Source organism: Jaculus jaculus, chromosome 8 (genome assembly GCF_020740685.1).
Source record: "Jaculus jaculus isolate mJacJac1 chromosome 8, mJacJac1.mat.Y.cur, whole genome shotgun sequence".
NCBI classification, from domain to species: Eukaryota; Metazoa; Chordata; class Mammalia; order Rodentia; family Dipodidae; genus Jaculus; species Jaculus jaculus.
The window spans coordinates 82,429,885-82,637,102 of NC_059109.1; the positions used below are offsets into that span (position 1 = coordinate 82,429,885).

Below are 207,218 nucleotides of genomic sequence, written 5' to 3' on the forward strand. Positions count from 1 at the left end.
TTGAATTGGCCCAGCTTCAATTCTCAAGCCACCCTTGTAAAGTAAGATGCAAAAAGACATAGTAGCAAGAGGCCCTGGTACACCCCCCTCCTGCATATAAAAATAAATAAGTTAAAAGTTAAAAAATAATAAAGAAAACCTAGGAGGATAAGTGGTGGAGGTACAGTTCAGTGTTAGAACATATGTCTAGCAGACCACGGGTTCTATCCTATGCAAGTCAGGGTGAGTACTTCATATGAATTTCATCTCCTGTAGGTTCTTGGAGGGCTAGAAAGAAAATGGGAGTCCCAATGACTCTTCTCATAGCAGTTCCAGCCAAGGGGTATCTCAGGTAGGCTGAGAAAGTCATCAGTCCCCAGGGTGCCCCTTCCCAAACCCATTCCAGAGACACTGGACAGTCTCCAGGACAGGCAAAGATGGAGGCCTTGTTTGTTCAGTGATAGTTTATTGGTCCCTTAGCATTGCATTATAATTTCCAGGGTAAATTCACATACACAAGTACAAGTAAAATAATATAAAAATAAGTTGAATGCTACTTTTACATATTTACTGAGTTAAGTAGTGTAATAAATACTATAATAAGCAAAAAGCTTCAATCATACAATTCAGTCTCACTGAAGTTACAGTAGTGTTTGTAAATATGAGTTTTAAAATTTAAGTTACAAATGTTAAAAGCATTGAAAAACTCGTATAAAAGTGAATTTTGGCACGTAAGTGAGCTCTTCTGTCATTAGCATTTGAGCACTGGGGACGACAAGGAAGCCATTTCGCACCTACTTTCTGAGGTACAACTATCGAACTGGTCAGCAGTGGCCTGAACACTTCTAAGTTTATAATATTTGAGTTGAACTTTTCCCTTTTGAAAACCAACCAAAGCAACCTAGAGCTTATTATTGTGCAAAAATTCTCCAAAATCCCAATAGCATTTAGGAGGAAACTTTTTTTTTTTTTTTTGCATGTTTGTAGGCACACATATATGTGCAGAAAACCATGTGTGTATGTACAGACCAGAGGTCAATATTAGGTCTCTTTCTCTGTTGCTTCCCTGCCATGTTGTTATGAGACAGGGTCTCTCACTGAACCTGAGCTCACCAATTCAGTGAGACCAGTTAGCCAGCAAATCCTAGAGATCCTCCTGTCTTTATCTCCCTAGCACTGGGATTACAGGCATGCGCCACCATGCCCAGTATCCTTACGTGGGTACTGGGGATCTGAACTCAGGTCCTCAGGCTTGTGTAGCAAGCACTTGACCCACTGAGCTATCTCCCCAGTCCAAGGAGGAAGCTTTTTATTGCTTACACCCTGAAAGACCAATGTTCAGGGCTCAGGTCAGAAAGCTGAAGAGCCAAGTTGTCAGTGGCACCTTCCTAGCAAAATCCATTTTCTCCAACTTCTGCCTCTTCCCTACCATTAAAAAAACACATAAAATCAAAACAAAACAACTCGTAACTTCAGCGATTTCACCACTATCACACTCACTCTGGTGATATAAAACTGAAGCTGCTAATAGGAAAGTTGGCAGAAAGTATGTAAGCCCCTGGAGGACTGTATCTTTGCTGAGTCCCTGTATCCACTTCTAAGGTCAAAAGCTCAAACACAGTGTTATGGCCTTTCCTCCAGGTCAGCCCAAGACTTTACTCCTTGACCAGAGGAATCAAGTGGATATTAAATGCCAGTCAGAGGCAAGAGGCCCACAAGTTCTGGGCATCAGTGCAGGAACAAGCATGACCCCGCCCAGTCCTCAAAGAGCTCACAGTGCGCTTTTGCTATTCCCTTCACTAGGGGAATAGCAAGTATGCCCAGGAATGCCCTTTCACCAGTGTGCCCCTTCATACTCCCAAGCAGGCTGGGAGCATCTATAGAGGCCTCAGCTAGTTTGCCGTTTTGGCTTTGATACTTTCTTATTTTTTCTTTTAAAATCACAGTTTTGTATTCAAGTTGAGGTAATCAGTTTTCTCTCTCTGAGAGGAATGGAGGCAGTGGGCAGGTTGGTAAGAGAGCATTCCTATGGACAATGGTCAGAAACCAAGTTAACATGTAGTGCAGTCCCACATGGTAGGAGGGCCCACTTTTGTGCCTGCTCCGACCCCTCTTTAAAAACTTTTGTGCAGCAGCCAGGCCAGGACAGCCAAAGAAATGGCTCAAACTCTTAGATTTAGAGCTTTGACTGAAAACTTCACAGTAACCCCTGCAGGAAATGAAATAGTTCCTTGCCTCCCACCCTCCCTTTTCCCTTTTCCCTTTTTCAAGGCTGCTCAAGTTTTAGTTTTTAAAAAGAGCTCAGGGGAGCTAAAGGAAGCTACATTAATACACTGCTTATCAATCAATTGCACTTAAGATCTATGCTGTTGATTCTGAAGCAGAAGCAGGGTTTCATGGGTGCTGGCCTGTGACTAGCCAGGAGACAAAGGCTCTCAGATGTGGGTTCCACAGGAACCTGGAGCATATGGACCTTTCTTACTATAAGATTTCTCAGTGGTGCTTGCAGTTTGGTTGGTTTGTTGTCACATATGGTTGTTTTCCTAATATATTTCACCAACATGCCAAGCCCTTTGATAACTGCTTTTCTACTTTAGCCTGTAGGGCTGTGTGATCAGCACAGGGATCACATATGCTCCATCCTGGCTCTATTCTGTGCCAGGACTCTTTCTTAAAACCCCTCTACATCACAGGACACTATGCTGCTTTTACAAAACTATGTGCTTCTTCCTAGTGCATGCAAAAAGTATATAAAATTAAAAAAGAAACATTTATATTACAAATAGCTGAGGTGCACCAGTCCTAGTAGATATCTCCTAAGTATCAGTGCCGTGACCCTGCCCCCACACTAATTATGATAGCTAGGCCTGGATCATATTAATTCACCTCTGCTGATGAATTCTAACAGGGGTACTGGAACTTTGAAATTCCTGGTCCTCAGAAGCCAGTAAATTTAGAGCTAGGAGCATAATTTGGGGGCATATTTCCTGAAGCATGTGGTTTTCTACAGTAGGGGACAGGGAAGTCGCATGCTAAAGACCAGTACCCCACAAATCATCTGACCCTGGGCCAAGGGTAACCAGTTATAGGACACTCCCTTGACAGGGAGGTGACCATTGCCAGAGGTACAAAGTGAAGGCAGAGGAGAGCTCATGGGGACTGCTGCTCTTAATTCAAGAGCTTTACATTTCAGGAAAGCATCACACCTCCCCTCATTCAGCTCATAAAGGAAATTCCCTCACTTAGAAGGTGCTGTGGATCTCAGGCTGGTCACTGCTGGAGGAGGCAGGGTTTCTCTTAAGTTCCAGCAGTTCCTTTATGTAATGTAAAGGCTTTGCCTCATACGGTGACTCAGCAGCACAAGGGGATTATTTTTGTTATTTTTAGGTGATTTGTTTTTACATGTCACAGCTGTTCCCTGACATGATGGTGAAGGATCCACTGGGACAAGACAGCTGTTGAGCTTGAACTAAGCAGAGCTTAGCCTCTCAGAATCTCCACAGCAGAAAGAGAAGGGTGGTGGCTTGGGCCTGGTAGCTGTGGAATACTGCGATAGCTGAGCAGTGTCTTTAAAGGGACACACAGGATAAAGGCTCTGGAAGTCAAAACCAGAGGAATAGAGAGGCTAGGTGGAAGTGAGAAGTTGCCAGAAGCCTAGGAGTTGGACTAAGCTGGTGGCACTGGTATTTGAATACCTGGAAATGGTAGTTGAGGCTAGGACACATGTGGAAGTGTATGCCCAGAGCACCAATGGATGAATGTCCCATAGGAGACCTGCTGGATGTGGCAGTACATGAGGGATATGGTTTGGGGCTCTCCCATTACCTACAGTTTGCAGCTGGTCACAGTGACTACGTATTTGCTATCCCAGCATTCTGGAGGCAGAGGAAGGAGGACTGCTGAAAGTTTGAGGCAAGTCAGGGTTACATAGAAAGACCCTGTCTCCTTCTGCCCACACAGACAAAGAAAGCTGGTCACATAATTTGCTCCCAGAATGTGGCCCCTCCACACTGGGGCAGGCTTGTAACCATGGCCTTCCAGCCACAATACTCTAGGGCTCTCAGGCATGACCAGCCCAAGGCTCCCTACCTTCTGCTAGGAGTGGGCTAGCTTGGAAACATGCCCAGGGATCTCATGAGACCTGAGCCAAGTATCACCAGCACTATCATCACCCACAGCATGTGTGAAGCCAGTGGTATGTGCCCACTTGGGAGCAAGACTAACCAGGTGCCAGTACCTCTCAACCATTCAAGCTCTCAGAGGTTCACAGATGGCCAGGGTAGGGGCAGCATAGGCCAGGGACAATGGGCCTGCAGTGTGACAGTGGAGGATTCATATGAACACAGGCCACATGAAAGGTTAGCACATTTGGCTCCTGGGTCACTGGCACTGATTCCACATGCCATCCTGAAGCCACCACCTCTGGTGGCTCTGCACCCCTTTCAGGCCTCCCAGGCCCACATGTGCATCTAGCTGACTCCCTCCTATCACTGGAACCCATGAGACTATCTCATCCTTCATGGGAGATCTAGATTGGCATCTGAGGTTCTCACCACACACCTGAGCTCTCAGCCTGACCTTGTAAGATGGGACTTAAAGGATCAGGTGTCTGTTGTGTTGGTCCTACTGCTTAGTAAGCTCCATGAGAAGCAGATCTACCCTGAAGGCCAAGGGTCACGACTTCAGAAGGCACTTGCATGGCCAGGCCTCAGGGCACCTGGAAAATGGACTGTAAAAGGTATCTCCTCAAAATAGGGTGGCTGGGCCTCCACTGCCTATACAAATAGTGGGGGTTTCCCAGTGAATTACTAAGCCTGGGGTGCGATTGAGATTCAACATACACTGTCTTTACAACATGAAAACATCCCTAGTGGGGCATGGTGGTGCATGGCTATAATCCCAGTTCAGCAGGCTGAGACAGGAGGACTATAAATTCAAGGCTAGCCTGGCTACAGAGTGAGTGAGTTCCAGGTCAACCTGGGAAACTTAGTGAGGTGCTGCCACAGAAGTAAAAAGGGTGCTATGGGCTCAGCTGTAGAATGCAGGCCTAGAATGTAGAATTTGCCACTGAGGGGCTGGAGGCATGGCTCAGTACTAGCATTCTAAGGGAGATTCTTTTACCAGAGACTCAGGGGCCCTGAACTGCTGGTGCACACTGGGCAGTCATCTTTGAATACCCCCCAGCCCCAAATCAGTGTTGCCAGTAGTGAGAATAAAGACAGTATGTACTAAGCTGGCAGGCAGAGGGCAAGCGAAGAGACAGCCCCCTTCAGGAGGGGCCTCAGGGAGCACTGGGGTTGGACACCCATTCATTTATCCATCTCTGGTGGGCATGGGTTGAATTTCTCTAGGACTTCTGCTCGAAGAGGTCATGGTACTCCTGCTGCTCCAGCTCACGGTTGTACCTCTCAATCTCTTGGTTGGCTTCTTCTACATAATCATTCATGAATTGGTCCATGACTGCCATCTGGTTAAAGAACATAGCCTTGAACCTGAAAGACAAGGGAGCTTGCCTGGCCCAGAGGGACCTGTGGATTAACAAAGCAGGGGACACCCAAGTCCTTGACTGAAAGCAATGCTGTGGTAAGATGGTGACTGGTGTTGGCAGAAGGCCCTCATGAGGTCCTAGAATGCAGTCATTGGGTTTCACTAGCACATGAAAGCCCATTAGTTTACCCTGCCCATTTTTTCACAGAGGAACTGTTGTACCCAGGCCATTTTCAACTTGTATGTAATGACTTTGTTGACTATAGAAGTTGGTGGCACCAAATCTGCATTTCAACCCTTCCTTGAAAAGTAATATTAGCCAGGTGTGGTGGCGCACACCTTTAAACCCCAGTACTCAGGAGGCAGAGGTAGGAAGATCACTGTGAGTTCAAGGCTACCTGAAATTGCATAACAAATTCCAGATAAACCTGAGCTAGAGTGAAACCCTACCTTGAAAAGCTGAAAAAAAAAAAAAAAAAAGTAACATTACTAACTGCTCAATAAAGGACACATAAGGGCTGGAGAGATGGCTAAGTGGTTAAGGCATTTGCCTGCAAAGCCAAAGGATCCTGGTTCAACTCTTGAGGACCCATGTAAGCCAGATGCACAAGGGGGCGCATGTGTCTGGAGTTCGTTTGCAGTGGCTGGAGGCCCTGGTGCACCCATTCTCTCTCTCTCTCTCCCCCTCCCCTCTTTCTCTCAAATAAATAAATACATAAATATTTAAAAAAATAAAGGACAAATAAAAGATTAACACAGCAAATGCACTTGTGAGCTTTGTCCTATGCCTCTCCCCCTCCAGGACTGCAGAGTCCCACCTGCTCCAAGGGCTCGGCTATGCTGGCTCTGGCATACATGTAGATACTCCTTTACGCCTCCCAGCCTCTCTGCCCCACATCTCACACAAGGACCAAGCTGCTTCCAAGGATACGTGGGTGAAAATCAGTCTTGTCACCAAAGAAGTTCACAAACTGGGTGCCATTGTAAAAGTAGCCTGCAGGTAGGGGGTCAAGGTGCCGTTTCACCTGTTGAAAAAGAGTCCTGTTGGAATTATCTACTTTATATTATGCATTTGGTCTTTGTTTGCAGTGGCTGGAGGCCCTGGCATGCCCATTCTCTCCCTCCCCTTCTCTCTCTAATAAATAAATAAAAAGTAAAAACAAACAGACAAAAAAACATAACAGGTTTTTTTTTTTTTTAGCAAGACTGCCTACTTCGCCAGAGAGAGACAAGCAAGGAATTAACCCCCAGCACTCTCAATTCATGACTCTGATGGTGGTCCTCCTGCCTCTCAGCTGAGGAGCCTTGACAGTTCCTAACCCATAGTCCCATGTCTCACAGTGGTACTGGTTTCATTACACCCTTTCTTGGCTTGTCCTCTTCTCCCTTCTCTCTCTTTCCTACTTCTCTTACTTAGTGTCTCCTGAAACCACTTCCAAAATAAACTATTAGTTCTCAAGTTCTTGTTTAAGTCCTTCAGAGGAACATGCCTTCCAAATGCACACCATGCTATCATGGGCCAGTCCATGCAGGCCCATAGGTGCTAATTACAGGGTCTCTTAGAATACCAGAGTGCTCTTCTGTTCTACTTGGACAGTGACACAAGCCATTATGAGGCCAGGAATAGAGGCTAAGGGTCCGGCTGGCATTTGGAAAGCTGATCAAAGCCCTATCATTAAGTTCTTAATTTAGTTGGCTTTTTTTTTTTTTTTTTTTTTTCCCTAGTTGGATTCTCTGTTTTATCTCAAGGAGAAGTCGTCTGTAACTACTTAGACAGGGTAATAAGACCAGGCTTCCCATGCTCCTCTCACAGGTACTAGCTATTCTCCACTTCATACCCAGGTCACAGAACAGGTGGCCCACCCCCCCTTACTGAAGATGCAAGGCTGGTCAAGCAAGCTTTCCTTTGTGGCTGGAGAGAAGCAAGACTGCCAGCAGAATGCCCTAAAAATAGCCCCTTACTCGGGAAAACCCAAAAGACAGCAATATAAATGCAGACCAGTCTGGGAGTTAAGGGAGAGGCCAGGGGCAGGGCACTCACATGGATGTTTCTGATCTCCTGCTGGGTCAGCATTCCTCTGGTCTTCAGAGCTTTCCTCTGAGGCTTCTGCACAGATGTAGGGAGAAGATAAGTGCAACAGAGTTGATGGAACACATGGGTAGGTGAAGGCTGAAGGCTCTAGGGGTCAGTTACACTATGATCACAGCACAGGGAGACAGCATAGGAACTGGCCTCACCTGGATGATAATCTGCCTATCTGCCCCCTGGAGAAGACCACTTTCACCAGAGCCCTATAAACCATCAGGGAACAAAGCTCAAGTGCCTAGTATTTGGCAAATGAGCTGGATCTTGCCTCTTAGAAGATTCTTTTTTGTTTTGTTTTTTTGAGGTAGGGTCTCACTCTAGCTCAGGCTGACCTGGAATTCACTATGGAGTCTCAGGGTGGCCTTGAACTCACGGTGATCCTCCTACCTCTGCCTCCCGAGTGCTGGGATTAAAGGCGTGTGCCACCACGCCCGGCAGAAGATTCTTATCTCTATGCCCCACTAATGACAGACCTGCAGACAAAGGGACAGTGAGGTCTCCTGGTCAAGTACTAGTTGACTTTATTTAAAGCAGGGTGTAGTGACACACGCCTATAATCCCAGCACTTGGGAGGTTGAGGGAGGAGGGTCTAGAGTTTGAGACTATCCTGGGCTACATGGAGAGAATGCCTCAAAAACAAAAAGGTAAACAATCTACCCCCCACCCAAAAAAAGATCAAACAAAAAAAACTCCCCAAACAAAAAAGCTTAGAGCCCTTACAGCTTGGTGTGGTGGTGCGTGCCTTTAATCCTAGCACTTAGGACTCTGAGTTTCAGGCCAATTTGAGATTATATAGTAAACTCCCAGCTAGCCTGGAGTAGAGTGAGACCCTACCTCAAAAAAACAAAAAGAGCCGGGTGTGGTGGTGCACGCCTTTAGTCCCAGCACTCGGGAGGCAGAGGTAGGAGGATCGCCATGAGTTCAAGGCCACCCTGAGACTACAGAGTTAATTCCAGGTCAGCCTGGACCAGAGTGAGACCCTACCTCGAAAAACCAAAAAAAAAAAAAAAAAAAAAAGCCTTTAGTCTTAACCAATCAGCTGTCCCTCTGGTCCACCTGAGCCAGAAGACAGCCTACCACTATACGGTTACCTTTGTAAGGGGAGGGAAGGCTCTCTGACCACTTGGGAACTTCCAGCTATGGATGTGTTTTCCCTTGGCTGGGCCTGGGCTCAACACAGTATTATTCCTATTCCTAAAGTGTCCCTAAAAGTGCTGGCTGAGCCTTGAGGTATGGATCAAATAGTGGGGAGGAAGGGAAGAGGCTGGTCAAGGTTATCATTAGCCCTGGGATGTACTAGTGATTTCTGTGCCAAATGTGCCTGGATTTTACAGTTCACCTGCTTAGCTGACTGTCGTAGCCAGTCTTTAAGGCTCTCCTCTTTCAAAGAGCAGCCGATGAACACAAGGTAGCAGTCTGACTGCCTGTTGTTGTCTTGAGGTGTGCTTCTTGAGTCAGGGGGTGGCACAGGTCCCTCCAAAACTGGCACAATGCTCAGGGAGTTGGCCAGAGTGTTATAGCAGATCTCCATGGTCCTTTCAGAGTCTGTACATAGAACACACATGTCTGATACTCAGACCAAAAAGAACACTACACAGTAATGATGTTGACAGTTGTAAAAGCTTCTTACGATCTGACATGACTGGTGGTGGAAAGTTAGAAAGGATGGAATAAGAGAGGGAAGAACTGAAGTAGGGGATCAGACAGACACTATTAACTGTGCAGGGGAATACAAGAGGAAGAAAAAGCCTGCAGGTGAGAGAAGCTGGACGCCTCACATGTCGCATTTGCAAGGCTGTAAGGGAGAGGTGTCTACACTGATGACACCCAGGGAAGCACCAGCTTTCCCCCAATGGCTGGATGAAGTGTCTGGCTATGACAGAGCCTGGGGCAGGAACCTGAGGAGAAGTCGATTAACCAAGTAAAGCTCAAAGACTGGTCAGACAGCCTGAGAGTTGGAGAGCTCAGTTTTGGGCAGTCCTGGTGACAGGTCAAGAAGGAGGCCTAGGAAGGGGCCATGGGTGACTTAAGAGAGAGGGGTGTGAGTGTCCGGAATGAGGCAAGTCAAGGAGCTGTGAGTAGAGACCAGAGAATATAATCCAGGGACAGAGGATACCAGAGGAGGCTGAAATTCCCTTCACTGTGAAGTAGGAAGATCTGGGGAAAATAGTCTTTGAGGTATCTTCCCATGGGGCAGAACCGTGCCAAAAGAGGTTGGTGGTGTAAAGGCCAGAAGAGGGTGTGTTGAAGCACACATTAATGGTCTACAGAGTACCAACAGATACTACAGGCTCACACCATGAGCTATGAGTGCTCCATACTATAGGGCTTTCAAGTCTAACCTCCCAGTTACCTGAAAACTTCACTTTGCCAAGGATGTGGTAGATATTTCCAGAGAAGGGACTTGGCTTCATGGAAGACTGAATTGCTGGTAGAGAAAAAGGACAGGGATGTCACCTATTAGAAGCTGAGGTCAAGTTTAGGGCAGTACATCTTGGAGGTGTTCTCAGGTCTAAGATTCACAGTTTCTAACCCCACCTCCTTCCTCTCCAGGACCTCTGGCACTATTCCAAGGGATGGGAAAACTCTTCCAATACAGTGGAGATAAAACCGTGTGGCTATGCACCATCAGAAATTAGGGGATTCCTGGCTCCTTAAATCCTTCTGTAGGGAGAAGGGATAACACACACAACTGAAATAGTGCCAAGAGACAGGACAACTTGGGGTGCTCTTTCACTAGGGTAGGACAGATATTCCAGCCAAGGCTTACCTTTACACTTGGTCACAAAGCGAGTCTTTTCCAGAGGACGGCCAAACCATACACATATCTGAACCATTAGTGGAAAGGCAGATCCGGCATCAAATTTACCTTCATACCTTAAGACATTTAAAAAAATTAAGTACAAGTATTTGGGTTTTTTAGTGTTATTACATACTGCCTTGGAATGAATTACATCATTTATTCTATGATATTTGATATTCCCTTAATTGTAAACTGAAACATTTTCATATAAAACATTTTATTTACTTTGTTTGTTTATTAATTGAGGTAGGGTCTCTGGCCCAGGATGACCTGAAATTCACTATGTATTCGCAGGATGGCCTCAAATTCACTGTGATTCTCTTACCTTTACCTCCCAATGCTGGGATTAAAGGAGTGTGCCACTGTGCCTAGATTTTTTTTTCTTCCTTCCTGAGATAGCATCTCATGTATCTCAGACTTGCTTTGAATTCAATTAAGTACTAGAGGATAACCAACTCCTTATCCTCCTTCCTCTACCTCTTGAGTGTTAGGATTACAGGTGACAGAAGACCTGGTTTCTTTGGTGTTGAGGATCAAACCCTGAGCTTCATAAATGCTTGACAGGCATTCCACCACCTGCCCTCCATATGCAGCCCCTATAGAAATATGTGCATACACACACACTAAACAAATTAAGTGGGGTGTTGATAACATCTTCGTAAAGGTAATGTCTCCTTTTCCCATCCAAACAAGGCATTTGGAGACTGCTTCTCTAGGTTCTGATGTCTGAATCTTTTTTTTTTTTAATATAACTCTTTATTTTTATTTATTTGTAAGCAAAGAGAGAGAGAGAATGGGAATGCCAGGGCCTGTAGCCACTGCAAACAAACTCCAGATGCATGTGGCCCTTGTGCATCTGGTTTATGTGGGTCCTGGGATTAATCAAACCTAGGTTCTTGGGCTTCACAGGCAAACACCTTAACCACTAAACCATCCCTCCAGTTCCTGATGTCTGAATATTTTAAAAATAATATTTATTTATTTATGAGACAGAGAAAGAGGCAGAGAAAGAATGGGCCCGTTAGGGTCTTCAGCCACTGCAAATGAACTCCAGACACACACACCACCTTGGGCATCTGGCTTACATGGGTCCTGGGGAATCAAACCTGGGTCTTTTGGCTTTGCAGGTAACTGCCTTAACTGCTAAGCCATCTCCAGACTGATGTCTAAATCCTTATGGGAATTTGGAAGGATATATGAAAGAAATCAAGGTTTCTGCCCAGATTATAAAGGAATTGTTTCACTAGGAAAGGTGGAAGTGGAGTTGATGGTAACAGGGCTGTGGAAGGGAAATGGTTAAGAATGTTTGTATGCCACCAAGCTGATATCCTGAAATCAAAGTCTGTTCCATCTGAGGCACTGACCTGATTCAAGTGGGAGGGAAGCGGCCCACAGGGATGAGTAGAAAAGCAAGGATTATCATTTTGTTAAAAGATGAAATATTTTGATTCCTTAATAAGAATTCAAAAGGGAGGGCCTGAAGGATGATTTCCCCCCTACTCTGGGTCTCACCCTAGGTCAGGCTGACTTGGAATTCACTCTGTCCCAGGAAGGCCTCGAACTCACAGTGATCCTCTTACTTCAGCTTTATGAGTGCTAAAAGATTAAAGGCGTATGCCACCACGCCTGGCTGAAGGATGATTTTTTTTTTTCCCAAGATAGGGAATCCCTAGCCTAGGCTGACCTGGAATTTATTATGTAGTCTCAGGGTGGTCTTGAACTCATGGCACTCCTCCTACACCTCTTGGGCCACCACACCCAGCTTGAAGGATGATTTTTTAAATGTTTTATTTATTTATTTAAGACAGAGGCAGGGAGAGAGAAAGAAAGGGAAAGAATGGGCACACCAGGGCTTCTAGCCACTGCAAATGAACTCCAGACACATGTGCCACTTTATGCATCTGACTTTATGTGGGTACTGAGGCATTAAATCCTTAAGTTTTACAGGCAAGTACACTGAGCCATCTCTCCAGCCCCAGGATTTCTTTTTAAGGTCCCTCACCCCTAATTCTCTAGAAGAAAAGCAATGACTTTATTTTACTTACTTGACAGAGAAAGAAGGGGGGGGGGAGAGAGAGACAGAGAGAGACAATGGGCACACCAGGGCCTCCAGCCACTGCAAACAAACTCCAGACATGTGTGACCCCTTGTGCATCTGGCTAAGTTGGGTCCTGGGGAATCAAACCTGGGTCCTTTGGCTTTGCAGGCAAACGCCTTAATGGCTAAGCCATCCCTCCAGCCCAGTTCTTTCTTTCTTTCTTTTTTTTTTTTTCCTCCCTAGGTAGGGTCTTGCTCAGGCTGACCTGGAATTCACTATGTAGTGTCAGGGTAGCCTTGAACTCACTCATGTCGCTCCTCCATGCTGGCCTTGAACTGGTAAGTCTTCTATCTCTGCAACCAAGGTGCTAGACTTATAAGTCTGGGCTATCATGCCTGGTTCTACCTGGCTCTTTTTATTTTTATTATTATTTTATTTATTTACTTATTTTTATTTATTTACTTGAGAGTGATGGACAGAGAAAGAGGCAGAGAGAGAGAAAGAGAAAGAATGGGCACACCAGGGCCTCCAGCCCTTGCAAACAAACTCCAGATGCATGTGCCCCCTGGTGCATCTGGCTAACACGGTTCCTGGGGAATCGAGCCTCGAACCGGGGTCCTTAGGCTTCACAGGCAAGCGCTTAACCACTAAGCCCTCTCTCCAACCCTACCTGGCTCTTTTTAGCTAAGATAGTTGTCTTCAGGTGTAAGAAATCAAACACTTACTTATTCATTACTTAAGTGTGATATGATCTGAATCAGAGGTTTCTATTAAGAATATGGCTGGGCTTGAGAGATGGCTTAGTGGTTAAGATGTTTGCCTGCAAAGCCACAGTATCCTGGTTTGACTCTCCAGGACCCATGTAAGCCAGATGCACCAGGGGGCGCATGCATCTGTAGTTCGTTTGCAGTGGATGGATGCCCTGGAGCTTCCATTCTCTCTCTCAAATAAATAAAGATATAAATAAAAATATATTAACAAAAATATTTTTTAAAAAAGAATATGGTTGAGGGCTGGAGAAATGGCTTAGTGGTTAAGGTGTTTGCCTGTGAAGCCAAAGGACCCAGGTTCGATTCCCTAGGACCCATATAAGCCAGATGCACAAGGAACACATGCATCTGGAGTTTGTTTGCAAGTGGCTAGAGTCCTTGGTGTGCTCATCCTCTTTTTCTCTCTCTTCTTTCAAGTAAATAAAATTAAAAAAAAAAAAGGCTGAAAACCCTTTTACTTTATATACTAATTAATCTGAGTTTTTTTTTTTTTTTTTTTTTTTTTTTTTTTGAGAATAGGGTCTTACTGCAGCTCAGGTTGACCTGGAATTCACTATGTAGTCTCAGGATGGTTTCAAACTCTTGGCAATCCTCCTACCTCTGCCTCCCAAGGGCTGGGATTAAAGGCATATACCACTACACCCAGCCTGATTTTTTTTCTTTTTTTCTTTTTTTTGAGGTAGAGTCTCACTCTAGCCCAGGCTGACCTGGAATTCACTACATAGTCTCAGGCTGGCCTTATACTCAAAGCTATCCTCCTACCTCAGCCTCCCAAATGCTGAGATTAAAGATGTGGTAGTACTATGCCCAGCTAGTTTTTCTTTGTTTTTGAGACAGGGTCTTGTTATGTAGTCTATACCTGGCTTGGAACTCATGGCAGGAACTAAAGAGATGGGCTTACTGATTAAGGACCTTGCCTGTAAAGCCTAAGGACCCAGGTTCAATTCCCCAGTACCTACGTAAGCCAAATGCACAAGGTGGTCCATGCATCTAGAGTTTACTTGCAGTAGCTGGAGGCCCTGGTGCACCCCCCCTCAAATAAATAAATAAGTAAAACATATTTATAAAAAGCTTGTGGCAGCTGACAGAAAGCTATAAGAAGCCATTCTACACGTAGCTCAATGGGAGAAAGAGATACCACCAGTGAAGATACTCAACAGTGGACACTGAAAGCCTTATAATTGGTCAGCCAGGCCAATGAGCCAATGGGTGCAATAGTGGCACCTCTATCATGGTGGTGACCAACTGCCCTCCAATTGGACTGGAGGCCCACTCCATGGGAGGGAATACATCCCTGACACTGAAAACTTAAAACAAGGGTAGTCATGAGCCCTAGGTGTGTAATATCTGCTGATGTCTGGCTAAATGTATATACTATGCTTATCAAACTGCCCAGTAAGCACTTCTCTTAATATTCATACCCTTATATTAACACTACTCTCGCTTTGGATAGAGAATCTTCTCTTTTCAGATGGCAGTGACCTTGGGACGACTCAGAAGGTATCATAGTGCTGGAAAGAAGTGACTGGAATACTGAGTAACATCTCGATCACATCTTCCAAGACTCAGGGTCTAATGTGGAAGAGGTGGCAGAAAGAATGTAAGAGCCAAAGGAAGGGTAGGACTCCTTACAAAGTGCTCCCTCCAGACATAAAACGGCCTGGATATCCATGACCTCACAGTGCCTGATACTACCTACACAAGACCATCATAATAGGAGGAAAAGATGATAACATGAAAATAAAAGAGAGACTGATTGAGATGGGGAGGGGATATGATGGAGAATGGAATTTCAAAGGGGAAAGTGGGGGGGGGAGGGTAGTACCATGGGATATTTTTTATCATCATGGAAAATATTAATAAACATTGAGGAAAAACAAACAAACAAACAAACAAACAAACAAAAACAAACTTGTGGCAATCCTTCTGTCTCAGCCTCCAGAATTCTAGGACTATGTGCCAACACTCCTAGCTCCTGATCTATTTATTTATTTATTTATTTATTTTTTTGGTCTGGGAGTGGTGGCGTGTGCCTTTAATCCCAGCACTGGAGAGGCAGAGGTAGGAATATGGCCATGAATTTGAGGCCAGTCTGAGACTACACAGTGAATTCCAGGTTAGCCTGGGCTAGAGAGAGACTGTCCCTACCTCAAAAAAACAACAAAAAAAAATTTTGTTTTTTCGGACAGCCAGCATGGTGGTGCATGCCTTTAATCCCAGAAGGGAGACAAAGGTAAACCCCATATCAAAAAACAATAAACACACAATAAGAAAACAACAAAGGGGGGCTGGAGAGGTAGTTCAGTGGTTAAGGCACTTGCCTACAAGGCCTAAGAACCCAGGTTTGATTCCCAGTACCCATGTAAAAGCCAGATGCACAGAATGGCACATACATCTGGAATTTATTTGCAGTGGCTAGAGGCCCTAGCATGCTCATTCTTTCTCTCTCTCTCTGTGTGTGCTTGCAAATAAATAATGTTTTGTTTTTTGTTTTTCAAGGTAGGGTTTCACTCCAGCTCAGGCTGACCTGTAATTCACTGTGTAGTCTCAGGGTGGTGTTGAAATCAAGGCGATCCTCCTACCTCTGCCTCCCAAGTGCTCAAGTGCTGGGATTAAAGGTGTGTACCAGCCATTTTTTTTTTTTTTTTTTTGAGGTAGGGTTTCACTCTAGCCCAGGCTGACCTGGAATTCACTCTGTAGTCTCAGGATGGCCTCGAACTCACTGGGATCCTCCTACCTCCGCCTCCTGAGTGCTGGGATTAAAGGTTGTGCCACCATACTCGGCAATAAATAAGTAAGTAAGTAAGTAAATATATATATATTCATTCATTCATTCATTCCAGGCTGACCTGGAGTTCACTATGTAGTCTCAGGGTAGCCTCTAACTCATAGTGATCCTCCTACCTCTGCCTCCTGAGTGCTGGGATTAAAGGCATGCACCACCATGGCTGGACAAAAAAAAAAAAAAAAAAAAAAACCACAAAAAAACCAATAAACAACATTTTTTTGCCTGCAAAGCCAAGGGGCCTTGGTTCAATTCCCCAGGACCCATGTAAGCCAGATGCATAAGGTGGCGCATGTATCTGGAGTTCATTTGCAGTATCTAGAGGCCCTGGCGCGTCCATTCTCTCCCCCTAACCTCTCTTTCAAATAAACAAACTAAAATTTAATTTTTTTTTTTTTTTGGTTTTAGGAGAAAGGGTCTCACCCTAGCCCAGGCTGTCCTGAAATTCACTATGTAGTCTCAGGCTGGCCTCAAACTGGCTGGCCTTAAACTCACAGCAGTCTTCCTAACTCGGTCTCCCGAGTGCTAGGATTAAAGGCATGCACCACCACAACCAACAGAAAGAGAAACAGGGGAAAGAATATGGACACACCAGGGCCTCTAGCTGCTGCAAACAACTCCAGATGCATGTGCTACTTTGAGTATGTGGCTTTATGTGGATACTGGGGAACTGAACTCAGGTCGTTAGGCTTTGCAGGCAAATACCTTAACTGCTGAGCCATCTCTCCAGCCCTGCTTTTTTTCCCTCAATTTTTACATTTTCCATGATTATAAAAAATATCCCATGGTAATACCCTCCCCCCCCCACTTTCCCCTTTGAAATTCCATTGTCCATCATATCCCCTCCCTATCTCAATCAGTCTCTCTTTTATTTTGATGTCATCATCTTTTCCACCTCTTATGATGGTCTTGTGTAGGTAGTGTCAGGCATTATGAGGTCATGGATATTCAGGCCATTTTAAGTCTGGAGGGAGCATGTTGTAAGGAGTCCTACCCTTCCTTTGGCTCTTACATTCTTTCTGCCACCTCTTCCACATTAGACCCTGAGCCTTGGAAGGTGTGATCAAGATGTTAGTTAAAAAAATGTTTTATTATTTATTTAAGAGATAGAAGGAGAGAAAAAGCAGACAGGGAGTGGGCACGTCAGGGCCTCTAGCCTCTGCGCCCCATTGGGCATCTGGTGTACATGGGTCCTAGGGAATTGAACCTGGGTACTTTGGCTTTGCATGCAAACGCCATAACTGACAAGCCATCTCTCCAGCCTCATTCCCACCCCACCTTTTTTTTGAGGTAGGGTCTCACAATTCACTCTGTATTTTCAGGGTGGCCTCAAACTCTTGGCGATCCTCCTACCTCTGCCTTCAGAGTACTGATTAAAAGCATGCGCTACCACACCCAGCTCTTTTTATTTAAAATTTTTTTTTTGTTTATTTTATTTATTTATTTGAGAGCTACAGACAGAGAGAGAGAGAGAAAGAGGCAGAGAGAGAGAGAGAGAGAGAGAGAGAGAGAGAGAGAGAGAGAGAGAGAGAATGGGTGTGCCAGGGCTTCCAGCCACTGCAAATGAACTCCAGACGTGTGCACCCTCTTGTGCATCTGGCCAACATGAGTCCTGGGGAATTAAGCCTCGAACCTGGGTCCTTAGGCTTCACAAGCAGGTGCTTAAGCGCTAACCCATCTCTCCAGCCCACCCGGCTCTTTTTAAAAACAAACAAACAAACAAGCAAAAACAGAACAGTGTAATCTCTTTATAAGTGGTACTAACAACTGATGTGGTATGGAAAGTGCAGAGTGTGCCTGGCTAAGTAAGGTAACAGACAGTTCAGACAAGCATGAGAGATGAATTTTGGTCAACATTTAACAATGTTATCCTTTAAACTTTTTTTCCTAAACCTATAGAAATCAACTGTCCATTCTGGGCATGGTCAGCTGCAGCCAAGGGTTAAGAAAATAAGCTAGGGCTGGAGAGATGGCTTAGCAGTTAAGGCGCTTGCCTGCAAAGCCCAAGGACCTAGGTTTGATTCCTCAGGACTCACATAAGTCAGATGCACAAGGTGGTACATGTGTCCGGAGTTCATTTGCAGCGGCTGGAGGCCCTGGCGCACCCATTCTCTCTCTTTCTCTCTGTCAAATAAATAAATAAAAATAAAATACAGATCACCCAGAGATTATATAGTGAATTCCAAGTCAGCCTGGACTAGAGTGAAATCCTACCTCGAAAAACCAAAAAAAAATAAAATAAAAATAAAATAAATAAATAAATAAAAAAATAAAAGAAAATAAGCTATGGGGCTATGCATGGTGATTCAAGCCTGTAATCCCAGCTCTCAGGAGGCTGAAGTAGGAAGCCCAGAACAAAGTCACCCTCAGTTACATAGCTAGTTGGAGGCTAGCTTGGCCTAAATAGTGAGATTTCTTTCTCAAAAACAAAAGTGGGCATAGGGACTGGAGAAACAGCTTAGCAGTTAAGGCATGTGGTGATTTGATTCAGGTGTCCCCCATAAACTTAGGTGTTCTGAATGCTAGGTTCCCAGATGATGGAGCTTTGGGAATTAATGCCTCTAGGAGTGAGTGTATTGTTGGGGGCGGGCTTATGGATGTTATAGCCAATTTCCCCATGCCAGTGTTTGGTACATTCTCCTGTTGCTATTGTCCACCTTATATTGGCCATAGGGTGAGGTCCATCCCTTTAATCTGCTCATGCTATTGTTTCCCCTGCCATTTTGGAGCTTCCTCTCGAGCCTGTAAGCCAAAATAAACCTCATTTTCCCAGAAGCTGCTCTTGATTGGGTGATTTTTATTTATTTTATATATATATATATATATATATATATATATATATATATATTTTTTTTTTTTTTTGGTTTTTCGAGGTAAGGTCTCACTCTAGCCCAGGCTGACCTGGAATTCATTATGGCTGGCCTCAAACTCACAGGGATCCTCCGACCCCTGCCTCCCAAATGCTGGGATTAAAGGCATGCGTCACCACACCTGACTGATTTAATTTTTATTAATTTATATTTACATTACATTCAGTAGCTATGTGGCTAATGGTGGACCACACCCAAGAGCAGAGTGGTGGAACAATGTTCATTATGAGTATTCTCTTATGTTTTGGTACAAATATAATGATAGTGAACTCTGAACATGCTCTCACCTCTCCTTTCTGCTGGGGACAGGTTCTTGGGCTGGCACACATCCTTCCCTGGGCTTCATCAACAGGAAACCCTACATGACTGACTACTCTGCAGAGCTACTCTTTCACCTGGGGAGAATATAATTCTTTGTATCATGCCAGTCGCCTCATCCTCACTATAGGAAATACAAGGGACCTCTGCACTTGGTGCTTACACATTGACCTCAACATTCAAGAAAGTTTCAAACGTGGGGCTTAACACATGGAACACTGGACGCTCTAGCAAGGCTAGGGCTACTAGGATATGGCAAACTATCCTAGCTAATAGGTGACACTTACAGAACATGTCTCATACTGTCATTCTTTTTCCCTAAAGATATATAAACCACTGGGCTTATAATTTTTAAAATTACTATTCAATGATAATACTTACCAGCCAGGAAACATTAAGTATCGAGATCGTAGCATCTGTGGACTTGAAAAACTATTTTCTGAGAGAATCAGCTCAATGTCCTCATTCCTTTAAAAACATACAGAAAATACCCAAGTTAATTAAGATTGTCAATCTTTTCAACCCTCCCCCCCTTTTCTTGTTTTTTTCGAGGTAGGGTTTCACACTAGCCCAGGCTGACCTGGAACTTACTTTGTAGTCTCAGGGTAGCCTCGAACTCATGGCGATCCTCCTACCTCTGCCTCCTGAGTGCTGGGATTAAAGGCCACCACACCCGGCTTTTCACCCTTCTTATATACAAGTACACATGCATGCATTTTCTTCTGTCAAAGACCATGCAAATTAGCTGAACTGAGATAGTTCAAGCTTCATACTTCAGTATGTATCTCTTCAGAATAAAGATATTCTCTTAGAGAACATATCTGATCAGCACTAGCACTACCAAGGACCTTGTTAGAAAAAGAATCTCAGCCGGGCATGGTGGTACACGCCTTTAATCCTAGTACTCAGGAGGCAGAGGTAGGAGGATCTCCAAGAGTTCAAGGCCATCTTGAGACTACATAGTAAATTCTAGGTCAGCCTGGGCTAGAGTGAGACCCTACCTCGAAAAACAAACAAACCAAAAGAAAAAAGAAAGAAAGAAAAGCAGAAACTCAGGTCCACTGAATCAGTAACCTATGTTATCAATATGTCATTTTTCAAAAGAAAAGAAAACAAACACTTATAGATCCATAGATTTACACCCTCTTTCTGAACGAAAGATTGTAAGTAAAACATTATGGGGTTATGAGAATGGAAGGAACTAAAAACAGAACCTAGATAGTCTTTTAAGATTTAAATCTGGTTTTTAGATATTTCAAGAGTAATTACCAAAAAAAAAAAAAAAGATTCCTTGAGCCCGAGGAATTCCAAATTTGGAGATGAGCATACCTATCTTGCTCTACCAAACATTTCAAGTCTGTCAGCTGAATGAACTGTACTCTATCCTTAACTATCAGCAAAAGATGAGTAAAAGCTTGTTTTCATTATTAATCAAGAAACAAAATTCATTCTTTCAAGAGGTTTAAGCTACTGTGTCTATTATGATTGTCTCTCTTAGAAAGTAATATTCTTTCTCTTTCATTCCTGAAATAGTTCATACTCAAGCAAGTCATAGGTAACTGTTGGTAAGTTATAAATAGCTCTTTTGTTGTGCATATAAAACATTCCTATAGCCTTTAAACTGTCTTTGACAAAAATTTTTAAATTAATGGTAAAGTAGTTGGAGTCTGATGGTACATAAGTTCTTTACTGACTGACACCTAGCAGAAAGGGTGAAATGTAAAATGAGAAACTTCTACTAACAAAACCATGTGACATTTTAGCCAGGTGTGGTGGTGCGCACTTTTTTTTTTAATTTTTATTAACATTTTCCATGATTATAAAATATATCCCATGGTAATTCCCTCCCTCCCCACCCCCACACTTTCCCATTTGAAATTCCATTCTCCATCATATTACCTCCCCATTACAATCACTGTAATTACATATATACAATATCAACCTATTAAGTATCCTCCTCCCTTCCTTTCTCCACCCTTTATGTCTCCTTTTCAACTTACTGGCCTCTGCTACTAAGTATTTTCATTCTCACGCAGAAGCCCAATCATCTGTAGCTAGGATCCACATATGAGAGAGAACATGTGGCGCTTGGCTTTCTGGGCCTGGGTTACCTGACTTAGTATAATACTTTCCAGGTCCATCCATTTTTCTGCAAATTTCATATAACTTCATTTTTCTTTACCGCTGAGTAGAACTCCATTGTATAAATGTGCCACATCTTCATTATCCACTCATCTGTTGAGGGACATCTAGGCTGGTTCCATTTCCCAGCTATTATAAATTGAGCAGCAATAAACATGGTTGAGCATGTACTTCTAAGGAAATGAGATGAGTCCTTTGGATATATGCCTAGGAGTGCTATAGCTGGGTCATATGGTAGATTAATCTCTAGCTGTTTTAGGAACCTCCACACTGTTTTCCACAATGGCTAGACCAGATTGCATTCGGTGGTGCGCACTTTTAATCCCAGCACCTCCCTGAGACTCCATAGTGAATTCCAGGCCAGCCTGGGCTAGAGAGAAACCCTACCTAGAAAAAAAAAAAAAAAAACTTACATTTTTAAAATATGGATAATACTAAGCAAACACCTTTAACCACTGAGCCATCTTCCCAGACCTTAAATTCAGGTGATTTTACGCATTCCCCAAGCTTCACTGGGAGTGTCTGTTTATGGATCACTCAGAAAGCCCACAGCACTGCTCAAGGTGCTGCTATGCTGGACAGTCATGGAAAACTTTTCCCTTGTTCACCTTCAACAGCAGCTCAGTCTCTACATCTCAGGTATGTTTGGGAGTATAGTTCATGACCATTACTATACATTTTTCTGTTGCAATTTCTTAGCTAGTACACTTGTACACACTACAGGGGGGAAAGGGGTTGACTGAAATAGTTTTCTGCTCCTTCATTCATGCATTTGGGCCAGTCCTGGTGACCATGTGGGGCCATGCTCAAAGTCTGGAGCTCTAGACCTGGGAGCCATTCAGCTCTTCCTCAGACTAAGGCTGCTGTTAGTTACTAGTGCTGAAAAAGACGTACTCTGAAGCATCATCCTTCCTGGGGCTCAAAAATGATTCTGGAGTTATTTGGAGGATTTCTCTCAAGCCTTTGTTTTCTTGTTCAAGTTAAAATATTTGCTCCTGTTCCTTGTAACCCTGCTGCCCATTAATTTCAATTACTGCTGCCATTTCAGTTATCTGGCAACATGTGCTTGCAACTCTTTGGAGTATATTTTTTTAAGTTTTTTTAAAAATGTTTATTTATTTGAAAGTGACAGACAGAGAAAGAGGCAGAAAGAGAGAGAGAATGTGCACGCCAGGGCCTCCAGCCACTGTAAACGAACTCCAGATGCATGTGCCCCCTTGTGCATCTGGCTAACATGGGTCCTGGGGAATTGAGCCTCAAACTGGGGTCCTTAGGCTTCACAGGCAAGCACTTAACCGCTAAGCCATCTCTCCAGCCCTTTCTTTTTTTTAACTTCAATTATATCTGGATCATCTTTCTTTTTAAAAAATACTTATTTATTACTTGAGGGGGGGGAGGGAGGAGGGAAAGGGAGAGGGAGAGGGAGAGAATGGGCACACCAGGGTCTCTAGCCACTGCAAAAGAACTAGATGCTTGCCACCTTGTGCATCTGGCTTATGTGGGTACTGGGAAATTGAACCTAGGTTCTTTAGCTTTGCAGGCAAGCGCTTTAACTACTTAGCTATTGCCCATGCCCCCCCCCATTTTTAGGTAGGATTTTACTCTAGTTCAGGCTGACCTGGAATTTACTATTTATTAGTTTACTATTTTTTACTATTTACTAGTCTCAGGGTGGCCTCAAACTCTCTACGATCCTCCTACCTCTGCCTCCGAGCACTGGGATTAAAGGTGTGTGCCACCATGCCTGGCTCCCTCCCTGCCTTTCTATCCCAATATATCCTGTTTCTAGCTTACTGGCCTCTGCTATATCCCCTTTCTAACTTACTGGCCTCTGCTGCTGAGTTTTATTCCAACTCACATAGAAGTCCATTCATTTGTAGCTAAGATTCACATAGGAGAGAGAACATGTGACATTTATTCTTTATTTATTTATTTGCAACAGAGAGAAAGAGACCGAGAGGGGGGAGAGAGAATGGGCATGCCAGGGCCTCCAGCCACTGCAAATGAACTCCAGACGCATGCACCCCCTTGTGCATCTGGCTTACATGGGCTATGCAGAGTCGAACCGGAATCCTTTGGTTTTGCAGGCAAATGCTTTAACCACTAAGCCATCTCTCCAGCCTTAAGTCTTTTTTTAAAAAAATTAATTTGTTTTTTGTTTTTAGAGAGAGAGTGAAAGACAGAGGGAGAGAGACAGCGAATTGGCAGGCCAGGGTCTCAGCTACTGCAATTCAACTCCAGACACTTGTGCCACATAGTGGGCATGTGTGACCCTTTGTGTGTCTGGCTAACATGAAACCTGGAGAGTAGAACATGGGGCCTTGGGCTTTGCAGGCAAGTGCCTTAACTGCTAAGCCATCTCTCCAGCCATGACCTGGCTTTTATTTATTTATTGTTTTTTTTTTTTGAGGTAGGGCCTCACACTGGCCCAGGCTGACCTGGTATTAACTATGTAGTCTCAGAGTGGCCTCAAACTCACAGCAATCCTCTTACCACTGCCTCCTGAGTACTGGGATTAAAGGAGTGCACCACCATACCCGGCTTTCATATCTCATTCTTATGGAACACGTACTTTATTGACTTAGCTATCTCCCAGCCTCATGGCATATTTTACTTTTTATTTTGAGACAGGTTCTCAACTGACAAGCCTGACCTTGGACTCACTCTTTTTTTTTTTTTTTTTTTATTATTACTCTTAAGGCAAGCCTTAAACTTGTGATCCTCTTGAATCAGTCTCTCAAGCAGTTGACATTAAAGGTCTATACCACCAGGTCTGGCCAGAATTGATATTTAAAAAAATCATCTCTCTCTCTCTCTCTCTCTCTAACTACATACATATATATACACACACACATACACACACACACAAATATATATATCTATCTTTATCTTTGAGAGAGAGAAGCAGAGAGAGACAGAATGGGTGCACCATGGCCTCAGCCCCTGCAAATGAACTCCAGATGCATGGGCCACCTTGTGCATCTGGCTTACATGGGCCCCGGGAGAACTGAACCTGGGTTCTTTGGCTTTGTAGCCTCAACAGCTAAGACACCTCTTCAGCCCAGCATTAATATATTTTTATTTTTCAAGGTAGGGTTTCACTCTCGCCCAGGCTGACCTGGAAATGTAGTCTCAGGGTGGCCTCAAACTCATGGCGATCTTACCTTTGCCTCCCAAGTGCTGGGATTAAAGGTGTAAGCCACCATGCCAGGCTCAGCATTGATATATTTTTTTAAATTTTTATTAACATTTTCCATGATTATAAAATATATCCCATGATAATTCCCTCCCTCCCCACCCCCACACTTTCCCATTTGAAATTCCATTCTTCATCATATTACCTCCCCATTACAATCACTGTAATTACATATATACAATATCAACCTATTACGTATCCTCCTCCCTTCCTTTCTCTACCCTTTATGTCTCCTTTTTACCTTACTGGCCTCTGCTACTAAGTATTTTCATTCTCACGCAGAAGCCCAATCATCTGTAGCTAGGATCCACATATGAGAGAGAACATGTGGCGCTTGGCTTTCTGGGCCTGGGTTACCTCACTTAGTATAATCCTTTCCAGGTCCCTCCATTTTTCTGCAAATTTCATAACTTCATTTTTCTTTACTGCTGAGTAGAACTCCATTGTATAAATGTACCACATCTTCATTATCCACTCATCTGTTGAGGGACATCTAGGCTGGTTCCATTTCCCAGCTATTATAAATTGAGCAGCAATAAACATGGTTGAGCACGTACTTCTAAGGAAATGAGATGAGTCCTTTGGATATATGCCTAGGAGTGCTATAGCTGGGTCATATGGTAGATCAATCTCTAGCTGTTTTAGGAACCTCCACACTGTTTTCCACAATGGCTGGACCAGATTGCATTCCCACCAGCAGTGCAGAAGGGTTCCTTTTTTTTCCACATCCCCGCCAACATTTATGATCATTTGTTTTCATGATGGTGGCCAATCTGACAGGAGTGAGATGCAATCTCAATGTAGTTTTAATCTGCATTTCCCTGATGACTAGTGACGTAGAACATTTTTTTAGATGCTTATATGCCATTCGTATTTCTTCCTTTGACAACTCTCTGTTTAGCTCCATAGCCCATTTTTTGATTGGCTTGTTTGATTCCTTATTATTTAGCTTTTTTTTTTTTTTTTTTGGTTTTCTGAGGTAGGGTCTCACTGTAGCCCAGGCTGACCTGGAATTCACTATGGAGTCTCAGGGTGGCCTCGAACTCACGGCGATCCTCCTACCTCTGCCTCCCGAGTGCTGGGATTAAAGGCGTGCGCCACCACACCCGGCTTATTTAACTTTTTGAGTTCTTTGTATATCCTGGATATTAATCCTCTATCAGGTATATAGCTGGCAAAGATTTTTGCCCATTCTGTAGGTTGCCTCTTTGCTTTTTTCACTGTGTCCTTTGCAGTGCAAAATCTTTGTAATTTCATGAGGTCCCAGTGATTAATCTGTGGTTTTATTGCCTGAGCAACTGGGGTTGTATTCAGAAAGTCTTTGCCAAGACCAATATGTTGAAGGGTTTCCCCTACTTTTTCCTCTAGCAGTTTCAGAGTTTCAGGTCTGATGTTAAGGTCTTTAATCCATCTGGACTTAATTCTTGTGCATGGCGAGAGAGAAGAATCTATTTTCATCCTTCTGCAGATATATATCCAGTTTTCAAAACACCACTTGCTGAAGAGGCTGTCTCTTCTCCAGTGAGTATTTTTGGCATTTTTATCGAGTATCAGGTGGCTATAGCTACTTGGGCTTACATCTGGGTCCTTTATTCTGTTCCACTGATCTACATGTCTGTTTTTGTGCCAGTACCATGCTATTTTTGTTACTATGGCTCTGTAGTATAGGTTAAAGTCAGGTATGGTGATACCACCAGCCTTATTTTTGTTGCTCAGTATTATTCTAGATATTTGAGGTTTTTTGTGATTCCAAATGAATTTTTGGATTGTTTTTCTATTTCCATGAAGAAAGCCTTTGGAATTTTGATAGGGGTTGCATTAAATTGTAGATTGCTTTAGGTAAGATTGCCATTTTCACAATATTGATTCTTCCAATCCAGGAACAAGGGATGTTTCTCCACTTTCTAGTGTCTTCTGCAATTTAGCATTGATATTTTTAAAGAAGACAAGCTAGTTGTCATATGCCCCACAACTTGGATGTATCTTTTTTTTTTTTTTTTTTTTTTGGTTTTCCAAGGTAGAGTCTCACTCTAGCTCAGGGTGACCTGGAATTCACTATGTAGTCTCAGGGTGGCCTCAAACTCATGGTGATCCTCCTACCTCTGCCTCCCAAATGCTGGAATTAAAGGCATGCACCACCATGCCCGGCTGTAATTATTTTTTTTATGACTAGGTTTAGGTTAGACATTTTTGGTGATTTAATACTCAGGTGATGTTATTCTTACAGACTCACAGCAAGGAGGCACATGACATCACTGTTTTTGCTAAGTTTAATCATTAGTACTTTGCAGACCTCAAGAATGTAAAGGTACTTTTCCCTCTTTGTAGTAGTAGATAAGCTTATACTGTGGAGGACTAGTGGATATCTTTTTCCTCTATGATTTTCCACTGCTTCGAGCATCCATTGATCTTTCCCTAAATCAATCTTAGATCAAAGGTTACAATATGGTGATTTTTGCCAGGCAAGGTGATACACATATATAGTCTTAGCACTTGGGAAGTAGAGGCAGGAGGAACAGAAGTTCAAGGCCAGTCTAGGCTACACAGTGAGAATTAAAGGCTAGTCTGGGCTACAAGAGTCCTATGTCGAAACAAAAGCAAACCATACCAAGACAAGATGAATGTTATAGAGTTGGCTCAGTGGATGAAAGAGCTTCCTATGCAAGAATAAGACATGAATTTGGATTTCTAAAACCCATGTAAACATAAAGCCAGATGCAGTAGTGAGCATCTATAATCCTCACCTTCCTACAGCAAGATGGGAGGCCAACAGGAAAATCCTGGAAGGTCAAGGGTCAGCTAGCCTGGTAACTAGCAGCAGTGAACAATAGAGACTGCCCTCAACCAAGGTAGATGTGAGAACTGATACCCAAGTCTGTCCTCTGACCTCCACATGCATGTTGTGGCACACATGGGCCCATACTCAAACACACAAACATGTACACACACTCAGATAAAAATGAAATAAACAACAGTGATCTATCTTTCCTTTTTCTTTTTGAGGTAGGGTCTCATTCTGGCAGTCAGAGGAGGCCCTGGCATGCCCATACTCCTCACTTGCACTCTCATTCTGCTTTCTTTCTCTCTCTACCCTCCCCCCCCAACTAGTCTCAGGGTGGCCTCAAACTCATGGTGATCCTACCTCTGCCTCCTGAGTGCTGGAATTAAAGGCATGTGCCACCACACCTGGCTCCTCCTTTCATTTTTTCCCTTTTTATCTTCCCTCCCTCCTCTTCCCTTTCCTCCTTTTCTTTCTGCTATTCCCTTTTCCTTCTGCTTCTTGGTGCATGGGATGAAACATAGGGCCCTACAGATGTAAGGCAATCATTCAATCACTGAACATCCTCAGCCCTTATTAATTATTATTAATTGGCTTTCTTTTTTTTTTTTTGAAAACCCAAGCTAGCTTATCAATTTATTATTTTTTGGGATGGGGTCTTGCTGAGTGGCCCAGGTTGGCCTGGAACATGGGCTCTCCTCTCACCTCTCCGGTGCGGGACTGCAGGCCTGCCCCCAGGGCGCTGCCCCAGCCTCTCCGACATGCTTCTTACTCAGCAGCTCGGTGCTCACAGCAGGTGCGGGGCCACCTCAATGGTGTTAATCTGGAGGACAGTTTGTGGGTTCACAATGATTCTTTGCTTCTTCAAGTTTTTTCTTCTCCTAAATTTCGTATAGATTTTGGGCCATGATTCTGTCTTTTCAATCACTGTGGCTTCAACACGAACAAGATCCTTCCCAAGCAGCGGTTTTCCAAGGAGTGTGAAGTTGTCTGCCCCAACCAGCAGGACCTTCTCCATCCGAATCCTTTCCCCGCACTTGATGTCTAACTCATTTTCAATTAAAATCAGGTCTTCAGCTGTCACTTTCCACTGGTGGCTGGCGAAGTGCACAACAGCAAAGAGCCGGCCATACTGGCCTGTGGCGATCATCTCATTCACCTTCCTTACAACCTCTGTGTTGTGTTTGGTCTCCTCAGCTGGGTCTGGTAGAACAACTTCTGGCCAGGGTGGTAAACTCAGTGATGTTTCAGGAACATACCCTTGTGGATACGGAGTGCTCTGCAAACTGAGCCTTCGGGAAGCAGACCAGAAGGTGGCGGCTCCGGGCCCCAAGGTGCCAGAATGCTGCGCCTGCATGCGGACACCAACTGCCTGAAGGTAACGGTCAAGGCCGAAGCCCCTGTGGCCGTGGCCATCTTCCCACCGCCTCCTTTCTTTCTATTTTTAGTTTTTCAAGGAAGGGCTCTAGCTCATGCTGACCTGGAATTCACTATGTAGTCTCAGGCTGGCCTTGAACTCACGATGATCCTCCAACCTCTGCCTCCCCAGTGATTGGATTAAAGGCATGCACCACCACACCTGGCTAATTGGCTCTTTTATAAATTATTTTGGGGGCAGGAGGGATGGCTTACTGGTTAAGGTGCTAGCCTGAAAAGCCAAAGAACCCAGGTTAATTCCCCAGGACCCATATAAGCTAGATGCACAAGGTGGCGCATGCTTCCAGGGTTCATTTGCAGTGGCTGAAGGCTCTGGTGTGGCCATTTTCTCACCCCTTTCTTCCTATCTGTCTCTCAAATAAAATAAAATAAAATAAAAATTTAAAAAAGAGTGATTTGGGGCCGGAGAGATGGCTTAGCAGTGAAAGGTGTTTGTTTGCAAAGCTTTATGGCTCAGGTTTGATTCCACACAGTGCCTTTGTAAAGCCAGATGCACAAAGTGGCACATGCATCTAGAGTTCCTTTGCATTTGCAGGAGGCCCTGACATGTCCATATTCTTACTGCTTCTTTCTTTCTTTTGAAAAGCAAAGTATCCTTTTTATTTATTTATTTTTATTTAATTTTTTATTAATTAGTTTTGTATTCAGTGAATACAGTCAAGTTGGTACCATTGTTAGGCTCATCCATGTTCCTACCCCCTCCCCCTGGCCCCTCCTTGTTGAGTTATATGGGTCATACATTGTGGAGTTAGCCCTCAGTTATGGGTAGGAGAAAAAAATATGGAATGCTTCATGAATTTGCATGTCATCCTTGCGCAGGGGCCATGCTAATCTTCTCTGTATTGTTCCCATTTCAGTATATGTGCTCCCAAAGTGAGCATGAGAGACCTGTTTTTAAAGGAGGTGGACAGCATTTCTGAAGACAAGCACCTGAGGTCTTACTCTGTCTACATACACACACGTCAAAAACAAAATATTAGCACTATAGAAAAAATGATAGCTGATGATGTCATTATTCAAAGTATATTAATAGTTAGATTCTTGGAAAGGGATGGAGGGAAGGTCTCATTCTGGACATACTAAGGTCATGGTATCTATGGTCATGCTGTTGGGGAAGTTGTCTTTCTAGTTCTAAAATCATAAATCACTCATGTTCAGACAATATCTGAAGCCATGGGTCTCCCATAGAGAATGTGAGGTACGAATTGATGGCTATAGATGTACTGCCAGGAGCATCCACATTTAGGGAAGTGCAGACAGAGCATGCAGACGGACAGTAGTGCCCTGAGGATGCTACCAGGGATTTTCCAGGAACCACTACAGGGTGATGTCATAGAAGGCAGGAGAAGAGAGATTTTTCAGAACCAAGCTGACAACAGCATTAAAAAGTATCCTTTTTATTATAATTTCTTTCTTTTTTTTTTCCAGGTAGGGTCTTACTCCAGCCCAGGCTGACCTGGAGTTCATTATGGAGTCTCAGGGTGGCCTCGAACTCACAGTAATCCTCCTACCTCTGCCTCCCGAGTGCTGGGATTAAAGGCGTGCGCCACCACGCCCGGCTATAATTTCTTTTTATACAACCTTTTAAACCTAGATTCAGGTAACTCTCCCATCAAAAGGCTGCTTCCTTCTGTCTCTTCTTATGGTTTTTCAAGGTAGGGTCTCACTCTAGTCCAAGCTGACTGGTGTAATCTCAGGCTGGCCTAGAGCTTATAGTGATCCTTCTACCTTAGCTTCCTGTCTGCTGGGATTAAGGTGTGTACCACCACACCCAGCTTCTTCCAAGTCATAAATAAAATGTTTAAAAAAAGAAGGATTTTGGAAGGGAATTACCATGGGATATTATTCACAATTATGGAAGTTGTCAATTAAAAAAAGGAGGATTTTGTTGTCTGACTCTCTCCATTTAAGTTTCATTGCTATGTAATCCATTATTATCATTGCTCTTTATTGTGGGCAAATTGTACCAAATTAGGGACCAATTCACTAGTTCTCACATCCTTTGGACATATACTCACTATTTTTTAAAGTTTATTTATTTTATTTTATTTTATATTTATTTATTTGTTTATTGAGGTAGGGTTTCATTCTAGCTCAGGCTGACCTAGAATTCACTACTTAATCTCAGTCACTATGTAGTCTCAGGGTGGCCTCGAATTCACGGCAATCCTCCTACCTCTGCCTCCCGAGTGCTGGGATTAAAGGTGTGTACCACTGCTAATCCCGCCCATAATCAACTTTTAAAAGTACTTTTTGGGGTGGGAGCAATGGCTTAACAGTTAAGGCACTTGCTTGCAAAGCCAAAGGACTCAGGTTCGATTCCCCAGGACCCATGTAAGCCAGATGCACAAGGTGGTGCATACATCTGGAGTTTGTTTGCAGTAGCTAGAGGCCCTGGTGTGTCCATTCTCTCTATATCTGCCTCTTTTTCTCTCAAATAAATAGATAAAATAAATATATAAAAACAAAACAAGCAGGGCGTGGTGGCGCATGTTTTTAATCCCAGCACTGGGGAGGCAGAGGTAAGAGGATCACTGAGTTTGGCGCCACCCTGACACTACTACATAGTTAATTCCAGGTCAGCCTGTGCCAGAGTGAGATTCCTCTTCAAAAAACAAAACAAAACAAAAAACCCCAAAATAAAAACAAAAACAAACAAACAAACAAAAAACCCAACAAAACCCGCTTTTTAAAGCCAGGCATGGTGGTGCACACCTTTAATTCCAGCTCTTGGGCGACAGAGGTAGGAAGATCACTGTGAGTTCGAGGCCACCCTGAGACTACACAGTGAATTCCACATCAGCCTGGTCTATAGTGAAACTCTACCTTGAAAAACTAAAAAGACAAACAACAAAAACCAACATCTATAAATGCCCAGGTATTAGACACTGTGGAAAAGTCTTCTGGGCCATAGCCAAAGTGCTGCATCTGGGAAAGTGCTAGTTCTATGGGCATACCACCTTAAATAAGCTCAATCTCATCACCGAAAGTGACTAGTCATGTAGAGTGTAGACTGTAGAAGTTTACCTTGTAACAATCCCATTTTCTGCAAGAATGAATGCTGCTGTAGGATTGGCAGCCCTGATGAGGCTCTGTAGCTGAACAAGGAGTGGGTGCCTTTGCTCCTTGGTGTGACTAGTGAATACCACATTATTCACCAAGCCTGGGGAATAAAACCAAGAACATGTCAGCCTTCAGAGCCCTGAATGAGGCTGTAGGCTCACACAATGTGGGCCCTTGCACTTTACCTTGACCATTTTCCTGGCACAACCATACTTCCTAACTATTTGTGTTTTGTTTTTTTTTTTTTGTCTTCCCTTCCCTTCCCCCTTTCTTTCCTCTTTTGGGGGAGGGGGTTTCTTTCATTTATGTTTTTTTTTTTTTTTTTGTGATAGGGTCTTACTCTAGCTCAGGCTGACCTGGAATTCACTATGTAGTTTTAAGCTGGCCTCGAGCTTATAGCAATCCTACCTGTTTCCCTAGTGCTGGGATTAAAGGCATGTGCCACCACACTCAGTTTTTTTGTTTGTTTGAGACAGGGTCTTGAAGTGTAGCCCAGGCTGGCCTTGATATACATGTGTGTGAGTACATGTGGAGACAGAGGTTGACGATAGGTTTCTTCCTCAGTTGTTTTCTACCTATCTTCATTTGTTGAGACAGTGTCTCTCACTGAGCCCCCAGCTCACTGATTTGGTTACAGTAGCTGGCCAGCAAATTCTAGGCATCCTCCTGTCTTCATTTTCCCAGAGCTGAGGATATAGGCGCCTACCATGTCTGGCTTTTATGTGGAAATCTGAACTTATACTTCACTTCTTTTTGAGACAGGGTCATTTTATATAGCTGGTGCTGTCTTCAGATTCCCTACATACCCTTGGTCCTCTTCCATTTTATTATTTATTTGGTTTTTTTGAGGTAGGGTCTAGCTGTAGTACAAGCTGACCTGGAATTCACTATGTAGTTTCAGGGTGGCCTTGAACTCACTGCAATCCTCCTACCTTTGCCTCTAGAATGCTGGGATTAAAGGTGTGTGCCACCATGGCTGCCTTAGTTATTTCAAGAGACAGGCATATAGTGAGAAAGAGAGAGACAGAGTGAATGGGTGTGCCAGGGCCTCAAGATCCACCTTGTGCATCTGGTCTACATGGGTACTGGGGAATTGAACCTGGGTCTTTAGGCTTCAAAGGTAAGTGCCTTAATGGCTAAACCATCTCTTCAGCCCTCTTTCCTTTTTTTTTTTTTTTTTTAAAAAAAACTTATTTATTAGAAAGAGAAAGAGAGAGTGACAGAGACAGAGACAGAGAGAGGGAATATGAACGAGCACACCAGGGCCTCTAACCACTGAAAACGAACTCCAGATGCCACTTTGTGCATTATGATGATGATGATGATGATGTGGGCTCTGGGAAATCGAACCTGGGTCCTCAGGCTTTGCACACAAGTGCCTTAACTGCGAAGCCATCCCTTCCATCCTCCCCCTTTTTTTTTTTTAAAAAAAAAAGAAATTATTTGAGAGAGAGTGAAGGAGGGAGAGAAAGAAAGAGAATGGATACGCCAAGGCCTTTAAGCCACTACAAACGAACTTCAGATGCATGTGCCAAACTATGCAACTGTCTTCACATGGGTACTTCTGTACACTTTCCTGGCAAGTACCTTAATTACTGAGCCATCTCTATAGCCCCTTCGATCCTCTTTCAGTCAAGTGTTTAGTTTAAAAAATTAGCCATTGGCCGGGCATGGTGGTGCACACCTTTAATCCCAGCACTCAGGAGGCAGAGGTAGGAGGATCCTGTGAGTTCAAGACCACCCTGAGACTACAGAGTTAATTCCAGGTCAGCCTGGACCAGAGTGAGACCCTACCTCGAAAAACCAAAAAAAAAAAAAAAAAAAAAAAAAAAAAAAGTTAGCCACAATTTAGTTTCTGAAGAAAATGTTCATAGAAGGGCTCACAAAAGAATACATTTCCTTCTTCTCCACCATCTAAATTATTTTCCCTAGAGTCAACTAGTTATATTCTTATCTTTTCCTCCAGGCATGTGTCTTATACATGTAATCTTTTTCTAGTAGTGGCATATTACTTTACTTTGTACCTTGGGTTTTTTTTTTGTAAGCAGGGCTCACAATGTAGCCCAAGCTGGCCTCCTCAAACTTCAGCTTGCCAAGTGCTGGGATTACAGGTATTGAGTCACCACTCTAGGTAAAAACATATATTGTTTTTAGTCTAGGCTATCCTTGCAGTCAAGGTGACCCTCCCAGTTTAGCCTCACAAGTGCTGGGAAAATAAATGTGAGCTGCCACACTTGGCTTAGCTTGTTTGGTAATAGCGGATCGCCTCAACCCTCCCTCCTCTCTCTTGTTCTCTCCCTTCTCCAAACCACACGAGCTCTTTTCAGTAACACAGGTAACACTTAAAACAGGTTTCATATTCTTTCTTTTTTTGGTTTTCAAGGTAGGTTCTTGGTCTAGTCCAGGCTGGATTTTGTATTCTTATTTACCTTCTTCCTTCATGTGAAAAAGATTAAGGCATCAGTTTCATTTAACTTTTTTTTTTTTTTTTTTTTTGATGTAGGGTCTCACTCTAGCTCAGGCTGACCTGGAATTCACTATGGGGTCATAGGGTGGCTTCGAACTCACAGTGATCCTCCTACCTCTGCCTCCCAAGTGCTGGGATTAAAGGCGTGCACCACCATGCCTGGTTCATTTAACTTTTTACAGAACGTTTTAGAAAAAAAAATTATTATGCTTGTGTGTGTGCATGTAAGTGCAGGCCTGAGTGCAGGTCAGAGGACAACTGGATCTCACTTTGTAGTCCCAGGCTGGCCCTGAACTCACAGCCATCATCCTACCTCTGCTTCCTGAGTGCTGGGATTAAAAGTGTGTGCCACCACACCTGGCCACCAACAATATCTCAAACTAATAGCCATCTGAATGAAACTGGGAGTCTACTTGAGGGGTCAGAAATCTTCCCATTTCTCAAACAGTGGTGACTATAAATACATGTGTTATAGTTGTTAACAATAAGCAGGAAGATAAGTAACCAGATTCCCACAAGCCAAGTGCTACTAATGTTTAGATAATTGAAAATAAAGAAAAAAAAAATCAGTAAGCTTGAAGGCAACTTCTAGACCTTGGCCTCTGGATGTGGTCTGAAGCAGACATTAATGATGCTTCCTGCCCAGAACAAGCCACATGAACAAAAGTGTTCTAAGAATTTGAATCTAAACTTATAAATCCACTTGGATGCATACCATTTAAGACTAGGGAACAGAGATTAAGAATGCTCAGGCCAGCTAACAGAAAAAACTATGCGACATGCAGCTCTACGGGGGAGAAAGAAGTCATCAGTGTCAATCAACAACAGTGGACACTGCAAGCCTTGAGTTTGGCCAGCCAGGCCAAATAAGCCAACGTGTGCAATAATGGCATGTCTGTTATGGGGGAAACCAACTGCTCTCTAATTGGACTGGAGGCCCACTCCACAGGAGGGAATACATGCCAGGTACTGAAAACATATGACAGAGGAAGTCATGAACCCTAGGGGTGTAACACCTGGTGGTATCTGGCTAAATGCATATATTATGCTCACCAAACTGCCTGGTAAGCACTTCTCTTAATGTTCATACCCATGAATTAACGTTACTCTAACTTTTAGTTATAGAAGCTTTTCTTTTCAGATGGCAGTGACCTCTGGGATGACTCAAAAGGTACCACAGTGCTAAGAAATGATAGAGGAATGCTGAGCACTGAAACATCTTTATCACACTTTCCAAGGCTTGGTGTTCATTGTGGAAGAGGTAGCAGAAAGAATGTAAGAGCCAAAGGAAGGATAGGACTTCTTATAATGTAATCTTCCAGATACAAAATGGCCTGGGTATCCATGACCTTGCAGTGCCTGACACTACCTATACAAGACCATCATAACATGAGGAAAAGATGATGACATCAAAATAAAAGACAGACTGATTGAGAGGGGGAAGGGGATATGATGAAGGGTGGAGTTGTGAAGGGGAAAGTGAGGGAGGAGGGAATTATCATGATTTATTGTCTATAATTATGGAAGTGGTCAATAACAAAAAATAAAAAGAAGAAGAATGTTCATGCTAACAGGAACATACAACAATGAGGAAAGGCTCGCAGAGAGGTCTCTCAATCTATGTGGAGTTAAAGATGGTCAGCAGTTGGTACTCACCTGCCCTAGGCTGGAGTACAGAATATTCAGTCCTGAGACACAAGTCCTACTCTTCCTAGTGTAAGCTAGTGTTCCCGTGGGCCTTTTGCCTTTATGATTTAAAGGTGAGTTTTCTCAGTGGCTTTCTCCTGACACCCAAGTGGTAAGCATGGCTCCTCCTGCTTCCCTGTCCCTTGGTAAAAAGATATCCTGGGGGCTAGAGATATGGCTCAGCAGTTAAGGCGCTTGCCTACAAAGCTAAAGGACCCAGGTTTGATTCCCTGGTACCCGTGAAAGCCAGATGCACAAGGGGGCACACACATATCCAAAGCTTGTTTGCAATGGCTAGAGGCCCTAGCACACTCATTCTCTCTCTCAAATAATTACAATAAAAAAGATATCCTGATTGGCAAGCTCTAGACACCTGGGCTTTGGAAGCACCTGAGTTATTTTCTCCTGTTATGCACACCTCCTTACCTAAGGAGGTCTGCTGAGTGCCAGCAGCTTTCCACCCACCTCCACCCCATTCCTGCTGCTAGTGAAGACAATCACTGCTTGGTCTCTACTTTCAGGCTGCATTTTTTTTTTTTTTGCAATTAATTTTATCTACTGCAGCAAGAAGTAATAACATAAATCTAATCAGGTCACTTCCTTTCTTTAAACATTTCAATAGGGCTAGAGAGATGGCTCAGCTGTTAAAAGGTGCTTACTTGAAAATATCTCAATAGGTTCCAGGTAAAAGAGTAGCTCTGCAGGTATATACCACCAGGCCCAGCAAGGCTATGCACACTGCCTTTCCGCTCAGAAGCTTTCACATTAAGGAGGACCTCAGTCAGTGCCAGGGAACTCCCTAATGAAGGGGATTCTGGTGTTGCCTGAACTCCCTTCTCCATTTTAGGAAGGTCACTACAGAGGCTGTACAAGAGCATCAAAGGCCAGCCTGCAGAACCTGATACCAGATCCCTATGCTATGGCATAGCTTCAGGAAGTCACTGGAACCTCTGGAAATTGAGTAAGGTAGGGTCAGGAGACCATGGCCAAAATGTGGCAACATGGATTAAGAGTACAATCCTGGAAGTCTCAACACACTCTGGGTGGGCAGACATGGGGTCATGGGAAGCCTACGTGCAAGATGCCTGAGATTTAGCTGGCAGTGTGGCAGATAAGGACAGTGTGGTAAATCTTATAGTGAGAAGCCAAATAAGGCTAGTGGAGATCAATAGAGGCTTGAGACTCATACAAATATGCCCACTTGAGCAATATGTGCCAGGGTCGCAGGCCTGCCTCTTTCTTTCTTTTCCATCCTTTCCTTTTCCTTCCCTTTCTCCCCCCCCCCCCCCTTTCTTTTTGGCTGGGATATAAGGCTCTACCAAATGTACCTCATTTAGAGTCTTGCCTACCTGGTGGGGATAGGATTCTAGGTCAGGAACTAGGCACAGAAAGGGGATTTTGTTTCAGAGGGAAGTAAGCAAGAGGATTATTTCCAGCATTCCTTAGTCCAGCTATGTAAACTGTCATCTGCCAAGAGGAAATGCCATCTGTGAGGTAGGTATAACAGTTATCTGGCACACAGGGTAAAATAGGCCACCGTGAACAGTGCACCTTGATTGGGCCAAGAACTCTCTATTTTTATTTTTTATTTTATTTTGAAGTAGGCTCTCATTCTAGCCCAGACAGACAAGGAACTTACTCTGTAGCCCAGGCTGGTCTTGAACTCACAGGGATCCTCCTACCTCAGCCTCCCTGGAATTATAGGCTTGGGCCACTGTGTCTGGCTGGTTCTTTCTGTTCTTGTTTTTTGGGTTTTCAAGGTAGGGTCTCACTATAGCCCAGGCTGACCTGGAATTTACTGCGTAGTCTCACGGTGCCTCAAATTCATGGTGATCCTGTCTACCACTGTGCCACCATGCTCAGGCTCTCTTTCTATTCTTTACCAAGGAGTAGACACCCTAGATTTGGCCATCATCTCATGAGTATGTAAGCAGGTAGCCTGGTCTCAACTGTTGCTAACAGTAGGAAGCATAGTTGCAATCTGTCTGACTACCCCAGAGTGAGTTAAAAGGCGTCTAAAAAGCCGGGTGTGTTAGTGCATGCCTTTAATCCCAGCACTCAGGAGGCAGAGACAGGAGGATCACCATGAGCTGGAGGCCACCCTGAGACTACATAGTGAATTCTAGGTCAGCCTGAGCTACAGTGTGAGACCCTACCTCAAAAAACAAACAAACAAACAAAAAAGAGGTTTCTAAAGTCTAGGAAGGTTTATTTCTTTTATCTGTAGATACCCAGCTTCAGCAGTTATGATCTCCACTTTGCTTTCCAGCCAGCATCATGATGAGTCTTGCTTGCTGTTTAAGCACTGGGACTGTTTCCTACTCCTAGGATTTATGCAAGACACATTCTTAGGCTACAATATAGCCCTTTTATCATTGTAAAATAATCCTTTGTTGTTGAAAGCAATGAACCAGGGAGTCTGAATCATGAACAGGAGCAAAGGATGCAGTGTGGTCCCTTGGGACATTAAGGATTTTTTTTTTTCTACTGGTGACAGATCCCACTTGAAGACAGCCAACAAATCTCTAATGAGAAAGGAAATACTTGCCTTTTATTTCCTACCCATGCTCATGGTATGCCAAGTCGGCCCAGTTCATGAAGTCTTATAGGCCTACATGCAAATGGAAGACATTTACCAAGCACTGGATATAACTCATGAGCTTTTTTGGAAAAACAGTATTTTTATTTATTTATTTGAGAGAGAGATATACAGAAATAGGCAGGGAGAGAGAGAGAGAATGGGTATACCAGGGCGTCTAGCCACTGCAAATGAACTCCATATGCATACGTCCCCCTTCTACATCTGGTTTACATAGGTCCTGGGGAGTCAAACCTAGGTCCTTTGGCTTTGCAGGCAACTGCCTTAACTGCTAGGCCATCTCTCCAGCCCTGAGCTTCTTTTAAGGAAGGGTCTCACTCCAGCCAGGCTTCCCTGGAACTCAGACAATCTCCCTACCTCCTAGGGGCTAGATTAAAGGTGTGTACCACCAGGCCAGGCTTGAGCTGCTGTGGCTTCTGTTTGTTTTGCACTTGGCTTTGAGCTTGATATTCAGAAAACATCATTATATGGCTTGAAGGTCAAATGCCCACATTCCCATAGTAGAGACTTGGGCCTATGAGTAGTGAGTTGGAAGGCATCATGAATGAAATATGCCTGCTACGTGCCCCAGAAAATGCAGTCTATGTCAGCCTACAAACATTCAGACTTTCCTTAGTGGGATACAGGACCTGGGCTGTCTCAGGTTCCCAGGCAATGAAGACAGAACAATTCCTCAAGTCTTTCTTGAGGCAGCCTGAATATCTGTGCTTGTCCTTCACACAAAAAAGTGGAGAAAAGACAGGCGTAGTGGCACACACCTTTGATCCCAGCACTTGAGAGGTGGAGATGGGAGTAGAGCTGTGAGTCTGAGGCCACCCTGAGACTACATAGTGAATTCTAGGTCAGCCTGAGCAAGACCCTACCTTGAAAAACAAAACAACAACAACAAAAACGAGAGAGAGAGAGAGAGAGAGAGAGAGAGAGGGAGAGAGGGAGAGAGAAAGAGAAGGAGTGAGGGAGAGGGAGGGAGGGAGTTGTTAAGGAGAAGGTGATTCTAATATTTATAAAAGTAAGACAGTACAGGGCAAGTCAGCAAGGTTTTTTTTTTTTTTTTTTTTTTTGAGAGGCCATCTCTTTCTATAGCCCAGGCTGGCCTTGAACTCATGGCAATTCTACCTCAGCCTCCCAAATGTTGGGATGTGGCATTATAGGCATGAACCACCATACCCAGTTTGATCTGTAAATCTTAGCACAACTACTGGCCAGTGAGTGCCTCTAGCCAAACAAAGACTTCCTCAAATTCTCTGGAACATACCACTGTCTGAGTCAACCTTCACTCCCAAGCTGAGCTCTAGACTCCCACAGACCTTATCAAGACTAGTATCTTCCTCTAGACCACAGGTCTTTTTCTTCAGCAAATACTTCAGAAATAACTTTTTATTTTTTTTATTTTTTATTTTTAGCTGGTGTGGTGGTGCATACCCAGCACTTAGGAGGGAGAGATAGGAGGATCTCTGTGAGCTCAAGGCCACCCTGAGGCTACATAGGGAATTCCAGGTCAGTCTGGGCTAGAGTTAAGACCCTACCTTGAAAAAGCAATTTTTCTTTTCTTTTTTTTTTTTTTGAGAAGACCTCATTATGTTGCTCTGATCAGCTCCCGTCTAAGGATTAGGTATGTGCTATTGCCACCCAAGCAGAAATGACAAGTCTTTTTTTTTTTTTTTTGAGATAGGGTCTCACTCTAGCCCAGGCTGGTCTGGAATTCACTATGTAGTCTCAGGGTGGCCTCAAACTCACATCAATCTTCCTACCTCTGCCTCTAGAGTGCTGGGATTAAAGCATGGGCCATCATGCTTAGCTAGAAATGACAATTCTTGAAAGCATTTTCCTCCACATATCCTTTTTTCTATACCCTGAAACTCTCTACCATATTGTTTATACTTGCTGAGTTCCAGTACCTTACTGGCCATTAGTCTACTTAGACTTGGCTTCAGTCCTCATTTATGCACTCAGATACTCCTGCTGAGGTCACCAGTGCCCTTCATACCTGAAAAACCTGTTTTTTATTTTGGTAAAACTACTTCCCTTGAGGTCTCTGCAACATTAAACATGACTGATCTTTCCCCTTCCTTGGTGTCTGAAGCACTGCTTTTTCCTGTTTTGTCTTTTAGTCTCCAGGACTTCCGATTTCCTTTTACATGTCTGGTGTCTGGCCTTTTCAACTCCACACCTGGACACTGGCTGACTAGTATAGTCTATGCCTTTGGTTTACAAATATGTAACAACAGATTAGACAGCCCTCCTTGATGATCTGTCACTACCTCCAGTGTTTTCAAGGATAGCTACTACCAATTTTCCTAATCCTCTAAGCTAAAAATCTAGTGTTCACCCTGGATATCTTTTTTTTTTTTTTCCTTTCCCCAAGATAGGGTCTCACTCTAGCCCAGGCTGACCTGGAACTTACTCTATAGTTCCAGGCTGGCCTCAAACTCACAGTGATCCTCCTACCTCTCCTTCTCAAGTGCTGGGATTAAAGCCATGTGCCACCATGTCCGTCAATAGCTTTCTTTTTAAATTTATGCCCTGTAGCTTGTATGTATGTCACCAAAACCTACTGATTCAACTTCCACAAAATCTTATCTGGGGAATACACCATATATGGACCCCCAACCTTCATTACACTCTGCTGCTGGGTTACAGTGCCTTGAAGAAAAGGCATAATGGTATATACCTATAATCCTAGCACTTGGGAAGTACAGGCAGGATGAACAGTAGTTCACGGCCATTTTGGGCAACACAGCAAGTTCCAGGCCAGCCTAGACTACCTGAAGCTCTATCTCAAGGGAAAAAAAAAGTAGGAGTACTGTTTGAAAAGCTACTACCTGGTATAGAAATCTAACATGCACGTACCTTCCCTCAGAGACTAGGTTCCTGCACTGGGCAGTACCCAGCTCAGCTGTTTCCCAAGACAACAGCTCTGGCATGTTGTTTTCTCTGTCCCTTGCAGAATGGCAATGAGATCAGCGAGGCACAAATATGCTGGGGAAATCAAGTTGTTTTCTTCCACCAGATTTCTGCTAGCTGGGCTCTATCAGGAAACTCAGCCCCCAGGCATATCCTTGACAACAATGAACATTTCAACACTACTCCAGGGAATGTACAATTTATTCTGGACCTCAGGAACCGTAGATAATGTAACTAAAAGTACAGCTTCCAGAGCTGCTAGGTAGGACAATGCAAGGCTGAATACAACCTGTAGGAAAGGTGGATCTTTCTACATATTTTCAAAGAGGTATGGAAAATGCCAGTGTATGTAGGGGGCATTAAGGAAACAGGCTGAGCCAAATTGTTCTCTTGGGGCAGGAAAAGTACATCAAGAATTTACTGATTTGCCAATAATCCCAGCAATTGGGAGGTGGAAGAAGGAATTCAAGGTCATTTTTGGCTACACAGTAAATTCAAGATTAGCCTGGGCTACAGGAGACCTTGCCTCAAAAATAAAAACAATCTCCCCCCCACAGATCTTGCTAATTCAGAGGCTCTGAATAACTATCTACACAGTCCACTGCTAATGAGCTACAAGGACAAGGCAGACTTGACAAGCAAGAGCAGTGCTGCTGTGGTAGCTTGTGCCACAAACTCTTACCAGAAATGTTTCTACCAAACACAGTAGAAGAAAGTTGTCAAAGTTTCCCTGGACTAACTATATTGTCTGTATATTTCAGAATGGTTGCAGCACAGGGAAAAACTGTTGCACCTGAACATAATGTGAAAGGCATGCAAGCAGGAAGTAAAGCATATTGCTTACCTTGTGAACACTGGTCAAGACATTTAGGGAAGAGAAATCTAGGAAGAAAAAAAGAATTATTTCAAAACTACTTATCTCAGAGTTGTCATTATTTCCCATTTAAAAAAAAAAAAAGTAAACCTGCTGGGCATAGTGACACATGTCTTTGATTCTAGCACTCAGGAGGCAGAGGTAGGAAGATCACCGTGAGTCTGAGGCCACCCTCAGACTACACAGTGAATTCCAGGTCAGCCTGAGCTAAAGTGAGACTCAACCTCAAAAAACAAAACAAAACAAAACAAAAATATTTACTTATTTGCAAACACAGAGAGAGATAGAAGAGAAAGAATGGGCATCCCAGGGCTTCCAGCCACTGTAAACTCACTCCAGATGTATGTGCCACTTTGTGCATTTACATGGGCATTGGGGAAGCGAACTCAGGTTGATAGGCTGGCTTTGCAGGCAGGTGCCTTAAATGCTGAGCCATCTCTCCAGCATTTTTTTTTTTTTTTTTGAGACAGTTTGGTGTAACCCAGGCTGCCCTAGAATTTGTGATTCTCCTGCCTCAGTCTCCTGGGTACTGCGATTACACAGATGTGTGTTCATACCCAGCTAACAATTGCATTTATAGTAGTGCCAAAAGAACAAAGGCACTACTCACTGCTCAGGAATATGATACAGTAATTACCTGAGAAAGAAAGAAGGGGGATCAGGAAGTGTATGGGTGTGTCAGGGCCTTCTGCCATTGCAACGACCTCCAGACACATGCGCCACTTTGTACATCTGGCTTGATGTGTGTATTGGAAATCAAACCCAGGCTGTCATGCTTTGCAAGTGAGTGCCTTAACCACGGAGCAAAATCCTCGGCCCTAAAAAAATTGTGTGTGTGTGTGTGTGTGTGTGTGTGTGTGTGTGTGTGAGAGAGAGAGAGAGAGAGAGAGAGAGAGAGAGAGAGCAAAAGAATGGGCACTCCAGGGCTCCAAATGAACTCCAGAGACATGTGCCCCTTTGGGCATTTGGCTTGACATGGGCACTGAGAAACTGTACCCTAGCAGGAAGACTTTCCAAGCCAGTGTCTTTAACTGGTGAGACATCTCTCCAATTCCCTAAAATATATATCTTTAAAATTGATTTGTGTATGTGTGTATGGGCATGCCAGAGTCTCTTGCCCTTGCAAACAAATGCCAGATGCTTGTGCCACATTTTGTGTGTGGCTTTATATGGGAATCAAAACCAGGCTGGCAAGCATTATAAGCAAGCACAGTTAATCAGTGAGCCATTATCCCAGACCATGAAGAAGAGCATGAACTATGCTGGGCAGGGTGGCCCATATCAGTTAATTCCAGCACAGAGTATTGTGTACTTGAGTACTAATTTAGTTAACAGATTTTTTTTTTTTTGGAGGGAGAGAAGGTATCAGGATAGTCTCACTATACAGCTCAGGTTGGTCTAGAAGATACTTATCCATGCTAGCTTTAAATTATGGATCCTTCTGCCTCTGCTTTCTGAGTGCTTGGATTATAGGCCTGTGTCAGTATACTCAAGTTTTACTAAGATATTTCCTTCTTTCCCTGCATTTCCCCATCTGTCTTTTCCTCCCTTCTCTTTCCTTACTCTTCCTTCTTATTGCAGTGTTGGGGACTGAACAGGGGAGCTCTCATGTGTATTAAGTAAGGGTTCACCACTGAGATCTCAACAGCTATTTCATGAGCAGTTATTATGTATTAAGCATTAAAAGAACATGGTTCCTGTTCTCACAGAAGTAAAGTCTATACTCTAAAATTCCTTTTGTTTTTCTCTTTGGTAGCATTAACTGAAAAATAATGGAGTATTTACTACATGCAAGGTAGACTGCTGTGTTCCAAAAGTCAAACATGCACAAAGATGAGTCTCATTGTGGTGGGTGAAATCACTCTCAAGTCATCTAGGTACACCACATCCTATGTTCAGGAGGTGGTCCAAAGTATCTACCTGTGCTCCATGTAGCAGCTCAGAGGATCCACACATGCAGTGATGGCACCAATAGTGAAAGAGGACTTGACGTTTGAGTCTGGGTGAGTCTGCAGGGCCTGGACAACATCAATAACATCCATGTAGCTGAGGAAAAAAAAGTAAATGATTAGCTTATTGGTTGGGGCTACAAAACAGAAGAGGAAAATAATGAGTGGCAAGACCTGAAGGAAGATGTACTACTTTCTTGTTGCTGTGACCAAATACCTGGTAAGAGGCAACTTGTCAGGGTTTACTTGGTCTTATGGTTTCAAAGGACACATTCTATCATAGAGGGGACAGCATGGCAGGAGAAGCAGGAGAATAGTTGGTCACATTGTATCCACAATAGGAAGCAGATAATAAACAGGAAGTGTAGCTATAAAACCTTAAAAGCACTCAGTGACCCATTTCTTGAAGCAAGGCTCCTCCTCTCCAATTCTCAGAAATAGCACCACTAGCTGGGGACCAAGTGTTCAAACACATGAGCCAATGGGGGACATTTTACATTGAAAACACAACAGAGGACCAATAGCAAGAGCTTTTTATGGGGTTTCTTGGTAACTTCATGATTTAGAGCTCCTAAAATCCACCCAGTTCTTTTAGTCCTAATATGCAACAGTGGTGGAAAAACCAACCTATTTTGGAGATAAAGCCTGTAGATGATCTGGGAACCTAGGGTGGAACTCAATGTCCCTGGGTCTGTTTTTAATCATCAAGTTATGAACTCCTGCTAGTGTCTATTTTTTTTAATAGCTTTTCCCACTTCACAGGGTCATCAGACCTGCCCAGGTCAGACACATGTCAAATATCATGTTCATTCCCATTTTTTGCCTGGAACTCCTTCCAAACTTGACTTACAAATCCATTTTAATATCTGCACTTTTCTTACCTCTCTCCAATCTGTCCTCAACATGGAAGCCAGCGGATGTTAAATCCATAGTCAGATCATATGTTGGGCATGGTGGTGCATACCTTTAATCCCAGCAGTTGGGAGGCAGAAATAGAAGGATCATCATAATTTCAAGGCCACCCTCAGACTATAGAGTGAATTACAGGTCAGCATGAGCTAGAGTGAGACACTACCTTGAAAATCCAAACAAGATAAAATAACATAAAATAAAAATAATCACTGCTCTATTCAAAGATCTCCAGCTGGAGAGATGGCTTAAGCAGATAAAGCACTTGTCACACAACCCTGAGGACCAGAATATGGGTCTCAACCATGTAAATGCTGGGTGGGTATGGCAGCCCTCATATAACCCCAGTGCTCATTAGCTCATTTGGGAGGCAGAGACAGGGTATCCCTAGGGCAAGCTGGCTAGCTAGATTTGTTAAATCAGCAAGCTCTGGGTTCAAATGAGAAGCCCTACCTCAGTAAAATAAAGTGGAAATTAAGAAAGATACCAAACGTCAACCTCTGGCTTCCAAATGCATATACCCACACACATATACAAACCCTCACACCAAAAAACCCTCTGACAGCATTCATCTTAGTGCAAAAGCCAAGTCCTTACAATAGGCTAAGCATCTCTCTATGATCTGTCCTCTCACAAGGCAGGGGAGACTTTCATTAATCATCTTGCCCCTTGCTTGAATCCAATCATTTTGGCCTCCTGGCTCCTGTCTGAACATGCCAGGCATACTTCTTTCTACCTTTGTACTCTCTGTTCCCTCTGCCTGGAATGCTCCTTTCCTCTGGTATCTGCTAGGCTTGCTCCCTTCAGGTGTCTGCTCAAGTGGCATTTTGTTGTTTTTGTTTTTGTGGTATGAGGGATTGAAATCAGGGCCTTCCATAATGCTCATTATGTGCTGTACTGAGCTATGTCATGTGGCATCTTATGAGAAACATCTGATTTCATATACCCTATGAAATAATAGTAATAAAAAGGTGGGCATGGTGGTGCATGCTTTTAATCCCAGCACTTGTGAGGCAGAGGTAGGATTGCCGTGAGTTTGAGGCCACCCTGAGACTACATAGTGAATTTCAGGTTAGCTGAGGCTAGAGTGAGACTTTACTTCAAACAAACAAAAAGCAAAACAAAACAACAACAACAACAACAAAAAAGTAGGGCATGGTGGTGCATATCCTAGCACTCAGGACACTCGGAAGGCAGAAATAGGAAGATCGCCATGAGTTCAAGGCCACAATGTGAGGACATAGAGAATTCCAGGTCAGCCTGGGCTAGAATGAGACCCTACCTTGAAAAAACAAACTGAGGTCAGTGGAAGAGATTGAGTAAAGGAAAGGTGGAGGGACAGCTAATCAAAATCTAAGAGGATATAAATAAATTATATGTAATCCTACTCTTTTGGACAATGGAACACTCAGGAACCATAGATTGTGGCTAGAAAATTTTCAGTGCCAGGGATGGGATATCTTCCAGTGAGTTGTTGGCCAGGGAGGTCCCTGGTGCCCCCCAAAAATTATAGGCCATTGCCAAGGCCCCTGGTTTTCCACCAGGAATAGATGGTAAGACCTTATTAATGAAGACTCCATATACTTGGGCTGCAAGGTCACTGAGAAATCTTGCTGGATCTGAGCTAATAACCCCCTACATGCAGACCAGCTGACAGAAAGCTGGAAGAAACCATTCTGCATGCAAGTTCAATGGGAGAAAGAGAAATCACCAGTGAAGATACTCAAAAGTAGACACTGCAAGCCTTATAATTGTCCAGCCAGGCCAAATGACCCAACGGGTATAATAGTGGCACGTCTGTTTTGAAAGAAACCAACTGCCCTCTAATTGGACTGGAGGCCCACTCCATGGGAGGGAATATATCCCTGATACTGAAAACTTAAACAGGGGTAGTCATAAGCCCTAGGGGTGTAATGTCTGCTGGTGTCTGGCTAAATGTATATACTATGCTCACCAAAGTGCCCAGTAAGCACTTCTGTTAATGTTCACACCCTTATATTAATGCTACTCTCACTTTTGGTAGAGAATCTTCTCTTTTCAGATGACAGTGACCTTGGGACAACTCAGAAGGTATCACGGTGATGGAAAGAAATGACCGCAGTGCTCAGTACTGCAATATCTCAGTCACACCTTCCAAGGCTCAGGGTCTAATGCAGAAGAGGTGGCAGAAAAAATGTAAGAGCCAAAGGAAGGGTAGGACTCCATACAACATGCTCCCTCCATACACAAAATGGCCTGGATATCCATGGCCTCACAGTGCCTGATACTACCTGCATAAGGCCATCTTAAGAGAGGAAAAGATTATGACATCAAAAGTAAAAGAGAAGCCAGGCGTAGTGGTGCACGCCTTTAATCCCAGCACTTGGGAGGCAGAGGTAGGAGGATCGCTGTGAGTTCGAGGCCATCCTGAGACTACATAGTTAAATTCCAGGTCAGCCTGGACCAGAGGGAGACCCTACCTCGAAAAACAAAAACAAAAACAAAAAAAAACAAAAACAAAAAGGAAAAGAGAGAATGATTGAGATGGGGAGGGGGGTATGATGGAGAATGGAGTTTCAAAGGGGAAAGTGGGGGGAGGGAGGGTATTACCATGGGTAATTTTTTATAATCATGGAAGTTGTTAATAAAAAAACCCCCCAAAACAAAACAAAATAAAAAATCTCTCAGGAATCTCTATATAGTCCCCTTAATTTTTCTCCAAAGCACTGATAATGAGTTACATATGTTCTCTTTTTGTCTTAAGCCACTGAACCATCTCTCTCATCTATTTATTATTATTATTTTTATTATTATTATTATTGGTTTTACAAGGTAGGGTCTCACTCTGGCCCAGGCTGACTTGAAATTAACTATGTAGTCTCAGGCTGGCCTTGAACTCATGGTAATCCGCCTACCTCCACCTCCTGAGAGCTGAGATTAAAGGCATGTGCCACCATGCCCAGCTTATTTTATTATTTTTGTTGGCTCTTTTTTTTTTCAAGGTAGGGTCTCACTAATAGCTCAGGCTGACCTGGACTTCACTATGTAGTCCCAGGGTGGTCTCAAACTCACAGCGATCCTCCTACCTCTGCCTCCAGTCCAGAGTGCTGGGATTAAAGGCATGCATCACCACATCCAGCTGGTTCTATTTGTTTTTTAAACTTTTTTTTTAATTTTTAAATTTTTATTAACATTTTCCATGATTATAAAAAAATATCCCATGGTAATTCCCTCCCTCCCCACTTAACTTTTTTTTTATTATACATTTGTTTGCTATCTTTTCTCATTTGCTTATTGACTCTACAATAAGGATGCAAGGTGGTTGCTCAGTGTTATGGTCTCTGCTGTATAAAGCAGGACAGATAAATGACCTGGACACTGGACACTCAGAAGACCCTGAGCTACTCTTGTAGAGGACAACACTGTCCTTATGGATCCAGGCCTGTCTGCAGAGATCAGTGGTGGGGTTGGGGGTGGAATGGATACTGCCTGCTAGAGCCATGTGCTGAGTTCCTACAAACAAGTCATCTGTAAAAGGGCAATTTGACTTTATCCCAGATTATAATATCCTATCCCCCTACCTAGTCTTGGGCTTAGTCCTGCCCCATCAGCAGAGCTACAACAGAGGACAGGGTGTGCTAAGTTCTAAAGTTCCCCCATGGAGGCCTGCTGTCCAAGTGCCTTTTTATTTTGTTTTGAAACAAGGTCTCAGGATCTCACCGTGTAAGCCTGGCTGGCCTGGAACTTGTTATGTAGACCAGGCTGGTCTTAAATTTGTAGCAATCCTTCAGCCTTAGTCTCCTAAATGCTAATATGACATGCATGTATCACTATGTTTGGCTTGCTCAAGAGTCTGCTGGGTGAGTCTTCTCTTCACTGGCTTCTCCCCCTGCTTGAGCATGTGTGTGTATGGCCACATGAGTCTATTTCTACCATGGTGCTTGTGCTGGCCCTTGAAGCAGCACCCTTGGTAAAAAGGACTGACACTTGTACACTGCCCTGAAGCTCTCTGTAGAAATGTTAAAGTTTTAAAGTTAAAGCTTTAAGTTTCTTGGTTAAATGTTTTCATCTTGCATTAACATTTCCCCTCTTCTGAAAATAAGTGCTTGCTGGGGCAGAGGGTGGTGGGGAGTAAGGATTGGCATGAGTTCAAGGTTAACATGGGCTACATATCAAGTGCCATTGCCAGCCAGGGATACAGAGCAAGTACTCAGAAGCTTTCTCTTTTCCAAGTTCAGCAAATGCAAGGACTTGCCAATCTCAAGGATATCAATCATTTTAACATAACAGTTTCCTTAGACTTTCAGAGCACCCCAGTAATTTTCATTGATTTCTATGGAAAATGTTGCAAGTAGAAAACTGGCCCCAGTCTCCTTTGTGAGGGCTGTGCATGGAAACTACCCAAGAAATAAAGGCCTTGGCCATTCACTCTGCTCAATAAGGAACCCTGTTGGAATGTCCTTTTTTCTGTCTACTCTCAGCTCTAGTACCTCTTTTTTGGTTAAATTTTATTTATTTACTTATGAGAGAGAGAGGAAGAAAATATGGGCTCGCCAAGGCCTCCAGCCACTGCAAACGAACTCCAGATACATGTGTCCCCTTGTCCATCTGGCTTACATGGGTCCTGGATAATTGAACCGGGATCCTTTGGCTTTGCAGGCAAATGCCTTAACCACTAAGCAATCTCTCTAGCCCATCAGCTATTCTACATCTTGCATAGAGGTCTCTAGACTAACAGAGAAGAGTTCTCTCCTGTAGGAAGAAGCAGAAGGCAGTCTGGTGCTCAGGCTGCTGGTACAACTGTGTGACGAAGGTAAAAAAGTTGGCTTCATCATGTTGGCTCCTTTCTTGTCAGTATTCTCTTTATTAAATAACACAACACAACAAAACACATAAAGAAAACAAAGCTGGGCATGGTGGTGCATGTCTTTAATACCAGCATCCCTGACGCAGAGGTAGGAGGACAGTCGTGAGTTCCAGGCCAGCCTGGGACTACAAAGTGAGTTTCAGGACAGGCTGAGCTAGAGTGATACCTCAGGGAATAAAATGTGGAGGTGGTGGAGAGATTGCTTAGCAGTTAAGGTGCTTGCCTGCAAAGCCAAAGGACCCAGTTTTGATTCCCCAAGACCCATGTTAGACAGAGGCACCAGGTGATGCATGTGTCTGGAATTTGTTTGCAGTGGCTAAAGGCCTTGGTGTGCCCATTCTCTCTCAAATAAATGAATATAAATATTAAAAACCCCCACAACCCACACCTAAAAAAAGGGCTGGATAGCTTAGCAGTTAAAACACTTGCCTGCAAAACCAAAGGACCCACATAAGCTAGATATACAAAGTGGCACATGTGTCTGGATTTCATTTACAGTGGTTGGAGGCCCTGGCATGCCCACTTTCTCTCTATCTGCCTCTTTCTTTGTCTGTCTCTCTCAAATAAATAAATAATTAAAATATATAAAAATAATTGTGGGCTGAAGAGATGGCTCAGCAGTTAAGCGCTTGCCTGTAAAACCTAAGAACCTAGGTTCCAGGCTCGATTCCCCAGGACCCACGTTAGCCAGATGCACAAGGGGGCGCATGCGCCTGGAGTTCATTTGTAGTGGCTGGAGGCCCTGGAGTGTCCATTCTCTCTCTCTCACTCTCTATATGCCTCTTTCTCTCTCTGTTGCTCTCAAATAAATAAATACAAAAGAATAAAATATTTGAAAAAAATTGTGGCCAAAGGTTGGAGAGGTAGCTCAGCAGTCAATGCATATGCCTATAAAGCCTAACAACCCAGGTTCAATTCCCCAGTACCCATGTAAAGTCAGATGCACAGTGGCACATGCATCTGGAGCGTGTTTGCAGCGGCTGGAGGCCCTGATGTACCCATTGTCTCTCTCTGCTTGCAAATAAATAAATAAAAATATTAAAAAAAAAAACTGTGGTGGAGTGCAGCACTTGAGAGGCAAGGGTTGGAGGACTGTCATGACTTTGAGGCTAGCCAACAGAGTGAGTTCCAGGTCAGCCTGGGCTACAGTGAAAGTGTACCTTGAAAAAAACAACAAAAAAACCTGCCAGGCTTGCCTTTAATCCCAGTACTCAGGAGGCAGAGGTAGGAAGATCACTATGAGTTTTAGGCCATTCTGAGACTATATAGTGAATTACAGGTCATCCTGGGCTAGAGTGAGACCCTACCTATTATTGTGAACACAAGGAAACAGTATAGCACAAAGTACTTTGTGAGAACCACCAGTAGTTTATTACCAACCATAACACTAGATAAAGCACACGCCATTTTCCTGACTAAGCACGTTCCCCTAAGAGACCAGCTGATAATGAATTTGCATTCTTACCCAGAAGGCATGAGAACAGGTCAAGGGAAGCTCTTTGCAGCCAGTCTCTTAGATCAGTGGTACACACACTGCCAGTTCCCTTCCTTGTTGCATGCACATGATAGTAATGGTCACATAGGGTCTTCAGGATCTATAGCAGCTTACCATGTCTGTTCTGTATTAGTCACAAAGTAGAAACTCCACACTCAATTGGATTATATATGCTTTTAAAAAATATTTTATTTACTCAAGAAATGTAGGCCAGGTGTGGTGACGCACGCCTTTAATCTCAGTACTAGGGAGGCAGAGGTAGGAGGATCGCCGTGAACTCAAGGCTACAACAGTGAGCTCCAGGTCAGCCTGGACCAGTGAGATTCTACCTCAAAAAAAAAAAAAAAAAAAAAAAAAGTGAAGGGGAGGACAGCAGTGACTAGCGGGAGAGGAAGATCATGAGGACTAGCAGGAGAACTTCAGCCACCACCATCCACCAAAAAACAAAAACAAAACAACCAACAACAAAAATATTCACAGAATCAAATGATGATAAGAACACAACATACCAAAACCTTTGGGACACACTGGTGGCAGTACAAAGGGGGAATTTTTTATTTTATTGAGAGAGAGAGAAAAAGAGAGAGAGAGGGAGAGAGGGAGGGAAGGAGAGAGAGAATGAACACACCAGGGCCTCCAACCACTGCAAATGAACTCCCCTTGTGCATCTGGCTTATGTGGGCCCTGGAGAATCGAACTGGGATCCTCTGGTTTGCAGGCAAACACCTTAACCACTAAGCCATTTCTCCAGCCCCCCCCCCCTTTTTTTCAGGTAGGGTCTCATTCTAGCCCAGGCTACCTGGAATTCACTAAGTAGTCTCAGGATGGCCTTCTTACTGCTTCACCTTAAGGCCTTGGAAAAAGAAGAACAAGGCAAAAAAAAAAAAAAATTCAATAGATGGAAAGAAATGATAAAGATTAGGGCAGTAATAAAATAGAAATAAAAACAACAACAATCCAAAGAATCAATGAAACAAGGAGTTGGTTCTTTGAAAGGATAAACAAGATTGATAAACTCGTAGCAAATCTGACCAAAAGAAAGAGAGAAGAGATGCAAATTAATAAAATTAGGGATGAAAAAGGAACCATTACAAGAGATACCAGAGAAGTTAAAAAATCACAGAAGCCGGGCATGGTGGCGCACGCCTTTAATCCCAGCACTCAGGAGGCAGAGGTAGGAGGATCACCATGAGTTAGAGGCCACCCTGAGACTACATAGTGAATTCCAGGTTAGCCTGGACTAGAGTGAAACCCTACCCTGAAAAACCGAAAGAAAAAAAAAAATCACAGGGACATACTATAAGAACATGTACTCCACTAAGTTTGAAAATATGAAAGAAATGGATGATTTCCTGGATTTATATGACCTACCAAAATTAAACCAAGATGAGATTAATCACTTAAATAGACCTATAACAAGTATGGAGATCTAGCTGGGCATGGTGGCGCACGCCTTTAATCCCAGCACTCAGGAGGCAGAGATAGGAGGATCACCATGAGTTCAAGGCCACCCAAAGAATACATAGTTAACTCCAGGTCAACCTGGACCAGAGTGAGGCCCTACCTCAAAAAAAACAAAAAACAAACAAAAAAACCAAGTATGTAGATCCAAGCAGTTATTAAAAAAAAAACCCAATTAAAAAAGTCCAGGCCCAGATGGATTCACTGGTGAATTGTACCAGACTTTTGGGGAAGAACTAACACCAATGCTTCTCAGATTTTTCCACATATCAGAAAAGGAAAGAATCTTACCAAACTCCTTCTACAAAGCCAGCATCACCAAAACCAGACACAGATAACAAAAAAAGAAAATTACAAATCATGGGCTGGAAAGATGGCTTAGTGGTTAAGCGCTTGCCTGTGAAGCCTAAGGACCCCTGTTCAAAGCTCAGTTCCCCAGGACCCATGTTAGCCAGATGCACAAGGGGGCACATCCATCCGGAGTTCGTTTGCAGTGGCTAGGCGTGCCCATTCTTTCTCCCTTCCTCCCTCCCTCCCTCCCTCCTTCCCTCTCTCTCTCTCTCTCTATCGACCTCATTCTCTGTCTGTCTGCCATGCCAAATAAATAAATAAAACAAAAAAAAAAAAGAAAATTACATATCAGTCTCCCTCATGAACATAGATGCAAAAATTCTGAACAAAATATTGGCAAACAGAATACAAGAATATATCATAAATATTATTTACCCTGACCAAGTAGGCATTATCCCAGAGATGCAGCGATGGTTCAATGTAGGCAAATTGATAAGTGAAATATGTTATATAAACGGACTGAAGGACAAAAATCACATGATCATCGCATATGCAGAAAAGAAAAAGCATTTGACAAAATCCAACATCTGTTCATGATAAAAGTCCTACATATGGCTAGAAAGATTGCCTAGTGGTTAAGGCACATTCCTGTGAAGCCTAACAATCCAGGTTTGATTCTCCAGGTCCCACATAAGCCAGATGCACATGGTGGCACACACATCTGGAGTTTGTTTGCAGTGGATAGAAGTCCTGGCATGCCCATTCTCTCTCTCCCTGACTCTAATAAATACATAAAATCTTTTTTTAAAAAAAAGTCCTACATAAACCGGGGATAGAAGAAAAATATTTCAAAATAATAAAGGCTATTAATGACAAGCCTACAGCCAATATAATACTAAATGAGAAAAACTTGAAGCTTTTCCACTAAAATCAGGAACAAGACAAAGGTATTTAATATAGCACTAGAAGTCTTAGCCATAGCAATAAGGCAAGAGATGTACATAAAAGGGATACAAATTGGAAAGGAAGAGACCAAGTTATATTATTTGCAGATGATATGATTCTATACATAAAGGACCATAAAGGGCTGGAGAGATGGCCTAGCGGTTAAGCGCTTGTTTGTGAAGCCTAAGAACCCGGGTTCGAGGCTCGATTCCCCAGGACTCATGTTAGCCAGATGCACAAGGGGGGTGCATGGGACCGGAGTTCCTTTTCAGTGGCTGGAGGCCCTGGCGCACCCATTCTTTCTCTCTTTCTCTGCCTCTTTGTCTCCCTGTGTGTCGCTCTCAAATAAATAAAAATGAACAAAAAAAAATTAAAAAAAAAAGGACCATAAAGACTCTACCAGCAAACTATTAAAGCTGATAAATACCTACAGCCATGTAGCAGAATGCAAAATAAACACACAGAAATCAGTAGCATTCCTAATGCTAACAACAAATCCACAAAGGATAAAATCAGAGAATCACACCCACTCACAAATGCATCAAAATAAAATAAAATAAAATAAAGTACCTTGAAATAAACCTAACCAAGGAAGTGAAGAATCTCTACAAAGAAAACTTTAAAACACTCAAGCGAGAAATTGCAGAGACACTAGGAAATGGAAAAACACCCCTTGTTATTAGATTAGAAGAATCAATATTATGAAAATGGTAATCTTATCAAAAGCAATCTATACATTTAATACAATCCCCACCAGCATTCCAATGGCATTCTTCATGGAAATAGAAAACACAATCCAAAAATTCATTTGGAAGCACAAAGAACCTTGAATACCTAAAACAATACTGAGTAACAAAAATATGGCTGGTGGTATCACCACACCTGATTTTAACCTATACTACAGAGCCATAGTAACAAAAGCGGCATGGTACTGGCACAAAAGCAGACATGTAGATCAATGGAACAGAATAGAGGATCCACACATAAGTCTGGGTAGCTATAGCCACCTGATCTTTGACAAAAATGCCAAAAATACTCATTGGAGAAAAGCTAAGCCACTTCATCAAATGGTGCTGGGAAAACTGGATATGTATCTGTAAAAGGATAAAAATAGATCCTTATTTCTCTCCATCCACAAGAATTAAATCCAAATGGATCAAAAACCTTAATATCAGACTTGAAACTCTGAGGAAAAAATAGGGGAAACACTTCAATATACTGGTCTTGGCAAAGACTTTCTGACTATAACCCTAATTGCTCAAGAAATAAAACCATGGGTCAACCACTGGGACCTCACAAAAAGGCCTAAGTGAGGTCAGGGGAAGACACAGAGTAAAGGAAGGGTGGAGGGAGGACTAATCAAAATCTAAGAGAACAGGGCTGGAGAGATGGCTTAGTCGTTAAGCGCTTGCCTGTGAAGCCTAAGGACCCTGGTTCAAGGCTTGATTCCCCAGGACCCATGTTAGCCAGATGCACAAGGGGGCGCACGCGTCTGGAGTTCGTTTGCAGTGGCTGGAGGCCCTGGTGTGCCCATTTTCTTTCTCTTTCTCTTTGCCTGTTTCTCTGTCTGTCACTCTCAAATAAATAAATAAATAATTTAAAAAATTATTTTAAAAAAATCTAAGAGAATATAAATAAGTCATATGGAAACCTACTGTTTTGGACAAAGGAACACTCAGGAGCCATAGATTGTTACTAGAAAATTTTCAGTGCCAGGGATGGGATACCTCCAGTGAGTTGTTGGCCAGGGAGGTCCCTGATGCCCCCTAAACATTATAGGCCATTGCTGAGGCTCTTGGTTTCCCACCAGGAATAAATGGTAAAATCCTACTGCTGAAGACTCCACATACTTGGGTTGCAAGGTCACTAAGAAATCCTGCTGGAGCTGAGCTGAAAACCTTCTCCATGTAGACCAGCTGACAGAAAGCTGGAAAAAGCTACACTGCATACAATTCAATGAGGGAGAGAGAAATCATCAATGGAGAAACTTTACAGTGGACACTGCAAGCCTTAAATTTGGCTAGCCAGGCCAAATGAGCCAATGGGTGCAATAGTGTCATGTCTGTTATGGGGAAATCAATTGCTCTCTAATTGGACTGGAGGATATATATCCCATGGGAGGAAATATATCCCTGATACTGAAAACCTGCAGTAGGGGTAGTCATGAGCACTAGGGGTGTAACGGTTATTGGTGTCTGACTAAATATATATACAATGCTCACCAAACTGCCCAATAAGCATCCATATATTAATGCTACTCTCACTTTTGGTTAGAGAAGCTTCATTTTTCAGATAGTGGTGACCTTAGGATGAGTCAGAAGGCACCATGATGCTGAGAAGAAGTGATAGAGGAGTGCTCAGCACTGAAACATCTCTATCACACCTTCCAAGGCTCAAGGTCCATTGCAGAAGAGATGGCGGAAAGAATGTAAGAAGCCAGAGGTGTGGTGGCACATGCCTTTAATCCCAGCACTCAGGAGGCAGAGGTAGGAGGATCACCGTGAGTTCAAGGCCACCCTGAGAATACAAAGTGAATTCCAGGTCAGCCTGGGCTAGAGTGAGACCCTACCTTGAAAAAACAAAAACAAAAACAAACAAACAAACAAAAAAGTAAGAGCCAAAGGAAGGTAGGACTGTTTACAATGCGCTTCTCCAGACAAAAAACGGCCTGGATATCCATGACCTCACAGTGCCTGACACTACCTACAGAAGACCATCATGATAGGAGGAGATGATGATGACATCAAAATAAAAGAGACTGATTGAGAGGGGAAGGGGATATGATGGAGAGTGGAATTGTGAAGGTGAAAGTTGGGGGAGAGAGGGAATTACCATGGGTTATTGTCTACAATTATAAAGTTGTCAATAAAAAGTTATTTTATTTAGTTTTTATTTATTTGAGAGACATAGAAAGAGGGCGGGCGGGAGGGAGGGAGGAAGAGAGAGAGAGAATGGGCATGCCAGGGCCTCCAGCTACTGTAAACAAGGAAGCACGTGCCACCTCGTACATCTGGCTTACATAGGTCCTGTGGAATCATACCTGGGTCCTTAGGTTTCACAGGCAAGCACCTTAACCTCTAAGACATTTCTTCGGGCCTGTATGTGCTTTTTGACTATAGGCCCCAGGAAACTCTTCTGAGGTAGTCATTGGGAAAATGGGGGAGGGGCAGAAGACTGCAAAATATAGGGGTCACATCTGAAATTCCACAAGAGGCCAGAATGAAACCAGTAAGGCTGCCTTGTTTAGAGACGAAGGTAGAGATTTAGAAAAAAAATATTCCATGAATTTCCAGAGAACTTTTACCAGATTCCTTACTTCTCCACCTACTGGAAATAAATTAGCATGCAGAAGACAAACTTGAACCTTGTGTGGCTATCAGTTACCCATGGCCACAGTATGGCAACAAAGATTTTGTTAAATTTTCTGTATAGTGTGGAATCTATTCAGGCACACTTGGAGTTTGTTCTGTGCTACAGTAATGGTAATGACAAAGTCATTATCCTCATTCAACTATTCCCAGAAGACGTCTGACACTCACCCTTGTACCACCACCAGCAGTCTGGTCTTCTTGCAGATGTAAGCTGACTGGCGGGCAGATCGGTTCTGTTGGGTCTCCAGGACATTGGAAAGGTACTTTTGGAAGTGGGCAGCATGAAAACATTCAGAGCTGTCCATGATTTGACGGTACACCATCCACCTGGAAATGGAAAATAATCTTAGCACATGGCTACCTAATGGCCTGGTACTATGCATTTAGCCATGGACTCAAATATCACCAGTACTCCCAAAGATATTCTACTCATAACTTTGTAGAGGAGAAAACAATCCCAAAATCATGCAAAAACAAAAAACAAAAAACAAGAGGGGTTGGGAGCCCAATATCCTGAAACCACTACCACTGGAACTTTTAAAAAAAAATTTTAATTTTTTTATTTATATGACAGAGAGAGAGAGAGATACAGAAATAGGCAGGGAGAGAGGGAGAGAGAGAAAGAGAGAGGGAGAGAGGGAGAGAATGGGCGCACCAGAGCCTCCAGCCACTACAAACGAACTCCAGATACGTGTGCCCCTTGTGCATCTGGCTTATGTGGGTCCTGGGGAATTGAACTTGGGTCCTTTGGCTTTGCAGGCAAGCGCCTTAACCACTAAGCCATCTCTCCCCCACTGGAGCTTTTGACAGGAAACCTCCCACCATAGGGGAAGAGGAGAGGAAAGCATTTGACCAACAGGCTCCAGGGTTGGAGAACATTCCTGACCAATAATAATATGCCTTTAGTCTGGTACTCAGTAAGACTCTTACTAGTAAGAAACGGGAAAGGGGCTGGAGAGATGGCTTAGCGGTTAAGCGCTTGCCTGTGAAGCCTAAGGACCCCGGTTCGAGGCTCGGTTCCCCAGGTCCTACGTTAGCCAGATGCACAAGGGGGCGCATGCGTCTGGAGTTCGTTTGCAGAGGCTGGAAGCCCTGGCGTGCCCATTCTCTCTCTCTCCCTCTATCTGTCTTTCTCTCTGTATCTGTTGCTCTCAAATAAATAAATAAATAAAAATTAAAAAAAAAAAAAAAAAGAAACGGGAAAGGTCAAAAAGGGAGGCTGTTTAAAGAACAATAACCAAACATGGTAAGTCATGCCTGTGATGCTATCATTCAGGAGGCTAAGGCAAAGGATTACCAAGAATATGAGGTTGGCCTATGTTATTTTGTCTCCAAAAAACGGAGGGGGCTGGTGAGACAGCTTAGTGGTTAAGGTGATTGCCTACGAAACCTAAGGACCTAGGTTCGATCTCCCAGTACCCACATGAGTCAGCTTCACAAGGTGGCACATGTATCTAGAGTCCATTTGCAGTGACTAGGGCCCATTCTTCTCTCTATCTGCATCTTTCTCTCTCCCTTTCTCAAGTAAATAAATGAAATATTTAGAAAAACAAAAAGCCAGCGCTGGATATGGTGGATCACAGCTTTAATCTCAGTATTTGGGAGACAGAGGTAGGAGGACTGCTGTGAGTTCAAGGCCACCCTGAGACTACATAGTGAATTCCAGGTCAGCCTGGTTAGAATGAGACCCTACCTCAAAAAACAATACAAAACAGGGCTAGAGAGAAGGCAGCAGTTAAGGCACTTGCCTACGAAGCCTAAGAACACGTGTTTGCATCTCCAGGTACCCCATAGCTAGACGGACAGTGACTCAACTGCACAATGTCACACATGTGCATAAGGGGGCACATGTGTCTGGAGTTCGTTCACAGTGGCTAAAAGGGCCTGGCATGCCCTGGCATGTCTCAAAAAAACCCCAAAACAAACACAATGGAGTTCTGCTCAGTGGTAAAGAAAAATGAAGTTATTAAATTTGCAGAAAAATGGATGGATCTGTAAAGTATTATACTTAGTGAGGTAACCCAGGCCCAGAAGGCCAAATGTTGTATGTTCTCTCTCATATGTGGATCCTAGCTACAAATGATTGGCCTTCTATGTGAATATGAAGAAAACTCAGTAGCAGAGGCCAGTAAGGTAGAAAGGAGATATAAAGGGAGGAAGGGGGGACTTAATAGGATGGTATTATGTATGTAAGTAGAAGAACATATTAATGGGAATAAAAGGCCTAAGTGAGGTCAAGGGAAGAGATTGAGTAATGGAAAGGTAGAGAGAGGGCTAATCAAAATATAAAAGGATATAAATAAGCCATATGGAAACTTACTTTTTGGACTCAGGAGCTATAGATTGTTACTAGAAAATTTTCAGTGCCAGAGATGGGATACCTTCCGTTGAGTTGTTGGCTAGGGAGGTCCTTGATGCCCCAAAACATTACAGGCCAATGCTGAGGCCCTTGGTTTCCCACCAGGAATAGATTGTGTGGTGGTTTGATTCAGGTGTCCCCATAAACTTAGGTATTCTGAATGCTACGTTCCCAGCTGATAGAGATTTGGGAATTGACGTCTCCTGGAGGGAGTGTATTGTTGGGGACAGGCTTATGGGTGTTATGGCCAGTTTCCCCATGCCAGTGTTTGGCACACTCCCCTGTTGCTACTGTCCACCTTATGTTGGCCTGGGGGTGATATTCACCCTCTGCTCATGCCATTGCTTTCCCCTGCCATCGTGGAGCTTCCCTGCGAGCCTGTAAGCCATAATAAACCTTTTTTTCCCATAAGCTGCTCTTGGTTGGGTGATTTCTACTAGCAATGTGGACCTGACTGCAAAAGATGGTAAGATCCTGTTGTTGAAGATTCCACATACTTTTATTTTTTAGCATGAGTGTCTAGAATTTGCTTGGCTAAGACAAATTCATTTTTTTTAATTAAACAACTTCCATAATTATAAAAACTATCCTATGGTAATGCCCTCCCTCTGCCCACTTTCCCCTTTGAAACTCCATTCTCCATCATATCCCTCCCCCTCTCAGTCTCTCTCTTATTTTGATGTCTTGATCTTTTCCTCCTCTTTTGATGGTCTTGTGTAGGTAGTGTCAGGCACTATGAGGTCATGGATATCCAGGCCATTTTATGTCTGGAGGGAGCACGTTGTAAGGAGTCCTACCCTTCCTTTGGCTCTTACATTCTTTCTGCCATCTCTTCTGCATTAGACCCTGAGCCTTGGAGGTGTGATAGAGATATGGCAGTGCTGAGCACTCCTGTCACTTCTTTCCAGCACCATGATGCCTTCAGACTCATCCCAAGGTCACTACCATCTGAAAAGATTCTCTACCAAAAGTGAGAGTAGCATTAATATAAGGGTAAGAACATTAAGAGAAGAGCTTACTGGGCAGTTTGATAAGCACAGTATATACATTTAGCCAGACAGCAGCAGATGTTACACTCCTAGGGCTCATGACTATCCCTGTTTTAAGTTTTCAGTATCAGGGATGTGTTTCCCCCCATGGAGTGGGCCTCCAGTCCAATTAGAGGGCAGTTGGTTTCCACCATGACAGATGTGCCACTATTGCACCCGTTGGCCTGGCTGGCACGTCTGCTATGGGGAAAACCAACCACCTTTTTTTTTTTGTTTGTTTTTCGAGGTAGGGTCTCACTCTGGCTCAGGCTGACCTGGAATTCACTATGTAGCCTCAGGGTGGCCTCGAACTCACAGCGATCCTCCTACCTCTGCCTCCCGAGTGCTGGGATTAAAGGCATGCGCCACCACGCCCGGCCCAACCACCTTCTAATTGGACTGGAGGCCTGCACCATGGGAGGGAACACATCCCGGATACTGAAAACCTACAAAGGGGTAGTCATTAGTCCTAGGGGTGTAATGTCTGCTGCTGTATGGCTAAATGTATATACTATGCTCACCAAACTGCCCAAATAGCACTTCTTGTAATGTTCCTACCCATATATTAAAATTTTTTTTTAGTATTTTTATTGAAAAAATAAATGAAAAAAATTGTAAGCTAGAATTAAACAATTTCCTTCCATAAAAAATAAGTAAATGAAAATAAATATTAAAAACAAACAAACAAATAAAAGTAGACATGAGGAGGATCTGGGTTGCCATTAAGTACTTACTATATTTACCCAGCATATTTCCAAAGTATGTCTTCCCATTCCCATAATCTAAATGCCTAACTCTTCAGGCAATTTCAGCTATTTCAGTTCCTTGACTTTCTCTGTTGCCCAGGCATACTCTCAACTAAAAACCATATTAACCTGACAAAGTCCTTATGTAGAGTGACCAGAAAAGCACACAGTTCATTAGCATGACAGCCTGGGAGGCCAGTTACTTGCTCTGTAATGTTCCTCCATTTATTATGCACTTGTCTTGCTCACTCACCCTCCCTCCTTCTTCCTTTCTTTTTGATGGGATATCAGGTCTCTTGTAGCACAGGTTAGCCTTGAATTTGTTATGTAGCCAAGAATGACTTCCCTCATGCCTCTACTTCCCAAATGATTGCATTACAGACACATACCACCATACCAAGTTTATGTGGTACTGGGATGAGACCCAAGGTAACACAGGGTTTATGTTTGGGGATAAACCCGAGGCTACCTGGAACTGGGCATCCTATATCCACTTTTTACCAGGTCTTTGCTCAAATGCCACCTTCTTTTAGTGAGGTCCCTCATCAGCCAGTCTAAAACTGGAATCCCACCCCTAGCCTGTATACTTTTCTCTGCAACTCTTTTTCTTTTTGTTTTTTCGAGGTAGGGCCTCACTTTAGCACAGGCCGTGATCTGGCACTCACTCTGTACTTCCAGGCTGGCCTCAAACTCACAGCAATCCTCTTACCTGGGCTCCCAAACGCTGGGATTAAAGGCATGTGCCACCATGCCCAGCTTGATTCTTCTTCTTCTTTTTTTTTTTTTTTTGGTTTTTCGAGGTAGGGTTTCACTCTAGATCAGGCTGACCTGGAATTCACTATGTAGTCTCAGGGTGGCCTCGAACTCACTGCAATCCTCCTACCTCTGCCTCCCGAGTGCTGGGATTGTGCTGGGATTAAAGGCGTGCACCACCATGCCCGGCTTGATTCTTTTTTTTTTTTTTAATTTTTTTTTGGTTCATTTTTTTTATTTATTTACTTGAGAGTGACAGAAAGAGAAAGAGGCAGATAGAGAGAGAGAGAGAATGGGCGCGCCAGGGCTTCCAGCCACTGCAAACGAACTCCAGACACGTGCGCCCCCTTGTGCATCTGGCTAACGTGGGTCCTGGGGAATTGAGCCTTGAACCGGGGTCCTTAGGCTTCACAGGCAAGTGCTTAACCACTAAGCCATCTCTCCAGCCCTTGATTCTTTTAAAAAAAATAATATATATATATATATATATACACACATACATATTGCAAGCAGAGAAAGAGAGACAGACAGAGAGAATAGGTGCACCAGGTCCTTCAGCCACTGAAAATGAACTTCAGATGCATGAGCCACTTTCTACATCTGGCTTTATGTGAGTACTGGGGAAATGAACCTGGGTCTCTAGGCTTGGAAGGCAGGCATCTTAACCACTGCACCATCTTTCCAGCCCAATACTTTTTTTGTTTACTTTGGTTTGGTTTTGTTTTTCAAGATAGGGTCTAGCTCTAGCTCAGGCTGACCTGGAATTCACTATGTAGTCTCAGGGTGACTCACATCAATCCTCCTACCTCTGCCTCCTGTGTGGTAGGATTAAAGGTGTGTGTTTCCATGCCCAGGCAATTATTTTTTAAAAATATTTTTATTTATTTATTTGCAAATGGGGGGTGGGAGCGGAGAAGGAGGGAGGAAGGAAAAGAGAGAAAGACAGTGAGAATAGGTGTGCCAGGACCGCCAGCTGCTGTAAACAAACTCCAGATGCATGCACCACTTTGTACATGTGGCTTTACATGGGTACCAGGGAATCAAACTCAGGTCATTAGACTTTGCAGGCAAGTGCCTTAATCACCTAAGCAATCTCTCCAGCCCTCCTCCACTTTATTTATTTTTAAATTTTTTTTTGGTTTTTCGAGGTAGGGTTTCACTGTAGCCCTGGCTGACCTGAAATTCACCATGTCATTTCAGGGTAGCCTTGAACTCATGGTGATCCTCCTACCTCTACCTCCCAAGTGCTGAGATTAAAAGCATATGCCACCATGCCCACGCCCCTCCCCTGGCCGCTTTAAAAAAAAAAAACAAAGTTATTGAGCCAGGAGTGGTGGCGCCCACCTTCAATTCTAGCACTCAGGAGGCAGAGGTAGGAGGATCACTATGTTCGAAGCCACTCTGAGACAATATAGTGAATTCTAGGTTGGCCTGGGTTAGAGCAAGACCCTACCTTGAAAAACCACAAAATAAATAAATAAAAATAAAGTATTTGTTTCTTTGCAAGTAGAGAGAGAGAGAGAGAGAGAGGGAGGGAGAGAGAGAGGGAAAAAGATTCTGCTTTTTTTTTTTGGAAACGGATTTGCTATGTAGCCCTGGCTGGCCTAGCACTACTACATAGCTGAAAACAGCCTCAAATTCATGGCAATGCTGCTACTTCAGCCTCCTGAATACTGGGATTAGAGCCATGTTTCACCATGCCCGGCTCCATAGTACATTTCACTAGTATACTATGTTTTCCTTACCTAGTAAATTGTCTTCTCGTACTGTAATGTAAGTTTTATAAGAGAATAGATTTTCTTGACTACTTTGTCCCTGAATGTATTTTCTTACACTCAGAGCAGAGCAGTGTCTGGCATACAGGAAGCACTACACAGTGTCTAAGTGAACAGATGGATGGGTGCCTACTGTGCCAGTATCAGCCATGCAAAAGGACAGGACATGTCTAAAGTATTCCTACACACAAGCAGGCCCAGGAACACAATCTTTTTTTTCCCAAAGAAAATGCAAAAGACATACTAACCTGCCATATTCCTTATGTAGAGTAACCAGAAAAGCACAGAGTTCGTTAGCATGACAGCCTGGGAGGCCAGTTACGATGCTAATGATTACCTACATGAAAGAAGAATCATTTAAGTTTCCAATTCAACTGAGAGGCAGTACCTATGTAAGAAGTTAAGAGAACTACTTCGAGAGAACAAACGCCAGATGCATCCACTACTCTGAGCATCTGGCTTAATGTAGGTATTAGGGAAATGAAGCCAGCTGTCAGGCTTTGAAAGCAAGTGACCTTCACTACTGAGTCATCTCTCTAGTCCCACAGACCTCTTTTTGTAAAGAAAACATCTAGAGATATTATATTTTCAACAATAACGTTTCTTAGGAAAATCTGGGCAGAAAAGAGATTTGGGACAAAACTATCTCTAGCTACACTGGTGTGGCAAATTTGCTAAGGAAAGTAGTTATACTACGGATGCTTCTGTATGGCAGCCTCTACCCTCTGAGACACATGGACTAGGTTGGGTCAAAACTCCTACGGCATAAGAAACATGTCTGACCCCCGAGGAAAAGATAAGCCAACTGGACTGTACTAACTTCATTACATAAGCAACAGAAATAAGCTCTTCATAAATAAGCCTTGAACTCACAGTGATCCCGCTACCTCAGCCTCCCAAGTGCTGGGATTAAAGCTGTGTGCCACCACACCCATTCACTTCAGGTAAATTTCTTCCTCCCACCCAGGTATAATCTTGCTCTAACTCAGGCTAGCCTCTAACTCATAGCGATCTTCCCAACCTCTGTCTTCTGGTCTTCAGGTAGATTTCTAAGGTTAATTAAGAATTTTATGCTGGGCTTGGCAGCTCATGCCTTTAATCCCAGCACTTGGGAGGCAGAGGTCGGAGGATCACTATGAGTTCAAGGCCACCCTGAAACTATCGAGTGAATTCTAGGTCATCCTGGGCTATAGCAAGAGATAGCTAAGCAGTTAAAGCACTTGCCTGCAAAGCCATAGGACCCAGGTTCTAATCCCCAGAACCCATGTGAAACAGATGCATAAGGTGGTGCATGTGTGTTGAGTTTGTTTGCAGTGGCTGAAGGACCTGGTATGCTCATTCTCTATCTGCATCTTTTTCTTTCTCTAAGATAAAAATTTTAAAAATATTAAAAAAAAAAGAAATTTACTATAGTGCTGGGCATGGTGGCACATGCCTTTAATCTCTGCACTCAGAAGACTGAGGTAGGAGGATTGCCATGAGTTCAAGGCCACCCTGAGACTAAATAGTGAATTCCAGTTCATCCTAGGATAGAGGGAGACCCTAGCTTGAAAAAAAAAAAAAAAAAAAAAGAATAGGTCAAGTAGAGGATAAGAACCATGTAGTCAAGTTTATCTACATTATGGAAACCCTCATATCTCAGCTTCTTGAATGTAGGGGGTAGAGGTATGAGCATCATGACAGGCTCATCGTGATGGCAGCGCTCATCAGCTAGACTAAGGTTCACCTTTTTCTTTTTCTTTATTTATTATTATTATTATTTTTGGTTTTTCAAGTAGGATCTCACTCTAGCCCAGGCTGACCTGGAATTCACTATGGAGTCTCAGGGTGGCCTCGAACTCACAGCAATCCTCCTACCTCTGCCTCAGTGCTAGGATTAAAGGCATGCACCACCACTCCCGGCTTCTTTTTATTTTTTAAAGCCAATCTTACTATAGCCCAGGCTGGCTTGGAACTTGGAAAGTGATCCTCCAACTTCAGCTTCCTGAGTGCAGGGATTATAGGTGTGAGTCACCACATACAACTTTCCTTTTTCTTTTAGAAAGGAGCTCTCCTTCCAATCCTCTGACCAAGGCCCTACATTGTATCCCTTTTTGCCCCATGGACAGAATACTTAGATTTTCAGCCAGGCATGGTGGTGCACACCTTTAATCCCAGCACTCAGCAGAGGTAGGAGGATTGCTGTGGGTTCGAGGCCACCCTGAGACTACATCGTGAATTCTAGGTCAGCTTGAACTAGAGTGAGACCCTACCTCAAAAAAAAAAATCTTGATTTTATTCTCATTTATCTTGCTTTGCATTGCACAATGCCTAGTTTTCAGCCACTTAAATAATCACAATACACAGAACACACAGATATGTTTTCTCTCCCTTCATTCCTTCCTCTTTAAAAAAATAATTAATCAATTTATGAGAGAAAGAGAACAGGTACTCTAGGGCCTCTAGCTACTGCAAACAAAAACTCCAGACACATGTACCAACTTGTGTATCTGGCTTTACATGGGTACTGGAGAACTGAACCTGGGTTCTTTGGCTTGCAGGCAAATGCCTTAACTGCTGAGCCATCTCTTCAACCCCTTCCTTTTTTTTTTTTTTTTTTTTAAAGCAGAGTTGAGATTTTTAACAGATTTAAGAGAAGCGCTTAGGAAAAAAGTATATACCTAATAGTGTGGTGTGGATTTCTTAAAAGTGTTGCCCAGCCAGATACTTTCTTATGTTAAGGCTAGTCCTATAGCACCTTTTAGAAGCAAGTGTCTTAACTGCCGAGCCATCTTTCCATCCCCAATAGATCCTTTTAAATAAAATATTACTAGTAGGCATTTTCAAGTTTGTTAGTCTCTTACCTAAGGAAAAAACTTGATTCTTCTAATTGTTGAGCACTATTTCCCTTTGTAGCTAAGTGCCTTCTACATTTGCAGAAAAATAAATGCCCCCTTTGACTCCAATATGACATATGGCTTCCAAAAGAATGGTGGGAAGGGGTCAACAGGAAGGAAGCATAAGGCAAGAGGACATTAAAATCCATTCTGGGGACGACAATGTTTACAGTATCACCTTCTCTTGGTGATTACAGCCAGGCCCAGATACCATGGACACCCTTTCCTTTATTAATAAACACATATCAACCCCTCCTAGGTAAGTCCGGTCACAACCAGAACGAGCTGACAGCATGAGAACACACAACATGAGTTTAAAAGACCCAGAGAAGCAAAGCAGAGAGCATGCCAGGGTTTTCAACTGCCACAGCTGCCTTGACACAGTCATTGTACAGAGCAAGCTTCATGTGTATCATTATCAGTATCAAAGCAGGTGGACAGTTATAAAAGGAATTCCACCTGAGTTCTTTTTGTTAAATAATACACACACACACACAAAAAAAAATCCAAGGCCCAGTCTTGGTAGCACACACCTTTAATCCCAGCACTCGGGAGGAGGATCACCGAGAGTTCAAAGCCAGCCTGGGACTACAGAGCGAGTTCCAGATCAGCCTGGGCTATAGGGAGACCCTACCTCAAAAAACAAAAACAAACAAACCACCAAAAAAAAAAAAAAAAAATACAGGGAAGACTTGCATGATTATACTCCTGTGAGTCTGAGCATATATGGTGAGCTCCTCTACCTTATTTTCTAATCTGTGAACAGGGCTGATTTCAGATTGCTGCAGCACAACTGGAAGATGGGCCTGCATCACAGGCTCCTGACTAATACTGCTGACCGCAAAATGCTGGAGAAACCTAGAAAAACAGAGATAGTGTTATTGTGTTCCCATAACCACCCTGACTTCTTACCTATGTGCTAAAATGGCAGCTTTAAAGAGATTTTCTCGCCAGGTATGGTGGCACACACCGTTAATCCCAGCATTTGGGAGGCCAAGGTAGGATTGTTGTGAGTTCCAGGCCAGCCTGAGACTACATAATGAGTTCCAGGTCAGCCTGGGCTAGAGTGAGACCCTACCTTGGAAAAAAAAAGAGATTTTCTACAGCATGAAATTATATGTGTTATGTCACTACTGCATTTCCCAAGCATCTTTAAGAAGCTATAAAATAAAGGAGCTTAGAAAGGACCAACACTGAGGTTTCTGACATTTCAAATGACAGAACATTAAACATGTAAAACTGGACACGCAGAACCCACCAGTCCAGCCCAGGGATTTTGGCTGAGAGCAGCTTCAGAGAGTTCCACTTCTCCCCAGTAGGATGGCTCAGGGCATTGAAGAGCTTCTGTGCATTGGAATGTCTAGAATATCAAAAATTCATAGATTACGAGCTGGAGAGATGGTTTAGTCAGTAAAAAGCTTGCCATGCAGGCATGAGGACCTGAATTTGGATCCTAGCACCCATGTAAAAGCTGGGGATGGTGATGCACAACTATAATCCCAATGTTGGAGAAGCAGAGGCAGGAGGGTCCCCAGGGCTTGCTGGCTACATAGTCTAGCTGAATTGTGAGCTCTTGGTGCAGTGTGAGACCTTGTCTCAAAAAAGTAAGGTGTTAGCTAGGTGTTGTGGTTCATTCTATAATTTCAGCACTCAGGAGGCTGAGGTAGGAGAATTGCTCTGAGTTCTGAGGCCAGCCTGGGAATATACAGTTAAGTTTTAGGCCAGTCTGAGTTAGATTAAGATCTTGCCACAAAACAAATAAATAAAAGCAAAAAAATAAATAAAAAGGTAGATAGCAATTGAGGAAGATACCTGAAGTCAACCTCTGGGCTTTACATGCACACATTCATATCACACATACACATATGCACATGCAAAGGAATAAAAAGCTCACAGATTACAGAGTTATACTTTCCCATAGCACAGGTATTTTACATAGCTTTTTCAAGCTAGAGTCCTGTGACAGCATTAGCACTTCAATGACTTAAATAAAATGTGGTAATCCTAAAGCTGGGTGTGGTGGCGCACGCCTTTAATCCCAGCACTCGGGAGGCAGAGGTAGGAGGATCGCCATGAGTTCGGGGCCACTCTGAGACTCCACAGTGAATTCCAAGTCAGCCTGAGCTAGAGAGACACTACCTCAAAAAAAAAAAAAAAAAAAGCATTAAAATGTGGTAATCCTAGAACTCCAGAGGCAGAGGCAGGAGGATTGCTGTTGAGTTCAAGGCCATCCTGAGACTACTCAGTGAATTCCAGGTTAGCCTAGGCTACAGAAAGACCTTACCTCAAAAAATCAAAACAAAACAAAATTGTGTGTGACAACTGGTACACACCCACAGAGGAAGGCTGGCCTGAAAGTCTTTGACAGTGATATCAGTTTCTTGTAGCTCAGGCTGGTCTTGAACACACCATGTAGCAGAAAGTAATTGTGAACTTCTAATCTTCCTGTCTAGGTTTATAGGTATGTCCCGGCATATGTAGTTTATGCAGTGTTGGAGATTGTACCCAAGGCTCTATGCAGCTAGACATGCACTCTACAAACTGAGCTGCATCTCCAGACCAAATTTCAGATTTCTTATTTCCTCATGGCACTGCAAGATGGCAACACTGGAAAGATTCCTGGCCCTTTCTGAAGCAGAGAGCTGTCTGTTACATAACAGCAGTGGTCCCCAGAGAACACACAAAGCTTAAGAGAATAAAGCACAAACAGTGAAGATAGCAACTTACAATCTCTTTTGTTCCACAGATAATCCATCTTCCTGGATCACTTTTAAAGATAGCCCTGCATTATCTTGCTGTTGCCAGGGGGAAAAGACCTAAACAAAACAGAATTTGAGCAAAGAACATTTTAAACCCAATAACAGGATATGGAAATCACATGGGGATTTGATGACTGTTGAAAATCTACACTGTCAGAGCAGAGAAAAACCATTATAATAAACAAGTCTGCTTCTAAAAGTCAGGCCTGAAGCAATTTTGTTCTGTGTTTTTCAGAGCCAAAATGTCTAAGTTCCTCTTGTCAGGGATTCTGCCTTTCCAGAGATCAGGAAGCTCAGAGGAAGGTATCAGTTAACACTGTTTGGGTTGCAAGAGCATGATCTTCCCTGGTGACAAAGCCAGAAGGCAGAGGTTCAAGTAATTCATGCCTAGAGGAAGAAGGATGGCTGAAGGCAATCTAAAAAGGCCATCTCTGGGTTCCAGGACTGATAGGACAATCACAGGAGAACCCAGCAGGCAGTAAGAGAATGAGATAAACTGTGCTGAGAAGTCATACTGCAGCCAAGGTTAGATCTCTCTTGTTCCTTTACATTCTGTGAATCTATCCTGAAGAATGGACAACTAAAGAGGATACTCTCACAAGCTGCTGCAATCAACTCTTCTCAGATTTTCCACCATCAGTCTGGCCTTTGCTACTGAGTGGTCTCTATGTAGCAAGGCCTGGGAATCCTCTTGTCTCTACTTTCCCAGTACTGGGATCACAGCTATAAGCTTCTGCTAAAAGGCCTTTTGTTTATTGGCCCCCCCTTCCCCAATAGGGTCTCACTCTAGCCCAGGCTGACCTGGAACTCACTCTGTAGTCCCAGGGGATCCTCACAGTGATCCTCCTACCTCTGCCTCCCAAGTGCTGGGATTAAAGGCGTGACTACCACACCCAGCTTTATTAACTTTAATTTATCGGCAACAGTATTATTCAGGAACCCAATGAGATTATTTAAGTACTCACCCACCTTTCCCTTTCAGTCTTACAATTCTATTTATTCACTTTGGTTTTGCATGTGTGTGTTAAGTATGTATATCCATGTTTATGGGTACACGTGTTTGTATGTGTGTGAACACCAGAGGCTGACGTTGGGGGGGGGGTCTTCCTCTACCAGTCTCAACTTTATTTACTGAGGCAGGGTCTTGCTTGAACCTAGAAGTAACCAATTTGGCTGTTTTAGTTAGCCAGGTAGCCCCAGTCTCTGCCTTGGGATTACAGGTAGCTGCCATGCCTTCCAGCATTTATGAGGGTAATAGGGATCTAATGTCTGGTCTGTGCTATCTCCCCAGTTCCTGTATGTATGTGTATGTGTGTGTATAACATATATATATATATACATATATTTATTTATTTTATTTTATTTTATTTTATTTTTATTTTTATTTTTTGAGATAGGGTTTCCTCTAGTCCAGGCTGATCTGGAATTCACTATGTAGTCTCAGGGTGGCTTCAACTCACGGCGATCCTCTTACCTCTGCCTTCTGAGTGCTGGGATTAAAGGCACACCCACCTTGTTTTGTTTTTTTCAAGGAAGGATCTTACTCTATCCCAGGTTGATCTGAAACTCATACTGATCCTCCTACCTCTGCTTCCTGACTACTAGGATTAAAGACTTGTGTCACCATGCCCAGCTACGTTTAAAAAAAAAGAACAAAAAAACCTTCTGATTCTCTTTATCTCTCAAGTGTTGGAATTACACCCAGGTTCAATTCATTCTTCAATCACTTCGCTGTTAATTCCAAAACACTATCTTACCATTCAAACTTCTAAGAGGAAAAAAAGGTAGCAGTTGTTTTGCTGAATGGTAACTGATATTACCTCTGAGTAAAATGCTTGATATATCTTTGATTTGGGGAAAAGGGCAATCATCAGAAAACTGCTTGATCCATGGAACTGAACTGGGAGATGAGGAAGTAATGAGCTTCTGAAGTCTATGAGAAGAGCAGCCACTATACTGGTAGAATCCTAAAGAGAAAAGGAGGAGCATCAGCAAGTGAAGTCATTTTCATGATTCCAGCTCTCAAAACTGTCAGAACTCACAGAATCAATGTTATTACAATGATTTTCACGTTATGTGGTTAGCTGGATTCAGTAGATGTCTTTTCCAACTCCCAGTGAAAGGAGAGAGGTTCACTGAAGACTCGTACTAGAATTAAGCACAATCTTCAATTTCCCAAGTAGCTAGGACTTACAGGCATGTGCCTCAACTGGTTCTGGGTCTATTTTCCTAAATTAAAAATGTAGGCCAGGCATGGTGGTACACGCCTTTAATTCCAGCACTCAGGAGAATCGCTGTGAGTCTGAGGCCACCCTGAGACCACATAGTGAATTCCAGGTCAGCCTAGGCTAGAGGGAGACCCTACCTTGAAATCCAAAAAATAAAAAGTCATCTTGGGCTGGAGAGATGGCCTAGCAGTTAAGCACCTGCCTGTGAAGCCTAAGGACCCCGTTTCGAGGCTCATTTCCCCAGACCCACATTAGCCAGATGCACAAGGGGGCACCACATCTGGAGTTCATTTGCAGTAGCTGTAGACCCTGGTGGACTCATCTTCTCTCTCTCTGCCTCTTTCTCTGTCTGTTGCTCTCAAATAAATAAATTAAAATAAACAAACAAACGACAACAAAAAAGACTGAACCATCATGCCCAGCATGTTCTTTAAAAAAAAAGTCATCTCTCTGGGCGTGGTGCACTCAGGGAGGCAGAAATAGGATCCCTTTGAGTTCAAGGATAGCTTGTGACTATAGTGAATTCCAAGTCAGACTGGGCTAGAGTAAGACCCTACATCAAAAAACCAAAAAAAAATTAAAAAAATATTTAAAAATATATATTATATATATAATACACACACACACACACACACACATACATACATACATACATACATACATATATATAAAGTTCCTTCTAAGGAACTTTAAAATTCCTTCTAAAGTATTATTAATACTTTTTGAGGAGGGAAGACTTGAGATAGATTATTATGTAGCCCAGGCTGGCTTCACATTTCCTTTATAGCCAAAGATGCTTTAAAACTTTTGATTTTTCTGCTTCTACCACCCAAAGCACTAGGATTAAGGCATGCACCATCTCAACCAGAGAAAATAAGATTTTTTAGCTGGGTGTGGTGGTGCATGCCTTTAATCCCAGCACTCAGGAGGCAGAGGTAGGAGGATTGCCGTGAGTTCAAGACTCTTTAGTGAACTTCAAGTCAGCCTGGGCTAGAGTGAGACCCTTCCTTGAAAAACAAAATAAAAACAAAAACAAAAGAAAATATTTTAACTTTTAAATATGACCTTTATTTATTTATTTATTTTTTGGTTTTTCAAAGTAGGGTCTCACTCTAACTCAGGCTGACTGGGAATTCACTCTGTAATCTCAGGGTGGCCTTGAAATCTCAGTGATCCTCCTATCTCTGCCTCCAGAGTGCTGGGATTAAAGGCATGTGCCACCACTCCCAGCCCTCATTTTTTTTTAATATGTGAATTAAAAGTCTGGACTATTAGATAACAGATGCTGTCATTTCTAGAGGACAGATACTGCCTTGTAAAGATCAGCCATAGTCCTTTGCAACTTCTTCCTCATTGGTACACCAGAGACAGCTGATAGGTTCCCCCATTCTGACCACTAGAACACAGCCCCATGGTGGGACACTGCAACAGGTTCCTGGTGCCCAGGCCAATGAACTCCAGATGCATGTGCCACCTTGTGCATCTGGCTTCATGTGAGTACTGGGGAATAGAACCTGAGTTGTTAGGCTTTGCAGACAAGCATCTTAACCACTGAGCCAGTAAGGAATTTCCTTTGTTCTTTTGTTCTATAGGTTGTTGTTGGACCTCCTAGCCCAGCTTCTCCCATTTCTGGTGGCCTGAAATCTGTCTAAGCACCTCTGTGTTCATTCTGGAAAGAATGCTTATTATTTAAAACAAGGAGAAAAAAAATGTGATGGAGAGGTGCTAAAATCTCTTGCAGAAAGTGCATTTTTACTTCTTTGGCACACTTACGATTCTTTCCCATTACTAAGGGGTAAGTGAAGTCCCATTAACGTTAAAGAAGGAAGTCCATTTCTAGGTCTAATGTAGGTAAACTATAGGTATTTTGTCTGTGATTGACCACTTTTCAGGCTACTTTCTAGCCTTCTTTGGAATGAGTAAGTTGGGTATAGGGAGCTGCTAGCTCTTCTGACCCCAAAGCTTTTCCTAAACAAAGCACAGAGGAACCCTGAGAGTGCATAGGCCTTTCCCTGGCCTCTCTGCTGGTATGCTACAACAGCTAATCTGCTTTCTGGCATCCTGCCCATGGTAATGGAAAAGGAAGTTTCCCCCTCACCAATATAGGTATCAGAGACTAGTAAAACACCTACCCCATCATAGAAGGAGACAGAATTCATGTGATCCTTGGAAATGATGATACTTCCAAAACAACGGTGAGAAAAGAGAAGGCCACTAGAGAAGAAATGCACATTCCCTGGAAGAAAAAGAGAGCTGGTTAGAGCTGCAGGTTGTATCCTAGGCTCCAGATTCCCATGTCTTTATTGTAGGTTCCAAGGTACATACAAATGATAATGTAGCCACCCTGCCGGTAGAGGAGGTATTTGAACAGAGATTTGACATAGTTCTGATAGTTATCAAACTACCACTGCAGGACAGGCAAGAGCTGAAACAATGGTGGGCCAGACTGCTTAATTACATGCATCTCTTTCCCTCTATTATACATAAAGCTCATGTCAGTACCTTCAAAGGACTTAGAAGATCACTGGATTCCTTTGTTTCTCTTTTTGATATGGCCATATCAAATAAATCTCCTTTCTCTACTTTTTGCTATTACTTGTGTCTTTAATTGGCAAGCCTACTTTATAGGGGCTGCCAAAGCCTAAGCTTTTACCCTAAAAACTCTATCAGTGACTAGGAAACAGTATCAGTTGCATTTACTACTACAAACGAAAACTCCAGATGCTTGCACCACCTTATGCATATCTGGCTTACGTGGGACCTGAAGAATTGAACCTGGGTCCTTGGGCTTCGTAGGCAAGTACCTCAACCTCTAAGCCATTTCTCCAGCCCTATTATATAATTTTTATGCTGAACCTTGTGTTCTGGGGGACCAAGTAACCCTGTAGAGCCTCCCATAGAGAAATGAAGCCACAAATACAGTCTTTGCATAAGCATAAGAAAACAAAAACACCAGGCAACATGTGGCAGCATAATATATGCTTATTAATACTAGCACTTCAGTGGCCAAAGTCAGGAGAACTGCCACCAGTTTAAGACCAGCCAGAACCAACCACATAGTATATAAAGACCCTGCTTCAACAAAGGGGTGGGAAATCTGACATTACAAATATTATTCAATGAAAAGTGACTACAGTTCTGTCAAGGCAAATAGTAAGGTACTCTGCTTGAGGTACATGTACTTGATGGGGAATTTATGCAAGTTTTCAGAGTGTAATTTGAGACTTCCAAAACAATACAGGCTATTGCCACTGCCCTTGGTTGCCCACCAGAACTGCATAGTAATAGCCTACTACCAAATGCTCTGATTGCAGGACATGGAGAAATGAAGCTGGGACTGAGCTGGAAGTTTCCTCCAAACTGGCCAGCTGTCATAATGCCAGAAGGTGTTGTGCAGGTTGCTGGAGATGAAGTGTCATCAATAGTCCTACTCAGTTGTGGACCCTACGTGTTTTACTACCAATGTGCCCATCAACATGTGTCCACTGGTGCAATAACAGAATAATATGGAGGTAACTTCTTTTTTTTTTTAACATTTTCTTTTTATTGACAACTTCCATAATTGTAAACAATATCCCATGAAACTTAATGCTTTATTTTATTTTTCTTTCTTTTTTATTTTCACAATTTTTATTAACATTTTCCATGATTATAAAAAATATCCCATGGTAATACACCCCCCACACTTTCCCCTTTCATCTTCATCATATTACCTCCCCATCTCAATCATTGTACTTACATATATACAATACCAACCTATTAAGTACCCTCCTCATTTCCTTTCTCTTCCCTTTATAGCTCCTTTTTAACTTACTGGCCTCTGCTACTAAGTATTTTCCTTCTCATGCAGAAGCCCAATCATCTGTAGCTAGGATCCACATATGAGGGAGAACATGTGGCGCTTGGCTTTCTGGGCCTGGGTTACCTCACTTAGTATAATCCTTTCCAGATCCATCCATTTCCTACAAATTTCATAACTTCATTTTTCTTTACCGCTGAGTAGAACTCCATTGTATAAATGTGCCACATCTTCATTATCCACTCATCAGTTGAGGGACATCTAGGCTGGTTCCATTTCCCAGCTATTATAAGTTGAGCAGCAATAAACATGGTTGAGCACGTACTTCTAAGGAAATGAGATGATTCCTTCGGATATATGCCTAGGAGTGCTATAGCTGGGTCATATGGAAGATCAATCTTTAGCTGTTTTAGAAACCTCCACAATGATTTCCACAATGGCTGGAAACTTAATGCTTTCTGATTAGACTTTGAAGCCTGCTCCTCAGGAAGGAATTCAATCTGGTACTGGTAAAACTGGTCAAAAGCCTGAGACTGGGATCATAGGCCCCAGTGGGGAAGCTACTGCTATTGTTTTGGTAACAGAAGACTTGGTGCCAAAATCATGTTTATGCTCAAAGATTACTGCTGCTGTCAGTTTTGTTCAGAGAAGCTTCTTTTTGCAGTGGGAAGGGATTGCTGCAGAGACTCATAACTGGTCAAAGTGCAGAGGATAAGTGACTGTTGAATTCTTAGCCCAAAATGGGACAACTATATCATCATATCCTCTTTCTAAGGCTCAGGAAATATTACGGAAGTGGAGGTGGGAAGAATGCGTGGTGGTGCACACCTTTACTCCTAGCACTTAGGAGGCCAGGTAGGAGGATTACTTTGAGTTCAAGGCCACCCTGAGACTACATAATGAATTCTAGGTCAGTCTGGGCTAAAATGAGACCCTACCTTGAAAAAAAAAACCAAAAGAAAAAAAAAAAGAATGTAAAAGCCAGAGGAAGAGATGCAGTGTTATATAACATTGTCCTCTGGGCATAACAAGGCTCATGCACTTCTGAGCTCTCAGCAGTTGTGATTACTTACTCAAGACAGTGCAGAAGATTGAACAGGTCAACAACATTCAGTCAATGAGGGGGAAGGAGCTCATGAGGCTTTACTTCTCCCTGAGGATTTATAGGCAGTTAAAGGTTGTAGGTAGGAGGGCCTCATAAGGCACTCATCCTTCTCTAGAATATTTATGAGCAGTTAATGGATATTGGAAGAAGGGGCGATGTTTTCTTTTTTATTTGTAAAAAAAATTTTATTAAAATATTTTATTTATGGCTGGTGGAGAGGTGGTTAGCAGTTAAGGTGCTTTCCTGAAAAACCTAAGGACCCAAGTTTGATTCCCTAGAATCCACGTAAGACAGATACACAAGGTGGCACATGTGTCTGGAGTTTGTTTGCAGTGGCTGGAGGCCCTGCCGTACCCATTCTCCCTGTAATAAATAAATAAATAAATAAATAAATAAATAAATAAATAAATGTAAAATACTTTAAAATATTTTATTTATTTGAGAGAGAGAAAGGCAGACAGAAAGAAAGAGTGGGCATCTGGCTTATGTGTGTACTGTGGAATCAAACCTGGGTCCTGGGGAATTGAACCTGGATTGTTAGGCTTCGCAGGCAAGTGCCTTAATCACTAAGCCATCTCTCCAACCCTCTTTTCTTTTTAAAAACATTTATTGTTTTGAAAGAGTGAGGGAGAATGCGTGTATCAGGGTCTCTAGCCATTATAAACAAACTCCAGATGCATTTGCCACCATGTGTGCATCTGGCTTATGTGGGATCTGGGGAATCACTTTTGTTTGCTTGGTTTTTGGTTTTTCCAAGTAAGGTCTCACTCTAGTCCAGGCTGACCTGGAATTCACTATGTAGTTTCAGGGTGGCTTAGAACTCATGAGGTTCCTCCTACCTCTGCCTTCCGAGTGCTGGGATTAAAGGTGTGCGCCACCATGCCCAGCTTCTCAGTTTTGTCTTTTCTTTTTTCTTTTTGGTTTTTCATAGGGGTTTTAGCCCAGGCTGGCCTCGAACTCCTGATCCTCCTGCCTCTACCTCTTTTGCAATTTCCTACAAGTGTGTGCCACCACGACCAGCAACAAACACCAAACACATGTATCGCCTTGTGCATCTGGCTTTATGTGGGTTCTGGGTAATTGAACCTGGGTCCTTAAGCCTCACAGGCAAGTGCCTTAACCAGTAAGCCATCTCTCCAGACCTCCCCCTTTTTTTTGAGGTAGGGTCTCATTCTAGCCCAGGCTGACTTACTATGCTATCTTAGGGTGGCCTCAAACTCATGGTAATCTTCCTACCTCCGCCTCCCAAATGCTGGGATTAAAGGCATGCACCAGCCACCATGACAGCCTTTCCAGAACCCCCCTTTTAAAATTATTTATTTTGAGAGAAAAAAAAAGAGAGAGAAATAGGCAGATAGAGGGAGAATGGGTATGCCAAGGCCTCTAGCCACTGCAAACAAACTTCAGGTGCATGGCCCACCTTCTGCATCTAGCTTACATGGTGTGGTGGTTTCATTCAGGTGTCCCCCATAAACTTAGGTATTCTGAATGCTAGGTTCCCAGCTGATGGATATTTGGGAATGAATCCCTCCTGGAGGGAATGTACTGTTGGGGGCGGGCTTATGGGCTTTATAGCCAGTTTTCCCATGCCAGTGTTTGGCCCACCCTCCTGTTGCTGTGGTCCACCTTATGTTGGCCAGGGGGTGATGTCCACCCTCTGCTCATGCCATCATTTTCCCCTGCCATCATGGAGCTTCCCCTCGAGCCTGTAAGCCAAAATTAATCTCTTTTTCCCAGAAGCTACTTTTGGTTGGGTGATTTCTACCAGCAATGTGAACTGGACTGCAACAGTAAAGTGGTACCAAGGAGTGGGATTGCTGCTAGACACCTGACTATGTGGCTTCGGCCTTTTGGAGCTGTTTTTCAAGAGGAATGTGGAAGGAGTTGAAACCTTGGCCTAAGAGATGCCTTGCAGTGCTGTAAGTACAGCTTGATGGACTATTCTGGTCAGAGCTGCAATACCTGAATGCAGTAAGAACTATGGACTGTGAGGTTTGACTTATGAGGGTGAGAAAGAGCTTTGCTTGGACTGGGCTAGCAGTCTGTGTGAGAAGCTTGCTCTTATGCCCATGTCCTGAGAAGTTGTGCAGGGTTGCTTTGCGTAGAAATGAACTGGTGTGAGCAGAGGGATATGGCACAGAAAGAAAAATCTTGGGGTGAACTGTTGCCAGTTCAGCTGCAACTGAGAGATTATAACCTTTGAGATTGGGCCAGCTGACCAGCGCTTGGCCAACAAGAAGAATGTCGACTCTTTTGAAGGGGCCTGAGTGCTCAAGGAGTGTCCTGTTCTTCAGAGTCTGCTTTATTCCCCCCTGGATTAACAAATTGGCACCCTACCTGGTATTGTGGAGTATAAGAAATGCTGGAAAGAGGGTCATTGAGTTTGCAACATGATCTTGTGTTTTGGAAATGGCCATGGGCAGTGTGAAGCTGGTTTGCTGGTTGCCTGCATAGAGACCCCATGGGGCCATGAGATGGCTGCCAGAGAGCTGCCGGCCCTGATGAAGTTTTCCAGGACTGTGAGTAGTCTAGCTGGAGGGTTGGAATTGGAATGCCAGAGACTTGTTGCTGGTTAGAATTATCGGACTTGAAGATTTGTCACTAGCTAGAGTTGCTGGACTTGAAGCTACAGAGTGTGATGTTTGCCCTGGTTGTTTTAAATCTTGTATTGGTTGAATGTTTCTTTGCTATGCCCAATGCCATCTTTTGCAGTGTGAATATTTATTCTGTGCCATTATGGGTTTTTTGAGGTCATTTTTTGGTATTATGGCTCAGTTAAAAGATCTTGGACTATGGGGATGTTTGAACATCATTGGGATTGATAAAAACTATGGGACTTTTAAAAGTCAAACTAAATGCATTGTATTTTACATTATGTATGGATATCAGTTTATGGGGGCCAGGGGCAGAATGTGGTGGACTGAAACACATGGGTACTGGGGAACTGAACCTGGGTCCTTAGGCTTCATGGGCAAATGCCTTAACCACCAAGCCCTCTATCTCTCCAGCCCTCTAGCTCCCGTAGCCCCCCCACCCTTTTTTTTTCAAGGTAGAGTTTCATTCTAGCTCCAGCTGATCTGGAATTCACTATGTAGTCTCAGGCTGGCATTGAACTCATAGTAATCCTCCCTCTGCCTCCCAAATTAAAGGCATGCACCACCACCCCCGTTTCCTCTAGTCCCTTTAATTTTTTTTTTTTTTTTAACATTTATGTGCAAGCAGATTCAGAGAGAGGAGAGAGGGAGAGAATAAACTGAATTGGGTACATCAGGGTCTCTAGCTGCTGCAAATGAACTCCAGATGCTTGTGCCACTTTGATCTGGCTTTATGTGGGTACTAGGGAAAAGGACCCAAGTTGTTAGGCTTTGCACTTGCCTTATCCACTAAGCCATCTCTCTAGCCCCTTTTCTTTTCCTTTATCTATATGCCTTTTAAAAAAATTATTTATTTTTTCAAATTTTTATTAATAACTTCCATGATTATAAAAATATCCCATGGTGCTGGGCATGGTGGCGCACGCCTTTAATCCCAGCACTTGGGAGGCAGAGGTAGGAGGATTACTGTGAGTTTGAGGCCACCATGAGACTCCATGGTGAATTCCAGGTCAGCCTGGGCTAGAGTGAGACCCTACCTTGAAAAACCAAAAAATATAAATTAAAAAAAATATATCCCATGGTAATACCCTCCCTCCTCCCACTTTTTTCCCCTTTGAAACTCCATTCTCCATCATATCCCCTCCCCATCTTGATCAGTCTCTCTTATTTTGATGTCATGATCTTTTCCAAATTATTTGAGGGGGGGGAGGGAGGGAGAGAGAGGGAGAGAGAATGGGTGCGCCAGGGCTCCAGCCACTGCAAACAAACTCAATATGCATGCGCCCCTTGTGCATGTGGCTTACGTGGGTCCTGGAGAATTGAACTGGGATCCTTTGGCTTTGCAGGCAAACATCTTAACCACTAAGCCACCTTCAGCCCACCCTTATTTTTTTTCGAGGTAGGGTCTCACTCTTGTCCAGCCTGACCTGAAATTCATTATGTAGTCTCAGGATGGTCTTGAACTCACAGTGATCTTGATCTTCCTAGCTCTGCCTCCCAAGTGCTAGGATTAAAGGCATATGTCGCCATGCATTGCATAGTTTTCTAGTGTAACCACTGGTAAATTTCCCATGCTTATGTAAATAACCCAGGACTCAAGGATTAGATTTGCCCTGGGGATCCCTTATGTCTACCTCCTGAGCACTGAGATTTCATGCCCCACCCAGCACTTACATGGGTGTTAGGGATTCAAACTCTGGTCACCATGCTTATGCAGCAAGCACTTAAGCAAGTTTATCCACTGAGTCACCTTCCTCATTCCCTAAATTAAGTCTTCTCAGTCTGAAGAGATGGCTCAATGGATAAACACACTTGCTTGCAAAGCCTGTCAGCTGGGGTTCGATTCCCCAGTACCCATGCAAGGCCAGGTGCACAAAGTAGCATATGCACCTGGAGTTTGTCTGCAGCAATAAGAACCTCTAACAAGCCAGGCATGGTGGCACAAGCCTTAATCCCAGCATTCAGGAGGCAGAGGTAGGAGAACTGCTGAGTTCCAGGCCTGTCTGAGATTACATAGTGAATTCCAGGACAGCCTGGGCTATGGCAAAACTCTCCCTTGCAAAAAGACTAGTAGCTCTGGTGCACGCATTTTTATTCTCTACTTGCAAATAAATAAAAACACATTAAAAAAATTGTCTTCTAGCAGTACATATCCTATGTGTACTGAAAACATTCATTTACCATTGTTGAGGAAGTTATGGCAATGGCTGGATGATCTTCATGCTGAGTCTGAGAGGGGTTGTTGAAGAATATATTTGTTCATTAAAAAAGGTCTACAGAGATGGCTTAGTGGTTAAGGCACTTGCCTGCGAAGCTGAAGAACCAAGGTTTGATTCCCCAGTACCCACATAAACCAGATACAGAAGGTGGTACATGCATCCGGAGTTTGTCAGCAATGGTTAGAGGCCCTGGTGTGCCCATTCTCTCTCTCTGCCTCTTTCTCTCTCCAATAAATAAATAAAATATTTTTTAAAAAAACCCACACCCTCCAGACATAAAATGGCATGGATATCCATGACCTCACAGTGCATGACACTACCTATACAAGATCATCATATTGGGCATGGTGGCGCACGCCTTTAATCCCAGCACTTGGGAGGCAGAGGTAGGAGGATCACTGTGAGTTCGAGGCCACCCTGAGACTCCATAGTGAATTCCAGGTCAGCCTGGGCTAGAGTGAGACCCTACCTCGAAAAACCAAAAAAAAAAAAGATCATCATAATAGGAGGAAAAGATGATGACATCAAAATAAAAGAGGCTGATTGAGATGGGGAGGGGATATGATGGAGAATGGAATTTCAAAGGGGAAAGTGGGGGAGGGAGGGTATTACCATGGAATATTTTTTAAAAATATATTTTATTTTTATTTATTTGTCAGAGAGAGAGGGAGAGAGAGAGAGTGAGAGGGAGGGAGGGAGAGAATGGGCGCGACAGGGTCTCTAGCCATTGCGAACGAACTCCAGACGCATGTGCTCCATTGTGCATCTGGCTGACATGGGTCCTGGGGAATCGAAGCTGGGTCCTCTGGCTTTGCAGGCAAGCGCCTTAACTGCTAAGCCATCTCTCCAGCCTGACCATGGGATATTTTTTATAATCATGGAAGATGTTAATAAAAATTGAGAGAAAAGAAACACACCAGAAGCCAATGCACTCACAACCTCACTTAAGAAATCATGTTGGTCTGGAGAGATGGCTGAGTGGTTAAGGTGCTTGCCTTCCCAAAGCTTAAGCACACAGGTTTGATCCCCAGTATCTACATAAGCCAGATGCACAAGGTGGCACATGCATCTGGAGTTCGTTTGCAGTGGTGGAGGCTCTGATGCGCCCATTCTCTCTCTCTCTGCCTCTTTCTCTCCTTTGTCTGTCACTCTCAAATACATAAATAAAAATAAAAAAGTAAAAATAAAAACAAAGCAGTCTGGCAAGGTGGCATATGTCTTTAAAGAAAGAAAGCCAGGAGTGATGGCACATACCTTTAATCCCAGCCCTTGGGAGGCAGAGGTAGGAGGCTCACTGTGAGTTTGAGGGCACTCTGATACTACACAGTAAATTCCAGGTCAGCCTGGGCTAGGACGAGACCCTACCACGAAAAAACAAATAAACAAACAAATAAATAAATAAAATTTGAGGCTACATACCAAGGCTCTTGAGAGTCTGACCCGAAAGAAAAACATGGCAGAAAAATTACCAAACTTAGGGAAAAGTATAAAATTACTGATGTAAAAATGTTAAATATCGCACACAAGAAATGAAATCCCCACATAAAATCACATCAAGTTGTTTGTAGCTTAATGGCAGAATATTTGTCTAGCATGTACAAAGCCCTAAATATGGACAGCACCCCTCACAAAACCAAGTAAAACTAAAATGACCTAAGTTAGGTCAGGGGAAAAGACCGAGGAAAGAAAAGATAGAGGGAGGACTAATCAAAATCTAAGAGGATATAAATAAGTCATATGGAAACCTACTGTTTTGGACAATGAACACACAGGAGCCATAGATTGTTACTAGAAAATTTTCAGTGCCAGGGATGGGATACCTTCCAGTGAATTGTTGGCCAGGGAGGTCCCAGATGCCCCCAGAACATTATAGGCCATTGCCGGGGCCCTTGGTTTCCCACCAGGATTAGATGGCAAGACCCTATTGCTGGAGACTCCACATACTTGGCTTGCAAGGTCACTGAGAAATCCTGCTGGACCTGAGCTGAAAACCTCCTCCACGTAGACCAGCTGACAGAAAGCCGGAAAAAGCCATGCTGAATGCAGTTCAATAAGAGAGAGAAATCACCAGTGGAGATACTCAACAGTGGATACTGCAAGCCTTATATTTTGCTAGCCAGGCAAAATGAGCCAATGGGTGCAACAGTGGCATGTCTGTTTTGGGGGAAACCAACTGCCCTCTAATTGGACTGGAGGCCTGCTCCATGGGAGGGAATACATTCTTGATACTGAAAACATACAACAGGGTAGTCATGAGCCCTCGGAGTATAACATTTGCTGGTGTCTGGCTAAATCTATATACTATGCTCACCCAACTACCCAGTAAGCACTTCTCTTAACGTTCATACCCACATATTAATGCTAGTCTGACTTTTGGTTAGAGAAGCTTCTCTTTTCAGATGATGGTGATCTTGGGATGAGTCAGAAAGCACCATGGTGCTGATAAGAACTAATAGAGGCCCAGCCAGGCATGGTGGTGCACACCTTTAATCCCAGCACTCGGGAGGCAGAGGCAGGAGGACCACTGTGAGTTTGAGGCCACCCTGAGACTCCATAGTGAATTCCAAGTCAGCCTGGGCTAGAGTGAGACCCTACCTTAAAAAGCCAAGCCAAACCAAACCAAATTCTAGCCCAGCTGAACTGAAACTTACTTTGTAGCTCCAACTTGGCCTCAAATTCATGGCAATCCTCCTACCTCTGCCTCCCAAGTGCTGGGATTAAAAGTGTGTATCACCATACCCAGCAACAGAATTTTCATAATAAGATATTATTTTCCCCTCTTGCCTTCATGTTTTTATGTGTATATGATTGTTTTTGAGATATGAAAAACCAATTGTCTTCTATTAAGTCAAACATTAAAGTAATTTACAAAAATATAAAACTATGTCATGCTTCTATCAAGAACTTTTGGTTTTAGAAAACAGTTATTGTTGGGCTGGAGAGATGGCTTGGCAGTTAAGGCACTTGCCTGTGAACCCTGAAGACTCATGTTCAACTCTCCAGATCCCATGTAAGCCAGACACACAAGGTAACACAAGCGTGCAAGGTCACACATGCACACAAGGTGGTGCATGCATGTGGAGTTCAATTAAAGTGGCTGGAGGCCCTGGCATACCAGTTCTCGCTCTTCCTCTCTCTTTCTCTTGCCCTCTCACTCTTATTTAAAAACAAAAAGTGCAGTAGTGGCATTATCTGTTATGGGGGAAACCAACCACCCTCTAATTTGACTGAAGGCCCACTCCCTGAGAGGGAATATATCCTTGATACTGTAAACCTACAACAGGGATACTCATGAGCCCTAGGAAGGTAACATCTGCTGCTGTCTGGCTAAAGGTATATAATATGCTCACCAAACTGCCCAGTAAGCACTTCTCTTAACATTCATACCTATATATTAATGCTACTTTCACTTTTGGCTAGAGAACCTTCTCTTTTCAGATGACAGTGACTCAGAAGGCACCATGATGCTGAGAAGAAGTGACAGAGGAGTGCTCAACACTGAACTATCAAAATCACACCTTCCATGGCTCAGGGTCCATTGTGGAAGAGGTGGTAGAAAGAATGTAAAAGCCAAAGGAAGGGTAGGACTCCTTAAAACATGTTCCTCCAGACACAAAATGGCCTGTATATCCATGACCTCACAGTGCCTGACACTACCTACACAAGACCACCATAAAAGAAAGAAAAGATGATGATATCAAAATAAAAGAGAGACTGATTGAGAGGGGATATGATGGAGAGTGGAGTTTCAAATGGGAAAGTAGGGGGAAGGGAGGGAATTACCATGGGATATTATTTATAAGTATGGAAGTTGTCAATAAAAAATTTATTAAAAAAAACCTGACAGAGAATATCTCTATCACACCTTCCAAGGATCAGGGTCCATTGCAGAAGAGGTGGTAGAAAGAATGTAAGAGCTAAAGGAAGGGTAGGACTCCTTACAACATGTTCCTCCAGAGACAAAGTGGTCTGGATATCCATGACCTCATAGTTCCTGACACTACCTACACAAGACCATCATAATAGGAGGAAAAGATGAGGACATCAAAATTAAGAGAGAGACTGATTGAGAGGGGGAGGAAATATGATGGAGAGTGAAGTTTCAAAGAGGAAAGTGGGAGGAGGGAGGGAATTACCATGGGATTTTTTTTACAACCATGGAAGTTGTCAATAAAAATAAATAAATGAATAAAGTTATGTAGTTGATTTAATGAAAATGTAATTCACAAGAATTTTTAACACTTGAGAGCACTGAGAGATTAAGGAACTTTAATCAATTTTGGCTTCTTTTAAAAAATTATTTCATTTATTTATTTACTTGAGAGAGAGACTGAGCACGAAAGAATGGGCATGCCAGGGCCTCCAGCCACTGCAAACCAACTTCAGATGCAAGTGTCACCTTGTGTATCTGGCTTATGTGGGTACTTGTGAATCAAACCTGGGTCCTTAGGGTTCACAAGCAAACAACCACAAAGCCATCTCTCTAGCCCCCATATTTTTTTTTCTAAAAATATTTTTATTTTTATTTATTTATTTATTTGTTTTTTCAAGGTAGGGTCTCACGCTGGTCCAGGCTGATCTGGAATTAACTATATACTCTCAGGGTGGCCTCTAACTCACGGCGATCCTCCTACCTCTGCCTCCTGAGTGCTAGGATTAAAGGCGTGTGACACCACGCCTGGCTAAAAAATATTTTTAATTATTTGCAAGGAGAGAGAGAGAGGAAGAGAGGGAGGGAGAAAGGAGCAGGGGAATGTTGTACCAGGACCTCTTGCCTTTACATAAGCAATGAGTAATCAAACCTGGGCTGTCAGGCTTCACAAAACACAGTACCTTTAACTGCTAAGCCATCTCTCCAGCCCCAGATGAATATTTTCTAGGATGAGAAAATATCAATTTCAAGCCTATCATATTTCACCTGGAGGCAAATTTACCAATTTATTAATAACACTTAACTTCAGGACACTTTACCAATTTAAGTCCCCTTCCAGGGCCTGAAGAAAGTCACACCAGTTTGCACTATTTTCCTTTAAGAGATCCTCTAGCAGGACGTCATGGTACATGCCTGTAATCTACTTGGGAGGCTGAGGCAGGAGGATCACAAGTTTAAGGCCTGCCTAAATAACAGAGTGTGCTTAAGGCCATACTGACCAACTTAGACCCTGTCTCAAAATTAAAACAAAGGAAAACAACAACAAAAAATTAGGAATGGGATATAGCTCAGTAGTTGAATGCTTGCCTAGTATCTGGGAAACCCTAGATTCAACTTTCAGTATAGGGATGGTGAGGGGGTGGGAGAAGCCCCTAAATGGTATAAACTTCAAACTACAGCTAATATCTTGACCTGAACTCTGAAGTGATAAAATGCTTAAAACAAAAGATATATTCTTGCTTAAATTTCCTGCTTCTGGGCTGGAGAGATGGCTCAGTGGTTAAGCCTAATGACTCAAGTTCAATCCCCAGTACCCACATAAAGCCAGATGCACAGGGTGGTGCAAGCATCTGGAGGACACTGGCAATGGCTGGAGGCCCTGGAGTGCCCATTCCCTCTGTCTTTCTTCTATCTGTCTGTTTGCAAATAATTAATAAATTTAATTTAATTACTTTTAAAAGTTTTAAATGGGCTGGAAAGATGGCTTAGCAGTTAAGGCACTTGCCTGCAAAGCCAAAGGACCCAGGTTTGATTCCCCAGTGCTCATGTAAAGCCAGATGCACAAGGTGGCGCATGCATGGAGTTTGTTTGCAGTGGCTAGAGGCCCAGGCACACCCTTTCTCTGTCCCTATCTACCTGCCTCTTTTATCTCTCTTTTAAATAAATAAGTATGTATATTTTTTAAATTTTTAAATAAAAATAAATAAAATTTCTGCTTCTACAAAATTTTTCTGCCTCAAGAACTAAGTAAACTTAAAATCTAAGTTCTATAAAGGGTTGTGAAGTATTGACAGAGTTTTGCAACTATGTACTCTAGGCTTGTTATGAATTCACTGTGTATCCCAAGCTAGCTTTGAACTTATAGTGATCCCTCTTGCCTCAGTCTCCCAATGCTGGGAGTACAAAAGTGCTAGAATTACAAACAAATGCCATCCATGCCTCACTAAAACCTAAACTCTTACAACATTGTGAATGGATTGGGGGAATGGCTCATTGTTAATATATTTACTAGCCTGTGTGAGGCTGTGAGTTCAACACCTCAGAATTGCAGAAGAAAGAGTGTAACTAGGTCTTAAAATTCACTGGTTGTGCTGGGCGTGGTGGTGCATACCTTTAATTCCAGCACTTGGGAGGCAGAGATAGAAGGACTAGTGAGAGTTTGAGGCCACTGTAAGACTACATAGTGAATTCCAGTTCAGCTTGGGCTACAGGGAGACCCTACCTCAAAGAACCAAAAAGAAAAAACAATCACTGGTTATACCACTATTTATACTTGCATAAAGTCTTTGGACACACTGAACCTTGCTAGATAACTACTAAATAGAATGCAAAATTAGTTTTTCTTTTCTTTTCTTTTTTTGGGTTTTTGAGGTAGGGTCTTACTCTAGCCCAGGCTGACCTGGAATTCACTATGTAGTCTCTGGGTGGCCTTGAACTCATGGCAACCCTCCTACCTCTGTCTCCTGAGTTATCCTGGGTTATAGGTGTGTGCCACCATGCCCAGCTTCAAAATTAGTTTTCTAACAAGCCCTTTTGCCAAGAAGGTATACAGATTTTGGCAAGTATCCTCACTAAATATTATAGGTGGCTTAAGGATGACAGCACACAACTACCTTTTTGTTGTGTCAACAACCTGCTTTCAGAACACCAGGAAAGCTGGGTATGCGGATATCTGTAATCTCAACCCTTGAGAGGCAACAGTAGGAGGATCTCAATTTTGAAGCTACCTTGGGGAATAAGAAATCCTGTCTCAAAAACAATCTCCTTTCTCTCTCTTTCTCTGTCTTGAATAAATAAATAAATTTAAAAAGGGCTGGCTTAATGGTTAAGGCACTTGCCTGCGAAGCCTAAGGACCCAGGGTCAACTCCCCAGTACCCACATAAGCCAGATGCACAAGGTAGCAAATGTGTCTGGAATATGTGTACAGTGGCTAGAAGCCCGGTATGCCCATTCTCTCTATTGCCTCTATCTCTCTCAAATAAATATATATATATAATACTTAGGAAAAAATAATAATAATCTCCCAGCCTACATGCCTATGTGATCTTGCTTCAAGGTTGGTGATGGCACTGTCATGAGGATGTTCTTCATTTCCATGCTTCAGCATCAGAATCTGGAGAAGCAGAAATGAAGACCAACCACAATGATACCAGATGCTATTCACTCTAGCATTTTGTGGCTTGAAAACCATCTATTTGTGCTTTGTCTTCTATATGAATGGGGAGCTGAGCCAGTGATTTGAGAACAGGGGCAGGAATTTTCCCAGATGGAATATTTCCAATAACAATAAATCATGCAGGGCTGGAGAGATGGCTTAGTGGTTAAACACTTGCCTGTGAAGTCTAAGGACTGCAGTTCGAGGCTCGATTCCCCAGGATCCACGTTAGCCAGATGCACAAGGGGACGCACGCATCTGGAGTTTGTTTGCAGTGGCTGGAAGCCCTGGCATGCCTGTTCTCTCTCTCTTTGCTTCTTTCTCTCTCTGTCTCTCACTCTCAATAAATAAATAAAAATAAAAAAAAATAAATCATGCGTGGTGGTACACACCTTTAATCCCAGCACTCGGGAGGCAGAGATAGGAGGATTGCTGTGAGTTCAAGGCCCAGCCTGAGACTACATAATGATTCCAAGTCAGCCTGGGTTAGAGTGAGACACTACCTCAAAAAACCAAAAAATTTAAAAACTAGCTAAATAATAATAAAAGAATAAACCATCCAGGAAGAGAATTTGCTAACAGAGGTTGAGGAATTTGTGAGGTCAGAGTTCTTTCCCCATTAAAGGCTATTTTCAGTAGGGAAACAATGGGATTCACATGAAAATGTTATTTGGGACTTTGGGGGTATAGCTCAGTGGCAGAGTACCTGCCTAGCATGTATGAGGCCCTGGGCTGGATCCCTTGCAAAAGACACACACAAACATACTCTCCCTCCCTCATGTTAAGGAAACCAAAAAGGAACAGCTGGTAAATCCCCTTGATATTCACCTAAGACCAACAAAGTTCTTGAAATTTTTCTATCAGCAGAAACATTGCCAGCTTAGACTGAAAAGGACAGAGAATATAAAATGAAAGGAGGATGCTGAACTTTCAGAATTCTACTGGCTAGAAACAGGCTGATTAAACTACTAAGCTACAAACAAAGCACTATTTTTTGCTGCAGAAAGAATGAAAGAGGTGTGGCCACAAGCCCAAAGGGCAGGGCCATGAGCCCAGAGTAAAATATGAGCTCAGAGGTTGAAGCCAGTGGGGCAAAGATAAGAGGAGGGAAAATAATTGCAGGCTTTGCATCCTAATGAAGGAGCCTTAGAGTGGTGAAACAAGCGCCTTTTGGCAAAACCAAGAGTTCCAGGGCAGAGTTAAGAGCCACAAGGAGGACTAGAGAGTTTAGTGATTAAGGCACTTGCCTGCAAAGCCTAAAGACCCAGGTTCAATTCCTCAGTACCCATGTAAGCCAGATTCACATGGTGGCACATGTATCTGGAGTTCATTTGCTGTGGCTAAAGGGTCTAGTGCACCCGTTCTCTCTCTTTCTCAAATAAACAAACAAATAAAAATAAAGTATTTTAAAGAACCACAAGGAAATAAGGCCTTGAACCCTAAGCAAAGAATTAGAATTTGCCCTCCTGGATTAGATTCCTGCCTTTCTCCCAGTACTGGGGATTGAACCTACTGTATGCAAAGCAAGCATTCTGCAACCTAGCTAAAACCTCAACCGTCTTTAATTTTTTTTTTTCAACTTATTTGAGAAAGAGAATGTGTGTGAGAGAAAGAGGCAGCTACTGCAAACAAACTCCAGACACATGCACAACCTTGTGCATCTGGCTTACGTGGGTCCTGGGAAGTTGAACTTGGGTCCTTTGGCTTTGCAGGAAAAGTGCCTTAACCACCAAGCCATCTCTAGCCCATCAGCCCTCTTTTGAATTTTCACTTTGAGATAGGCTTTCACTAAGTTGCCTAAGTTGTACTTGAACTTAAGATCTTCCCGCCGAAGCCTCCTCACGTGGTAGAATTACAAGTATATGCCACCACACCCAGCCTCCTTGAGTGTCTGACCTATAGAACTTTTGAGATAATAGGTGTTGTCTTAATAAAATAAATTAGTGGTAATCTGTTACATAGTAGTAGAAAATGAATCCACAGTTTTTAAAAGTTTATAGGTTCTAGGGTTACTTCTAGGACCAACCCTTGTGCTTGTGAAACCACACGTTTCCTTATCTACATAGTAGGTGGGTCAAAGGAAAAAAGCTGTAAGACAACAATTCTACACCAACAAGTCTTTTCAAATAGCAGAAGTATTATTAGTCACAACATCCACACTAATTTCTGCAAATACAAGGGACCCAGACACATCAAAGGATAGAAGTAACAGCTGCTTACCTTCCTCAGGCCAGGACTGGAGACTACTGGAATAAAGATACGCTCCTTCTCCCCCAGTTAGCAAAGTGCCCAGCAAACACTCGGCTCCCTTTAAAAACAACAGTATCAACAACAACAAAAAAAGCAGGTGATTATAGCACAAATACATATAGAACCAAAACTCTTGTCCATTTTCTCTGTCTAAAATGCTGAGTCAGACTTGGATATGCTCAACTTATGCCATGGTCTTTGGCACTGCCTGGCTCTTTGGCTTATTACTGGCATCTTGACTTAAAAAAAAATAAAATTAGCCAGGCATGGTGATGCACATCTTTACTCCCAACACTCGGGAGGCAGAGGTAGACAGGTTGCCATGAGTATAAGACCACCCAGAGACTACATAGTGAATTCCAGGTCAGCATGGGCTAGAGTGAGACCCTACCTCAAAAACCTAAAAAAGGAATAAAGGAAAATTAAGCCAGGTGTGGTGCCACATGCCTTTACTCCCAACACTTGGGAAGAAGTAACCATGGGTCTGAGGCCAGCCTGGGACCACAGTTGAATGCCAGGTCAGCCTGAGCTACAGTGATACCCTACCACAAAGAAAACAAAAAGAGGAAATTGTTTACATATTATATTGATAAAGTTATCATTAAGAATAAGAAGGGGGCTGGAGAGATGGCTTAGCAGTTAAGCGCAAGCCTAAGGATCCCAGTTCGAGGCTTGATTCCCCGGGACCCACGTTAGCCAGATGCACAAGGGGGCGCATGCGTCTGGAGTTCATTTGCAGTGGCTGGAGGCCCTAGCACACCCATTCTCTCTCTTCTCTCCCTATCTGCCTCTTTCTCTCTCTGTCACTATCAAATAAATAAAAATAAACAAAAAAATTAAAAAAAAAAAGAATAAGAAGGTTGCTTACCCTCACTGCTTGCTGGGTTTTCTCTGACAATTTTACTTCATTGTCTTCTACCTGTGTCCAACAGAAATGCAGATTTTAAATTTACTACTTCAAAGATAGAATTTTACTGGATCTTCTGAGGCAATCCCTTCACCATGGTCCAAGGCTGAAGCCCTAGGCCAGCTAATGAGCTATGACACATGAGAGGATACATAATCTCCAAGTATGTGTCACTTCAGACAAAAAAAAATTTAGGGATGTGAATATACTAAAATACTAAAATCACTGTTTTTTTTTCAAGTTTACGAAACATCTTTATTTATGACCGATTGTTTACTTTCTTATTCCAGAGCTTCCATTCATGTGCCTGAAACAAAACACTTTCAGTCTTATGTCCAGATCTCAATTTAAATGGTACTTGGAAAACACAACAGAATATCAGATCTTTAATTATCATCAAGTCATCAGTGAGAGAGTTCAAGCTGGGGTGATCATCATGTATTCTGGAGTGGACAGCCACCTCACAGGTAAGTTTTCAATACTCACCTCATGAGGGGTTATATGCCGCCATACTTGCTGCCTTCAAACTGTCAGAATACATGACAATTTGTCCATCTTTGCATGAAGCCTGTGCTGGGCATCAGGCCAGCTGACTAGGAACACCTTATGTAACAGGACTCCACATTCTGGACCCAAGCAGTCATCCAGATCAAAACATGCAAGGAGCAGCGTGTAACAAGAGCTGGTCCCGACAGTTAAAACTGCACCATGTTAGTGTCTGCACTTCTGTCCCACCACCTGCTGTATAGCCATGGTTCAACTGACTTGCTCTGTAGGTCCTGCCCCGAGGTTGTCTTGAGCAGTAATATCGCATCAGTCCTCCCCATCATTCCAGCACCAACAGAAAGCCAAGCGCGAAAAGCCACTGTGAGTTTTGAGGCAGGGTTCCACTCTAATTCAGGCCGACCTGAATTCACTATGTAGTCTCAGGGTGGCCTCGAACTCACAGCAATCCTCCTACTTCTGCCTCCCAAGTGCTGGGATTAAGGACGTGTGCCACCATGCTCGGCCCAGAGTATTCTTTTTTTTTTTTTTTTTTTTTTTTGGAGGTAGGGTCTCAGTCTAGCTCAGGCTGACCTAGAATTCACTATGTAGTCTCAGTGTGGCCTAGAACTCACAGTGAGGTAAGTGAGGCTCTTAGCTCAGCCTCCCAGGTTCTGGGATTAAAGGTGTGTGCCACCACGCCCGGTCTTATAAACTTTTTTTTGAGGAAGGGTCTCACTCTGTAGTCCAGACTGCCTTGGACCTAGCCATATAACCCAGGCTGGCCTCAAACTTGTAACAATCGTCCTGTATCAACCTCCCAAGTGCTGGGATTACAGGTATGAGCTGTCATGCCCATCTATAGACTTATTCATTGTTTAAATTTTCTGTCTAAAACAAGACTGGGTCTCATGTAGCCCAGGATGACTTCAAAGCTGCTTTGTAGGTGAGACTAGCCATGAACTTCTGATCCTCTAACTCCACTTCTCAAGGGTTAGGATTATAGGAATGTGTCACTATGCCATAGACTTTTAAATATCAGACCTTCTCTGTCCCAAGAAACTAAGCTGGGCATGGTGGCACAGTACTATAATCCTATGGTGGTGGGTTAAGGAGATTCAGAAGTTCAATGTAATTTTTAGCTACATAGTAAAAGTTCAAGGCCAGTGCAGGCTACACAAGACCCTGTTTTATACTACTAAAACTAACCAAACAAAAACTAATCAAGCAATTAGAGTTTCAGACCAAGGGCTTTTCTATAAATACAGAAAGACAATGAAAAAACAGCATCAACTATACTGACCAAAGAATGGGGCTATGCAATCTACTTCTTAAAAATCTGCATGATTTAATCCCAGCACTTAGGAGGCAGAGGTAGGAGGAACATCATGAATTCGAGGGCACCCTGACACTACATAGTGAGTTCCAGGTCAGCTTGGACTAGAGTGAGACCTACCTTGAAAAAATCTGCATGGTGGTGGACAGGCAGAGCTTTCTTGGTAGGGTCTTAGAACATATTCTCTGGACATTAGCCTAAAATCCAGTATTCCTATTTGTACTATGAGGATGCTAATGCCTTTCCTACATGATTTAACAGCTCCTCTTTAAGTGTTTTTTAGTAATATGTTGAGGGGGATAAAGAAATTCATTCACATCAAGAGAAGGGGCTGAGAAAAAACAGCTATTACTGCCGAGCATGGTAGCCCATGCCTTTAATGCCACCACTTGGGAGGCGGAGGTAGGAGGAGCACCATGAGTTCAAGGCCAACCTGAGACTACATAGTGAATTCCAGGTCAGCCTAAGATAGAGTGAGATCCTACCTCAAACAAATAAAAACCAAACCAAAACAAATAAAAAACAAAAAGAAAACCCCCCAAAACCACCTATTCCTGAACAATAGCTAGCTTGGAATATGGCAGTCCACCAGGGACCTCTTGAAGAGGATTTTCCTTAAATACATGCCCCCATCTATCCAGGTTTGTGTCCACTTTGGCTTGTGGATGATACTGACCAGCCAAGAGCAGAATCTGGGTATGGCGGCTGTCAGGACAATGTAGCTCGTCTCTGGGGTAACAGTGCCACCTGTAGGAAGACAGACCAAAAACATGTTAGTTATTCAGGCACCTGAGCCCATCTTGCAGGCCTACTGAGACAGCAAGTATCCTTCCCCCTTTCAAAAGCAAGGGCTCATCTTATTGGACTCTCATGCTTGCTCAAAACTGCAACTTCTTCATCTGGGGACAGGGAGACAAAGGAACTGATAGAGAAAGGTTTTTCCACGTGATTAACAAGTATTTTTCAAAGAAATAAAAACATACATTTAGCCAGGCATGGTGGCACATCTGCACACCTTTAATTCCAACACTTGGGAGGCAGAGGTAGGAGAATCACTGTGTGTTTGAGGCCACCCTGAGACTATATAGTGAATTCCAAATCAGCCTGGGCTAGAGCCAGACTCTACCTTGAAAAAACAAAACAAAACAAAACGAAATCATCTAAAAAAGGAGTCTTAGGAACTAGTCCTTTCTACTTTTTAATTTTTAAAAATATTTTATTTATTTGAAAGAGTGAGAGAGAGAAAGAGGCAGACAGAGGAGAGGGTGTACCAGGGCCTCCGGTCACTGAAAACAAACTCCATAAGCATGTGCTACCTTGTGCATCTGGCTCTACCTTTTTAAATTTTTTTTTTAATTTATTATTATTTTTTAACTCATTAGTTTTATCCTCAGTGAATACAGTCAAGTTGGTACCATTGTTAGGCTCATCCATGCACTACCCCCTCCCCTGACCCCTCCTTGTTGAGGTATATGGGTCATGCCTTTTAATTTTTATCAAGTACTAACAACAATTATTATAGATATGCATATTAAAATCATACTGTGGGACTGGAGAGAGAGCATAGTTGTTAAGATGTGTGATTGTGAAGCCTAAGGACCCAGGTTCAATTGCCCAGTACCCACATAGGCCAGATGCACAAGATGACACAAATATCTGGAGTTCCTTTTCAGTGGCTGGGGGCCCTGGCGTGCATTCTCTATCTGGCCCCCCAATAAATAAATAACTTTTTAAGCAATAGAACATTTTGTTTATTCATGATACATTCTTCCAAGTACCTCAATTAAAACTACTTATAAAATATTTTTATATTTAAAACAGGCACACCATATGACCACAAAGACTTTCAGTTCCTAGAAAGAGGTCTTGCTATGGAGTTATCCTTCCAACCTCTTTGGTATCAATTCTGGGTGAACCAGGATGGTCTTTTCCTGTCTCAACAATCCTCTTGCCCCGATCTTGTTCGGAGGTTGTCTCTCCAGTATACAGCACCACAGTCTCTAAGGCAGGAGCCTTACAAGGACCCCCTTATTGCTTCCATATTTGTTTTCTGATTTCTTTGGTCTCCTTCTGCACTTTCTCATAGCAATAGCCACAAAGGACATGTTTCTGCTTTAGGTGACCACACTGGGGGAAAATGTCTATATTGTTTTTAACTTTAACAAGCTTCTGGGAGTTTCTTCTCCTATACCAGTTGACTTCAATGCTGTATCTGTTTTTGGGAGCTGCCATCCAAAAGGCTGGAGCTGTCATTTCCAGTGGTGTCATTTGCTAGCTCTGTGAACATGGGTGTGCCCTGGATTACATTAAAGGTGGTCCACACGGAGGACTGGAGAAGCCTACCCAGCTCTGCTGCTGGAGAGATGGCTTGGCAGTTAAGGTGTTTGCCTGCAAAGCCAAAGAATCCTGGTTCGATGCTCCAGGACCCACATAAGCCAATGCACAAGGGGGCACCTACATTTGGAGTTCGTTTGCAGTGGTTGGATGCCCTGGCACGGCCATTCTCTCTCTCTCTGCCTCTTTCTCTCTCTCAATTAAATAAATTAATAAAATATATTTTAAAAAATCACACTCTGTACTGAGTGAGTGAGGCAGATTCACCTCTCCCTAGAGCATTGGGAAGGTGTTCAGATCTGTTAAAATCACTATATTAGTGTTAGCAACAAGTTCTTCCCTTCCCTCTCTCCCTTTCTCTCTCCTTTAGCTGTTTCTTTTTTTTGGGGGGGAGGGTTTTGAGGTGGGGTCTCACTCTAGCTAAGGCTGACCTGGAATTCACTATGTATTCTCAGGTGGCCTCAAACTTACGGGGATCCTCCTACCTCTGCCTCCTGAGTGCTGAGATTAAAGGCGTGCGCCACCATGCTGGGCTTGTTCAGCTGTTTTTTGAGACAAGGTTTCTGATATGTAAACGAGGCTGACCTTGAATTTGTGTCAATCCTCTTGCCTTTGCCTCTGAGTGCTGAGATTATAGGCATGCTCCACTATAAAAGATGAAATTCTTACTGTAAGCACTCCTTCGGATTCATTTTTCTATAAATAAAAATAAAATTGGTGGTGGATGGGGCAATCTGATTCCTTGACAGATATGGGCTCTCCATGAGTGCCTTGAACATAAGGACAATCAGTCAAACAGGAAGACAAATGACATGTAGGTAATAGTGCCAGCTGCTTTGAACATTCCACAGATGCCTTGAGAAAACTACACAATGATCATGACTGATTGTTCTGGATCTTGAAGGAGCATTATTTCAGTTTGTACCAGAATTTGCTATCATAAGCCTTGGTGAACTCTACATGGCCCTACAACCATTTCCACCCAGGTCAAAAAGGGAGTACTTCCCTTGGTGGCCTAAGAGGGATTCCTGTTACTGGTATTAAGAGAACACTGTAATTGAAGTAAACCCAAACCTTCATTTGTTTTATTTATTTGTTTTGGCTATTTGAGGTAGGGTCTCACTCTAGCGCAGGTTGACCTAGAATTCACTATGTAGTCTCAGGCTGGCCTTGAACTCATGGTGATCCTCCTACCTCTGCGTCCAAGTGCTGGGATTTAGGGCATATACCACCACGCCTGGCTCCAAACCATTATTTGTATATAAGGTTTGCTATGATTGGTACAAATCCTGTTCTCTGGCTATAAGGAGGCTGTTTGGCTCTTGTAAACTGCCTGAGAGACATCTTCCTGTGCTGTCTTCCCTAGTGTTGCAGCATTAAGCCCAATAAAATGCTGCTTTAACATGGGGTCTTTTTTTTTGTCTACTTAAAAATTATTTTTAAATTTATTTATTTGAAAGTGAGAGAGAGGGGGGGGTGGGGGAATGAGAATGGGCACGCCAGGGCTCCAGCCACTGCAAACTCCAGACGTGTGTGCCCTCTTGTGCATCTGGTTAATTAATGTGGGTCCTGGGGGATTGAGCCTCGAACTGGGGCCCTTAGGCTTCACAGGCAAGCGCTTAACCGCTAAGCCATCTCTCCAGCCCTTTTGTCTACTTTTAGTACTATAGGGTGAGCTGGTAATACAAAGAAAGTAGAAGCTGAGATATGGGAGTGGCAAAAACAGCAGAGGTTGCAAAGTTATGGAGTTGACAGGTTGAGCGACAAAAGTAGAGGGGTGGCTAGGTGCTTCATAGCTAAAAAAGAGGCAGCTGGGAGGCTGGGGAGATGGATCAGTACTTAAAGGTATGGTGTGAACCTCAACACCCACATGAAGCCAAATGTAAAACTAGATGCAAAGTGGCACATCCATCTGTAATACCAATGCACCTGTGGCAAATGGGAGGTGGAGCCTGGAGAAACCTGAAGAACCCAGGTCAGCTAATCCAGCCTTCCAAAACAAAACAAAACAAGACACAAGAGAGACCCTGTCAAAAAATAAGTAAAATAAAATATAAAATATGAAATAAAAGTGGGGCTGGAGAGATGACTTAATGGTTAAAGGTACTTGCTTTCAAAACCTGAGTTCTAGTCCCCAGTGTCCATGTAAAACCAGATGCACAAAATGGTGTATGCATCTGGAGTTCATTTGTAGTGGCAGAAGGCCCTGGTACAACCATTCTGATTCTCTCTTCCCTTGCAAACAAATAAATAAAAATGTTTTAATATTTTATTTTTATTTATGTATTTGACAGAGAGGGAGGGAGGGAAGGAGGAGGAAGGGAGAAAGAATGGGCACGTCAGGGCCTCCAGCCACAGCAAACAAACTCCAGACACATATGACCCCTTGTGCATCTGGCTAACGTGGGTCCTTTGGCATTGCAGGCAAATGCCTTAACTGCTAAGCCATCCCTCCAGCCCTGTAAATAAATTATTTTATTTATTTATTTATTGTGGTTTTTCGAGGTAGGGACTTGCTCTAATATAGGCTGACCTGAAATTCACTATGTAGTATCAGGGTGGCCTCAAACTCATGCTCAATCATGCCCAGCAATAAATAATTTTTTTTAAAAAAGTGAAAAGTGGAGGCCATGCCTTTAATCCCAGCACTTGAGAGGCAGAGCTATGAGGATTGCCATAAATTTGAGGCTACCCTGAGACTGCATAGAAAACCAAAAATATAAAATAAAAATGAAGGGCTGGAGAGATGGCTTAGCGGTTAAACGCTTGCCTGTGAAGCCTAAGGACCCCGGTTCGAGGCTCAGTTCCCCAGGTCCCACGTTAGCCAGATGCACAAGGGGGTGCACGCATCTGGAGTTCGTTTGCAGAGGCTGGAAGCCCTGGCGCGCCCATTCTCTCTCTCTCCCTCTATCTGTCCTTCTCTCTGTGTCTGTCACTCTCAAATAAATAAATAAAAATTTAAAAAAAAAGATTAAAAAAAAAAATGAAAAGTGGGGCTGGAGTGATGGTTTTGTGGTTAAGGCACTTGCCTACAAAGCCTAAGGAGCCAGGTTTGAGTATCCAGGTCCCACATAAGCCAGATACACATGGTGGCACATGCATTTAGAGTTTGTTTGCAGTGGTTAGAAGCCCTGGCGCGCCCATTCTCACTATCTCTCTAATAAATAAATAAAAAATAAGGGCTGGGGGCTGAAGAGATGGCTTAGCAGTTAAGGTGCTTGTCTGCAAAGCCAAAGGACCTCTCAGTTCGATTCCCCAGGACCCATGCACCTGGAATACATTTGCAGTGGCTGAAAGAGCAGGTGCACCCAGTCTCTCTCTCATTCACTTACTCTGCCTCTTTCCCTCTCTCAAATAAATAAATAAATACCAAAAAAAGGGCTGGAAGGATGGCTTAGTGGTTAAGGCATTTGTCTGCAAAGCCAGAGGACCTTGGTCCAATTCCCCAGGACCCATGTTAGCCAGATGCACAAGGGGTGCATGCGTCTGAAGTTCGTGCGCACTGGCAGGAGGTCCTGGCGTACCCATTCTCTCTCTCCTTTCTCTGTCAAATAAATAAATAAGTAAAAATTAAACTAAATAAAAAAAAATGCTCTGATCTCCACCCAAGTGTGGTGGCACTCAGACACACATACAAAATAAATGAAAAAATTAAAAATAAAACCAAACATTAAAAAAAAAAGTGAAAGCCGGATGTGGTGGCACACGCCTTTAATCCCAGCACTCAGGAGGTAAAGGTAGGAGGATCATTGTGAGCTTTACGCCACCCTGAGAATACAGAGTGAATTCCAGGTCAGCCTGGGCTACAGTGAGACCCTATCTCGAAAAACCAAAACAAACAAACAAAAAAGTGAAAAATGAAAAGTGAAAAGGGAGCTGGGGATGGTGGCTCACGCCTTTAATCCCAGCACTCCAGAGGCAGAGGTAGGAGGATCACCATGAGTTGGAGGCCACCCTGAGACTAGAGTGAATTCCAGGTCAGCCTGAGCTAGGCTGAGACCCTACCTTGAAAAACAAAAACAAAACAAAATTAAAATTAAAAAAAGACAAATAAGGGCCAGAGAGATGGCTCTGCAGTTAAAGGCACTTACTTGCAAAGCCTGACAGCCCTGGTTCAATTTTCCCATATCCATGTAACATCAGAAGCACAAAGTGGTGTATGGAGTTAGTCTGTAGTGGTTAGAGGCCCTGGTGTGTCCATACTTATTTACTTACACTCTCTCTCTTCCTCTGCCTCTTCTTGGACCTGGACTGGGACTGGGACTGGGACAGGGACCAACCAAGCTGACGTGAAAATGAAAGGAGAACCTGACTTCAACAGCAATAGACTGTCTTATTCAGAGCAAAGAATGATGCAGGGCAGACAGTCTCTGTTCAAGATTAGAGACTGTACTCTCAGATGCAGCTGAGCTACGTTTTTATGGGGTCACAGGCAGGGGAGAGTGGGAAGGAAAAAAAAAATGGAAAAGGGGTAGAGGAAAAGAAGGGGAACCAGGCTGTTCTGCCTGCTGAGTCTGTCTTCTTTACGATATCGGAGCAGGGGTCTGTGCACACAGATGTTCTTATTGGAGAAAACATTTGAGGTATTTTGCAGCCCAAAGACTTTCTGGGAGATCTGTTGTTTTGAACCTCCACCTACTCAGCTTGCCTGGTCACTATGTGACTCATTAACCCCTCACCTCTCTCTCTCTCAAATAAATAGACAAAACAAAAACAAAAAACACAAATAAAGTGGGTGTGGTGGATCACGCCTTTAATCCCAGCACTCAGGAGGCAGGGTTAGGAGGATCTCTGTGAGTTTGAGGCCACCCTGAGACTACAGAGTAAAGTCCAGGTCAGCCTGGGCCAGAGTGAGACCCTGCCTCGAAAAACAAAATAAAACAAAACAAAAAGTGAAAAGGGGCTGGAGAGATGGCTTAGCAGTTAAGGTGCTTGCCTGCAAAAACTAAGGATCCAGGTTTGATTCCTCAGTATCCATGTAAGCCAGATGTACATGGTGCAAGGATCTGGAGTTTGTCTGCAGCTGCTAGGGACCCTGGTGTGCCTGTTCTCTCTCTCAAATAAATAAATAAAAAGAAAAAAGTGAAAAGTGCCCAGCACGGTGGCACACGCCTTTAATGTCGGCACTCAGGAGGCAGAGGTAGGAGGATTGCTGTGAGTCTGAGGCCAACCTAAGACTACATAGTGAATTCCAGGTCAGCCTGGGCTATAGTGAGACCCTACCTCAACAAGCAAAACAGAAACAAACAAAGTGAAAAGTGAGAACCAACACCCCACAGTTATCCTCTGATGTCCACACACATGCTGTGAGGTGTGCATGTGCACATATGCCACAAAGGCAATTGAATAGTTTGAGTGGCCAGGACAGGAACAAGTGAGAATAATTAAATAGAGATGGGATAAACATCTGAGGTTGAAGAAGAATAAATGGCTACACAGAGCCAGAGAAGAGAAACTACAGTCCCCAGTCTCTGGAGGAATTCTAGAAACCTATCAGAAATACCCCAAGCCCAGGAGCTGGAACCACTGTCAAGACCACTCTTGACCACTGTCAAGAGCCAAGGAACGCTACACAAGACACTTGTAGAGAGCTCAGGGTTCTGCTACCCAAGGCCTACACAAGAGCCTGCCACCTGCTGTTAAAGAGTTTGCTGCTATCAAACACTAAGGACTACAAAATCTGTCAAAAGGGCCAGAGAGATGGCTTAGTGGTTAAGGTGCTTGCCTGCAAAGCCAAAGGTCCCAAGCTCAATTCCCCAGGACCCATGTAAGCCAGATGCACAAGGTGGCGCATATGTCTGGAGTTCATTTGCAGTAGCTAGAGACCCTGGTGCGCTCATTCTCTCTCTTTATTTGTCTCTTTCTCTCTCTCTCTCAAATAAGTAAATAATATATATATATTTTTAAAAACCTGTCAAAACTAGCACTTGAAGAACTTCTCCTTGCCCACCATGACTTCTGCCCAGGTAAAACAAAAATGTTCTGGTAACACTACTATCATTACTCACAATCATTTAAAATATTTTATTATTAATTTATTAGAGAGAAAGAATGGGCATGCCAGGGCCTTTAGCCACTGCAAACAAGCTCCAGACACATGAGCCACCATGTACATCTGGCTTACATGGGTTCTGGGGAATCAAACCTGTGTCCTTAGGCTTCACAGGCAAGCACCTTAACCATTAAGCAATCTCTCCAGCCAATAATCTCTCTCTCTCTCTCTTTTTTTTTTTTGGCCAACATAATGAGCAAAAAATATGGTGTCTAGCCAAGCGTGGTGGTGGCACGCCTTAATCCCAGAACTCTGGAGGAGGATAGCCATGAGTTCAAGGCCACCCTGAGGCTACATACATAGTGAATTCTGGGTCAGCCTGGACTAGAGTGAGGCCCTACCTGGACAAACCAAAAAATAAAATAAATATATTTATTATATAAATATATATTTATATATACATAGTGTTTAAATTTTATTCCTAATTGCTTCCTCTTTTTAAAAAATATTTTTAAAATTTACTTCATTTATTTGAGGGAGAAGGAAAGAGAGAGAGAGAGAAAGAGGCAGTTAAGAAGAGAGGGAGAGCTGGAGAGACTGCTTAGTGGTTAACGCATTTGCCTACAAAGCCAAAAGACTCAGGTTTGATTCCCCAGGACCCACGTTAGCCAGATGCACAAGGGGGCACATGCATCTGGAGGCTCTGATATGCCCATTCTCTCTCTCTTTCTCTGTCAAATAAAGAAATAAAAATAAAATATTAAAAGAGAAAGAGTGGGCACACCAGAGCCCCCAGACACTGTAAACGAACTCCAGATGCATGCACCACCTTGTGAATTTGGCTTATGTGGGTCACTGGGGAATCAAACCTAGGTCCTTTGGGCAGGCAAGCATCTTAACCACTAAGCCATCCCTCCAGCCCCTAAAAAATATTTTTAGGGCTGGGCGTGGTGGTGCATGCCTTTAATCCCAGCAATAGGCAAGCAGAGGTAGGAGGATAACCCTGAGTTCAAGCTATTCTGAGACTACATAGGAAATTTCTGGTCAGTCTGGGCTGAAGAGAGACTCTACCTTGAAAAACCAAAAAAAAAAAAAAAAAAATTTGTTCAGCCAGGCACACACCGTTAATCTCAGCAGTCGGGAGGCAGAGAGAGACCACCCTGAGACTATATAGTAAATTCCAGGTCAGCCTGAGCTGACCCAAAATTGTAAAAAAAATTTAAAAATTTATTTATTTCAGAGAATGTATACTCCAGGGCCTCTTGCTGCTACACAAACTTCAGATGCATGTGCCACCTTATGTGACTGGCTTAACATGGGTACTGGGGAACTGAACACAGGCCTGCATACTTTCCAAACAAGCGCTTTTAACCTCTGTTGCTGCCGCTTTTTTTAAAAAATTATTTATTTATTTATTTGAGAGTGACAGACACAGAGAGGAAGACAGATAGAGGGAGAGAGAGAGAATGGGCACGCCAGGGCTTCCAGCCTCTGCAAACGAACTCCAGACGCGTGCACCCCCTTGTGTATCTGGCTAACATGGGTCCTGGGGAACCGAGCTTCGAACCGGGGTCCTTAGGCTTCACAGGCAAGCGCTTAATGACTAAGCCATCTCTCCAGCCCTGCTTCTTTTTGTTGTTGTTGTTTATTTTTATTTATTTGAGAATAATAGAGAAAGAGGCAGAGAGAGAGAGAATTAGAATATGGGCGCACCAGGGCCTCCAGCCACTGCAAATGAACTCCAGATGTGTGTGCCCACCCGCTTGTGCATCTGGCTAACGTGGGTCCTGGGGAATCGAGCCTCAAACTGGAGTCCTCAGGCTTCACAGGCAAGTACTTAACCCCTAAGCCATCTCTCCAGCCCTGCTGCTGCTCATGATGATCCTCCTACCTCTGCCTCCCGAGTGCTAGGATTAAAGGCATGCACCACCACGCCCGGCCCTGCTGCTTCTTTTTTTTAAAAAAAATATTTATTTTTTAAAAAAATATTTACTTCCAAGGAGAGAGGGGGGCACGTAGGTGCACTATAGCTTCTAGCCACTATAAACAAACTCCAGATGCCTGTGCCACTTTGTGCATCTGGCTTTACATGGGTAATGGGGAATTGAACCCAGGTCATTAGGCTTTGCAGGCAAGTACTGTAACTGATAAGCCATCTCACCAGCCTGCTTCCTCTTGATTATTATTGAGGTGTCATATCTTCATACATCTAAATTTTTGTTTTGTTTTGTTTTGTTTTTCGAGGTAGGGTCTCACTCTGGTCCAGGCTGACCTGGAATTAACTCTGTCATCTCAGGGTGGCCTTGAACTCATGGCGATCCTCCTACCTCTGCCTCCCGAGTGCTGGGATTAAAGGTGTGCGCCACCACGCCTGGCCAATCTAAATATTTTTTAATTTTTGGTTTTTCGAGATAGGGTCTCACTCTAGCCCAGGCTGACCTGGAAGTCACTCTGTAGTCTCAAGGTGGCCTTGAACTCATGACAATTCTCCTACCTCTGCCTCCTGAGTGGTAGGATTAAAGACATGTGCCACCATACCCAGCCATATAAATCTTTATCTCCTTTTAATTTTTTACTTCTGTGAACAACCTGTTTGTAATTTTTGCCCCTGTAACCATTGAATAGTGTACCATTTTCTTATCTGTAGTAACTATTCATTAGTTAGAATATATACTATTTGCTTATCATAAATGTTCAAATATATTCATCAATCTTTTGCCTTAATTTTTAGTTTACTTTGCAAAAAAAGTTCCAAGATTTGCTTTCCAAAAATTATATATACTTACCCTTTTCTTTAATCAAGATCTGAGATGTCAAAAAGGATTCTGAGAAGACCACAGATCCTAAGCAACCACTTCCTCCCAGCAAATCAGGAATGTCATAGACAGTCATATAAGCCTATGTCAAGTGAGAAACCAGAGTCAGAGTCATGATCAGACCAGTATCTTGAACCAAACTATACAATACTCTGTAAGGCACATGGCAAAATGAAACTGGTGAGTTCTAAGGAAACTGGAGCTATGCTGAAACACACTTTTGAAACACATTTAGGCTTTATTACGGGGCTGTTCTACAAATTCATTTGAGTCATTACTCATTTTTTTTCTTTTCTTTTTGTATTATTATTATTAAAGTTATTTTTTTATTGTTTTTGAGGTAGGGTCTTACTCTGGTTCCCTGAGGTAGGATCTCACTCTAGTCCAGCCTGACCTGGAATTTACTCTATAGTCTCAGGGTGGTCTTTAACTCACAGTGATCCTATTTCTGCCTCTCAAGTGCTGGCATTAAAGGTGTGCAACAGCAATGCTGGGCGTGGTGGCAAATGTCTTTTATCCCAGTACTCGGGAGGCTGAGGTAGGAGGATCACTTAGCAGTTAAGGCATTTGCCTGCAAGGCCAAAGGATCTCGGTTAAATTCCCCAGTATCCACATAAGCCAGATGCAGAAGGTGGCACACGCGTCTGGAGTTAAATTTGCAGTGGCTGAAGGCCCTACTGCACACATTCTCTCTGTCTCTTTCTTTCACTCCCAAATAAATAAGTAAATAAAAATAAGTAAGTAAATAAATAAAAATATTTAAAAAATAATACAGTGCTTACAGAGATTTATAAATACCGAAGGTTTTGAGTGCAGTGATGGCTCAGAAGTTAAAGGCACTTGCTTGCAAAGCTTGATGGCCTGGGTTCAATTCCCCATTACCCATGCAAACCCAGATACACTAAGTTGTTGCATTTGGAGTTTGTTTGCAATGGCAAGTAGCCTTGGCATGCCTGATCTGTCTCTTTTCCTCTTTCTCTCTGTCTCAAATAAATAAAATAAATGAACGAATAAATAAATACGTGGAAGGCATTAAGGAGGAAGCAGAACTGCATGTCATTTATGCCTGGATTTTTAGGACAAAAAGCATCAACTCCCTGCCTCCTCTTATTTCATTAATGCATACTTGCTTTTTAGAGACAAGGCATCACAAGCCCAGGCTGGCTTCATATTTACTATGAGGCTGATAATGACTTTGATGGCCTTCTTTCTGTCTCCAACCGAGTGGCTAGGATTACAGGTGTGTGCCACGATGCCTGGGTTTATGTGGTGCTGGGGATCAAACCCAGGGCTTTGTGCATGCTACTCAAGCACTCTATCAATTGAATTAGATTCCCAGCCTGATGTACATATATATGTGTGTATGTATTATACACATACAAAGATACATACTTTTTTTTAAAATATTTTTTTGTCCATTTTTTATTTATTTATTTGAGAGCGACAGACACAGAGAGAAAGACAGATAGAGGGAGAGAGAGAGAATGGGCGTGCCAGGGCTTCCAGCCACTGCAAACGAACTCCAGATGCGTGCACCCCCTTGTGCATCTGGCTAACGTGGGACCTGGGGAACGGAGCCTTGAACCGGGGTCCTTAGGCTTCACAGGCAAGCGCTTAACCGCTAAGCCATCTCTCCAGCCCCATACTTTTTTTTTTTTCTGAGGTAGGGTCTTGCTCTAGTCCAGGCTGACCTGGAATTCACTATGTAGTCTCAGAGTGGCCTCAAATTTAGGGCAATCCTCCTACCTCTGCCTCCTGAGTGGTAGAATTAAAGGCATGTACCACCATACCTGGCCATGTTATTTTTTTTTTTAATTTTTTTTTAATTTTTAAATTTAATTTATTAGTTTTCTTTTCAATAAATACAGGCAGTTTGGTACCATTATTTAAGCTCATCTGTGATCTACCCCCTCCCATTAGACCCTCCTTGTTAATGAAAATGGGTCGTGCATTGTGGAGTTAGCCCCCAGTTATTGGTATGATAAATGTCTCTGCAAATCATGACCCAACATGTGACTCTGACATTCTTTCCTCCCCCTCTTTCGCAAAATTTCCCTGAGCCATGTTGGGTTCATTTTTGGTCTGCTTCAGTGATGAGGTGTTGGGGGCCTTTTTTTTTTTTTAATGAGAAAGAGAGAGACAGGCAGGGGAGAGGGGGAGTTCCGGGGCCTCCAGCCACTATAATCGAACTCCAGATGCATGTGTCACTTTGTACGCTTGTGTCACCTTGTGTGTCTGGCTTATGTGGGACCTGGAGAGTCTAACATGAGTCCTCAGGCTTTGCAGGCAAGGGCCTTAACTGCTAAGTCATCTCTCCAGTGGCACTAAGGGATTGAACCTGGGTCATTAGACTTTGTAAGTGCCTTAACTGCTGAGCAATCTAGCCCCACACACATGGCAGGCATGTTGACATGAGTACTGGGAATTAAGTGCAGGTTCTCATACTTGTAAGGTTACTGACTGAGGTCTCCCTCTTGCCCACACTTCTCAAAATCTATGTCTAAAACATAGAATATCAACACAAAATGCTGACATAAACCACATACCTTATAAAATATTAATTATTCACAACCTTAAAAATTACCCTTAGAGGTCGGGCATGGTGACACATGCCTTTAATCCCAGCACTCAGGAGGCAGAGGTAGGTGGATCACCATGAGTTCAAGACCACCTTGAGACTATATAATTAATTCCAGGTCAGCCTGAGCTAGTGAAACATTACCTTGAAAAAAAAAAAAAAAAAAAAGAAGCTACTAAAAACCTTTTAGTCTGTCGGTCAAGGAAGGCTTTGTCCTCAGCTCACATTTCACACACAGATATCACAATTTTAGCTACTTCCCCACATCCTCCTTCAACCTCTCATTTTGCAGATGTCCCTCTATAGGTCATTCCCAGCCAGCTGACTACTAACAGTCTGCTTACCGTTTTCACACAGGACAAACTATCTTCATTGTCCAGAGGTACAATTCTAGACAAAGAAAGAGACACATTAAGGGATTTTCATTTCTTTTTAAATTATTTATTTATTTATTTGAGAGCGAGAGAGAATATGGACATGCCAGAGCCTTCAGGCATTGCAGATCAACTCCAGATGCATGTGCCACCTTGTACATCTGGTTTACATGGGTCCTGGGGATTCAAACCTGGGTCCTCTGTCTTCACAGGCAAGCATGTTAATGAGTAAGCCATCTCTCCAGCCTCTCATTTCTTTTCTTTAGAAAGGGGCTAGTGTAACCTAGGCTGCTCTTGAATTTGCTATGTAGCCAAGAATGACCTCCTGCCTCTACTTCTCAAGTGCTGGATTACAGGGATATACTACCATGTGCAACTAGATTTCTTTCTTTTCAAGGTCGGATCTCACTAGTTCAGGCTGATCTGGAACTCACACTGTAGTTCTAGGCTGGCCTTGAATTCACAGTGATCTTCCTACATTGGCCTCCGAAGTGCTGAGATTAAAGGCATGAACAACCATGCCTGGTTGAATTTTATTTTATTTTTTAGTTTTCAAGATAGGGTCTCACTCTAGCCCAGGCTGGCCTTGAACTCACAGCAATCCTCATACCTCAGCCTACTGAGTTCTGGGATTAAAAGGTATGCACCAGCAGAGAGAGAGAATGGGTGCACCAGGGCCTCCAGCTGCTGTGTACAAACTTCAGACACATGTGCCACTTGGTGTATCTGGCTTTATGTGGGTACTGGGGAATTGAGCTCGGGTTGTTAGGCTTTATGGGCAAGCACCTTAACTATTGAGCCAGCCCAAATTATTCATAATAATGATGATAAATATTATTATTTTGGTTTTCTGAGGTACAGTCTTACTCTAGCCCAGGTTGACCTGAAATTCACTATGTAGTCTCAGTGTGGTCTCAAACTCACAGCAATCTTCCTACCTCTGCCTCCTAAGTGCTAAGACTAAAGTTGTGTGCCATCACACTTGGTCCAAAAAAATTTTTTTTTTGTTTTTTTCAAGGTAGGATTCCAGAAGACTGACCTGGAATTTAGTATGTTGTCCCAGGCTGGCCTTGAACTCATAGCAATCCTCCTACCTCTGCCATCCAAGTGCTGGACTAAAGGCATGTGCCACCACACCCAGCCTGGCATATTTATTTGAGAGATGCAGAAAGAGGGAGAGAGAGAGGGAGAGAATAGGTGTGCCAAGGCCTCTTGCCTCGGCAAATGAACTTTGTGCATCTGGCTTTATGTGGGCCACTGAGCTTTGCAAGCAAGTGCCCTTAACCACTAAGCCATCTCTCCAGCCCCACCAACAAAAACTTTTTTTCTTGTTTTTTTTAAGGTAGGGTCTCATTCTAGTCCAGGCTGACCTGGAATTCACTCACTCTGTAGTTCCAGGCTGGCCTTGAACTCAGAGATCCCTTAATCTTTCCTCCCAAGTGCTGGGATTAAAGGCATGTGCCACCATACCTGGCTACCAACTAAGATTTTTTTTTTTAATTTAATTAAAAAAATTTTTTTTAATTTTCGAGGTAGGGCCTCACTCCAGCTCAGGCTGACCTGGAATTCACTATGTAGTCTCAGGGTGGCCTCGAATTCATAGCAATCCTCCTACCTCTGCCTCCCAAATGCTGGGATTAAAGGTGTGCACCACCATGCCCAGCTTTTCTCTCCTTTAATTTCCAGCACCAGTACTTTAAACATGCTAAGCAAGAACTACATAATCAGTGCTGACTAGCTTGCTCTCTCTCTTTCTGCTCTGTTTTAAATTGGTGGGAGGTGGTGGTGGTGGTGGTATTTGTTTTGAGACAGTCTCATTCTGTATCCCAGACTGTCCTCAAACTTTTTTTTTCAAGGTAGGGTCTGGCTCTAGTCCAGGCTGACCTGGAATTCACTATGTAGTCTCATGCTGTCCTCAATCTCATGGTGATCCTACTACCTCTGCCACAGTGCGCCACCACACCCGGCTTTGTCCTAACTCTTGATTTTACTGCCTCTACCTCCTGAGTGCTGGATTATAAGTATGTATTTATATCACCATGCCCAGGTAGCCTCTCCTCTCTTTGTCTCACGTAAGGAGTCATCATAATCACGCACTTACCTTCCCTGATTATTCACAGCATGTATATGAAAAGCCATATTGGAGCTGTAGGTAAGAAAGACAACAGAATTCAATCTTCTCTTGTTGAGTACTGGGTTGGAATCCTCCCAACCACTTGCTTCTTCAGTGTATATGTTGGGACTCTCAAGGTCACTCAGTGAAGTATGTATAATCCTTGTTTAACACAGATCTACCTTAGCTATTTTAGATACCTTTCCCAGGGTCCAACCACATCAGCTAATGTGGAGCTAGGGTCTTATTCCATTCATGGCCTTGCCTCTGTGCTGGTTCTCAGTGCTACCTTAACTCTTGGCTGAAAGCAGAACAGAATGTCCAATACAGACTGGGAATGGCCTCTCTCAGCCCAGAGCCTCCTGCTTCACAGCATCTATAGACCATACTCATCTTCCTCATTTTCACTACCTTTGCCAGCCCTACTCTGTGCCCAAGCAGAAGCTATGTTTCTGCTATTTGAAGGCAACTACTACGGAGCCACACAGGGTTAAACCTTCAGAGCCAAAGAATAATAGAATATCTAGAAAACTTTTCTGGTTATTTGTGGGGGGAAGGAGGGGCAGGTGAGGTAAGTATGGCAGGGGAAGCTTTTAAAGATAGTCTTTATAGCTATGACTGGCCCAGAACTTGTGATCTGGCTGGCCTCAAACTTGCACTGATGCTCCTGCCTCTGCCTCTCCTGAGTGCTGGAATTACGGGCCTGTTGCTCTGCCTCCCAAAGGCTGGGATTAAAGGTGTGCACCACCACACCAGACTAAAATGAAGTTTTTAAAGTGTATAATCTTTTCTTTCTCTCTCTCTCTTTTGTTTTCTTCTCTGAGGTAGGGTTTCATTCTAGCTCAGGCTAACCTAAAATTTACATCTAATCCTCCTACCTCTGTCCTCAAGTGCTGGGATTAAAGGTATGTGCCACAATGCTCAGTTTCCCCACCCCCCTTTTTTTTGTTTTTTTTGAGTTAGAATCTCACTCTAACTCAGGCCGACCTGGAATTCACTATGTAGTTTCAGGGTGGCCTTGAACTCACGGCGATCCTCCCACCTCTGCCTCCCAAGTGCTGGGATTAAAGCCATCAAGCCTGGCTGTTGTTTTTTTAAATTTTTTTTGTTGTTGATTTTTGGAGGTAGGGTCTCACTCTAGCCCAGGTTGACCTGGAATTCACTATGGAGTCTCAGGTGGCCTTGAACTCACAGCAATCCTCCTACCTCTGCCTCCCAAGTGCTGGGATTAAAGGTGTGAGCCAGCATGCCCAGCAACCTCAAACTTTAAACTGAAAGCAAGCCTTCCTTAAGTGGTTTTTTGTCAGATATTCAGTAACAGCAACAAGAGAGTAACTAATACAAGGTTAAGTGGACTGAGTTGTTAAGATTTACCTATGGACAAAGACTACACAGAGATGCAATGGCAGGACTACAAGGAACCAGATTCCTTATATAATCTGACAGGCAGAAGAGTTATAGGGCAAGTCTCTTAACCAGTGACTTTCTTCATGTGTCTATGCTCCCTGTCACTAACAACTCTATCTCCCAGGTTCTGTTGCTTCTCCTCATTACCGTTGGAACCAAGCCGATTAGGGCTCCCAAGGATCTGGTATACATCTACCTCACACTCTAGAGCTCAGATATGCTACTCTTCCTGGTACAGTTCATCCATCTTTCACTAGCGGCTTGATTATGAATGATTCTCCTTCATATATTCCATTATCTTATTGGCACATTTCTCAAAAGGGTAATGAAATATAAATTACAAGGAGCAAAAAAGTCTTTAAAAAGCATTTTAAAATTCCTTATAAAAATTATCAGCTATGTAACCTCCTCCATGTAGACCAGCTGACAGAAAGCTGGAAGAAGCCATTCTGCATGCAGTTCAATGGGAGAAAGAGAAATCACCAGTGAAGATACTCAACAGTGGACACTGCAAAGCTTATATTTGGCCAGCCAGGCCAAATGACCCAATGGGTGCAATAGTGGCATGTCTGTCAGGGTGGAAACCAACTGTCCTCTAATTGGACTGGAGGCCCACTCCATGGAAGGGAATACATCCCTGACACTGAAAACTTAAAACAGGGGTAATCATGAGCCCTAAGGGGGTAACGTCTGCTGCTGTCTAGCTAAATGTATATGCTATGCTTATCAAACTGCCCAGTAAGCACTTCTGTTAATGTTCATACCCTTTTATTAATGCTACTCTCACTTTTGGTAGAGAATCTTCTCTTTTCAGATGGCAGTGACCTTGGGATGATTCAGAAGGTACCATGGTGCTAGAAAGAAGTGACCACAGTGCTCAGTACTTCAATATCTCTATCACACCTTCCAAGGTTCAGGGTCTAATGTGGAAGAGGTGGCAGAAAGAATGTAAGAGCCAAAGGAAGGGTAGGACTCCTTACAATGTGTTCCCTCCAGACACAAAATGGCCTGGATATCCATGACCTCATAGTGCCTGACACTATCTACACAAGACCATCATCAGAGGAGGAAAAGATTATGACATCAAAATTAAAAGAGACTGATTGAGATGGGGAGGGGATATGATGGAGAATGGAGTTTCAAAGGGGTAAGTGGGGGTGGGAGGTATTACCATGGGATATTTTTTATAATCATGAAAAATGTTAATAAAAATTGAGAAAAAAATATATCCCATGGTAAAACTCTCCCCCCCCCACTTTCCCCTTTGAAATTCCATTCTGCATCATATCCCCTTCCCCATCTCAATCAGTCTCTCTTTTATTTTGATGTCATGGTCTTTTCCTCCTCTGATGGTGGTCTTGTGTAGCGTAAATATTAAGAGAAGTTCTTACTGGGCAGTTTGATAAGCATAGTATATACATTTTTTCAGACATCAGCAGATGTTACACCCCAAGGGCTCATAACTACACCTGTTTTAAGTTTTCAGTATCAGGATGTGTTTCCCCCCATGGAGCGGGCCTCCAGTCCAGTTGGAAGGCAGTTGGTTTCCACCATGACACACGTGCCACTATTGCATCCGTTGGCTCATTTGGCCTGGTTGGCCAATTATAAGGCTTAAGTACCTTCACTGGTGATTTCTCTTTCTCCCATTGAACTACATGTAGAATGGCTTCTTCCAGCTTTCTGTCAGCTGGTCTACATGGAGGAGGTTATCAGCTCAGTTCCAGAAGGATTTCTCAGTGGCCTTGCAGCCCAAGTATGTGGAGACTTCAGCAATAGGGTCTTACCATCAATTCCTGGTGGGAAACCAAGGGCCTTGGCAATGTACCATGGGATATTTTTATAATCATGGAAGTTATTAACAAAAAATTTGAAAAATAAAATAAAATAAAAATTATCAGCCACAGGGGCTAGAGATATGGCTCTAGTGGTTAAGGCGCTGGCCTGCAAAGCCTAAACACCAAGGCTCAATTTCCCAGTACCTGCCAAAGACAGATGCACAAAGTGGCACATGCATCTGGAGTTGGTTTGCAGTGGCTAGATGCCCAGGTACACCCATTTTCATTCTCTCCTTGTAAATAAATAAAAAAATATATATATAAAAATACCAGCTACTGCTTACCATAAGGCTGCCTTAAATGGAACCAATTCAAAGAAATCTAACCCAGAGTCAAGGGTATGTTCTGCTACCTCCTTGGCCTGTAAAAGCAGAACAAAACAGATAATTTTTAAGCATGAAACAGGATACATTATCACTGACAGGAAGAGCCCTTCTAACACTCACAGCCAGTGCCCCTTTCTTCTTCTTCTTCTTCTCCCCCCCCACCCCCGAGGTAGGGTCTCACTTTAACTCAGGCTGACCTGGAATTCACTCTGTAGTCTCAGGGTGGCCTTGAACTCACGGTGACCCTCCTACCTCTGCCTCCCTAGTGCTGGGATTAAAGGCGTGCACCACCATGCCCAGCTTCCCCTTTCCTTTTATACAACTATTTTATATATATCAAGAGATTAAAGTGAAATCATTAGGCTATAGGAATCAGGTGTCTGTTTTCTTCAGCCTGGATTCACAGGAAGTTGTGATAATAAGGCACGTGGTCACTGGCATCTGATCTACAGGAAAGATGGAAGCAGCTGGAGTAGCATGTGAGCTCTAGAAAAGTGCTTTCTCTCTTTCTCCCATGGGGGAGGAACCACTGCTTTCAGTTTCTGCCAGATGTTAAGAATATTCAAATAGCTAGCACTATAGAAGCTCAGTTAGGAATAACAACAACAACAAAAAGATGTAAGAACTGATAATGGAAGGACATCCCATGGCTTTGCATAGGACTTCTACTGTGGTAGCAGCTAAAAGGGCTGAGAAAATCTGCACCACCACCAGTATTCAAGTTCAGTAATGTGGGGGAATGGCAAGGAGCTGGTAACTACAACTACAGTCTCCCTGATATCTACTCCATATACAACCTTTCCAATGTCAACTGGCTTCTTTCAGGAAAGGTCTTATTGGCATTGGGAGGTATCTCTTCTCATCTCCTTACTGGGTCAGATTTAGGAATCCAACTCAGCAGGTTAATCGCAAAACAGCAAGGAAGAAAATGGTCAGAGCAAAAATACAAATGCTTGCCTAAGAATGGCAAGTCAGATTTTCTAGTCTGTCCTAGATTTTTTTTTAATTTATTTTTTGTTTTTTTTGAGGTAGGGTCTCACTCTAGCCCAGGCTGACCTCCTGGAATACACTTTGTAGTCTCAGGCTGGACTTGAACTCAGTGATCCTCCTACCTCTGCCTCCCAAATGCTGGGATTAAAGGCATGCGCCACCATGGCCAGCCCTGTTCTAGATTTTTAAACATTGATTTACACTAGAAAACCAAACTACGTAGCTCAAAAAAAAAAAAACAACAACGTAAGAACTTAATATTAATTTTTTTGTTTTGTTTTGTTTTGTTTTGTTTTGTTTTTGTTTTTCGAGGTAGGGTCTCACTCTGGTCCAGGCTGACCTGGAATTAACTCTGTCATCTCAGGGTGGCCTTGAACTCATGGCAATCCTCCTACCTCTGCCTCCTGAGTGCTGGGATTAAAGGGGTACACCACCACGCCTGGCTTAATATTAAAATTTAGTGGAATAATCTCCATCTTTTTGCTTTGTTCTGTTTTTTGTTTTTCAAGGTAGGGTCTCACAATAGTTCAAGCTAACCTGGAATTCACTATGTAGTTTCAGGGAGGCCTTGAGCTCATGGCAATACTCCCACCTCAGCCTCCCAAATGCTGGGATTAAAGGCATGTGCCACCATGTCAGGCTCCCATTTTCTTTTAACCTCTAAAAGCGTTTTATTAACACAACAATGACTTTTATTTAACACAACTATATGTCTAACACAACCAAGTATCCACAAAGATATGCTGATTAGATGTCACTCCCAAAGCAACAGCAGAGCAGCTCTTTGGTGCCATGTAGGCCCTAGCTCACACAAAAGTAAGTACTGCAAAGCATCCAAATAACAAGTGAATAGGATTAAAATGACAACTACCAAAAGAGAAACGTGGTATTAAGTTACCTTTGTCAGACTGGAAGTTTTAGCATAACATGCAATGCCAGCCAAAACAGCTTCAATGACAGCAGCATATATCTGGGATAAGAGCCTACTTTAAAAACAAAGAGTAATGGTTAACTACAGTATTATAAAGTCTCATCAAAAGCTGCATGCCCATAAATGATAGTCCTCAAGGAATTTTTATTTTCCATTTTGAAACTGTTTTGTTATGTAGGGCAGGCTGGCTTCCTACCTCTTAAGTTACTACAGTGACAGGTGAGAACCACCATGACTGACTCCCAAGTAACTAAATTTTAAACAAATTGAGAAAAATACTAAATGGAATTCAATGGAAAAAAAGAATTCTAAACTCACTGAAAAAGGAAACTTTTAAGCTTTAATTCAAAGCTTCTTAAACTTTAGGAGTTGTGTAAAAATGTAGGGGCTATGAAAAAGTTCCTGAGTAGAAAAGGTTTCTAAATGTACAGTAAGTAAAACTTAATTCAAACTCAAATGTATCATGAATCCCGGGTGTTTCTGACAGTGTTCTCTTATGTGATCTTGTGACTTTACTGCAGCTTTGGTTCTAAACACAGAACATGCACACTTTCCACTGTTCACAGCCAAACCACGGAAGGTCACAACTGCTGCCTCAGACAGCTTAGCTTACATGTGTATGCTATAAAATGCACTGTTTGTACTGCACATATAAACTTGTCTGCTGCTATAGAAACATAATGGTTTTATTATGGGAAACAAAGACCTAATATTTTCCTATTGTCATTCCTCAGTGTGTAAATATCAAGTTAGTATATCGTTGCATTATAATTTATTGGAATGTTTGATTTAAAAAATTATTTGAGCAGGGCATAGCAGTTTATGCCTTTAATCCCAGTAGGGATGGGGGGGGGGGGAGAGGTAGAGGATCCCTGTGAGTTTGAAGCCAGCCTGAAACTACAGAGTGAGTTCCAGATCAGCCTGGGCTAAAGTGAGACCTTACCTTGAAGAAAAAAACAACAACAAAAAAAACCATAAAAACTTGTTGTTTGAGGTTCTGGCTTGAATGTTATAAAAAAAAAAAATCATTAAATAAGTTTTGCCTTAGGATTGGCTTTTCAAAATTTTCTTAATCTGTACTTTTTAATCTTTATTTTATTTTGGGGGTTTTTTGGAGGTAGGGTCTCACTCTAGCCTAGGCTTACCTGGAACTCACTCTAGTTCCAGACTGGCCTCGAACACATAGCGATCTTCCTATCTTTGCCACCTGAGTGCTAGGATTAAAGGCGTTCACCTGGCTAATATTTATTTACTTGAGGGGGATGAGGTAGATATATAGAGAGCATGGGCATGCCAGGGCCTCTAGCCACTGCAAACGAAGCCCAGATGCATGCACTACCTTGTATATCTGACTTATGTGGGTACTGGTGAATTGAATCTGGGTCCTTAAGCTTTTTAGGCAAATACCTTAACTGCTAAGCTATCTCTCCAGGCCTAGATCTAATTTTTTATGTAAAAATAAATAAGTAGGGCTAGAGGGATGACTTAGCAGTTAAAAATGGTTTAGCAGCACTAGGGAGGCAGAGGCAGAAGAATTGCTGTGAGTTGGAGGCCTGAGACGACATAGCAAATTCCAGGTCAGTCTGGACTACAGCAAGATTCTACCTCAAAAAAACAAAATAAATAAATAAATAAACAAATATGAGCTCCTCTGTCAAAGATCCATCTTTCCAATTTGTGAGCAAACGGAATGAAATTAGTAGCCTCCCTGCACCCTTTGTAAACAGAAGTAGCTACCCACGGATCAAGAATTCCTCAGTGTACTGATACAGACTTAAGGTTTTTCCAGCAACTAACCATTACACACCTTCATGTCCTCTCTTCTCCAGACCTGGTAAAGACTGGCTGCTACTGTGAACTAGGAATGGGGAATCTTAGGGGCAAGAGAGATGGGCCAGTTAAAGAGAAGCTGGGTTCAATTAAAAAAATTAGTACTTAAGAGCCAGGCATGGTGGTATATGCCTTTAATCCCAGCACTCAGGAGGCAGAGAGGTAGGAGGATTGCTGTGAGTTCAAGGCCAGCCTGAGACTAACTCTACCTCAGGAAAACAAAACAAAACAAAACAAAACAAAACAAAACAAAACAAAAATAATACTTGGAGGGACTGGAGAGATGGCTCAGCAGTTGAAGCACTTGCTGAAAAGTCTCACAACCTGGGTTCAGTTCACCAGTAACCATGTAAAGCCAGATGCACCAAGTGGCATGTGCATCTGGAGTTCATTTATAGTGGCTAAAGGCCTTGGCATGCCTACTGTCTCTTTCTCGGTCTCCCTGCTTCCAAATAAATACAAAATTTAAAAATTTAATACTTGAAGACCATTCTCCAAACACCTTGTCTGGTCAAGACAATAGAGAATCTTTCTGAGAGGACCTTTCACCTTCCTTCCAAACCTTGCTCTTTCTTCTTGATTTCTTTTTAGTTTTTTGAGGTAGGGTCTTACTCTAGCCCAGGCTGACCTGGAATTCACTCTGTATTCTCAGGGTGGCCTTAAACTCATGGTGATCCTCCTACCTCTGCCTCCTGAATGCTGGGATTTAAAGGTGTGCACCACCACACCTGGCTTTCTCCTTGATTTTTTCCTTCTCAAAGACATGTAAAAAAGTTTTATTCTTTGAAGTCAGGCCAGAATTGCAAGGAAGCTCTCCAGAAAAATCCCAAATCTATTCCCCTTTAGGAAAAGTTTTCTCATATTTGGCATTCTGAGCTACATAATGCTTTGTTATGTGATGTGTGTGTACTGTGAAATTTCAGGATGTTTATTTACCAACACCCCTCATCTTTATTCATTACACTTCAGTAGTATTGTCCAGCTGTGACAACAAAGTATTTCCAGACTCAAATATGCTAGGGTGGAAAAACTATACTCAGTAGAGAACCACTGCTTTAGGGGAAGGTGACAGGGCCAGGTTCTTATTTACTTATGTATTACTTTTTAAAATATTTTTATTTATTTATTTATTTATTTATTTATTTGACAGAGAAAGCAGGAGAGAAAGTGAGAGACTGGGCACATCAAGGCCTCCAGCCACTGCAAACTAACTCCAGACACATGCATTCCCTTGTGCATCTGGCTATTATGGGTTCTGGAGAATTGAACCTGGGTCCTTTGGCTTTGCAGGCAAATGCCTTAACTGCTAAGCCATCCCTCCAGCCCATCTTTTTTATTTTCTTTTATTTTTGGCTTTTTCAAGGTAAGGTTTCACACTAGCCCAGGCTGTCTACATTGTAGCTCCAGAGTAGCCTTAAACTCACAATGATCCTCCTACCTCTCTCTGTCTCCTGAGTGCTAAGGAAAGGCATGTGCCATCATGCTCAGCAGGGCCAGGTTCTCAATTAGGACACTTACAGAGAAAAAGGGCTACTAATCCATTGGGTCCTGAAAGCCAAGGTAAGGTACCTGACAAAGAACCAACAAAACCTCACAAAAAGTATGTCTAGGCCAGGCATGGTGTATATATCCTTTAATCTCAGAACTCAGGAGGCTGAAGTAAGAGGACTGCCATGAGTCTGAGGCCAGCCTGGGGCTAGAGTGAGTTCTAGGTCAGTTTGGGCTATAGTGAGACCCTACCTTGAAAAACAAAAGTATAATTCAGCCTGTGAGACTCCTACAACAAGTAGAGTGGGCAGAAACACAGAAAAGATCTGGTCTAATCCAGCAAGTAGAGCCTCTGGAGTGGGATAAATTGTCTAGGGCTACAGAAATTCATGGTAGACCAGATGCCCTTCCTCTTACCACACTATACTATATCACCTTTGATTCTGTGCTGCTTATTGTATCATGCATCTCCATTTCATAGATAAGAAATATGAGTTGAGATGAAAAAGAAGAGAGACAGAGAGTTTATATAACAAAATGACAGCTCTGTAGATCACTACAACCTAAGATTGTTTGCCAGGCCACAACAGAGGGTAGGAAGGGACCTGGCAGGCATGCTGCCCATGAGTTTGTCTACTTCTGGGTGAGACCTGAAGGATTTTTCTCACAGTGATGCTATAGTAAAGTGTTTTCCAGGGTTGTTTTGAGACAGGGTCTCATGTAGCCAGAATTAGCCAGAAAGTTCCTAGATAGCTAAGGCTAGCCTTAACTCTTGATCTTATAATGCAGCTATGGATGAAATGGAACTTACTATATAGACCAAACTAGCTTCAAAGTTGTGCCTCTACTTCCCAAGTAGGGATTACAAGCATGAAGTACTACACTGGGTAAGATGAAGTTTATTATAAAGGGCAACCTTAAAAGACATATCAGAACAGCATGTGGTGGCACATGCCTTTAATCTTAGCACTCAGGAGACAGAAGTAGGACTACATACTGAATTTCAGGTCAGCCTGGGCTAGAATGAAACCCTACCTCAACCCCCCCTCCCCCGTTCCCCTGGCACATAGTCCCAGATTTTTTAGGACAGGACCCACATTGTAATGGGAAAACATAATGCTAATAATGTAATCATAAAGTAAGAAATATGAAAATAAAGGAAAGTAAGATTATTTATAATTTTCTCTGACCTTATCCATTAGTATCTTACAGCAATCTACCTACTTCAGCCTCCTGAGTGCTGGGTTTAAAGACATGTGCCACCATGGCGGAACGCTTCATGAACTTGCATGTCATCTTTGCACAGGGGCCATGCTAATCTTCTCTGCATCATTCCAATTTTAGTATATGTGCTGCCAAAGTGAGCACTATGTTTTTTTTTATTCTTTATTATTTATTTATTTGAGAGAGAGAGAGAAAGACAGAGAGAGAATGGGCACACCAGGGCCTCAAGCCACTGCAAATGGACTCCAGATGCATATGGCCCCCTCTGCATCTCTGGCTTATGTGAGTCCTGGGGAGTCGAACTGGGATCCTTTGGCTTTGCAGGCAAACATCTTAACCGCTAAACCATCTCTCCAGCTCCCGATGTTTGTTTTTTTGAGTCAGGATCTCACTCTAGCCCAGGCTGACCTGCGCAGGGTGGCCTTGAACTCTCAGAAATCTTCCTACCTCTGCCTCCCAAGTGCTAGGATTAAAGGCATGTACCACCATGCCTGGCTTTTGTTTGTTCTTTGAGACAGGGTCTTACTCTGTAACCAAAGGTGGCATAGAGCTTGCAGCAATCCTGTAAGACTCCTGATTGCTGAGATTCCAGGTGCCAGTTATCAGCTTGGTTGTGCATGTCCATAGTCCTAGTACTTGAGAAGCAGCCAGGAGGATCATGAGTTTAAGGCCAGCCTTGGCTGCACAGCAAGTTCAAGGGCAGTCTGAGATATATGAGATCCTGTCACAAAAACAAAACAAACAAAAGAGAGAAAGAAAGAAAGAGAGAGAAAGGAGATGAAGTGCTGGCTTGGCTGGCTTTCTGTATAAGCATAAAAGCCTGAGGAGACCTGAGAGACCATTTAAGTTCTATCCCCCCAGGACCCACAAAACACCTGGGTGTGGCCAGGTATGTCTGTAGCCCAAGAATTACCAGACTGGTGAAAAATGGCAAAGATCTAGGATCAGTAACAGACTCCAGCTAAAATAAAAATCAGTGGAAGAAAGCCAGGTGTGGTGGTACATGCCTTTAATTCCAGCACTCAGGAGGCAGAGGTAGGAGGATTGCCGAGAGTTCGAGGCCACCCTGAGACTACAGTGTTAATTCCAGGTCAGCCTGGACCACAGTGAGACCCTCCCTCAAAAAAAAAAAAAAAAAAAAAAAGTGGAAGAGTATTGAAGCAGGACACCTAACACTCCAGTCACTGCAGTGAGAACACCCCACTGCATGGACACAAATACCACTCACTACATGACACACAAAAACAAAAAGAGCAGACTAAGCTGAATATGGTGGTTCACACTTGTAGTCCCTACATTTAGGAGGTAGAGGTAGGGTTGAAGCAAGTCTGAGACCAGCCTAGTGTATGCCCAGGCAAGCCAGGGCTATTAGCAAGACCCTTTCTCAGGAAGAAAGAGAGAGAGAGAGAGGGAGGGAGGGAGCCAGACTAGCTGGGTGTGGTGGCACCTGCTTGTAATCTGAGTACTTGGGAGGCAGAGGCAGGAGGATCACAGTAAGTTGATGATGCCAGCCTGGTCTACATAGCAAGTTCCAGGCCATCCAGGACTACATAATGAAACTGTCCTCCCAAAAAAATCAGGAAAGAAAGAGATGAAGTGCTGGCTCTGCAGTTAAGAGAACTTCTTGTGCAAGCATAAAGGCCTGAGGTCTATTCTTATTGGCCTTTGAAAAGCAGTGGTCTAGACTCTACCACTTTATACTGGGAGTTCAGTTAAGTGAAGGAGAATATTTTCTGGAATTTTGATGAGCTTATTTCTTGTCTGTGATTTATCTAGCCAACACTAGGTAGGCTAAAGTTATAGAGCCAAGATTCAGAACATGGCCTTGAATGCCAAGTCTAGAGAAAACATTCCTTAGACCACATGGGCTTTCATAATTTTTTTTTCTCAATGAATTTCAGAATGTTTGGTTTTGGAAAAGCTCTTAATAAAAAAATTACTATGTACAAAATACACAAGGGGGAAGTTATATCATATACATGCACATTGTGCAGGTAAGTTTCAGAGTTCCAGAAAGAGGGGCAAATGGAAAAGCTGGCAAAATCCTCTGACCTGGACTCCAAATTGAGAGACAGGTTCTGGAGCCTTTTTGGAAAATTCTATAGCAGTGTTTGCCTCTTAAGTAGAGATATCACAGATGTCACTGCTGATCTCAATAGGAAGTAGACACGACAGCCACAAACTCAATTTTGAGAAAGAAAAAACAGAACAGACTAAAGACTTACATTTGTTCAGTTTTCTTGGGCAGCTTGTCATTATCACCTGTCAAAGAGCATTACATATATTAAGAATGAGACAGTGGGGCTGGGGAGATGGCTTAGAAGCCTAAGAGCCCATGTTTAATTCCCCAGTACCCATGTAAGCCAGATGCACAAGGTGGTGCATGCATCTGGAATTCATTTGCAGTGGCTGGAGGTTCTGGTGCATCCATCCGCTTTCTCTTTCCAATAAATAAACAACTTAAATTTTAAAAAGGATGTGACAATAGGGGCTGGAGAGATGGTTCAGTGGTTAAATGCACTTGCTTGTAAAGCCTTAAGGTCCAGGTTCAATACCCCAGTATCCATGTAAGCCATATGCACAAGGTGGCACATGCACCTGGAGTATATCTGCAGTAGCTGGAGGCCCTGGTGCACCTATTCTCTCTCTCTCCCTCTCTCAAATAAATAAACATTAAAAAAAAAGAAATGTGGCAATGGGGGCTGGAGAGATGGCTCAGTAGTTAAATACACTTGTTTGTAAAGCTCAAAGGTCCAAGTTCTATTCCCTAGTATCCACAAAAAGCCAGATGCACAAAGTGACACCTGCATCTGGAGTTCATCTGCAGAGGCCCTGGCGTGCCCATACTCACTCTATCTGTGTCTGCCTTGTTTTCTCTGTATCTCTCTCTCAAATGAATTTTAAAAATTATAAAAAAGAATGTGATAAGAGAACAGGGTATACAAACACTTCATAATAAAGCTAGAGGTGCTTAATTTGACTAGAAGGCAGCTCAGAGAACTACATTCCCCCCACTTTTAGTTATATACAATCTAAACAGCAGTGGGATTTGGCTTTTGCTAATGTCTTCCTGGACATTGTCATGTTCCACTTTTACAACCCACTCTGAGCTGACACTCTACAGCAGAGATGTGCAGCATCTTAGGCACTGGAATGGTTATACCGATACTGTCAGTTTTTCAAAGTTTGAGATTCTATTTCAATCATCTGATACAAGCCATGCTTCTTTGCATTTTCTTGTCTTTTTACTTATCTAAGGGTTATGATACATTTCACTCTGGGTTGTAGTGCTGAAATCTACATTCATTTAAAAAGCTTTCTCAGGCTAGAGAGATAGGCTTCGTAGGCAAGTGCCTTAACCACTAAGCCATCTCTCCAGCCCACCTGCAGCTTCTGAGTATCCCAGTACGCAGGGAAGTCCTTATGAGCCTACCTCTTCTGGAGGGCATCACAGCAGTTTCCCAGCACCTGGGTGCCTTTCTATCATGGCTTTCTCCCTTTTCTCACAAAAACAGTCAGGCAAGAATTTGGCCAAGGCATCCAACCTACTCCTGAACCTCCTATGTCCTGCTATCTTAAATTATACCATATTCATCTTGGCCTTTCCTCTGATACTGAGCCTTACACATAGTTCGACCTCCACCATAGCTTGAACCAATGGTCTTTCTCCTGAAACACATTCTGCAAGGAATGTGTGGTAGACACATCAACTCTTGATGCAATCAAGGAGGAAGTAGAGGTCTATAAAATGGCGTGAATTTTCTAAGAAAATTAGTAAACTGTAAATTAATCTCTCCTTCATAGGAGAAATCATTCATCATTCATTGGATAAAAATTGATAACTATTTTCAGGGACTTACCCAAGTAAGGAACATGAGTAGCTCCAAAAAAGTACGTTCTTGAACATGCCAGAGGTCCCTTTGGTGAGACACACTGTGCGACCTGAATCAGAAAATAAATAAGCAAACAAATAGCAAAGAGACATGTACTGCTTAAGAAACATACAGTTAATGAAAATAAGAAATTTTACTTTACTAAAAACCAATTTATTTTTTGAAGATACGGGAGAAAGCATCACTTAATTTTATTTGTGCACCTGGCTTTTATGTGGGTACTGGAGAATCTAACCTGGGCTGTCAAGCTTTGCTAGCAAGCCCGTTTAACCACTGAGCCATCTCTCCAGCCTGTACTTAATTTTATTTTTTCAAAGGTGTCTGTTGTGTGTGTTTAGTTTGTGTTGTTGTTGTTTTCAAGGTAGCATGTGTTGGGGTAAGCCACAGTGGGAGTTAAGATTTCCCAGTATACCTCAGCTGATAACATCATGGCATGGGAAGGTGACAAACACAATAGTATTTCCAAGCACAGAGAGATAGAGAAGACACAGACAGAGAATGGGTGTGCCAGGGCCTCTAGCTGCTGCAAACAAACTCAGAGGCAGAGGCATGTACCATCTTGTGTACCTGGCTTTACATGGGACTGAGGAATCAACCTTGGGTCATTAGGCTTTGCAGGCAAACATTTTAGCCACTCTCCAGATGCCCACCCCCTCTTTTGAGGTAGAGTATCACTGTAGTCCAGGAGGACCTGGAACTTGTTCTATAGACCAGGCTGGCCTTGAATTCATGGCAATCATTCTTAGCTGAAAGCCAAGAATCTACTTTTTATTTTCAGTTTTTTAAGGTAGGGTCTTGCTCTAGCCCAGGCTGATCTGGAATTCACTATGTAGTCTCAGGGTGACCTTGTATTCACCGCAATCCTCCTACTTCTGGCTCCCAAGTGCTAGGTTTAAAGGCATGAGCCACCATGCCTGGTGAAAGTTAAGAATCTTCATTGACCTTTTGGGATTCTGCCCCAAGGAGAAGTCCCTTGTTGTTGGGGGGAGTGTCAAAGGTCAGTAGAGATCTAGCCTTCTCTAAGACTATCCTGAAGAGAGTTAGAGAGTGGCCCCTCATTTCCAGTCTGGCAAGGAAGGGTATCTAGGCTTTTAACTCCATGTAGACAGGGATGGGTGCAAATATTTTTGTGCTGTTTGGGTAGAATAGTTATAAGTTTTCTGTCTAATAGGCTATTCCTTTTCTGGTCTTTAAAATATCTCTGACAGCTGGGCATGGTGGCACACACCTTTAATCCCACCACTCGGGAGGCAGAGATAGGAGGATCCCCATGAGTTTGAGACCACCCTGAGACTCCATAGTGAATTCCAGGTCAGCATGAGCTAGAGTGAGACCCTACCTCAAACAAACAAACAAAAACTAAAATATCTCTGATATTCTCCAGTACCCAGTGTGGATCTAAATGGGGAAAACCCCAGAGAACTCACTACCATCTTGCTGCACTGATCCTGAGGTCTTCAGCCAGTCCTTCTCTCCACCTTTCAGAGTCTGCATATGCTTATTTTATATCAAATGTTCATGGTTTTTAGTTGAACTTAGTGGAAGAAGGGAAAAATATGGTTACTCCTTTTTTCAGTGATGCAAAAGTTGGATTGCCCCCTCTATTTTTGTTTTTGTCATTGTTTTTTTTTTTTTTTTTTTTTTCCGAGGTAGGGTTTTGCTGACCCGGAATTCACTATGTAGTCTCGGTGTCCTCAAATTCATAGCAAACCTCCTACCTCTGTTTCCTGAGTGCTGGGATTAAAGGTGTGTGCCACCATCCCAGACTCTAGAGATGCCTTTTTAGCTGGCATTTTTTTTTGTTTGTTTGTTTGTTTTGTTTTGCTTTTGTTTGTTTGTTTTTTGAGGTAGGGTCTCACTGCAACCCAGGCAGACCTGAAATTCACTATGTAGTCTCAGGCTGACCTCAAACTCATGATGATCCTCTTACCTCTGCTTCTCAAGTACTAGGATTAAAGGCTTGCACCCCCCATACTGGGCTCTCTAGCTGGCATTTTCTATAGATTTCAAGAATGCTGTTGGGTCTTTAATCCCAGCACTTGGGAGGCAGAGGTAGAAGGAACACTGTGAGTTTAAGGCCAGCCTAGGAGTACAGAGTGAGATCCAGGTCAGCCTGACCTACAGTGAGACCGTACCTTGGGAAAAAAAAATGCTGAGGGGCCTTAGCGATTAAGGTGTTTGCCTATAAAGCCAAAGGATCCTGGTTCGACTCTCCAGGACCCACATAAACCAGATGCACAAGGGGGCACAATTATTCAGAGCTCGTATGCAACGGCTGGAGGCTCTGGCATGCCCGTTTTCTCTCTCAAATAATAAAATATTTTAAAAAATGCTGCTGGGCATAGTGATGCATGCCTTTAATCCCAGCACTTAGGAGACAGAGGTAGGAGGATCACCATGAGTTCAAGGCCACCCTGAGACTACATAGTGAATTCCATGTCAGCCTGGGCTAGAGTAAAACCCTATCTTGAAAAAAAAAGAAAAGCTGAATCATAATAGGGTCTTAATTCTCCCCTTACAGATTTGACAGCACATGTGTTCTGGTAGCTCTGTTCTAGCTTACTGGTAGGCCTAGGTTTTCAGCACAGAGAGGCTGAACAATGTTCACTTGGGTTTCATGTGCTCAAAATCAAAGATAAAAAATAATTGTACAGGGCTGGAGAGATGGCTTAGCGGTAAAGTTCTTGCCTGTGAAGCCTAAGGACCCTGGTTCAAGGCTCGATTCCCCAGGACCCATGTTAGCCAGATGTACAAGGGGGCTCACGTGTCTGGAGTTCGTTTGCAGTGGCTGGAGGCCCTGGCGCGCCCATTCTCTCTCTCTCTGTCACTCTCAAATAAATAAATAAAAATAAACAAAAAAATTTTTAAAATAATTGTACATACTATCACATCTTTCCAGGTTGATAAGAACATTTAAAAATACTTTCTGAGGACATGGCTCCAGGTGTTAAAGGTGTATGCTGGTTGAGGTTCAATTCCTTACTACCCAAGTAAAGCCAGATGCACTAAGTGGCACATATGTTTGGAGTTTGTATGCAGCAGAAGAGGCCCTGGAGTTCCCATACTCTCTGTCACTCTCTCCATCTCTCCTCCTTTATCCCTTTTCCCTCTTGAAAATAAATAAAAATATTATAGAAAACAACACAGGGCTGAGCTGTGCATGGTGGAGCATACCTTTAGTGCCAGCACTTGGGAGGCAGAAGTAGGAGGATCACCATGAATTCAAGGCCAGCCTGAGACTACAAAGTGAATTCCAGGTCAGCCTGGGCTAGAGTGAGACCCTACCTTGAAAAACCAAAAACTAAAAACTAAAAACTAAAAAAAACGCAGGGTGGTTCAGTCATTAAGTCAGATTTACAAAGTGGTACATATATCTAAAAGCTTGTTTCCGGCAGGAAGAGGCCTGAGGCACCTATTCTCTCTCTGTCTCTCTTCTATCTCCCTCTACTTGCAAATAAATCAAATATATATATATATATATATACACACACACACACACACACACACACACACACACACACACATACACACACACACATGCACATATACATACATACATACACATACACATATGTTAAATTTTTTTCTACTTATTTGTCTTGAAGTAGGGTTTTACTCTAGCTCAGGCTGACCTGGAATTTACTATGTAGTCTCAGGGTGGCCTCGAACTCATGGCAATCCTCCTACCTCTGCCTCCCGAGTGCTGGGATTAAAGGCATGCACCATCATGCCCGGCTATATTAAATTTTATTAATTTATTTACTGAAGGGAGAAAGAGGGGGAGGAAAAGGCAAATAGAGAAAGAGAATAGATGTGCAAGGGCCTCCAGCCACTGCAAAGGAACTCCAAACATGTGTATCACCTTGTGCATCTGGCTTACATGGGTACTGAGGAACTGAACCTGGGTCCTTAGGCTTTGCAGGCAAGCATCTTAACCACTGAGCCATCTCTTCAGGCCTAAAATATTTTTAAAAAGATAAAATGAATACAAAAAATTTGGGCTGGAGAGATGGTTCAGTGGTTAAAGGTGCTTGTTTGCAAAGCCTGATGGCCAGGGTTTGATTCTCAAGTATCCACATAAAGCATATGCACGAAGTGGCATACACATCTGGAATTTGTTTTTAGTAGCAAGAGGCCCTGGAGTACCCATATTCATTCTCAGTCTCTCTCCCTCTTGCTCTCTCTCTCTCCCCTTGCAAATAGGTGAAAATATTAAAAAGTACTTTGCTGAAAATAATTTTATAATACTTAAAATTCTACTAAGTCCCATGAGTCAGGTTTTTTTTTTTCTTTTCATGATTCAGGTTTAATGTTTCCTTTAATTTTAATTTTTTTGGTTTTGTAGGTAGGGTCTCACTCTAGGCCAGGCTGACCTTGAACTCACAGCGATCCTCCTACCTCTGCCCAAGAACCTATGTAAAGTCTGATGCAAAAGATGATACATGCATCTGGAATTAGCTTTCAGTGGCAAGAAACTCTGGCATGCATACACACACACAAACACTGGCAGTGCACGCTTTTAATTCCAGCACTTAGGAGGCAGAGGCAGGAGGATCACTGAGTTCAAGGCCACCCTGAGACTACATAGTGAATTCCAGGTCTGCCTGGGCTAAAGCAAGATCCTACCTTGAAAAAAAATAACAAAAGAAAACAAAATTCTAAAGAGTATAGCAAGTAATATACCATCTAATACAAAAGGAATAGTGATCATCAAGGTTATGGCTATAAATGTAAATCAGGATATAATACATTTAGGCTTAGAATGACTTTTTAAATTAACGTACAAGTTTTATTCTACAGGGTGTATGTATGTGTATGTATATATATGGATGTAAGCAGAAGAACAGATTATTGGTGGTGAAAAGGCCTAAGTGAGGTCAGGGGAAAAGAATGGGTAAAGGAAAGGTTGGGGAAAGAGTTAATCAAAATCTAAAAGGGTAGGTATAAGTCATATGGAAACCTACTTTTTTGGACAATGGCGCATCCAGAAGCCATAGATTGTTACTAGAAAATTTTCAGTGTGAGGGATGGGATACCTTCCAGTGAGTTGTTGGCCAGGGAGGTTATCGATGGTTCCCCCACACCAAAAATAAATAAATAAATAAAAAATTACAGGTCATTGCCGAGGCTCTTGGTTTCCTACCAGGAACAGATGGTGTAAGACCCTACTGCTGAAAACTCCACATGCTTGGGCTGCAAGGTCACTGAGAAATCCTGCTTGAGCTGAGCTGAAAACTTTCTCTGTGTAGACCCAGCTAACAGAAAGCTGGAAAAACTATGCTGCATGCAGTTCAATGGGAGAGAGAAATCACTAGTGGAGATACTCAACAATGGACATTGCAAACCTTAAATTTGACCAGCCAGGCCAAATGAACCAACAGGTGCAATAGTGGCATATCTGTTTTGGTGGACACCAACTGCTCTCTAATTGGACTGGAGGCCAACTCCGCTGTTGGAATATATACCTGATACTGAAGACCTACGATGAGGCAAGTCATGAGCTCTATGGGTGTAATGTCTGTCTAAATGTATATATTATGCTCACGAAACTACCAAGTAAGCACTTCTCTTAATGTTCATACCCATATAATAGTGCTACTCTCACTTTTGGTTAGAGAAGCTTATCTTTTCAGATGGCAGTGACCATGGGACGACTCAAAAAGCAGCACATGCCGGGCGTGGTGGCGCACGCCTTTAATCCCAGCACTCGGGAGGCAGAGGTAGGAGGATCACCGTGAGTTCGAGGCCACCCTGAGACTACATAGTGAATTCCAGGTCAGCCTGAGCCAGAGTGAGACCCTGCCTCGAAAAAACCAGAAAAAACCAAAAAAAAAAAAAAAAAAAAAAAAAGCAGCACAGTGCTGAGATGAGTGATAGAGGAGTGCTTAGCACTGAAATAGCTCTATCACGCCTTCAGAAAGATCCATGGCGGAAGAGGTGGTGGAAGAATGTTAAGAGCCAAAATAAGGGTAGGACTTCTTAAAATGCACTCTTTCAGACACAAAATGGACTGAATACCCATGATCTCACAGTACCTAACACTATCTACACCAGATCATCATAACATGAGGAAAAGATGATGACATCAAAAATAGAGACTGACTGAGAGGGGGAGGAGATATGAAGGAAAGTAGTTTCTAAGAGGAATGTGTGTGGGGGGATTACCATGGTTATTGTTTAAAATTATGGAAGTTTTCAATAAAAAAAATTCAAAACCAAAACAAAACAAAATTATTCTACTGAAAACTTAAAAAGTAGTTTGTTAAGCCAGGCATGCTGGCACATAGCACTTGGGAGGCAGAGGTAGGAGATCGCTGAAGTTTGAGGCCACCCAGAGACTACATAGTAAATCTGAGCTAGAGTGAAACCCTACCTCGGAAAAAAAAAAAAAGTATTTTGTCAAAGTATGCTTTACAACCTTTTTCCTTCAAATATTTAAGTACCAAATCCAATCCTTATAAACACAGTAAAATATGTACAGCCAAGTTTATAAGTACTTCTTTTTACTGCAAAACTTCAGATTCAGGGTCAACACACTAATCAGGAAAGGTTCCTTTTGGCCAGTAGTCCCTCCTCTGCTAGTAGAAAATAAAATTAATCTAGTATCAAGAGGTCTAGTTACTCACCATGTGTTTGGCGAAGCTCCCCGCAGGACCAGTACTTCGCACCAGATGCCCTTCAGAAGGGAAGTTAAAGTTGCCAGCATTCAGGTTTTCTCGTGAGGAGTGGTTACCAAAGAGAACAAACGGCTGCCGATTAGGGCTAGAAAAGCAAGTCAAAAACATTTTAACAGAATAGCGATGCTTGGTTTCAGCAATTTCCCAAGACCTCAGTAAGTACTCAGGTTCTTCTGAGTGTTATAACACAACATCAACAAAGTTCAATCTACCTGATGCTCCTGGCTGGCTTGGAAGGGTTGCCAGATGTTTCTAATTCTTCTTAGTGACTGTAGGAATTAGTCATTTAGGACAGAGCTATACCCACTGCAATCTAATGCCAGTTAGGTTATGCTTTCCCATTCGACCTGTTTTGAGGAACCAGCACCATGGATCTGCTACTATCCACAATGCAATGATGAAGCAAATCCCAGTTTCATAAGATAGCACTTTCATAGAAATACAACTTTTAAAGTATGATAGTAGTTGTGACATATCAGATATATAACCGCACAGCTACAAATTCTAAGTAACTTTCAGGAGGGCAGTCCTAGTCTTCTTCCTTCCTCTCTCTTGGCTAGGTTCCGATTTTTCTGTTCACTTCATAGACCACAATAATTAAGCCCCTCTAGTCATTTTATTCAGAGTATTCTTGTTAGTCACCAAGTCAATGTCACATGCAGCACTTAGCAAATCCAATGTACTTCATCCCTAAATCCAAAGAACCTCCTTAAATCATACCTATTTATTTCCCTTCATGGCCTAAATGGCCTAAAGCCTCATTTGTCTACAATCATTTCTTTCCTTGGACAACTGCTATACTTTCTCACTGCTTATAATCCATTCTTCCTAAGTATTAGAAGTTTTAAATATGCGAAGCATTTCAGAGAATGTCTTGTATCTTGTCCAGGACTAATAAGGACTTGAATGATTTGGTCAAAGTTCATTAGCCATTTGAATGCCACTGTCCCCCAGCTGCCATGCTCCAGCCAAACTCATCTATTATGTGTAGTGTTTTTCTCCAATTACCTGCACTTGTCATTCACATCTCCCCCAAAGGAGGCCAGACTTTGTAGTTACGGTAATCTTTCATGGTACCAATCAGAGTTTGTAATTCTTTTTTGTTTACAAGGTAGGATCTTGCTCTAGCCCACGTTGACCTGAAATTCACTATGTAGTCTCAGACTAGCCTAGAACTCATTGCGATCCTACCTCTGCTTTCTAAGTGCTGGGCTTACAGACATGTGCCACCACACTCAGTGTTGTAATTATGTATTTCTATGGGATGTTGTTTGATTAATATATTATTTCTCTGCTATACTATAATTTTTTATTGAGGAAAGCGATAATATTTGGGGAGGGTAAGGAAATAGATAAGAGGAGAGAGAGGAAAGGAGAGAGAAGAAGAAAAAGGGAGATAAGGTCAAGGCTGGCCTTGAACTCTAGATAACCAAGGAGGACCTTGAACTCATGATCTTCCTGCCTCCACCTCCCAAGTGCTGGTATTATAACCATGCACCACTATGCCTGGCTCCAGAAGGGATATTTACTTATTTAACTTGTTCTTGATAATGTCCATAAACAGACAATATTCCATGATCACCATCCCCTTCCAAATTCCCCCTCTTCTGAATCCCTTCTTTCTAGCTAGTCTCTCTTCTGTACTGATGTCATCATTTTTTCTCTTCCTATTATGCAGGTCACATATAGGTAGTGTCAGCCACTATGAAGTCATGAATATCAAGGCCACTTTGTGTCTAGAAGACAGCATTGTCAGCAGTCCTATTTTTCCTTTCGCTCTTACATTCTTTCCACCACTTCTACAATGGTCTCTGAGTCTTAGAGAGTGTGACAGAGATGTCTCACTTAGTGTAGACCACTCCACTGCCCTATATTTCATTTAGAAAGTTCTTTGGGGCTGGAGAGATGGCTTAGCAGGTAAAGTATTTGCCTGCAAAACCAAAGGAGCTTAGTTGGATTCCCCAGGACCCACGTAAGCCACATGTACAAGGTGACACATGCATCAGTAGTTTGTTTGCAGTGGCTTAAGGCCCTGGCTTGCCCATTCTCCCCCTCTCTTTCTCTCTGTCTGCCTCTTTTTCTCTCTCAAATAAAAGAATTAAAACAAGAAAGTTCTTTGCATTTTCCATCTTTCTTAAAAATTAAGAGCTGGGTGTGGTGGCACACCCCTTTAATCCTAGCACTTGGGAGGCAGAGGTAGGAAGAATGCTATGAGTTCAAGGCCAGCCTGGAACTACAGAATGAGTTCCAGGTCAGCATGGGCTAGAGTGGGACTCCACCTTGAAAAACCAAAAAACAAAAAGAAATATTACTGTAAGCTTCAGACAACCATGGACTCTCAAAAATGAAGATGATGCTGGGCGTGGTAGCGCATGCCTTTAATCCTAGCACTCAGGAGGCAGAGGTAGGAGGATCGCTGTGAGTTCGAGGCCACCCTGAGACTCCATAGTGACTTCCAGGTCAGCCTGGGCTAGAGTGAGACCCTACCTCGGAAAAAAAAAAAGATGATTAAGGCTGGAGAGATGGCTTAGCAATTAAGGCGCTTGCCTGTGAATCCTAAGGTCCAAGGTTCAATTCCCTAGGACCCATGTAAGCCAGATGCACAAGGGGGCACATGAATCTATAGTTGGTTTGTAGTGGTTAGAGGCCAGGCATGCTCATTCTCTTAAATATTTTACTTTTACTTTTATTTATTTATTTATTTTACAGAGAAAGAGGGAGAGAAAGAGAATGGGTGCGCCAGGGCCTCCAGCCATTGCAAACAAACTCCAGATGCTTGCGCCCCCTTGTGCATCTGGCTAATGTGGGTCCTGAGGAATTGAACCTGGGTTCTTTGACTTTGCAGGCAAGTGTCTTAACCACTAAGCAATCTCTCCAGTCCCCATTCTCTATCTTCCTCTTTCTCACTCAAATAAATAAAATTATTTTAAAAAGTGAACATGATTGATTTTTGAATTTTCTTTCGAAATTTAACTCACTCTAAGAGACCGTTTGAGCAGAAAAAGTGAGTCTGAGTCCCACACAGGTAGTTTTTCTATGAGAGTGGACTGGAATTAGGGGATAGGCAGAGGTAAGAATGGTTTGTTCTATCCAACAAAGGAAACATCTCCTGCTGATGACAAAAATGCAGAAGGAAACACTTTTGAAGCCTCACTGTTCTCATCTTTTCACCTAGGCCCTTAGCCTAATTCTTCTTACCCATACAAAACTACTACTGTTCCCCCATCCAGCTTTTGGACACAGTTTCCTCTCACTTTCCTAAGCCAGAGATAAAATTTTTAAAAAATCTTCTCTTTAGCAGGCTATCTATAATGTACAAAAAGTTCTTTTACTGTGAGATTATAGGGAAATGGGGCAAATGCAAAGTAGAAAAAACCCTGTGCTAACTACAGTCAACTCATATTCTCCTGACTCACTCAGTACCCTTATTATCAATACCCTTTTTTTCTATCACCATTCATACTTCTTTCCCATGAACCTTACCTATTTTCAGTTATATGGCTTGAGATCATTCCATGACTGAAGTAACTTCTGAATGGCTAAAAAAAGTCACAATATTGTATATAAGACCACAAATTTGAAAATAATTATAAAACATTTCATTCATATATATATATATACATATATATATATATACACATACATATATATATATATATATGAATATACACACACACACGCACACACACGTCAGGATTATAGTATGTAAGAGAAAGATGCGAAGAGAGATACTTGTAAATTATTATAAAATATGGTGGGGGGGGGGTGCAAGAGAGATGGCTTGGGAACCAGAGAGATGGCTGAGCAGTTAAGGTGCTTATCTGCAAAACCTAAGTTTGATTCCCTAGTACCCACATAAAGCTACATGCACAAAAAGTGGAGTATGCATCTGGAGTTCATTTGCAGTGGAAGGAAGCCCTGGTGCACCCATACTCATTCTCTGTATCTGTCTTCTGTCTCTGTGGCTCTGTTTCTGTTTCTCGGTGTGTGTGTGTGTGTGTGTGTGTGTGTGTGTGTGTGTGTGTGTGTGTGTATCAAATAAATAAAGTTTTAAAAATTAAAAATAAGCCAGGCATAGTAGTGTATACCTTTAATACAAGCACTCAGAAGGCAGAAGGAGGAGGATTGCTACGAGTTGAAGGCCACCCTGAGAACATATAGGGAATTCCAGGGCAGCCTGGGCTCAAGTGAGACTCTACCTTGAAAAACAAAAACAAAAACAAAAACAAACAAAAAACCAAACCACCAAGTAATTCTGGGGCTAGAGAGATGGTTTAGCAGTTAAGGCATCTGCCTGTGAAGCCTAAGGACCCAGGTTCAATTCCCTAGTACAGACATATGGGCTAGAGTGAGACCTTACCTTGAAAAACAAAACAACAATGTGTATATATACACACATACATACATACATACATATATACATACACACACACACACACATATATATATAAAATATATATATATATAATTTTATAGCTGGGAGGTGGCTCAGTGGTTAAAGGCGCTATTTGCAAAGCCATTGTGCCTGGGTTTGCTTCCCCAGTACCCACATGAAGTCAATGTGGTACATGCATCTGTAGTTCATTTGCAGTAGGAAGAGGCCCTGATACATCCCATTCTTTTGCACTCTCCATATATCTTTGTGTGCTTGCAAATAAATAAAATTTAAATTTCCTTTTAATTTTAAAATTAATTTATTTTACTTTTTTATTTTACAGAGAGGAGGAAAGAGAGAGAGAGAGAGGGAGAGAATGCCAAGGCTTCAGCCACTGTAATCGAACTCCAGACACTTGTGCCACCTAGTGGGCATGTGCGACCTTGCACTTGCCACACCTTTGTGTGTCTGGCTTACATGGGATCTGGAGAGTTGAACATAGGTCCAAACCACTAAGCCATCTCTGTAGCCCTTTTTAAAAATTTTTTTTGAGGTAGTGTCTCACTCTAGCTCAGGCTGATCTGGAATTTACTATGTAGTTTTAGGCTGACCTTGAACTCACAGCGCCTCCTAAGTGCTGGGATTAAAGGTGTGTACTACCACACTTGGTTTTAATTTAATACTCTCTCAAAAAAAAAAAAAAAAAAACCAGCTATTGCTGTGTGTGGTGGTACACTCTTAATCCTAGCACTTGGGAGGCAAAGGTACGAGAACTGTCATGAGTTCAAGGCCAGCCTAAAACTACATAGTGAATTCCAGGTCACTCTGGGCTAGTGTGAGACCCTAGCTCAAATAAACAAAAAAGAGGGGACAGGAAAGATGGCTTAGCAGCTAAACCTAGGGACCCAGGCTCGATTCCCCAGAAACCACATAACCCATGTTAGCCAGGTGCAGGCGTCTGGAATTCATCTGCAGTAGCTAGAGGTCCTGGTGCATCCATATTCATGCTCTCTTTCTCTCTCATAAATAAATAAAATATTAAATATTAAAACAAAAACCCAAACAACTCCTTGGGCTGGAAAGATGGCTTATCAGTTAAAGGTACTTGCATGCAAAGCCTGCTGGCCTGGATTCAATTCCCAAGCCTCCCACATAAAGCCAGATGTAAAAGTGGTGCAAACAATATCTGGTGTTTTGTTTGTAGCAGCAAGAGGCCCAGGTTCATGCACACATACACACCAACACATGCAAATAAAATAAAAGCTATTGCATTTTTCCAACTATTTAAGTAATATTTTTTCATTGCATTTACAATAAAAACCACACTCTAAGAACAATCAGCATTTTCTTCTAATCTTTTTATCCTATGTCTATAGACTATTTCTGTTTGTACTAGTTTACTAAATGTTCTAAATATATACTGCCACTAAATCTTCTATGTCAAGAAAGTATTGTAATGAATGAACAATGTTTAATAAATTTTACCTGTAACTCTATTTTCTTTTTCTTCTCCTTTTTAAAAATTTTATTTTGTTTATTTATTTATTTGAGAGTGACAGACAAAAGAGGCGGGGGGGGGGGAGGAGAGAGAGAGGGAGGGAGGGCACACCAGGGCTTCCAGCCACTGCAAACGAACTCCAGACACATGCACCCCCTTGTGCATCTGGCTAACATGGGTCCTGGGGAATCGAGCCTTGAACCGGGGTCCTTAGGCTTCACAGGCAAGCACTTAACCGCTAAGCCATCTTTCCAGCCCTTTCTTCTCCTTTTTATTTATTTATCTATTTATTTTTCTGAGATAGGGTCTTACTCTACCCCAGGCTGACCTGAAACTCAATCTAGTCTCAGGCTGGCTTTAAAATCACAGAGATCCTCCTACCTCTGCATTCCAAGTGCTGGGATTAAAGGCATGCACCACCATGCCCAGCTCTAAACACTTCTTTAAAGTAAATAATATTAGCTAATTTTTAAAATATTTATATTTATTTATTTAAGCAAGAGAGTGAATGTGCCAGGGCCTCTAGCCCCTGCAAACCAACTCCAGATGCATGTGCCACTTTGTGCATCTGGCTTACGTGGGTACTGAGAAATCAAGCCTGGGTCCTCAGGCTTCACAGTAAAGCACCTTAACCACTAAGCAATCTCTCCGGCCCCACTAAGATTTATTGTTGGTTTACCATGTGAACTGTGAGGGTCGACTGAGCTACAACCTCAGCCTTAGAGAGTAACACAAGAAGAGTATTTTTTATTTTTAATATTTATTTATTTATTTGACAGAGAAAGAGGGAGAGGGAGGGAAGGAGGAAGGGGGGGAGAGGGAGGGGGGGGAGAACGGGCACACCAGGATTTCCAGCCACTGCAAATGAACTCCAGACACGTGCACCCCCTTGTGCATCTAGCTAACATGGGTCCTGGGGAATTGAACCTGGGTCCTTTGGCTTTGCAGGCAAACACCTTAACCGCTAAGTCATCCCTCCAGTCCCAAGAAGAATATTCTTTATGCCAGGCAGGCATGGTGGTATATGCCTTTAATCCTAGCACTTAGGAGGCAGAGGTAAGGGGATCATTGTGAGTTCAAGGCCAGTTTGGGACTACAGAGTGAGATCCAGGACAGCTTGGGATAGAGTGACCCTTACCTAAAAAAGACCAAACAAAAAGAAAGAAAAGAGTATTCTATATGCTTACCTTTCATTCTTAGAATCATACTAATGAGAGAAAAAAGACATTTAAAAACTTAAAGGGCATCTATGAGATGAAGGACAACTGCAAATGGACGAATTTTAGATATAATTGGAGTCTGTGAAGGAGAAAGGTGGGTGTTGCAGTCAGGTTTGCATTGCTGGCAGAAAACACCTGACCAAGAGCAGTTTGGGGGGGGGTGGTTATTTTGGCTTACAGACTAGAGGGGAGGCTCTAAGATGGCAGGGGAAACAATGGCATGAACAGAGGTTGGACATCACCTCCTGGTCAATATCAAATGAACAACAGCACAGAAGAGTGTGTCAAACACTGGCAAGGGGAAGCTGGCTATAATACCCATCAGCCCACCTTCAACCATACACTGCCTCCAGGAGGCATTAATTCCCAAGCTGCCATCACCTGGGGACTTAGAATTCAGAACACCTAAGTTTATGGGGGACACCTGAATCAAACCACCATGGTGGAGAAGAGCAAAAACATGTGAACAAATAACAGACAAATATGTTGCAAATGAGAAGTACAACCATGCTGAACCAGGAAGCACAACAAAATCCAAGCACAAGAAAAGTGAAGAAAACTACAAGACTTCAGACACATCAAAATGAAATCCTCAAATCCAGTAATGGAAAATCTTAAAAGCTGCCAGTGAGGAAAAGATTTCTGTCCCTTCTGGATAGGGAAATGAAAGATTTTTGTTGTTGTTGTTTTATTTTCATTATTTTTTTGAGAGAGACAGAAAGAATGGGCCTACCAGGGCCTCCAGCCACTGCAAATGAACTCCAAATGCAACACCACCACCTTTTGCATCTGGCTATGTGGGTCCTGAGGAATCAAGTCTTGAACCAGGGTCCTTAGGCTTCACAGACAAGCACTTAATTGCTAAGACATATCTCTAATCCGAAAGATTTTTTTTAAAAAGTACTATTATGGAGGCTGGAGAGATGGCTTAGCAGTTAAGGCATTTGCCTGCAAAGCCAAAGGACCCAGGTTTGATTCCCCAGGACCCACGTAAGCCAGATGCACAAGGGGGTACATGCCTCTGGAGTTCGTTTGCAGTGACTGGAGGCCCTGGCCCTCTCTCTCTCCCTCTTTCTTTCTCTCTCTCAAATAAATAAATAAATAAGTTTTTTTTAAATTGTTATTATTATTTTTTCCGAGGTAGGGTCTCACTGTGGCCCAGGCTGACCTCAAACTCACAGCAATCCTTCTATCTTTGCCTCATGAGTACTGGGATTAAAGGTGTGCGCCACAATGCCTCACTAAAAAAATTATTTATTTGAGAGAGAGAAAGAAAAAGGCAGGGGTGGGTGTGGTGGCGCACACCTTTAATTCCAGCACTCGGGAGGCAGAGGTAAGTGGACTGCTATGAGTCTGAGGCCACTCTGAGAATACAAAGTGAATTCCAGGTCAGTCTGGGCTAGAGGGAGACTCTACCTCAGAAAACCAAAGAAAGAAAGAAAGAAAATGGCAGAGCGAAGGGGGAGGGAAAGGAGGAAGGGAGAGAATGGGCATGCTAGGGCCGCTAGTCATTGCAAGCGAGCTCCAGACACATGTGCCACTTTGTATATCTGGCTTTACATGAATACTGGGAAATCAAACCAGGGTCTCTTGGTTTTGCAGGCAAGCACCTTAACTGCTAATTCATCTTGCCAGCCCTAAAAATGACAGATTTTCATCAGAAACATAGTCTCATTGTTTTTAGTGGCAAGAGCAACATTCAAATACTGAAAGAAAAATACTATTTTCTAGAGTCTACGCAGGCAAAAGTATTTTTCAGAAATAAAAGTTGGAGTTGGGTGTGGCGGCACATACCTGTAATCTTAGCACTTGGGATATGGAAGCAGAAGGATCAGGAGTCTAAGGTGAGCCTGGATACACAGTAAGATCCCACCTCAAAACAAAAGATAGCAAGCTGGAATTGCAGGTCAGCCTGAGTTAGAGTGAGACCCTACCTCAAAAAACAAGCCAACAACAACAAAAATTCAGCAAACACGGGGCAAAATAATGATTTTTCTAGACTCATGAAAGCTGAAAATATTATCACAAGATGTGAAGTACAAAAAATATTAAAGAACATCTCTGGAGGAGAATACCAACCAGAAGTCTGAGTTTACACAAAGGAACGTAGAACACCAGAAAAAGTAACAACATAAGCAAATATATGCTCTTTTTGGCGGGGTTTTTCGAGGTAGGGTCTCGCTCTAGCCCAGGCTGTCCTAGAATTCACTATGTAGTCTCAGAGTGATCTTGAACTCACAGAGATCCTCCTATCTCTGCCTCCCCAGTGCTGGGATTAAAGGCGTGCGCCACCACATCAGCATCTTTCTTTCTTTCTTTCTTTCTTTCTTTCTTTCTTTCTTTCTTTCTTTCTTTCTTTCTTTCTTTCTTTCAATTTGAGAGAGGAAGATAAAAGAGAGAGAAGGAGAGAGAGAGAATGAATGATTGCATGCATCAGGGCTTCCTGCCACTGCAAACCAACTCCAGATGCATGCACCATCCTGTGCATTTGGCTCTATGTGGGCAATGGGGAATTGAACCAGGGCCATCAGGCTTGTCAAGAATGCCCCTTTAGGGGCTGGAAAGATGGCTTAGCAGTTAAGCTGTTTGTCTGCAAAGCCAAAGGACCCAGGTTCGATTCCCAGGACCCACGTAAGCCAGATGCACAAGAGGCACATTGATTTGGAGTTTGTTTGCAGTGGCTGGACGCCCTGCCGTGCCTGTTCTCTCTCTCTCTCTCTTTCTCTACCTGCCTATTTCTCTCCCTCTCTCAAATAAGTAAAATTTTTAAAAAATTTTTTAAAAAGAGAGTCTGGGGAAATGGCTCAGTAGTTAAAGGCTGTATCTTACAAAACCTACTACTGGCCCAGGTTCTATCCTAGCACCCATGTAAACCCAGATATAAAACAGCCCACTCATCTATGTTCCTAATACACCTACAATAGTGAGAGGCACAGTCTGAAGAATCCACCCCAGGCCAACTAGTTTGAGTAAGTTTGCAGTCTGGCAGTTTGTTGGCAGCCACAAGAGACCTGGCCTCAAAAGGTAAGAGCACAGACCCCTCAAAGTTGTTCTCTGACCTCAACATGTGCACTGTGGCATGCCTGTCCCCACGATACATAAGTAAATAAATAAATAAAGTTTAAAAAATAAATAATTAAGAAAAAACAGCATTTTTCCTTCACTTTTTTTTTTAACTTACATACCTCACCGGCCTGATATTCTGAAAGTTCCAGCAAGAAAGGAATTTCTGTGTCAAAATTAGCAAAGAAGCTAGTCCACTGATGTTCAAAAGCTACCAAATCCTAGAAGAAAAATGAAAGAATGTCATATAAAGAAAATCCCTTAGAAAACCAGAATCAAGAACTTACAATGATCTCAAAATGTCAGGCCTGAGAGCAGAGCGTAGTGGCACACACCTTTAATCCCAGAACTAGGGAGGCAGAGGTAGGAGGATCACTGTGAGCTTGAGGTCACTTCAAGACACACAGTGAGTTCCAGGTCAGTCTGGGCTAGAGTGAGACCCTACCTCAAAACAACAACAACAACAAAATGCCAGGTGTGGTGATACATGCCTTTAATCCCAGCACTTGGGAAACAGAAGTAGGAGGATCCCCATGAGTTCAAGGTCACCCTGAGACTACATCGTGAATTCTAGGTCAGCCTGACCTAGAACAAGACCCTACCTTGATAAACAAAAAACAAACAAACAAACAAAAAAAAAAAAAATCAAAGTGTCAGGCTTGTATTTATGTTGACCAAAAGGTAGTACATAGTACTGACACATGTTACATGGATGCATCTTAAAAACCTATCAGGAGAGGGCAAGACCCATCCATGTTCTACTCTCCAGATCCCACATTAGCCAGACACACAAAGGTGAGACAAGTGCAAGGTTACACATACCCACTGGGTGGTGCAAGTGTCTGGAGTTCGATTACAGTGGCTAAGGCCCTGGTATGCCAATTCTCTCTCCTCTCTATCTCTAAAAAAAAATTTTTTTCAGAAGAAAGAGGGAACATGATCCATTTCTATGAAGTACCCAGAAAAGGGCTGGAGAGATGGCTTAGCAGTCAGGTGCTGCTTGCCTGTGAAGCCTAAGGACCCCAGTTCAAGGCTTGATTCCCCAGGACCCACATTAACCAGATGCACAAGGGGGCGCATAAATGTATTTATTTAATTTTTGAGGTAGGGTCTCCCTCTAGCTCAGGTTGACCTGGAATTCATTATGTAATCTCAGGGTGGCCTTGAACTCACGGCAATCCTCCTACCTCTGCCTCTTGAGTGCTGGGATTAAAGGTGTGCGCCACCACACCTGGCATAAATACTTTGCTTTTAAAAAAAGACAACTTCTACATTGTTTTACTGAGGTCCAGCCCAACAGAAAATTGTTTTTAGGTAAAACTTTAGGTCCTAAATCAGACAGGAGGCCTAGGTGTGTCCTTGGGTGAGGTTTCTTCGGAGTAGAAGTAGTAGTATCACTTTTCCAGGTTCTCTTTTGATTAAAACAAACTGAAAGATACCTTACATTTCTTCATACTAAGTATCTTTAGTGGACAGCTGACATGGCTGTAACATTTGCAAGTTAAATACTGCCTGGCTCCTTACTTCTGAAAGCAAATTCTCCAGAGACATAGGATCCATCTTGCTGTAGACATTCCATAGATTCAAACTCACATCCTGCAACTGCAACAAAGGGTACAAACATTGAGATAATTAAGTCAAAACACTATGATTTTATGATTTTAAGAAATGAATGTCATTAGAATAATAAACAAATTTTTATTAACTGAGTTAGAACCTATGCATATTAATAAATGCTTTCCCATTAAAGGAAATTTTTTCAGAACCTTCGGTACATCCTTTGATTCTATTCAATGAAGGCATACACACACACACACACACACACACACACACACGTATTATATATACACACACACATATATATATGTATATATAAATGTATGTATGTATGTGCGTGTATATGTATATATACACATATATATATACACACACACACACACACACATGCATGCACAATATACTATTTTGACATATGTTCCTATCATTCATCAGTTTAGAAACTAAATATTAACTTATTGCAATGTTGCAGCTCTTCTACACTCAGCCTCAATTCCCATATTTTTTCTCACTACACACCCACTTTTTGGTTATATCACTAATTATTACTTATAATGTTGAAGCTATACATGTATTACTTCTACAAAGCAATTAGATGTTACACTGGTATTTGCTTTTGTATTTTTGCTTTTGTTAGGGGTCCTAGCAACTTCATTTTTTCACTTGTACAATTTTTTGCATGTGTGTGGTTATGTGGGATACACTTGTGTACATGCATGTGTGCATGAAATCGACATATGGTACACTACTCAATCACTCTCCATTTTATTTTTTGAGATGGTCTCCCACTGAATCCAGAGTTCAGTGATTCAGCCAGACTATCTAGTCAGCAAGCCGAAGGGCTCTCCTTGTCTCTGCATCTCCAGAGCTGGGATTACAGTCCTGCACCACTATACCAGCTTTTACATGGGTGCTGAAATCCAAATGCTTGTGTAGCAAACACTTTACTGATCAAGACATCTCTCCAGTACTGCATATTTTTCTGTAATTAAAAAATATGTGTATTTGGGGCTGGAGAGATGACTTAGCAGTTAAGGTGTCTGCCTACAAAGCCAAAGGATCCTGGTTCGATTTTCCAGGACCCATGTAAGCCAGGCGCAGAAGGGGGCACATGCATCTGGAGTTCGTTTGCAGTGGCTGGTGGCCCTGGTGTGGCCATTCTCTCTCTTTCTCTCTCCCCCCCTTCTCTCTCTCAAATAAATAAATAATAAAAATTTAAAAATATATGCATATTTCCTTATTTGAGAGAGAAAAAAATGAGTATGGGTACCACAGGGTCTCTTGATGCTGCAAATGAACTTCAAATGCACACACTTGCTTCTAAAAGTACAGCTTAACAGGATGTCTCCATGTCTAGTAATACTAGACCATCATAATAGGAGAAGATCATGACATCAAAATAAGAGAGACTGAGATGGGGAGGGAATATGATTGAGAACAGAGTTTCAAACAGGAAAGTGGAGGGGAGAGAGGGTATTACTATGGGATATTGTTTACAATCATGGAAGTTAAATATATATATATGTTCTGAAGAGGATTCATTTCCACCAATTTAGGCAAACAGGTGTAGCAATGATTTTTATGATTAAATAGGATTGCTCTGGAAATCAACTGCACCTGCCTAATTAAGTCTTTTATGATCCTTTTTGATGAGTACTATAAGAGAAACAGATACGATTTCCAAGTAATAAATATATTTTGAATTAGAAAAAATAAAGACACTGTGCTTACCATAGCGGAAACCTTTATTTCCTTTACAATCCTGTAATTATATAATTTTTCACTATCTCTTTCACTGTTCTTGAATAGCTCTCAAATTATATTGCTCTAAGGTACAAAGTTCTATAATTCTTTTTAAAAATATTATTTATTTATTTATTTGACAGGGAGAAAGAGGGAGAAAGAGAGGGAAAGAATGGGTGCACCAGGGCTCCAGCCACTGCAAACTCCACACACATGTGGCCCCTTGTTCATCTGGCTTACATGGGTTCTGGGAATTAAACCTGGGTCCTTTGGCTTTGCAGACAAACGCCTTAACTGCTAAGCCATCTCTCCAGCCCCTGTATTTCTTTTTTCTTTTTCTTTTTTTTTTGAGGTAGGGTTTCACTCTAACTCAGGCAGACCTGGAATTCACTATGGAGTCTCAGGGTGGCCTCGAACTCACAGCGATCCTCCTACCTCTGCCTCCCAAGTGCTGGGATTAAAGGTGTGCGCCACCACGCCCAGCCCAGCCCAGCCCAGCCCCTGTATTTCTATTTAAGAAGCTTGTAGTATAGAGAACAGAGGTGAGAAGATAGAGTGTGACAAATGTGTAAAAACATGCTAATAAAAGCTGTAAGAAGAGTGAGCCTAGGGTGTTATACATGTAGACATGGAAACAATTAACTCAGAATAGGGTAAGGGAGAGGATCATGGAGAACTCCAAGAAGAAACAACAGGAGAATCCAGTTTCAGAATAGACATAAAGACCAACTGTTTTCCATTTCAGGTATCTAGCATTCTTCAGGTCAGTTCTGCATGCTCAGTGTGTAGGCCCTAGATAAAACCCCAATATAATGCTTTTCATACGTACCTCATATTTCATGGTAAAAAAACCATCTCCTCCAATGCCCTCAAGTGCAAAAGCCTGTACAATAGGCCATTTCTCCACCACAAACATATCAAATATCTGCAAGTGACCTAGAGGAAATCAAATACAATAACACATGTCAAATACCATCCTGAATTTAACAGTTTAAAACCTGATCTAATTTGGTTAGATACTCATCATTTCTCACAAGTTCACCAAGACTTCATCAGGCAAAACAAATCTAAATAGCTAAGATGGTTAGATATTGAAACTAGATATACAAAAGGAAATCCAGCCGGGCGTGGTGGCGCACACCTTTAATCCCAGCACTCAGGAGGCAGAGGTAGGAGGATCACTATGATTTTGAGGTCACCCTAAGACTCCATCGTGAATTCCAGGTCAGCCTGGGACAGAGCAAGACCCTACTTCAAAAATCAAAAACAAGAGCTGGGCGTGGTGGCGCATGCCTTTAATCCCAGCACTTGGGAGGCAGAGGTAGGAGGATCGCTGTGAGTTCGAGGCCACCCTGAGACTCCATAGTGAATTCCAGGTCAGCCTGGGCTAGAGTGAAACCTTACCTCAAAAAACCAAAAAAAAAAAAAAACAAAACAAAACAAAACAAAACAAAAAACAAAAAAGGAAAGCCTAGGAAAATTCAAATCATAATTTGTTTTGGTTCCCTAAGTAATTAAATGAAAAATAAATCTAAGGGCTAAATGAGTATGTTGTGCCCATCCAATTGCCCTCCAAAGCTGGGCATGGTGACATACTCCTTTTATTCCAGCCCTTGGGAAGCAAAGGTAGGAGAATCATAGTGAATTCAAGGCCAGCCTGAGACTACATAGTGAATTCCAGGTCAGCCTGAGTTAAGAGTGAGAACCTTCCTTGAAAAACAAACAAACAAAAAAACAACAACAAATTATTCTCCAAATATTTATGTTTATGCCCATAGATTAGTGCTAATCTCATCTTTAGTCACAGAAGCTTCTTTTGTAGTAGGCAGCAATTGCTGGGGAGACCCAAAATTCATCAAAGTGCTGAAAATAAGTAAACTGTTCAGTGCTTAGTGCCAAATAAGACATTTCTATCATGCTCTCCAAAGCCCAAGGAAACATTATAGAAAGGGGCAGAAAAAAATTTCAAAGACAGAGAATGGGAAGGAGTGCTTTCGAACACTATCTTCCAGATAAGATATGACCATTGCATACATGACCTCTCAGCAACTGTCATTTTCTGCATAATATTAGTCCCATCAACATTCCATCATGGATGGTGTAAGAAAAAAAAACAAACAATTAAAAAAATCAAAGTAGAAAAGGAACTAGGTAAGCTGGGCATGGTGGTGCATTGCCTTTAATTCAGCACTCAGGAGGCAGAGGTAGGAAGATTGCTGTGAATTTGAGGCCACCCTGAGACTATACAGTGAATTCCAGGTTAGCCTGAGCTACAGCAAGACCCTACCTCAAAAAAACATACACACAATAAAAAGGAACTAGTTAGAAAGAAGGGGTTCAGTAGAAGAGGAGGGGAGGAGGGGCCAAGACAAGGTAACAGGAGAGATCATACTCAAAATACATTATATGCATGTATAAAATATTTAACACATTTATATTTATATTATATATACTATATAATTATAATTTAAGAAAAATTTTATTAGCATTTTCCATGATTATAAAAAAAATCCCATGGTAATTCCCTCCCCCCCCCACACTTTCCCCTTTGAAATTCCATTCTCCATCATATAATTATAATTTTTTTTTTTTTTTTTTCGAGGTAGGGTCTCACTCTGGTCCAGGCTGACCTGGAATTAACTCTGTCATCTCAGGGTGGCCTTGAACTCATGGCAATTCCTCCTACCTCTGCCTCTCGCGTGCTGGGATTAAAGGCGTGCGCCACCATGCCCAGCTTAATTATAATTTTTGTTGTTGTTTTTCAAGGTAGGGTCTCACTCTTCATCAGGCTGACCTGTAATTCACTATGTAGTCTCAGGGTGGCCTCAAACTCATGGCGATCCTCCTACCTCTGCTTCCTGAGTGCTATGATTAAAGGTGTGCACCACCACACCCTGCTTCCGCACATAATTAAAAAAAAATTCATGTGTTTATTTACAACCACAGAGAGAATAGTAAAGAGGGAGAAGGACAGAGAGAAAGAATGGGCACACCAGGGTCTCATGCTTCTGCAAACAAACTCCATATACATGTGCCACTTTGTGCATCTGGCTTTACATGGGTACCAGGAAATGGAACCTAGGGCAGCAGTCTTTACAAACAAGCACCTTTTTTTTTTTTTTTTTTTTTTTTTTGGTTTGAGAGAGACAGACACAGAGAGAAAGACAGATAGAGGGAGAGAGAGAGAATGGGCGCACCAGGGCTTCCAGCCTCTGCTAACGAACTCCAGACACATGCGCCCCCTTGTGCATCTGGCTGACGTGGGACCTGGGGAACCGAGCCTCGAACCGGGGTCCTTAGGCTTCACAGGCAAGCACTTAACCGCTAAGCCATCTCTCCAGCCCCAAACAAGCACCTTTAACCACTAAGCCATCTTTCCAGCCCACAAGCAAGGTTCTTAAATGGCTTCCTGTCAGATACTCACCTTGGGAGCTGTAAGGAATGCCAATTCTACTACAGTCTCGAACCATGTCTACAAAGCTGGAAATTTTAAATTCTTCAGCAGCTTCCTCATCTTCATACTGAAAAGGTAAATTAAAAGAAAGATAAGTTCCAATGAGGTATATCATTCAAGATTCCACATATTCTCTGTATCTGTATCAAGAATGGTCCTAAATGACATTTATTATTTCCAGTAGGGTGCTTCCAAAGCCCATTTGTCTTATTTGTTCTTCAGAAATTCCTTTATCACATATCATAAACAAAAACTAACTCAAAATAGATCAGGAGACCTAAGTGGAAGAGATACAACCTGCTCCTGCTCGACTAAGTGAACCCAACACTCACATGAAAACTGATTCTTTTTTTAAAAGAATTTTTATTTAATTGAGAGTGACAGATAGAGAGAGAAAGAGGTAGAGAGAGAGAGAGAGAATGGGCATGCCAGGGCCTCCAGCCACTGCAAGTGAACTCCAGATGCGTGCACCCCCTTGTGCATCTGGCTAATGTGGGTCCTGGGGAATCGAGCCTTAAACTGGGATCCTTAGGCTTCACAAGCAAGCGCTTAACCGCTAAGCCATCTCTCCAGCCCTGAAAACGGATTCTTGATCAAGACTGAAGGTTGGAGGAATGGCTTAGCAGTTAAAGCGTTCATCTGCAAAGCCAAAGACCCAGGCTCGATTCCCTAGGACCCACGAAAGCCAGATGCACAAGAAGGCACACACATCTGGAGTTTGTCTGCAGTGGCTGGAGCCCTAGCGCACCCATTCTCTCTCTCCCTCTCTTTCTCCCTCTTTCTGTCAAATAAATAAAAATAAAGTATTAAAAAAAAAGATTGGTTTACAACTTTCATGAAATTGCAAGTGTCAAAAATCCCAATTTGCTTTCTAGCCAAACTTTGAAAAGGACTCAGAGAAAAAGAAATAGATAACACTTTCCTAAAAGAAGTACCTATTCTCTTTTATTATTTTTTTTCCTTACCTCATTTTCAGTCATGCAGTGGAAATGCAAGTTTCTCCAATGTGCCACATAGGGTAAAAGATATGGATAGTTGACAGGATTACAGTACAGATGGACACTATCTGATTTAATCAGTATAATCACATCTAGAGGAAAAAAATAAAAGTACACAATTATCAAAGGCTTTTCCTTTAGACATTTCCTGCCCAGAAAGTAAATAAATCTACTAAGGCATGGGGTTGTAGCCCAGCAAGAGAGTGCTTGCATGCAAGAGGTCCTAGGATCATACCTAGTACCATCAAACCAAACCAAAGCAAAGCTACCTCAGAAACAATATAACAAAATCCAAAGTAAAATTTACTTATTTAATCAGGTAATATACTTCAAACAACAATATACTTCAACAACAGAATGTTAACAGTAAGGATTTCTTAGTGTCTTTACAATACTCCCACAGTTGCCCTTCTTTGGCTATGACAATGACAGCACAAAATAAGTCAAAAGAACAAACTTCAGCTGGGCATGGCGGTGCACGCCTTTAATCCCAGCACTCAGGAGGCAGAGGTGTGAGGACTGATATGAGTTCAAGGCCACCCTGAGACTATATAGTGAACTCCAGGTCAGCATAGGCTACAGTGAAACCCTACCTTGAAAAATAAAGACTTCATCTTCGGAAACATGGTGTTTTGTAAAGTTCTAGCAGTCAAACCTGTGATATCAAAATTGGCTCTTATTGATTAATTGATTGACTGGTGTATGATTAGTTGCAGCACCAGGGACTAAATGTAGGGCTCTGCACATGGTGGGCAAGCACACTACTATTGAACATTTATTGAGACAGAATCTCACAAAGTTGCCTAGGCTGGCCTTGAACTTACTCTGTAGGCCAGGTAGGCCTTAAACTTACAATCTTCCAGCCTCAGCCTCTTAAGAAGATAATATTATAAGCCTGTGTCACCAGGCCTGGATATTTTATTTTTATTTATTTATTTATTTTTATGAAAGACAGAGAGAGTAAGAGCAAGCAAGAGCGAGAGAGAGAATTGGCATGCCAGGGCCTCCAGCCACTGCCATCAAACTCCAGATGTGTGTGACATCTTGTGTGCATGTGCAACCTGTGCACTTGCATCATCTTGAATATCTGGCTTACATGGGATCTGGAGAGTCAAACATGGGTCCTTATGCTTTGCAGGCAAGTGCCTTAACCACTAAGCCTTTTCTCCAGCCTTTTTTCCCTCCCCCCCCTCCTTCCTTCCTTCGTTCCTTCCCTCCCTCCCTCCCCTCCCCCCATCTCTCTTTCTTTCTTGGAGAGAGAGACAGAGTGTCTCACTATGTAGCTATGTAGCTCTGGTTAGCCTGGAACTTACTATGTAGACCAGGCTGGTTTTGAGTTTGCATCAATCCTTCTGCCTCTGCCTCCTGAGTGTTGGTATTATTGGCATGCATCACCAAACCTGGTGTAGCTATGTACTTTAATGAAGTCATACGAATCAGATGGAAACCTCATGATCACTGAATCATAAACCAGCATCAATTATGACATGACTATTTTTTAACTTTATGTATATTTATTTGCGAGAGAGAAACAGGCAGAGAGAGAAAGAGAATGGGTATGCCAGGGCCTCAGCCACTGCAAACGAACTCCAGATGTGTGTACCCCCTTGTACATCTGGCTTACATGGGTCCTGGGGAATCGAACCGAGGTCCTTTGGCTTTGCAGGTAAACACCTTAACCGCTAAGCCATCTCTCCAGATCAACAGTGACTCTTAACTAAATTCAGCGTCTAAAGCTCTTGACCAGAGTCTTATCTGGCTCTAGGCAATTGTGGATGTAGACACCAACTGTTACCCTTGGGAAGGGTTACTATGTATGGTAATGAACTTTGTATATAGGAAAGGCTGGGAAGAAGGAAGTGCAAGCAAGTATAATAGCTTCTGTAAAAACACCAAAAGCTCAAAGATTTAAGGAACAGCCATCAATACTGGTGGGTCAAGTAAATAAAGCAATCCCAAAGGTGCAAATAAAGCCAGGGAAACAAAAAGGCCATGGAATAAGGCAGACATATGAGAGTAGCCTAAATTCAGAGAATGAAATCAGATAGACTTCCAGAAGAGAAGCAGAGGCTTTATTCCATGGATCCTTGGAGACCAGAGCCACTAGGCCTCTCTCTGACAAGAAGAAACTAGAAATGGCTAAAGGTGAGAAAGGAACATGGGGTAGGGAGGCATCTGAGGCAGCAGGTTTAAGGCAATGACAACAGAGTAGTATAGTGTGGCCAGCTAATCACATAGGTGGATGGCTTCCTGAAACAAAGCTCCACTATGCTGGCTGTGTGTTTGTGTTCATGTGTGTTGAGTGCAGGCACACATGTGGAGGTCAGAGGACAACTTTATGGTGTCAGACTTCATTGTCCTCTGAGGCAGGGCCTCACATTACTGTTCACCACTGCTTTTACCAGGCTAGCTGTCCCTGACCTTCCAAGTGTATTCTCCTCTTTCTCCACCTCCCTTCTAGATAGCAGGCATGGCTAAGATTACAAAGCCTGTTACAGTTTTTATATAGTTGCTGGAATTCCAAATTCAGGTACTCAGATTTGGGCAGCAAACACTATCTACTGAGCCACTTCCCCAAACCAGATACTGGCCTTTTAAGCCACTTTTTTTCTACACTTGGCCAGTATAGGTGTTGCCAGGGAACACAGTAGAAGTTGCTCTGCAAAAGACAGGAAAGGGTCCCCTTCCTTCATTTCTCAGTATTATGGTCTTGTCCCCCCCCATCACACACACACACACCCCAAACCCAAGAATCATTTCCTAAATCAATTGTAGACTACCTGCTAAGAAGCAAATTTGCTATCGCCTGGAAAGAGTAAGGGCTTCCAGTATATATTATACTTCAGAATACACTAACATGTAACTGCAAAGGTTTAAGATCCAATAAAAGATAAAACCTATCAGCTGCTAAATCTAATTAAGCATCTGACTCTCAGTTCACCTACAATCCCAATACTCAGGAAGCAGAGACAGGAGGATCACTAAAAAAGTTCAAGGTGAAGCCAGGTGGGTGGCACACACCTTTTAATCCCAGCACTTGGAGGCAGAGGTAGGAGAATCACTGTGAGTTCAAGGCCACCCTGAAGCTACATAGTGAATTACAGGTCAGCCAGGACTAGAACGAGATCCTACCTTGAAACACACATGCACGCGCGCACACACACACGTATGTCAAGGTAAACCTGCTCTACGTTGGGAGACCCTATCTCAGAAGAAAGGAACAGGAAGAAAAAGGAGGAGGAAGGTGGTGCATGAGATTGAAGAGGTATGTCAAACTTTTTTTTGTTCATTTTTTCGAGGTAGTGTCTCACTCTAGCCCAGGCTGACTTGAAATTCACTGTGTAGTCTCAGGGTGGCCTTGAACTCATGGGGATCCTCCTACTTCTGCACCACCATGTTCAGCTCTTCAAACAAATGTTTTAATACTGTATTTGTGTAAGGGGGGAGGGAGGGAGAGAATGGGAATGCCAGGACCTCTTGCTCATACAAATTCCAGATGAATTTGCCACTTTCTGTATTTGGCTTATGTGGGTGGCCTCATGTTGAACTTTTCCCTACTCACACACATAACCAGAAATTAAAAATAGAAGCATGAATCTAGTGATCTCAGCTTTTTAACTATTTCAGTTTAAAAGTAAATTTAGGGCTGGAGAGATGGGTTAGCGGTTAAGGAGCTTGCTGACAAAGGCAAAGGACCCAGGTGCAATTCCCTAGTAGCCACATAAAACCGGATGCACAAAGTGGCACATGCACTTGGAGTTCATTTGCAGTGGCTAGAGGCACTGACATACCCATTCTGTATCTGCTTCTTTATCTCTGTCTCTCTCAAAAAAATAAAATTTCTGAGCTGGGAAGATGGCTGAGCAGGCTTGGAAAGCCTGCTGGCCTGGGTTTGATTACCTAGCACCAATGTAAAGCCAGATGCAAGGTAGTGCATGTATTTGGAGTTCACTTGCAGTGGTAGGAGACCCTGGTGAATGTGTATACACACACATACACACACACACAAATAAATAAATAAAATTCAAAAAATAAAAATAAGAGAATTTCTTAATTTGGCACCTATTGTGCCAGGATAAAGATAAGCAAAAAGAAAGTATACCTTTTAAATTATCCTGTAATTTCAGTACTAAAATGTCCTTTATAACCATGGCCATAGAGAAATTTGTAGCAGATACAAGCTTCCAACATTAATTCTTTCAAAAACAGTGGATAAGGGGCTAGAGGGATGGCTTAGCGGTTAAGGCATCTACCTGCAAAGCCAAAGGACCCAGATTCGATTCCCTAGTACCCACATTAGCCAGATGCACAAAGGGGTGCATGCGTCTAGAGTTTGTATACAGTGGCTGGAGGCCTTGGCATGCCCATTCTCTCTATATATATGTATATCTCTCTCTCTCTTTCCTGCTTTCTCTGCCAAATAAATAAATAACTAAAAATAAAATATTTTTAAAAGCAGTGGATAAGTACTGTACAGTATAAGGGTGATATTTTTAAATCAAAATATGAAGTTAAAAATTGAATTTAAAAAATTAATGAAGAGGGCTGGAGAGATGGCTTAGCAGTTAAGGCGCTTTCCTGTGAAGGCTAAGGATCCAGGCTCAATTCTCCAGTCTCACGTAAGCCAGATACACAAGGTGGTACATGTATCTGGAGTTCGTTTGCAGTGGCTAGAGGCCCTGGCACACCCATTCTCTCTCTTTCTCTCTCTCTCTCTGTCTGCCAGTCTCAAATAAATAAATAATAATTTTTAAAAAAATTAATGAAGATGGAGTGGTGATTTCTGCCTGTAAGCCCAGTACCCAGGACACTGAGGTAGAACGATAACTATGAGTTTGAAACTAGCCTGGCTACAGAATGAGACTATGTTAGAGAAAGAAAGAAAAGGAGGAAAAGGAAGAGGGTGGAATAATTATTAGTACAAAGAGTAATTATGGTTTGCCTTTTCTAATATATATGTGTGTGTGTATGTGTGTGTATGTATATGTATATATATATGTGTGTGTGTATGTGTATATATATATGCATATGTATGCATATATATATATGCAGAGAGAGAGAGAGAGAGATAGAGAGATAGAGATAGAGATAGAGATAGAGATAGAGATAGAAATAGGGTCTTGTCCTAGCCCAGACTGCCCTGGAATTCACTACGTAGTCTCAGGGTGGCCTTGAATTCACAGCAATCCTCCTACCTCTGCCTCCCCAGTGCAGAGATTAAAGGCATGCACCACCACACCTGGGTTGCTTTTTTAATAAAAAGAACAGCTTCAAATAATCTATATAGATAAATAGCAACAAAGGCTTTACCACAAAAGCATTTTCACATGCTCTAGACCTGAACCCTCTTGGTAGTTTAAATCAGATAAATTCTTTGTTGTAAGGCATGGTGGCACAGCCCTGTACTCTGGGCATTCTAGAGACCAAGACAGAAAGAGATCTCAAATTTGAGGCCAACCTAGGCTACACAGTGAGATATTGTCTGAAAACAACAAAAAACAAAATACAAAGCAAAATAACAGCAAACAACAAAAGCAGATAACTCTGTCACTGGGGACTGAGGCTTTCCTCTGCATTGTGGGAAAATTTAGTATCGACCTCTGACTTGATGCCAGTAGTACCACCCACCCAGCTGTCACCATCAGAAATGTCTTGAGACATTGCTAAATATTCCCAAGGGACAAAACTGCCCCAGTTGAGAACTGTGCTCAAGTAAGATCATTTCACATGAACTGTTTGCTCTTAGGCCTTCCCCAGCTGCAACACAAGAGCCGTCTGTCTCTTGTCCAGTTTTGTTTGTGTTGGTGCGTCTCCTGACTCATCTGGCAAATAAGTCATGATGCTAAATATCAGAGAAAGAGCTCCCGGGCAACAGACCACAGCAGCAGCAACATCTCTGAACCCTGGAACAAGGAATATAAGCAGAAAGCCTGTATTGTAGTCATAGGCAACATCATGAATTAAAGTCACAGAGAAAACAGTTCCCAAAGACAGCAAGACAAAGAGCTTTGTTCCTCAGCATGAGGAACATGAAGTCTTTCTGGCAAGAGTACACTACAGGCTCATCCCTGCCTCAAAAACAAAACAAAAAACAAAACAAAACAAAAAAACAAAAACAAAAACAAAAAATCCAGGCAAAATTGTCTGGTGTAATCTCAACTACTTGGGAGGGAGGCTGAAGACAAAGAATCACAAGTTCAAGACCAGAATGAGTTAACATCAAAACAATAAATCAAAATAAAAGGTGACAATTTATTGTTGCATTGGAATATTCTAAATTTTTTCCGTTAAAAGATCATGATCCAAAAAAATAAATCACATACCAATTGCCAATATACTTACCATCTAGAACTTCCTCAGAAAATCCCGTTTTCTCAAAATCATTGTTATTTTGATTGTATAAACCAAACAGAAGGTAATTTGCCAGCTCTCTGCACCCTTCATTGTACCTGCTATCAATTCCTGCAAGGCAAAGAAGGCTGTGACCAGCTATCCTGTACTATGAGGTGCAATAAGCCCCAATGACTTACCCATGCTTAGTAAAACCCTGACTGGCAGAGGCAATAGCTCAGACCAGTTTTGTGCTACAAACAAAATTAGCAAATCTCTGTGAAAGCCCTCAAATATCAGCTACCCTTACTTGTATCTCATGATCTCTATATCTTCTATAGCTGGGTGTGGTGGAGCACGCCTTTAATCTCAGCATTTGGGAGGCAGAGGTAGGAGGATTGCTGTGAGTTCAAGGCCACCCTGAGATTACATAATGAACTCCAGGTCAGTCTGGGCTAGAGTGAGACCCTACCCTGAAAAACCAAAAGAAAAAAAAAATCTATATTTTGGAGGGAAAACGGAATCAGAAAATACAGTCTTTTTTTTTTTTTTTTGGACAGGATCTCACTCTAGCTCAGGCTGACTTGAAGCTCACTGTAGCCCAGGCTGGTCTTGAACTCATGTCAATCTGACTATCTTGATAATATGGCCATTTATTGGCTTATAGAAGGTCTTGGAATCCTTTCAGTTAGCCCAGGAATAAGTCTGAAAAATACAACCTGAACTGTACTATAAGGCAGGATGCAGTGGTACATACAATTACAAGACCTTTATGAAGGTTACAACCTAGTGACGCTCTAAAGACAAATGAAATGGAAATTAAGTGATACTGTCTTCACTCTTGCCTCTCAATGTTTGTGTATGTATGTATATCTGGATATAGATGTGTGTATGTGTGTGCGCATGTGCTGGGGGTTTGTTGCCTGTGATGTCCCAGAGCTGTGGCTCTGTGAAGAATTTAAGGGTCAAGATCAGGTAGTCATTGTCTATGTGAAATTAAAAGAAACGGGTTGAACAGGTGTGGTGACACAAAGCCTTTAATCCCAGTACTTGAGAGGTTGAGGTAGGAGGATCGCCATGAGGTGGAGACCAGCCTGGGCTAAAAAGTGAGCTCTAGATCAACCTGGATTAAAGAAAAACTATGCCTCAAAAGAAAAAAAAATGGAGCAGGAACTGTAAGAATGGTAGGGGCTCCCTATCTTACTGGTATCTTTCTAAAATAGTAACAGATTTTAGGGGAATGGGAACTAGGAGGATACTAACCCACAGTTTGTCTTGTCATAATGGTATTGTTAATCTCTTCTTGTGAACAATAACAAGTTGCCACAGTGCAGACTCCTACCTTGTTAAAAGCACTAACCTAGGATGCAGAGGATCCCATCAGGTCGAGATTTGCTGCTCTGGGTCAGAATGCTCTGTACCTGGCGGAGTCGGCTACAGCTACAAGAGCAGAAAACAGTTACCTGAGTGTCAGCACAGTCCCGTGAGATCAGCACCCTGTATGTGAGTCCCATGATGAACAAGGAAGAGTGATTTTGCTATGGAAATTGCCAATTGTTTGGTTCAACATTAGAATCATCCCTTGTTTCCATTTTTTCTTTTCTTTTCTTTTTTTGGTTTATTTTTATTTATTTATGTGCGAGCAACAGACAGACAAAGAGGGAGGGAGGGGAGGGAATGAGAATGAATGGGCACATCAGGGCCTCTGGCCACTACAAACGAACTCCAGACGCATGTGCTCCCTTGCGCATATGGCTTACATGGGTCCTGGGGAATTGAACCAGGGTCCTTAGGCTTCACAGGCAAATGCCTTAACGGCTAAGCCATTTCCCCAGTCCTCTTTTCCATTTTCTGAAAGAGATTACATAGAAGCAGTCTGAAGACTAAGTCTGCACTACTGACCTACAAACTGGATAGCTGGTGACTCTGGTTCAAGAGAATGAAGCTAAGTCCTGTTGATGGTCAGCCCAACACAGGTCTCAAACTTAGCAGCAGATGTTAAGAAATTCCTAAGACTTCTAATGTTTTAAATTTTTTATTTTAATATTTCATTTATTTATGAGAGAGAGAAAAAGAAAGAAGCAGAGAGAACAAGAGAGAATGGGCATGCCAGGGCCTCTAGCCTTGCAAACAAACTCCAGATGCATGGACCACCTTGTGCATCTGGCTTGCATGGGTCCTAGGGAATCAAACTTGGGTCCTTTGGCTTTGCAGGCAAGCACCTTAACTGCTAAGCCATCTTTCTAGCCCTTAAATTTTTTATTTTAAAAATGTCTGTCTCACCAGGCATAGTGGCACATGCCTTTAATCCCAGCACTCGGGAGGCAGAGAGTTTGAGGCCACGCTGAGACTACATAGTGAACTCCAGGTCAGCCTGAGCTATAGTGAGACCTTACCGTGAAAACAAACAGACAGACAAAATAAGTCTGTCTTTAAGCCAGACATGGTGGCACATGCCTTTAATCCCAGCACTCGGGAGGCAGAGGTAGGAGGACTGTCAAGAGTTTGAAGCCACCCTGAGACGACATAGGGAATTCCAGGTCAGCCTAGGCTAGAATGAAACCGTACCTCAAATAAAACTAGAAAAAAAAAAACAGTCTGTCTTTATTTGTGCACACATGTGGGGGGGGGGGGCACAACAGGATCTTGTGATGCTGCAAAAAAAAACACCCAACAGGCCTCATGTGGGTGGCTGGGGAATTTAATTTCAGTAAAGAACTATTATGCCTTTGGTTTCAGTGACATTCCTTGCTCCCATGCAAAGTATAAGGAGTAGTAGTCCCAGATATTAATGTAATTTCTAATTCAAAGGCCAGCAGGTTTTGCAATAAAGCATCTGTAACTACTTAGTCATCTCCCAGCACCTCATTTTTTTCTTTTGTGTGTATGTGTGTGTGTGTGTGTGTGTGTGTGCGCACATGCATGGGTGTGTATGTGTGTACATGCTAAAAGTTGACTTCGGTATCTTCCAAAGTTACTCTCCACTTCATTCACTGAGACATGGTCTTTCAGTTGAACCCAGACTTGCCTCTTCAGCTAGTCTAGCTATTCAGCTTGCCCTGAGAGTTCCCTGTCTTTGTCTTTCCATGCTGTGATTACAGGTAAACTACCACACCCAAATGGCATTTTTGTGGGTGCTGGGGATTAGAACTCAGGTCCTCATGATTGCTTGGCAAGCACTTTATCCACTGAGCCATCTCCCTAGTCTTGACTTCACTTTTTTAAAAATTTAATTTAATTTAATTTTTTAATTTTTTTTTGCTTTTATAATCTTTTTATTGACAACCTCCATACATATAGACAGTATACCATGATCATAATCCCCTTCAACCACCCTCCTTTTTCAACCTCCTCTTCCCCTCACCTCTGCTGAATCTATTCTTTTTTTTTCCTTTTTTTTTATTAACATTTTCCATGATTATAAAATATATCCCATGATAATTCCCTCCCTCCCCACCCCCACACTTTCCCATTTGAAATTCCATTCTCCATCATATTACCTCCCCATTACAATCATTGTAATTACATATATACAATATCAACCTATCAAGTATCCTCCTCCCTTCCTTTCTCTACCCTTTATGTCTCCTTTTTACCTTATTGGCCTCTGCTACTAAGTATTTTCCTTCTCACGCAGAAGCCCAATCATCTGTAGCTAGGATCCACATATGAGAGAGAACATGTGGCGCTTGGCTTTCTGGGCCTGGGGTTACCTCACTTAGTATAATCCTTTCCAGGTCCCTCCATTTTTCTGCAAATTTCATAGCTTCATTTTTCTTTACCGCAAAGTAGAACTCCATTGTATAAAGGTGCCACATCTTCATTATCCACTCATCTGTTGAGGGACATCTAGGCTGGTTCCATTTCCCAGCTATTATAAATTGAGCAGCAATAAACATGGTTGAGCACCTACTTCTAAGGAAATGAGATGAGTCCTTTGGATATATGCCTAGGAGTGCTATAGCTGGGTCATATGGTAGATCAATCTTTAGCTGTTTTAGGAACCTCCACACTGTTTTCCACAATGGCTGGACCAGATTGCATTCCCACCAGCAGTGTAGAAGGGTTCGTTTTTTTCCACATCCCCGCCAACATTTATGATCATTTGTTTTCATGATGGTGGCCAATCTGACAGGACACTTTTTTTTTTTAACTTCACTTTTTATTTTTATTTTTTGGTTTTTCAAGGTAGGGTCTCACTCTAGCTCAGGCTGACCTGGAATTCACTATGTAGTCTCAGGGAGGCCTCAAACTCACAGTGATCCTCCTACCTCAGCCTCCCAAGTGCTGGGATTAAAGGCATGAGCACAAGATATCTGCTTTCATTTCAGTTAAGAACTATTATGCCTTTGACCTCAGTGACATTCCTTGCTCCCTTGCAAAGTATGAGAAGTAGTACTCCCAGATTAATGTAATTACTAAAGATCCTATTGTCTTCATATTCATCCCTCCTCCCTTCCCAGCAACACCAAAGAGAGATGCCCAATTTCATGCTCAAGCTAGTTCTTCTACTCAGTCTTCAGGTCCAAAATCTGCTTTTACAACTCATTCCCCAACATCCCTAATATTTAACCTTTTCCCTACAGTTAATATAGTACTAGCAGTTCTACCTCATCATTATTAAATAAGGCTCTCTATATACCAACTATACTCACTGCTCCATCAGTACCTCCCAGATTTCATATCTATCCTTTTCAGAATCTGCTCCATAACACTGCTCTATACTCACCCAAACACTATTTCTCTTACCTAAATCTCCAGATTCTTCTTCCCACTGGACTTTGTTAAACATTTTTATTTATTTGAGAGAGAGAGAGAAAGTGCAAACAAGCATGGTTGCACCAGGACCTTTTTTGCCACTCCAAACAAACACCAGATGCATGGGCCACTTGGTACATCTGGGTACTGGGGAACTGGTGATTATCTCTCAATCAAGGAAAAATAGTAAACCAATTCTAAATAACAAGCTTCACCTATAGAAATTTTGTGTTATGAAACCTTATCTCAAAGCATTGAGATGTAAACATTCTACTTCGTTTTTTTTTTAATGGGTATACCCCAACCTAACCTAACTCTTTTTTTTCTGTGTCATGTCTATTCTTATTTTTATTAATTTAACAAGACATGTGTGTGTGTGTGTGTGTATGAACATAAGCATTTTAATAATAATTTTAAAATATATTTGAGAGAGGGAAAATATGGGTACATCAGGGCCTCTTGTCAATTGCAAACAATTACACTTTATGCATCTGGTTTTATGTGGATACTGGAAAATCAAACTGGCCAGCAACCTCTGCAAGCAAGTGGCTTGAGTGGCTAAGCCATCTCACAAGGTTTTTTTTTTGTTGTTTTTTTTTAATTTACTTATTTGAGAGGGGCAGAGAGAGAAAGAGGCAGACAGAGAGAGAATGGGGGTGCCAGGGCCTCCAGACACTCCAGACACGTGTGCCCCCTTATGCATTTGGCTAACGTGGGTCCTAGGGAATCGATCCTCGAACCGGGGTCTTTAGGCTTCACAGCCAAGTGCTTAACCGCTAAGCCATCTCTCCAGCCCCCCCCCTTTTTTTTTTTTTTTTGGTTTTCGAGGGTCTCACTCTAAGCCCAGGCTGACCTGATACTCACTATGCAGTCTCAGGGTGGCTGCAAAATCACAGCGATCCTTCTACCTCTGCCTCCCAAGTGCTTGGATTAACAGTCTGCACCACTGTGCCCAACTTTTAAACTTTTTTAAAAAACTGACAACTTCCATACTTTCAGACAGTAAACCATGATAATTTCCTCCCCCCATTCCCCTTCACAACTCCACTCTCCATCATATCCCCTCCCCTTCTCAGTCCATCTCTTTTACTTTTATTTTATATATATATATTTTTTAATTTATTTTGAGAGAGAGAAAGAGAGAAGGAGAGAGAAACAGGCGGGGAGGGGGAGGAACAGAATGGGTGCTCTAGGGCCTTCAGTCACTGCAAATGAACTCCAGATGCATGTGCCACCTTGTGCATTTGGCTTACAGGGGTCCTGGGTAATTGAACCTGGGTCCTTTGGCTTTGCAGTCAAGCGCCTTAACCATGACGCAATTCCTCCAGCCCCAAGTGTCTTATTTTTGATGTCATCATCATTTCTTCCTATTATGATGGTCTTGTGTATGCAGTGTCAGGCACTGCAAGGTCATGGATATCCAGACCATTATGTGTCTAGAAGAGTGCATTGTAAGGAGTCCTATTTTTCTCTTGGCTCTTACATTCTTTCCACCACCTCTTCCACAATGGACCCTGAGCCTTGGAGGGTGTGATAGAGATATTTCAGTGCTGAACACTCCTCTGTCACTTCTTCTCAGCACTATGGTGCCTTTTGAGTCATCCTGGAGGTCACTTCCATCTGAAAAGTGAAGCTTCTCTGACTAAAAGTGAGAGTAGCAGTTTGGCGAGCACAATATATGCATTTAGCCAGATACCAGCAGATGTTATACCCCTAGGACTCATGACCTTCACCCTTGTAAGTTTTCAGTACCAGGCATGTATTCCCTCTGGTGGAGTGGGCCTCCAGTCCAATTAGTGAGTGGTTGTTTTCCCCTGTACAGACATGCCACTCTTGTACCCGCTAGCTCATTTGGCCTAGCTGGCCAAACTTAAGGCTTGTAGTGTCCACTGTTGTTTATCTCCACTGATGACCTCTCTCTCCTACAGGGCTACATCTAGCATAGCTTTTCCCGGCTTTCTGTCAGCTGGTTTACACAGAGGTTTTCAGCTCAGCTCCGTCTTGATTTATCAGTAATCTTGCAACCCAAATATATGGAGTCTTTAGCAATAAGTAATGAAACTTTGTAATAACAAAAAGAAACCACCAAGCAAGAAAAAGAAGTATGAGTTATTAGATACAAACCAGGTATAGTGGTGCACATAAGGTCCCAGCACTTGGGAGGGCTGAGGTAGGAGGACTGTCATGAGTTCACGTCTACCCTGGTACTACAGAGTGAATTCCAGATCAGCCTACTACTGGCTAGAGGGAAAAGTGAGACTCTGCCTTGAAAACAAAAGCTATAAGGTAGGGCTGGAGAGATGGCTTAGTGATTAAGGCACTTACCTGCAAAGCCAAAGAACCCAGGTTCAACATAACCCATGTAAGCCAGATGCACAAGGAGGTGCATGTGTCTGGAGTTTGTTTGCAGTGGCTGGAGGCCCTGGCACACACATTCTCTTTCTTTTTCTCTATCTGCTTCTAAGTTAAAAAAAAAAAAAAAAACTTTTAAAAAAGTTATGAAGTTGAGGTAGGAGGATCACCATGAGTTCAAAGCCACCCTAAGACTACATAGTGAATTCCAGGTCACCCTGGGCTAAAGTGAGACTCTACCTTGAAAAAGAAAAAAAAAAAGTTATAAAGTTTATTTGGGGTAAAAGGTTAAGTAAAGGAAATATTTTGGGATGAGATGATGATATGAATAAGGAGCAAGATTTGTTTTATTCTTGATAGCTAGTGACTGGTTCACAGAAACATGGATGCCACCATGCCTCTGATCCAGTGTTATCCAAAATGGCTGAGAATGACCTCCTAATCACTCCGCAGAAACAACATCATCTTCCTGTTTCCTCCTCAATTTTGCAGGCTTGTCTCTGTATATGGTCCCTTCATGAGACAAGTGTTCCTCTTGGTCCCACCAACCAATCAGGTTTCTCCCTACACACCACCTGAGCCTGATGAGGAGGTTCATTCTAATAAGATGTCTGGCTCTTATAAATGGACCTGAGACACATGTAAGTACCTTATCCCCTTACCCCAGAAACATGTGAGAGAGATTCTCCGTTTCCACTCTGTCTTCCTAGCCAGGATGGGAAGTGGGAGAAAACTTCTTTTGCCTGGGGAGCTTTCCTGCTTTGCTTTCCCTCGTAGCCAAATTCTCCCTAAAGTATATCTCTTAATTTTTCCTTCTCTGAGTCTGAGTTTCAATTCTTTGATAACCTGGACAAGACTCAAGGTTGGGGTTCATGGGCCTAGAGGTCTACTCCATCTTTATGGAGATCTAATCACTCCCAGGATTCAAGCCCCAAATTAAAAGGGCTTTGTATAGTAAAATAGGATTGTTTTGTTTATTTTTGAGAACTTTAATATATGATCATACTGTAATTTGATCATTTTTTTTTTTTGGCCCATTATCCTCTTTTGTCCCCTCTGCCCCACCCTCCATCCCCTGAGGACCATCTTCTTTCAAGGCAGTCCTTTCTGTTTTGTTGTCTCATTCCTCTGTCCTCCATGTCAAAATGGTGATGGGCTTAGGACAGTGCAGGTCATGTGGGAGTATCAGTAACCACTGTGGGGTTATGAATGCACCAACTGGTTCATGTCAGGAGGCAGTGCCTTCCCACCCTGTGGCTCTTACATTCTTTCCACTCCCTCTTCTGGAATGTACCCTGAGCCTTAGAGGATATGGATAGCTATCTCTTTTAGTGTTAAGCTCTTGACAGCCTCTTATTTTCTGCTCTGATGAGTTTTAGATCTCCTCAGTGTCTACCTCCATATCCACAGAGAAGGTTCTCTGGTTAGCAGTGAGAGCAGCACTCATATTCAATCTGCCACTTCCTCTGCAAATGTTACCTGAACACTGGTAGGTGGGACAGAGATAAGCACTGGGCTCTCTCTTCTTGTATGTTGAAACTCCCTAATATTCACTACCATATGAGGCTGGAGCTTGTGTTAGGCTGCCTCTAAAATTGTTCTATTAAAGTACTGTTCAAAACAGAAATAGATGAGGCAAAAGCTAGCAAGTTAAAAGGTTATGAGAGTTAAACTTAAAAAAAAATGACATGGTTATAACTAAGTTGATTATAATTAAAGGTTATTAAATTTATAAGCTTAATCCAGGCATGGTGATGCATACTTTTAATCCCAGCACTTGGGAGGCAGAGGTAGGAGGATTGCCATAAGTTTAAGGCCACCCTGATACTACATATTCACTATGTCCAGGTCAGCCTGGGCTACAGTGAGACGCTACCTCAAAAGAACCAAAAAATAAAAATAAAAATAAATTATAAGGTTAAAATTAAGCCAGGTGTGTTGGCACATGCCTTTAATCCCAATACTCGGGAAGCAGAGGTAGGAGGATTGCTATGAGTTCGAAGCCAGCCTGAGACTATTTCCAGGTCAGCCTGGACCCTACCTTAAAAAAAAAGAACATCCTGAAAGGCTGAAGACATGGCTTAGCAGTTAAGGTACTTGCCTATGAAGCCCAAGGATCAAGGTTTGATTCTCCAGCTCCTACGTAAACCAGATGCACAAGGTGGCACATGCATCTGAAGTTCATTCACAGTGGCCAGAGGTCCTGGCGTGCCCCTTCTCTCTCTGTGTCTCTATGAATAAATAAAAGAATACTTAAAATAAAAAAGGAATACCCTGAGTTAAAACTTATGCTGGAATCTCTGTTCACAACAAAAAAGTTTTCTTAATATTGAGTTGTTCCTAATAAAGTTTAAAAAGTGGCTTAATGTTGGCCAGCATGGTGGTTTGATTCAGTCTCCCATAAACTTAGGTGTTCTGAATGCTAGATTCTCAGCTGATGGAGATTTGGTAATTAATGCCTCCTGGAGGCAGTGTATTGTTACAGGTGGGCTTATGGATGTTATAGCCAGCTCACCCTTGGTAGTGTTTGGAACACACTCCTGTTGCTATTATCCACCTGATGTTGCCCAGAAGGTGGTATCTACCCTCTATTCATGCCATCATTTTCCCCTGCCATCATGGAGCTTCCCCTAGAGCCTGTAAGGCAAAATAAATCTCTTTTTTCCCACAAGCTGCTCTTAGTTGGGTGATTTCTACCAGCAATGTGAACCTGACTGCAACAGTAAAGTGGTACTGAGGAATGAGATTTCTGCTACACACCTGACTGTGGCTTTGGCCTTTTGGAGCTCATTTTCAAGAGGAATGTGGAAGGATTTGAAACCTTGGCCTAAGAGACACCTTGCAGTGCTGTAAGTACAGCTTGACGAACTATTCTGGTCAGAGTTGAAAGACCAAAGTGCAATAAAAACTATGGACTATGAGGTTTGGCTTGTGAGAGTGAGAAAGAGCTTTGCTTAGACTGGGCAGGAAATAGTCTGTGTGAGAGGCTTGCTGCTATGCCCGTGTCCTGAGAACTTGTGCAGGATTGCATTGCATACAAACAGACTGCTGTAAGCAGAGGGATATGGCATAGAAATGAAATTTTGGGGCTGAAACTTCTGCTTGTTCAGCTGCAATTGTATGAGAGATTACAACCTTTGAGATTGGGCCAGCTGACCTGCATTGAGACAACAGGAAGAATGTAGACTCTTTTTGAAGGGGCCTGAATGCTCAAGGAATGTCCTATTCTTCAAAATCTGCTTTATTCCCCCCTGGATTAACAAACTGGCACCCTACCTGGTATTATGGAGTATATGAAATGCAGGAAAGAGAGGATCACTGAATTTGCAACAATGATCTTATGTTTTGGAAATGGCCATGGGCAATGGGAAGGAGGTTTGCTGGATGCCTGCAGGGTAACCAAATGGAACTGTGAGGATGGACCATGAGTTGCAATGGTGACCCACTGGAGATGCCAGGACCATAAGACAGCTGCCAGGAAAGGAAAGCTGCCAGCCCTGGATGAAGTTTTCCAAGACTGTGAGTAGCTTAGCTGGCGGGGTAGAATTGGAACTCAAGAGACTTGTTGCTGGCTAGAATTATCAGACTTGGGCTGGAGAGATGGCTTAGCGGTTAAGCACTTGCCTGTGAAGCCTAAGGACCCTGGTTCGAGGCTCGATTCCCCAGGACCCACGTTAGCCAGATGCACAAGGGGGTGCACGCGTCTGGAGTTCGTTTGCAGTGGCTGGAAGCCCTGGTGCGCCCATTCTCTCTCTCTCCCTCTATCTGTCTTTCTCTCTATGTCTGTTGCTCTCAAATAAATAAATAAATAAATAATAAACAAAAAAAAAAAAAAGAATTATCAGACTTGGAGACTTGTTACTGGCTAGAGTTGTTGGACTTGGAGCTACAATAGAGTTTGATGTTTGGCCTGTTTAAATCTTTTTTTTTTTAAGAAACAAGTCAAACTGCTTATTTATTTATTTATTTATTTATTTATGTGATGCTTGTAATGGTTTAATGCTGTGGCTCATTTTTCTCTCACTTCTTTTTTTTTTAATTATTTATTTACTTATTTGAGCGCGACAGACACAGAGAGAAAGATAGAGAGAGAGAGAGAAAGAGAGAGAGAGAGAGAGAGAGAGAGAGAGAGAGAGAATGGGCGCGCCAGGGCTTCCAGCCTCTGCAAATGAACTCCAGACGCGTGTGCCCCCTTGTGCATCTGGCTAACGTGGGACCTGGGGAACCGAGCCTCGAACCGGGGTCCTTAGGCTTCACAGGCAAGTGCTTAACCGCTAAGCCATCTCTCCAACCCCTGTTTAAATCTTGTAGTATTTCTTTGTTTAAAAATTTTTTTGTTCATTTTTATTTATTTATTTGAGAGTGACAGAGAGAAAGAGGCAGAGAGAGAGAGAGAAAGAGAGAGGATGGGCGCGCCAGGGCCTCCATCCTCCAGCCACTGCAAACGAACTTCAGACACGTGTGGCCCTTGTGTATCTGGCTAACGTGGGTCCTGGGGAATTGAGCCTCCAACTGGGGTCCTTAGGCTTCACAGGCAAGAGCTTAACCGTTAAGCCATCTCTCCAGCCCAAATCTTGTAATATGTCTTTGCTATACCCAATGTCATCTTTTGCAGTGTATTTGTTCAGTGCCATTATGGGTTTTTGATTTTGGGGGGGGGCTCAGTTAAAAGATCTTGGACTATGGGGATGTTTGAACATCACTGGGATTAAAAACTATGGGGACTTTTGAAATTGGATGAATGCATTACATTTTACATCATTTATGGTTATCAGTTTATGGGGGCCGGGGCAGAATGTGGTGGTTTGATTCAGGTGTCCCCCATAAACTTAGGTTCTGAACGCTAGATTCCCAGCTGATTGAGATTTGGAAATTAATGCCTCCTGGAGGCAGTGTATTGTTGGGGGTGAGCTTATGAATGTTACAGCCACTTCACCCTTGCTAGTGTTTGGCACGCTCTCCTGTTGCTATTATCCACCTGATGTTGCCCAGGAGGTAATGTCCCCTCTCCCCGGCTCATGCCATGTTTTCCCCTGCCACCATGGAGCTTATCCTTGAGCCTGTAAGCCAAAATAAACCTCTTTTCTCCTAAAAACTGCTTCAGGTCAGCCTGGGCTAGAATGAAACCCTACTTTGAAAAACAAAAACAAAAACAAACAAACAAAAAAAAAGGTCCCTGAATCTCTATTTATGGATGGTTCTAGCCCCAATTTCTTTCATGAACTCCAAACTAATTATATCCACCTGCCTATGAAATATCTCCATTTGAATATCTATTAGGCAACTGAATTAAGCAACTGAAATGAGTATAAAAATTGAAATTTACTCTCTCCACAAACCTACTCTTCCTGTGTTTCCAATGTCAGTAAAATACCTAAGACCTGGGCTGTAGAAATTGCTCAGTGATTAAGGCACTTGCCTGCAAAGCCTAATGACTCTGGTTTGATTCTCCAGTACCCACATAAAGCCAGATGCACAAAGTGGTGCATGTATCTGGGTTTGTGTGCAGTGGCTAAAGGCTCTGTTATGCCCATTGTTTCTCTCTTTTACTCTCTCCTTGCAAATAAATAAAATTTAAGCCGGGCATGGTGGTGCATGTCTTTAATTCCAGCACTCTGGAGGCAGAGGTAGGAGTTAGAGGTCACCTTGAGAGACTACACAGTGAATTCCAGGTGAGACCTACCTTGAAAACCAAAAAAAAAAAAAAAAAGCTAAGACCAAATCCAACTAGCCCTTCTTGCTTTATTGCTCCCTCAGTTCTGTTTCTTCCTTAGTATTTATTTCTATGATTTTTTAACCATATTTGTCACCTTTTCATTTATAAAAGAACTCTTTGATAGCAAGAACTGCTTTATTCATCTGAATCTATGTCATGTAACAGTTTATGTTGTAGAAGTAAGAGTGAAGTTCAAACTTTCAAACAAGCAGCAAGCACACCACTAATATTTTATTTATTTATTTATTTGAGAGGAGAGAAGCTGAGTCAGAGGAAGACAGAGAAAGAAAGAGAATAGGCGCACCAGGGCTTACAGCTACTACAAATGAACTCTAGATTATGTGCCACCTTGTGCATCTGAATTTATTTGGGTACTGGAGAATTAAACCTGAGTCCTTTGGCTTGGCAGGCAAGTGCCTTAACCACTAAGCCATCTCTCCACCCTAGAAATAAATAAATAAATGTGTGTAAATTTTACACACACACACACACTCATATATGTGTGGTTTGGGTTTTTTTGTTTTGTCTTGTTTTTTTGAGGTAGGGTCTCATTCAAGCCCAGGCTGACCTGGAATTCACTATGTAGTCTCAGGATGGTCTTGTATTCACAGTGATCCTCCTACCTCTGCCTCCCGAGTGCTGGAATTAAAGGCGTACACCACCATGCCTGGCCTAGAAAATATTTTTAAGGACATGGGACTGCAAAAAAAATGGCTCATCAGTTAAGGCTCTTGCCTGTGAAGCCTAAGGACCCAGGTTTAATTCCCTGGTACCCATGTATTCCAGATGCATAAGGTGCATTCATCAGTGGCTGGAGGTTCTGGTGCACCCATTCTCTCTATATATGTATCTGCCTCCCCCCAATAAATAAATAAAATAAAAATTTTTTAAATTAAATTCATACGTTTTTAAGAAAGACAGTATATTTCAGCCAGATTTCCATTGATTCTTAACTGGTTTGATAGGCTTGGTTATACATTGGTAAAAATTCTAAAATCCCCTGGGCTGGAGAGATGACTTAGTGGTGAAAGCATTTGCCTGCAAAGCCAAAGGATCCTGGTTTGATTCTCCAGGACCCAGGTAAGCCAGATGCACAAGGGGGCACATGCATCTGGAGTTCGTTTGCAGTGGCTGGAGGCCCTGGCACAGCCATTCTCTCCCTCTCTCTGCCTCTTTCTCAAATAAATAAATAAAATATTTTTATAAAATGTTCTAAAGTCCCAGTGGCTCTTCTCTTCTTGTTCCCTTTCACTGTGTCCCAGAGTGATGGAGTAGTGACCATTAGGAACAATAGCAGCCACTACAATAGGAAAGAGAGTGACCAATTATACTTCTGAAACTTCTAGCAGGAAGTATTACCACATTATTCCTACGCACATTTCACTAAACAAAAGCAACTTACAAAGTCAACTTGAAAGGGGCAGCCAACTATAATTCTACATGCTCAGAAGACAGAAACCAGATATCTGATAGACAGCACTAATGACTACTGTAGTTTTCAAATGGAACCTCTAATTCTGAGTAGTAGTATTTTCTCTCCTGATCTCTAGTCTCCATCTATGAGAATGAACTCCCTCAGAGAAGAGAACCATGACTTGCCAAGTACTATATATGGGTCTTCAGGAATGTAACTTCACCAGTTAAGCCTGTCTCTTTCTCATCCAGGAAAAAGAGAGCAGCAAAGCTATGAAATACAGGTGACAAGAAAGTGCTGAGTCAAAACCAGATAGGAACTTTCAATGTCAAAAGTGATGGAAGAGCCGGGCATGGTGGTGCACACCTTTAATCCCAGCACTAGGGAGGCAGAGGTAGGAGGATTGCCGTTGAGTTCGAGGCCACCCTGAGACTGCATAGTGAATTCCAGGCCAGCCTGGGCTAGAGTGAGACCCTACCTCCAAAAACCAATAAAATAAAATAAAGTAATGGAAGCCAGGCATGACGGCACACACCTTTAATCCCACTACTCAGGAGGCTGAGGTAGGAGGATCACCATGAGATGTGAGTTCAAGGCCACCCTGAGACTACACATAGTGAATTCCAGGTCAGCCTGGACTAGAGATCCTACCTTGAAAAAATTAAATAAATAAAAATAATTAAATAAAAAACACGAGAAGTAAATAAAAAGCACACTGCCATGTTACTAGAAACAAGGACACAGTATTTATTTTCCAGGTGGATTTTATGGCAAAAATTTACCAAGTCAAGATTCCTGAGTTTAGGGATGAGTAGATAGATGATTCAATAGTTAAAGGCACTTATTTGCCAAGCTAACAGGCAGGGTTCAGTTCCCCAGTACCCATGTAAAGCTGGATACAAAAAGTGGCACCGACATACTTGGGCTGCAAGGCCACTGAGAAATCCTGCTGGAACTGATCTGATAACCTCCTACATGTAGACCAGCTGACAGAAAGCTGGAAGAAGCCATTCTATATGCAGTTCAACGGGAGAAAGAGATACCACCAGTGAAGATACTCAACAGTGGACACTGCAAGCCTTATAATTGGCCAGCCAGGCCAAATGAGCCAATGGGTGCAATAGTGGCACCTCTGTCATGGTGGAAACCAACTTCCCTCCAATTGGACTGGAGGCCCGCTCCATGGGGGAAAACACATCCCTGATACTGAAAACTTAAAACAGGGGTAGTCATGAGCCCTAGGGGTGTAACATCTGCTGATGTCTAGAAAAATGTACATACTATGCTTATCAAACTGCCCAGTAAGCACTTCTCTTAATATTCATACCCTTGTATTAATGCTACTCTCACTTTGGGTAGAGAATCTTCTCTTTTCAGATGGCAGTGACCTTGGGATGACTCAGAAGGTATCATAGTGCTGGAAAGAAATGACTGGAGTACTGAGTAACATCTCGATCACACCTTCCAAGGCTCAGGGTCTAATGCGGAAGAGGTGGTGGAAAGAATGTAAAAGCTAAAGGAAGGGTAGGACTCCTTACAATGTGTTTCCTCCAGACATAAAATGGCCTGGATATCCATGACCTCATAGTGCCTGATACTAGCTCCAGGTCTCACATAAGCCAGATACACAATGACACAAGCAGGCAATGTTGCACATGCGCACAAGGTGGTACATGTGTCTGGAGTTTATTTGCGGAGGCTAAAGGCCCTGATGTGCCCATTCTCCTTATGTCTGTCTCTCTCTCTGCCTCTTCCTCTCTTTTGCTCTCTCAAATAAAAAGTGGTGTATACATCTGGTGTTCACTTGCAAGAGACCCTGGCCCACACATACACACACACATGGGGGAGGAGAGATTCCAGAGCCTGAGCTGGGAATACAGTTCAGAGATAGAATGCTTACTACCATGTGCATGGCCTCAGCACCACACACACGAAAATTCCTAAACTGATGACCTATGACAAACCCCAAGTCTTCAAAGACAGCCTAGATTTAATGGATGGCTGCACCGTTCCAAAGTATCCTGCTCATTTTCTTCACAAAGTTCAAAGATTTTTATACTGTTAAACTATCTGGCAGATGCACTGTAGTGGATTGGTGATGACTACTACAAGCAGCTGGGAACTGTAAAGCCCAGAAAAAAAGCCTATTGAAGGGCAGAGGAGTTCATACAATGTCATATTAGGAGCCCTAAGTGTACTGCTTCCTTACTGTGGTGCTGCATCTGTTCCATTTTTAGTCATAAAACCCTTATTAGTTGCTAGGGTGTATGAAGGAATGCTAAGTTAAAGAAAGACCTAATTCTTGTGCTTCATAAATTTATCCTACTTAAACAAGGGCTGAGAGATGGCTCAGCACAGTTAAGGCACTTGCCTGCAAAGCCTAACAACCTGGGTTTGATTCCCCAGTACCTACTTAAAGCCAGATGCATAAGGTGGCACATTCCTCTGGAGTTCGTTTGCAGTGGCTGGAGGCCCATTCTCTATCTGCCTCTTTCTCTCAAATAAATAAATACAACAAAGTAAAATTTTAAAACCACCAAAAATATGAGAATAGGGATGTAGCTCCAGGGTAGAGCACTTGTCTAATATGGGCAAGGCCCTGGATTTGATCAGCAACGTTAGCAGAAACACACACACACACACACACACGGCCTTAAAGTACTAATATAAGAATACAGGAAAAACCATTAAAAAAAATTACTCAAGTGTGTGTGTACCACATTGTATATGGCTTTGCCTAAGTGACTGGGGAATTGAAGCCAGGCCATCAGGATTTGCAGGCAGGAGCCTTTAACCACTGAGCCATCTCCCCAACCCCACAAAAAGCCATTCTAACATCTAACATGTAAATTGGCAACCCTGAGCAGGGAAACAGTACCCTATTTGCTTTGCCAAGTGTCTAAAGAAAAAGAAAGCAAGCAAACAAACAAACAAAAAAAAACAAACAAACTGATTTTATGACAGTTTAGCCGGATCAAAGCTCAAAGCCATGGACTCTCCTTCCCTTTCTCAAAGGTTTTGCTGAGACCCATCCATCACTTCAATTTCTACAGTTTTCTGGAGGATCCAAACCAGCTTGGTCACAAACAATGCCCAGACTATCAAGGTCAGCCCCAAAGACAAAGGGAACAGAAAATGTTAAGGGATTTTCCTCTATTGACATGGAAAAGTTAAGTCAAGATGGTGGTGCACATCTTTAATCTTAGTATTAAACATACCACAGATAGAGCAGGGCATGGTGGCACACGCCTTTAATCCCAGCACTCAGGAGGCAGAGGTAGAAGGACTGCCTTGAGTTCGAGGCCACCCTGAGACTCTATAGTGAATTCCAGGTCAGCCTGGGGTAGAGTGAGACCCTACCTCGAAAAACCAGAAAAATAAAAAAATAAAAATAAATACCATAGATAGGAGAATCACCATGAGTTTGAGGCCAGCCTGATGCTACAGAGTTCCAGGTCAGCCTGGACCTTGCCTCGAAAAGAAAACAAGGGCTGGAGAGATGGCTTAGCAGTTAAGTGCTTGCCTGTGAAGCCCAAGGACCCTGGTTTGAGGCTCAATTCCCCAGGACTCTCGTAAGCCAGATGCACAAGGTGGCACATGCATCTGGGGTTCGTTTGCAGTGGCTGGAGGCCACGGCGCTCGCTCGCTCGCTCGCTCTCTGCCTCTTTCTCTGTCTGTCGCTCTTAAATAATTTAAAAAATTTTAAAAACCGAAAAAATAAAAAAGAAGGGGGTCATGGGGACCCTTCATAATACCAACTTCCCTCTTCTTACCTAGACACCCAGAAAGGGGTAATCTGTCTCTAGGCTCAGGAGCCTCGCAATCACCGTTTGGGGGGGGGGGTCTGGACCTCTTTTACCTATCTATCCATCCAGTTCGTTTTCCCTCCTGAGCCCCTAATAAGCTCCACATCCCCCAATCCGAGCTCCCCATCGTGGAATGAGGGGTGTCGCGGTATAAACTGGGGAAAGAGTGAAACGCACAAAAGGGGGGATGCTGTCAGAGTGTATGCAGGCGATCAGGCTGCTCTCCAGGGATGCTGTTGTCAAGGGCGAAATTTATAGGGAAGCCGCTTCTCAGGGAACCCCTTTCGGCACTATTGTGTGTGGGAAGACGGAGTCTCGAAATGAGGCTGGTTCTGGGGGAAAGCATCCCATTGCGAAGGCGAGTCATTCACGGGGAAGCCTTCCTAGGGGAGAGGTTCCGAGGGGGTCGGATGTCACAACAGGGTCTTCACAGGGAACCGTTGTAGGGTTGTCTATGTTGGAGCCATCGAAGTGTCTTTAGAAAGAGTGCAGTCCTCGGGGAGCGCTACTCCCGGCGCTGTTTTAGGGAACTGTCCTCAAGGAAGCCATGTCCGACCACGCCCTACTGCGGAGGCGTCGCCCACCGGGACAGCCCGCATCCCCGCGTCCCGCCGCCCCTCGGCCCCGCATACCTGACGGAAGGCGACCCGCGGCCTGAGCTTCCGGGGCGCCGCGGGCAGGACATCCCCGGCTGACGCGCAGGGTACAAGTCCATGGTGGCCTCCGGCTCAAGAGAACACAGCTGCTCTGAGGGTCGCTGAGGCCTGCCGGACCGCTGCAGGCCTGCGGCTGCAGGGGAGAGGGCGTGCCGAGGGGCGGGGCGCGGCGTGCGGGGGGCACGTCGGGCCGGGCGGGGGGGAGGGCGTGCCGAGGGGCGGGGCGCGGCGTGCGGGGGCCACGTCGGGCCGGGCGGGGGGAGGGCGTGCCGAGGGGCGGGGCGGGGCGCGGCGTGCGGGGTCACCTCGGGCGGAGCGGAGGGGCCAGCCGAGTGGGCGGGGCGTGGAGCGGCGTGCGGGGTCACCTCGGGCAGGACGCGCTCCCGAAGCTGGGGTCGGACCTGCTGTGAACTGCCAGGCGACCGGCTCTGCGTTGGGAGTGCGGGTCCCCACGACGAGCAAGGCCAGGCGCCACCTCTTTCTCCCAAGGCCCCGCATCATCCGAGGGTGGACCGTGTGCGGCCACCGCAGCCACGCAAACGGACGTGCGGGTGAGGGGGCGGAGCCTTCTCCAGCTTCGCCTCCCCCTCCCCGGGCCTCCAGTGAAGCTTGGAGTTGTGGCAACCTAGTCTGTGTAGGGCGATGGATACCCCCAGGTCTCCCCACGAGTGCCTCGCCGCTATCTCTTCGCTCATCAGTTGCGCACGTCCTTCAAATACTGTCCCCCTCCTGGAAGGACTCCAGTTAAGGGTGCGCTGCCAGCCCTGTGCAGAGCTTGAATGTTAGAGGCTCACAGTGTCTCAGAGGACGCCTGCCTTTTGCTGTTCAGATCTTGGGGAATCATTTCCCGCTGCAGGACCATCGACAAAACTTCATCCAGCCCCAGCACTTTCCTGTGTAAAGTTCACTGATAAAATTGACAGACATTGGGCTGGAGAGATGGCTTAGCGGTTAAGTGCTTGCCTATGAAGACTAAGGGCCCCAGTTCGAGGCTCTACTCCCCAGGACCCACGTTAGCCAGATACACAAGAGGGCGCAGGCGTCTGTAGTTCCTTTGCAGTGGCTGGAGGTTCTGGGGCGCCCATTTTCTCTGTCTCTATCTGCCTCTATCTCTCTGTCACTTTCGAATAAATAAAAAACAATTTTAAAAATTGACAGACATCCAGATTATATAGGACCTATTTAATGATTATGTTCTGCACTGCCTTGTCTTTAAATGCCTTTAATTCATTCCACAACGAATTTCAATAACAACTTAAAGCTTTTTCTACTACAGTAATTGGTCTTTGAGTTACAAACAACATTGGTCCAAACACTCATAAAGATTTTAACAATCCCTATTGTGTCTCCTTCAGATTTAGTTTAAGAAAAGGCCAAAAGAAGGGAGTAGGAATTAAAAGTACTTACTTTTTTAAAATTTAATTTTTTATCTTTTCACAATTTTTATTAACATTTTCCATGATTATAAAAAATATCCCATGGTAACACCCTCCCTCCCCTGCACTTTCCCCTTTGAAATACCATTCTCCATCATATTACCACCCCATCTCAATCATTCTGCTTACATATATACAATACCAACCTATTAAGTACCCTCCTCCCTTCCTTTCTCTTCCCTTTATATCTCCTTTTTAACTTACTGGCCTCTGCTACTAAGTATTTTCCTTCTCACGCAGAAGCCCAATCATCTGTAGCTAGGATCCATATATGAGGAAAAACATGTGAAGCTTGGCTTTCTGGGCCTGGGTTACCTCACTTAGTGTAATTCTTTCCAGATTCATCCATTTAAAAGTACTTACTTTTCATATAGAACCAAGAAAAAATACATTTTTTTAATTTGTTCTTTGAGGTAGGGTCTCATTCTAGCCCAGGGTGGTCTGGAATTCACTATGGAGTCTCAGGGTGGCCTTGAACTCGGCAATCCTCCTACCTCTGCCTCCTGAGTACTGGGATTAAAGGCATGTGTCATCACGCCCGGCTAAGAAAAAGGCAATTTTTAAAATCTCAATTTCCAAATCATGAACAAGTAACACCATTATTTAGAGGTAACTTCACATCACTACACATGCTTTACAAATTATCCAAAGATAGACTCACTTCAGGGGATTATGCTTCTACAAATCAGCCATTCACCAATAGCTTCTGAAAGCCAGCCAACCATTGACCTTTCTAGGTTTCCAGACAGTGGCCAACCAGCAACTGCCGCAAGCCAGGGAACAAGCTTCTGCAAACACTGGTTCTCAGCAGCTGTGCTCTGATGACCACCATAATACAGCTGGGAGTTTGTTGCTTAAACACTCCAACTTGAAACACAATGATTCCATAAAGTTCTAAATCCGAGTTATGTTCAGAAACTGTGGCTTGCAAGTACAGCAAGCGAGAAATTCTCTCCTCTTCTTCCTCCCTACCTCATTCCTTCCTTCCTTTCTTCTTTGCATCACCAGGTTCAATTTGCTGTTTTTCCATAACTCTAAAGTTCCCAATTATTTCAAGATTCAGCTGTCATGAGGTTGGATCTATGTCAGGTGCAAGAAAGTAGTGAGGTTTGTGAAGTAGAGCCTGCTTATTCTTGCTGTGGTTGCTATTATCAATTTTAAAAACAATCAGAGCTGGGAATGTAGTACACGTCTGTAATCCTAGCACTTGGGAGACTGAGGCAGGTGGATTTTGTCATAAGTTTAGGGCCAGCCTGAGCTACAATGTTAGACCTTGTCTCCAAAAAAATGCAGTTAATACATTGGACAGTAGCTGCCACCACAATAATTATAATTATTAAAATAATAATAATTGGGCTGGAGCAATGGCTTAGCAGGTAAAGCACTTGCCTGTGAGGCCCAAGGATCCATGTTCAACTCCCCAGATCCCACATAAACTTGATACAGAAGGTGACACATGTGCAAGGTCACACATGAGCACAAGATGATGCATGAATTGGAGTTCGATTGCAGTGGCTGGAGGCCCTGGCATGCCAGTTCTCTCTGGCTCTCCCTTTCTCTTCTCTCTCTCTCTCTCTCTCTCTCTCATTAAAATAATAATAATAATAATAATAATAATACTTATTGTTTTGGTCTGGGACAGGAAAGCACTCACACCTCTCAGAACCCATGTGTTATAATTACCTTGTTGCTAGGACAAATACCTAACCAGAAGGAGCTAATGGAGGAAAGGGTTTATTTCAGGCCTACAGTTCCAGGGAAGGCTTCATCGTGGTGGAGGAAGCTGGCTCACTTCATCATACATCTATAGCAGAGGGAGAACACAGCAAGCATGAGCTGTCTCTGAACACGCAGTAGGCTAGATGCCACCCCAAGGTCCACCTCTTGAACACTTTTTTAGGAGCTGTGCTTATGGCTCTAAAAAGGTTTCAACTTCTAAAGCAGTATTGGCAAACAAGTAAATATTAAACCTTCTATGTCAGGGAAGTTAAATAACTACATGAGGCAGGAAGGGTTTAACCCCTTGTGGGTTGAACCTCTAATATTCTCTTAAAACATTTTTTACTTTTTTCTTCAAACTTATAATCTGTCAGTCTTGTATTTTTTTAATCTAGACCAAATACAAGAACAATAACACTCAGGGTGAATTCCCCATTTAAATATATCCAGCTGCTTGGATTAGGAAATCCATAATGTAATTTTATAAATGTAACATAGAAAACAAAAGTGTCTACAGGTAAAACATCCTATTTCATCTAAAAGAAAAGGCCAACCATAAACCATCAGGCAGAGAGATTGTGGTCATTAGGAAGTGCTTTTAACCACTGAGCCATCTTTTCTATTCTCCAGATTGGCAGAATTAGGATCTAGCTAAACCTGATTCTTTACCCTCCTACTCAAATGTGATCCTGCTTTTGCTGTTTGTTTGTGTTGGACCATTGCTTGTGGGTTGCCACTACATTCATGTCCCAAAGCACTAGTTCTTTGGAGCTGGACATACAGTTTAGCAGTTAAGGCACATGCCTGCAAAGCCTAAGAACCCAGATTTGATTCTCCAGGTCCCACATAAACCAGATGCACAAGGTGGCCCATACGTCTGGAGTTCATTTACAATGGCTAGAGGCCCTGGTGCACCCATTCTCTCTCTCTCTCTCTCTCTCTCTCTCCTTTTCCCTCTCCCCCTCTCTGTTTGTAATAAATAAATAAATATTTTTTTAAAAAAAGCACTAGTTCTTTGGCACAAATTTGGTACAACAATCTCTGGCAGGATCTGTGTTTCCCTTACACTCAGGTTTGGACTACCACATGAGTCTGTGATATATGTCTCAGATATAGTCATCTCAAAACAGTAGTTCTGCCAGGCATGGTGGAGCACGCTTTTAATCCCAGCACTTGGGAGGCAGAGGTAAGAGGATCACTGTGAGTTGGAGACCACCCTGAGACTACATAGTGAATTCGAGGTCAGCAGAGCTACAGTGAAATCCTACCTTGAAAAAACAAAAACAAGAAAAACACTAGCTCTTGGCACCCACTAATGTATAGCTTTTTTTTTTTTTTTTTAAACCAAGCTTGGTCAATGTTCCACAGAGCACAAACATACATTTTGCTTCTGGTTTTACAATTGGGCAGAAAGAGAAAATAGAGGAAATTTTTTTTTATTGATAATAAAGCATAAATAATTTTATTTTAAAACAATTCTTTGATATATATGCATATATATAATTTTACCATTTATTAAAGACAAAAGAAAATTTGCTTACTAGTGAAGTGGATATATGTATTTATTTTAACATAAAGAATCAACTTTCAGCTAAATATTTGATACTTCAGGATGTAGACTATCTTCTTTTTTTTTTTTTTTTTTTTGGTTTTTCGAGGTAGGGTCTCACTCTGGTCCAGGCTGACCTGGAATTAAGTCTGTAGTCTCAGGGTGGCCTTGAACTCATGGCAATCCTCCTACCTCTGCCTCCTGAGTGCTGGGATTAAAGGCGTGCGCCACCACGCCCGGCTATCTTCAATATTTTTGATAGTTAACCACTATTTTTATTGTATAATAATTGTTAACTTCTTATTGCTGGGACAAAATGCCTGACCAAAAAGCAGTTTATAGAAGGAAAGGGTTTATTTATTTATTTTATATTTTATGAGCAAGGGAGTGAGACAGCAAGAGAGGGAGAGAGAGAATTGGCATGCTAGAGCCCTAGCCAGTGTAAACTAACTCCAGACGTGTGCAGCATTTTGTGCATCTGGCTTATGTGGATTCTGGGGAGCCAAACCTGGGCCCTTAGACTTCATAGGTAAGTGCCTTAACCACTAAGCCATCTCTGCAGCCCAGAAAGGGTTTATTTTGAGGGCAAGTTTCATCATGGCAGTGAAACTGTGTCAGAGCAAAGGTTTAGCATTACATCTGGTCATGGCGAAAGTAGAGGAAAATTTAATGTGACATCCTGCAGAAAATTCCCAAATCTGTCATCTACTTAGCTCTAGATTTGCCCAGTTCTCAAGCTGAAGAGAGTTTCAGAGAAGACAGAGAATTAGAATTCCTCTGAATTAGAACTCCTCTGCCAGTAAGTGAGAAAGACAGGAAGCAGGAAAAACTAACCTGTTGAATTTCTGGCCAAGGCATCAGAAATGATGAGGGAATTTGGAGTGTCTTTGAGAACAACAGAGTTTACTCAGTTCTTGGTTTGGCTGTAATTCAGGAATTAGGTGCTGAACATTCATGGCCACACAAAACTTCACTAAGTCAGTGACCTCCAAGTTCTTGTCTTGTGAATTTGGACAAATGAATTCCATAGGCCTTAAAGGGTGAAATTTACAAGGCTTTTGTTATAGAGATTATAGAGTTTAAGAGAATAAAGAAGGCAGAGTTCTTGCTGAGGAAGCAGGAGAGTGTTCCCAAAAGTTGGAGAGCCTACCTGGAGACCCTGATTGAGGTCTTTATGAGAATATACTGGTTGTTTCCAGGAAAGAGAATATACCCAGTTACATTTCTAGGAAAAGAATTATACTCCTTAGAAGGAGGTATTTCTTTTAGTAAAGAAAGATAAGGAAGAACCAGATTCCCCTTTTACAGGCTCAAAGAAATTCCTCATTTTTACTTTTAGGGACCCTATCACCCATAAACTGGCTTACAAGTGCCCTTCATAAGGAGTGACTAGGATAGTCTTAGGAGAAGTGCCTTGAAAAGTCTCCAGAGAGCTGAAAAATTCTTGCTGGCATGTTATTCCTTCCTATTTAAATAAGTGTGGAACAGGTGGGAACAATGATGCCTGGAGCTTTTCTATTCTCTCTGGAGAATTTCAGTTTTCTAGGTAGTTAACAGCCTGACAGACATAGTAAAAAACATAGTTATCTTCTTACTACCTTCTGATGTTACTCAAATAGTTCTTTCAAGGTGACCTGTTTGCCACAGGAGATCAGACAGATGCCTTAGAGTCTTGTAATTTATCTGGCTGCCTGGCTGGAGGAGGTGTCACAGTAGGCAGGTCCTAGGGTCCAGCCCTAAAGTGTGGGGGTGAATTTGGAATTCCTGTCTAAAGATATGCCAAGTGCTTGAGCTTTGCCTGGAGTTCCTGAAGTGCACTTGCTTATGGTGTTGGTGGATTTTCTGTCTCAGCATGGACCTGTGAAAGTGGGCCAACTTCTTCTTCCATTATAGAACTTCCCCTGGATCTGTAAGCTTCAAATAAATTCCCTTCTTTCATAACTGTGCCTGGTTTGACAGTTCATCTCAGCAACCTGAGGCTGACTGCTACAACCTCTTTGTGTCTGCCCTACCAGGTTCCTCATTGTATTTTTTTTAAAAAAATTAAATAAAGAGAGTGTTTAAATAAAACTCGGTTTTGTTAAGATTCAGTTTTCCAGATAGTTAAAAAACAGCCTGGCAGACATAGTAAAAAACATAGTTAATTCTTATATTCTGGTGACATGTTTGATTATTTTAAAGAGTATTATGTCCTTTGGCACTTCAGGAACTCCAGGCAAAGCTCAAGCACTTGGCATATCTTTAGACAGGAATTCCAAATTCACCCCCACACTTTAGGGCTGGACCCTAAGACCTGCCTACTGTGACACCTCCTCCAGCCAGGCAGTCAGAGATCCAAATTACAAGCTTTATTCCTGTGAAGCCTAAGGACCCCGGTTTGAAGCTCAATTCCCCAGGACCCACATTAGCCATATGCACAATGGGGCACACGTATGTGGAGTTTGTTTGCAGTGGCTGGAGTCCCTGGCATGCCCAATCTCTATCTCCCTCCCTGTCTGTCACTCTCAAATAAATAAATAAAAATAAACAAAAAATTTACAAGCTTTAATGAATTCTTGAATCAATTGGGGGAACATTTACTCAAACCACCACATTCCAACCCTGGTCCCAATACGTTCATAACCATCTACATTGCAAATTGTGTTCAGTCCAAATTCAAAGGTCCCCACAGTCTTTACTAACTTAATATAGTTCTAAAGTCCCAAGTCTCACTTGAGATTTAGGATAGTCGCTTAGCTGAGTCCTGTAGAATCAAAACTTGTATATTTTCAACATATAAAAGAACAGAGTTTCAACTGCTGTAAGGCATAACAAGGAGAGACTGGAACAATGCAAACTCAACAACCACCAAGAAAACATCAAACTCCTGTAGTTCAAGTCTGATGTAACCAGTGACCAGTGAGAGCCGAGCTTATCCAATTCTGCCCCTCCAGCTGGGTTGAATAGCCAGGGAAAACTTCCATCTCTAGCCAACAGCCTCCATGGTAACCTTTGCACAGTCCTGGTGTTTCCAAAACATCTCCAGGTCTCCATGAAAACCACAGTCCATCTTCCACTGGCTTTGCCAGCCTATCAGGGTCATCATGCCCTGCTTCATGTCATGTCTAAGCAGTAGCTATTGAAACTGTGTGTGTACTTCATAAGACTCCATGCATTTTTCATGCTTTCAAAACCAGTACCAGTTGTGCAGTACACAGCCATATTCTTAATTCAGGGACAAAATAAATCATGACCTTAAAGAATAGGTTCCTTTTCTAGTCAACTCTTTTCCAAAAGAGTTTACATGACTATCATAGTCTTTCCTCAGGCATCCTTTCCATTGTTTCAGTGTAAAGTAGTTGGGCCATCTTCCTTCCAAATGCCAATGTATTTGACAGTAGTAGTTACACCAACCAGTCTCTGTGCCAGTAAATTTAAACTTGCTTGAGTTTTTATAATTTAAAACCTTAACTCTTACAGTCCCATATCTTTAGCCAAGCACATCAGTCCATTACAAATTTAACCTTGATCACACTGTCTGGGCCTGGGCAGCAGAACACAGCCAGCCCTTATGCCAGTAGCCCAGTTCCAACAAAATCCTTTGCAGTCTCTCATTCCCCTTAGAAAGTTCATAAGCAAAAACCTCCAAATATAATACCTTCTGCACTTAGCATTCTCAAACTGTCATCAGAATAGTCCATACAACTTGCCTTACCACTCCAGAAGGCATCTTCAGTTGCAAGCAACAAATTTCTTTTATTTTGATGTCATCATCTTTTCCTCCTATTACGATGGTCTTGTGAAGGTATTGCTAGGCACTTTGAGGTCATGGATATCAAGGCCAATTTCTGTCTGGGAAGTTGCGTTGTAAGGAGTGGTGCCCTTCCTTTGGCTCTTACATACTTTATGCCACTTCTTCTGCAATGGACCCTGATAGCCCACATTTTTTTTTCTTTCTCAATTTAAAAAAAAAAATTTTTTTGTTTATTTATTAATTTATATGAGAGAGACCGAGAATGAAAAGAGGCAGAGAAAGAGAGAGAGAGAGAGAGAGAGAGAATGGGCATTCCAGGGCTCCCAGCCACTGCAAACAAACTCCAGATGCATCACCCCCTTGTGCATTTGGCTAATGTGGGTCCTGGAGAATCAAGCCTCAAACCAGGGCCCTTAGGCTTCACAGGCAAGTGCTTAATTGCTAAGCCATCTCTCCAGCCCTCTTTCTCAATTTTATTAACATTTTCCATAATTATAAAAAATATCCCATGGTAATATCCTCCCTCCCCCCCCACACTTTCCCCTTTAAAATTCCATTCTCCATCATATCTCCTGCCCATCTCAATCAGTCTCCCTCTTATTTTGATGTCATGATCTTTTCCTCCTCTTATAATGGTCTTGTGTAGGTAGTGTCAGGCACTATGAGGTCATGGATATCCAGGCAAATTTATGTTTGAAGGGAGCACATTGTAAGGAGTCCTACCCTTCCTTTAGCTCTTAAATTCTTTCTGCCACCTCTTCCGCATTAGACCTTGAGCCTTAGAAGGTGTCATCAAGATGTTACTCAGTCTTCCAGTCACTTCTTTCCAGCACTATGATACCTTCTGAGTCATCCCAAGGTCACTGCCATCGGAAAAGTGAAGATTCTATACCCAAAGTGAAAGTAGCATTAATATAAGGGTCTGAATATTAAGAGAAGTGCTTATAGGGCAGTTTGATAAGCATAGTATATACATTTTCCAGACATCAACAGATGTTACACCCATAGGGCTCATGACTACCCCTGTTTTAAGTTTTCAATATCAGGGATGTATTCCCTCCCATGGAGTGGGCCTCCAGTCCAATTGGAGGGCAGTTGGTTTCCACCATGACAGAGGTACCACTATTGCACCCGTTGGCTCATTTGGCCTGGTTGGCCAATTATAAGGCTTTCAGTGTCCACTGTTGAGTATCTTCACTGGTGGTATCTCTTTCTCCCATTGAACTGCATATAGAATGACTTCTTTCAGCTTTCTGTCAGCTGGTCTATATGGAGGAGGTTATCAGATCAGTTCCAGCAGGATTTCTCAGTGGCCTTGCAGCCCAAGTATGTGGAGTCTTCAGCAATAGGGTCTTACCATCGATTCCTGGTAGGAAACCAAGGGCCTTGGCAATGGCCTATAATGTTTTGGGGACATCAGGGACCTCCCTGGCCAACAACTCACTGGAGGTATCCCATCCCTGGCACCCAAAATTTTCCAACAATGATACATGGCTCCTGAGTGTTCCATTGTCCAAAAAGAGATGATTCCATATAATTTATTTGTATCCTCTTAGATTTTGATTAGCCCTCCCTCCACCTTTCCTTTACTCAATCCCATCCCCTGACCTCACTTTGGGCCTTTTGACCCCCATTAATCTATTCGTCTACTTACATATATACAATTCCAACCTATTAAGTACCTTCCTCCCTTCCTTTCTCTTCCCTTTACATCTCCTTTTTAACTTACTGGCCTCTGCTACTGGGTTTCTTCCTTATCACACAGAAGCCCAATCATCTGTAGCTAGGATCCACATACGAGAAAGAACATGCAGTGCTTGGCTTTCTGGGCCTTAATTACCTCACTTAGTATAATCCTTTCCAGATCCATCCATTTCCTACAAATTTCATAACTTCATTTTTCTTTACCACTGAGTAGAACTCCATTGTATAAATGTGCCACATCTTCATTATCCACTCATCAGTTGAGGGACATCTAGGCTGGTTCCATTTCCCAGCTATTATGAATTGAGTGGCAATAAACATGGTTGAGCATGTACTTCTAAGGAAATGGGATGAGTCCTTAGTATATATGTCTAGGAGTGCTATAGCTGGGTCATGTGGTAGATCAATTTTTAGCTGTCTTAGGAACCTCCACACTGATTTCCACAATGGCTGGACCAGATTGCATTCCCACCAACAGTGTAGAATGGTTCCTCTTTTTCCAATCCCAGCCAGCATTTATGATCATTTGTTTTCATGATGGTAGCCAATCTGACAGGAGTGAGATGGAATTTCAATGTAGTTTTTTTTTTTAAATTTTATTTATTTATTTATTTATTTATTTGAGAGCGACAGACACAGAGAGAAAGACAGATAGAGGGAGAGAGAGAGAATGGGCGCGCCAGGGCTTCCAGCCACTGCAAACGAACTCCAGATGCATGCGCCCCCTTGTGCATCTGGCTATTTATTTATTTGAGAGCGACAGACACAGAGAGAAAGACAGATAGAGGGAGAGAGAGAGAATGGGCGCGCCAGGGCTTCCAGCCTCTGCAAACGAACTCCAGACGCATGCGTCCCCTTGTGCATCTGGCTAACGTGGGACCTGGGGAACCGAGCCTCGAACCGGGGTCTTTAAGCTTCACAGGCAAGCACTTAACCGCTAAGCCATCTCTCCAGCCCTCAATGTAGTTTTAATCTGCATTTCCCTGATGACTGGGGATGTAGAACATTTTTTTTTTAGATGCTTATACGCAATCCTTATTTCTTCTTTCAAGAACTCTCTATTTAGCTCCATAGCCCATTTTTTAATTGGCTTGTTTGATTCCTTATGATTTAACTTTTTGAGTTCTTTGTATATCCTAGATATTAATCCTCTATCAGATGTATAGCTGGCAAAGACTTTTTTCCCATTCTGTAGGTTGCCTCTTTGCTTTACTCACAGTGTCCTTTCCAGTATAAAATCTTTGTAATTTCATGAAGTCCCAGTGATTAATCTGTGGTTTTATTGTCTGAGCAATTGGGGTTGTATTCAGAAAGTCTTTGCCAAGACCAATATGATGAAGGTTTCCCCCTACTTTTTCCTCTAGCAGTTTCAGAGTTTCAGGTCTGATTTAAGGTCTTTAATCCATTTGGACTTAATTCTTGTACATGGAGAGAGAGAAGAATCTATTTTCATCCTTCTACAGGTACATATCCATTTTCCTAGCACCATTTGCGGAAGAGGCTGTCTTTTCTACAAGGAGTATTTTTGGAATTTTTATCGAATATCAGGTGGCTATAGCTACCTGGACTTACATCTGGGTCCTCTATTCTGTTCCATTGATCTACATGTCTGCTTTTATGCCAGTACCATGCTGTTTTTGTTACTAAGGCTCTGTAGTATAGGTTAAAATCAGGTATGGTGATACCACCAGCCTTATTTTTGTTGCTCAGTATTATTTTAGATATTTGAGGTTTTTTGTACTTCCAAATGGATTCTTGGATTGTTTTTTCTATTTGCGTGAAGAATGCCATTGTAATTTTGATAGGGATTGCATTAAATGTGTAGATTGCTTTTGGTAAGATTGCCATTTTCACAATATTGATCCTTCCAATCCAGAAACAAGGGCAAGGGATGTTTTTCCATTTCCTACTGTCTTCTACAGTTTCTCGCTTGAGTGTTTTACAGTTGTCATTGTAGAGATCCTTTGCTTCCTTGGTTAGGTTTATTCCAAGGTACTTTATTTTCTTTGATACAATTGTGAATGGGTGTGATTTTCTGATTTCATCCTCTGTGTGTTGTTTGTTAGCATATAGGAATGCTACTGATTTCTGTGTATTTATTTTGTATCCTGCTATATGGCTATAGGTGTTTATCAGCTCTAACAGTTTGCTGGTTGAATCTTTAGGTCCTTTATATATAGAATCATGTCATCTGCAAATAATGATAACTTGATCTCTTCCTTTCCAATTTGTATCCCTCTTATGTATGTCTCTTGCCTTATTGCTATGGCTAAGACTTCCAGTACTATATTAAATGGAAGTGGGGACAGTGGACACCCTTGTCTTGTTCCTGATTTTAGTGGAAAAGCTTCCAGTTTTTCCCTACTTAGTAATATTTTGGCCGTAGGCTTGACATAAATAGCCTTTATTATATTGAGATATGTTTCTTCTATTCCCAGTACCTGTAGCACTTTTATCATGAAATGATGTTGGATTTTGTCAAACACTTTCTCTGCGTCTAATGAGATGATCATGTGATTTTTGCCCTTCAGTCCATTTATATAATATATTACATTTATTGATCTACAATAACCACCCCTGCATCTCTGGGATAAAGCCTACTTGGTCAGGGTGAATGATCTTTGTGATATACTCTTGTATTCTGTTTGGCAATATTTTGTTGAGAATTTTTGCATCTATGTTCATGAGGGAGATTGGTCTATAATTTTCTTTCTTTTTTTTTTTTTTTGTTCTATCTTTGTCTGGTTTTGGTATCAGGGTGATCCTGGCTTCATAGAAGGAGTTTGGCAGGATTTCTTATTTTTCTGTTTTATGGAAAAGCTTAAGAAGCAATGGTGTTATTTCTTCCCTGAAGGTCTGGTAAAATTCAGCAGTGAATCCAACAGGGCCTGGACTTTTTTTAGTTGGGAGATTTTTGTTAACTGCTTGATCTCCATGCTTGTTATAGGTCTATTTAAGTGATTAATCTCATCTTGATTTAATTTAGGTAGGTCATATAAATCAAGGAACTCATCCATTTCTTTCAGATTTTCATATTTTGTGGAGTATATATTTTTATAGTATGTCCTCATGATTTTTTGAATTTCTCTGGAATCTGTTGTGATGTTACCTTTTTCATCTCTAATTTTATTTATTTGTATCTCTTCTCTCTTTCTTTTAGTTAGATTTGTTAAGGGTGTATCAAATCAAAATCTTGTTTATCCTTTCAAAGAACCAACTCTTTGTTTCAATGATTCTTTGGATAGATTTTTGGTTTCTATTTCATTAATTTTTGCCCTAATCTTTATTATTTCTTCCCATCTACTGATTTTTGGTTTGCCTTGTTCTTCTTTTTCCAAGGCTTTAAGGTGAAGCATTAGGTTTACTTGTGACCTTTCTAATTTCTTTTTTTTTTAATTTTTAAATTTTTATTAACATTTTCCATGATTATAAAAAAAATCCCATGGTAATTCCCTCCCTCCCCACTGACACTTTCCCCTTTGAAATTCCATTCTCCATCATATTACCTCCCCATCTCAATCATTGTACTTACATATATACAATATCAACCTATTCAGTACCCTCCTCCCTTCCTTTCTCTTCCATGTCTCCTTTTTAACTTACTGGCCTCTGATACTAAGTATTTTGCTTCTCACGCAGAAGCCCAATCATCTGTAGCTAGGATCCACATATGAGAGAAAACATGTGGCGCTTGGCTTTCTGGGCCTGGGTTACCTCACTTAGTATAATCCTTTCCAGATCCATCCATTTTCCTGCAAATTTCATAACTTCATTTTTCTTTACTGCTGAGTAGAACTCCATTGTATAAATGTGCCACATCTTCATTATCCACTCATCAGTTGAGGGACATCTAGGCTGGTTCCATTTCCCAACTATTATGAATTGAGCAGCAATAAACATGGTTGAGCATGTACTTCTAAGGAAGTGGGATGGGTCCTTATGATACATGCCTAGGAGTGCTATAGCTGGGTCATATGGTAGATCAATCTTTAGCTGTTTTAGGAACCTCCACACTGTTTTCCACAATGGCTGGACCACATTGCCTTCCTACCAGCAGTGTAGAAGGGTTACTGTTTATCCACATCCCCACCAACATTTATGATCATTTGTTTTCATGATGGTGGCCAATCTGACAGGACTGAGATGGAATCTCAATGTAGTTTTAATCTGTATTTCCCTGATGAATAGGGACGTAGAACATTTTTTTAGATGCCATAATATGCCATTCGTATTTCTTCCTTTGAGAATGCTCTATTTAGCTCCATAGCCCTTTTTTTTTTGTTTTTAAATTTTATTTATTTATTTATTTGAGAGCAACAGACACAGAGAGAAAGACAGATAGAGGGAGAGAGAGAGAATGGGCGCGCCAGGGCTTCCAGCCTCTGCAAACGAACTCCAGACGCGTGCGCCCCCTTGTGCATCTGGTTAATGTGGGACCTGGGGAACCGAGCCTCGAACTGGGGTCCTTAGGCTTCACAGGCAAGCGCTCAACTGGTAAGCCATCTCTCCAGCCCCCATAGCCCATTTTTTGATTGGCTTGTTTGATTCCTTATTATTTAACTTTTTGAGTTCTTTGTATATCCTTGATATTAATCCTCTATCAGATATATAGCTGGCGAAGATTTTTTTCCCATTTTGTATGTTGCCTCTTTGCTTTTTTCACTGTGTCCTTTGCAGTGCAAAATCTTTGTAATTTTATGGGGTCCCAGTGATTAATCTGTGGTTTTATTGCCTGAGCAATTGGGGTTGTATTCAGAAAGTCTTTGCCAAGACCAATATGTTGAAGGGTTTCCCCTACTTTTTCCTCTAGCAGTTTCAGAGTTTCAGGTCTGATGTTAAGGTCTTTAATCCATTTGGACTTAATTCTTGTGCATGGCGACAGAGAAGAATTTATTTTCATCCTTCTGCAGATATATATCCAGTTTTCAAAACACCATTTGCGGAAGAGGCTGTCTTTTCTCCAATGAGTATTTTTGGCATTTTTATCGAATATCAGGTGGCTATAACTACTTGGGCTTACATCTGGGTCCTCTATTCTGTTCCACTGACCTACATGTCTGTTTTTGTGCCAGTACCACGCTGTTTTTGTTACTATGGCTCTGTAGTATAGGTTAAAATCAGGTATGGTGATACCACCAGCCTTATTTTTGTTGCTCAGTATTATTTTAGATATTTGAGGTTTTTTGTACTTCCAAATGAATTTTTGGATTGGTTTTTCTATTTCCATGAAGAATGCCTTTGGAATTTTGATAGGGATTGCATTAAATGTGTAGATTGCTTTAGGTAAGGTTACCATTTTCACAATATTGATCAGCACTAACAATTTGCTAGTAGAGCCTTTAGGGTCCTTTATGTATAGAATCATGTCATCTGCAAATAATGATAACTTGATCTCATCCTTTCCAATTTGTATCCCTTTTATGTGTGTCTCTTGCCTTATTGCTATGGCTAAGACTTCCAAAACTATATTAAATAAAAGTGGGGACAGTGGGCACCTTGTCTTGTTCCTGATTTTAGTGGAAAAGCTTCCAGTTTTTCCCCATTTAGTAATATGTTGGCTGTAGGCTTGTTTTAGTGGGAGATTATTGATAACTGTTTGGATCTCCATATTTGTTATAAGTCTATTTAAGTGATTAATATCATTTTGATTTAATTTAGGTAGGTCATATAAATCAAGGAAATCATCCATTTCTTTCAGATTTTCATACTTCTGGAGTATATGCTTTTATAGTATTTCCCTATGATTTTTTTAATTTCTCTGGAATCTGTTGTGATGTTACCTTGTTCCTCTTTATTAATTTGTGTCTCTTCTCTCTTTCTTTTGGTCAGATTTGCTAAGGGTTTATCAATCTTGTTTATTTGTTTCATTAATTCTTTGTATTGTGTTTTTGTTTCTATTTCATTAATTTCTGCCCTAATCTTTATTATTTCTTCCCACCTACTGATTTTTGGTTTTCCTTGTTCTTCTTTTTCCAAGGCTTTAAGGTGAAGCATTAGGTCTACTTGCGACCTTTCTAATTTCTTAATATAGGCATTTAAGGCTATAAATTTCCCTCTTAGAACTGCCTTCATTGTGTCCCAGAGGTTTTGATATGTTGTGTTCTCATTATCGTTTGACTCTATAAATTTTTTGATTTCCTTCTTGATTTCTTCATTGACCCATTCATCACTTAGTAGTGTATTGTTTAGTTTCCATGATTTTGTGTATGCTCTACAGCCTTTCTTGCTACTGATTTGTAGTTTAATTCCATTGTGGTCAGATAGAATGCAAGGAATTATTTCAATTTTCCTGAATTTGTTAAGATTTGCTTTGTGTCCTAATATATGGTCTATTTTAGAGAATGTTCCATGTGCTGCTGAAAAGAATGTATATTCTGCAGCCTTTGGATGAAATGTCCTGTAGATATCTTGTTAGGTCCATTCCTTCTATGACCTCATTTAATCCAGATGCCTCTCTGTTTATTTTTTCCCGGGATGACCTGTCAATTGATGAGAGTGGGGTGTTAAAGTCACCCACCACCACTGTGTTTGGTGTTATCTGTGACCTTAGTTCTAATAGTGTTTGTTTGATGAATTTGGGAGCCCCCATGTTAGGTGCATATAGGTTTAGGATTGTAATGTTCTCCTGTTGGAGTGTGCCCTTAATCAATATAAAGTGACCTTCCTTATCTTTCTTGACCAACATTGGACTGAAGTCTACCTTGTCAGATATTAGGATAGCAACCCCTGCTTGTTTTCTAGGTCCATGTGCTTGAAACGCTGTTTTCCAACTTTTCACCCTAAGATAGTGTCCATCCTTCGTAGAAAGGTGGGTTTCTTGGAGGCAACAAATTGAAGGATCCTGCTTTTTATTTTTAACCCAGTCTCCAAACCTATGTCTTTTGGTTGGGACATTGATGCTGTTGATATTAAGAGATAATATTGATAGGTGTGTATTCCAGTTTGTCAATTTTTTGTAGTTCTTCCAATTTTACCTTTGCTCTCTTGTGTTAACTAGTATTTGAGTATTTTTTTTCCCACTTCCTTATATATGTGCTTTTCCCTTTCTTCAGCATGGAGGATTCTTTCAAGTATTTTCTATAGAGCTGGTTTTGTCTTCAAATACTCCTTTACTTGCTTTTGTCATGGAATGTCCTTATTTCTCCATCTATTTGAATGGATAGTTTTGCAGGATAATGGTTTACAGTTGTTGTCTTTTACAACTTGGAATACATCACTCCAAGTCCTTTTGGCTTTTAAAGTTTGTGTTGAGTAATCTGCTGTAATACTGATAGGGTTGGCTTTGTAGGTAACTTGGTTTTTCTCTCTGACTGCTTTCAATATTTTTTCTTTGGTTTGTGTATTTGGTAGTTTGATTATAATATGGCAAGGAGAGGTTCTCTCCATGTTTTGTCTGGCTGGTGTTCTAAAGGCTTCCCGTATCTACATTGGCACATCTTTCCCAATTTGGGGGAAGTTTTCTTCTATGATTTTGTTGAAGACTCCTACTATGCCTTTGGAGTGAAATTCTTCTCTTTCTACTATGCCATGTATTCTTTTATTTTTTTAAGTTTTTCATTTTTTAAAATTTTTTGTTTATTTTATTTATTTATTTGACAGCAACAGACACAAAGAGAGAAAGAGGCAGAGAGAGAGAGAGAATGGGCACGCCAGGGCTTCCAGCCACTGCAAACGAACTCCAGACGCATGCGCCCCCTTGTGCATCTGGCTAACGTGGGTCCTGGGGAATTGATCCTCGAACTGGGGTCCTTAGGCTTCACAGGCAAGCACTTAACTGCTAAGCCATCTCTCCAGCCCTGCCATGTATTCTTATGTTTGATCTTTTCATAGTGTCTCGAATATCTTGAAATTCCCACTCATACTTTTCTATTAGTTTGTCTTTCTCTTTGTTGGACTGTATTAGATCTGCCATTGGTTGTCTAGCTTAAATATTCTATCCTCTCCTTTATCCATTCTACTGGTGAGATTTTCTACAGTTTTTTATTTCATTAACTGTGTTCTTCATTGCTAGTAATTCTGACTGGTTTTTCTTTATTTCTATTTTCTTATTTATGTCTAGTATTGACCCCTCTTTATTTCATTGAATTGGTGTTCTGTGTTTTCTTTGATTTCTTTGATTTCCTCTTTCATTCCTTTGACTTCTTCTTTGACTTCTTTGAACATATTTATAATTATTCTTTTTTAATCTTTCTCAGGCATTTCCTCTAACTCGTTCTCACTGGAGGTCATTTCTGATGCATTAATACTTTTTTGGTGGATTTATATTGTCTTGATTTTTGGTGTTTCTTGTGTTATAATGTATATATTTTTGCAGCCTGGATTATATAATGATTGGATTTTGTAGTTAGCTATGTGTTATTAGATGTATCAATCAATCCTGAAGCCATCTCTCCAGCCCTCTCTTTCTCTCTCTGTCTTTATCTATATCTGCCTCTTTCTTTCTCTCAAATAAGTAAAAATACAATATTAAACAAGCAAGCAAGCAAAGAAACAAACAAAAAAAACCCAGAAAAAGACCTACAGAGATAGTGATGAGACATCAGAGCAGTTCACAGAACAAAATGGAAAGTCTTTGTTGTGGGCCTCTACATAGACTCTCTCTGAGGGAACCTGAATGGCTATACCCCAAGAGCCTACTCAGCAGTTAGGGTTACCTCACAGAAGGTGAGAATGACAGAGATTAGGAAGAAGATAGGTTTCTTTTATAGGTAGCTAGTTAAGGTCACAGGCCCAAAAGAACATAAGCATCAACCTGCCCTGGTGAGAATAGAAGATAACTCCAGTCCCAACCTAAATCTTACTCATACATAAGATCAATTCTCCTTACTTCTGGTTCTTTATTCTGGCGGGGGTGGGGGTGTTGAGGTAGGGTCTCGCTCTAGCCCAGGCTGACCTGGAATTCACTATGTAGTCTTGGGGTGGCCTTGAACTCACAGGATTCCTCCTACTTCTGCCTCCTGTGCCAGCTCTTACTTCCTAGATCTTTCTCCTAGGAACTTTTAGCAGGCCCTTTTCTCATGGGGTGGTCATCGGAGGACTCTACTCTTTCTGTTTTTTTACTGTTCACTGTGACCCAGCAACCAATCAAGATCCTCTTAACTTAACCAATTCCCATATGGGCCAAGGACAGACTTAGTACATAAAAGTCTCAGTCTAAGCCGGGTGTGGTGGTATACACCTTTAACCCCAGTACTCAGGAGGCAGAGTAGGAGGGTTGCTGTGAGTTTGAGACCACCCTTAAACTATGTAGTGAATTCCAAGTCAGCCTGAGCTAGAGTGAGACCCTACCTCAAAAAACAAGAAATAAACTAACAAAAAGAAAATGGTCCCAATCTAGATTGCTACATTGGCCATCCTCTTTGTCACAAAGAGTTTTCCAGTACTTTCACTTAAACAATATTTTTATTGGCTGGAGAGATGGCTTAGCAGTTAAGTATTTGCCTACAAAGCTAAAGGATCTTGGTTTGACTCTCCAGGACCCATGTAAGCCAGATGCACAAGGGGGCTCTTGCATCTGGAGTTCATTTGCAGTGGCTGGAGGCCCTGGCATGCCCATTCTTTTTCTCTCTCTCTTTCTCTGTGCCTCTTTCTCTCTGTCAAATTAAAAAAAAAATCAATGGCATTATTTACTGAAATAGAAAAAAATTCTAAATTTTATTTTAAAAATATTTTTATTTATTTACAATCAGAGGTAGAAAGAAGAGAGATAGAAAGAATGGGTGTGCCATGGCTTCCAGGTACTGCACATGAGCTCCAGACACTGTGCCATTTTGTTCATCTGGCTTTATGTGGGTACTGGGGAATTGAACCCAGGTTGTTAGGCTTTGTATGCAAGTACCTTAACTGCTAAGCCAGATCTTCAGTCTCACTTTTTTTGTATTGTTTTGTTTTTTTGAGGTCTCATGCTGGTCCAGCTGACCTGTAATTAACTCTGTAGTCTCAGGGTGGCCTTGAAATCATGGCAATCCTCCTACCTCAGCCTCCCGAGTGCTGGGATTTAAGGCGTGCTCAGTCTCACTTTTAATAGAACTTGCTCTTTCATCATCTTCATTCATCATCCACCACTATCCGGGAACAAAGAACTCAACCCTGTAAACCAGTAATGGTAAAGTGGGTAATGAAAGTCTTCTAATGTTCAGATGAAAAAAAAAAAAATCTGCCATTTTGACAGTGCTGCTATTTGAAACCCTGATAGGTGTAAGTTTGAGTTTAAAAGTAGAGGATTCTGAAATAAAACTTTTTTGTGCCGGGCGTGGTGGCGCATGCCTTTAATCCCAACACTCGGGAGGCAGAGGTAGGAGGATTGCCCTGAGTTCAAGGCCACCCTGAGATGACAGAGTTAATTCCAGGTCAGCCTGGACCAGAGTGAGACCCTACCTCGAAAAACCAAACCAAACCAAACAAACAAACAAAAAAACTTTTTTGTGTGTGTGAGGAGGGGAGGTGGTGCTGTGGTGGTTTGAAGCAGAAGTTCCCTGTAAACTCATGTGTTTTGAATGCTTGGTTCTTAGCCAATGGCAATTTGGAAGGTTTAGCAGTGCTGGATGAGGTGTGCTGTTGGGGGCAGGTTAAGGGTGGTAGAGCCAGCTCCCCCTTGCCAGCAAGTTGCTCACTCTCCTGCTGCTATTTTCTACCTGCTGTGGCAGAGGTGATGTCCAGCCTCTGCTCATGCCATGCTTTCCCTTGGCATCACGTGAAGCTTCCACTGTAGACCACAAGCCAAATTAAAAACTTTTTTCCCATCAGCTGTTTTTTTTTTTTGTGGGGGGGGCATTGTCCCAGCAATACAAAGGTAACTATAAGAAGTCCCCAGGGTTTTACTTAACAACAGGTGAGAGAATTGCAGAGTCTGAAGAGGAAAAGAGTTTCAAAACACTCTAGAGGAAGCATGGTGGTTAAAGGCTTTTCATGGAGGGAAAGGGGGTATCTTGCACTGTGAGGGAGGGGTTTTATATAGGACATGTAGGATATAATGAGAAGCAAGACACCTGTGTCCTAGGTCTACATGATGACAGTATTCTTTTTCTGGGCAGGGGATTAATGGTCACTCATTAGGGTTTGATCTGGAACACCTGCTAAACTCCTGGGGCGTGAGGCAGGGCCATGGGCAAAAATACGAACTTTGTCTCTGTTTCACCCTGGAACCAGAGAGCTTAGTTGATTTCCATCACAGTGGGGTTTCCAAAGCACAAACCTGACCACGCTGGGATTCCTGTCACAGCCCTGGTGAGGGGAAGAGAGGCAGCTGCCTAAAATCTAATAGTCTATAGCAGTAATTACCTTCTCTTTGCTGGGACAAAACACCTGACTGAAAACAGCTCATAGGAAATAAGGGTTTATTTTGGCTTATTGACTCAAAGGGATGCTTCATCATAGCAGGGAAAGTATAGCAAGAGCAGAAATCCAGGCATCACATCTTGTCATAACAGTAGGGAGGAAGCAGCAAGAATGACCTCCTGGACAACCAGTGGAACTGGACTAATAAACTTCAAGGGATGGAGAGATGGCTCAGTGGTTAAAGCACTTGCTTGCACAGCCTCAGGACCTGGGTTTAATACTCCAGCATCCATGTATGACAGATGCACAAAGTGGTACATATGTCTGGAGTTTGTTTGAAGTGTCTAGAGGCCCTGGTGCACCCATTCTCTCTATCTGCCACCCATAAATTAAACAAATAAATAAAATATTTAAAAAGTAAACCTCAAGATCTCCCCATAGTGACACACTTCCTCCAGCAAGACTCCCAAAGGCTCCACCAGCTGGGGATTAAGTATAAGGCTTAGTCACAAACACAAGATGCTATGGGAGACAGTCCATGTTCAAACTACCACACAGTCTCTATCTATTTGTCCTAAGTAGTTTATTATTGTATATATGAGATGCACTTGTAATTAAAAGATTAATATATTTGTTTTCACTACTACTGTTTCCTAAACTTGTAAGAGTTCTAAAGTTTGATTGTTTTCATTGCTACAAAACCAAAGATTCTAATTTTTAAAAAAATTTTAAAATTTTATTTTATTTATTTGAGAGAGGGAGAGAGGCAGAAAGAGAAAGAGAGAGAATGAATGTACCAGGGCCTTCAGCCAACTGGACTTCAGACACATGTACCACCTTGCGCATCTGGCTTACATGGGTTCTGGGGAATTGAACCTTGGTCCTTTGGCTTTGCAGGCAAGCATCTTGTTTTAAAAAATATTTTATTTATTTATTTATTTGAAAGAGAGGAAAAGGGAGAGAGAACGAGAGATTTGGTGCACCAGGGCCTCCACCCACTGCAAACAACTCCAGACATATGCGCCCCCTTGTGCATCGGGTTTACATGGGCCCTGGTGAATCGAACCAGGGTCCTTAGGCTTTGCAGGCAAATGCCTTAACTGCTAAGCCATCTCTCCAGCCCCAGGAAAGCATCTTAACTGCTGAGCCATTTCTCCTGCCCAAGATTCTAAATTTTGTTTCAAAAGTAGAAGATTAAACCGGGTGTGGTGGCGCACGCCTTTAATCCCAGCACTCAGGAGGCAGAGGTAGGAGGATCACCATGAGTTTGAGGACACCCTGAGACTACATAGCGAATTCCAGGTCAGCCTGGGCCAGAGTGAGACCCTACCTCGAAAAACCAAACAAACAAGCAAACAAAAAAAACCAGTAGATTAATTGTTGCTATCTCCTTTACATATTAAATGTAATTATTCCAGGGGCAGGGCAATGGCTCAGTTGTTAAAGACATTTGCTTGCAAACCTGTCCACTCAGGTTCAATCCCCCAGACATTCATGTAAAGCTGGACCAGCATTTATTTTCAGCAGCAGCATAACCTAGTATGTACCTCCCCCAACTCACATACAGATATATGTATACATATACATATATATATTCTATCTGTCTATCTATATGGGTATATGTCGCGACCACCTCAACCAGCAAGAATGACGTGACCCGAGAGCTCTTCTTTAAGCAGTTTATTCAGGAACCTTGAACAATCTTCTGACCCCGGGGAGAGCCGACCCACAAGCTAAGTAGTCCTGCGCTAGCCAACCCTAGTGAGCCACGTGGCCCATGCAGATAGGTCCACGATTAAGGAAGCAGAATTAGTTAAGCAGCCTCAGCCAAATATCCCAGAGAGCGCTTGCTATCGGGCTAGCGGAAGGCGGAAGCCGACGCCATCTTTAGGGCGCGGCACATCGCAGCTCTCCACAGGTAGGATCTCAGTCTAGTTCAGGCTGACCTGGAACTCACTTTGTAGTTCCAGGCTGGCCTTAAACTCACAATGATCCCTCTATCTCTGCTTCTGAGCATTAGGATTAAACGTATGTGCAACCAGGCTAGGCTTTAAAATAGATTTTTACAAATGTATTTCTCTGCTCTACATAAGCCTTCTAAGATGCAAAGCTCAAGAGAATGCTTAACTAAGCTGACATCCTCCAATCTAGAGCTGTTGGTGGTGCTAGTCTTTGTTGGGCTTGTGTTCATATATTCCTAATTATACTGTCACTATACTCTTTCAGAAAAGATTATGAGACATCCCCTACTATAAGCAGTGCCTCCTAATAAGGAAAAAGAATACATCTGTAAACAAGTACTTAATGTTCAAGCTAGTTTTCCTTAACCTTTTTTTTTTTTTGAGGGTAGGGTCTCATTCTATCCCAGGCTGACCTGGAATTCGCTATGTAGTCTCAGGCTGGCCTTGAACTCATGGCACTACTTCTCGGCCTTCCAAGTGCTAGGATTAGAGGTGAGAGCTACCATGCCTAGTTTCAGTGCTTGTTTTCAAACTATGATAATGTTCATGAAGATTAATATGAAGGAAGATCATTAGTAAAGAGACTAGAAAGCAGAGCAGATGCCCATTACAAGCTGGGTCCAAGAATCCCAAACTGCTAGCCTTGGAATGTTATTACCTGAGGCCACAAAGTTGTTGCCCTGTGTCTGTCACTGTGAACTGTCCCACCAGGACTGCCCTTATTTGGATGGCAAAGATAGTACTACTAGAAATGACAGGCAAGGCAGCTCACACAAACCTTGCTTAACTGTTCTCCAGTCATGAATGCATTCCTTCCTGTGGCATAGCCCACATGCCATGAAACTGCACACAAATTTACCTTAACCATGAAATTCCCCCACAACCCATTGCCCTCTGCTATGGTACTTTAGTTACTACCAACATGCTGACTCCTTGTAGTGTACTTAATGAACTATTTTTGTTTCTATTCTGGTCTAAAAGGTAAACTCTTCCAACTCTTATACTACAGTTAAATTTTAACTTGCACACTTCAATTATCAATTTTTGTGTATAGACAAATGATTCATATCTCATTGTTAGGGTAGGCAAGGAACTGGGGAATTGGAAGAGGAGGCAGATTCTCAAAAAGGCAGCTTAGGGCTGGAGAGATGGCTCAGCAGTTAAAGTGCTTGCCTGCAAAGCCTAATGACCCAGGTTCAATTCCCCAGTATACATATAAAGCCAGATGTACAAAGTGGCACATGTGTCTAGAGTTTGTTTATAGTGGCTGGAGGTGCTGGCATGCCCATTCTCTCTGTCTCTATCTCTCTGAGGTCCAGGGACGTTAACAGTGGGCTGCAGATATAAATAACTTTAGACCTGGATAAAATGTGGTCCCATCCATCACAATGGTCTCAGCTGTCTCTCCTGTAAGGTGATCTGTCAAGTTTTCACAATTATGTGAAATCTCTGTCTAGGGGACAAGCTCCCCTTCTTCCTGGCACCAGGACCCTATCCTGCTTTCTTCTTCCAGGATAAGAATCCTGGAAGTTAGGGCTACAACTGCTTCTAGATACACACTCTGTTTTACACCTCAGTCTTGAGGTGAAACATGCCTGTGTCTGAAACAAATATAAGCAGAATACAAGCAGGAGGCAAGGTTAGAACACATTCAGTTAGTGTCAGGTAACCATGCATAAGAACCATTTTTCATGGGCTGAGGAGTTGGCTCAGTGGTTAAAACTTCTTGCTGGGTTGGAAAGATGGCTTAGCAGTTAAGGCGCTTGCCTGTGAAGCCTAAGGACCCAAGTTTGATTCTCCAGGTCCCATGTAAGCCAGATGCACATGGTGGCACATATGCCTGGAATTCATTTGCATTGGCTAGGGGTCCTGGTGTGCCCATTCTCACTCTCTCTCTCCCTCCCTTTCTGTGTCTCAAATAAATAAATAAATAAATTTAAAATAATAATTTTTTTAAAAAGTACTTGCTTGCAAAGCCTGCCGGCCTGAGTTCAATTCTCCAATACCAACATAAAGTCAGGCACACAAAGTGATGCATGTATCTAGGTTTCATTTGTAGTGGCAAGATGCCATGATGTGCCTATTCTCTCTCTCTCTCTCTCACTCACAAATAAACAAAAATAAATGATTTAAAATAATTTTCCATTTCTCCATAACCTCTTGGCTTTAGATACTTTTGGAAGGGTAGGCACAATGGCTCCCTCTTTAAAAAAATTTTTAAAGATAGAGAATGGGTACACCAGGGCCTCTAGCAGGCACAAGCATACTCCAGAAGCATGTGTCACTTTGTGCATCTGGCTTTACATGGGTACTGGGGAACTGAATCCAGGTCATTAGGCCTTGCAGGCAAGTACCTTAATTGCTGAGCCATGTCTCCAGCCCCTGGCTCCATTTTTGTTGTTGGCTTTGAGACAGGGTCTCTTGAGAAACCCAAGCTTTAAACTCATTCTGTTTTAGCCTCCCAAGGGATTATAGATAAACACCACCATGACCAACATGATTTCATTCTGATAACATCTCCTCTTGTCTCTGAACAAGTTCTCTCAATACATAACAAATCAACCATCTGGTGCTTTGATCTCAACTGTCCTTTAATGCTGGGATGAGATCTGTCTAAGTTGGTGTGATCTGATCCCATATTGGGAGGGTGGTAAGTGAAAAATGTCAAAGAACTAGTGCCTTTTATGGTCAATTTTAAGTAAGTATGAAGTGTAGAAGTGGCTCGTAGGTTAGGCTTACCTGGAGTTCATTCTTTTTTTTTTTTAAATTTTATTTATTTACTTGCAAGGAGAGAGAGAGAGGGAGAGAGAATGGGCACACCAGGGCCTCTAGCCACTGCAAACAAACTCCAGATGCATATTCCCCTTGTGCATCTGGCTTATGTGGGTCCTGGGGAATCGAACCTGGGTCCTTTGGCTTCACAGGCAAATGTCTTAACTGCTAAGCCATTTATCCAGCCCTGAAGTTTATTCTTGTACTTTAATTCTGTCTGTCCTTTGGATGATATGGAAAGCAATCTAAATGTCCATTTAAGGGGATAGGCTAAATAAATGATGTTACATCCATTTAATGAGAAGGATACATGAGTAATGTTTATAGGTGTTGATGTGAAATTATATTCAAAATACATCATTAAATGGAAAACAATATACCTAGTTGTTAGAGCAGTCATATGTCACATGCTCTTTCAATGATGGACTATATATGCAAAGATGGACCCATAGATTATAATGTAGATGAAAAAAATTTGGGGGGGGGCTAGAAAGATGGCTTAGTGGTTAAGGCACTTGCCTTTGAAGCCTAGGGACCCAAGTTTGATTCCCTAATACTCACATAAGCCAGATGCACAAGGTGGCACATGTGTCTGTCTAAAGTTCGTTTGCAGTGGCTAGAAGCCCTGGTGCATCCTTTCTCTCTCTCTATCTGCCTCCCTCTCTCAAATAAATAAATAAAATATTTACTATATATATGAATATATATCAATCAAATATATATAATTTGTTTGCTTGGGTTTTGCGGTAGGGTTTCACTCTGCTTCCTGAGTGCTGGGATTAAAAGCATGTGCCATCACGCCTGGCTAAAATATATTTTTTGTTTATTTATTTATTAATTAATTATTGGAAGTAGCATCTCCCTCTAGCCCAGGCTGACCTGGAATTTACTATGTAGTCTCAGGCTGGTCTCAAATTCACAGCTATCCTCCTACCTCTGCCTCCTGAATGCTGGAATTAATGGTGTGTGTCACCATGCCTGGCTCCTTTTTATTTATTTATGTGTGTGTATGTGTGTGAGAGAGACTGGAGAGATGGCTTTGGACTTAAGGCATTTACTACAAAGCCAAACAACCCAGGTTTGGTTCCTCAGTACACACATAAAACCAAATGCACAAGATGGCACATGTGTCCTGAGTTTGTTTGCAGTGTCTAGAGGTCCTAGCATGCCCCATTCACCCATTATCTCTCTGTCTCTCCAACAGAGAGAGAAAGAAAGAAAGAAAGAAAGAAAGAAAGAAAGAAAGAAAGAAAGAAAGAAAGAAAGAAAGAAAGAAAGTAACAGAGAAAGTAAGTAACAGAGAAAGAGAGAAAGAAAGAAAGAAAGAAAGAAAGGGAGTGTGGTGGTTTGATTTAGGTGTCCCCCATAAACTTAGGTGTTCTGAATGCTAGGTTCCCAGCTGATGGAGATTTGAGAATTAATACGTCCTGGAGGCAATGTACTGTTGGGGGTGAGCTTATGGGTATTATAGTCAGTTTCTCCTTGCTAGTGTTTGGCACACTCTCCTGTTCCTATTGTCCACCTGATGTTGGCCAAGAGGTGATGTCCACCCTCTGCTCATGCTATCATTTTTCCCTACTATTGTGGAGCATTGCCTCGAGTCTGTATGCCAAAATAAACCTTTTCTTCCCAAAAGCTGCTTTTGATCAGGTGATTTCTGCCAGCAATGTGAACCTGACTGCAACAGATGGTTTTATAAATATGTAAGTAGGAGAACAGATTACAGGTAATGGAATGGCCTAAGCGAGGCCAGGGGAAGAGATTGAGTAAGAGAAGTGTGGGGGAGGGTCAATCAAATTCAAGCTACTCTGAATAAAACATATGAAAACCTACTTTTTTGGATAATGGCACATATATAAGCCAGAGATTGTTACTAGAAAAATTTCAGTGCCAGGATGGGATACCTTCCAGTGAGTTGTTGGCCAGGGAGGTCCCTAATGCTGAAGACTTCACATGCCTGGATGGAAAGGTCACTGAGATATCAAGCTGGGGCTAAGCTGAAAACCTCTTCCTTGTAGACCATCTGACTGAAAGCTGGAGAAAGCTGTACTGCATGCAACCCTATGGGAGATAAAAGTCATCAATAGTGAAAATAGTGGACACTGGAAGCCTCAAGTTTGGCCAGCCAGGCCAAATGACTGAACAGGTGCGATAGTGGCATGTCTGCTCTAGGGAAACCCAACTGTCCTTTAATTGAACTGGAGGCCCACTCTGTGGGAATACATGCCTGGTATAGAAAACCTAATCAAAAGCCTATGGCAGGGGAGGTAATGAGCCTTAGGGGTATAAAGCCTGTTCTTGTCTGGTTAGATGATATATTATGTTCACCAAACCACCCAGTAAGCACTATTCTTAATGTCCACATTCATATATTAATGCTACTCTTACTTTTGGTTAGAGAAGCTTCTCTTTTCAGATGGCCATGACCACTGGGATGACCCAAAAGGCAACATAGTGTTGAGAAGAAGTGAAGGAGGAGTGTCCAGCACAGAAACATCTCTATCACACCTTCTAAGGCTTAGGGTCCATTGCAGAAGAGGTGGCGGAAAGAATGTAAGAGCCAAAGGAAGGGTGCAACTCCTTACAATGCAACTGTCCAGACTTCTCACAGTGCCTAGCACTATCTTCAAAAGACCCTCATAATAGGAGGAAAAAGACCATGACATCAAATTAAAAGAGAGACTAATGGAGAGAGGCAGGGGATATTATGGAGAGTGGATTGTGAAGAGGGATGTGGGGGAAGGGAGTGAATTATCATGGTTTATTGTCTGTAAGGATAGAACTTGTCAATAATAAAATTTTACATTAAAAAACACTTTCTCTAGGTATACATCACACTCCCTCTCATTGATGTTCTCAGTTCAGACCATCCATCTGGAAGGTGTAGAATCCTTTCTATATAGTTTGTTGGGGGGGTGTGTGTGGCAATGATGACAATATTTATAGGAGAGATTGGGAAGTATGTCTAGCTCAGAAACAGAATTCTGGGATTTTATAGGGATATATCAATTTTCTCTACCTTCTGATATTTAATTGATATCACTGTATAAAAAATGTCCTATTTGACATGCCATCATTCAACTAAACAAGGGAGAACAGCACAGTGTGATAAAAGTAGTGAAGAGTTCATTGGGGAGCTATAAAGGACTTGGCAAAGTGTGAAGACAAAAATCAGTGAAAATTGAAAACCAAATAAATGGGAGTTATCTTGGAGAATAAGGATAAACTGCGAGGACAAGAGAATGTTTACTCCATGAAGAAGTGATGAATGATGAAACGAAGAGATATGTTTAATTCAATTGTCATATTATGTAATGTATATAGGTGCTATGGGCAGTTTTTATGTTTCTATATGACACTTGAAAATGAGGTAAAAATTAATCCAAAAATAATTACCACAGTGGCTAGGCAGATGACTCAGTTAGTGAAATGCTTGCTGTGAAAGCATGAAAATTTGGATTCAGCTCCCCAACACATACACTAAAGTGGGGCACAGGGTTGTATAACTGTAACTGTTCTGAGAGGACTACATAGGGTCTTCTCAGACCAGACACTTCTAGAACATATGGGAGGGTGTGGTAGAAGAGAACTAAAGTTTCAAAGTCCATCATACTGGTGTCATGAACTAAGCTTTTATGTTTAAAGTCATTACGACATTATGATTTGTAGTGCAAGTGCATCAGGCTCTGATTCAAGTTTATTTGCTTAAACATAAATATGAAGCCCAGTGTGGTGGTGCAAGTCTATAATCCCAACTCCTGGGAAGCTGAGATAAGAGAATCACTGTGAGTTCAGGGCCAGTGGGAACTACAGAGTGAGTTCCAGGTCAACCTGGGCTAAAGTGAAACCCTACCTCGCAAAAATAAATAAATAAATAAAGGTTCAGATTTTGGGTGGAAATAGCGATTCTTTGTCTCTCTTAGTGGATTCTATCAGTTTGCCACACTAGTGGCGGTTTAGGTGTAACTCTTGTGCCAGTGTGTTGACTACCACATCTCTCATGGGAACAGTACCTTTTCCCCTTTGCAGTTACTGAGAAGTCTGCAGTGTGTATATTAGTTACTTTCTGGTTGCTGCAACATATACCTGACAAAAACAACTTAAAGGAAGGGTTTGTGTTGGCTCATGCTTTCAGTTTACATCATCGTGGAAAGGCATGGCAGTAGGAACATGAAGCCGCCCGTCACACTCCGTCCATACTCACAGGACAAAGAGGTGACTGCTAGCGCTCCACTCACCTTCTCTTTTTCTTTCGGTCCAGGACCTCCAGCAGGAGCAGGAAACCATGTCAACTCTTTGCAACCACAGTGAGAAAGTAGAGATGAGCAATGGATTCTAGTGTTCAGCTGCCTCTCTCCTTTCTCTGCAGCCCAGGACCCTGTGCCTGTGGAATGGGTGGGTCTTCCCTTCTCAATTAATCTTATCTAGAAAAAATGCTAACAGACATGTTTGTTACCATGGTGATTCTAAATCCTGTGAAGTTGATAACCAGAGATCACAGAGCAGTTTAAGATTCAATTCCTAGGACTGGGAAGATGGCTCAGTCAGTGGTTAAACGTGCTTGCTGACAAAGCCTGCCAGACCAGGCTCAATTTCCCAGCATCCACATATAGACGCTGGCTTAACCGAACACGCACACACTCACATACACACACAGGATAAATAAATAAATTTTTAGAAAAGATTCAATTCCTGCTTCTGTTCATTGGCTTTTGTGGTTACAGGCTCATGAGCTCCAAAATTCCAGTTAAAGTAGCTTTAGACACCAAAGCAGCAATGGACCATGTACTCATGTTGATTAAGTCTTGGATAACTGAGACAAGAGTATAGCCAGGTGTGGTGACACATGCCTTCTTTTTTTTTTTTTTTTTTTTTTGAGGCAAGCCCAATTAGACTGGCCTTTTTTTTTTAATGAAAGAGAAAATTGGTGTACCACTGTAATTGACTTCCAGACACGTGTGCCAACTTGTGCACATGTGTGACCTTACATATGCATCATCTTGTGTGTCTAGTTTACATGGGATCTGGGGAGTCAAATATGGGTCCTTTGGCATCACAGGCAAGCGCCTTAACTGCTAAACCATCTTTCCAGCCCAGCACATGCTCTTAATCCCAGCACTCATGAGGCAGAGGTAGGAGGATTGCTATGAGTTCAAGGCTAGCCTGAGACTACATAGTGAGTTCCAGGTCAGTCTGGTCTACAGTAGCACTTCCTTGAAAAACAAGCAAACAAAAAAAGTATAGATTTGAGCCAGGTGTGGTGGTGCATACCTTTAATCCCAGCACTCGAGAGGTAGAGGTAGGAGGATCATTGTGAACTCGAGGCCACCCTGAGACTACATAGTTAATTCCAGGTCAGCCTGAGCTACAGTGAGACCTTACCTCAAAAAACCAAAAAAAAAAGTATAAATTTTATGCATTTATGTTTATTTTCCCCTCGAACCTCACGAAAACAATATTAAATTGCAGAGAGGAGGCAAAACCACAAGGACAAAAAGAACAGCTAGGCGTGGTGGCCCACGTCTTTAATCCCAGCACTCGGGAGGCAGAGGTAGGAGGATTAACATGAGTTCGAGGCCACCCTGAGAATAGATAGTGAATTCCAGGTCAGCCTGAACTAGAGTGAGACCCTACCTCAAAATCAATCAATCAATCAGTCAATAAATAAATAAATAAAAATAAAAAGAACAGACCTTGAGGCAAAACAAGCCTTGTGATATAAGGAATAAATGTTTTAAACTTGGCTTGGTGGCCATCTGTGATCCCAACACTCAGAAAGGTGAGGCAGGAGGATCTTAAGTTTGAGGCCAGTTGGGGCTACAGCATAAATTCTGGGCAACAAATAAAAATAATTACCAGGGCTGGAGAGATGGCTTAGCGGTTAAGCGCTTGCCTGTGAAGCCTAAGGACCCCGGTTTGAGGCTCAGTTCCCCAGGTCCTACGTTAGCCAGATGCACAAGGGGGCGCACGCATCTGGAGTTCGTTTGCAGAGGCTAGAAGCCCTGGTGCACCCATTCTCTCTCTCTCCCTCTACCTGTCTTTCTCTCTGTGTCTGTCGCTCTCAAATAAATAAATTAAAAAATAAAAAAAATAATTACCAGAGCCAGGTGTGGTAGTGGATGTCTTTAACCCAGCACTTGGGAGGCAAAGATAGGAGGATTGCCATGAGTTCGAGCCCAGACTGAGACTACATAGTGAATTCTAAGTCAGCTTGGGTTAGAGTGAGACCCTACCACAAAACAACAACAATCATAACAACAACAACTGGAAGGCTGGGGAGATGGCTCAGCAGTTAAAAGCACTTGTTTGCAAGGCCTCATGGCTCTGATTCCCTAGTACTCACATAAAGCCAGATGCATAAAGTGCCAGGAAGCCCTTGGAGTGCCCATACTTTTTCTCTTTGTCTGTCTGGCTCCTTCTACCTCTCTCAAATAAATAAAATACTTAAAAAAAACCCAGCAACTAGATAAACAATTAAGTAATCTGGTTGGTTTTTTCCTGACATAAGAGAGAAAGAGAAATTGATTCTAAATCGGGAAAAATAGCACAATTACAATTGCCTGATTTCTAGGTTCTTGAGGGAATACTTTTTGAAACTGAATAAAAGGAAAACCAGTGTGTTGGAATTTACCCACGTTTGACACTCCCAAGGAATGAAATTCCACTGCCACAACAAACCTAATTAATCTGTAATTATTGAAGTAGCAGACAGTTTTATGACTCCATAAAGTTATAGTTTAACTTTAGAAATGAATAGGTCCTGTGATTTTATAGCCCAGTTGTATAGTTAGAGGGGAGGATTTTATTGTCCTGTAGAAAGTTAACCAGCCCTAAACCAAGCATCATGGCTCACATCTTTAATCCTAGCACTCACTTGGAAGGCTAAAATAGGAGCATTGCAGTGAGTTTTAGGCCAGTCTGGGCTACATAATGAGTTCTAGTCAGTCTGGACTAGGTTGTGAGACCATGCCTTAAAAAAAAAAAAAAAAGTTAGTCAGCCTTGAATTATTATATGTAGCAAATGTTCTTGGAATTCCTTTCATTAACTCTAGTCTGTATTTATTCATTTGCCTATGCACACATACATAATTTAAAAAAACCATTTATTTATTTGCAAGCAGAGATGGGGGAGAGAGAGAGACACATAGCATGGGCATGCCAGGTCATCTAGGCACTGCAAAGGACCTCCAGATGCATGCGCCAGTTCATGCATCTGGCTTTATGTGGGTACTAGGGAATCA

The 207,218-nt window shown here is 42.5% G+C and overlaps 1 protein-coding gene, 3 non-coding genes and 1 pseudogene across 7 annotated transcripts; all 5 read right to left on the reverse strand.

Moving 5' to 3' along the window:
• Positions 1-887: 887 nt before the first annotated feature.
• Dnaaf9 (dynein axonemal assembly factor 9) lies at positions 888-173,967 on the reverse strand. Of its 4 annotated transcripts, none has more exons than XM_045155828.1 (37): positions 173,803-173,967; positions 156,485-156,564; positions 155,137-155,256; positions 148,762-148,886; positions 147,767-147,863; positions 145,172-145,278; positions 142,567-142,644; positions 141,165-141,263; positions 134,370-134,425; positions 130,836-130,971; positions 124,177-124,258; positions 122,542-122,578; positions 115,742-115,826; positions 113,812-113,888; positions 110,271-110,315; positions 108,140-108,185; positions 105,188-105,299; positions 94,752-94,822; positions 92,218-92,268; positions 91,320-91,407; positions 74,207-74,310; positions 71,667-71,813; positions 69,815-69,903; positions 68,346-68,447; positions 67,831-67,945; positions 64,460-64,548; positions 57,719-57,877; positions 44,204-44,329; positions 42,254-42,291; positions 31,718-31,853; positions 19,518-19,604; positions 10,323-10,429; positions 9,906-9,980; positions 8,892-9,097; positions 7,508-7,573; positions 6,398-6,491; positions 888-5,439 (listed from the first exon to the last, which is right to left on the reverse strand). In XM_045155828.1, exons 1-37 carry the CDS (start codon positions 173,883-173,885, stop codon positions 5,327-5,329), a joined length of 3,528 nt encoding a protein of 1,175 aa, XP_045011763.1. In that variant the 5' UTR covers positions 173,886-173,967; the 3' UTR covers positions 888-5,326. The 4 variants fall into 4 exon arrangements, 3 of the variants coding, with proteins under 3 accessions (XP_045011763.1, XP_045011762.1, XP_045011764.1); XM_045155827.1 differs by having other exon boundaries at positions 115,742-115,829; XR_006638495.1 differs by lacking the exon at positions 8,892-9,097 and having other exon boundaries at positions 115,742-115,829.
• Positions 27,915-28,669, reverse strand: LOC101607664 (annotated as a pseudogene).
• On the reverse strand, positions 29,465-29,571 carry LOC123463070. Its single transcript, XR_006638682.1, has one exon. It is a non-coding gene; the product is annotated as a U6 spliceosomal RNA (small nuclear RNA).
• On the reverse strand, positions 92,628-92,702 carry LOC123463189. The gene has a single exon (XR_006638785.1). It is a non-coding gene; the product is annotated as a small nucleolar RNA SNORD81 (small nucleolar RNA).
• LOC123463112 lies at positions 120,354-120,460 on the reverse strand. Its single transcript, XR_006638724.1, has one exon. It is a non-coding gene; the product is annotated as a U6 spliceosomal RNA (small nuclear RNA).
• Positions 173,968-207,218: the final 33,251 nt, after the last annotated feature.

What these genes read in the sequence shown, in the direction of transcription:
- Dnaaf9 (XM_045155827.1), bottom strand. Translation starts at nt 173,885, where the DNA reads ATGGACTTGTACCCTGCGCGTCAGCCGGGGATGTCCTGCCCGCGGCGC. An exon ending in CCCAAGAAAACTGAACAAAT is followed by an intron (nt 115,830 to 122,541) that starts GTAAGTCTTTAG and finishes TTGTTTTTAAAG; the next exon opens with TAGGCTCTTATCCCAGATAT. An exon ending in AAACCCAGCAAGCAGTGAGG is followed by an intron (nt 91,408 to 92,217) that starts GTAAGCAACCTT and finishes TTGTTTTTAAAG; the next exon opens with GGAGCCGAGTGTTTGCTGGG.